The sequence below is a fragment of the Anguilla rostrata genome, chromosome 4 (assembly GCF_018555375.3).
Source record: "Anguilla rostrata isolate EN2019 chromosome 4, ASM1855537v3, whole genome shotgun sequence".
NCBI lineage: Eukaryota > Metazoa > Chordata > Actinopteri > Anguilliformes > Anguillidae > Anguilla > Anguilla rostrata.
Genome location: NC_057936.1, coordinates 39,828,736 through 40,108,557, shown reverse-complemented (window position 1 = coordinate 40,108,557; position 279,822 = coordinate 39,828,736). Strand labels below are relative to the sequence as shown.

The 279,822-nt window shown below is 42.2% G+C and overlaps 3 protein-coding genes across 18 annotated transcripts in view; all 3 read left to right on the top strand.

Moving 5' to 3' along the window:
* The window catches only part of LOC135253393 (phospholipase D1-like), a 64,284-nt gene extending 39,582 nt beyond the window's left edge, over positions 1 to 24,702 (top strand). For 3 of the 4 annotated variants that reach the window (XM_064332638.1, XM_064332641.1, XM_064332640.1), the window contains 12 exons: positions 437 to 659; positions 5,659 to 5,787; positions 7,156 to 7,274; positions 7,630 to 7,743; positions 7,942 to 8,052; positions 8,159 to 8,247; positions 10,566 to 10,679; positions 13,497 to 13,546; positions 16,028 to 16,162; positions 21,231 to 21,384; positions 22,282 to 22,399; positions 22,719 to 24,702. In XM_064332638.1, the coding sequence (XP_064188708.1) occupies positions 437 to 659; positions 5,659 to 5,787; positions 7,156 to 7,274; positions 7,630 to 7,743; positions 7,942 to 8,052; positions 8,159 to 8,247; positions 10,566 to 10,679; positions 13,497 to 13,546; positions 16,028 to 16,162; positions 21,231 to 21,384; positions 22,282 to 22,399; positions 22,719 to 22,943 (1,581 nt within the window). In that variant the 3' untranslated portion in view covers positions 22,944 to 24,702. Of the gene's footprint in view, positions 1 to 436; positions 660 to 2,640; positions 2,734 to 5,658; positions 5,788 to 7,155; positions 7,275 to 7,629; positions 7,744 to 7,941; positions 8,053 to 8,158; positions 8,248 to 10,565; positions 10,680 to 13,496; positions 13,547 to 16,027; positions 16,163 to 21,230; positions 21,385 to 22,281; positions 22,400 to 22,718 lie in introns of all 4 variants that reach the window. The other variant, XM_064332642.1, reaches the window with a different exon arrangement.
* A 23,482-nt stretch (positions 24,703 to 48,184) lies between these two features.
* Positions 48,185 to 184,133, top strand: LOC135253392 (TRAF2 and NCK-interacting protein kinase-like). 12 transcript variants are annotated; one of them, XM_064332626.1, is made up of 33 exons: positions 48,186 to 48,575; positions 72,174 to 72,239; positions 104,797 to 104,853; positions 107,264 to 107,389; positions 119,394 to 119,504; positions 121,230 to 121,320; positions 122,764 to 122,894; positions 125,592 to 125,646; positions 129,074 to 129,152; positions 130,475 to 130,650; positions 132,583 to 132,649; positions 136,026 to 136,224; positions 142,488 to 142,601; positions 144,585 to 144,671; positions 147,745 to 147,933; positions 148,997 to 149,332; positions 151,441 to 151,605; positions 152,037 to 152,294; positions 153,086 to 153,195; positions 155,898 to 156,025; positions 157,966 to 158,066; positions 163,524 to 163,699; positions 164,378 to 164,489; positions 167,545 to 167,712; positions 168,534 to 168,636; positions 169,732 to 169,902; positions 170,763 to 170,906; positions 171,263 to 171,397; positions 174,110 to 174,210; positions 174,597 to 174,746; positions 175,364 to 175,523; positions 178,928 to 179,067; positions 180,128 to 184,133. In XM_064332626.1, exons 1-33 carry the CDS (start codon positions 48,519 to 48,521, stop codon positions 180,209 to 180,211), a joined length of 4,347 nt encoding a protein of 1,448 aa, XP_064188696.1. In that variant the 5' UTR covers positions 48,186 to 48,518; the 3' UTR covers positions 180,212 to 184,133. The 12 variants fall into 12 exon arrangements, with proteins under 12 accessions (XP_064188702.1, XP_064188696.1, XP_064188697.1 ...); XM_064332627.1 differs by having other exon boundaries at positions 48,187 to 48,575; positions 142,485 to 142,601; positions 152,037 to 152,279; XM_064332625.1 differs by having other exon boundaries at positions 48,187 to 48,575; positions 142,485 to 142,601.
* A 12,813-nt stretch (positions 184,134 to 196,946) lies between these two features.
* Positions 196,947 to 208,275, top strand: eif5a (eukaryotic translation initiation factor 5A). Of its 2 annotated transcripts, none has more exons than XM_064332623.1 (5): positions 196,947 to 197,087; positions 200,096 to 200,284; positions 201,455 to 201,559; positions 205,951 to 206,082; positions 207,219 to 208,275. In XM_064332623.1, exons 2-5 carry the CDS (start codon positions 200,117 to 200,119, stop codon positions 207,282 to 207,284), a joined length of 471 nt encoding a protein of 156 aa, XP_064188693.1. In that variant the 5' UTR covers positions 196,947 to 197,087; positions 200,096 to 200,116; the 3' UTR covers positions 207,285 to 208,275. The 2 variants fall into 2 exon arrangements, with proteins under 2 accessions (XP_064188693.1, XP_064188694.1); XM_064332624.1 differs by lacking the exon at positions 196,947 to 197,087 and adding an exon at positions 197,102 to 197,123.
* Positions 208,276 to 279,822: the final 71,547 nt, after the last annotated feature.

The window sequence follows — 279,822 nt, the reverse complement described above, 5'->3', positions numbered from 1 at the left end:
TGAAAAGGCAAAGCATATGTAGAGTTTCTGAGTTAGTGAGTGTCTGCGTGCACTTGTGCTTTTTGTGACGTACTGTCACAAATTCTATACATTTTTTATAATGAAAGATTAAAATACCAAATTCAAACTGGTTACAACATGCAGTATTTTGATATATGCAAATACGTGAAGCATGAAATTCAAATTCATTAGTGCTGTTTCAAGTGTCTGCTTTAATACTTGTGGAATACGTTGCCCAATTATATATTATTCCAAAATATATACAATATAAAATGGTAGTACTATATTAGTGTATTCTCTATTTGTCTACATGCAAAGCAGTGTTTGGACATTTATTGCTAAATACATTTTCAGATGATTACTGGCTTTCAGAGGAAAAACTGAAGGTACTGTAATAAGATAAACGATTGACGATTATGCTTTTATGGTCCTACAGTCAGGTACAGAAGCTGCCCCACCTGGTACGGGTGTGACCCCCATCGACTCCCCCGCAGTTACCCAGAGCAACGGGCGAAACGCTGGGCCGGCGGACATGGGAGACCAGCCCAAACTGAAAGGGGCAGGCCGGGCACGCAAGGCCCGCTTCAGCCTCTACAAGCACCTGCACAAACACGGCCTGCACCACGCAGACAGCGTCAGCAGCGTGGAGTCTGAGGAGAGTGAGTGTCTCTGTTACACACACACACACACACACAGACACACGCACGCACGCACATGCACACACACACGCACACACACACATACACGCACGCGCACACATACACACACAGACACACGCACATGCACGCGCACACACACACACACACGCACATGCGCACACACACACACACACACATACACGCACATGCGCACACACACACACACACATACACGCACGCGCACACACACACACATACACGCACATGCGCACACACACACACACATACACGCACATGCGCACACACACACACACAGACACACGCACATGCACACACACACGCACACACACGCACACATACAGGCACGCGCACACACACAAACACGGCCTGCACCACGCAGACAGCGTCAGCAGCGTGGAGTCTGAGGAGAGTGAGTGTCTCTGTTACACACACACACACACACACAGACACACACACACACACTCACTCATATAGACATACAGTACAGACACATACACACACACGCACACTCCCACACACACATACACACACATACAGACACATATAGACACACACACACATACATTACACACCCGCACATAAATACACGCACATGCACACACACATACAGACACGCACACACACATGCATACACACACACATACAGACACTTGCACGCACACACACACATACACATACGGACACATGCATGTACACACACACACACACACACACACACACACACACACTCACTTACACTCATCTCTTACATAAGTCTCTCATATACAATACTGTGAAAAAGTCAGAGACCCTTTCTTTCTTTTTTTACTTTCTAGTGAAAACAGCCATTAAGTGCAAGTTAGTGATTTTTCAGTGTCAGAAAATAGTGCAGAAAACACATTTAACATAAAATTACACCAAAACCTCAACAACTCTGTCAAATCTTTAGTATTTAGTGTTTTCACCCTTTGCCTTTATTACAGCTTCCATTCTTTTTGGAAGACTTGCTTTGAGTTTTTTTGTATAAATCTGCAGGGTTGTTTTTCCATGCTTCTTGTGATCACCTCAATAGTTTAGTCTTGCATTTTCTGCTTCGCTCGATCCTAGTAATCCCAAACACATTCAATGATGTTGAGATTTTGACTCTGGGGTGGCCAGACCATTCTTTTGAGAATACCAGCAGCTTGATCTTCTTAGCAGTGTGCTTGGGGTTTTTATCTTGAATTTAAAAAAAAAAATTCTCCCAATCAAATGTTGTCCAGAGGGTATTGCATGATGTGTAAACTTTTTTTGTATTCATCAGCATTCAGGATGCGTTCAATCAACACCAAATCACCAACTCCAAATATTGTTATGCAAGCCAAAACACTGCACTGATCCTACACCATTCTTGACTGATGGTTGTGGATATGGCTCTGAGAGTCTTTCATTGCTTTGGTGGCATTCATACTGCCTTTTCTTACTTCAGAAAATCTCAGATTTAGACTCATTGGTCCATAAAACCTTACTCCACGTCTCAGGTGTCCAGTTTTGGTGTACTAATGCAAATTTTCTTCTCTTTTGTTTATTTCCTTTTCTCACTAGTGGCGTTTTGAAAGCTATCCTTTCAGTCACATAACAATGAGTTGTCTTGTCACAATGGAAAGATTTTTTTTTTTAATGTCTGAAACGCATGTTTGTTTTCATGTCTCCAAACAGACTGATCTCTGGTGAAAAAACACCCCCCAACCCACTGAATATTTCCACAGAATATTTACACAATTTGATTATGCAAATAGCCCGTCTTTTGTACCATTTGCGGTAGGGACGCCTTTAACAATGTGTTAGCTCTGCACAGTTGTTTGGCAAAGGTAAGGCCATGTCAATTCTCCAAACAACATTCTGCAGAAGTCAGGCAACACTAATGGAGTCAGGAGTGCCAGACCTGCATGTGTGTGGCTTGACGTAGTGAATGGGTGGAATGGTGGGGGGTTCCGATTTTAAAGTGCATAACCCTTTGCAGGTTGGTCTAACACCGTTAACAGCCAACAGAATTTAATCCCAGGTAGAGGGGTGGCGCTGAAGATGACCCCGTTATCGGGGTTGTCGCAAGCGGGTGAGTGAGGATCATGGTCCACATGAGGTTTGATCGCTTGACCACCTTCCCACTGCACTCGCTATGCGTGTGGGGTGCTCTTGCCTTCCAAGACTCCCAGCGGGGGATTGTTCTTGGCACATTCACAGTGAGAGACCAGTTGTGCCTGGGAAAAGTTTTTGGTTTTCATAGTATCTGATCACATAAATGGTTGGGGAGAAACCTCAAAAATTCGTGCATCTACACCCCCACCCCCAAACCACCTCCACTGGTCTTGGCAGAAGTCTGAGCTCTGAGATTATAAGCAGCAAAAGATTATAAGCAGTCGAGAGGACAGCCCTTCTTGGCTATGCACACAGTTGTTTTTAGGGCTCCCGGTTTTGGTATTGTAATGTATTTCTGTTTTTGTCTGTTAACCCATTGCAATGGTGCTGCTAGGTCAATTCCAGTGAGGTCTAGTGGACATTTTAAATATATATATATATATATATATATATATATATATATATATATATATATATATATAATATTTACTGAAAAACAGTCAGGGTATATAGTCTTGCATTAGTAATCCCCCACCTGGGAACGTAACCTGCAACCTTCTGATTACGAGCCCAGTTGCTTATGATCTGTGCATCGCTGCCACACCGCCCCTGGCCTTTGTCTATGCAGCAGTGTGCTCGGTCACTTCAGAAGAGACAAGCCTGCAAACTCAGTGGCAGTGACATGATGGAAGAAAGGACAATAACAACATCTCTGCAGCTTACTGCGGACAAAGGAAATTCAGTTTATAGTTCTGCTTGAGTGTATGTGAACCTTTTGTAGAAGTATAGATTTGTTTAATTTTTACCATGAAATCTTTAATTAATCAGTTTTTTTATCTGACATAACAGGTTTGTCTTTACCAATTTTGTGTGTTGGTTTAGAGGAAATCATGAAAAAAATTAAAAAGGAATTAGTGCAGGTGCAAAAATGAGTGAACCCCACGTTGCATTGATTAAATAAAGTAGGTAAGTAGAATCAGGTGGGTAAATAATTGGGTACCAAATTAACCAATCACAGGAGAGATCTTCAGAAAAGAGTTTGGGTAGGCCTCTGTTAAATAGAGATAATAAACTCGGTCAGTTTGGTGTTACCAATACAGCTTGATGCAAACACACCATGCTGAAAGGAAAGGAGAACTCAAAGGATATCTCGAAGAGGGTAGTCAGAGCACATCAGTCTGGGGAAGGCTATAAAATTATCTCTAAAAGATTTGAGCTCCACTGTGAGGCACATAATTAACAAATAGAGAGCATTTAACATGACAGCAACTCAGACTAGAAGTGGACACCCTTCCAAATTATCCCCAAGAGCCACAAGAAAAATAATAAATCAGGTAAAAGCCAACCCAAACAACATCTAGAGATCTGCAGACCTCCCTTGCTGTGAACTGCGCGTGCTTCAACAATAAGAACACTGAATCAAAATGACATTCATGGGAGGGTTGCTTGGAAGAAGCCTCTGCTGTCAAAAAAGAACCAAACTGCCCATCTTAACTTTGCCAGAGGCTACCTGGACAAACCTGAAGGTTTCTGGAAGTCTGGATTGTGACCTTTTTGGTCACAATCAAACTCGCTATGTTTGGTGAAAATCCAGAACTGCCTACTACCAAGTGAACCTTATCCCGGCACTCAAGCATGCTGGTGGGAACGTCAAGATCTGGGGCTGCTTTTCCTCCTCTGAAACTGGACAACTCCATATCATTAAGGGAACCATGAATTCTGAGGCATGCCAGGAGATTCTTGAACAGAACATCATGCCATCAGTGAAGGAGCCAGAGCTGGGCCAAAAATGGGTCTTCCAACAAGACAAAGACCTAAAACATTCAAGAAAATCTACCAAAGAATGGGTCTGGCAAAAGAAGATAACGGAGGTGCCACAAGCTATTCATTGAAGGGGTTCACATATATTTGCACACATGAAATCTGTTTTTTTTGTTGTTGTTTTTTTAAATGTTATTTATTTTGAATGTTTTTATTACGAGTTGGGGTTTAGCTAAAGATTTAATAAGTTTAGTTTAATATTTTATATAAAAATAATGACCATCCCTATAGGGTTTACAAACTTTCAAGCAGCACTGTAACTCTGCTCCCAACTTTGAACAGGACTGGATTACCCCGTCAGTATAATTTAACAATCGTTGCCCCTTCCTTACTTCTTTACTCACACTGAACTGAATTAACACAGTGTAATTTAACAACCATTGGCCCTCCTTTATATCTTGGACACTGAGCACAACTAACACGGTCAGAGTAACTTTTCTTATGGTGAATAAGGAGTGACTAACCTGATCTAACGGTGTTCTCTGATCTAACACTGAAGGAAAGTAACTGCTGAGCAATATTTTAAAATGTTAGTTCAGATTTTTTAAATAATGAAACAATGTGAATGTTTCCCTGTGAATGTGCTGTGGGATGGGCCCTCTCTTGCTTTGCATGCCTCATTAAACCTATTAATACCAGTGTGAGTGACTGACTGAATGAGTGAGTGAGTGATTCCATGGAACTTATCAAAAAATAAATACGGACATTTTCTTGGCGTTCTGGTCCACAAAGTCCTCCTAATCTGGCAACCCAATCGCCCATGCTCCATACATTTTATTGGCTGTGCAATTCCTTACATTTCATACCTGCACTGTTGACCTGGTTGTCGCTGTAAGAGACGCAATCTCTCGGTTTACCTTCCAGCTTAGATAAGTGCTTTATTTAAGTAAATACTAGCTCATGGTTTAAAATATTTTGTTTGATTCATTGTTATCTGGAACTAAACAGTAAGCTCTAAGAGACATATAGCACCATAAAATGAATTACCAGGTTCATAGCACAGTGGTTAGGGATACGTTTCTGTTGGGAGTAACCGATTACCCTCCTCCCCTGGGGAACCCTGCCCCCTTCCCCCTCGCAGAGACGGGGTCCTTAAGAAGCCTGCAGACCGGTGTCGGGGAGCTGATCGGGAACACCCGCTTCTGGCACGGCAAGGACTACTGCAACTTCGTCCACAAGGACTGGATACAGCTGGAAAAGCCTTTTGATGGTACACCCTAAGGTTGCGCCAAGCAATGTGGTCATGCAGAAGAGGCAAAGTCTCGTGGTAATAGTGGGGGGTTGTGGTGAGCGGTGTGGAAGAAACCATTCGAGTCGGGTGTGAAAGGCATGTTAGGGCTCAGACACCAGAAGAGGTGGAGAAGTACAGTACTGGAGTACAGTAGCCTACATTGAAAAAGAAAAGAGTGAATAGGGATGTTATAGTTGACTGAAGGAAGAGTACATACCTGAATGTATATGGAGCAGTCTGTGTCTTTGATTGTTCTTTTGGTGTTTGATTCAACTAAACAAGGATGGCAGGTTTGAAGAGGGAGTTGCTTGTGTCTTGAACAAGTCAGCGCCCTGTCTTTTAATTGACTCATGCCTCAGTGTTTTTAGCCAATTAGGGGTGAGGGAACAGCTTCTGAGGATAAATACAGCTGGTTGGCTGTGGTTTGTGGGCTGGTCAGATTTCTGCTAAAGTACAATTAATCTTGGTTTTTCATATCTTGTTTTTTTATATGGAGTGGTGATGATCTGAAGCAGTTTTACATCCTGTTGTGCGTTTCAAAGTTGGTTGTAATGTTGGTGTAGACCAGAGGTAAGCCCTGGTTCTGGAGTAGCAGACATTTTTCATATTTATGGTCTTACATTTTTGGATTATTGAAGTTTGTCTTCAATTACTGCATCTCCATGTGTGTTACAGCACTTTCTGAACACATATTATGTTTTATCCAAGGTGCATTTATGGTACCTCAGACCTATATCGTTATTCAGAAATGTTTAGCCAATGAGAAGTGGCTTAGCTTCAAGGGTTATTCATCATGGCTACATAAAATCTAGCCAGGTATGGAATGTACAGTACCAGACCTGTACTGCAGAAAAAAGCATTGCAATGATGTATGACATGACAGAGTAGAACTTAGGCCTACCTCAGTGAATCTATGTTATGTCTTAAAACTCCAGTGGCTATTTGTCATCATTCTGGCATAGATGGTATGTAAAATAAACAAAACTCATTTATCATTTATAATAATTTTTCATTTAATAATGTGGTACAATAGATTTTTTTAAAACTCATTCATGAGCCAAAAGAATCATTTCCTGGGGTACGGCTCTCCTTAATTTGACACCCATTCCTGACCCAGTTAATGGTCCTTTGGTATGTGCATGTCAACGGGATGGTTTCTCTCGACTTCGTTAGATCCACTCACCGGACCTTTTTTGCAAATAGATCATGTTTACCATGTATACTCAATTGTTCAATAGGCACGATCCAAAATTAGGTTTTGGATTCATTAGATTTTTTACCTGGTGAAATCCTGCGGAAGCAGTGCTACCTGTGTGCTTGTCAAAAACTCTCCTTCTGCTTCTCTAGATTTCATTGATAGGTACACAACTCCCAGAATGCCCTGGCACGACATTTCCTCAGTGGTTCATGGGAGGGCAGCACGGGATGTGGCGCGGCACTTCATACAGCGCTGGAACTTCACCAAGGTGAGAGGTACACACACACACACACACACACACCTGCCAGGGCTTCTGTCATGTCTCAGAAGAGATTACAGTATTGTGACAATGAAGGGCATTGATGCACAGGAGGTCCATGTAAGAAATGCATGCCTGTCGCACTGCTTAAAGCTGAATAAGGACTGTGTGCTGTCTGTCCATCCGTCTGTCTGTTGATGGATCCTGAAAGCTGTGTTTCATGTAATTGAGGCCGAGTGCTGTTTTGTTTAATGAAAAATGTTTTTCACATTGTGTAAGAATATTTTGTTCATTTGGGGAATCATGTGGGGAAATGTTTTGTGATTATTACTCTTTTGCTCAAGATTTTTATTCTCTTCCTCAGATCATGAAACCGAAGTACCGCTCTCTCTCATACCCCTACCTCCTGCCTAAGTCCCACACTACCGCCGACGAGCTGAGATACCAGGTCCCAGACAGTGTCCAGACAAAAGTGCAGGTAGTACACACTAATGTGTGTGCATATGCACTAAGGCACACCCATATGCACATGCTCAGACACACACCCACACATAAGCTCACACCCATGTATATTTACAGTACATGTGCATACACATGCAAACACGTGCACATGCACTCACACACATACAAACACATATACACAACTGTCCTTGAGTTTATCATTTCTTCACACCAGATCTTGAGATCTGCTGCAGACTGGTCAGCTGGTATCAAATACCACGAGGAGTCCATCCACAACGCCTATGTGCACGCCATCACCAACAGCAAGCACTACATTTACATCGAGGTGAGCCTCAGTTTGTAAGCTGGCTCCCTGAGCCTTCCTTTCGAGCGCACTCATCTCCACGAGGACATATGAGCTGTTTGCTGATTTAATATTTGTCCGCTTTCAGAACCAGTTCTTCATTAGCTGTGCCGACAACCGACACGTTTTCAACAAGATCGGAGACGCCATTGCGCAGAGAATCATCAAAGCCTATCGGTGAATATCTCCTGTGCATTATCACGTTGTTTAAACCTTTTCCTTTACCTTTCCCCAGGCAAACGGGTTCGCTGGCTCTCTTTATCCTTTGACTGCTCTCTGAACTCAGAAAGTCAAGACAGCGATTTGCTTATTTGGATGGTTTAAGGTTCACGTTTCTGAATTCAGAGAGAAAATGTAAAGACAGCTCTGCCTTCCAGGAGTTTGTAGCCCTGCAGAAAACAGATATATCATTGTTCAGCGTGTTTCCTGTTGTTTCATTATTATCAAACTGAAATAAAAACATGGTAAACAGTGACTCACAGCCTTAGTTATGATTCAGTAACATTGCTAAACACCAAGGAAACGTGGTCACTGAAAAGCCACAGTCACTGAGGTCCAAATGACGCGGTCACGCAGTTTGCTTTGTATGCAGTTCAACGTCAAGTCAGTTATCAGGTCCAACTGTCCCCAGCTTCCACTATCCTGCTGTGCCTAGCCAAGGAAAAGCATTTCTGATATTTTCTCTCCTTTTAAAGGAAATATTTTCCTTCAGGAAGAAAAGTATTAAAGACCACCAGTAGTGCCAAAAGGTCTGAACCTTTGCAGTACACTTTGTCGTCAGCCTTATTCACTATGTTTAGTTTATCTGTCTTTATTTGTAGTCTTATGTTATTTATCTTCCGCCTGGAAACCTAAAACCTTTAAGTGAAAAAGCAAACGAGCCCTTTAGTAGGATCACAGTGAAATTTGAAAACCGCATTCCAGTTGGGATTTTCCTGCCTTATCTTTTGGTTCATGTTAATTCCCATTTTTTGTACCCGGCACAGAATGTTGATACTCAGCGAGTGCATGCAGCGGCGTGCATGGATCGATGGCGTGCAGTGATGTGATGCGTACGTTGTGCGTGTGTGATGTGCATGCTGTGTCTGCTGATGTGTGTGCGTGTGTGATGTGCATGCCTGTGTTGTGCGTGCCTGTATGATGTGTGTGCGTGTGTGCTGTGCATGCACGCGTACGTGCATGTGTGATGTGCATGCATGTGTACGTGCGTGTGTGATGTGCATGCGTACGTGCGTGCGTGTGTGATATGCATACGTGTGTGTGTGATGTGCATGTATGCGTATGTGCTTGTGTGATGTGCGTCCATACCTGTTGTGTGTGCGTGTGTGATGTGCATGCATGTGTACGTGCTTGTGTGAGGTGCATACATGCGTACATGCTTGTGTGATGTGCGTGCGTACCTGTTGTGCCTGCGTGTATGTGTGTGCGTGTGTGATGTGCATGCATACGTGCGTGTGTGATGTACATGCGTATGTGCGTGTGTGTGTGTGATGTGTGTACGTGTGTGTTTGATGTGCGTGCATGCATATGTGCTTGTGTGATGTGTGTGCGTACCTGTTGTGCGTGCGTGTGTGATGTGCATGCATGCATACGTGCTTGTGTGATGTGCATGCATGCGTACGTGCTTAAGTGATATGCATGCATGCGTATGTGCTTGTGTGATGTGCATGCGTACCTGTTGTGCCTGCGTGTATGTGTGCGTGTGTGATGTGCATGCATGCATACGTGCTTGTGTGATGTGCATGCGTACGTGCGTGTGTGATGTGCATGCATGCGTACATGCGTGTGTGATGTGTATGCGTACGTGCGTGCGTGTGTGATGTGCGTGCGTGCATGCGTACATGCGTGTGTGATGTGTATGCGTACGTGCGTGCGTGTGTGATGTGCGTGCGTGCATGCGTACATGCGTGTGTGATGTGTATGCGTACGTGCGTGCGTGTGTGATGTGCGTGCTTACCTGTTGTGCCTGCGTGTATGTGTGTGCGTGTGTGATGTGCATGCATACGTGCGTGTGTGATGTACATGCGTATGTGCGTGTGTGTGTGTGATGTGTGTACGTGTGTGTTTGATGTGCGTGCATGCATATGTGCTTGTGTGATGTGTGTGCGTACCTGTTGTGCGTGCGTGTGTGATGTGCATGCATGCGTACGTGCTTAAGTGATGTGCATGCATGTGTACGTGCTTAAGTGATGTGCATGCATGCGTATGTGCTTGTGTGATGTGCATGCGTACCTGTTGTGCCTGCGTGTATGTGTGCGTGTGTGATGTGCATGCATGCCTACGTGCGTGTGTGATGTGCGTACGTGCGTGTGTGATGTGCATGCATGCGTACATGCGTGTGTGATGTGTATGCGTACGTGCGTGCGTGTGTGATGTGCTTGCATGCATGTGTGATGTGGCGGTCACTGGAGTGGAGAACTGTCATTGTCCTTGAACTGTGAAGCCATGTATAACTCCTCCCCTCTCTTTTGAACCCATGCACCTCCACACCCCAGGGAGGGGAAGAAGTACCGTGTCTACGTGGTGACCCCTCTGCTGCCCGGGTTCGAGGGCGACATCAACACTGGCGGGGGCAACGCCATCCAGGCCGTCATGCACTTCAACTACAGGTGAGGAGGATGATGACGAAGACCCATAGTCTTGATTCAGCTGCTGGTAGTAAAGCAGTCCCCTGGTTGATTTTACCTTTAGAGCGAGCTACAGCAGCTCACTAACTAGACTTATTTTCATTTTCGCAATACTAGGCGCAAGACTTTTTGCGCAAGACTTTTTGACATGGAACATCAACATCGCTGTCGCTTTAACCATCATTAGAGAGTCACATGAGATACATGAAGGGTTAACTGCCAGCAAGCCAGGTTCTCCATTTCTCATCTCAGCCTTGCATTGAGGTGGATTGGTTTAACCAAACACTAGTGCAATTTTAGCTTCTTACTACAGCGCACCGCAGCTGAATTAGTTTATTAGTGGATAATTAATCACGCCGGGTTGAAAAGATGCAATTCTGTCTTAATGTTTACTGTAAACTCTCTTTTAACCTTCACTGGAAATGCCACAGAGGCTGTAGTGTCCCTTTTTATTACCTAGGAAGGGAAGCAGCATGAGTTACGATGGGCGCAGAGCAGCCATAAACGGCTCGCCAGCCTTACCGAAGCCTGTGTTGATCTGCCAGCATCTCCCTGCTTCGGCTCCTGACATTAAGCCGCCCGGGAGAACGATGCGCACGCTGTAGGCTCGTTTGAGCTCACACACTGCCGCAGTCTTCCCTCAGCGGCAGCGGAGTCTCTGAGGCGACGCAGGGCTTCGTTTGTGAACGCGCCTCCAGCGGGCACGCTCTCGACCTCTGACCCGAGGCCGTGAGACATCACTGCGGTGGCCCAGCCCTGTTATCTCTTATCTCTTATCAGGGCCCCGCACATCCAGCACAAGCCCTGTGGGGTGAAGCGTTTGATTACGCGTGTGTGCAGCCCTCTATCCCTCCCCGGTTTGCGACCGTTTACGGTTTACTGCTGTGCTGCTCTTTGACCCAGCGCATGCTCACAGGAAATTAGGTTCACTGGTGAGACGCGTTGCTGCCGTCCGCAAGATAGCAGACTCTTAAGGCCGTGTGTGAGCCCCCTTCGCTCCTCCGTTACTTCTCTATCCCCTGCCATGGCACCTTCTGAGCTGTGCTGTCTTCTCTGTTACCCTCTCTACTTTTTCCCTGACTAATTAAAAGCACAGAAATACGAGAGGAGGGTAGACTGTCCGCTCTCGCTCCAAAATGAAATCAATGAAAAAGGTTCAGTGATGAGGGTGCAGACATGGTTTTCGTTTGCTAGGAAGGGGCATGTTGGCACAGTCAGACTGGAGGTAAGAGGAGTTTCCCTCTGCTGGTCAGTGTGGACTAGAGGAAAAAGACTAAACGAGAGGGTGTTGGCCTTCAGCGATAAGCTGTGTCTAAGACAGTCACACGTGCTTTCAGCAGCTTTTGCTGTCTAAACAACGGCAAACCCCGGGCAAGACACCATTTAAATATGGCGGATTTCAGGCCTTTGGTCATGGCCACCCTCCTACAACCTGTCCAGTTTCTCTTCCTGGCATTATGTATTATTTAACCCATTTTATGAAATATTTTTTCCTGTTTTCTCCTCCTAATTTAGAATGCCAAGTGATATTAATTGATGTTGCGTTACTGCCAATTTGTAATGCTAATGTTACTTCATTTCCAGATGCCCCTCTATGGGGTTTAGAATGACAAATCGTATTCATTCATGTGTGGCATTGCTGCCATGACAGTAACACTAGCATTATTTAATCACCCGATGCCCTTATATAGATTATCATTAAGGGCTATTGCAATTAGGCGCTGTGAAAGCAGTGGAACAACAGGAACAATAGGTAGAATAATAGCATTGAATTAAAAGAGCAATATGGAGATATAATCATAAGTATAGTAAGTGAGATTAAGCTGAATAGCCATGCTAAAATAAAAGCACACAGAAATAAAATACGGTGCTTAGCAGGCCTCCTTTAGTGCTACACACCTGGCACACCAAGCCTAGCAATGGCCTATTAAAACTAAATGACCCACAAAGACAACATGGGATGCAAATTCCAGCTCACTCAGAACACCCAATCCCATAATTCCCGGCCATTAATACTTTTGTTCATGTGGTTGGTGTGGCCACCTTGGACAAATAGCAGGAGTTTCAGGGCCAGGACCCCAGAACCTTTGACAGTGGGGTTCCTGTACAGGTGACTGTTTGGCTCTGAATAATGCTGTGATGAATTGAGTAGCCTCTCTCTCACACCTACACGCTCACACATGGATACACATTATGTCACTCACACATTGCCTCTCTATCTTTGTTTCTTCTCACTCTGTTCTTCAGCCCCCCTCTTCAATGAATCTCTCACTCATTCTTTCTCGTTTCTCTATCTCACTCTCTTCATCCTGCTCTCTGTCTGTTCCCCCAGTGCAGTAGCAGGACTCGTCCATGTAGATTGTTTGGCACCAATAGTACAGTCATGTACTGAAACCTTAAGTGGTCCAGTTTGTGCAGAGAGATAAAGTGCTTTCAAACAGGGAGGAAGCTGTCATTTTGAAAGACTTAGTTGTTAATAAAGGACTTCTCCCAGCACTGCAGCATTTTTCTAGTTCTTTCAACTCTTCTGGGCAAGATGACCTTTTTTAGCTTCTACTCCCTGTTTGCTTTGCCGCTGTTGTCTATTGATTTCATAATGTGGATACATTCAGTAACTCTGCAATGAAAGTAATTAAAGATTTCACCCACAGCCAAGACTGTTTTATTCAGAACCTCCACAGGAATAGACAACTTGACCTTGAACAGTCTGTATAGTTTGTTATTATTCATGGCCTCCAGAGACGATTATCTGGATTGTGCACTGTGAAGAAATTGAAATGTTCTTTAATTCTTTTCCAGAACAATGATCAGAGGTGATTGCTCCATTATTTCTCAGCTCAAGAGGGAAAGTGAGTATTTTTACTGAATTATATCGCCGTCAAACAACTGATTTGTACCCAGGGAAAGGATCTTGAGAAATGTGCCTTATCTCTGAATTTTGTTTGTCCTGTTGTGCTGTGCTGAGATGTGTGATTTGTGTTTTTGGGTAGTTTTTGACCTGGGGAATGCTGTAACTGACTAAAGAAGCAACGACACTGTTCACATTATTCATTGTGTGTGTGTGTGTGTGTGTGGTGAGAGAGAGAGCGAGAGCGAGAGAGATGCCGGAGTGCAAGCATGCACTGAGAGATGTGTGTGTGTGTGTGTGTGTGTGTGTGTGTTTGTTTGTGGCATGGATATCTCTGTGTTTTGTGTGGCTCTTCCTTGTGTGGCTCAGTGGAATTTCATGTTCAATCATTGTCTACAGATGTGCTAATTGCCACATGGGACTGTATTTATGGGAAATATCTCAGCTGGAATAACAGAAAACGTGGGGCCCCTACTTCTCCATAAGGAACGTTCCTCCATTGGGCAAAGTAGCAGACCCTGTCCCCACCCACTGGCTGCCTTTCATGTCAATCAGAGACGTGCAATTTCAGGAATGTGGGCTGGGGATTGTGTTGTTTTTATTGGCTCTCTGCAGCCTGGAATTTTTCCACCAAAGCACTGCAGGTGCCGCCCGGTCCCTTGGAGTGCGTAACAGCTGCTCTGCTGTGCTTTTATGTACCGCAGTGTTGCTAAACTGGGGAGCACTGCGCCAATTCTGTTATCGATTTACCCTTTCAAGACCCCCTGTACCTGCTCCATCTTTCAAACCATCTCAAACTGTACTACTTGGGACGGTTAACAGCTTACAGTAAAGCCTACTAAAGACGAAGTAGGCTTTAGAAGTAGACCGTATTATTTTTTGATTTACTTAGCAGAAGCCCTTTATCCAGAGCATTTATGCTGCTGGATATTTTACCAAACCCAATTCTCATCAAGCCATTTGCTGAAAGAAACCACAGCACACTCACTGGGGTTCGGAAGCTGCGACCTGCCGTGCAGGTAGGTGGGTAAACGGTGACGTTGCCTGTCAGGAATGGCTTGTCACAGAGCCATCTTGCAAGGTTTCTGCTGTGTCATGCTGCAACTCCACCAGTCACAGGTGTACAGCCTGCATGGCAGAGACCTCCTGCGGCACTGACAGGGTTTCTCGTGGGTGGGTTGGGAGACGTGGATGGGAAAAAAAAGTCCCGAGACAGACCAGCGAATGGATCCAGCTGACCCCGGCCTCCAGCGTGCGGCAGAGCGGGCTTTAATAATCCAGCAGGCTCCCGGTGTCCCGTTCCGCGGGCCGTCGTGACCGGGGCCCCCCTCGCCTCTGAATGGCCGGCTGGAATGCAGCCCCGACCTCCAGGCAACCCCTAGACGGCCCCGGGGATGTCGGCGCGATTGCATGATCGATATGGCCCGGGAATGCGAGGGGGGTGGGGGTGGGGGGGGGTTGTTAGGGGGTGGGGAGTGTCGCCAGTGGTTACATGCTGAATGACGCAGGGTAACTGAGAGGGAGGGAGTGGGGGGAGTGGCGCCCCTGTCAGTTGTGTGTCTCAGTAATTTATACTTTATTGATAGTCTTCAGTTCCGGGTCTTTTAAGATCAAGCGAGATTCAATTTCTACCAAACCTACAATTATGCGAAGCACATATTCAAATACCCGGTAGGGTTGTCAAACGCATTAGTGTAACATTAGTACTCATAGACATTACTCACAAACAATGCAGACTCATACACATTTGTGAATGTGTTTTTTTACATTCTGAAGAAAGTTTTCACTGTACGCAGAGGGCTGATAATAAGGTACAGGTTTTGCAGGTTAAAGTGATACATGAAACTCATGAATAGAAGTGTGCTAAATTCATCTGGATGTGTGTAGTTACTGTGGGTATCATATATCTGTATAGCTGGTGGCTTAGCTGTGATATTTACTTGGCTTGGTTTTTCCATTTATACAATATACATTATGTCAGGAACAGCGTTGCTTTAATTAATTCTTGGGCAGATCTGACTCTTTCCTGTCTTGGTCAATCCATGTTTGAGCCAGCTCTAATCATCGCCACATTCACAAAACGAGACAGCCCCATGCTGGCTAGCTCTGCAGCCATGGTGGCGAGCAGACTGATCTGAGACCAGTCAACAGCCCCATGCTGGCTAGCTCTGCAGCCATGGTGGCGAGCAGACTGATCTGAGACCAGTCAACAGCCCCATGCTGGCTAGCTCTGCAGCCATGGTGGCGAGCAGACTGATCTGAGACCAGTCAACAGCCCCATGCTGGCTAGCTCTGCAGCCATGGTGGTGAGCAGACTGATCTGAGACCAGTCAACAGCCCCATGCTGGCTAGCTCTGCAGCCATGGTGGTGAGCAGACTGATCTGAGACCAGTCGACGGCCCTGCGCTGGCTAGCTCTGTGGCTGATGTGACGGACAGACTGATCTGAGACCTGTGTGTGCTGATGTGCCTCTCTCGCACAGTGGCTGAACAATGGATGAACTACATCTCCTTCGCGGGCCTGCGGACCCACGCAGAGCTGGAGGGCCGGCTGATGACCGAGCTCATCTACGTCCACAGCAAGATGCTGATCGCCGACGACAACACTGTCATCATCGGTGAGATGCTCCACTTAGCAAGAGAGAACCCCACAATAACATCACATCAGATTAACTGCCCATTTAAGGAGAGGCAGGGCACTCCAGGTGGATTGGGGTTTGAGCCAGTTAGTCTCTATTCCCTTACACACTTCAGTGAACTTCTGCAAGAAAAGAACATTCTTATCTGAAAATAGCAAGAGATCAAGTTTATTTTCTGGACCTTTATTTTCTGGAAAACCTTTCAAATGAATGAAAATTAGTTTGTATTAATGGTTTTTTGTGTTGAGCATTTTCCATTATGGGCTAAAAAAACAATAAGCACAGTAATGATTAATTACAGGAAACTGAAGCTCAACAAAAACAAAAATTGCCTCCTAGAAGACATTAGAACAATCTACACCATGTTTTGGTTAAAGAGTGACGTTAATGGTTACACATTCAGTTTGAGGTGTTATGGCCTACCGTGTAATCATCTAGCTATGGAGTCATGAAACCATAGTGTGGGGTTTGCATGTAAAATAACAGAATCCATTTGAATGAAATATAAATGAGCTTTAAACAAAGATTATACAGCAGCATTTATAATTTTTTTTGCACAATTACTTGTTTGTAAGCAGGCTAGCTTCCACACGAGATCACAAAGTTTTTGCGTCCTTTTACCTGTGTATCAGATTGTCCTGAAATTGGTTACTTTGATCAGACTATTTTGTTCAGATGTTGTTATTGGCAGATGCAGCTAAATGTCCAATGCAGAGAATTATTGATTGTGGCATTTGTGTGATTTACATCGGATCAGAAGGTACAGAAGTTTACATTACAGATGTTTTTTGCCTTGCTACTCTGTGACTGTTCACTGTAAAAAGTGCTATACAAAGAAAATTTAGTTGAAGTTAATGTTCTTAAGGGCTGACAGCCTGTGGTCATTGCGGCTATTTCTGTAAGAAACCCTGAAAAGTGCCAAGCTCTCAGTACTGTACAGGTATGGGGCATGCCTCCCCACCAAGCTGTAACTTGGTGGGATGGCATGTTTCCCATCCCAATTAATCAAATTCAGAACGCAGCTTGTACATCATGTTCGCACAGCTCCCCCTGTTGTCAGAATGCTGTTCTGCATGTAATACACAGTATTCGACTTAGTGCCACGGCCTGTCTGGAATTTAGAACTCTTGAGTATATGCCCTTATTATGTGCAGGGATTAAATTTTACATTTTATACAACTGAATTACTGGCAGGTCAGGTTAAGCATCTTGCTCAAGTACTGCAACCTCCTCTAGCAGCTGAAAATCTCTTCGGTTATGAACCAATATCAGATCACATATATGCCTCTCACAAGCTTATATCTCATCAGGAATTGTGTTTGTTCAGACCTCTTGAGGAGGGGGAAATGTGCATAATTTGTTTGCTTAATTAGAAAGCAGGCATGTTTAATTAGTATGTAAATGAATTGTATCCTGCAGTGTTTCAACCCCCTGCCCCCCTCCCCTACAAAGAGGAGGGTTAGCTTGCTGACTCCTGATCAGTACCCCCACGGTAGAGTGGAAGTGACCACTAGGAGGCACTCATTCTCAGTTTGCTCTGTGCAGAACAGCGCCTCCCAACAGTTTCTCAGCCTTTTCTATCCTACAGTGAGCTGCAGAAGGGCAGACACTTCTTATGGACGCTTTGGCAGATTAGCTGTTTTCTTCTCAAATGAATAGCACATATATAGCAGTGTTCAGGAAAGTGGATTTAAAACTCACGGTTCACACCTTCGATGCCCACGTGGGGCACTGCCAGTTTTTCCCCTTGAGCAAGGTACTAGTAAATTCACTAAATATCCAACTATACATGGATTGTACACAAAGTGTAAGCTGTGAGTTGCTCTGCTAAATGCCTACATGTAATGTAGTCTGCCCATTCTTGTCCTAAAATGTGTTGATGATTGGAATAGATGCAGAGGCCTCATTTATAGAACGGACTTACGATCAATTTTGATCTTAGGTATGACTTACGCAGACCACGTATAAGTAGTTATTTATAAAACCTTACTTTGGCGTTGAAATGATCTTATCTCTACGCAAAGTCTAGACTTGACGTAAGTGATTTTCCTGCTGGTTATGTAGGGGTATTGCAGTTTGGGACGCATATTCGCCCAAGCCTGTGGTGAACTATGCATTAGCTTTATGAACAATTTGATAGGAATTATCAATTAAAGGTGTGAGGAATTAATTGCCAGACGCAAGGTGTTTTGAATTAAAAACAGGATGCAATGTTCTATAAATAGTGTGTCAAGTTAGAAAAAAGTAACCATGGCTGTTCTTGCGTTATTGAAAGACATTGAAAACCGTGCTTTTAGAAGGGAGAGAGTTTTCAGAGACCAGAATGACTTTTTTTGCGCATGATGATCTTCCAAAAAGTTTGCTTTTCTCTTTTGGTCCTTGGTTATTCCTGACTAAACCCTCATTTGTGCTAGCATTATATAAGGGGAAATCCTTCTGAAGAATTGCAGTCTTTGCAGTTGTTTTCTGAACTTAAACATTTGAAATGTTTGACATTTTTAATAATTTTTCCTGGGGTCAAATTGACCCCGAACATGAAATGTTACTATGCTTCATAATAAAAGGTGTGTTTCTTTCCAAATGTTATTTTTCTTTTTTAATGAGCGCTTAATACCAACATAAAGCTCTGCAAACACCAAAACATACTTTGTTTTCCATTTTAGGTCAATGAATGAGATTGTACAGTCATTTCCATATTTCGCAATAGTCATATAAAATCAATACTTGATGTATAAGGGGAGGATGAGGGGAGTCATGTTTTATTTACTGGGCTATTAAGATGGTCAGTAGAAAGGCCTAAAGTAGCTGAGAGAGAAACTTGGGTAACACTTTCAGTTACAATTATTTTCTGCAGGTTTATATTGCTGGGGTCAAATTGACCCCAAACATAAAAGCTGTTAGTTAATTTAAACATGATAGGAGGGTTAAGTGACCACCAGTATGGATTTCCAGCTAAACGGTCTACCTCACTAGCAGTAATGGAACTAGTAGAGAACATATCAACTGCAATAGACATTAAGGAATATACAGTGGGAGTATTTATGTATCTCAAAAAAGCGTTCAATACCATTGATCATGGTTTACTAATGAAGAAGCTAGAAAGGTATGGTATTAGAGGGGTAATATACTCCTGGTTGAAAAGTTACCTTGAGAACAAATATCATTATGTTCAAGTAAAGAAGTTTGATTCAGATAATATGAAGGTCACCTGTGGGATTTCGCAAGACTGTGCTGGGTCCAAAGCTCTATGTACTTTATATAAATTATATTTGTAAGGTGTCAAAATTGCTACATTTTGTCATATTTGCTGATGACACAAATTTATTTTGCTCAGGAAAAATGTTGGATACAGTTGAAGAGGAATTGAAAACCAGAAAGAAGTGGTTTGATACTAGTAAATTGTCATTAAATCTAAGTATAACTAAATTCATCGTGTTTGTTAATCGTAAAATCAACTCTGAAGTAAAAATTATGATTAATGATGTAGAAATGTATGAAGAGTGATGTAGATGTAGAGTGTATGAAAATATATTGTTGGGAGTGATAATAGACCATAAACTCATAAATCATATCAAATCAAAACTAAGGCGATCTTGAATCAAAACTCACTATTTATTCTATACTGTTCACTCATAGTTCCATACATTACATACTGTGTACCATACATACCATTATTTATTAAATCATATGCCTTAAAATTTATGGACTTAGTAGACTTTAAAACTCTACAAATAATGTTTAGAGCAAAAGACAAAACACTTCCTGACTGTATCCAATGGTTGTTTTTAATTAGGGAGAGCAGGTATCCATTAAGGGGGAATAATATCTTTGAAATAAAGAGGGTAAGGATGAATGTGAAAAATATATGTGTGACAGTTAAAGGGGTTAAATTATGGAATAGTTATAATAATGAACTAAAAGAATGTAGTAATATGTGTAAATTTAAGAAAATGTTTAAAAGCATCTATCTGTTTCTGTTTTATGCTGATGTATTGCTTTATTTCAGTTTTTTTTTTGGTTTGTTCTGTTAAATTGCTATTTTGGGCAGAGTAAGGGTAATGTTTGTTTTAAGGGTAGGCACAATAAGCTCAGGCTTCAGCCTATACCATTTTTTATTTCAGGCAGAGAATATTATGTTTTGATTTAGGTCTATTTTTGATACAATAACTTGGTATTATTTAACCTTTTTTCATAAATGCATGGTAAAATTCTTGTTAAGACCGAAAAAAATGAATAGATCTAACTAACTAACTAACTAAGCGGAAATCGCTGATTGTAAGGCACGTTCAGGTTCCGTCAATTTTAAGTTAATTTGAGATTTATAGATCACAGGTGCATAAGTTACAAATGGGCTTCTTAGAACCTGCGTAAGCAAGGTTTTTTATGCTCAGTATCTTTTATGAATCGAACGTAAGCACACCGTCGGAAATGATCTTAAGACCAAGTTCAAGCATAAATCTAAGAACATTTTTATAAATTAGGCCCCTGGTGTAGCCATGCCATGTTCACATTACAGTAGGCATTTATCAGACACTCTTACCTACAGAAGCTTTCACTGGTTGCACTTATTTTTATGTGCAGTCCATTTGTACAGTTGAAATATGTATTGATGCAGTTAAAGTGCCCCGCCTGGGAATTGAACCTGCAGTCTCTGTGTTACGAGCCCTGTTTCCTGACCATTATACTGCACCACTCCCCTTCCTAATGCCCTCCTAAATGGTGATGTTTGTGTTCTGCGTCACACATCCCCATTGAGCGGCATGGTGGTGCAGTGGATAGCGCTGAGAAAGTCGGAATGATCGGAAGGTTCTGGGTGGAGTTTCCTCTGTACTCCCACAGTAATCCAGGTTAGGCTAATTGGAGACTCTAAATTGCCCATAAGGTATGAGTGTGTGTTCGTGAATACACGAACACACTGTGAGGAATCTGTTCTGGTAGTATTCCTGCCTTTCACCCAAAGCTTGCTGGGATAGGCTCCAGCCCCCTGGGTCAATAAGCGGGCTAGATAATGGATAGATGGATGGATCACCCCCTCCTTCTGTTTCAGGCTCGGCCAACATCAATGACAGGAGCATGCTGGGAAAACGTGACAGTGAGGTGGCGGTCATCGTGGAGGACACAGAGACGGTGACATCAGTGATGGACGGGGAGGAGTACCAGGCAGGGAAGTTTGGCCTACAGCTACGGCTGGAGTGCTTCAGGTGGGGTCACTAAACCTCCCCCCCCCCACACACACACACACACACGCACACACCACCACCCTTGTTACACCTCCTCCTCTCAACTCCAGGCCTCAGGACTTGACAATCATGTCATGTCCTGGAAAACTGTGCCCATTTAGCCTTTTCTCCAAAAATCGCTCCCAAAAAACAACATTACATTAACAGTACCTTACTTTCGCTGCTAGAAGGTGATAAAAACACTAATAATGGGAACACTATAATGTCATATATACAAAAGTTCCATCTTGAGTTGTACGTGTATTGTAGTGAAGTACTGTTCTTAAATACCTGGTCTGATCCTAGTGTCAGTATCAGTGTGTTCCTGACTGAAGCCAAGAGAACTGGGACAGCTCAAGTGTGTTTCCACTGCACTTTTTCTTTTAAAGAAATCTTTTCTTTTAAAGATTTAAACAACCTCAGTAGTGTCAGTTTTGGTGAGGCAATGTTAATTAAAAAAAAAATTAAGTAAGTTATACTTAAAAAAAAAAAAAGCTTTTGATGCAGGAGGATAATAATGATAACCATAGTAATGGTAATGACTGACAATACAGCCAGGGCAGACAGGCAGGTTCACCTAACATGGTAAACCACAGTATGGCATTGAAAAACTACAGAAACATTAAAAATCATGGAACAAGTTACAATAGGTGAACAACAGCAACTGGAATTGGCTGGTGATGGACACACAGACCTGGGAGAGGCCCTCCAGCAGCTGTTTATGATATTCAGGGACGATATTGCAGAAGCAAGATTTTCTGTATCCGTTGGTTTTTTGTAGTTGTATACTGTACTTAGCGGGACATGAAAGCATCTGTCAGAAACCCAAATCCGTCCATGTTATTTTGCGCTGTCCTTAGAGACCTTTTCCCTCCGCAGAATGATCCTAGGCGCCTTCACCGACCCCACCATCGATGTGACGGACCCCATCAGCGACCAGTTCTACAAGGAGGTGTGGATGGCCACGTGCGCCCGCAACGCATCCATCTACCAGAAGGTACCGGCTCTCACAGCCTCAGCCCCCTTTAACGCCCACATCTTTCCCTCTCCTAGAATGCGCAGTCTATTTACTTCCCGGCTGCTCACCAATGGCAATAAGAGTTATTATAAATTATAATATTGGCTGGCTTTAGGGTTTGAGTCAGTTACATTTCCAGTTCAGTCAATTCCGAAAATGGATTGAAAAAAGGGCTGGGTAAAAGTGCCCCACACACACATGCGCATACACACACACACAGATGGTATATTTTGGCAAATATACTGCTTCTCTTTTGCAACCATGATCGAGCTCTGCCTCTCCCTCCCCTCGCCACTAGGTGTTTCGCTGCCTGCCGTCCAGCGATGTGCGTAATACACTGGAGCTGGAGAGCTTCCTGTCCAAACTGGGCCTGGAGAAGGAGGACCCGGTTCGAGCCGTGGAGGAGCTGAAGAAGATCCGGGGGTTCCTGGTCCAGTTCCCCCTTTATTTCCTGAGCGAGCAGAACCTACTGCCCTCTGTAGGGACCAAGGAAGCCATGGTTCCCATGGAGATCTGGACTTGAGACTCAGGGAAGCTGGGGGGGGGGGGGCGGATAATGGGAGCCAGAACCAGAACCATCTACCCTTGCCAGCTCTACACCTTGAACCCAACCTTGAACAGCAAGGCAGAAATCTGTCTGTAGACAGGAAAAGTCTGTGGGAGCTGTTGGTTTGTGTGCCAGCTGAGAGAGACTTTATACAGTGGGAGGGAAGAGCCTCCCAGATGCCCGCAGTTCGGCTTGAAACAGTTTGCCACGTTCTGACAGTTTTTTTATCTTGTATAATTAACAATCTTTTTTTTTTATCTGTTTTTTTTTGTTTTACTAATATTGGGGAAAACTAACACTATGCAAGTATAAAATAGACATGTGAACGTATAGCAGATATTGCTGCATGTGTATATTGTGTCCATGTGTGTTGTAAAGAGCCTTTTTTTAAAGACAAAGGACTGTTTCCAGTTTAAGAGAGAATGAAATCAGTGGGATCAGGGAACCTAAGCTACGATGTCCATGTCGCTTGTTTGCCTTTAATACCCTTGTGTCATATGCAACTCTATTCTGTGGAACAATATTGCCTGAAAGGAAAATATGAATTCAATGTTTTCTCTCGAATAGCTTAGTGTTGCTACAGCACTGGGCCCCAGCCTTAGTCCTAGGTTCACACCACGAGTTGGTTCTCACTCCAGCCAGGCCCTCATTTAATGTTACACTGTGTTGTTAATTCAGTACTGAACTGGATTTGATATAACTTAACAAGTATTTTCTTTTAAAACTGTTATAATAATTTTTAAGGGATATGTATTTTGGAAGGGTGTTGTTCAAGACCAAGAAAAACATGAAGCATGCTTAACTCGAATGAAAGGATAGAAGCCAAGTTACTTGCCTTTGTGAATTTAAAATTCATAAAAATAAGTATGCAATGATACTGACCAAATAGTTTGAACAGTGAATTTAACAACTGAGCTTAAATAAATCTGTTCAACCAAATTATGGATAAACACCTATGTTTAATTTAGCACACACACATTCATATTTCAGCACATTCACAAACTATTTTTCTATTATGTTTAGAGTGTAGGGACAAAAATCTGCATATAATTTGTTGCTTGTTCAAATCCACTCAATTGATAGCTCAGTTGGGAGAAAAACCACTGCACACAATGTGTCCAAAAACCAGGGTAAGGGGACGTAGGGCTACGTAACACAAACTACACTATCGGACCTGTCCATCCTCTGGGTGCCTTGTGAAGCTAATAGACACGCTGCATTACACTCATTCTGTAAGCCATCTATAAAACCAGGCTTTTTTTTCCCGGTTGAGCAGCGTAGCTCAGTAGTTCTTCAAGCCATAAAACAACATTTGAAGTATTGTCACTTGGTTTTAATAGCCAATCAGTAGTAAGGGCAGACAATCTGATTACTCAGCGCTGAGGGCAGCATCTTCCCAGGAGCCAATGGCTATCAACACTGTCATAGTCACGTAGGGCCTAAGTGCAAAGCTGTTGTTTGATATGCATTTCATTGTGGAATCCAGGGAGGCACTTCACCACCATCACCCCACATGAGTGTGTCTACAGTATGTCTTATTGTCTGTGCTTCAGGGTGCCCCTGGTTCAATTTTGGACCAAACTTTTATTACCTGTTGGCCACTGCTGTTAATTTGACATCACTTGTTTCCAATGCACTGCAGTTTTTTGCACATCAAAGAGAAAACTTGTTTTTGTTCATGTTGCTAATTGTGCACGGTGAGGAAATGTAAGCAATTAAACATACTTGATTTTCATGATAGTGTGAGTTTTTTTCTCTCTCTTTCTCTCCTGCCCTGCAGAAATGCTAAATGAATCCAGCTTCAGGTACCTGAATACTGGCAGTTTGGTGTTGGAGTCAGTTTTGTCACCCTTCTTTATAGCAGCATATCCTCCCAAGACCCAAGAATTAATTTTTGTATGCTGTAGGGTCTCTGGTCTTAATCTCAAGAACCATATATTCCACCATGTCGAAACCTGCACTACAAGGGACATTCTATAAACATTCATAAACAAAGTAAAATGCATTATATTTTTTTCTTGCAGGAGGATGTAGCTACAAGAGTGTATTTTTCCAATTACTACACCAGTGGTCTATTTCATTCATTTTTCTAATCTGCATTTGGTTGGACTTCTATCACCAGGATTTATTATTTTTATGAGAAAATTTCAATTGTTATTACTCTCTCGTTTGCCCACAGCATCAAACTGGTAGCCTGTGTCCTTGAAGAGAGGATTTGATGGTTTAATCTGGTTTTAATTCCTTTCCCAGTGTTTGCTGGTGACTCCTCTGTGCCATATTTGAACGCTTTGCTAGAAAAAGACAATCACTCAGAGGTGAGTATCTGAAAGATTAAGGTCCTGGTTTTGGCAGGCTGTAAGTGATGTCATATTCATGTATACAAATTGGATTATATCACATTTTACATTTTCAAAAAAAGGAAGAAAAATGCTTTACAGTAGTGTATAATGTACATGTTTGCTGGAAAGCAGACTCATTTCAACCTTTGCAGTGCCTTGGACAGATACTGTTTTGCATAAGATTATTTGGCACACTCCATTTGAATTAATTTAACCAGTTAGACCTTGAGGAGATTGTGTTGCTGGATTGAGAGAGCCAGATTGGGAATGTTTGACATTGAGGAAAACCCTACACCTGTTGTAGCAGTACCACAGTTAATCACAGACATAGTTTGATGTCTTGAAAGACATTATTGCATTTCCATCACTGAGCATTGGGGTTTGCTGCTTAGTCCAGAGGCGTCTGCCCCCTGCTGGCCTGATTGTGATGTCACAGTCCCAATGTTGTCTTGCATTGGGGATCATTAAGTAAACTTGGTTTTTCGTATCAATAGAGAGCCACTAGTCAGGATCTTATGGTGACATCACGGATGTGAGATGAGAGAAGTCCATTTAATTTCTGGGGGTATGTGTTAACCTTGAATAAACTAATGTTTACCTCTTTTGACAAATAATTTTGTTGGTGGGATTTTCGCTAGAGATGACAATTCAAACTGACTCAGCCACTGACCTTATGAATAAAGCTGTATAAAACTTATAATGGCTATACTGTCACCTCTCTTTCTGGATGATATAGAGATAAAGCGTCTGCTACTAGTTTGTCATGTACAGTATAGCAAATGCTGCAGTTTGCATATTCAGTGCTGTGAATTACCATGTTGCATCTCTCACATCAACCTCAAGAGGGAGGTGTTGTGCCGATCAGCACGCTCTCCCTCGGCCAGTGTCACCTGCGTTTCTCGGTGTTCCAGAACGCAGGCTTCGTAACGCCGGGGCCTTCTCCTCGCGTGTCTGTGGATCAATATCGCCGCGAGAACAGATGGGCTCACAATGAATCAATCTGACGCCGTCCATTAATAATGTTGCTCATGTCTGGCCGCTAAAGGTGTTATAAAAGCTGAAAACAGACGCATTACACCATGAGAAATTAATTTACTTATTTTCTTATCGGATCAGTTTGTTTCCATTTTATCCCGTGGCCCAATTAGATAATATAAAGAAATAAAAAGATATGATCAATATATAGTTTCATTTATTTATTAATGTATTATTATTTTCCTCTTATTAACAGGGAATACACAAAACTGAGAAAAAATATACACAGCTTGACTTTTTTTCCAGATGTAACCAGACACATTTGCACTGCTTAAAGTGGATTGGGGGGATTAACTGATCGTTCATCAGTGGGGTTGTTTACCATGCTTTCATGTAAGGTTTTATGATAGAGGAGATGTTACTACAAGCGTCTAATCTGATTCACTGGGCTTCATTTTGTTTTGTTTTGTTTTGTTTTGTTTTGTTTTGAGGGGTTGTTCTGTTTCCCTGCTGTGCAGACTTTGCACATATACACTGATCATTATGGTATGTACATCTAGTGGGACCATCAAAGAAAATAAACTGTCCGGATCATTAGATTTAGCCATTTAGCCAACACTCTTATTAGGGGTGACTTACACAGCCTGCATTTACATACAATACATTTACACAGCTGGTTATGAACCAAAGGGATTCAGCTTCACCTGATGTTCCCTCTCTATTCTATTCTATTCTATTCTATTCTATTCTATATAATCCCCATATAGAGCACCTGCTATCTGCCTGGAAACATATGCATATTAAACAGCGGAGCCGTTGTTCAGTGAGATGGGTGAAGCTATGTCACTGCCCGGTGCTAACATGTATCTTTTAGGGTCCTGCAATACAGGATTCTGGAATGATTGCTCTGGGGGGTGGGGATACATACAAATCACATAATGTGCAAAATTTTGACTTCAATCACTTCAGTGCCTCTAGGATAGCTACGGAATCCCTGAAGACAATTTTCCCTGGGCAGTGAAGACTGCTGACCCAAGTACAGGAATGCACATGTGCAATTCAGGCCATAGCTTAACTCTGTGACCTTTGTGAGGGAGTTGGAGTTTTGGGAGACCAACCGCGACTGAACAGGGGGGTTCTTTAAGCTATTAACCAGAGGTAAAATAGCCACAAAGTCTCAAGAGACACGGGAAAGGAAAACAATACTCCTTAGGGAGAGTATCCCAAAGAAAAGCTCTACACGACCCACGTACTGGGTAAAAAAGAACTAAAGCTTAAGGAGTATGAAAATAAAACAACTGCCGGAGCAGAAAACGGGGCAACTCAAAGAAAACAGACCTCGAACCGAGGCTGAAAAAGTAAAACCCTAAAGAAAGAATACTGAGCTTAGATTGTGGCACCAACTGGTTGCCAACAATCTAAAAAAGCTAAAGACTGTTGTGCTAATTTTATAGCCACAACAATCCAATATCGCAACTACCTTTACCTTTACCTTTACCTTTACCTTTACCTTTACCTTTACCTTTACCTTTACCTTTACCTTTACCTTTACCTTTACCTTTACCTTTACCTTTACCTTTACCTTTACCTTTACCTTTACCTTTACCTTTACCTTTACCTTTACCTCGCTTGACAGAATACCGGCTTTCGTGCAACATAAGTGACACTGAAGCAAAGCTCATCGGCTTGCTCAGGGTTTAAATAGAACGCCAACAGGTGCAAATTGTAAAAGGAAATTTTCACGTGTATAATTTAATCAACTCAATGGCCGTAATAACTGAAGAAAAGGCGCATGAAAAAAAACCAATGGCCGTAATAACTGAAGAAAAGGCGCAGGTAGGAAAATAAATGGTGGTATCAGCCAAAACCATGACACCTTAAGCCCCTCCTTCACTTGAATGGCTGTACAAGGCATGTTCATCCTCACTGCTGTAATAAAGTCCCCTCAAGCTGACTGGTATTAACCCTTTGAAGAGTACTGTTGGTATTTTGGAATGCTTTTTCAAAAGTTTAAGTCAATGTTCTAGTATGGACGCATATCACATACAAAATTCAAATGTAAAATGACAATGTAATTCTACATTTGATTGAAATGTACCACCCATATATGCATATATAAATGTAAATTTTAATTCAATTATGCAATTTGCATTTGCCATTTAATGTACTAGTATTGACAGTGCATCTCATCTTTGTCAACTAGCTAGTTTGCTCTTTAGGGATCCTTCCAGCCTACAGCCTCTCAGAGTTGATTGTAAGAGTAAAAAAGATGCACAACTCCTCAAAATGCATTTTAAATTGAATTTTGCCACACTTCTTGTGTCTTTTATGGATGGGAGGCGCTGTTTCTGTTTTTTACATTTGGATAGCCATTTAAATTTTTCCGCCTTTATGCAGGGGATTTATCCCTCTTCCCCCCAGCACACATGAGTGAGTTCCTCTGGTGCTTCCTCTTCAAGAATTGACATGTTCCTGCTCTCCTCAGGCCTGAGATACATGCTTATTACATCCAAGCAGTGTACTGCATTTCTCAGACCACCACATGCACTTGATGACCCCAAGTGTGCCTCTCCTTTTTGAGGTGTTACCTGGCGTGGGTCAGTCTTAGACATTTTATTGAATCCCCAGTAGGGTGGTGGGAGATGATAAATGAACATGTGAGGTGCTACTTAGGTGGAGAAAGACAAAGAAAAAGATTATCTCACAGCTGTCCTCCAAAGATTGAGCCTCCTCCTGTCCTGAGGCCTGGATATTAGCAGTGAGGTACCACTGATCACACAGAGCTTCTCTGCCCTCTACTGGGAGAAGTAGAAAAAACATACTTTCCGCACCAAGCTCCAGGGCCTCGAGGAAGATGCAAAGTGCACCAGGTTCTTCTTCTGCAGGGGACAATCTAAAGTTAACAACATCTCTGCTCTTTACAACAGCTGAGGGGTGGTGGTGTTTGAGGAGGCGGAGGTCCAGAAAGTAGCCAGGGAGTTCTATGAGGGCCTGTATAGTCTGAGGCCCACCAATGGCACTCTCATGGACACCCTCCTGGATGGCCTGGGTGACAACAGCATGGAGCCTGTGTTAACAAACAAAGCTGCTGGTCATGACAGAATCCCAGCAGAGTTTTACCAGACCTTCTGGGATCTCCTGAAGGAGGACGCAGCAGAACTTTTCAGGGCAGCATATAGGGAGGGATGGCTTGAGGCCTCACTGGAACTAAGGTCAGCTTGTCCCAAAGAAGGGGGACCTGAAGGACCTCCGGAACTGGCAGTCGATCAACCTCCTCTCAGTCAATCATAAGATCATGGTGATGGCACTGATGAGGAGGTTCCAAGGCCTAATTACATCAGTGATCGGCCCCGACTAGACATTCAGCATCCCTGGAAGCTCCATTAATGACAACCTGCTCCTCATGAGGGATCTTATAATCCACTCCTTCTCAGCCTAGATCAGGAGACAGCATTTGCCAGGATAAGTCACATGTGCTTGGAGAAGATGCTGGAGAGGCTGAACATCCCTCTGCCCCCACTTACATGGGGAAAAACTATGTTATACAAACAAAACAGGCAGAATGGTTGTTAACCAGCACCTCTCTGCCTTGTTCGCTATCAGGTCCGGCATCAGGCAGGGATGCCCTCTAATATGCCTCCTGTACATTATCTATCTTGAGCTGTTCCACCAGGCCATCAGGGTTAATCCAGGCATTGCTACTTACCCACTGCTGGGTGCCCAGGGGGGTACATGGAAGATATCACCATCATCAGCACAGACAGTCATTCTATCATCACTACTACCAAGGTGTTGGATGAATTCTGTGCAGCCATAGGCGCCCTCCTCTATAGGGACAAGTGCGAGCTGTCATCATGTCGGAGTGAGACACTAACTGCTCCCTTTCTGGTGCACAAAGATACAATCAAGTTCCTTGGGGTGACCTTCCAGGTGGATGGAGAGGGGCAGCAAAGCTGGAAGGGAGCCCTCTGCCATGTCCAGGCAAAATTCTGGAGCTGGAGTGCACAGCCCGTCAAAATGACGGGTAAGATCCTGGTCCTGAAGGCAATAGTCCTTCCAATTCTCCTATACAGTATATGGGCAGGGTGTTTCCCCCAGACAAGGCCACCAGTAATCACTTGGTTGGCCTTCTGCTTTGTCTGGGGGAGTCACAACCAATCTCACGCCACCGCGATCTTACACCAGGGGCTAAAAGTGAATGAGGGTTGTTAACCTACGAGAAACTGTGATGTCACAAATGTCCAACGTGATTTCACAATGATGGCTGCAAGCCAGTTGAATGGAGTGAAACTAGTAGCACCCCTGTACCAGTATGGCTGATCTTCTAGATAACTGATGTGACTCAAAGTTTCTGTTGACATCCCTGGACTACTTTTTTGAGCTTCCTTCAGCAGTGCCATTTACCTTATTCTTTGTGGGAATAGGTGGCTCACATTCATTGAGAGATGGAAGACAGGCTTGGAATGGTGTTCATAGTGATAGGATTGCATTATGTGTTACTATCTGCTATTATAACTTTTTGGTTCCTGTCTGTGTTCTGTGTGCTTGATTTATAATTAATGAGCCTGGCTTCAAATCAGATTTTTATAAATCTGAGATTCTCCCAGTAAAACTTTGTGCTAATTTAATGTAGTTGGTGTGCAAATTTAGATATGATATGGTCAAAAAAAATTGCATCTTTTCAAATGCATTTCACTGGAAAAGACTGGAAAACTCGCTCCTGAACAATGACAGGATCAATGCAAACTGGCTTAAATCTAACACTGAAAAATCCTCATGTGTCTTGAATAGGTGAGAACAAAGTATTGTGGGATATGCCTTTTATTTGTTAGGCTAGTGATTTTAAAAATAAAAATCAGCATTGATATAATATGGATATTAATTAATGGAGAAAACACAAAATGTGGGGTGTGAGTCTGAAGGATACAAATAAGTCTTTTAAAATTAATTTGTACACTGTATCTGCATGTTCAGTCTGTGGATACCTGGTGTATCACTGGGGATGCTAATGTATGTAGCAGTAATTTCAGCGACCCTCACCCTCTCCCTACCCCCTAGGATGGGATCTACCGCAAGGTCTTTTAGAGTCCGTGTTATAGATGGCTAATGACCAACTATAACTGGGACTCTAGTGAGTCACACACACACACACACACACACACACACACATACCCTCTCTCTCTCTCTCACACACACACACACACAGTTTCCATCTGTCGCTATGTGTGTCCCTTTCTTGCGCACACATATTGTCTCCATCTGTCTCTGTCTACAGTAGCTCTCTTTTTCTCTTTCTCTCTCTCACTCACTAACTCTATTACTCCATTTCTGAGGCTATTCGAGGTGCTTTCAGATCTCATTTCCCCTGCCTGATTAGCCCACTTTACGTTAGTGTAGTCAAGCCTCACATGAATTAATACGAAGACATTGCATAATGGCCCTTTTTTAGTAAGATAGGGAATTAGTATTTTTAGCTTCACATATCATAGAAGGCAGAAGGCACGCTCTGTGCGTTCTCTCCCAGAACAACACACATCAGAACCTACAGCCCAGAGGCCTAATCCTGACCAATAAACACCAACCCACATCTATTTCACTTCTATTCTCGCATCTGTCATTTCCCCATTGGCTTTACAAACTGTACAAATAGTACATTTCTCACTAACTTATCACTACCACCCATAGCAGTGTATGCAAATGGCCGACTCATTTCAAATTGGCCTGGCAATAACTGAGCATCAAGATCACTCAGGACTATGGGGGTTCTTTTGCCCCCCACTACCCACAAATTTATGGGCAGATATTGGGCCAGTGCAATTGCTCTGGTTATTGCGATAATTGTTATGTTCCGAGTAAGGACCCACACGCAGACCAGAGAAATCCAAGAAAACGTCGTCTTTAATCAGTCCGAAGTTCGAAGCCAGGTGATCAGAGAGAGTGCGGTACCGAATCGAGTTTCCAAAAGAATAGTAAAAAGACAGGCAAAAAGTCAAAAACCAGGAGATCAGAAATAGCGAAGGTACAAAGGGGCAGGCAAAAGAGAAGTCAAAGAAAAGCGAAGGTCGAACCAGAACCAAACAAAACCAAAAGGGGCAGGCAAACTCGAAGTCGGGCAAAGGGGTGTCGCAGGAATCTCAATAAACAAAGGCTTACAAATAATCGGCACAATGAATATGATCAACGTTCTGACATTGAACAGGTGGAAAAGACTGACATTTATACACTGGGGAAGATAACAATCAAGGAGGGGTTAAGTGAGTGAGGGAGGAGTAACAAACAACATCCAGGTGAAGAACATTAGGAAAACTAATTCAATGACAGGGGACTGACAAAACGCGGACTGGAATCACATAAGTACAGGGGAGTGAAGCAGCTCAGGGAACACAGACACAGAGACAGTACTGGGGAGACAAGTGACCGGAAATACAGACTACAACAGTACCCCCCCCCCTAGGAAACGCCTCTTGGCGTTTTCACCGGTGGCACAGGGTGTTTAACATGAAAGTCCTTAACAATCTGCTTATCCAAAATGAAGCGAGAGGGGATCCAGCTTCTTTCCTCGGGGCCGTAGCCTTCCCAGTCCACCAGGTACTGAAGGCCGCGACCCCGACGACGAACATCCAGCAGTTTGTTCACGGTGTAGGCATCACCATCATCAATGAGTCGGGGGGAGGGGGGGCTCAGGGGCAGGGCAGAGGGGATGGGTAACAACGGGTTTTAAGCGGGAAACATGAAAAGTGGGGTGAATTCTGCGCATGGTGGAGGGTAACTTTAATATAACAGCAGTGGGGCTGAGGATTTTAACAATAGGAAAGGGGCCAATAAAACGAGGAGCTAATTTCTGGGACTCAACACGTAGGGGAATGTCTCTGGTGGTGAGCCAAACACGCTGTCCAACTCTGTAGGAGGGGGCTTTAGAGCGGCGGCGATCGGCCGTCACCTTCATCCTGGCGCTGGCGCGAAGCAAGTTGAAGCGAGCGGTCTTCCATGTCCTTCTGCAGCGCCGGATGAAGGCTTCAGCTGAGGGGACCCCCACCTCCTCCTCCTGACTAGGGAACAGAGGCGGCTGGTACCTAGGCAGCACTCGAATGGAGAAAGTTTGGAAGAGGAGGTGTGAGAGTTTATGGCATACTCTGCCCAGGGTAGCTGATAAAACCATGAGGAGGGATTCTTGGAGCAGAGGCATCTAAGGACGGTTTCAATAACTTGATTGGCCCGCTCGGTCTGGCCATTGGTCTGGGGGTGAAATCCTGAGGATAGACTAATGGAGGAACCCAACAGTGAGCAGAAAGCTTTCCAGAAACGTGCAGTGAACTGGGGGCCTCTATCGGAAACTATGTTAGTGGGGATGCCGTGTAGTCTAATAACGTGATGAATGAGTAAGTTGGCGGTTTCTTTAGCAGAGGGAAGCTTGGTGAGGGGAACGAAGTGAACAGCTTTAGAGAACCTATCAACTATGGTGAGGATAGTGGTGAAAGTGTTGGATGGGGGTAAGCCTGTGATGAAATCTAACGCTATGTGAGACCAGGGGCGGTGTGGGATGGGGAGGGGTTGTAACAGACCTGAGGGTGGGTGGTGAGAGGGTTTGTTCTGGGCACAGACTAAGCAGGCAGCCACAAAGTCCAAGATCTCTTGTTTCATGGAGGGCCACCAAAAGCGTCTCTGAATAAAGGTCCTGGTTCTGGTGGCCCCCGGGTGGCATGAGAGTTGCGAAGCGTGGCCCCAAAGGAGAACATGAGAGCGGACTTGGGCAGGAACGTAGAGACGATCCGCTGGGCAATTACTTGGACCAGCCTCATCCTCCTGGGCCTTACGAACCATCTCCTCGATGTCCAAGTGGATGGCATTGATGAAACAGCTCCGCGGGAGGATGGTGTCAGGTGAAGGATCCTTGGTGGGTGGTTCAAACCGGCGGGAGAGGGCGTCAGGTTTGGTATTCTTCGACCCAGGGCGGTAAGCAAGGGTAAAGTCAAATCTGGAGAAGAAGAGTGCCCATCGGGCCTGGCGAGAGTTGAGGCGTTTGGCTGTGTGAAGGTACTCCAGGTTCTTGTGATCAGTCCACACCAGAAAAGGTGTTTGAGAGCCCTCCAGCCAGTGGCGCCATTCTCCCAAAGTCATCCTCACCGCCAACAGCTCACGGTTCCCAATGTCGTAGTTCTGTTCCGTGGGTGTCAGGCGGTGAGAAAAGTAGGCACAGGGATGGATCTTATTGTCCCTGGGTGAACGCTGAGAGAGAACGGCTCCCACCCCAATGTTGGAGGCATCAACCTCTACGATGAACTGAGCCGCAGAGTCAGGATGAACAAGGATGGGTGCAGAGGTGAAGTGGTTCTTGAGGGCTCGGAAGGCTGTTTCAGCCTGGGCGTTCCACTGGAATCGGGTCTTAATGGATGTGAGGGCGGTGAGTGGGGCTGCCAGAGAACTGTAATTACGGATGAAACGACGGTAGAAATTGGCGAAGCCCAGGAAACGTTGCAGTTCCCGACGACAGTCTGGCTGAGGCTATTCCACAACTGCCCGGATCTTCTGGGGGTCCATCTGAATGCTGCCGGCGGAGATGATGTACCCCAGGAAAGAAGTGGTGTTACAGCTAAACTCACATTTCTCCGCCTTGACGAACAAGCGGTTCTCCAACAGTCTCTGGAGCACCTTGCGGACCTGGATGATATGTTCCTCCTTAGTTTTGGAAAAGATCAGGATGTCATCCAGGTATACAAAAACAAACTTATTTATCCAGTCCCTCAGAACATCATTGACCAGTGTCTGGAAAACAGCTGGTGCGTTTGTGAGCCCGAAGGGCATCACCAAATACTCCCAGTGTCCGGTAGGGGTGTTGAAGGCTGTCTTCCATTCGTCGCCCTCTCGAATGCGCACCAGGTGATAGGCGTTGCGCAGGTCCAGCTTGGTGAATATCATGGCTCCTTGCAGGAGTTCGAAGGCGGAAGCCATGAGGGGAAGTGGGTAACGGTTCTTGACCGTAATGTCATTGAGGGCACGGTAGTCGACGCACGGCCGGAGTGAGCCATCCTTCTTCCCCACGAAGAAGAATCCGGCCCCCGCTGGTGAGGATGAAGGACGGATGATGCCGGCAGTCACGGACTCCTGGAGGTATTTGTTCATTGCTTCCGTCTCCGGCCGAGACAGAGAGAACAATCGACCTCTGGTGGGAGTGGTGCCGGGCTTCAGGTCAATGGCGCAGTCGTAGGGGCGGTGAGGAGGCAGAGAGGTGGCTCGGGATTTGCTGAAGACCTCTTTAAGGTCCAGGTACTCGGGAGGAACCGCCGACAGATCCGTCGGCTTCTCGGGATGAGGTGACTCGGGAACAGAAGAATGGGCCTCTCGCAGACAAGATGCTAAACAGAATGGGCTCCAGCCCAAAATCTTGTGCGAGTTCCATTCCAAGGTGGGGTTGTGCTTCTCAAGCCAGGGGTGCCCGAGAATGATGGGTGAGTGGGGAGATTCAGTGATGTGGAGCCGAAGCTCTTCTTGATGGTTACCGGAGAGCCGAACCTTGAGTGGAACGCTGGTGTGAGTGATGTTCGCCAACTTCTGACCATTGAGCGAGTTGGCCACTAGGGGGCATGATACCTTCTCCAAGGGGATTCCCCATCTCTCGGTGGCCCCAGCGTCCAGGAAGTTCTCCTCGGCCCTGGAGTCGATGAGAGCGGTGGTCCCTTTGGTTCGTCCCCCCCACTCAATGGTGACAGGCAGGCAAGTCCGGTGTTTTGAGGAGGATTCAGTCGGAATCATGCCCACTAGTGCTCCTCGATACACTAGCGGGCGTTGTCTTTTAGCGGGCAGGCTGCGACATAGTGACCTGGTTTCCCACAGTAGAGGCAGGACCTGGTGTGCATCCTTCTATCCCTCTCCTCCTGGGTCAGGCGAGCACGGTTGACTTGCATAGGTTCCGAGTCCGACATCATGACTGGAGGAGGTTTGGGGTTGGTAGGGGATGCAGCAGTGGTCCTGGACCTCTCAGTGACTGCTCGGTTGTAGACCCCTTGACTGCGAGCCCGTTGGCGCTCCTGGATGCGTGAATCCACGCGGATAGCCAGGGCAATGAGATCGTTGAAGTCCTCGGGTAGGTCCCGGGTCAGCAGCTCGTCCTTCACGCGCTCAGACAGGCCATTGAGGAAGGTGTCGTACTGAGCCTTCTTCTCCCAGCCACTGGCGGTAGCCAGAGTACGAAAATCGATGGCGAAGTCCGACACCGTCATTCCACCTTGGCGCATGCGCAGGAGTTCTTGCGCCGCATCATGGCCGTGCTTGGAGCGGTCGAAGACCCGTTTCATCTCTTCTGCGAGCAGCGTGGAGGTCTGCACGCAGGGAAGCCCCTCCTCCCAGGCAGCCGTTCCCCACTTCCTAGCTCGCCCGGTGAGCTGCGTGATTATGTAGGCAACTCGGGGCTGCTCAGTGGGGAAGGTAGCTGGCTGTAGCTGGAAGATCAGCCGGCACTGGGTAAGGAATGGGAGGAGGAGGAAGGTGGGGTTCACGAGCACGTGCAGGTGGGATGTCAGGCGTAGCGGGAGCCGCAGGTTGCTGGGGAGCGAAGCCAGGCGAGGAGGCCCGGAGTGCAGATGTCAGCTCTGCCACGCAGGAGGTTAGAGTCTGCAGCTGGTGAGAGACCGACTCCAAGTGGGACTGGTGGCGTCCCAACATGGCTCCCTGCTGCCCAAGTACAAATTGTACCTGGGCAGGGTCCGCTGGGTCCATCCTGGTCAGAACGTACTGTTGTAGTCTGTATTTCCGGTCACTTGTCTCCCCAGTACTGTCTCTGTGTCTGTGTTCCCTGAGCTGCTTCACTCCCCTGTACTTATGTGATTCCAGTCCGCGTTTTGTCAGTCCCCTGTCATTGAATTAGTTTTCCTAATGTTCTTCACCTGGATGTTGTTTGTTACTCCTCCCTCACTCACTTAACCCCTCCTTGATTGTTATCTTCCCCAGTGTATAAATGTCAGTCTTTTCCACCTGTTCAATGTCAGAACGTACTGTTATGTTCCGAGTAAGGACCCACACGCAGACCAGGGAAATCCAAGAAAACGTCGTCTTTGATCAGTCCGAAGTTCGAAGCCAGGTGATCAGAGAGAGTGCGGTACCGAATCGAGTTTCCAAAAGAATAGTAAAAAGACAGGCAAAAAGTCAAAAACCAGGAGATCAGAAATAGCGAAGGTACAAAGGGCAGGCAAAGAGAAGTCAAAGAAAAGCGAAGGTCGAACCAGAAGCAAACAAAACCAAAAGGGCAGGCAAACTCGAAGTCGGGCAAAGGGGTGTCGCAGGAATCTCAATAAACAAAGGCTTACAAATAATCGGCACAATGAATATGATCAACGTTCTGACATTGAACAGGTGGAAAAGACTGACATTTATACACTGGGGAAGATAACAATCAAGGAGGGGTTAAGTGAGTGAGGGAGGAGTAACAAACAACATCCAGGTGAAGAACATTAGGAAAACTAATTCAATGACAGGGGACTGACAAAACGCGGACTGGAATCACATAAGTACAGGGGAGTGAAGCAGCTCAGGGAACACAGACACAGAGACAGTACTGGGGAGACAAGTGACCGGAAATACAGACTACAACAGATAATGCGAATAGAAAACAATTTAAATCGACATATGATGCTTGGCTAATTCACTTGCTTGAGATGGATTCAAGTAGAGCCTAAGGTAGGAGCTAGACCTCCAGCTCAAACCTGGATGGCTGTATTGGGGTAGTCAGGATCAGCAATTATGTCTTCTACAGACTTGTCAGTGTCAGAGTCATTTGAGTCACTGATAATGTCCTTTGATTCAGAATCAAAGCAATTTCAATGCTGTCCATTTCTGTCATCTTTTCAGCCTAAAGGTATAATAGCAGAGCTGTATGTCTCCCACATATTTTATGTCTTGCATCACAGAAGTCATTTTCCAGTGGGTGCTTCCATCAGGAGTGATCAAATTGTCAAACATATAGCCATACTAACTATTTCAGCTTAATTTAATGAAAGAGCATATTAAAATAAATATTGTTGGGGGATGCTGTTATGTGATGCTTACCCTTTCAGCTAATGAGCCGTACAGCAGCCCCCCTCTCTGGATTACTTTTGTCACTTTCCCCTTCATTATGAAATAAATCACGTGTAAATCATACAGTCATGTGTTTTCCAGGTTTCACATATATCCACACTCATTTACGGGGCTGTTTCCAACACAGTGCAAATAATACGTTGAGAAGAATACCAGTTACTATCAGCATTAACCAGAACCAATTCTTTTTTTAAGTTTACTTCCTGTTTAAATGAATAAGATGTCACATGACAGAGAAGAAATGAGGATGTACTATTTTCTGCTCTCTGCTCTAATATAGAGTCAGCCTCACCAACACACATCTCTCTCCAAACTATTCTGAGGAAAAAGGAAGATGTTATTCTGAGATCAGTTGCAATGGTGATAATATTAGCAGATGACAACAATTTGAAGTCCCATCCTCTGAGGCTGGGTGCACTGTCATCTTGCTGTCATGGAAGTTGTGGATGAATGAATTACAGTCTGCTTACTCATTTCCCAGTAACAAAATCAGTGGCATGAGTCGATTAGCTGTGAGGGAAAATTAACCAGAAAAACTTTCCTCTAAAGCCCAGTCATTTGGCTGGTGCAGTAATTCAAGCCCTCTCTCTCTCCCTCAGGAAATCAAATGTTTGTTGCTGGCATGCCAAAGTTTACAATACCTGGATATGAAAGAGAATGTGTAAAGATACAAGCTGTACTCCAAACCTCCCCACACTATAACAGTGGCATTCGCTTGACAAGGAGACATCTGTGGATCTTGAAGCTTTACATCAGGCTCAACTGTGTTTTTGTGGTCACTCTGAAACTGAAGGATGGTGTCAAAAAAGAATCCTTCAGGATCACAGTAGGGAAGAGTGAAAAAATAAACCTGAAGCAGAGGATTGGACTTTCTGTTCATTTAAAATCAACACATCAGATTAGATCACATTATTCTCCTTGCAGAAGGGGGTGTCCTTTCCACAGCACGATCAAAACAGTAAAAATTGAAAATTCACTTCCATTTATTCATTATGTACATACAAACACTTATGAATGGCAACAAATCCAAAATTGTGGAGTACAGAGGCAAATTTTGAAAAAAAAAGTATTTGTCTTAAATTATGGAGCACACTGTATAGCTAAACTGACTGGAGCATTCTTAAAAGAGGGTCATTGAGTAAATTCTATAATAAACATTTTCATGAGTAAGTTCAATACCGAGGTGCACACAGAGGACTTCTCTGACCCAAAATGACATTAACTAGGACAGCATGAGAATATGTTTTCTTTCCATTTGATGTAATGGTGATAAAAAAAGCTCCAAGTCTGAAAATTAGTACTTTGCCATATTAGCAATTTGTGACTGAACATTGTTTGTGCAATGTTCCAAGTCAAAAACTGAATACATTCTGGAAAAAGGGTCTGAGCAGAGTGTTTACAAATGTGTCTTTTTGTTGTCAAGCTACGGTATGCATGGATGTCTGCCAACATAGCAGCATAAGAAGATTAATAGAATAGGTGTGTGTATGCTTAATGTCTACATTCATTAGACAGGAGAGTTATGGGTCTCTCTTTACAGTTGAAATATGGGTTAAATACCTTATCTTAATGACACAAAAGCACTAACCCCCCTGGGATTCAAACCTGGAACCCTAGTTTGGTCACAAGTCCAGTTTTCTAATCATTATATCACATAGATTCATTTTTATCATTACTCATTTCACTGTATATTTCTCTCCTCATAGTACATTCTGTAGGTTTTTACATTTGATGTCCAGATGGATAGTTACCTCTCCATCTCTTTATCACCTGTCCCCATAACTAGGACCCATTTATTCTGACATCACACCCAGGGACTGGTTTTTGCTGGATAACATTACTGTGTTGTTTTTAGGCAAGTAATGAACAAAAACAACAACAGCAATAATATGAATGGGAATATGAATGGATGCTTATTATATATATATATATATATATATATTATTATTATTATTATTATTATTTTTTGATTATTACTTATTTAATTTTAAGAACTGAATGACTGCATAACATGCATTTGGCTCTCTCTCCACCACACACTGACTTCTGCAGCCTCTCTCTCTGGAGTGCAGATTGAACTGTGAAAGGACTGATACCCATCGCCCTCTCCTTCTGTGTGGAGAAGATTCGAGATTACAGTGAAGATGTGCCGCCCTCCTCTGAAAAGATACCCATGTAATTCCACTGTGCTGGAGTCCACTCCAGCTGCTCCCCTGGGAGGGAGTCCCTATGGAGCTGAAGCTATCTTTAAGTGGAATAAAGAGTGGGGAGTAATTGAGAGGGGGAGGGTGAGAGAATGATTGAGAGGGAGAGTTCAGAAGGAGAGAGAAACTGAGTGTGAGAGATGAAACCGTGTGAAAATGAGAGAGAAAAGAGGAGTGGGAGGGAGAACAGTCTGCCTGACTCGTTAAAAATGAAATGTACCCGTCTTCCATGCTTCTGTTAAAGCCCCCACTTTCACTCTTCAACCCCCGCCCATTTATTAAACTTTCCAACCTCTTCCACAAGTGCAGGTGACTGCATGTCTCTGCTGCCCATCAATCATGCGGCTGAAACTGTATGGCCATGCAAGGGCGAATTAAAGGGCGCATAAGACCGTTCATTACCCGCAGCAGACACAGGGATCCTGACTCCTGACACATTACACAACAACACCACACACACACACAATTACATGTACTCACACACATACACTAAAGAAAGATGTTTCGCGGAAAGGGTAGGGGGGACGTGATACTTATTACATAATTATTAATTATATATTAGAAGTACGGAAGTAAGCGTCTAGTGATTATGTTTCTAGTATTCACACCCTATCTTGTTCATCTTTGGACTCACAACAGTATGTACATTTTCACTGACATACTGTACAGTAGCAAGAAAAAAATTGTGAACCCTTTGGAATTACCTGAATTTATGCATGAATTGCTCATTAAATGTGGTCTGATCTTCATTTAAGTCACAATAATGACATTCAGCTTAAACTAATAACACACAATCAATTGCAGTGTTCATGTGTTTATTGAACACATTGTCTGAACATTCACAGTGGAAAGAGTGTGTGAAAAACGAATAACTGGTAGGACCTCGTAAACAGCAATAACCTCCACCAAATGTCTCCTATAGCTGCCGATCAGACTTACACAAGAGTTAGGAGTACCTTGATAGTTCTCAAATGTCTTGGATGAACAGCTCTCTTCAGGTCATGCCACAACAGCTCATTTGGGTTAAAGCCTGGACTCTGACTTGGCCTTCCCAAAACATTTTTTAAATAGAATTTTCTTCTGTTTTTTTGTTGTTGATTTACTCATGTATTTTTGGTTATTGTCTTGTAGCATCACTCAGCTTCTGTTAAGCTTTGGGTGATGGACTGCTACCCTGACATTCTGTAAAATTTCTTGATATAATTTTGAATTCTTTGTTCCATCAATGATTGCAATCTGTTCAGGTCCTGAGGCAGCAAAGCAGCCCCAAACCATGATGCTCTGTCCGCTATGCTTCACGGTTGGGATGAGGTTATGGTGTTGGTGAGCAGTGCTTTTCCCCTCCAAACATACTGTTGTACAATTCTTTAAAAAAAAACTTTTTTCTCATCCATCCATAGAACATCGTTGCAAAAACGTGGAACATCCAGGTGGCCTTTGCAAACTCAAGACACACAGCAATGTTTTTTTTTTCGAGAGCAGTGGTTTCCTCTGTTGTGTCCTCCCATGAATACCATTCTTGTTTAGTGGTTTTCTTATAGTGGACACATGAACAGAGACTTTAACAAGTTCAAGATATATCTGCAGATCCTTTGCTGATACCCTAGGGTTCTTTTTGACCTCCTTCAGCTGCATAGCACACTGCTAGAGTAGGAACCATACAGAATTTTCTCCTTTAGTAGACAACTTGTCTTATTGTAGATGGATGAACACCCAGGCCTTTGGAAATATTGTTGTAGTAATGTATACCTACACATCTTCTAAGGTCCTCTAAAATTGTTTTGATGAGGGTATGGTTCACATGAACAGATATTTCTTGAGAAGAGTAGACTCTGTCAGCAACTAAACTGTGTGCCATTTTTTAGTAGGGTAGGCACCTCACACCTCTAGTCTCATCTCATTGATTGGAACACCTGACTCCAATTAGCTTTTGGAGAAGTCAATAGCCTAGAGGTTCACATACTTTTTTACAACCTAGACTGTGAATATTTAAATGATGGATTCAGCATTGTCAGAAGAAGTACAATTATTTGTTTAATATTAGCTTAAGCATATTGTGCTTATTTATTATTGACTTAGATGAAGATCAGACCATATTTAATGGGTAATTAATGCAGAAATACAAGCCCAAAGGGTTCACAAACTTTTTCTTGCAATTGTATATCACACTAACGGTAATCAAATCTGTTTGCGACAGAGCACCAATAAAAACATTGCCTCCTGAGGAGTTGGCATAGATCACCTTGAGTCTGTGGGCAGATGGCCAGGATGCCTGGCCTCCTTCCAGATTCACATGATGGGCAAGGTGTGACAATAAAAATAAAAGCATTCAAAATATTTGATATGAGTGGCATGTGGAGAAGTTGATAATTAGAATCCCTGCTAAAAAAATTAGACTACTGAACAGAGGCACTCTAAGGTGAGAATCTTGGGAGGTTTACCTCAGACCTCACATTCTTCAAACACCAACCTGCAACCCCAGTTCCCCAAGCCAAGCCATAACGCGTATACACAGTTTGTATGCACCACCATGTTAGGTGCACTCGTTCGATTTCAGCCGAGTTCTTCTTCTTGTTGGGATGGCAGGTATGTCATCCCACCAAGTTACGGCTTGGTGGGGTGGCATGCCCCATACCTATACAGCACCAAGAATTTGGCATCAATTAAATTCAATGGGATAAGTATGCAGTGTGCACCCAATGCTCATGGGAGATGTAGTATCATGTCGTATCACTTGACGAATTGACATGCCACTGCCAAATTCTGCCTGCATTTGGTGGGTGGCAGGTGTTAATGTCAAGGCCTGTAAATATACATACCGATGGGCGACAAATTAAAGGAAAAGCCTGAATAAATGAGTGGAAAACATAACGAATGCAGCTACTTCCATACAGGTGTATTGCATGATAAAATTAAGCTATTAACATCCCATCATGCTCTGCAGAATGTATTAAAAGGCCCAGTTGATGTCGATTTTGGATACAGATGGCAAGAGGAAAAGATGTAAGTGACTTTGAAAAAGGTTTCATTATTGGGGCACGGATGGCAGGAGCTTCAGTCACAAAGACTGCTCAACTGGCTAGCGTTTCAATAGGACCAGTGACTAAAGTGACATCTGCATTTAGATCTATGGGAAAGACATCAGTATATAGGGTCGGAAATTGTAGTGGAAAGCATACATTCGATGACCGTGATGCCTGTGCATTAGTGCAATATGTAAGGAAAAACAGAAGAGCAACTCTTCCTCAGGTGACTGTGAGGGGTACTATAGTAGGGTTGCAGTGCATAAACCCTCATTACAGAGACAAATGCACATTGAGAGTTCAGTGGTGAAAAAACCATAGACACTGGTCTACAGAGATGTGGAAAAAGTTATTTGTTCTGATGAGTCAGCCTTCACCATCATTTTTCGACAAGTGGGCAGGTGCATGTGTGGCAACGATACAGGCTTGAATGTTTGAGCCCGACAGTGAAGTGGTCCGATGGCTCTGTTGTGCTGTGGGGGGCATTTTCCTGGCATGGTATGGGTCCACTTGTCCCTTAGAGTAGTGTTTTTTTCGTCAACGAAAACGATGATAAAATTTTTCGTCAACGACCTGTTTTTTCATGACGAAGACGATAACGTGATGAAAATGCCTTTATAGGACGACAATGATGACTAATTCATTTCGTATTTAAAATGAAGAAAATATGACGAGACAAAAAAAAATTAAATAAAACGAAAACAGACCCAGACAGAATGAGCGTTTCGCCTAGAAATACAATAGGCTATATTAGAAGAACTGTGTTGATACCATCTATGGTGGATACATTTCACTGATGAAACTCCTGCCAGCTACCCTAGCTCTAGGGGGGCGTGGCGAAACGTTTAACTTGTGTTGATCCAACAATAAGCATGTATTATAAGGTGCAGAAAACCAACTGGTCAATGCATGCCTGTCATTGACTTAATTGTGAACTTGACTCTCTCCACAGATGTAAATTGTGTGATCCATGTTTTTTGCTGCCATAACCAGTCTATCACTAGCAAAATTAACACAATGTCCCTTCTTCTGGCTTCTTCTTCTAGAAAAAAAAGAACAAAAGTATGAGAATATTTTAAATGCAATGAGAGCTCCAACACGACTCATTGTAGAGTTACAGTCAGTAACATTGTCATAATTTTTTTCCGACCGTGAAAACTGCCTGACTCGTTTACATTTTGGACAGATGTGGCTAGTAGGTAAATCTATCACTGTTTCCATCGCAGTACTTTTGACACAAGCAAAATCATAAGCACTATCCTAAAATTTCTTCTTACTATGAAGAGTACCTGACCCGCAACCGTAGTAATGTGTTAACATGGCAGCACAATTATATCGAGAAACACCATCTTTGGGAAAAAAATGCTACATTCTGTAAATGCATTTAGAACCTACCATGCATAAAAACATTAAAACGCTTGTCAATCACCCACTTCTATTTATAATGCCATCATAGCGCAGAGTGTTTAAAACCATAAAACCACCCCTTACCAAAAAATTTAATTCAATTAAAACTGTAGGCTACACATTAACGTTTAATAGGCCTATAGACCCACTAGTCTGACTTTGACAGCTTTGGGACTAAACTGGCTCTCGTTTTACACTAAAAGTCATTACCTTTGTAGACTATCTTTAGGGCATTTAACTACTGGAGGCTGGAAATTACATGTGACAAAAATTAAGTAGGACTAAAATACTTTGTTATTTTCATTGACTAAAATAAATATGATTTTAGTCATTCTTGTCTTGACTAAAATTAATGAAGAAAGCATGACTAAAATGTGACTAAAACTAAAATACATTCCAGTCAAAAGACTAAGACTATGACTAAATCAAAAACTGGTGGCAAAAACACTGCCTTAGAGAGAAGGATCACTGCAAATAAATACAAAGTAATTCTGAGTGATCACCTTTATCCTATGATGAAACATTTCTATCTGTCAGGGTGGGCGAGGGAATGAACCCAAGCGCAGAGTGCGGGGAAAAACAAAACTCCAAAAGTAGGAAGAACAAAGACTTTAATCACGAACTCCACGAAAAAGGGAACCAAAAGCCTCGCAGGGCAGCAATAACAAACCCAAAGAAAACTTCAAAAAAACAGGAAACAAGAAAATACAAAAGTCCAAAAGCACGTAGCAAACAGAACAGGGGCAGAAACACTCGGGGCAGAAACACGCTTGGAGGCACGATCAAACAAACTAACAAACTACCACAAGCAGGCAAGGATCCAGCACCTGAGTCCGGGAGAAGGGAAACTAAAATAGGCGCGACACAGACGAGACACAGGAGGGCACAATGAACAATCAGGCCACAGAGAGGGAAGGGAAAACGAGACAACCAGCAAACAATCATAGGATAATTGAAACCAATAATACAATTAAACAGGACACAAAACAGAGGTGCCGCCATCTGGTGGCCCAACCAGGAAAGACAAAGGGAAAAACACAGAACCCTGACACTATCCTGATGGCAGTGGTCTTTTCCAGGATGACAATGCTCCCATCCACGGGGCATGAGGGGTCACTGAATGGTTTGATGAGTATGAAAATGATATGAATCATATGCTATGGCCTTTGCAGTGACCAGATGGGAAATTGTGGATCAACATGTTAGACAGCACTCTCCACCACCACCATCAAAATACACAACATGAGGGAAGAGTTTTGGAAGAATAGTGTTCCATCCCTCCAGTGGAGTTTCAGAGACTCTATTCTAGCAGTTAGTGGTGGCCTGGCATCTTACTAAGACACTTTATGTTGGTTTTTCCTTTAATTTGTCACCTGTCTGTATATGACCAAAAGTGTCTGAACACCCCTTGATCCAGGAATGTTTTTCATGGTTTGGGCTAGGCTCCTTAGTTCCATGGAAGGCAAATCTTAATGCTACAGCATGCAATCACATTCTAGACGATTCTATGCTTCCCCAACAGTTTGTGGAAGGCTCTTTCCTGTTTCAGCATGACAATGCCCCCGGGCACACAGTAAGGTCCTTATAGAAATGGTTTTGTCAAGAGCGGTGTGGAAGAACTTGACTGACCGGCACTGAGCCCTGACCTCAACACCATCCAACAACTTTGGGATCAATTGAAAAGTCAACTGTGAGCCAGGTGTAATCACCCAATCAGTGCTCGACTTCACTAATGGTCTTCTGGCTGAATGGAAGCAAATCCCACAGCAATGCTTCTAGTATAAAGCCTTCACAGAAGAGTAGAGGTTGTTACAGCAGCAAAGGGTGGACCAACTCTGTATTAATGCAAATTATTTTGGATGAGATGTTGGATGTCAGGTGTCTGTGTATATGCAGTATATAAATGTGAAAACAATTTCTAACAAAAACAAAGATATCACTGATAGATAATTTCCCAGGCAATATAATATATTTTAGTCCTGTCAACAATCTCATTTTTGTAAAAATACTGTTGGTATCAGGTATCAACCCACTGAGTGAGGAATTGGGCCATGCACAGGAAAGAACAGTGGTAAAAAGGAGAATGTACAACACTGTGCACACGAGATGTGAAAGTGAGCGCTTGGTAACCCCTACTGATGTTATCACAAGCTGTCAATCACAGGTTTTTTCATACAAAACAACAATTGGCTCAAGAGTGACTTTCCAGTCATGCATGGTTAAAAAAAACTCCACCATTGCTATGAAACATGGATCCTGGAAAACTCACAGGGTCAATGTTTTTGGGGTCCCAGGACCAAAAGAAAGACGGGAGCTGAGGAATCCTGGGCTACAAATTCCTCTGCAAGTTCAAGAGCTTACTAATACAAAGCTTATCCTCTGAGCTTTTCTGTGTTAAGTCACTTACATTCCTCTAGAAATTTGGCTTTCATTTACAGGAACCCAGCAAACCCAGGCCTCTCTCCCTGCCCCAGGGTGGCAGTGTGGTACTGTGTGTAGTGAATTACCCTTGGCTCCATTCCTGCTCTCTCAGCTGCCTTATTCCTGTCAGCAAGAATGCAACCTCTCCAGGCATGATTTGCAGGTCACCATGTAATTCACAAGATGTCATAGCGTTATCAAGTTCTGCTTAAAGTGCAGCAGTGATGGCAAAGTCATGACTGGATGGTCTACTGAAAAAAAGAAAATGTCTTCCACATTTAATGGAGAAATAAGTGTATTAAAACAACAGACAATCAAATAAGAAAATCAAAATAAACAACTAAATATTCCATGTCACGTGTATTTTCAATACATGTATGTACATTCAATTAATGGAACTAACTACTCTTTCCTGTACAAAGCATGAACCACGCCTAAAATGACAATATTAAGAACGCTATTACAGGGTTGTCTGGTAAGAGGGAAAATGTAGCCTACAGTTTAATAGAGTGCGGATTAGTGGGTGGATTGATGGGTCCAGTCGACTCATTTATTTATTGCTTTCATAGATTTGATTTGCATTGTATTTGATGCTTTTGTATTGTAAGAAATATAAAGGTTGGCTGCAATTTAGTTGTGTCCTCCGGGGACCTTAACAACTGTGCCGTGCTCCGAATACTCAAGCTCACACACGCACACCCCCAAAGGGGATGAAGTGGGCGTCTGGAGGATAGATGCACCGCCCCTATCGGTGGCCACTCCCGGGAAGGAGTGCTGATTGACAGCGTTTTGCATCGGTGTTCTAGGAGCGTGCGGTCACTCGATTTTGTTGGTGTCTACACAGCCCGTGCAAGCGCCATGCGAACGGTGCTATGCATGTCCTCTTCGTATACATCATCAATGTAACACCTCGAGCACTGCACTGCCGTTACATTTACTCGTAATTTCTAATGTCTAAGAGGATTTCCGTTTATTTTGTTCCATCGTTCATGTCAAGACGGTCGCTAGAATTATTGCTGTGGTCTCCTCCAGCACCGACCGAAAAGGATTTGTGTGTGATCAAAATTTAATTTTGACATTATTTCATTTTTAATATATTTAGCTAATATAAATATGGCCAGCGATTCTCCTGCAAGAAGTCTGGATGAAATCGACCTCTCTGCTCTGCGGGTAAGTTCGGTTGCTAACCGATTTAAAATTTAGTTAGCAAGGTAGCTAACTAGCTCAGCAGCTATCAGGGAAAGAAAATGGGGTTGCAGCACGAGCGTTTTACACCTGACCAAGCTCCGACAGCTATAGCTTGCCATCTAGTATGAATGGAACTGCGAGTCACCAGTGTGTAGTGGTGACCCTGGCGAGACGATTCATATTTGTAGTAAGATTAGCGAACTGATTCGTAGTATTAGTAGCCTATGTATCGAGAAAATGAATGTAAGTGGTATCGCTGGCCACGGCATCCGGTTATTATTGTAGCGTAAAACAGACGAATACGATCAGATTAAAATTTTCTTCACTTTCGCTAACTATGGTTTTTTTTTTTTTACCCGGGAGTTTATAAAATATGTAGAAGGCTATAACTATTGCAGTTTGCTAGCACCTGGGGCGAAGCCGATATTAATATCTGTGCAGATATCAACATATGTTGAACATAAATTGTACGCCCCCCACCCCCTTGTATGCAACCCAGCTAGCCTCTTTTCAAAACAACTGGAACATATCTAATAACGTTAGTCGGAAGAACATTTACAGTATTTAAGCATGCAAACATGTTCACAATGAGCTGTCTAACCGAATGATTTAGATATTTCACTGTACGATTATGAATGTAACTAACGCAATGCAAAGCTATTTTATCTTAAATCCCCATGTATTAGGTATTACAGAATATTACATTTTGCTTGCAATGAATACGATTTTTTGATTAGCCTGTTTGTGCGTTTGGGATGGATTTTAATGATAAAGCAGTGAAAAATGTATTCTAAATACACAAATAATAATTATGTATGCACTAGTTAGCTGTTTCATTTTTGTCTCTGAAATGTTTGTGCACTGTCGCTGAAGAACGTACAGTAGCCACAGCATTTTTTTCCTGATTGGCGTGTTGAATGTGTGGCCTCAATAGCAAATTCTTTTGTCTGCTTCTTATGGAAATGCCCATGTGTAATTTACAGGGTTTCGTAGCGTTTTCATAGGCTTTGGTTTGGGGTCCTACCCAATGACAAGTTATGCCATCCACTAATTGTGGTGGCATTTACTGTCGGGCGTTAGACATGAAACGTGATCTTACCTGCAGTGTTGAGAACCTGTTCTGACATGATGAGCGTGTGAGCGTGTGTGTGCTCGGAGTATTATAAAGTGTCCATACTCCATAGCATGAATGCTATCTGTCGATCGTAACATTTCTGGTTGATACCACTACAAAATACAATGCCGAAGGAAGTTGAGATGCCTATGTGGAATTTATGTAGAGAGTAGCCTAAACACTGCATATCGTTTGTGAATGCAGATAATGACCACCACATGTTTTGATTCGTCCAATATGTTTTTTTCAGACCCAATGACAAATTTCCGGTTTTTGCGATCGATCGAGATGCTCAATGGGTTTTATTCTAGTGTGGCAGGAGCCTTTTTGGCTTTTCCACACTGCCGTTTTATGGGCCAACTATTTTGGTGTATATCTGCGCCTTTGTTTGCTTTCAGTGTACTTATCTTAAAAGAATGTGCACGAGAAATTATGTCATCAAGCGTTTATTTCAACCGTGTGCATGTGTGTGCAGCACGTGCGTTTTACGAGCCAGCCTTTTGTCTTTTTTGCAGCTGTCTTACCCCTGTTTGTAATTGCGTTTACATGTTTCACGCTTGAGGAATCCATTTTTATTTCTTTGAGATATAGAACTGATGGCTATATTTTTCCAGCAGTGTTGTAAGGCAGGTGCTTTTGTCTCGGGTGCATGCTTGGCTTGTCTCAGAGGACTGTACTGCGGAGGGTGGCGCTGACTCTGCGTGGGCATCGACACTTTTTATTTCCTGTCAGTGCCCGCCTTGAAGTGAATGCTCAGCCTTAACCTCTGCCTGCTTGCTCCGACTCTAAACCAATTGGCCTGTGCGACAGGACTCAATAGGATAACCGCGTAAGTAAAGCTCTGCGCTCTCTCTGTTGGAGCACCAGCCCCAGTGACAGCATAGAGGATATGAAGATTATCAGGCGGGAGGGGGAAGGGGGGGGGGGGTGCTTTTATAATCCATTGTGTCTGTTGCGTAAGTGGTGCATTGGTTTCCTCATGTGAAATGTGCCATTTGCACTGTGCTCTGTTACCCTGGTGTCGGAGCTTTTTTTTTCTTCCAAGTCTGCTTTGCTTCCTCACTCCCTGTCCTGTTCATGTCTCTGTGCTCCAGTAGGGGGCAGGCCTTTTTGCCCCCTGGGCTAGAGTGCCTTCTGGCTCGATGAGGCTTGACCCTGCTTCCCTGAGGATGAATTGGTCAGACCGGCTGTAGTCCTGCTACTGTATATTCACCAAGCTCTTCGATGCAGAGAAATGGCTGCCTGTAGAATTGCTTGTTTTTATGCCTCATGGAAATCTCTGTGGCCATGTGACTTTATTCTCCAGTTAATGATTTTACCGACTGACCAGTGGCTCACTTTCAAACAATTTGGGGACTGACTGACTCACTGAACAACCAGCTGACTGACTATCCCCCATGACTGACTGACCGACTGACTCGGTGATTGTGTTCATGGCTCCTGCAGTAGTGTGGTTCTACCACTAGAGGGCAAACAGCATTGTTATCACCTGCATAAGTGCACGTGTGGTACGTGGCCGACCAAATCCAGTCCCAGGATTCCCTGGTGCACATGAAAAACGAGTCACCCTTACACAAAGCTGGCAAGCGTCTCTGCTGGTCTGCTGGGAGGTGGGTCAGTATTTCAGCATGACACACTTCCTTTCGTCGAGCTGGGTGGTGCGACAATGGAGAGCGGGACGGACGGATGGACAGGCGGATAGCTAGGCGCATTCCCTCGGGTCCCGGGGGAGACTGCATTGCGTCAGAGGGGGTAAGGGAACACTCCCTCCCCACTAGCAGCTCAGAGACTGTGACAGTCATCTTGCACACCTGCCACTGTTCTGAATGCTGCAAATGTCACATCTTTTAGGGTGAATCCCAAAGGAGCTGGAGTCAGGTTGTCATATTTGACTTTGGGTATAAATGCAACTGCTTTACGGTGCTGCAGCTCTGACCTCTAAACATACACATGGGGTGGGCTAATTTTCAAATTAAATGGCTAATGGACATAAATATTCTGTCTATTTTAAAGGACATATTTTAAAAAGATAAATAGATTAAAAGTATTTTATAAAATGCAGGGACACACAAATAGTTGACACGAAGGAAATTCAGATAAATTAAGTGTGTGATGCTTGTGGTTTGAAACCACGCTACGCGCAGGATTTGCCCTCATTCTCTCTATTCCGTATGCCTTTACGTCTTAAGATGTGTCTGAGGCAGACAGGTGGCATTCTGCGGACATTCGGCAACAAACCCCTTTCACCCCCCACCCCCCATTTAAAAAAAAAACAAAAAGACAACAGAGTGTGACTGGGAGACATCAAAGCTAGCACTGAATTATGGGATGGGAATATGAATAGCCTATGTAGAGGTGTGGATATGTCATAAATATCAAGGCAGAGCTGATGGGCCTTGAGGCTGAATCTGTCATGTTTTCTGTTGCACTTTTTTTTTTTTTTTTTTTCAGTGAGTGACTTGGGGAGGAGGGGATGAAAAAAGCTGGATGCGATAATGAGCCCCGAGCTCTGTTGTTGAAGTAATGAGTGGCACATTGATCTGTTGCTGGAAGTGGGAGTTGTTGAGGAGCTGCTCCTGGAAGATGAGGAGAAAGCACAGGCTGGCACAGGCTGGCACAAGGTGTGCGCTAAGGGGTTACCTTCACCGTGGTCTTCCCTAGCCTGCGCATCGGGCTGTGGTTTTAGAGGATTCCTGCGAGCGAGCGCTTTTCGTCTGGCACGCTCTCTTGGTGCCGCCAGGCTCCTTGAAGCGCCACAGAGCACCGCGCCATTTGATTGGCATTCGGCGCACAGCGGTCAGCCGCGATTACCGTCGCTCTCGACAAGCCGTCTCGAGTGCTGTGGCATTAAGATAACAGCAATTATGGCGCACCAGCTGAAGGAAGAGGGAGAGGTGGAGAATGAGAGGGAGAGGAGGAACATGCAATGGGAAGTCAATACCAGTACAGTGATTCTGTTTTTCTGTTTTGTGTTTTTAATGTCTGTGTTTCTTCAGGTATGCGTTTATGTTTTTGTGGTTTGCTGTTTGTTTGTGCATGTGCTGTATGCTTGTGTTCTTCTGTGTGTGTATTTTATAGAGCATGGCTGAATTATTTGTCATCCTGCCTGCGTACTGTTTGAATTTGCGTGTCTGTGTGTGTCTCATTGGTGTGCAACTTTGTTTGTGCTTTCTTCTCTCTTGCTCTCTTTCTGAGTATGTGTGTATTTTATGTGTCTGTTTCCATATGCGTGTTCATCTCTGTGTTTTTTTTTGGTGTGTGTGTTTGTGTCTGTTTTTCGTTGTGTTTCTGTGTGTGTGTTTTTGTGTGTGTGCTTGTAAGAAAGTGATGCTGGAGTGCAAGCATGCCGACAGTGAGGTATTGCCCTCATATTTTTCAGTATGTTTGTGTCTGTGTTTTTTTGTTGTGACTTTTTGTGTTTCTGTGATTCTGCCCTTGCTCTTGCTCTCTCTCCCTCCCTCCCTCCCTCCCTCTCCCTCCCTCCCTCCTTCTGCTGAGCCTCAGACAGGGAGGTGTGAGTGCAGGTCTCTCATTCATTAAAGCTTTTGCTCTATAAGTCTCACCTTCTGTAGGCAGGTGTGGGAAGGCCGTATGTGGGGTGGGGGTGTCTCATGCAGACTTGGCACAGAGGATCTGCTTTCTGTGCTAACATCTGTCATTCCACCACACGGGAGACGCCTGTGCTAACACCCCAGCGCTCCTTTCCAAGTTTTCGGCCGGTCGCTGTTTACGTCGGCCGGGGTTCACACGCAGCGCCTCGGACCGTTTTCTCTGCCCTGGCGGCAGCAGCACTTCAGAGCAGCTGAGTTTTTACCGATTGCACCAATTGATGGGGTGATACCCGACGGCGGCATGCAGTTTGTCCGTCTAGTTGGGACGTTGTGAAACTGAATGAAATGAATTTATTACCTTTTCAGAAGTATGTTTTGCCTTTGAGAGGCTCATGTTAATTTAAAAACAGACATTGTGTGATGTATCACGTTCAAGACATTAGACAGTTTGCCTACAGGCCATACTGTGTTTTAAAAATGGTATCGCACTAATGCATGCTCTGTGCAGCTTTTTAAGTAATAATAGCCCCACCTGGAAACAGCATGTATTGATTGCCCTAAATAAGACATTGCAGCAAACTAAGGCCTGTTGTTTTGTTACACTTTTGTGGGAAATATTGTCATGTATTTTCATTTCATCTGTTGTAAGTGCATTGCAAGTTTGGTTCCCAGGTACGGCACTGCCACTGTACCCTTGAGCAAGGTACTAAACTTGAATTGCTTCAGTGAAATATCAAGCTGTATAAATCGAATGGGGAAAAAAGAAAGGCAAGCTTTTTAAATCCCCCTGGATGAAAATGCCTGCTAAGTGCCTAATTGTAAATGTAAGAGTTTTCTAAAGCAGAAAGTTTTCATACTGGTCTCTCACAGTAGTGTGAGAATAACGCAGCATTAGACCCTTGGTTTCCTCAAAAGAGTGGATATAAGCACGTTTGGAAAGAACTTGTTATTTTCAACGCACGCCTGGTTGTTAATTGAGGTACCTGCGATCGCATTGCTGCTTGATTAACTAGAACGAGCCAGTGTTTGTTTATGGCAACATTATTCAATAAAGGCAAAACACCTGTCTGACTCGAATGAAAAATGAGTAAGCGCTCAGCAGTGTATTCGTTGTGTCCATCGGTTAGCCTACCTTGCTTCATTTGCCTCCAAGATAGCCGCCACGCAGACAACTAAATTGACAACTAAACGCATGCACGTGAAAAGCTCTGAAATTAGATGGCTTCTTTGATTTTAAAAAAGCAATTGCACATTCAGTTGACAAAGAACCACAAAATGTTTGGCAGAATTAGTCTTTTAGGAGATGGAGTCTTGAAGCTTGATGAGACGCACTTGAAAGTCAATGGACTTCAACACAGACCATCTGACCACTGAACTCCTCAAATTCAAAAACATTGACTTGTATTTAACTGAGAAAACATTAAGAAAGGACGAAAGTGGACTGAATGTAATGGACATTCATGCACATGCACTTAGCTACATAATTATGCATATCTGTCATTTGAACGTATATTCTTATATAATTATGCATGTGTGTGTGTGAGAGCATGTGTGTGGCTTGGATCCCATCAATATTTAACTTATTTGGAGACAGGAAGTTGAGTATGAGCGTGAAGAAGGTTGTTCAACTGCTTGACCATGTGATGTGCTCCTCGAATCAGTGGGCTTCTGCTGTTTGTCTACGAGTCTCTCACTGGCTGCCGAGTGGCACAATAGGAAGGGAATCGGTTTCTGCAATGTTGCCGGATTGAACTCTGCTCTTGTACCCTAGCAAGAGTTATTTAACCTGAATTGCTCCCGTAAGTACCCAGTAGGATTAACAGCAACATTGTAGAACATAAGCTGTGTGAGTCACACTGGATAAGTCCCTAAGGCCTTATGTGTGTGTGAGTGTGTGTGTGTGTGTGTGTGTGTGCTTGTATGAAAGCAATACAGGAGTGCAAGCATGCCAACAGTGAGGTATTGCCCTCATATTGGTTGGTATGGTATTTTTAGAATTAGGTTTTGTGCAGTTTGTCTAGATCTGGTATATAGGTCAGTGGCACAGAAGGTCAGCATTGATTTTCCATACTTATAGGCTATTTAGTTTTGGGCAATGCTGAACCGTTCCAAAATCCCCTGCTTTTGGTCATGATTTTATATTGCACGCTGCATCTTTCTGTTATAAACAGAAATGCCATTAATTTGCTGCACATGTAAAGAAGTAGCCTATGTCATAACCCTATTGCTCAAAGTGAATCTCTGTAATTCTGAACCCTGCAGGGGGATTTTATACTAGACCACAGCACATATCCACACAGCAGGCCTATGCCTTCTGCTTTTTTTCCATCGAGTGTAGGAAAAGCCCCTTTCACAAATGTAATGCAACATCAATTATCGGGGTTAGGTAGTGGCTTTCTCCATTTGTACCATTGCTCTACAATACAGAAAGATTCTGTGTCGAGTATGTCATCTGTCTGCTCATAACATGACCATTCTGGATAAATTACGCATGGTAGGATGCCTACCCTCCAAAGCAATGCAGGACCATCTTTAAACGGGCCAGACATTCCACTGGATGGAAGTGGCGCACGAGTCATGGAATGTTAGTTACAGCGAAGCCACACATCCTCCGACGAGAAGCGAATTTGTAATCACATCCATTCACTTTCAATGAGAGCCGATTCTTGTCCGCAGTGCATGTTGGGATAGCTGGTGACGCCAAGTAAGCCGGCGAAGCGACTGGAAGGACAGGGAACAGGGCTTGATAATCAATCAGACTGATGTGATGTATAAATTGTCCCCCATTTGAAATGTTATTATACCCACAAGCGTCCTATTGTGGGAGGCAAGAGCGATGCCAGGCGATGGAGGATGTGGCATCACCCTTCCACAGGAAAATGCCTGAACATTTACAGTTGAGATGCATGTGTGAAAGGGGCTTAAGGGTGACATTTTTTTTCAAAACTAAGTGTGGTCAAGGTACATCTTAGGTTATCATCAATGTAATTTTAGTTTTTTCAGTTAGTGTTTTGTCAAGGGATTTATTTCAGAAATCATATTTCACTTGATTGAAGATGGATCTGGAAGCCTCTGAGGGACTGAAGAGTCCTGGTTTTTTGGAGCCCAGAAGTAAACATATTTTGTAAGAGTTGGTCACTGGTGTCGGGAGTGCATCATCAGTGTAGAATCAGTGCATATAAAGCATGTTTCTTTCATTTAAATGGCTGACTATTAATTAAGGGCTGTTACGGAATCTGCCCCTGATGTTCTTAATTTTCATTCCGAAGAACACTGAAGTACACTACATGGCCAAAAGTATGTGGGCACCTGACATCTAACATTTCATCCTTGCTACTATAACAACCTTCAGGCTTTATACTAGATGTTGGAGCATTGCTGCTGGGATTTGTTTCCATTCCGCTAGAAGAGCATTGTGAGGTCGGGCAGTGCTTGGGCAATTAGGCCAGGCTTGCAGGTGGCTTTCCAATTCATTCCAAACGTATTGGATTGGGTTGAGGTCAGGGCCCTGTGCTGGCCAGTCAAGTTCTTCCACACCATTCTCGACAAAACCATTTATGTACGGACCTTGCTGTGTGCCTGGGGGCATTGTCATGCTGAAACAGGAAAGGGTCTTTCCCAAACTGTTTGGGAAGCACAGAATCGTCTAGAATGTGACTGTGTACTGTCTGTAGCATTAAGATTTACCTTCACTGGAACTAAGGGGCCTAGCCCAAACTATGAAAAACATCCCTAGATTAAGGGGTGTCAATATACTTTTGATCATGTACATAGTGTATTAAAAGGTCATTTTAGTTTGCCCTTCATGGTAAAGCTGAGTTATCCCTAGGCTAGGATTGAAAACCACAACCTGCCTCAGTTGCCGGACTCCCCTGCAAGATAACGGCGATGTTGTTGATGTGAATCTGAAGGCGTGTTGGCCCTCAGGTTTAGGAAGGGGCGTGCAGTAGCCTGTAGATTATTCTTTCTTTCAAAAAGCAGTTCAGCACGTTAGAATTTGCTGAACTGTGCAGAGGCGCCGTCTCTTTGCATGCCCTAACAAGCCCCCCTGTCTGTTTGTGTGAAAGGGGAAGATGACAGGGTCGAATTTCTCTGGAAAATAATACATTATATGAGAAAAGGTGATGTCATGCGCTGTCTGCGTCTCTGTCGTTTGCTTCTGTGGGACGGGTGGTCGGTTGACGGGAATCTGAGGGTGACTGAGCGCAGGCAGTCGCCTTGGCCGTGTGCGGTGGGAACGTCTCTGTGCACGTGTGTCAGCTTGTGTGTCTTCAGGTATATCTGAGTGCATGTCTGTGAGTGTGTGCTCAGGTGTGTCTGCCTGTGTGAGTGCACGTCTGTGAGTGTGTGCTCAGGTGTGAGTGCACGTCTGTGAGTGTGCGCTCAGGAGTGTCTGCCTGTGTGAATGCGTGTCTGTGAGTGTGTGCTCAGGTGTGAGTGCATGTCTGTGAGTGTGTGCTCAGGTGTGAGTGCATGTCTGTGAGTGTGTGCTCAGGTGTGTCTGCCTGTGTGAGTGCACGTCTGTGAGTGTGTGCTCAGGTGTGAGTGCATGTCTGTGAGTGTGCTTGAGTGCCTTGTAGGATCTGTGGGTGTGCCTGTGTGAGTGCAGTCTGTGAGTGGTGCTCAGGTGTGAGTGCATGTCTGTGAGTGTGTGCTCAGTGTGTTGCTGTGTGATGCACCTGAGTGTGCGAGGGTGTCTGCCTGTGTGAGTGCGTGTCTGTGAGTGTGTGCTCAGGTGTGTCTGCCTGTGTGAGTGCACGTCTGTGAGTGTGCGCTCAGGAGTGTCTGCCTGTGTGAGTGCGTGTCTGTGAGTGTGTGCTCAGGTGTGAGTGCACATCTGTGAGTGTGTGCTCAGGTGTGAGTGCATGTCTGTGAGTGTGTGCTCAGGTGTGTCTGCCTGTGTAAGTGCACGTCTGTGAGTGTGTGCTCAGGTGTGTCTGCCTGTGTGAGTGCACGTCTGTGAGTGTGTGCTCAGGTGTGAGTGCATGTCTGTGAGTGTGCGCTCAGGTGTGTGCCTGTGTGAGTGCACATCTGTGAGTGTGTGCTCAGGTGTGTCTGCCTGTGTAAGTGCATGTCTGTGAGTGTGTGCTCAGGTGTGTATGCCTATGTGAGTGCACGTCTGTGAGTGTGTGCTCAGGTGTGTCTGCCTGTGTGAGTGCGTGTCTGTGAGTGTGTGCTCAGGTGTGTCTGCCTGTGTGAGTGCATGTCTGTGAGTGTGCGCTCAGGTGTGTCTGCCTGTGTGAGTGCATGTCTGTGAGTGTGCACTCAGGTGTGTCTGCCTGTGTGAGTGCACATCTGTGAGTGTGCACTCAGGTGTGTCTGTGAGTGTGTGGTCAGGTGTGTCTGCCTGTGTGAGTGCGTGTCTGTGAGGTGCTCAGGTTGTCTGGCCTGTGGGGATGTGCCACGTCTGTGAGTGTGTGCTCAGGTGTGTCTGCCTGTGTGAGTGCGTGTCTGTTAATGTGTGCTCAGGTGTGTCTGCCTGTATGAGTGCGTGTCTGTGAATGTGTGCTCAGGTGTGTCTGCCTGTGTGCGTGCTTCTGTGAATGTGTGCTCAGGTGTGTCTGCCTGTGTGCGTGCTTCTGTAAATGTGTGCTCAGGTGTGTCTGCCTGTGTGAGTGCGTGTCTGAATGTGTGCTCAGGTGCGAGTGCATGTCTGTGGTGTGTGCTGTGATGTGTGCTAGTGTAGTGCACTTGTGAGGTGCACTCGGTGTGTCTGTGATGTGTGCTCAGGTGTTCTGCCTGTGTGAGTGCATGTCTGTGAATGTGTGCTCAGGTGTGTCTGCCTGTGTGAGTGCGTGTCTGTGAATGTGTGCTCAGGTGTGTCTGCCTGTGTGAGTGCACATCTGTGAGTGTGTGCTCAGGTGCGAGTGCATGTCTGTGAGTGTGTGCTCAGGTGTGTCTGTGTGAGTGCACGTCTGTGAGTGTGCACTCAGGTGTGTCTGTGAGTGTGTGCTCAGGTGTGTCTGCCTGTGTGAGTGCGTGTCTGTGAATGTGTGCTCAGGTGTGTCTGCCTGTGTGAGTGCGTGTCTGTGAATGTGTGCTCAGGTGTGTCTGCCTGTGTGAGTGCGTGTCTGTGAATGTGTGCTCAGGTGTGTCTGCCTGTGTGAGTGCGTGTCTGTGAGTGTGTGCTCAGGTGTGTCTGCCTGTGTGAGTGCACATCTGTGAGTGTGCACTCAGGTGTGTTTGTGAGTGTGTGCTCAGGTGTGTCTGCCTGTGTAAGTGCACGTCTGTGAGTGTGCACTCAGGTGTGTACCTGTGTGAGTGCACAGTCTGTGAGTCACATGTCGGAACTCTCAAGTCATTCGGATAAATGCTAGTCATGGTAAATAGCAATGGGGAAACAATGAGCCAATGCATCATTCTAAAGTTTCTAACCTGCCCGTACTGTTAATTATTTCCTTGGGTAGGTAGCAGCCCAGGCCAGGTATTAACATCAGGATGGGTGCGCACTTTCAAGTTAATATTTAATTTTAACATAACATAATGATGAGAACAGGCCATTCTGCTCACCATTTTCATAACTAAATTAGTGCTTTGATTATCTACAGACTAGATAGTATCTAACACTGTATCAAGCCTAGTCTTGAAAATCCCCAGAGTTTCTGCCTCTACTATGTGACCTGGCAGGCTGTTCCACACATTGTCTAATCTCTGTGTAAAAAATTCTTCCTAATGTCTGTATGGAATCTACCTTTTGTTAATTTCCTTTTATGTCCCCTCGTTCTACTAACAGAACTCAACCTGAAGAATCTCTTGTAGTTCACTTTGTTGATCCCCTTTATGAATTTAAAAGCCTCAATCAAATCACCTGAGTCTCCTTTTACTAAGGTTGACGAGGTTAAGTGTCCTATGTCGTTCCTCATAGCTTTTATCTTTCATACTAGGAATCAATTTTGTTGCTCTTCTTTGAACTTTTTCCAGAGCCTCTATATCTTTCTTGTAATACGGTTCCCAGAACTGCACACAATACTCTTAAGTGTGGTCTAACAAATGTATTGTATTGTATTGTAAGATTAGTATAGCTTCCTTGGATTTATACTCAATACTTTTGGCTATTGTGTATATCACAGTTGGCCTTTTTACTGCTACAGCACAGTGCCTAGAACCAGAAAAGCTTTGATCTACCATTACTCCCAAGTCTTTTTCAAACTGAGCACATTCCAATTTTGTTCCTCTCATAAAGTAATCCTGCCTAATTTCCCACATGCAGAACTTTACATTTGGCTATTATTAAATTTCATTTGCCTGGTTTCTGCCCACTTCTGGATTTTATTTAAATCTTCTTGGATTACTTCAGTAGCTTCCAAACTATTAGTGTGGCCTCCCAGTTTTGTATCAACTGCAAATTTTACTAATGTACTTTATATGTCCCTGTCAAGGCCATTGATATAGGCTAAATGAGGAAGAGCAGTGGTCCCAGCACCGATCCTTGTGGAACTCCACTTCTAACAGCTCCCTGCTCAGATAATACCCCTCCTACTAATCTTTGTGTTCTACCCTGTAGCCAGTTCCGAATCCACTCTGAAATATGTCCTCTAATTCCTACTGTCTTAATTTTACGAACAGGTCTCAAGTGGTACCTTATCAAATGCCTTTTGTAAATCTAAGTAGATAATATCACACTCATTGTTATAATCAAAGCACTTGGTAGCTTCTTCAAAGAATACCAAAAGGTTTGTCAGACATGACTTTCCATTACGAAAACCATGCTATCCCTTAGGATGTTGCTATTTTCAAGAAATAGCCTACTTCCAACTTGTCTTTAATGATAGATTCCAGTATTTTACATGCAATATTTTGGTGCCATGTGAAACTGTAAGGGAAGGAGATGTATATAATCAAAACTTTTGAAAATTTAGCAGTGAGATGCTAATCATTGACATTGCTCAGCATTTGATTGCTTGTCACTTAACAAGAGGAAAAAATGACTCTACTTTTTTTCTTTCTCATTGGAATTCATGATACTAGAGAGGTGGCTGTGTGAAATAGCAGCTAGTTCTCTGCTATTATAACTATTTCTGGTGTGTGAACACAGCTCTCTTTGCCCCATGTTTTCGTTTCAACAGAAAGAACCGGATTTTCCTACAGCGCTTGGAGAAAAATGGGATTTTATTATTTGAATTTTTGATCTTGGCAGAATATTAACATGTAAAATGGCTGGGAAAAATTCACATTGCCTGTTCCCTGGGCTGTGCATCTGCATATGACCAACGGCAAATATATTGTCACTCATCCATCCCAGAATAGGTGCTTAATATGAAAGTGTGTAGCTCATCCTTAAATACTTCAAAACAGGACATTAAACATGAAAGAGAACTTTCAAATAGAAAAAGTGCACTTTCAGTTTTAAATAGACCGCAACATTTTTTATTCAGCACGGAGTGGTGTTAGAGCTGGCAGTTAAATCCACTCCATTCTTATTAAATGTTTGAAACTCGTTTGAAGTTTTGTTTTGGACTGTTCCTTATGTATAATTACGGCTACCAGATTGTCTCATTTTGTTTTCTCGCATTGTACTTCAGTCTTCCGCCAGCAAGAAGTTACGATAGCCTCTTTGTCAAGCCCCTTCTCTAACAATTAACCGATCTGTACAACTTCAGCAATATACGTTTCTAAAGTAATTGCCACTAATTAAGCACAGATGATGTTTACAAGTGTGTTAAATTCTGTTGATTATTTAGGCTACTACCTTGGACATTGGGGTTTTTCCTGCTTAAAATAGGGCTTAGTGTGACAGCGACTGCGTTGGTCTGGCATTGGTACCAGTGTCTCTCGTCTCGTCGTCTCTCTATATTTCATATTTAGTTCTGGTCTTTAAAAGATCACCACCGAGCATTGAGACATAGACTATTAAAAATGACAGAAATAACAAATCTGAACAATTTAAACATTTATTGAAGGGTTACATATTGTAAGTGGTGGAATTGGGGGGAAATATAGCCTGTAGTGAAGCATTTATCTACGCATTGTAAGGGGGTCATTCTGTAGGAACAGTGGTATTTTGAATTGCCTTGTAATGCATTTAATTTTTGTCACTCAAAACTTAGGATAAAATATTAATTTACCTTTAACTTAAAGAATCCACATGAGCGGTTAATTTAGCATGTCTAAGGTTGCATGTAAACTTGAAATCAGTCAAAACTTTAACAACTTGAAATGCAGTATCATAACAAAATTATACCAATAAATTCACTGACCATTCTTAATCATTTTAAAGGTTTTTTTTTCATGTGATGAAAAAAGGCTTAGGCTGCCTGTTCAATGCTAGGAAAACCCTAGACAGGTTGCAGTATTTTAAAACAGGGACAGGGGTATGATTTTGTTACATGGTTTTGTTAGAGGCAGGGAAATGCCCTCATAAAAAATCAGAGCAGTTAACATAACATTTAACTTGAACTAAAAAAGTTAAATACCATTATCTTCAATAAAGATTTAAAGTAGGATCACGTGTCTTAGTGCTGGACTAAAATAAAAACCTGCAGTCACACCGGTCCTTTTTGGTTAAGGTTGGACAGTCCTGCTTTATATTAATGCATATTTCTTTTTACTACAGTTATGCTCAATCCTGGTCCTGGAGAGTCCGCTGGTTTTTGTTTTTTTCTTAAGATCAGTGACCAATGCAGACCCAAGAAACCAGGTGACCTGGATAACCTGTGTGATCAACTGCTTTAATTGATCAATTGCTGTGCTACTCAAGTTCTGAGTAACAACAAAAGCCAGCTGACCCTGCAGCTCTCCATGACCAGGAGTTCCCCTTTTATATATAGTCCCCCCCATTTCAGGGCAACATAATGTTTGGGACAAATGGCTTCACAGGTGTTTCTGATATGTCCAGTGTGTTCAATTACTTCCTTAGTGCAGGTGCACCAGCTTTCTGTATCAAGTCTTGATTCTAGACTGTCTGTTATTGGCATTTGTCAACATCAGGACCAGCATTGAGCCAATGAAAGTCAGCCATTATGAGGCAGAGAAATAAGGACAAAACAACCAGAGACATAGGCCAAACTTAGGCTTACCAAAATCAATTGTTTGGAAGATCATTAAGAAGAAATAGAGCAGCGTTGAGCACAGTAATTGCAAAGGGTCTGGTAAGCCAAGGAAAACCTTTACAGTTGATGAGTGAAGAATGGAGAAAGACTACACCTGTGACAAACGACACTGGATGTCAGCAAAGTCAGAGTCTTACAAACGAGGCAGGCTGGGATTTGCTATCCAGAGTGATCAAAGACAGATGGACAAAGAGCAAAGTCTGGAGCCCAAAGGAAACTTCCCAAGCACTCACTCTCATCTGTGAACTATGGTGGTGAGGTTTTATGATTTGGGTATGCCCAATATGGCTGCCATAGGTACTTTACATTACATTACAGGCATTTAGCAGACACTCTTACACAACTTTTTGCATAGCATTTACATTGCATCTATTTATACAGCTGGATATATACTGAAGCAATGCAATGCTCAAGGGTACAATGGCAGTGTCCTACCTGGGAATCAAACACATGATCATAAACATACTGCTAATGCAACAAAGGAATTTTGCAAAGGCAAAAAATTGAATAGTCTTGTTTGGTCAATCATTCACCTGATCTGAATTCAATTGAACATGTGTTTCATATGCAGAAGAGAAAACTTAAGGCAACAAGCTCCTGAAACACGCAGGAGCTAAAGATGGCTGAAATACAGGCCTGACAGTGCATCACCAGAGAAGATGCTCAGCACCTGGCGATGTATATGGGTCACAGACTTCAAGCAGTCATTGCATGCAAAGGATATGTGAAAAAATACTAAACGCTATTACTTTCATTTACATAACATTAATATGTTCTAAAAATTATGGTGCCGTAAAATGGGGCTGTATAAAAAGTTCTATCATTTCTTCATGGTGTATAAAAAATACCCTGAAATAAAAGCATTGTGCATTGTTTGATTACAAATATAAAATTGTGGAGTACAGGGCCAAATCAAGGAAAAATTTATTTTTCCCAAACATTGAGCTCGCAGTATATCTGGAAGAAACTACAAACAAATTAAATAAATTAACATACAAGTACTGAATTTTCTATTATCAGTAAAAGACAAAAGGTTAACATAAATAGAAATTATAATGTTAAATGCTGTTTTGCTGCCTTCCTTTTGATTTATGAGACATGTTTGAAAGGCGAATCTACAGACTGTCAGAAGATTGTGTCTCAGAAGATTTAAAAATAGCAACATTGTGTAAATTTATCAACAGAAGAATATATTTTTCACAGAGAACATGGAATGAGCAAATGCAATAAAATTAGTTCTGAGATGGTATCGAATATTATGGAACAAGTGGAGTGCATGAAAATTGCATTGATAATCAATACAGTATGGAGACTTTTTGAAACCTCTACAAATAAATTAAGTTAGGTATTTCAATTCTAATCTATGTATGATAAAAGAAAAGGCAGAAACACTTGAATCATCAATTTGAAGTAATATTCATGTAAAACAGATTCAGTCTTTGAAAACTAGAAGAGATTACTGGAATGACAGAATCAGAAACATGCTCTCTCAAACACCATGCTAGAGCTACAGAGAAACATACTAAATTCATGGAGCTTGGTGCCATATTCTGGGTCATTAAGGGACTCATTAATGTCATCTGTATTTCTAAACTATTTCTAAACGTATTAGGCTACATCCCTATAATTTTCCAGATATGCTTTGGGAAGTACTAGAAGGGAAAATATTTAGTAGCATCATGAGAAACACAAAAAAATATATAATATAACCTGGCTCTGCTGTAGCATGCATACAGGGCTCTGCCTGTGAACCTAAGAAAGCTTAAGAAGTTTCCAGAACACCATGGAAAAAACTTTCTGGTCATAACTTTGACAAAATGTATGGTTAGTTTTGTTATGGAAGAGCAAGTTCAGTTAGGATGGTACAAATAGAGTCAGTATCCTACTGGAACCTTGTGGCACAGAAAACGATGCACAAAGTGTACAGAGAACAAAAAATAAATCAAGCTGGTATCGTTTCATAAAAATTATATTGAGGGCACCAAATTTCTATGTTGCTCAGAGACTGATTTTAATTTAAGACATTACGCCCATGAGATAAACCTGAAAAGAACTCCCGCAGTGCTTATGCCAGAGCTAACCCACACACATATAACCAGACAGAGATCAGAATTACAGTACACTTTGTTCATTCAGTTAACACTTTTATTCAAAGAGACTTACAATGTAAGAGCGCATGCATGTGATCTGCATGTGGGGGGGATGAATAAAGTAATGTATATATTTAACGTGGAATTATTTTAAGCCCTTCGGTCTGCGAAACCCAGTTTGTGGAGATTTATTCGTTTCAGTTTTAATAGGCGTCACACGGGACAATGCTTTGTATAACGGTGTTGGCTATATTTGCTGAGTTACCTACGTCAGAAATGCATCAGTGGTTTTCTCCAGTAATGTGGTACCAGTTTGTGAAGTGACATCTGCAATTCATAATGAATTAGGACATAAGTCCTAAATGAAGTAATGATTTGTTGCTGCAGGTGTGCAGAGCCAGAGAATTGCACAAGAAGAAGAAAAATGCTGTCCACACACCGCAAAAAAATGCTGTCCACACTGAGGTCTCGCAAAAATAATTTATTATTTGAAGTTGGTCAAAAATAATTATTTATTGTTTGGCTTGATCAAAAAGAAAAAGTATGCCAAAGGCTTCACTGCAGTTATAACACTGTCAGAAACAGAACAGTTCACACAATAAAATAGCCAGCTCTGACTGAAAACCTCAGCTGAAGTTTCTTTGTGTTGAGTCCCTGTATCCAAATGCGCAATTGGCTGAGTGTGAATGGGAAATCCATCCCAAAGCCATAGCAGTTGGTCAGCTCTGCTGACACTCAGGGCAGCCTGGATCTCTTGAGGTGAGGCTGGTTGCCCTTCTTTCTGATGATGCATTCTAGAATTGCATTCCAGAATGGTAATAAAACTAACGACCCCTCCCCCCTGCTGATAACAGGATGAGAAGGTAAGATGGTTCTTTCAAAAGGGGGAGAAACAAAAATGCTGTTGTTCAACCCTGACTGTAAAGAGTGTGAGCTACATATATGATCCATTGCGACAGACCTGGATTACAACATTCCCCAATGGATGAGTGATCTGGATTATGAAACCAACTCATACCAGAACATGCATGAAGATGAAAGCCAGCAACAAACTTGCTGTCAGGTGCCAAAAAGGGACAACCTGCTGTATCTCTGTTCATCTGCACACTTCCAGAGATAAAAAGAAGAGTTTACAATGCAGGCATCTGCCTGGGAATTTGGCAGCCGAAACAACTTTCGAAGGGTTCATTTAACGTGGTAAACAAGGCCCACAGAAATCGGAACACACAAACCCTGACCAAGTGCGGTCACGAGGAGGCCTGGCCCCAGTCTGCCTGTTAAAGGAAAAGGATATGAAATGAAAACTAGGAAAGGTTTTTCAACAGAAGAAAAAAACATGCCAGAATTTATCCCGGGTATTCCCAACTTTCCCAACTTTCCTAAAAGTAAAGAAGCTGATAAACTGAAAGGTCTCCCAGGGAGAAGGCAATATTAGCCCCAATATTAGCAGTAGCGGCCAGAGTGTTTCAGTAAGTGAGCTCAGTAATGGGACTATCAAGTTTCTTATCATTTATTTTCTTTGTGGCTGTGGTCACTAATATTGTCCACACTACCCCAGCAGGTAAAGTGGTAATGGCTATTGTATATGTCCATTGCTTACACTTATAATTAAATATTTCCATTATACTTGTTTTTAAATAGATCTTTAGACAGTTCTTGAGCTTACAAACCTTTATAATACTTTCTTAAAATGTGGTAATGCGTGTCCACTGGTAAAGTGATGCCAGTTTGAATTGGGAAGGGGGGGGAGGCTTGTTTTCAGAGAGAGGAGAAAGGTGGGAAAGCTGATGTGGGAAAATCAGTGTCAGGAAGGTGAGCATTGTCCAGTGTGAACCACAGTATCAAGAATGTCCCTGCCCTCCTACATGTGCCGTAAACCCAAAACGGGTACCCTCCACCCCCAGCGGCCATTTACATACATGCACCGAAGCACCTCAGGCCCTCCTTCAACGGCGCCTTTTATTTAATTTAAATGAAAATCAATGACAGGTTCGACTTGCAACTCAAGTTTAGTGCGAACAGAGGCGATAAAAAATGGGGCAATTTCACTCCAGCTGCAATTGCCTGTAAAATGCAGGGTTTGGGATTTGGGGAGGAACAAACTCCCATCAGACAGATTGGGGCTCAGTCAGAAAAGAGTGAGGCGTAGCAGCGGAGTGTGAACGTGACCCAGATTCTCCATATATTTAGCAAAAGGGTGTTAGCAGTCATGGCTTCACAGCTTCGAAGGAAAGAAAAAAGAAAAAAGTAAAATTCTTCAGCACAGACCGCTCTATCTGCCCCCATGTAGAGCTTGTCAGAAGATATCTTTTTTGTATAATCTATGCTCACATTTTCTAAAAGAGCTGTTCTGTGGAGACTTAACTGCATATGAGGCTGGGAAAGTCACCAGCCCACCACAGCCCCATACCACGTGTCTGTCTGTTGACACTTGACTTGCCTTCAGTTGGCCATCGTGTGGTTACAGTAGACTGTGGGTGGTTTTAGCCTTATTGTTTTTGGACTTTATGTTTTTGGCATGCTCCACTTCCGTGCTCAATGCCCTCCCCCTGCTCCTCCTTTTCTCATATTCTCATTTCCCTCTCTTCCCCCTTTTCCTTCTGACAAATTTTAGAGGTGCAGAAGATCGGCTGATGGTAATGACGAGGGGCCAACTTGAGGAACGGGGCACAATTTGTAAATGAAAACGTTGCTCTTCACTGAGGATTTGATTGGCAGCTATTGTTAGAATGTCATAGCAACAGCAGCAACTGGAATCTTAAGAGTGAGCCCCCTTTTCTTCTTCACTCTGCGTTGGAGGCAGGCTGGCAATCCTGTTTGATTGGAGGATGCATACTGACAGCCCCTTTGATTGGACGGCTGTGTTTCTGGGTTCTGGTGAGCCAAGAGATAAGGGTGTGTGGAAATCAATCATTCTTGAAATTAAATGCGTGTTACACTTTTTCAACATCATAGTCTTAGCAATGCCCACAAATGTCTGAATAAAACCAGTGAACTTGAATTTTGAATGGTACAATTCAAACAACCTCTGCTTCCTGAAACATGATTATATTTTTTTTAGTTCAGTTGGGGGCAGAGATGGGTCAGGCTCAAAAAGGGATGAGTGTGGGAAAGGGGAGGGGTCCCAAATGCGTTTCCCTGGACTGACGTTTTCAGGAATCCAGGTTGAGACGCTCCAAACTCAATGTTCCTACTGGGCAGTTTTTGCAAACATTTCTTTATTTGAAATGAGTTCAGTTGGAAATTGATTTCATGTGGAATTGCCTGTGCATAAGAACTTAATGGCTCATCCCTGCAGTCTGTTTCTGGAGTCTCCAGAGAGCTCGGTCATCCTTGTTGAGACAAACATCATGAAAGTCAAAGGAAGGAAACAAACAGGATCTGTTAAATAGTGCATATGATTTAGACTACATTCAGTAGAGCATGAATCGGCAGGGCTTTTTTGGATCTGAAAGGAATCCTAATCTGTATTGGAATCAAGGAGAATAAAGTGTACAAAAAATTAACAGAGCAATATGCGTTTCCGCTAATGAGGGCCTAATCACTGTAGAAACTTTGACAAACAGTTTGTCAAGAGCAAGAGGTAAATTTATGATACACCACCCTATGATAGACCAGGGACAAAAGCCCCTTCCATTGGCTGAGGAATGTAATGAGCAAATGGTTGCCATGGTGAATGTTTTACTTCAGGAGCAACAGGAAGCTGTTAAGGACACCTCTCAAGAGCTTGCAGTCGCAATAATGTGACAGAAAATGTGTGATTATGGTGAACTTTTTGAAAATGTTTTGGAAGCATGCAAATGAGTCATACATCCTGTGTAGTACCATGAGATGTAGCCTAAGGCTGTGACATTTAAATGAAATGTGCTCAGCTGACACCCTAATCTAGGGTAGCAATCACACCTTTATCTGCATTATCTCTTAATACAGTCTGGTACCACCAGCAGTGTACCACCTTGGAATTGAGCAACCTCCTTGTTGCACGTGAAGTTCCCCTTCCTCCTTCAGCTCATTACTTGATTGATTATGCCTGATGAGCTTGTGCCATGTCTCTCTGTACAATAATAGGGGTGCTGGCACTGCATGGTGGATGTGAACCACCTATCTACTGTCTTAGCTGGTGCTACCAAAGGATTAAGCTAGGTCCAGTTTTTTTATTTGCGTGTCCTGGTTTGGCCCACAACATCTCAAATGCCTGCTGGGGAAAAATTGTTTGTTCAACCTCTGTGACTCTTTACTAGGAAGAAAAATCAATTTCCCTCTAGTGGGGGAGATGGGTGTGTGTCTGTGTTGGGGGGGGGGGGGTGGCGGTGTGCTGAATCCCCAAAATTCAGAAAGAAAATTTAGGCACGGGAGTTGTCCTTTCAGGTGCAGTTATAATGGGAATGCAAATAATTGTCTGCAGTATTTGTAATGATTTGATGCTCTTTACTGTAGAGTGATTGCATTTTCAGTCTGAGCCCCAGCACAAGGTGACAAAGTGATGGAGGTTTGGGATGTTTTTTTGCAGGGGTGTTGAGAGATCTTTTTGTACCCTTCCTCAATTTCTGTCTCCGTATTGCCTCCAGCTCTCCTAACATTTAATTACTCCCCCCCCCCCCCCTTCAAATGCTTCCCGCTGTAGTTTCAGTTCAGTTTGCCAGTGTGACACCCCCCACACTTTATCTTATCTCTGGCCCATCCCTTCTGGGGGAAAGGAAGGGGGAGCAGAAGTATGACCTGAAGAATGCATTGTGGCAGGTGCAGGCTCGCCCCTCTTGGGAGGGTGTAACAGTGCCCCCTCCCAGTGTCCGTTTGGCACCCCTGCTTTTGTTTTATCACCCTCACCTCTGTAATACATAGTTTCCTCTTCCTTTGGAGTTACGGTTAACCCCCGTCCCTGCATAGAACAAGGTGTGCTTTCTCTTTAGATGTCTTTAATCGCCTCTTTCACGGTTAATGTGACCGGTGAGCTTTGGTCTCTCTCCCAGCTTCTCCCACTCGCCCAGGAGAAATTCTACCCTCCTACCTGCCCCGAATTCAATTGCGCAAGGCAGCCGCGATCTGATTCTGCCCGGCGACTCCACAGAACAATGTGCTGTTTCTTCTGCCTCCACAGTTATCACTGTCAACTTGGCCTGGGAGGTGCTCTGACATGCTGTCAGTCTGCTCAGAAATGCCGTCCCTCCGGCCTAGTTCGGTGTTAGGCCCTTCCCCCTCACTGTGATGTGGCCCTGTGCCTGATGTTTTTTTTTCATACTGTCAGCTATTGTATCAGCCTATTTTACTCTGAAGTTACATTCACCTTGAATCAGCTGATTTTTTTCGATACACACGCCTGTGAAAAGGAGACATAAATGGTGGAATGATATTTCATGAAGGACACAAAGAATAACTAAAGAGTTTCAGTTGAGATTATATGAAAATTATATGAAAAAAGCAAACGAATGCATCACTCTAGGCTAGCTCTGCTACCATTCATTTAATCTCACGTGCTACTGAGTAGTGATATGTTGCGCATGCTATATCATTCATTTATGTTCAAAGATCCTGCTGGTGTTTGCCCGTGCACTGCATTGAGCCTCATAGAAGCCCGTAGAGTGAGGCAGGGAACCAGAGATGAATCACATTTCAGTGGAAATTCTGACAAGACCCTGCATGCCTGTTTGTAAGTAGAGGGAAATTAGCGCTTTCTTCCCTTGCTCTTATTAATTTCACAGATAAATCTCCTTTCTGCAGTTGTAGGGCATAATTACATTGCTCTGTAGCTTCCTGGCTCTTTCCCAGTGTTCTGTAGTGATCGCACTGACAACCTGTGGAGACTCACCAATCACCAGCCATAAACATATCTGGCTTTGTCGTTGTGTTTACCTGAGGTAACCAGCAGTGTGCCATTTCTAGGCTTACCTGAAATAACCAACACTGAACTGTCTCTCCCTGACAGCAGGCAGGATCATAGCCTTTCACCACTATTTGCATATGGTAGTGATCCAGTCAAATCAAACTGAACAATAACGAGGAAAGGCTTGCCAGCAGAACTGAACTTGGCAGCAGAATTACCAGCAGCTTTTGGTAGTCTGATGTCTATGCATACATTATGTCAGCTTGAAGCACGGTTGTGCTATGTCAGGGCCTGAAGCACTGTTGATAAATGAGTTGTGTGCGCAGTACAACTCATGAGAGGATGAAAGTGAAATTAAAAATGTTAGAGAATAGTGCGTAGCACTGTGGTCGAAGTGCTGGGCTGTGGATCAGGGTGTCGACTTTAAATGTGCAAAGAAAAGTTGCTTTTGTGCATTTTAGCATTTAATTGCACCAGGAAAAAAAGAAAAAAAAAACACAACTAGATAAACTGTAAACCTGTAATCCAGTTTTTCAGGCAGAAATGTTCAGATATTGTTCTAGAAGTCACCGTGGATAAATAAGGGAGCCAGCTAACCTTATTAATACTAACAGTACATGCTCACGGCCTTGTAATAGATACATTTTCCCCTATTTCAGGTGTGATGAAAGTTTGGAGAGCTGTATAAAATAACTTCAACCACGCTTGTCTTGATTGCTTGAACAAAAAAAAAAAAGAACAACTAATTTAATCTGTGGACCGCTCATCAGGCTAGTCAGTGTTCAAAGAGCTGAAAGCATTTTGAAAGGCTGGGTTGGTACAGTACAGGAGATGTAGGCTGTGGCATGGATGCAGTCTTGTACCTGTTGCTGGTTGGAGGAAAATGGCAATCTACTGGAATCCTTTACCCAACTCTTTGCCCCCCTCAGTTTATTTTCTCTCTGTCTATTCACAGGACCCGGCGGGCATTTTTGAGCTGGTGGAACTAGTTGGGAATGGAACGTACGGGCAGGTCTACAAGGTAAGGATGGTGTATTTTCTGAGCTGTGCACTTAAAGGAGTCCACAGCTGATGCAGACAGACGTTGTGTACCCAGATCAACCACAGGAGTTGCTCCTGCATTGTGAAATGAAGATGTTCCCATCTAGTGTAACCCTTACTCCCTTTGGCACCACTTTGTAGGGCTGTTAGCTGAATTCTGCCCTGGCACAGTCTGAATTCCATACCAGAAATCAGGACATGTCACTGCAATGAAACGCAGTGGTTTAACAGGATGAGCCACCCATAACATCCATCGAATGCCTCTTGTGACACTGCTGGCAACAATTAAAAGCCAATCTTTTTATTATTGGTGGCAACTGTTAACAGCTAATCATCATTACTGGTGGCAACCCTTTGGGAGAGTGTTCGACTTCCCATAAATATTCCGATTTTACCAGGACCTCTTTGCACAAATCCCCTATTTAGGATATTGACGTCCTGAAATTGCTCAACTCAGACATTCAGTGCTCCTGAAACCAGAGTATGAGTGGAAACAACAAACTCTGTATTCTAGCTTTTATTAGTAGACAATGTGAGAGCCCTGCACAACAGCTTGAATTGTTGCTTCTGCACAATGTTGTATAGCCAACTGTAACGTTACACAGCACTATACAAGCACTCGTTGAAGCGAGTTTTTTTAAGTAAATATTTTTTCCCTTTGGTTTTTGGATGATTTTACTAATTTTGCCAACTTGTTATCATGGCCAAAGAAAAATCTTACCTTCCTGACATTGGTCAGAAGCAGGAGGAAGCATGAAGTCTAGCGAGGATTCAAACAACTTAGCAAAAATGCGCGTTTTACTGCTTGTAACATTTCAGTTATTTACTTTGTGTTATCTAATGTGGGCATTTCACATACTGTACTGTAAGTATTCATATTTGGCTTGGTCATGTGTTATGTTTGATCTTTGGTTTATTGTGAAGCTAGAATATCACCAACATATTTCTGATGGTGGAATATTTTATTATAATTTTATTTTACATAATTGTACATATTGTACATAATATGGTATTAGTATCTTCATGGACTATACTTGTCACTTGGAGCATGGAAATCTACTGTGTGCTGATATTTGCTTGATGAACATAACATTTTTCGCAGAGTGATTATAAATGGTAATATTTGTAAATGTTGTCCCATCCCCATGCTACAACCGATTACATATGTACTTTCGAGTACAGAAAAAATGTAGTGAATGATTGTGTATTTATGTATGTGTATCACAGTTTGTCACAATGTTTTTGCATTCGTTTTCAATTTTATTGGAATGTTTCATCTTAATCTATTTTAAGGGGCAAATGTATATTCTTTATAATGGACGAAAGAGATTATATTCATTATTGGAGAGTTTTGGTTAGGTTTTTTGACTCTTAGATATCTTAGACCCCCTATCCTGGTGATCCAAAACTGATACAAAAATGAGTTTCATATGTCAATACAGTTAAGGTAAATGCATTTGTGGCGCTTTATTTATAGGCTACCTAAATTATGCATATAAGCTAATCTAGTATTGTAGATGGTACCAGTGTCTTGCTTCATTTAAGCCATTTTCCAAGTCGCTGTGATGCTTGCACCTGGAGTTATAAAGCTTTAGCCTAAGTCGAACACCCCCTTAATGGGCACGGATGGGCCAGATTTGGCATCTGTACTAAGGGGTTAAACAAATGTATTTATTGATTTGTCTCTGCCCAGGGTCAAAGAAAGGACCTTTTGCCTCTTTTAAGCAAGCTGTACTCTGTTTTTATGTATGTGCTAGTACCGTTTCTTTATGCACACAAGCCTTCTGAGCTTTCGCATGTTTAAAATAGAGCATGATAAGTACAGAACATTTTGTAGCACCTCCTTTAAAATATGTTTCTGTCTCTCCAGTGACTTGAAATGAAGCCATAATAGAGTGATTCTTTATTTCAGTCTGAGTACAATCTGGCCTTCTTTAAGAGGGCTGAGTCAGTTTGGGGGTCAGCACTGTGAATTATTAGCCTGTACCCTCTTATGTGGACACGTGTCTGTAGTTCAACCAGATGAGTGTTACAGTGCGTTGTGAAAGGCTGATGGGGTCTTAATGTTTAGTCTTTTCTGTTTATGTGCAGGGGTCTGCTGTACCCTCTGTTGGCCTCATTTTATTAAGGGCTCAGAGAAGAGAGTGTGGAGCTTGGAAAGCTTAAATTAAGCTCTTCTATGTGAAGAATGAGATTAATGATTCCCAGATGTTAGTCCCTCAAGGCCTGCAGCCCTGGAAATGGTCGATCACTTTTTGTCCTGCCAACACTTGCTGTATTCCAGTGGCAGCAATGCACCTTACTGTGAGACATCTCGTGCTCTTGTTTTCTTAAAAGTATTGCAAATATGTGGTCTGCATGGAAATAAAATTCTTGCGTGTGACTCTGTGCAAATATGACATTTTGCTTGCATGTGTTTCATGTCCCTTCTATGAAATTTATTTGTCTGCAGGCCCTAAATACAGTGGCAGCTGTCACTTAAATTTCTTGCTCTGATAGTGAAATGACCTTGGACAGAATCACAAGTTAGAAGTACAAGTTAGAAGTTCATAGTGGTGTGAACATTAATGACATCGCAAGACAATCCTTTGGCAGTAGTTCCAGAGGACTGAGCCTTTATGACATCACAAATCAGGACAGCTCTTGGCCAATCTCAGCAGAATGAGTGTTTATATCATCACAAGGTACATCTTAATACTCAAAAAATGGTGGGTTAACTGGATTCTTAACCCTGGGTTAACCGGCATTTCCCACACTGGCAAGTTCTACAAGTGGGCTCACCTCGACCTCAGAATAGCTGGCCCTGCTCCATAGCAGGGTTGTCCAAAAATGTTTGGGTCATCAGTGTGAATCAAGGTTTGAGTAAACAGTGAGCGTCATATTTTTGTACCTCAAACACAGTGCCTCTATGTATTTCTTGTGTAATGATTTCATTAAAAATGAGGCAGCTAATGTTAGCTAAAAATTGTCTAAACAAGTAATAAAGCAAACTAATTTCTACCAGGAGGAGACAAATTATTTAATTGTTTTTGGTCAGAGAAATCAGCTCAAAGTAACCTTGATGGCACTTGTAGAGGTAAACAGGTTTTTGACCACCAGATGTCTGCAAAGCTGTCAAAGGCAGGATATAGCCTACAAGGTCTCCTGATCAACTGAGGGAAAAACTAAAGAAATTTAAGAAAGAATGCAAACAAATTAAAGACAATAATGCAACATTGGGAGGAGCGAGTCAACTCGTTTAATTCTGGAATGTAAACATTGGTTACTTATATCAACATTTAAACCAGAGCTGACAAGATGCAGTGTGAATCATTAACCCTGGGTTAGGACTTAGCCATGGGTTAACAATGTACAGTACAGTGTGAAAAGGGGTTAAATTAATGTAAGGTTACAGAAAACCCTGGATTAACTGTACAGTGTGAAAAGCATAGAAAGGGTTAACCTATTTAACCCATTGAAGAGGAGGATGGAGTGTTTTTTAATTCAAAGTTAGTGTTCTATTACTCCACTGCTATCAATTATCAGTAGCTATTAATCAGCTTTATAACAATTAAGAACATAGGCCAAATACGATACAAGAATCTCTGGCGAGGCTAACAAATGTTAAAATCCAGAAACCATGTGTTGTTGTTGTGTCATTGTTATGTGTGTGCTAGAAGCGCATGTTAACCTCCAGAGAACTCCAGCCACTCCCTGCAGGTATACACAAACCACCCCCGCCGCCACAGATCCCCCTCCCCCCGCACCTCAAGATTTGTCTGTGCCTGTCTGTGTGAAAGCACTATGGTCTCTTGGAATTTCTAGTATGTGTTGGAGATCTGGTGAGACATGTTGAGGCCCTATCTTGCACTGTCTTCTGTTTGCATCCGCCTAACAGCCCGACCCCCAGCTCTCCCAAATGTGCCCTCCTGTCCTCTGTCCCTCCCTGATGATGAGATTATATGAGACTGCGCCGGTTTGGGAGTGTTAGAGATGGATCCCTAGGGGACAGCAGAGAACACTGCTGTGTTCATTCGACCATCCTAGAAGAATAACCCCAAGCCCGATCAGTTTACTACACTACAGTCTCTGTGGTTAACAGTGGCAGGCTGGACCTGTTGATTTTGCAATACCCGCCTCAATTCCCTCCCCTTTTTTAAAGCAGGGGGGCCCGAGACGTCAGTCGTGATTGACCAGTCGATTGCAGTGGCGTTGCTGGTAGATCACGTGTCATTTTTAAAAAATACATCCGCTAAAAGTATTTCCATTTGTATCCCTCTTCCCTCTGACTTCTGTTTGACAGACAGGTACATTGACTGACAGACGGATAGACAGGCAGACATGAAATGTGGCCAATCTGCTGCTGTTGAGAACTTTGTTAGATTATGCCCATTCATGATGTAGACACGATTGTGTGCTCAAGATTTTTTGGTATGGTGAGGTAAATGTCAAGTATTTTGTGATAGTAACATGATAACATTGCCAATGCATTGTATATGGAGCAGAGTAGTTGTGGAATTGACATGATAAGTCTGATCCATTTTAGGCAGGGAATTTCGCTTTCAATATCCAATAAATAATGGTATTTTAAGTCTAAAGCTAGGATTTTTCTTTTTCCAGATATGATACTGGTCTAAGGATTTTACTTTCTTGATGAGTAGTTTGGTGATGTGCACACAGACAACCTCTAAAGGCATTACGTCACAGTACAAATGCCCCTAAATTAGCCACTTTAAAATAAGCAGGACATCAGAAATAACATAAAACAAGTTTTTGCGCAGTTTTGTGAAATAAAGCTTATTAAAGAAAATCTGTTTTGCTAAGCTGTGCTTTATTGTTATTTACTCATGCAAGACACATTAGGCTAGATTTTCCTCCAATTATTCTTTGTGAAGGTTTCTCTGTAAAAAAAAAAATAAATAAAAAATAAAAAATGTTCTATGCATAAATTAGAATTGAACAACCTGGCAATAGCCTTAGCTTGCTAACATCTTGATTGCTTTGTTTATTTTCCACAAAAATATCCAGTGTTAAATAGCCTAAGTGTGAATTTGAGTGAATTGTCTGCCTAGTCCTCCATTCGTTTGCAATGCATGAGGCTGCAGAACGAAATGTGTGTCATGGCTGCCTTGGAGGAAAAGGCCACTATTTTTCAACTGTTTGCTTGCCATCGGACAGGAATCTGAAAAAAGAAATTACATTCATTTTCTGATCCCCTGTATGAGTACTTGTGGCATGTATTGGTGCAGCACTGATTTTTGCCTGTATTTTTTCCCAAGTCTGGAAGTATTCATTTGTTGGCCTGTTTCATCTCTGTAACCTCCTCTGCATGCTTTCAAAGTACGAGCTTCTTCTTCTCACTGCGCAGTCCTCAGAGTTGTGCAGGCACTGCGCTGGAGGGGCACGCTTCCTGGACAGCCAGTGCAGACAGACAGCAGGCTGACTGATTGGCTGAAGGCAACGATTTAGCATTACGAGCTGAGTAAATTTCTTCTGACCGCGACCCTCCCTCCTTGGGCGATGCCCAGGGGCTGCCAGCTGCAGTCAGCAATGGCATGGTTCGGGACCGGTAGCAGCTGGTGGACAGTACCTTTACACTGGTGTTTTACCTGGTGGCACCACCCAACGGCACCTCGAGAACAATCATCAAATGGCCTTTTCTTAAGAAAGGCGTAAACCCCAAACGCTACCCAGATCACCCTTTAAGGTCGACACCCACTTTAAGAAGGCATAAACTGTACCTGTATGGCTGGTCAGGCTGAATTATTTGGGTTGGCTGTGTCAAAACGGCTTGTTTACAGAGCGCCTGTGGCTCTGGAAGTGCACAGACAGACAAAGTGAAAGAACCTGCGGCAGGAAGTGAAGACGGAAAAGGAAGCCGTTAAAGACTCTGTTTAGTTCCTCAAGGTTCAGCTGTTCCTCAGTTTCGATTCTACAAACCGTGCGTCTCGAAGTTGTTCCTCAACAACCAGATTAACATCGCGGTTCAACCCTAAAGGAGCGACTTCAATTCTTGTTATAGACATAAAAGTAAGCTGTCAAAGACATTAAGCGCACAATCTGATGGTAAACTTAGCTAACTCTTTGTGAATTTGTTTCCACCCCTAAAGCACATGCTTACTAATTGCAGAAAAAAGACATGGGTTCCCCTTGTGAGCGTAATACCTGAGAGCCTCCTTCCTCTTTATCCACGAGTGTGTAGGCTTGAAAGCGGCTGTGCCAGAAACAGGAAATAGCAATCTTGAGAGGAGAAGGCAGCTTTTCAAGGAAACATTTGCATAGCGTGGGCATATTTGTCTTCAGTAGCAATTTATCATTTGGTCTCTGCACTGACCCGCTGTTTACCTCTTTGAATTCTCACTTCGGTGATGAAAGTGTGTTTGTGCATGTATCTTCAGGAATGTGCATGTGGGTGCCTGTATGAATGTGTCTGTGTATATGCTTGTGCACGTGCTTGGGACTGCGTGCAGTATGTGAGTGCCTGAGTGTCTGTTTGTGAATTTTTATGTGTGTGATGATAAACATTTTTATATTAGCTTTAAAACACAAAGGAACAAAGTACTTAGCATTCAGGTATCTTATAGAGGAATCCTTTGGTGTACTGTATATGTATCATTGTGGAATGAAGTGGTTCTCAGATGCCATTAAGACGAATTATAGGAGCAATGGGCTATCCCATTTTACCATTTGACCCCATCTCTGTTTCTGAAGAGGTCTTGATTATGCCCTATATCTGACTGCTGCATATTCTGCAGGGATGTTGATTTGGGTCACAGGACCTGATAATATGATGTTCTGCCTCACTGCTGCAATGGTGGCTGTAAGGGGCTTGTTGAGTCACGCCGCACCACTCCGCAGCACCCAACTGCACCCCTGTTCATTAGACTTAACCTTACTGCCCGCAATACCCAAAATGATGACCAGTTGAGGTAGCTGTCTTTCTGTACTGGCTGGAAGGGCTGTATGTGTAGACCAGTGGTAACAAACCCTGTTTCTGGAGATCTACTGTCCTCTAGGTTTTCATTCCAACCCTAACAAAGCACACATCATTCAGCAGCTAGAGATCTTGTTGAGTTTGGCCAAATTAGGGTTCCAATGAAAACCTACAGGATTGTAGATCTCCAGGAAGAGGGTTGGTTTCCACTGGTGTAGGTTGGCTGGTTGCTCTGGAGCTCTGTAGATGGTGCAGTGCTTTTGAGCTGACAGATTTTCTTTCCCCTCAGCAGGCCATAGTCACGTGAAGATGAGAAAAGAAGCATCTCCTGAGATCTTGTCTTCTCTCATCCTCATCTCTTGCTTCTTGAGAGGGAGGGAGGTGGTTAAATGGATAGCTAAAACATTAAAAGAGGGTGAGAAAATAGACTGAGACGTGAGAAAGAAAGATCCACCCACACGGCACCTCTCCACTTTCTCCTCTGTGGGTTCGCATTAAATAAACTAACATTTCTCTGACATTCACAGGCGACGTGTCTTGTTCCACTTCCTGTGTGTCTGCTCATCATTTGCAGGCTAATTTTGAGTGATATTTTTAAAAAACGAAAACCGCAAAGTGATTTACAGAATCGCAGTGTTTTGTTTCTGCCCCGGATGATTCCTGACGCATGCGTCGCTTAGGAAAGACACTCTGATTGACCACATTGTTTTATTTCCCTTTATTTAACCGGAGGAGTGAACCGAGAACTCAGTTCTCACATGCAGCGCCACGCTGGGGTGTCGACGTGGGCAGTGAATGCAACTGATGCACGACTCTGCAGGCTGTGTTTTCCTGTTACTTACGCAATTTGATTGTCTGTTGTGCAAAGAACTTGCAGACAGCGAAAGAGGAAGTGGCCCTACAGTGCAGACGAACGTGCGGCAGCCCACAGAAGCGCGTGTGTCGGGCTTCAGATGTTACTTTCAATGACTTCGGCCTGGTTTTAATCTTTAAAAAGAAAGAACTGTAACGTCTGCTCACTGAAGGAAGCATGAGTCATACCATGTAGCATTACATTTAGCCTGCTTTTCACCACATCACATTCCTCTGTCAGCACAGAAAACTTTCACAGGTTTGAAGTTATTATGATCAGCTGATGTTATTAATTGATATAGTTGACAAGGTACATATATTTCTGAACCAGAACACAGCATCTCAGAGGAACAAGGGAAGCCTGTTCTAATGCAGTCTTAATCTAAGACAGCTAGCTACCTAGCAACCATATCATGCATGGAAATCACCTTTAATTTTATGGGTATGTATCCAGTGATCATATGCTTTGATGGGTAACCATCATAATGTTCACATTCACAGTTTACTCTATGCGGCTTTCAATCAAGGAACCTCACTGGTTATGATTGACTCTCAGCCATAAATTGGACTCTTCTCCATCATAAAGATGCTTGCACATGATTGCAGACTTTAAGTAGCTGCATTAAGCTTTCATTAGGTGACTGAATAAAGAAAAGAAATCGTATGGAGTCTAAGATTGCCTGACCAAGCACCAGCAATTCTGTTCAGTAGTTATATGTACCGAAGTAAACTTGTGGACCTGGGTCTTATGTGAATGGCCTGGACCCATGGTCATAGTGTGGTGTGAATGGGTCAAATGCGAGTTGAATCCATGTGCAATGTCCCATGTCAACCCCAGGTTTTGTTTGTGAAAGAGGTATTAATAATCTTGGTCAAGCCAGGCTGTAGTTCCTGGTTCTTTAGTCTCAGGTTTAAATCAGGTAATCTGGTAATTAGCCTCTCCTTATCAAGCCTAACGGCATAGTATGCGATGTGTGTAAGGTGGAGCCGTTTCCCTGGAAACAGGGTGGCAGGAATAGGATGAGGACATTTCTCTCGCAATATCTGATTAGGAAGCAGTTGGCTCCAGGGATGGGTTCCACACCTGATTTGGGGCACGTGTGGAAAAAATTGGGTCATGATGCCACATCCATGCCTCAAAGAAAGAAAAACATTGGACAGAAAGGTCCCTGAAAAATGAAGAGAATAATTATTTTGCTATAAGTTGTGGAATTTTAGGTATGAATTTTGAATGAATTTTATGTTGGATAAGAGATCCTGCTCTCAGGAGTTTCCAAAGCCCTGGAGAGAGTACTGGCTCTGCTTTACCACACAAAAAATCCCAGCATGGCGACAGTATCCATGGCTCCACCCAACATTACCACACTTGACACTTGACTGCATGCAGGTCAGCAGTTTTTTTTATTTTTTTCTGTGAATCATTTCATTCACACATGCTCTTGTCCATGCACACGCTTGCACTCATGCATGCAAACATACACATGCGTACGTCCATTATCTATACCCGCTTATCCTGAGCAGGGTCACAGGGGGTGCTGGAGCCTATCTGAGTGTGCAATGGGCGAGAGGCAGGAATACATCCTGGACAGGCCGCCAATGTATCACAGATGCATACAGTGCATGATATTGGAATATCTTGAGCGGTTACTGACCCATGAGTGACCCATGTGGAAGTTGGCCTTTGATTGATTGTTCAAGCAAGTGAGGGGGTGAGGTATTTGCATGGTCAGCAGAATTAGTCTTGAATGATAATTGTGTAGGGCTGTGCTGTCGTAGTCACCAGCCCTTCAGTATCACAGTTCATGTTTGTGTGTCTGCAAGTTTGTATGTATGTATTTGTGTGTATGTATGTATGTGTATGCATATGTATATGTAATGCATGTATCGGGTGTGGTGTTTGTGTGTGCTGGTATTTATGTGCAGGAAATGATGTGTGTGTGTGCATACGAGTTTCTGTGTCGTTATGCATGCATGTGTGTGTATGAGTACAGTATGTGTGCTTACTGAGTATGGCAGTGAAATCTATTTGAGCTGGTCTTCAGAACACCCTTCACAGTTCCCGCATGCGCATTACTCGGGACACAGGTTTTACTGTAAAGGCTTGATTGTCACCCTGGCATAAATGAGATTGATTAAGGGTGAGATCAGCCTGTCTTTTCTGTTATACCAGGCTGGCCAGCAGGGGATGACCTCCCCATCTATAGCTGGGTCCTGAGATTTCTTCCAGTTGGGAAGTTTTTACCTGGTTTTTCTGTTTTCTCTGTAAAGCATCTTTATGTCTTTGTGAAAAGCACTACACACATAAAATTGAATTGTACTGAATTGAATTCATCTGAATTGAATCTCCGATCAAATAAAAGGATGGTGTGTTTTCTGTTTTCTGTTTTTTTTTTTTGTGGAAAAAATTCTAAATGTAGTTTTTGACCCTCAGGTTTCTTTGAGTGTGGAGTGTTTGTATATCAGCTGAAACAAATCCTGCGGACTGTTAATCACTGTCAAACGTGCCCAGCCTAACAGAAGGATGAAGGCCGCATCAATCTCTTGCCAACACAAAACAAATAGGCCTACCAGAATTTCTCCATGAGCATACTTGTACTAGCAAGGTGCTCGCCTCACTGGAAACAGGCTGCTCGGGGGATGATTGTCGTTCCACTCCAGGGGTTATGGAAGTTCAAAATCATCCTTTTTAATTGTTACATTATATACAAAGTGTTAGAGAAAATAAATACAATGATATAAAGCACTTGTAATTCTTGTTGAGATTTTTTGAATGAGCTTATTTTATCCTAAAAGCAAAAAAGTTCCTATACTGCCCACTGCTGGAGAATTTGGTATTAGTTGTTGAAGGTTTTGTACGTGACAATGTTGACCAAGTGATGTACATGAAAGGGTTTTTTCCCCCATCAATTAGTATTTATGGAAAAACTGTTTATGCAAATATGTTAATATGCCTTCCTGCCACTGTACCAGAGCTCCCTGTACTGTCGGGTCTGTCCGGGCATTTGGCTTGTTGTATTAGCAGCTGCAGGGGCATGTAAGAGTAATGTGAATATAATGTTGAAGTATGTAAATGTAGCAGTACAGGTAAGAACGGTTCAGATGGAATAACAAAAGTTAGCTGCTATGCTATACTGTGTCAGTACAGGGTAAGTAGTGAAATAATCCTACCAAGGAACAAGGAATTTAATTAGCTAGCTAACAAGGTGTCTAACTTGGGTTGTGACATTGGGAGTTTACTTTAATGGCAAATTGACTGAGTTGCCAGATATCAATAGCTTGGGAAGCTAGACAACCAGACATTGAACATTAGTCACCATTCTCACACATGCACATTTGCTGGCTGACACAACAGCTTCAGATCCCACTTCTGAGCTGGTAGCGGACATGATTTTCCTGTCACTGGAAATGACTAGTATTGGCTCATATGCTACATGTACGGCTGAATCTCTCCTTCTGCTGATTTGGTTGGTTTTGGTGTCATTGATGTCAGTTGGAGTTGTTTTCTGTATAGATTTCCATGTTCTGATGGAACTCTTACTAAAAGTCAACATTTTGAGTCAATTTACTGGGCTGTCTGTCACCAATATATATATATATTCTGAAGCAGGTGCAAGTAAGTGTTCAGCTGCTGCAGTTTTTCTCAGTCAACCATATACAGTTAAATGCAAAAGTACTGGCACAGTGACACAATTTTGGTAATTCCTCCATGGATCACCAGCAGAGCTCTTCCTGTTTCAGAGAGGAAGTTCTCAACTGCTCTTGAAAAACCCAGATGTTAACTTCAGCTGTTCCTGTCTTGCTGATGATGCTGCAAAGTGGTGTTTCCTACTGGTGGAGGTGGAAAGTGGGAGGGGAAAACCTAACTATCGCCAGGACAGGAGCATTCCTTCATGGCTATGGGGTTGGAGTTTCCAGATGTCTGAATCAACCGCGTTTCCTGTCCTATAATTGTGCCCCAGTTGGCTAATTATTAGAGGTAGGGCAACAGTGAGGGCCCTGTCCTCTGGGTAGTAACAGCTAAAAAGGAACAGGTGAAGGCCGGTGCGAGGGGCATCGCCCGTCCTGCCTCCTGTGGGTTAATCAGGCTAGTGTTTTCCATCTTTAAGTCAGGGTCTTGCTACATTAAATGTTTTGCTGATTAGGAGGCTCCCGTTTTTGTTCTGAAGTCCATTACTAGGCTATGGAGGTGTGATTAGCTAAATTATTTTCTATGGAACTGCTGAAGTTGGAAATATCGGTTTTGGCAAATGAACTTGCTTTTGCGTTTTACTGTAAACCCTTTTTGAATCGTTTGTGTGCGTTCGTGCGTGTGTGCGTGTGTGCGTGTATGTGTCTGTGTTAACTGAAAACTCAAAACTGCCACCGCACACCATACTGCCCAAAACTGCCACACACACCATGCTGCCGAAAACTGCCACAGCACACCATGCTACTCAGAACTGCCACAGCACACCATGTTGCCAAAAACTACCACAGCACACCATGCTGACTAAAACTGCCACAGCACACCATGCTACTCAAAACTGACACAGCACACCATGCTGCCAAAAACTGCCACAACACACCGTGCTGCCCAAAACTGCCACAACACACCATGCTGCCCAAAGCTGCCACAGCACAACATGCTGACTAAAACTACCACAGCACGCTACTCAAAACTGACACAGCACACCGTGCTGCCTAAAACTGCCACAGTGCACCATGCTGCCTAAAACTGCCACAGCACACCATCCTACTTAGAACTACCACAGCACACCATGCTACTCAAAACTGCCACAGCACACCATGCTACTCAAAACTGCCACAGCACACCATGCTGCCTAAAACTGCCACAGCACACCATGCTACTCAAAACTGCCACAACACACCATGCTGTCCAAAACTGCCACAGCACACCATGCTGTCCAAAACTGCCACAGCACACCATGCTGCCCAAAACTGCCACAACACACCATGCTGTCCAAAACTGCCACAGCACACCATGCTGTCCAAAACTGCCACACATCTTGCGATATATCTGAAACAAGAAGATTCTTCCAGGTATGATGAATTTGAAGCCTGAATTGAATGCATGGCTGTTCAGTTGCGAAAGATGTTGCTGAGACACCTTGCATTTGCCGTATTGCCTCGAAACTCCATCAAAGATTCTATTTGATTCTAGCCTTTACTCGGTGTCTCGGCATTAATATGACCTCTTTCATACTATATGACCTTTTCCTTGTAATCTTTCAAGAAACAGAGAACATTGAAAACAGTTTGAGAAATGCTTGTTATCATAGTACTTCTAAAAGTGTATTTTGGTGATTGCCGAAGATCCGGTAAGATCCTACTGCTGTGAGATGGCGTCAGCCATGTCCTGCGTATCTCGCAGCCGATTGAGCATGTGCAGCAGTGCTCTAATCACAGGGTGCTGTAGAAAATTAGTCAGTTTCTGTGTTTGTGTGACATGACCACCCCCCCACCCCCCCACCCCCTTCCAGTGGCTGCTGTGTGGTTTCAGAGTAGACTAAAAATGAAAAGAAGAAAAACAGAGAAAATTCTGCCTGAGCGTGAACTTGAAAATGTCTGCGTAGGCCGCTCTCACTGGTTGAATGCGCCAGGTTGTCTTCTGAAATGTTGTTTTCCGCGCTGTACTCTTTAAGTTGAATGTGAGAACACACAGTCCTGTGGCCATTTATTTTTTATTTTTATTTTTTTTTTTTGCTGAACCTGTGAAATTATGAGGCTGTGTTTCCTCAGTCTCTGGCTCAGTTCACAGTACTTTTTTAATATGATGTATTCGAGTAATGAGGGGTGAAATAGTCACACTGTAGCCTGTATAGATGTTTTTCTCTCTAATGAAGACTTATTGCTCTGGGACGATGTGGTCCTTGGTCTTGTCCCTGTCTTTCTCTCTTCCTTCCTCACCCCATGCCTTAATCTCTTCCTTCATTTCTTTCTCTGCCGCTCTCTTGTTGGAGCTCTATATCACCTTCATTAAGTTTTGATTGAGCCAATGCTGCAGGAATGGAGTTTTGATTTGACTCTGAATGTGAATAAACATTAATAAACATATGTCAAACCTTTTGGGATTGGGCTATAAGCATTTCTCTGAAAAGCCACGTCCATTGCAAGGTTATTTGCTACCTGTAGCCACAATTTCATCACAGAGCAACTTTCTTTATAATAGTTTTTAAAATGACATATGGGCAAATAAATCAGAAGACATTGCATGCTTATGTGTCAAATAGTTTCAAATGACCAAATTCATCTAATTCACAAATTCATCTATAGAGGAGGTTTATAAAACATTCAAATAATTCAATGCATAGCCTAAATGACATCAAGCTGTAAGAATAAAATTAATAATAATTGTAAGGAATTCTTACACCAATATCTACATTGAAATAAGCATGTAGGCTTAGGCTAATACAGGCAGGTAAGGTTTCCTGCTACTCTCTCAGTGTGACTAACTCATTTCTCTCCTTACATCTTTTCATAATGATGTCCAATGCACTCCCTTGTTCACCTCGGATCATGCCACCTCTCCATCACCAGGTGCTTGTCGTGCTGTTGTGTATAAATTAGATTTGGCAGTGGGACACCTCACCATGCCTCATCTGTATTTTTCCCCCCCCAAACGTTGTCAAAAAGCTTTCAGGTGGTTGAAATTTGGATGTTACCTTACCTCGTTGTTACACTGTAGCCGTCATTGATACTGAGACTCACGTGTAGTTAGGTGTGTGAAAAGGTATTTTGAACGTAACATTCTTGAATTTATCCTCGACACCCGATGGGTTGCTGCTGTCTCTCTCCTTTCCCCTGCAAACCCCGTCTGTCACTGCCAAAGACCCATTTAAATGTTTCCATGATATCCATGAGCTGATTTAGGCTAATTAGGTTGTCTGGCCAAATTCGGGCCAAAGTCCGGGTTTGAACTTGTGACCCCCTGGGGGGCCGGTACACTTAACGAAACGCTGCACCACAGCGCCGCCATGTTGTCACACACGACCAGCCCCCAGTGAATGTAGCTGAATGCACAGTTCGTCCTCGTTTCCGAAAAACGAAAGCATCCGCTATTTTTGGACTTCAGAGTTATTATTTTGTTTTGTGTTTCCCTGCAGAAAAAATGGTTAGGCTTCAGCAGTAATAAATACTGTCATCGTCGCGAAACTGAGAGCACATGCTGTGACCTTTAGGTTTTCTTCGCTTCACATCAACGGCTGTCAAAGGGCCTGCACTACTGTGCCTGTGGGTAGCGTACGAGCGTGCGCTCCTTTGATCTATTTGCCTGTCACACGGCAAGTAGTGCATGCAGAACAAAGTCATTTTTTATTACATGCACTTATTTATTCATTAATAATAAACCTTTTGAGTATTTTAGTTTAAAGGATTAAATCTTCACTATAAAGGGGCAATGTGTAATGCAGTGGATAAATATCAGTTGCAGTTTTATTATGTACTGTAAATATATCTTATAAAGTTATTTGTCTTTGTGTGGGGCAGGGTTGCAGGTTCGTATTTCTGCTTGGTTTATATGAAGCCTTGATTGAGGAACTTCACCCCAGGCACATCAATGAATAATCGACATTTAGAAACAGTTTACAGGACTTGTGAGGTTTAAATTTGTATGTGTTTTAGATTCATTTTTAATTTTAAAAGTGTTCCTTCAAATCCAGTTAAAACAACTAGCTAGAGCATCTAGATCCAGTGCAGGATCGGAGGAGGAATATTTTCTCGTGACACTATTGTGTTTTTAATATTTTTGAAATAATAGGATATATCGTGTATCTGTCTGTGTCAATCATACTGCAGTGATAATTAGCTTTGTGGTTCTGTGCAGCTACACCTGTAGTAACTGACTATGGTCAGCTTGATATTTCATGGTGTGCTGCATACTGTGTCATAATGGTCATTTACAGGGCCACAGCTGTGAATTCTCAGGCCCTGGACAAAATATATAAAATAAAATAGTTAAATAGTGTCAGCAAGGTGAGGATTAATTGAAATATGTTTAATTTTCAGAACCCAGAAGTTTTAACTGTTAACACCCTCGTTTGATGTCCGGCACTCCAAAAGAACCAGAGATGAAAAGTAGAATGCAGGACTCAGATGCACATTTCCAACTGTTAGAAACTTGTTCTTTCCAAGTTGCCCAAACTTAACTAACTGACCAAAAGAAAGCCGCATAATTTATCTGGTAAAAAAGAGAGGAGGGGGCAGGGGCATGGACACCCTCTCTGACACACACACACACACACACACACACACACAGATATACACATTCACGCTTCAGATAGTAACCCCCCCAGTTCCTGCTCTGTTTTATCTCCAGGCTATACTGGCTGAGCACTTTGAAGCTTCCTATGGCTGAGAATGGCCAAACTGAACTACATGTCTGACAATAGTTACACCCTTTACCCTGGGCCCCCCTCAGGCCTGGGCCCTGGACAAAAAAATGTCCAACTTGCCCCCCCCATCTGTGGCCCTGGTCATGTAAGATGCTTTGGTAATGGGGTCTGTTAGCTTAGTCACTGTAACATTAAATGTGAATGTAAATACACTTGCTGTGACAGTTTTTTGAAATGTTTAACGTGCAGTCATTGCTGCACGTTAAACATTGGAGGTTTGAAGCAGGGCTGTGCCCCGCCACACCTGCATGTAGTACTCACACTGAAGAGCCCTGCGTCTTTCTCTAAACTAGACCCCATCAAGGCCTGCGTCTGCTGTGTGGCTGACGGCTTGCAGCCTAAAGAGCTAAAAACAGAGTCAGTGTAGAAAGCTGTTAGTCACGTTCGCATCTGATATGGGCACAGCAAGCTTCTCTGGTTTGCTGGCAACTTGTGATCCTGCGTGTACTTTCTGCTTCAACGGTCACTTGTTTGATTTTGCGCAGTATTGGCCTGCATCATTCATAGTTACTTTGCTGTTGAGTGTTTGTTGATCTTCCAGTGTTTGTGTTTCCTTGATTTTAATTTTAATTCATTATATTTATTGTGGAAAGTCAGTTGACAGATGAAAATGGCCTTGCTAAGGAATGGTAGAGAGGTGCATCATAGGAATGACAGTAATATAGGCTTTAGCTGTGCAGTTACAACAATGTGTACTGTGCAAGGAATGCAGCATTCCTTGGTTAAGATTAGGTGGTATGATCATCGGAGGGGGAGGGAGTCAGAGAGGCTCCCAGTGTACAACAGGGTCGGGGGAGTCTTGTCCCCACTCCCCAGATACTCTTATCTTGTATTAGAGTTGCTGTTTGATTTACATTCATTTATCTTCTGTTTGCTTGTATGTAATATGTAAAGAATGCCATGCCTGTTTATTAAAATAGAAGAGCATGTGGAATCTTTCAGTAAGTAGTGGTCCAGTAGTCCTTTCAGTATATGTATGTGTGTATGTGTGAAACTGTGAATGCATGTGTGTATGATCCATACTGCTTATGGTGACATTGATATAGTGAGAAAAGCCTGCAGTTTTGCTTCAAAATGTACATCAACATTGTAGCTGATATTAATCAATGCTGATGTGGGGTGATTCCTTGGCCTTGGTGTAGACAGCCATTTTTACATTTCTCCCTTTACCACACTGTATTGCTGTATCAGTGGTGATTAAAGTTGAAGCATTGGGCCCTGGAGCTGCTTGGCCGAGAGTACAAAGGCTTGGTCGTGTCTAGACTCAAACCTATGACCGTTAGGTCACAAGCCCCGTCTGCTTACGCACCACGCCTAGGTAGAGCTCAGCCGTTATACCTTTGAGCACCTGAATTTCTTCATTATATTTTAATTTGTATAAATCAATACTATCTAAATGCAATAAATCAATAAATATATTGATACAGTGAAATAAAAAGAAGCCCTTACCTTTTATTACATATGCAGCCCCTATAACAGACCTGTTATCACATAAGAAAACCCTGTTTGTTTCATATAAAGATGATAAAAAACACATTGCAATATCTGAAAGTGATGCAATTATTTGTATTATGGGTGTAATGGTTCTTCAAATCCATGGTTCAACCTCTATCTGGTTTGGTTTTTCTTTTTGAATGAAAAAAATCGAAATAACTACTCTTTTGAGTCGTAACAAAATCAAATGTTTTACCACTCAAAAGGATAACTAAACAATAATTAAACAGTCATTAAAAATTTTTCTCTGAGGATATACAGAGAAGGAACTGTGTTGTGTTGGTGTGTTTGGTTACTAACCACACATCTGTGGATATGTTCTTTTTCAGAAAAAGGAGAATGTAGACCTTTTCAGCTGAGTGCTGCTACAGTGTCCCCTTCTGCAGATGTTATGATTGAACATCTCAGAGAAATTAAGCCAGTGTTACCAACTCTCACAGGAAGTAGCTGCTGAGCTTCACGTTTGTCGCTGGATGATGTCGAATAGAAATTTGCATATCTGAATATAATTCTGCACATTTTGCCTATTTCAACAGGCATGCTGCTCATAGTCCTAGAATACCCACTGAGATAGAGCCTGATTAGATTCATATTTGTGGACGTATGCAGGCAATATTGAAGGCACTGATAAGTTAAAGGAGGAGAGAGTCCACATTAGAATCTGAATGGGTGTTCCTACCCTTAATGTCTCTAGAAAATTTGTGGTGCCCGAGTTCAATATGTGTAACTAGAAGTCATATTTTAATGTAATGGCGTCTGTATATTACCAAAGGTAATCAATAGCTAGTTGCTTTGATTCTGGCCAATGAATTATGCAATGATGAAAAGGCACAGAGTTAGCTAACTGGGAATTGCAATGAGCAACTTGCATCTCAGCGAAAGGATGTACTGTGCAGAGTGCAATGTTTGCACCTTTCCATTCCCGTATGAATGTATCCATGCTGACATTGAACCAGTGTTTCAGTTTTATAGTTTTTACCTATACGCACAAAGAAACAACACCTTCACATTCAGTCCTGTTAAACTGGTGAGTTAAACACTGCCATTATAATAATAGGTGTTTTCTTAAGGTTAACTGAATTGTGCTTGCAAGCAATGCCCTACTTAACTTATTCGGAAGGTTGGTATTTTGCCAAATCACCAAAAGGGGATGATAAGGTATTGAATTGCGGTACATTAAATTATAGAATGCGTAGCACACACTAGTAATCCAGAGTGACTTAGACAGCTTACATTCTTTTACATGCAATCTGTAGTAAGTCAGGTTAAGTACCTTGGTCAAGTGCACAACGGAAGTGTCTCACATTGAAATTCATCCTGCAACCTCAGAGTTAGAACAGGAAATGCAAAATGTGGGCAAGAGCTATAGGTTATATCTACAGCTGTGCTTTCAGTGTTATTCCACATACTGCTACTGTACTTCTATTAGAAGGTTAAACTGTGCAGTGGATCAATTCAGTACTTTAGTTTAGTGTTCACCAGCCCCACCAAAAATTTCAAATGTAATTGAAAAAGAAATTACATTTAAGAAAGGTAAACTACAAACCGAGACTGAGCTTGAAAATTGTGGTTTCAGTTTTGATTTACTCAGAATTGTGAAGTATTATTATTTTATTTCAATATTATTGTAATATATTCAATTTCCTTGAGATGACCTTGTAGCAGAATGCATATTACATAGGTAAACCCTGAATAAATAAACCCTGTGTATGACATACACCATGTACGTGCTCGGCCTCACCGTTGTATTCACAGAAAGTCTTGGTGGTGTCTAACCTGTCTGACAGACCGGACACACCTGCCGAAAAACAATGAGAAAATGCACAGAGCTCCCCCTTCCCCCAAGTGTCCGCCCACACCACAGCCCACTTCATTAAACTGCCTCTGAGGTGATGGTGTCGGGGGGGGGGGGGGGGGGGGGCGCAGTTTGAAGTGTGACGGTTGCTGCGGGAAAACTTTACACCTTGAACGGCCGGCAAGAGTGTCACATTTTAATTTTATACCTATATCTGATCGTCTCAATGTCCGGTGGGCTTCCGTCCCTGCTGTGGTGCTTGGGGGACTTCAGAGCCGAAGCTGTCAGCTAGCTTCTCTACGGCTGCTGCTGTTGCAGTCCTCAGAGCAGTGATGTTTGTGCTAGGATTGTGCTTCTGCCTTCTTGCTGCAGCCTGATTGTGATGGTGGCTCAAGAGGATGATTGCGATTACTGACAGGGAAGAAAAAGCAACAAGATTTCCTTCACCAAATATTGCTTGGCCTTGCCAAGTTCCATTCAAATATCGCTGCACCTGAAAACTACAGTGCTACCTATTTTAATCCGATTTACCTCCGCATGTTTTTCACTCTGCCGTACAAATGGGTGTTTTTTGAATTGCAGGATGTTTATAGGCTACAGTATGCATAAAGTTTGTGAAGCTGGTGGATCCACTTACTGAAAAGTGAGCAGTAACTTCGACTGAGGGCTTTAGGGCAGGATATATATAACATCACCACAATGTCGGTGTTGGTAGGTGAGAGCAATCATGTCAATATGAATTTAAATAGCGTTTCAAAACAATCACTGTTATTTAATTTCGTGCAGTGGGTAGGCTTTGGTGCTTTTCTAGGAAACCTGTATATTTAAATGAAACTGATACCACGGTGTTATTTTTCAAAGTTGTCATTGAGTCATGGTTCACGTGTGCGGATCTGCCAGTGTTAGGTCAGCTGTGTGCATGTGTTTCATGAAAAACAGCCACACAGAAAGGAAGGTTGTGAGATGAAATTACTGGCTGTGCAAGCTAACCTGCGCACAGGCCGTTTGATGAATCTGGTCACCCTGTTGACATCGACACTAGCCTAGAGGTCCCTTAAAGTAGCCCTGGCCTAATTTGTGTAAAATTAATTTTAGAATTTATAGCATAATAAATGAAATGGCATATCTTATGCCACGGTATATTTCAATGATGGTAAGATGATTTGAAAATTTCGATATCGTCCTGCCTTAGCGACAGTCAGCAATATTTAAAGACCCCCTCTGCTCAAAAACATGTTTTTGTAATGGTTGACTCCTCTTGGAAGCATGATTTTCACTATACAGATGAATGTTTGTGCAGAACTCACCAAAGTGCCCTTTTCTAATTCTTTTACCCGTATACGAAGAGCATCTCCGTACTTCCCTGAAATCTGAGTTGGAAACGTGTACTTACGAGCAAAATTTGTGATGTCACAAATGTCAAACCTGTCTTGGTCCACTATGCAAAATGTAGGCCTAAATTACAGGACAGCGATGTGATACGCTGAAAGCGCACAGAAAGCTAGTTAGTGACACTGTTGTGACAGTTGATGTTTAACATGGCAGACTGTTTGTATCAGGAGTGTGGCACAGCCTGGACTGCAGGGTTGTGATTCCCTGCTGTTGTGCCCTTGAGCTGGATGCACTCATTTGTGCCCATACAGACAGTTACACTTTCACACAAAACACACAAATAATCACTCCATAATTCCACATACTTTTCTGAAGGATGGCAGTTTGTATACTTAAAGGAGTTTACCCATTAATTTATTTATTTTTTGCTTTGATGTTCTTTGTCCTTAGTGCACTAGGAATTTAATCTTATTTTCGGTTGGAACTATTGCCTATGACTCAGACAGCCACTATGCTCAGTGAAAAAAATGGGACAGCTTCCTATAGGAAACGTATCTGTAATGCCAGGCTATAGATGATTAAGGCTTTGCAAATGTAGCTGAAACTCTCTTCTGTTTCATAGTTATAGTACATAATCATAGCTTAAATTTCAGTTTGTGAGTCGCTTGGCTAACATTAAGCATGTAGCAACACAGGCAGGGCAGTAACTCCCCTTTGGTGGAGCCAGCTGCAACTAAACCGCTCCTCTCTGGTCCTGGGAGTTAAAAGCTGTTTCTTAACTGAGAGGGAAAAATGTACCAACACAATATAACATCTTTATGTGCTTATATTTGTGAAAAAATGCTATAAGATTAATATGCTTATTTGTACAGCCCCTGGAAACATCACTACACTAGCTGCTATAGAGCTACACGACGTTCAACAGAAACCTCTGTAAATATCTAAAATATCCTTCATTGCACACAATAATTGCCTAGTCCATCCAAAACATATATTAAAACTGAAATAATATCAAGAAACTCCTAAAACTATCCCTTTTAACATTTAAACATGGCTAGGGATTATGAACAGAGGTATTTAATGTCATTCCAATAATCCAGGCCCACCACAGTTCACACCAGCTCACTGTTACACTAATATCCCAGTTGTACCAAAAAATTAAACTGTAGATGGTTGTAAAACTATTGAGAGGGCCCAAGTGGTCAGTGTTAGGGTGGTCACAGTTTTTCCCCTCGTCCTCTTCTTTCACATCCTTTGTTTGCTGCAGCAGCTGGAAAGTGGCTTTTTTTCCTCTTAGTGGTAGCCTATATTTTGGCTGTGACTTCTCCCGCTGCCCATCCGTAGTGTAGACCGCTGCGATCGCCAGGAGGAAGACTCTCCTCCGCCGTCTACACCGAAGGGCCCTGGTGGGGATGGGAGTGAGTCTCAGACGCTGCTTCACCTCTCCACCTGTTCCGTGCGGCAACGTAGGCTTCGCCATTTTGGTTGCTAGGTTACAGGAAGTGTGTTTTTGTTTTTTGTGCTCATCTCATTCCCTCCCTCCCTCCGTGCAGTTAATCTTGTATGCAGATGCATTCACACCTGCCAGACTAGCCTGGCTGTATGATTATGGGGATAATAGGCTGTGAATTATTTGCCTGGATTCTCTTTGCGTGTCACTGAATGGGGTTCCAAGTGGGCGGTGGTGTCTGGATGGATAAATGCACTGTGTTCTGCAATATCAAATAGGCAGTCAGTATGTTTGTACCTCTGTATGTCTGATTGCTTTAATGTGTGCGTCTATGTGCACATAATGCTTGTGAGAGTGTGCATCTACCTGCACAGGGCTCTACACTAATGTTTTTTCCAAGGAGCACATGTCCTCCTAAGTTAAAAAATTTAGGTTCACACTAATACATCCCAATTAGCACACATGCTCCTAAAAAATTTTTCCAGTTAGTGTGCGTCAGGTTTTCAGGAGCAAATGCTCCTAAAATGGCCGCGCTGATGAGCCCTGACTGCATATATTTGCAATTACACGTGTGCAAGTGTGCGTGTTTGTGAGCACGCATGTTTTTAGGCACGTGTTTGCGAGCGCTCTGGGCTTAGTGTCGCGCAGGTGGTAGCGGTGCAGGGCGCTCTGGGGCTGTTCAGTCTCACCTGCCCCCACTCGCTGGTGGACCCGGAGGTGGTGCTGGAGCCTGCTGTCCCTTTGCTAATGAAACACACCTCCCTCCTTTAACGAACGCGCTTTGTTAGGAGCTCAGGTGGCAGATGTGCCGCGCGCGGCGACAGATCTCTCAATGTACGTCAGCGCTGGAGGGCACGTGGCACGAAGAGTGGCGGGTGCATCACATCCCCCCCGTACGGGCCTGCTAAAATGTGGATTCATTCATCTTCTTTTTAATGCGGCAAACCGCTCTGTTGCCGTACGGACCCCGCTGCAACGCGGATCGATCCGTCCTCTTATTAAAGCGCCTTGCTCGCCAGTCTCCGTACGGTGCACTGCAAAGCACGCGGCCTTTCATCCTCTTATTAAGGCAGAATGTCTGTCGTCTGTCACTGCCTGCCACTCGTCTTTCCTCTTTCCTGCCTGCTGTCAAATTCCCTCATTACTGTGCGTGACTGGGAATGGCTGTGTCTGCATTCAGGTTTTTTTCTGTCATGCACATGCCCGCAAATGCATGCTTACACTCACATGTATCCCCAGTGGCTCTGGGCAATACGAATACGTATCATGGAATTTTTGAAATTATTGACAGCATGACGGACTTTGACAGTATTTGGTTTTCCGAAGCAAATTGCACGAGAAGTAAAATGAGCTTTGGTGGTATCCTTGCAAAGGAAAGGCTTATGGTATATGAAAACGGGAGTGAATAAATTACACATTTTTCAAATGATTAATTTTTTTTTTTTTTTTTAAGGTGATTTTCTGGCTGCATGGTTGACCTATGGAGAACTCTCAGCCTGCTGGCAGATTTTTGGCTAAATGTCCTGGTACTTGATGGAATTCATTATGTCATAGATCTTAACAAGAGCCCCTCGACCACTGGAAGCAAAACAGCCCCCAAAAAATGATCCACCAGCAAATTTTATGGCAGTTATGAGGTGCTTTTCTTGTATGCAGCCCCCTTTTGACACCAAGCGTGCTGACAGTGTACATGGCCAAAAAGTTACATTTTAATCTACTGACCATAGCACCCAATTGTACTAGCTTCAGTGATGGTTGGCGAAGTCTGAATGTTTGGATTTGTTGGTTGCTCTCAAAAAGGCCTTTCTTTTGTGCAACCCTTCCAAAGAGCATGGTGGTATGGAGGTGTCTTTTTATGATTGATTCTCAGACTGGGTGACCCCAAAGTGCTTTGAATTCTTGAATCGTGTTCCTTGGGTTCTTCTTTGCCTCCCTCACTGTGCTTGGAGTCAACGTGCTCTTGCATCCTCTTCCTGGCAAGTCTGTAACTGTTCCAGATAATTGAAACTTTTTTATTATTGCTCTCACAGTGCCTAGTGGTTTATTTAACCATTTATGTTTTTATAGCCATTATCTGATATGTGCAGGCCAGAAACCATCTTTCTCGTGGCTTGACAGTTTAGCTTTCCCTGTGATGGTGGATGACTCAGGGATTTTACATGTGTGTCACCTCATTCTTATGCCGTACTGGAACAGGAAGGGGATGGAAGGGCACAATGCAGTTCCTTCCGAATAAGATAAACGTCTTTAAAATGTATTTTTTATTTAACTTTGTGTAGTTTTATTAAAAATAATTTTTGGGGAGCCAATAATTATGTATTTATGTGGGGAAAATAGTAGCCTACTTCTCAATAATATAATTTAATAATAATAATAATAATAATAATAATACAAGTACATTGTTTTGTTGTATACATAGCCATTCACATATTCAATGCACATACAGTACACAAACTCACCCTTTCTCTTTTATACATATGCACACGCACATACACTAGTCTCTTCATTATATTTTTTGTAGGAAGTAAATATTGAGCCAGGAGCTATTTGGTGGTCTGCAGTCATGTTTTGGTTGGGTGCTCCCAGTTGCTCTGCACTGCTTTATTGAAACAGGCCCTCCTGCATTCTCTCTGTGACAGACTGTCACCCTCAGTAACATCCCCATAATTCTCTCTGCTTCAGCACTGTGGTAAAATGAAAACCTGTCCTCTTTTTTTTTTTTTTTTTTTTTGCTTTTGTTCTATGGAAAATGTTGCCACTTTAATGTTGTTTGGAAGAAAAGTTGAAAGTTTTTTTTTTTCATTCTTCCCCTCTCTCCCTGCCTTTCTCTTCTGAACTTTAGTTTATGTCATTTAGTTGTCAGGGACGGTGTGCCTTTTATAACATAAAATTCCTAACGAGGAAATCTGATGTATCGCACCGGATTTAGCTTAAAGGTAACAGTGGTCCCTGGACAGGTATAATAATTACATGCACTCCATCTGCAACAAATGAACCCTTGAAAATTAAATTTTGCAGTTGGCCAACTTGAATTCTGTGGGTCATCTGTGGTAGGAGCTTGGGGTGAGCGCTGCTGCCTCTGGCACTGGAGTGTATTTTCAGTGAGGAGCCCCCTGCTCCATGAGTTTTACCCCATGGTCTTACAGCCAGTGATGTGAGAGTGATGCTTCATAAACCCCGCCATGGGCAGGCATTGTGTTTGGTTCACATCATTGAGGGGTCAGTCATCCAACCCATATTTGTGTCTGTGAAGCCAATAAGCTGAACTGTTGCCAAACTTTCCATGTCTATGGAGGTTTCAGTGCTGTTCATTGGCTGTGCCCTGGAGAAAAGCACATTCTAAAAAAAATGATGTTCAGAAGTAAAAAAAAAAAGAAAGAAATCAGTCTTTCCTTTGAATAATGTAACCTCATGGTCCTGTTTGTTCTTGCTGATGAAGCTTTATATTAGCAAATATTGTCATATTTGCAAAGCCATTATGAAGTGTGGCCAAGACAATGATGCCCCTCCTTGGACATATAATTCCACTTAGAGCCACCTGCGGAAGCTTTCCATAAACCTGCCCAGAAGGCTGTATTGACATGTGACACGCGCCATGCATGCGGCAGCGTGGCAGAACCCCAGTGACATCATGTGAGAAACTGGGCTCGCGTCCTCCCTGAAGGGTATTAGTTACTGCCACCGCTGTCATTACCATCCATTCTATTGCCGTTGTTGCTGATATCATTATCGTTACTCATTTTGTTTTCATTATTTTTTCCTCCTCTGCTGTCGTACGCCTCCTGTGACTGATCTTCTTTGCCGATATGATGAATTGCTTTGTTACTTGCACATGACCTGGAGGTGTGCACCCTGCAGACACACACTGCTTTGCGAGTGAACGACTTGTATGCATACAAGCTAATACACAAAGCTTGTGACGGTAACGCAACTTGACAGTAACGTTAAGCTGTGATAGCAACTGGGGCTGGACGATATGGAGAAAAAATATTACGATTATTTTGTTAGATTTTAGATATAACAAACATTTGGGTGAACATTTTCCATGTCCTTGTGACACATTTGAAACAGGTTCAGTACTTCATAGGCCGATCACAGGAATCTATATAGGCCTATAGTATGTGCGCTGTACTTACTATATACAAAGAATATTAAAATTTCATCTATTAAACTGATTGGACTATTTAAACTTATCCTTAGAGCTGAAAAATACAGCTTTCATTATCTGGATTTGTAACTCTTCTTTTCCACAGAATTATCTAGAATGAATATAAGAGGAAAGAAGTCATCCCTCAAAAAAATGAGACAAGACAAGGATGTGACAATAATTGAAACAGTATATTGCTGTCAAAAAAGTTATATTTCAGGATTTTGGCCTCAGGGGTTGGTTGTGCCAGCTATAAGTAAGCTCAAACATAGCCTAGTTATTAGTGTACACTGGGCAGGCATGTTATTGTGGAAGACAAGTTTGAATTACACAGTTACCGACTGGTAGGACTGCACAAGTTCTGTAAATTTTGGCTCCATGGTTACAGTAATTTTGAACTTTACAGTTAGTTCATACTGCCCAGTTATAGTAAGGATGAATTGCACAGTGGCGCTGGGCTGTACAGCAAGCTTTATGCAGTGCAAAAGGACAAGGCCTGAATATTAGTGTGATTGGTCATTATGGTAATGCTAATGAAAATTACCTTAAAGACCCCCTCCATTCAAAAACATGCTTTTTCAATGGTTAACTCCTCTTGGAAGCATGTCGTTCAATTTACAGATAGATTTTGTGTAGAACACCAAAGCACCTTTCTCGTATTCTTCCACTATAGATCGAGAGCTTCTCCCTACATCCCTGAAATCTGAATAGGAAATGTGCATGTACACGCAAAATTTGCGACATCACAAATATGTTGAACCTATCTTGATCCACTGTGCAAAGATATGCATATTACAGGAGAGCAGTGTGGTAACCTAAAACCTCAATCCACAGAAAGCTGACAAGTTAGTGGCATTATTGTGACAGTTGGCATTGAACATGGCGGAGTGCGCAGTTCTGGGATGCAATCTCGAGGTACAAACTTTGTTCCTTCATGGCTGCTTCTAGAACCTCATTCAGAAGTTAATGGGTTTCACAAAGAAATAGCCTAGATTTTGAATCTGGATGCTATATAGCCCAGGACCACAGCAGCATTTTGCATATTCATAGATTCTGCCATTCTCAAAGAGGGTAAAAGTGTAGAGATACTACTTAGCCAATTTTCGGTAGTTTATTGAACATTTCTCATGGAGAAACCATAAGAAAATGATTATTCAATATAGAATTTTTTAAAGATAAAAATGCATCTGGAGGAGTTCTTTAAAGGCATTTTATTTTTGAAGGCATTAGACCGCAGCACTGTTATTCAAATCACGGTCCTCAATGGCTGGGAAATCCTGGTTTTCCAGCATCCCTTTACTTGGGAGTCTGGTGATGAAGACAGTCTGGCCATTCAGTATCTTTTATTGTTTAGTTAATTACATGGGAGAAAAGAACACCAGGGCTGGATTTGGATTCGAGGGGCAGATTTGCATATCCATGGTCTACAGTGTGTAAAGATACTTGTCCTGAGTGTAAATGTCCTGTGTATTGTTAACATGTAGAACGTGTTGCTTTAAGAAATGTCGGTTCACAATCCAGAATGCTGCTATCTCATTTTTCATCTCATTTAGCATGATTCTGGGAATGTTTTTTCCACTTCAGGTGTTGTGTCATTACACTTCACTTTTCATCAATTATTTCTGAGAAAATAAGATATGAGGCTGTGGGCACTTACTAGAGATGCTTGTTTAGAAACACTTGATTGATTGATTGATTGACTATTTGGAATGCATCAGTTGTCTCTTGCCTACTTGTATTTCTCTAGCCATGTTACACTGAGCTCAGTGTTGTCACCGTGGCCTGTAATGGTGTACATAATAGGCTCCAGTGCACTTGTATTTTAGTGAATGCTGGATTTAGTCAGACATGTGTCTAATACAGTGTCTTACGCCCACAGTGTGGTGAGGGAGCGACACCTGTAGTCAGGTTCAGGGTTTAAGCCAAGTTTGGGGTATTGATGATGTATTTACCATTTGAGAGAATTAATGTAAATTGCTTCTGTAAATATATTAGGCCTAATGGTTGAGTAAGTTGTTAGTGTTATCTGTACGTTTGAACGTCCCAGAGAAGAACATAAAAAGTGCCTTCTTTAAAGGAGAAAAACACCTGAAGTCTCGTGGGATCCCTTGTATATGTTACCAATGGGTGGTGATGTCTGTACTCTCTGTATGGGGGTTAAGGGGGGGGCAGTATCATATGTTGTACAGGGACTCCGTCTGACATGCCATTAATCTTCCCCTCTCAGTGCGCTGCTGTTAGCGGCATAATGGAGTCTGCATTGGGTGCAGTCTGCTCCTAGTGCAGGGCTTTGAGATGATGGTCTTGTCTGAATGGGTGCTGCTGGGGAATAGGGGTTAGCCAATCACCAATCCCCCTTTGTGTCATGTATGAAAAGATTTGTTTCTGAGGAAATGTTTTGGACCGAACCTTCAGACCCACTATCCATTGGCCGTTTTGTTGATCCTCCCACTAAGCAGTGTGGTTTCTCCAACATTAGCCACTGACAAAAGTGTCCAGGGCTGTCGTATTTGCATTGGCAATAGAAGTGTTGGGGCAGCGCCCTGGGTGTTGACTAATCCTTAACCCCCCATGGACCATGCTGGTTTCCTCTGAAGTGATCATCACATGATTATGATCAAACAATCAAAAATGATGACAGTCATGATTTTCATCATTATCTTCATACACTTGAGGAAATTTTTGGTGCTGAGCACCTTCTGTCACTGTCCCCGTTGTGATAAAGTGTTTGGTTTGTGCATTGTCACAGTTCTTGGCCCGCCAGGAGACCCACGCCTGGTCAGCGGCTGGTGTGAAAGGAGTTTCTGTTTGAGAAGGGGTCAGTGAGTTCCCATTACCCTGAGTGCTTTCAGTGCAAAGGCATTGACCCCTTCATTGGCAGAAGAGTGTTCCAGCCTGTTCCTGCGTGTGAGGGCATTAAAGCAAGATGTTGCGTATTGTAGGGGCCGAGTAAGGGGTGTGGAAGTGGTGGCATGGTGTGACATTTGAAATGCAGAAACGGCACAAATGTCCACGGTCTGACTGGTGCATAAATGTGACCGCAGTGTTTCTGGGGCCTCTGACCTATCTTGTCACATGGTTCCATGTGATAGTGACACTGCGCTTTATACTGGAGGAAGTGGTGGCCTGCCTAATGTGACTAATGCCAGTGACCCCCCCACCTCTCTCTCTCTTTCTCTCTTTTTGAATTTCAAGGTGCTTTATTGGCATGACATGCACAGTGTTGCCAAAGCAAGTGTTACAAAGAACAACAGTAATAAAAAAAAATTGATAAATAAACTAAAAATGATAATAATAATATATATTTTTTTAATGAATAACTTAAAATCAACTATACAACCTGCAAACTAATATATACACATTATATTAAGTGGGTATAAGTGGGCCCCATACCTCACTTCCATATAGCACAATCGGCTGTAATGCGCTGTCAATTATTTTTAACCATATTCTTATTGGTATTGAAATGTAAAATTTTCTTTTAATGGCATAAAATTCCCTTTTGGTTTTGTCTTTTAGAACATTCACTGCTAGGTTAAAGCTCCCCGATGCATTGATTTTCAGAACAAGATAGGTGTAATTTGTGGTGTGTTCCAATATTGTGTTACAGAAGGTGAAACTGTATCTGCTTCTCTGAGACCTGGCCTTTTTTTTTTTTTTTTTGGAAAATCATTATTTAGGTCTTTTTAAAATTTACTGCCAGGGCCCAGGACTGGCAGAATTTTTCTAAGACAGCCAAGTTCTGCTGTTGCCCTTGTTCTGTGGGCGACAGCAGAACCAAGTCATCTGCATACAAAAAAATGTAATTTTGGTGTCATGTAGAGTGAGTCCAGGAGCGGCAGATTGTTCCAACATTGTGGCCAGTTTATTAATGTAAAATATTAAATAATGTTGGACTCTGCAGCCCTGTCTCACTCCACAATCCTCAGTGAAGAATTCTGCTCTTTCTCTCTCTCTGTCTGTTCTCCCTGCCTGTGATTGCTTTCTGTACCTTTCTTACTTTTTCCTCACCCCTCGCACCCTCTCCCACTCCCTCATTGAAAATGTCCTTTTCAAATTCAAGTTCAAACTCAGAAGAGCTTTGTTGACCTGACCCTATAATATCATATGTTTCATGTAGTCTGAAGACGGCCCAGTCTCTACTTTTGCCTGGTTGTGAGATGAAGTGACTTTGCTCATGCTGTAGCTCAGTTTGTGTTGGTAATACACAAGGTTCTGCTGCAGTTCATATGATGAGACTGAGGGGTTTCTGACTTCTCGCCCTGACACTAAGGTGATTGGCCTTGTTCACAATGGCCCGTGATCTCTCGACCTGTCTCATCAAGAACTGGTACAGTCGTGAAGAGGAATCACAAGAGAACACCACTCCCTTTATTTACATTACATTCATTTCAAGAAGCGTTTTATCCAGACTGTCTTGCACAGTTTACCTTTTTATGTAAAATCCTTTATACATACAAAATTCCTTTGACTTTACCAGAACAACAAAAGTACTGCACTAGCAGAAATAGCCTACTTATTGTTTGGTTGCTAGTATTAATTTAAATAAGTGCTTCTTGACTGGGCCAAGTGAAATGGCTACTTTGTTAGAAATAGTTATCTAATTGCAGTTGATGCGTTTTTGTCTACATTGAATCATTAGCTAGCATTAGCTATAATGACTCACATGTTTTGACCGCTGTCACTTAATGCACAATTCAGCATTTTGTAATTTAATGATATACATCAGAAATACATCATGAAAATTAACATAATTAAGCTTACTAGCTTGCTTTCAACATTAGCATTATTTTTGTAAGCGTTACACGGGGGGAAAAAATCCACAAATTTCTCCATGGCTTTGGGGGAGGTTATTCAGATAACTGAATGATGGCTGCAAGTATAAGTGTGCATTGTTGCACGCTCAAAATTCTGTATCATCTCTGGATCAAGTGTGGAAGTACATGTCCAGTGGTTATAGTATGTGCTTGTTTTTTTGCATACTTGCCCTTGTGACAGTATGGCAACAGGATGCTTACTTGCTATGCACCATAACTAGAACCCAGCCTATACATAATGCCTTGAGTTCTGAGTTTTGAGTTCTATTTCTGAGCTCTGGGCTTTGAGTTCTGAACTTTTGTAGTTCTGACATTCTCAGTTTTGGGACATTCTTAGATCGTTCTGGGAATTGGTACTTTTGGTAGTTTAACTTCAATTTGTAAAAATGGCCATGGTGATGTGCAAAGAAGGAAACTTGCACACTTACTGGAATACAAGTCGGGCTGGTTGTTTGGGGCCCTATAACTAGTTAGCATGGGAATCTAATTTTTTATTGGAATTGTCCAGACAACTTCCTCCGTAAACTAGCAGCAGTCAGCACAGAGCCCTGAGATCTGACGCTCTAGTGTGGGTGGGAGGAGGTTCTGTGTGGTGTGGCTCTGGCTGGGCTCCAGCTGCTCTCTGATGACCAGCCAGTCTGATCTCGGCTGACACCATGCGGCATTGCGTCATCCAAATGCTAGCACCATCAGCCACGCAGTGGCATCTGGGCCCCGTTCAGTCATTCCAGGAACGGCTTTTAATTCATTAATTTATTTCACCAGAAACCTTAAACATCCTCCAAATAATTTCCAATTCCCTTTTTTTAAACAAGCTGAAAGAAGGGGGAAACTGCCGACTGGTGATGTGTCGGTCATGTCGTAATGACTAGACAAAGTTATCAGGGTCTGGTACAGTGTTTTGAGTTAATCAAGTTTTATTTGCAACTTAAGTAAAAGCAGCTTGCAGATTAATGGTGTTTCTACAGAACAACTCTTCAGTTTGTCATTACGCTGTGCTAGCCCACCACATATGTGGGCTTCTGAACTTTAAGCATTTTTGTGGGTTGTTTAATTTCCTCCTTGTATTTCCCAACCTCACTAAACAAGCTTTTTGGTCCTTATTGTACAAACAAACACAAATACAGCTAACAAGTGAAGATTTGTATTTCTTGTGTCATTAGCAGGAATGTTTATTAAACTGTTTAGTCCCCAGTATGCGTATGGTGTTGCGTGGGATGGATGACCTATTTTACCATGTCAGGAACGGGAGCTTTGTTGAACTACGCTCTTTTATTTGTTGTCTCTTTCTGAGGTGCGAATGGATGCTTTTCATAACGTGACCTCTCTTCTCCTCTCTCACTGCAGGGTCGTCATGTCAAGACGGGCCAGCTCGCCGCCATCAAAGTCATGGACGTCACTGGGGTAAGGCTGTTCATGAGGGAAGCAGTAGTATGGATGGGCATTGTGTCCTAAAAAATGTTTTATGATTATATTTATTGAAACTATAGCTATAAGTCAAGAGACTGGGCAAGAACAAAAGCAAGCAGGGTGTCCGTCCATCCATCCATCCATTCATTATCTATATCCGCTTATCCTTGTCAAGGTCGCGGGGGGTGCTGGACCCTATCCCAGCGTGCATTGGGCGAGAGGCAGGGATACGCCCCGGATAGGTCACCAGTCTGTCCTAGGGTGAAAGCAGAGTTTCACTATTGGTTATATCCATATGTTTGTTTTGACATAGTGTCTTTAATCTTACACAAAAATCACTTGCACTGCTGTAAAGCATGTGTGCCTGCATTATAGTTAGTGTTATGACCCAACCCCTATTTTCCTAACCTTAGGTTCTGTAGCATGGGCTGCTAGGTGGCTCATTCAGTACAGGCATCACCTCGTGGTGTATGGATGAGCCCCAAGGTCTCGGACTGTGGACTCATTTGGACTGCAGCTGTGCCAAATGTGGCTGGCAGCCCCAATGAGTGATGCGCAATTGCATCTTTCAGGGTATGGTAGGGTTTGGTCGGTTAGGGGTCCGTGTTTCATCGCACTCTAGCCACCCCCGATGGTTGAATGGGTGCCCATTGACTGCATGCCAAAAGCAGCGTATGAGATGTCTTCCTGTGACTCAACACTATGCAAGTTTGGCTGCAGGCTGCAGTGTGAAGAGAAGCAGGCTGGTGACACATCGTGTTTTGGAGGAAAACCACGGATGTCGTCACTGTTATTAATCGGCAGTGAAGATCCCAAATAAATGCAGCTACATATACTAAATTGGATATTCCAAATTAGGAAGGGGAATAGACATGTTCAACCCCACATTGGACACCAGGTAAAAACAATTTATGGCTAAGTAGATAGCGAATGTTGAAATTTAGAAATGTTTGCACAAAACAAAATGAAGTGCGCAGGCATATGCGGGGATTAAGTCTCAGTAAATCCACCACAGGAGGTGGGTGAATCATCCACCCCATGGTCTGCTCTTTCGGCTGAAATGGTATTCTGGCCAATGCTGACTCTGCATTGTTTTTCACGTCGTCTGTATAAAAGTTCAACTGCACGCTTCCCCATGATTAAGTGAAAATTGAAAATATCATGGTCAAAGAAAAATACTAAATATAAAGTTCAGAGAAGGAAATTTAAGTGGCACTAAAAACACCACTGATGTGGATGATGGTGGCCCAACCAGACTTTGTAGCTCAACAAGCCATAACATTGATACTGACTGATTATATTCAATTTGCCCACCAGCCTCTGAAGTCCAACTCAAATGTCCTACCTCATTAAAATACCTGAAATACCTCACCATATTCAGTTTTTAAATGTGACGTTCATACATTGGTAAAGGGAACCATTTCATGCACCCCCAAAACTGTTATTTATCTGTTATGATGTCCTTGTGTAAAGAAAGTTTTTTACATTTATACCCTTCAGACTCTCTCCCCAAAATGCTGTTTGTTTGTTTATTAAAGGTGTGTATTTACAGTTGTGGTAGCAATTAGCTTAGCAGGCTGGCTTGTCACGTAAGATAAGTTAGGTTGATGACTGGTATTGCTAATAAATTTGTGATTCAGTTGGCTTTTCATTTACTCTGGGACATACCCAGGTCACATATTGGGAACAGTTCAACCAGTGCGGGAAAAGCGATCCATTCTAGAGCGATCATCAAGTGTGGTATTTTACATTATTGCACTCCTTTTGTTCAGAAAATAAAAGTTTTTGAAACTGAAAGTAAGAAGTAAGGTGGTTCAGAATTGTGGGTCATTGATGGCACATGGTAGCTCGGCCTATTTTAGGGTTCAATAATTCTCACTTTCCTATAGTCACAATTTATCCCAGTTTATCTGTTTCTCTCTCTATCCCTCTCTCCTTCTCTCTGTTCCTCTGTCTCCTTCTGTTTCCCTCGCTCTCTCCCTTTCTCACTCCCTCTGTCCTTACCTGTGTTTCACATACGGGTGCACATGCAGGCATACATTTGCAGTTTGCACACAAGCAGTTACTTTTTGTAAGATATCTGATTCATTTTTAATTTTCTTATTTAGTGTAAATTGTTAAATTGAAGGATGGGTCGAGACCAGTGTGGTGTTCTTGTCAAGGCAAGGAAGATTTGCTGAAGTAGTATGTACGTTGGTGCTAGGCCATCAAAAAAAAAAAAAAAAAAGAATTGCTTGCGATATTCCAGCTTTTGTTACTGGGGGCACAGAAGGCATCCAGGCAACTTACGTAAGGTTTCAGGTTCAAATCCCAAGTGGTGTGCTTCAGTAGCATGGCTACTATTTGCTGTAGCTCACTTAAATTCTTTCCCTGTCAAGTTAGTATCTTCTCTTCATTACTCCAGGATGAAGAGGAGGAGATTAAGCAGGAGATTAACATGCTGAAGAAGTACTCGCACCACCGCAATATTGCCACGTACTATGGCGCCTTCATCAAGAAAAACCCACCAGGAATTGATGACCAGCTCTGGGTGAGTGCTCCGCTTTGGCGTGTCTTCTCTTACACGGTCTGAACCTGTCCTATATTCCTTTCTGTAAAGCTGCCTGACACAGGATGTGTGCCCAGTGCTTGTGTGCTAAGACTAGTGCAGCAATCAGCTGATGAAGCTATTGGTTCCTCTCCCAGTAAGCTTTTTCAATTAACAGTGTTAATTGTAACCCTATCGAGGGACCCAATGCTATCTGCTAGAGTTGGATTATCACCGTTGGAGTTGAATTAACACTGGAGATTTTACTGTGCACATAAAAAATTTAAAAAGCTTAGTGGGAGAGGAACCTATAGCCTCATCAGCTTACTGCTGCACTATGGTCTCAGCACACAAGCACAGTTTGGCTAAATTCTGTGTATCTATGTGGCGAAATTCAGGAGGACCACTTTTGCAAAAATCTTTTCAAAGGATGTTTTATTGAGCATTGTAAGATACAAGTGTAGAAATCTATTGGATTGGCATCACTTTAGTAGGCATTTACAACTGCAGTTCATACCTAGCTGTGGACCACATCTATCCAGTGTGGGTATTCGAGATCACTGCAGTGTTGTTAGACCAAGAATGTGTGTTAGAGATCATTCCACACCTGTGCATTTAGGGAGTTAAATGGAGATGGGAGTTAGTGATCAGTGCTGTAACAGCTGGAAAAGGTGTTTGTGGTCAGTGGTGAAATACCAGGTAAAAGCTGGTGGGTGACTCTGGCTCTGGAGAACAGTGAGAGTGAGTGAACACATTCAGTCTCTTCTGGAGGACAATTCCCTCTGTGTAACTAAGAGCACCGTTAAGACTCCTCATTGCTCTTCATTCTGCCTGGGAAAACCCTTCACATGGTGATATTTTTTGTTTTTGATTATAGTTATTATTAGTTATTCTGATTTGTAAATTCTGTTCTGAACAGAATTCTTTTGATATCTCAATCAGAGTCCATGTTATGATGTTTTAAAGCGAGCAATAGCCCACAACTTAAAACTGAGAAAACAGCATTTAAAGATTCCATTGCATTCCATTCCAATTCCATTGAGTAAGAATACATTGACACATAATTTGTTTTGTAATATCATTTATTTGTATTATTTGTTGTATTTGTATCTTTGACATCCTATTGCAATGTGTATCACCAATATTACATTAAGTATGTTATTTATCTATAAATACAATCACAATGGCATAGTACATTCGATTAGGTAATATTGTATTAAAGCATTACCCATCTTGTGAAGGCTAATGGCTAAAATTGTGCTAAGAAACAAGCAAATAACAATATTAATTTTTAAACTGAACAGGATTATTAAATATAATAACAAATTAACAGAGCTGCAGTAGAACAGTAAATTAAATAAAGAACTGTTGTATTAAAGCACAACTCATCCAGTGGCTAAAGACAGGCAACAACCTGTTGGAATTGGCAATAGTGATAAACAATGATAACACCAGAGAATTAACATTATCAATCTATCAAATGAACAATGTAATCTCCAATGCATTTAAAATCATTAAACAATAAACACAATTGCATTGGAACACTATATTTGATTATGAACTGCTGCATTAAAGTGCAACACATCCAACAAGTGATGTACTCATTGCCATGTTCAGGAGGGACAGTTCTATCAACAAGGTTTTTAGTGGCTTGCTGATGCTCTGTGAGCACACGAAGATGTTATAATCATATAAATACCATGAATATATGTAACATTATACTATTTTCATAACACAGGAAAATGTGTTCGGGCAGCAGGGTTGCCTTGTGGTAGGGTGTTTGACTGGGAACTGTGCAGTTGCTGGTTCAAGCCCCTGGTGGGCATATAGGGATGCTGATTTGTATCTGGAGAGATGAAGTTGGGTTCCTACAAGAAAGAACTCTGCTGTTGAGCCCTTGAGCAAGACCCTTAACCCAACGATTGCTCCTGTTCTCTTTCCCTGACTCCCTGCTTGCAACTGTTCTCTCTGGCCTTTCTCCTAGGGTGTCCTTGAAAAAGAGAAATATGTTCTCAATGGACCTTCCCTGGATAAATAAGGGATTAATTAGGAGTAGGAGTATTATCTATGTCTACCCTGTAGTATTACAATTTAAAAACAAGCCACCTGTGTCATTTTATGCTATTAACGATGCCTTAGTCCTATTAATGAGATGAGGCTAGCCTTGCTTTTCAAAAAAAGAATCATTTCAATAATGTAGGCTATGGTAGGCTAACTAGTAATCTACTCCTGCACTGGAATCATTACTCATTAATATTAGTCATGTGTAGACAGAAATCTAAAAGAACAGACTAAAAGCACTAGACCTGAATAAGACTGCTGTGGCTTTAAGTAAAACTAATAGCCCATCAGCTGGCCTTATAGGTCTAATAAAACAGTAGCACTAACATAGGTGTTAGTCATAATGAAGAAGTAGGAGTGAAATAAAATTTTAATCAATGCTATCTTGACTTTTGATCCTATGTTGTGTTTAGCTACAAAATTAACCTGTGTCAAAGAGAACCCAGTAGGCTGTGAACATAGTGATAACGTTGGATAATCATTTCGTAGCCTGTAGCGTTCAGCTAGAGAAGCTAGTTAACCAAATAACCTCAACAAAATCATAATTAAAACATAATACACAAACACAGTTACAATAAGTCGCATACCTTCTTCATTTCTTCTCTTTGATCTTGTTCCTCAGCGGCATCCTGAGGAAAGGGACGCTCCGAATTTTTTGCTGACAGATGCATTGTTGTCACTGTCACTCGCTATATTCATTTTCACTTGAAATATAATTCGTGTTTTGACCACACCAGTAAAGTAATATGTATTTTAACTCCTACACTGGCATCGCTACCCATATTAATACTGGTCAACTCGTTCAAGTAAGGTGCAACACTCTGACTATCTTTGTCATCTCAAAGGTTTACGATGAGTCAGGTCAGCTGCTGACAGGACAATGCCAAGGAATGCCACACAGTCTCTGTCTCTCTCTCTCTCTCTGTCTCCCTATCCTTCTCTCTCTCTCTCTCTCTCTCTCACAGTCAGCATTGGTTCAGATTCAATATCAGACCACGGGGCCTATCAGTGCAGTAGAACAGGGCCTTAGCAGGATGAGTCAGCCGGCAGCCCTGCTCTTTTTCCCACGGCGCGCAGGCAGGACTGCCGCTGTGAGCTAGGCATGGCAAATTGTGGTCACTCACTCACTCACTCATGGACGACCTTTGAGGGACGTTTTCTGGGACGCATGCGCAGATGGTGCTTTGTTTAGTAGGTCGTTTAGTAGGACGCATGCGCAGGTGGTACGGCATGACATTTTTAAGCACAGCTTTATCGCCTAACGTTACTTTAGCTAACCCTAACATGTTCGCGTTTCGCCTACTTTAGTTAACCTAGTTAGCGCGTACGGACCGCCTACTTTAGTTAACCTAGTTAGCGCATACGGATGCTATCCTGCACGCATGAGTAGGAGCTAAGGACACACAGGTACAACCACCGATACAGATGTATGGACACACAGAGGACAACAAATGATGTTACAGAGGTGAGGACATGCCATAGCTAGCTAGCTAGCACAGGTGCGCCGTGGGTCTGGACGGTTTCGTGCTTGTTCTTTTCATTCTGACTTCTGTGCGCGCTCTTGGTAATGTGTGGCATCACCATAGTGACGCCTGTTTCTGAAGAGGAGGCCTTGTCCATGTCTATGCCACCTTTTTTTACGGTCTGTCTTTTATAGGCATGCTTCGCAAACAAGGTCCCAGTTTGGTTCCACACTTCGATTAAGACACTGCTGATTTATTCAGTTAGCTTTTCTGTTGGTTTTTGTAGACCTTACAACAGCACTACAGCCACCTCGGGCACCTCTCAAAATTGAATTCCTGCTTGGACTGCTTGTTCTGTACAGGATTTCAGATTAATATTTGCGTGTGTGTTTGTGTGGTACATGTTTGTGAATGCGTGTGAATGTAGGCTAAATTGCGTGTGAGTGCATGTGGGTTTGTATACATGTTTGTGTGTGTAAAATCAACTGCTTCTTTCTAGGCGCCTTCACTAGACTAGACTGGCTGACCCCTGTCATGTTTTCCAGCCACCCATGGTGCCCTCACAAGGGGACACTGCATTGCATCATGGGAAATAAGCCCCATGGACTTGCATGTCAGCACCCCAGATACGAGACCGAAAGCCCTGAAGACACAATCTGTTTCCTAAAAATAGCCTCCCGGACACAACTCAAACCAGCCCAGTGTGTGACTGTGACTGATGTCAGCCTTTACAGCATATTAGGGGAAAATGAGTGCTGTAATGATGGAATGAGTAATATGTTCTGTGGATCAGTTCGGTCTCTGACTGGAACCTCCCTCCCCTGGCAGCTGATTCTTACTTTACTGAAAACATTTACCTTCACCCATGAAATTCATTTATGTGAATTTTACGCTCTTGGTGAGGCCCTCTTTTAAAGAATTGAGTCGATGCGTTTACAGTCATTTTGTGGTTTTTGGTCTCTAGTCTTGTTTTTAGCCTTTTATTTTAATTCCAGAATGTTGTGAATGGGGTAGAAGGACATGACTGGTTAAATTCTGTAATCCTGCCGATGTGGGATTAAAATGCTCAGTCACCAATCGGCTGAGGGCTTGTTTTGTATCTTCATCTTAAATGCTATGAAATTTTAATTTATGACGTGAACATGAACAGGGCACATAATGTAATGAACAAACCTGATAATGCAAAAAATAAATAAACAAATAAACCTTTTTGGCACATTCAGCAGTGTCCTAAAGTCAAGTATCAAGAGGCTCTGCTCTGTTTATTTTTGTATTAACAAACGTTGACTGTGTCATTTATTATATACAGAGGAACATTTTTAAAACATTTTCAAAAGTTGGCTTAGAGCTATCAAACCTGCTGTAACGGACAGAAATAAAATTCTTTATCTAAACATAACTGTCTTTATTTAACTTTCGGTTAAATATTGGTGTCAATATTTCAGGAATTTACAGTTCACATACTCTACTTTCCGTCTACCTTCTGTGTCTGATGCTTGGACATTTATTTTCTGCCAAATCTCATTTTCTTATATGCGTGTGTGTGTGTGCGTGCATGCGTTGTGCATGTGTTGCGTGTGCACTTTATTGCTGACAGGCAGACTTTTATAACACTGACTTCTTTATTTTATTTGCATAGCATCATGTTTTTTTTACAGCAGAGATGCAAATCTGTCTGAATGTCTGAACTAGTGCTTTTCCTCATGATTGTGTAGGTCTTATGATTTCTGTTTGAATTCTTATTGTATATTACAAGAAATGCACAGGCGTCCAATAGATGGGTTTTCAAATTTGATGTATGTGTGGGGCTGAGGTATGCAGAATATTATATTGCCCTACTATGTAATCCTATTATGAAAAACCAAAAAATGAACTCCATGTTTTAAAACTCAAGTTTATGAGTAATAGAATATCTAAACAGGATAAATACAATGATGTTACAATAGATTTTATCACATTGATATTCTTGTTATACAAGGTATTGATATAAAATTAGATTCATTTGCTTGCAGTTGATCAGGTACAATAAAAAATCTGTAGGTCCATCTGTGTGATTGCGCACTTTGCATTTGACCTAGCCGAATACCCTTGCCGATACTAGTGAAGAAATACTGGAGGGCAGAAATTCGCTGTAAAACTTTGTCCTTAGGTTATGAAGCAGTTGATATGTGTTAGTAAACATACTATTATATGATCTTAAGATGGGTGGCCATTTTGTAGTGATGCTGGTCAGTCTGGAAACTGTGACCACCATTCTTTATTTTAACATTTTATCACCTATTTTCTCCAAATTTGGGATGCAAGCTCACATTTGTTGGCCTGTCCCGTTGATGCAGCATCCTCTCTAGATTCCGGAGAGAGCAGATTAGTCGTCTTCTGAAGTACGTGCCTTCACTTTGCTTTTTGTTCTTCAATCTGCTGGCTGAGCTGTGTAGTAACTGCTTTGGAGATTTCCACTTCATATGAATCTGGTGCGGGAAAAGTAAAAGCACCAAGGCGGCACTCCAGAGCTAAGGGAAACCCTGCAGACTGAAATCCCTCCCTCCCGTCATGACGCTATGATCAGGTCGCTATGTGCATGGACTGGAACGCCCTGTATTCCATACTGGACCGTGTGCTTCAGCGCACCAAGGCCTAGTGCTTTAGCCTAACACACCACGCAGAGGTTCCACTGACCATCCTCCTTAAAATGATATGTAACAAGATTTACATGGGATTGAATGAGCTGTCTGTTTTATGAGGGAGCATTATGCACTGCAATATGGACGTTCTGTTTCAGAAAGTGCTCCTAAACTTTGTTGCTGAGCTGATAGAATAGAGGGAATCACTCCAGAAGTCACATGTGATTATGTATTCATTTATTGTACTTTGCCCTTGTTCAGCACGACTTCCAGGTAGCTCATATTGAATATGCTTCTGTTACATTACAGCTTTACTGCAGGAAGTTTGTGGAAGTAATTCAGGCATGATGCTCAAGGGCATAACAGCTGTGCCGGTCTCATGATTCTAACCTATGGCCTGCAGAGTGCAAGTCTGTCTCTCTAACTGCTCAGCTTATATGACTACTATAGTCACACAGGTCATACTTTGTAATGGGGACACATACATGCACCTTGTTCATGTTTTCATTTCAGTATTATATTTATTTAGTAGCTGGAATGTGTAGTATAGTGCGGTAATATTGGTCTGGTAGGTGGTTGTAATATTTTTGGTGTAGTAGTTGGGTGAGATGGAAGGAGTATCTTCAACTCATTATTGCAAAAAAAAAAAAACAGCAGTCATAATTAAGTTTTCTGCAAAGAATTAAAAAACACTTTGTGTAATTGTTATATAATTCTGATATCTTGTTCTATTTTTGCATGCTTTGTATGTGCAGTATCTGTATGAGTGTGTAGCGGCATCATTTTATGATAATGTTTCTGGAGTGTAATAATTGAAATGACATAATTTATATACTATCTGTACGTTCTTGTGTCAGAGCAACGCTATCTCTCGCATGCACCACCGGTGATTCCAGCAAATGGACAAACCTCTTTAATTGAAAACACAGATTCTCCCTGGGTACGTCTCGCTGGAGACCGCCGTGTTTGCTTCATGACCTTCAGGGGCTTGATGTTGTTGCCACGGCGCTAGCTGATCGTTTAATTTACTGCGAATCGGACGTCGACACTCCGGGGAAATTACTTTCAACGGAGTGTGATCTCGCCCCGCAGTACGAAGCGCTCTGGTCATATCAGGCTTGACCTTTTCACTGGTCGGCGAATGCAGTCATGCCATTAATGGCCGTGTCCTGTACACTGCGCTGGCCTGCAGATGACCCGTGAGTAAGTGACCGCGTGGAGCAGCGCCAGTGCAGTTGTGCATAGCGGCTTCTGTCAGGGGGTCATACTGAGGAGGTATATGGTGAATGAGCTGGCACTGCACAATGCTTTCATATGAATAACCCGTTTTCATGAGTAAATGGCTTCCATTTGTTCTGCATATTGCAACCAGATTGCTGTAATGATTTTAGCTTCCATCTGCAGTATATAACATTATCAATGTAAAAACCTTACTGAACAAAAAAAAAGTTACTGACATAGAAAGCATGCAGTATATTCTATACTTCTGTAAAAATTAAATAATATGTATGCATGACAAAATCTTAATATCAAAGTCATGCCAAAAAGTTATGCCTAAAGTTATCCATTTGCATTCCTTGGTCACACGTCAGACTTTAGATAGGTGTGCGCAGTCAATTTAATTCCTTAACTGCACACCTAAGAAATGTAAGGAAGATTCAGACTTGGGGGGTTACTGGTACACAAGTGATGGATAGGTAGATACACACATGGGGCAGAGCCCATTCAAAGAAAGCCTTCTTACCAACATCTTATTCCTTGCACATTTTACAGTACTTAAAGAAAAGGTGGAATATCTGGTGCACTGCCATCAGGGAGAGTTGTGCGACTACAAGTGGATTCAACAAAAAGTCTGTGTTGCATGCAGCATTCTTAATGAGTGATTTATATTTCTGAATGAATTACAATTTGCATTGTTTTGTCACTGTTAAATTCCAGAATTTTTTACATCGACACTATTAATGAGTTTGGAATTAAAAACTAATGTCCCGTAAATTTGACCTCATATCTGATTGACCAGGGACTGCAAGACAGTTCTTTCAGTCGATGGTTAATTAAATTCCGAAATAATAAACTCACGCAAAAGTTTGCACATAGTTTGTAATGCAATATATGTATGTACATGTCTGCCTCCCTTTCTGCCGACTAATGCATTGTGGCAGTCTACACATCCCTTCATTTATGTTTGATGTCATCCACATCCTGCTTGCATTGCCCCACCGATCCCACTGCAGTCTTGGCCCTCATTGCTAAAGTAAAGGGAATTTGTTAGACCATCATCATCACCTGTCATCATTGGAGTAAGATGCACTGTAGGCCTAACTGATTGCAATAGCACTTTCGTTTGCTCAACTTGAAGGTTCTGTGGATTTAAAATTCTAAGGTCTGGTGACAAGCCTTTTATGTTTGCACAGCATCCATAAATAAGTTGTATCAACTCACAGTGTACTATTGATTTTCACATAATTAAACCTCAACTGATAATAATTTGAGGCATATTTCACTAATTTGTGCATTCAAGATATCGGAGCGATAATCATCTATTCTAAGGTGGCTTGCAGCTTCAGTACTTGAATAGTCACTTTGTCCCTTGTCTGAACACCCGAGCCTTCCCCAGGCAGAGAGCGTGGAAGAATGCAGAATGCAATCGCATAATGTTGGTCAAAAAAAAAAAAGATTTAAATCACTACATAACGGGAGCATTTTTAACACGGTGAGGGGGCACTTCTTGTTTAGTAGGCTGTTTCAAATGGGCCTATTGAAAACGAACCCAAATACAAGCTCTCTTACTCACAGCAATTTTTATTTACTATTGTTTTATTATTAACTCTGTTACTCCTTTTGAACATTATTCAGCTTTATGGTGACAATCCGCAGTGATATTTTACCCCAGATGCACCGAAACAACCTTATAATTTTGTGAGCTCTTTATCTGAAAAGCATTTTAGTAAATATTTCATAATTAAATTCTCATTGGGGTTATGAGGAGTCAGATATCGGGAATGCAATGTTAGTGGAATGCTGCGAGGCTATTTTTGTCTGCCCGTGGGCATGTGCTTAACCTGAGCAAATTGACATTTTCCAGTGTGTGCAAGGAGTAATATCAAATAATACCCTTGGTATTCTGTAATATCAAATTCAATAATATCAAACCTGATATCACCCTCGCATCTGTGCAAGGTGAGGCTGAATACCTACGTGATTTTTACCGGGCAAAAAAACGCTTATTCAGCTGCGTAAGTCTGGTAAATCTGAAAATGCCCCATAAAGAAAACATTTTCTTGATGTGAAAATTACGCTCCAGGCCAAGTGACATCATTTATGTGGGAAAACTTACATCACATTGGAACAGCGCTCGTTTACTTTGTGTGAGACATTGATGAAAGCTGGGTTAAAATTGAAGGAAGGAGAGCTTGTGATTGGCCTTAATAGAGATCCCTGTTGCTATGCACAATGGGTGTAAATATAGCAGACTTGAAATACACACAGTACGGGTGTCCATATTGCAATGACAACAGTTCTGCATCATATCGGACATGAGCCTTAACACGCATGCTTGCTTATTATTTGCTATAACTGTTTGCTTTTTACCCTGTCATTGTGAGGCATTTCACCCTATTTGTTATAACATCAGTAGGTACGCATCAACTGTATAGTTTAACTAACAATGTATTTGTTAGCATGCTAATGTCTATAATGCCTTCATCTGCACTGTACTACTCACCATATAATGTGTGTAGCATTTCCATGTGCGCAAAATGAAGTGATGGTGACCTTCCATTGTATTCTGATTTGCTATGACACATTCTTAAGGTGTGTGGTTAGATTATGAAGATGCTATATGGTGTTCAAATGTTCTTTAAAGAATGCCTTAAGTAGGTATTACAGAGGTACAGGAGGTGTGTCCTGTCCTGGGGATCGCTTCCCACTTTAGGCATTCAGGGCTTCAGTGAACAGAAAGCCCGTTGTGTCCTTGGGCTTCTGCCCCCGTGGCAGGTCACGTATGAAGCTACATGTTCGCCCAAATGAATCTCCATACAGTCAGATTTATACTGCCATCAATGCAGCTCTACTAGAAGCTTGAGTGCTGCAGAGAAATGAATCTACCTGTAGTTATTTTCATGATTGTCTATGTTGAATCCCTCCCATCCTTTTATGAGCACCTCCTATGTCTGATGACCTCCTATGTTTAAATGACCAGATGTAATCCTTGAAGGCCATGCAATGCTGAGGCACTTCTAAAAGCAAACAAAGGTGTTTTTCATGTGGTCATTTCTATTAGTAGTGTAATATGGTATGCGTTGATTTGCGCAGTAGTACACACACGTGTGTAGGACACACACTAAGGTGCTCTTTATCTCTTTTAAAATGGCTTGAAGCTGGAGGCTCTTGTATGTGTGTGTGTTTGTGTGCATGCGTGTGTGTGCTTGTGTGTACTTGTGGGCTTTTGTGTGTGTGTGTGCGTGTTTACTTGTGTGTGTGTGTGCATGTTTACTTGTGTGTGTGTGTGCGTATGGTAATGTGGGTGAAAAGACGGCACAGGCAACAGGATTATGGATAGAAAACTGTCAGCAAAGGAGAGAAAAATGTTTTGAGGTAGAAACGAAGCAGGGGGTAGAGGGCAAAAGAGAGAGAGACAGACAGAGAGAGAAAGTGAAAGAGAGGCAGAAAGAGAGAATGAAAGGGAAAGAGAGAGTTGGGGTGTGCATAGGGAGCAAGTATCCAGTGATTGGGACATGGCCAGAGAGCCGCAGAGCGTCTGTCTACAGGAAGAGAATGCCTGAATTGAGAAAGGACACTTGTGCCAAAATAAAAGTGTGCCGTGCGCCCGCCGCATTCTCCTTTCACCCTCCTTGTTTTGGTGGTATGGTTCCGGGGGCTCATTCCTGGAGCTAAAGCATGTTAATCAGCGATCGCGGTGCAGCCGCTAAGCCCCTGCGAGCTGACAGCCTCCCCAAATCCTTTCCACTGAGCCGAGTCCGTCTTGCACATATCAGCAATCCCTAGGGCATCCTTCTCAAAACATTCCAATCAGGACTGAAATGAGCTCAGATTATGTCTGCTACCCTTCAGTCACCTGTCTCCAGTACACACACACTCATGTATACACGTACACACACACACCCACAGGCACACACACACACACCACACACACACACACACTCACACTCATGTACACACAAATCCACCCACACATGTACACACACACACGCACACACACATACACACAGACTCTTAAATGCTAACATTCAAACATACAGTCTTATTTTTACATATTCTTATGTACATAAGGACATGCAAGTACCTACTTATTTTAGTCTACATTTACATTTAGGCATTTAGGCGATTTAAACAGCAGTTGTGTAAATGCATTAAGTAAACGGTTCATTTCCATCTCTACACACAAATACACAACAACAACAAAAGAGTAATGAAAAAAAGATTTATTATCATAAACCATTGGTTGGAAGAAATTGCAAATACACTCAAATGACAATATCAGTAATAATAAGATTCTACTTGCATAGCAGCTCATTTGCAGGAGCAAGTCTCAAAGACCTTCACAGGAAATAAATTTAAAAAGAATTTTAAAAAAGTAATTTGCCAAAATATAGCAGTAGCATTTTCTCAGTATTAATAATAAACTGCTTTGTTTCACTGCAAAGGTTGCTGTCCTGCTGTTTTCAGATATTTGATGGAACCCTGTTGAGCACATGTAGACTCCAATGGTATTTGTGAAAGTATAAATATGCCTGTTTGGGTACATGCTTTGAGACTCACACACGCACGCATGCACCCGCACGATTGCGCACACACACACACACACACACACACTCTGACTTCTCCCTGTCTGTTGCGCAGCTGGTGATGGAGTTCTGTGGCGCTGGCTCGGTGACAGACCTGATAAAGAACACCAAGGGGAACTCGCTGAAGGAGGAGTGGACGGCCTACATCTGCAGGGAGATCCTCAGAGTGAGTGCTCAGTCAACAGTGACTCTGCCCCCTAAAAGTGCCTCCCTCCCATTACTCACTGTCCCCCAACAGTGCCTCTCTCCCATTACTCTCTGTCCCCCAGCAGTGACTCCCTCCTATTACTCTCTGTCCCCCAACAGTGACTCTCTCCCATTACTCTCTGTCCCCCAACAGTGCCTCCCTCCCATTACTCTCTGTCCCCTAACAGTGACTCCCTCCCATTACTCTCTGTCCCCTAACAGTGACTCCCTCCCATTATTCTCTGTCCCCCAACAGTGACTCCCTCCCATTACTCTCTGTCCCCCAGCAGTGACTCCCTCCCATTACTCTCTGTCCCCCAGCAGTGACTCTCTCCCATTACTCACTGTCCCCCAATAGTGCCTCTCTCCCATTACTCTCTGCCCCCAACAGTGACTCCCCCATTACTCTCTGTCCCCCAACAGTGACTCCCTCCCATTACTCTCTGCCCCCAACAGTGACTCATTACATTACATTACATTACAGGCATTTAGCAGACGCTCTTATCCAGAGCGACTTACACAACTTTTACATAGCATTTTACATTTTATCCATTTATACAGCTGGATATATACTGGAGCAATGCAGGTTAAGTACCTTGCTCAAGGGTACAACGGCAGTGTCCTTACCCGGGAATCGAACCTGCGACCTTTCGGTTACAAGCCCAGTTCCCTACCCACTGTGCTACACTCCGTCCTCCCCCCATTACTCTCTGTCCCCCAACAGTGACTCCTTCCCATTACTCTCTGTGCCCCAGCAGTGACTCTCTCCCATTACTCTCTGTCCCCCAACAGTGCCTCTCTTCCATTACTCTCTGTCCCCCAGCAGTGACTCTCTCCCATTACTCTCTGTCCCCCAGCAGTGACTCCCTCCCATTACTCTCTGTCCCCCAGCAGTGACTCTCTCCCATTACTCTCTGTCCCCCAGCAGTGCCTCTCTCCCATTACTCTCTGTCCCCCAGCAGTGACTCTCTCCCATTACTCTCTGTCCCCCAGCAGTGACTCTCTCCCATTACTCTCTGTCCCCCAGCAGTGACTCTCTCCCATTACTCTCTGTGCCCCAGCAGTGACTCCCTCCCATTACTCTCTATCCCCAGCAGTGCCTCTCTCTCATTACTCTCTGTCCCCCAGCAGTGACTCCCTCCCATTACTCTCTGTCCCCTAACAGTGCCTCTCTCCCATTACTCTCTGTCCCCCAGCAGTGACTCTCTCCCATTACTCTCTGTGCCCCAGCAGTGACTCTCTCCCATTACTCTCTGTCCCCCAGCAGTGCCTCTCTCCCATTACTCTCTGTGCCCCAGCAGTGACTCTCTCCCATTACTCTCTGTCCCCCAGCAGTGCTCTCTCCCATTACTCTCTGTCCCCCAGCAGTGACTCTCTCCCATTACTCTCTGTCCCCCAGCAGTGACTCCCTCCCATTACTCTCCATTCCCCAACAGTAACTGCCTCTCTCTTTCTCTCTATCTGTCTGTCTCTCTTTCTCTCCCACTTTCCCTCTCTCTTTCTCACTTTCCCTCTTTTTTATGCCTTTTTTCTCTCCCTCTTTTGCTGCCTGTAGTGGTTGTTTGGGTTTGTTTTTTGTTGTTTGGTCTTTTTTATTTTTTTTTATTTTTGAAGTTCTGTAATTTCTGTGTTTGAACAATGTCCCAATAAAAGGGGTTTTAAAAATCAAATCTCTCTCCCTCTCTCATTCACTCTTCTCTTGCAGGGTTTGACTCACCTCCACCAGCACAAAGTCATCCACCGGGACATCAAGGGCCAGAACGTCCTGCTCACGGAGAACGCCGAGGTCAAACTAGGTCAGAGCGCAGCCGCAGCCCTAACTCCAAGCGCTCAGTCAGGGCCCGTCTCACCACTGCAGTCTCCTCCGCCATTTTGAGACATCGTGCCGCATTCAGTAGAGCTGCGCAGCCGTCGCCTCTGTGGAGCGTGCTCCGTTAACGGCAGGCACAGACCGGTCTTGAGTGGTGACGCAGAGACGGTTACTGGGTTGCGCTACCATCCCTTGTGTTCTGTCCTACAGGGCTACTGGCTCTGGCGCGGTTAGAATTAGATAGACAGCACACCCTGGCGTGTGACACTAAAGCCCAGTTTTTTTAGCAGCATTTACTGAGCAGCCACGCTTCCCTTTCCACTAGTTTCAGGTTTTTTTTTAATCGATTGCAGAATTGGAGCACGTCTCCAAAATGGCTGGCCCTTGGTCATAGGGGGAAGCTGTGCCTGCAGGGCTATTTAGCCCTTGTCCTGGAGGAGCGTAGTTTCTGCCTTAAAGGGGTTTTTGAAAAAAGGCTCAACCTCAATCAAGTTAAAAACCAGGCTGAGCAAGCAGATACACGGAGTATACTGTGAGAGTGGCTGCTGAGCAAATAAACACTTACTGTAAACGATGAAATGGTAAAATGGATGATGTAATAAAGCATCAGACCGTCTTTTACGTCAGAGCGCCGCGGCCCTCCGCTGACGGCTCGCGTGTGCGTACCGCAGGGCAGAAATCGACCGGAGCCGCACGCCATTAAACGGCCTGTTGGAAATTCAGCCTTATGTGCGCCGTGCAACTCGCTCCTGGCTGTCAAATAATTTATTTCTTAGTTGCCTGACACACAAGAGGCAAGGTCCTAACTTGCCGTGCAGTCATAAAAAAAACATTGACAAGGGCTTGGGCTGGGGAGCAGTACCATGAACTGTACTGTACACTCATGATAAAAGACCTGCCAATACCTGCTTCTGTAGGTAGACCTAGAATATCATAATAAAAGCCAATACCTGCTTCTGTAGGTAGACCCAGAGTATCATAATAAAAGCCAATACCTGCTTCTGTAGGTAGACCCAGAGTATCATAATAAAAGCCAATACCTGCTTCTGTAGGTAGACCCAGAGTATCATAATAAAAGCCAATACCTGCTTCTTTGGCAGAGCCAGAGTGTGACAGTAAAAGCCAATACCTGCTTCTGTAGGTAGACCCAGAGTATCATAATAAAAGCCAATACCTGCTTCTGTAGGTAGACCCAGAGTATCATAATAAAAGCCAATACCTGCTTCTTTGGCAGAGCCAGAGTGTGACAGTAAAAGCCAATGCCTCCCTAGCTGGGAACATCTAGCACCAATGCACCTGTTCTTAATTCCTCTTGAATGTGTGTTGTGTTTGTCTGTGTGTGTTTGTGTGTGCGTGTGCCCGTGCACGTGTGCGTGTGTGTCTGTGTGTCTCTCTGTGTGTGTGTATGTGTGTGTGTGTGGGTCTGCAGTGGATTTTGGTGTGAGCGCACAGCTCGATCGGACCGTGGGCCGCAGGAACACTTTCATCGGGACGCCGTACTGGATGGCCCCTGAAGTCATCGCCTGTGACGAGAACCCCGACGCCACGTATGACTTTAAGGTATCAGAACACGTTCCCCGAAAAGCTTGAAAAAGGACAAATACACATGCATGCACAGATGCACACAGACAGAGATACGAACGTACGCCCACACACGCACGCACACATGCGCAAACACGCATGCATGCTTCCACACACACACACATGCATGCACACATGCGCAAACACGCATGCACGCATCTACACACACACATGCATGCACACAAGCACAAACACACATACACGCATCCACACACACGCACAAACACGCATGCACTCACCCACCCACACAAACACACGTACACACACACGCACACACTCACATACACGCATCCACACGCACACATGAACACACGTACACACATGCACACACACATAAACACACGTACACACACACACGCACACATGAACACACGTACACACATGCACACACACATAAACACACGTACACACACACACGCACACATGAACACACGTACACACATGCACAGGCACAAACACACGTACACACACACGCACACACTCACATACACGGTTCAGAAACGGTTAGTCACCCCTGGCCATTTCCTCCCTGCTCAGATGGGAGGAATTGCTTTTGTTACGATCGTATCTGGAGAGGAGCGAAATCAATTGCCCGCCGTCCCAAACGGGTCCGCATTATTTTTAGAGGCGGGAAGGAGGCGCGCGGGAGGTCATTTAACCTGGATGCTGTGACAGAGCGGCGGAAAGAAGAAATGAATGACGATCTCTTCAGCCTTATCTCCGCGTCTGAGAGAGAGCAGGGCAGTGTGTCTGCGCCCGGCGGAGAGGGCCGGCCTTCTTGTCTGCCTGGCTCTGCTGCTTCTTTCCAGCTGAGTTTCAGTCCCTGCATGCCGTCGCGCGCGCCATTGCGCTACGAGGGAAAAGGAAGTGGACATCTAAAAATGGACGTGCATGTCTAAAAATGGCTAATCCCCTTTGTGTCCTCATTAACGCAGATAGAGTCAAAGATGAGTTGTCGAGACACCCGAACACTGAGCGGTAATCTTTCCATCTGAGAGGAAGCTTACGGTTTGAATTTCCCGCATAAAAAAAGAAAACGACTGCCTTTCGCTTCGTACCATTCATGCAGTTGCATTGACCTTGTTGGTTTAGTGTGTTGTGCAGTTATTGGCACGGTGCACTTAGTTTTGTGGCATGTTCTGAATGATACTGCATTCTCTGCTACCCTCCACGATGTTTGTCTCTGACGAACACCTTATTTTACTGTTGGAGGGTCTGTCCTATCAACTTAATCATCTTGCTTGTTTATTAGAGACACTAATAAACTAAACTAGTTTATGTGTCTCCAGAGAGCTTCCGTCTCACAACGCATGCTTGCAGACCCCACAGACCGGCACCAGAACCGAACGTGCTGAATTTGGCAGCTGTGCGTAAAGTTGCAGAACTGTAATCCGGGGAAGATGGCGGCCATCTGCAGACGCCCATAAGCAAAGCAGCACGTTTTATAGGCTGCGCTTCGTACTTGACCCCTCTGCACACTGAGCGTCTCATGTTTGGCGCCCCTTCCGAAACGTGGGCCATGTCGCTGTCAGTCTTGGGGTGCTCATGGCCCACAGGCCCACAGGCCCACCGGCCCAGAATGAATCTCCCTCTCCCTGTACATTTTAGACAAGCAGATCATTTAGCCTTCAGATGGAAATTCTACTGAATGTTATTTTACCGGATGCGAAGAGCATCTCCCTCTAAATTATAAGCAGAATATATGAACTGATATGTTTTTGCCAGCCATTTCAGAATGCCTGTTGGGGATGGACGTGTTGTCCGACAGTTGATATGGAGGCTTTGTGACCCAACATGCAGCCATGTTTTGTCTATCTCCAGCTGTGGCCGTTGAGTTTGTATTTGCCTCCAAAATCATCTGCCTCTCTGTGTGTGGGGGTAAGATGCTCCTGTGTGCTTTGTTGGGCAAGTTTACGAATGTTCCTGTGGGTTTAAACTTACTGGACTAATAAAGAGGAAAGTGGTGTCTTCAGTTGATCAACAACCCTCTGTCTTGTATCATGGAGATTTTACATTTGTATTACCTTTCATTTTTTTCCCTGGTGAAACAGGAAGCTATGGAAGGCCACAATACAGTCCAATTGTTTCAAATGTTGTGTGTAAATGTTGGTTTGCTTTTGTTAGATTTTATTTTAAATAATTATTTGGGGTGTGAATAATTGTGACATCATTTTTGGGAAAAAATGAAATTGCTTGGAAATAAAATCTTTTTCTCTGTACAATTTTATTTGTGCAACAATATAATTTTCCATTTTTTATGCATACAAATACAGTACAGTATCAGTAATCTGTTTATTGTGTATATATAACATTCTTTGTTCATCTTAATCAAGGGTTTGAATGATTTTTGAGGCTATTGCTTCAGATTACACTACATGCATTTATGCTGTAAATGTATATTGCAAGTAATAATTGTTACGTAGTTAGCAAAGTTGTCAGTTCAATTCGTGCAGTTTTTAGAACTTTGGACCTCAGCTTAGTTTTACCTCCGTTCTGAAATTCAGAGACCTGCAGACAGGTGGCACCATTGTACTAATGTAAATGCCTCATGTATAGACCTCTATAGTTAAGAGTCTTCCAGTCTCCCCGTGTGTCACTGAGATATGCTCCGAGTCACAGCATCATCCAGAGCCAAGTGGTAAGCCTCGGCTGACTCCATGTTCTTTCTCTTTTCAGAGTGACCTGTGGTCACTAGGAATCACAGCCATAGAGATGGCAGAAGGAGCTCCACGTAAGTAGGCTATAGTACAGCTTGGCATGGCACGGCACACCGTTTCTATAGTTCAAAATATTTTTCATATTTTAAAGTTGTAGAAAATTGCACAAAATTAAAAAAAACAGACATTCCTTTCCTTTTCCTTTTGGTGACTCGCTTGCCTGTTGTCATTCTCAGTGAAGTGTTGCAACGTCTGTGTGCTGAAGATCCTTTACAAACTGGCCAGCTCAACGGTTTAGTCATTATGTTGGCTACTGAGAGTGACTGGCGTTCGCTGCCAACGGCGTCTACAAGTGTGTCTGTACGAACGCACGATATTTTAAACATATCATGCCTTAAATAGGTCCTTCTCCTCAGCTCACAGTTTCACAAATATCACATATAGATAAAAAAAATGTAATGGTTCATTTCTCCTTCTATTTCTCATGACATTGAAATGTTGTGAAACCTGTTGAGTAGGAACTCTGACGGTTTGTAGAGGCTTCCAGTGCAGACCAAGGGGACAGGACTCTCTTTAATGAGGGCCGACACTCTGCTCTCAGAGGGGAATGCAGCGGGGGTTTGTTGGATTTGGCAACATGTACTCGGAACCTTTCCGGCCCACTCACCGCCTCTAAGGGGCATTAGAGTGTCTATCAGCGTGCCAGTTCCCTGACCCTGCGTGAATACCAATGTGGGACCGTGTTACTCCTTGAAGAATCTCTGCTAAAAATGTTGCTTTTTACAAAGTCCCACAATATCCCACAATATCCTCCAATGAAAGGAGTGTGATTGCCATTTAATATCACTCCTGATAAAATAATTGGTTATTGTTTAATGACACTTGCTGTGTAAACGATGCTTGATATCAAAATTAACAAAATTTTTTGGGTGGCTGCTGGATGCCTCATTCGGTTATGGCACCGCGCTGTGGCGCATGGGTGAGCCCCATGGTCAAGAATTGTGACCGTTAGTTCCATAAGGCGATGCGCAAGTGGCGATTACCTCGCCCTGGGTACAGGATGGTTTGGTTGTTTAGGGGACCGAGTTTCTTCGCTCCCTAGCGACCCCCACTGGTTGGGTGGATGCCTGTGGACTGCGTGCCAATGCTGTATTTAGAAGATGTCTTCCTCTGACTCGGCTGTGGGCTCCGGTGTGAAAATAAGTAGGCTGGTGACACCACGTGTTTCAATGGAGAACCGACGGTCTTCACTTTCCAATTCACCAGTGTGGGAGCAAATAGTAAATATTCCAAGTTAGTGTATATATAATGCTATATATATTTGTATAATAATTTATATTATTGTTATTTTATTGTCTTGTCTCAGATAAATTGTATTGTCACTTCCACAAAGCTGAGATTACATTGTTACCAATACGTGTAATATCACACAGAAAAACTCATCCCTTACAAAAAAGTTTTTGTTTTAGCCAACTAAATAATGAACTAATCATGGTCTTTAATCAAGACCTTGATAAGTGTAATTGGGTGTCTTAATGAGTTATAACAAAAACCTGCACGCACTTTGGCCCTTTTCAGATAAGATTGGACACCCCTGCCTCGATTGCTGTGAAATTTCACTACTCACAAACGACTCTTCTTGGTTTGTGGTTCAATGTTTCCCTTCTCTGAATCAGATTGATGTTTCAATGTCACAACTCACCAAATCCCTGACTGTCGTTCACTGCACCTCATAAATCTCTGATTTGAGATTAGTGCTTTCACTCCCACAAAAAAAGAACAAAAAAAAATCTATGGTTAAAGTTTAATGTCACCCCTTGCAGAAAATCTGATGAAACAAAGCCTGCTGGCAGAGAGGCTTCTGCAGATAAAATGGTTCTTGCCCCTCCCACCCACTGCCCATACGCCACATAAATCTTCTTTATGGTTGATAAAGAAGTTCCTTCCATTTGCTGTTCCTGGCTGGAATTTAGCATTGGTGAAATAGGGCTTTATTACGATGGCGTCCAATGATAGAACAGGAAGTGAATATGAGCCTACTGCTATTCTGCTCCCAAAGTGATTTATGAAACTTAACCCAGTGACCTGTACACTTGCTCCCCCGTTCGGTCTTTGCCAGGCAAAGGTGGTCACGTTAGCTTGCCTGTATTAATTATCCAATAAGTGTGAATCGGCAAGTATTATGAAATGCGTCTGTCGGTGAATAATGGAGTAGTGTTCTGAAACAGGCACATGAGTGGTGTATCTTGTTGAGATACGCATGCTAAGTGCTGGAACAAGTCCCATGATTCGATTAAAGGCTGGACTGTGCCAGGTGCTGATTGTGACCAGGAATGTTCTGTATTGATACCTAACTGGTCATAGCGTTTCATTCAATGCTGATTGGCTTCTCTGGCCAATCACGTGACTACAGTGCCTTTGGCTGTTGGGCAGACCTCATCGCAGTAACTACACAGCTCAGCTAGAGTATTACAGAGTGAATAGAGAATACAGCTGGCTACAATGTGCGCCATCCCGAATTGAGTGAAGCCCTCACAGTGGTGGGACAAGCCTACACATAACTTTACGATTGTATACTATAAAATTTGGGGGGGAAAGTTAAAAAAAAAATTATATTACTTTATTACTTTGTGAGAGGACATCTGACAGCCATTGAAACCATTTATTTCTGGCAGCCATAACGGTCGCACATATGTTTAGAATCACGCGTCACAGAGCATCAGGGCAAATGTGTGGACTAGCAGGTGTTGGTGGATTGCCAGCTTGCAGTGTGACAGAAATCAAGTTATGTGATGGTGCATCAAAGGGAACTTGACATGGTGACATTGGAGGTTGCACAGTAGAAATCTTTGCCTGTTTTATAATGAGGCTTCATTTAAAATAAAAAAAAATAAAAAATTTAGCCCAAGGGGGGAAAAAAACTGTTTGGCATGTCAGGTTTACTTACAGCGGCCTCTTCTTGCGGATCTTCAGACAGGATGGAAAATGTGTGCAAAATCTTCAGATTCACACTTTTTTCTCACCATCCTCATTCTCACTTCTCTCTTAAAACTCTTTTATTCCTTGTTAATAGATCAGCTGACAAAACAAACTTCAGGTTTTGTTCCTACACATGCTGTTACTTGAATTAACCTCAAAAAACAATTGCTGAGAAACCATACACACCATTTCACAAAACTACTAAATAACATCACGGTCAGAAATCAAATCTCAGGAATAAACAAAAAAGCGCAAGGAAAATCGATCATCTACAGCTCAGAGTCATCAAATAAAATACAGGGAATCAAATCATATGCATTTTTCTAATGCATTTTGAATCCTCTCATATGAATAGTTTATGACTTTGGTGACTAGGATTTTGATTAAACGTGGGTACACACATACAGTATACTACGTATGTTTGCCTTTCAGATAATGCTTGGTGAAGGAGGAATTGTGCTTTTTATTTCTACATAAACGTCCTCCTCTTTGAATATTAAGTGTCTCCTGTTCCCACTTTAGCACTGTGTGACATGCATCCTATGAGGGCACTCTTCCTGATTCCCAGGAATCCAGCCCCCAGACTCAAGTCCAAGAAGTGGTAAGTCTACACTTCTGATCTTTGACCTCTGAAACCATCAACGAGACCAGTCTTTGACCATGTCTGAAACTATGCTTGAAATATGTACAGCTTGTTTAGCATGTGTGATGACTCACACAGACTACCCTTTACACAAACATTTTCCAAAAGATATTTTTTTAAGGATCCTGCTGTCATTTCTAGCTTCAGAACTTTCTTAAGACATCTAATTCAAATAGCTCTAGTAATGAAAAAGTCTTTCCAACACAAGTTGCTAATTGTCATTTGGCCCTGCAGCACAAGATAGCAGAATCAATTAATTTTAATGCAAATCATTTTATTTAAATATTTGCTTGCTTACTTGCTCGCTAAAATCAACTCTGCTGTGATAGTTGTTGTTAAGATAGCTATCTGACATTACATTAATAGTGAAACCTTTACTAGCTTGAAATAGAGACTGCTAGCTCTCTGAACACAGACCTGCTGCTGCTAGCTACAGCTGTCAGATGGTTAGATGGCTAATCTGACATTACAAGAGTGAGCGCTTCTGTTATCTAATTGGCTGAAGTAGCTACTGCAAAAGTCTCTAATGACAGTTTGTTAAACTTTGCACTGAATAACATTAAATAATTTAAAATCGAGTTGCTAGGATTATAATTCTAATGTATTACAGTTTATATATTGTTAAGATAATACTAGAAAAAACTAACAGGAATTTAAACATTCCAATTTTGGCTGCTGCAGCATTGCCCAGCATATTTGACCAGGATTTTATTTTTGACTGGAGTCAATTTATGTGTCCCCGTGGAAACGTCACGGCTCAAAGAACTTTAGGAGTGGTGTGCAGTGAATTCGAGCTTTTAAATTTGTGAAAGTGGGTATGCTGTCCCGGTGTTTCGAGCATACTGAACTTTGCAGAAAGGGAAGGCAGAATGAGTTGGGCTTTAGGAGAGAGTGGGACTGGGAGAGAGAGTTGAAGATTTTGGTTGAGATTGAGAGTGACGGATCTCAAAAGACTTATTGTATTTGAGCCCATTGGCAGAGGCGGTGCAGGTGGTGAAAGATTCAGCACTGCGAGACAGAGAGAGCATCGAATTAGTTAAAGGAGAATGTGATAAAATTCATATTACATGCCAACATTCAGGATTTATTGAAAACAGAACTGTGTTGCATGTAGATAGAAAAACCCCAAAGCAACAAAGTGAGCAGTGCTGAATCTCTCATCTCTTCTGCTCCAGAAACAAATAGCAGCCAGGTTATGTGTCCCTATTGTACCAAGCAGAATGACCCAAAACAGAGAAAGAATGAGAGAATTAATACTGGAGCAACCCTGCTCTTCACAGGTCCAAGAAGTTCCAGTCCTTCATAGACAGCTGCCTGGTGAAGAGTCACGGACAGCGGCCCAGCACTGAGCAGCTACTCAAACACCCCTTCATCCGGGACCAGACCAATGAGAGGCAGGTCCGCATCCAGCTCAAGGACCACATTGACCGTACCAAGAAGAAGCGAGGGGAGAAAGGTGAGTGTGTCACACGGTTAATGACCAGATGGAGTGTAACAAGAAGAGCCAGGGAGAGAAAGATGAGAGTGTTGCATTCAGTATAAAGGCCCCGTTAACACTGCTATGAGGAATTATAACTGTAGCTATGAAGGACATGAAGAACACCAAACATCCCCAGATGTTGTTTTGTCACAGAGCCTTTCCCCAGCCATGATCCTGTCCTGTTTGCGACACAAACTCGCTGAACAAAATCAAAGCAAAACAATGTACGGTTAAATCCTTCCCATCATAGTGATTTGGATGGTTTTGGTGTCTCTGGTGTAAGTCAGTGTTGTTTTCCATAATGATCTCCATGTTCTGCCAGCTAGCTCACTAAACATCAGAATCTATTTAGTGGGCCATCTATCAAAAGTGAACTTATGGATATTCATTATAGACGGCGCACACCCCCTCAGTCCTCTAACTGTCCTGTTCAGAGCTGTTTTACTTTACATGAAAAGGAAAGGTTATTTTAATTATTTTCCCATTTATGCATTTGGAAAAGATAAGTATACTTGTTTTGTATAGCTTAATGAACACATTAAAGACAAAGAAGTACTGCACAGGGTTTTTAAATACAAAAATGCAACATTGGGGAAGCCTTTATTTTTTCTGGCGGTGTTATTTCCCTCTCAAATGCTGAACCCCCTGCTAGACATTTTTTGGGTTTGTTTTGGGTGGGGTGGATGTGGTTTCATTGAATCTCAACCAGTGTTTGGAATATGGTAGCTGATTTGATGTAAATTTGGGCCGTAATGCACCATTTGACGCTCTTCCTACTAAACCTGCCTTCTTTTTATTAAAATGGGTCATGTCTCTGTCAGTACTTCAGCAGTCTTCAAGGGCATTAAATATGTCTGGTGTTGGTGAATACTATTGGCCAGTGCAGGGATTCTCAAATTTTATGGGGCGACATAGTTCAGGAGGTAAGAGCGGTTGTCTGGCAGTCGGGGGTTGCCGGTTCGATCCCCTGCCCTGGGTGTGTCGAAGTGTCCCTGAGCAAGACACCTAACCCCTAAATGCTCTGGTGAATGCGAGGCATCAATTGTAAAGCGCTTTGGATAAAAGCGCTATATAAATGCAGTCCATTTACCATTTACCATTTTACAGGCCAATTTTAGGTAACTTACTACCTATAGTAATACATATCTTAATGTAACCTAAAATATTTACCAAAATAAGAGAATAATAGCGTCTAAATTAATAGCTGCCTGTATGCTACCCCATGCCATGCTTTGTCACTCAACCCACAACCCACAGTTTGAACCACTGGTCTGATGGCTTGTGTCAAGAATAGAAATTAATTTAAAATGGTGTGATTTTATGTCCTTTTGTGGCATAAGTATTGAAAAATTCTGAAATAGACAACTGAAACCTTCCAACTGATGCTTATTGAGGCAAATGTCTCTTTCTCCTGCTTCTCTCCATCCCTCAATAATTACTAATGGTTACCCTCGTAGCCAAAACTGTGAGCTGATGATAGGGGTGAATTAGGGTCATGTAGTAATCAAGGAAAAGATTAACAAATCAGCTTTTATTTTATGGCACATTTTTTCTCATGTTATGATGATGTAATGTTTTCATTTGGATCCACAATCTGGGAAATCCTTTGACAGAGGTCTGGAAATACAGACAACATTGTGTAAATGAGAAATAAGGAATTTTGAAAGGGCAGCTACAGGAAAATGGGGAGCAGTCAAAGAAATACCATTTTTTTCCTCTTGCTTCATGGTGCTGTTGGAATTTGCAGACCTTCCCTTGTCTAAATCCCTCATCATCCTGTATCCATGGTCATGGACTATCTCTGCTTGATGCGGCCGATGTCCGGCTTGACCCTGTGATGGTGGTCTGGCTGTTGGCTTCCAAACGTCCATGGCTCAGTTTCACATTTTGTTCCGTTTATTTTTGCAGATGAGACTGAGTATGAGTACAGCGGGAGTGAGGAAGAGGAGGATGACAATGACATGGGAGAACCCAGGTAGGACCCCGCCACCTAGGTCGACCAGTAAATGTCAATCAACATCAGATGGAAACCAAACCCCATTTGCATTCCTCCCCCAAATCCCAAGAACTGCAGAACACCAAAATAACCAGAGTAATGGAGAACAGTAATCGTGCAGATACAGGAGAGCAGTAATGGGGCAGATACAGGAGAGCAGTAATGGGGCAGATACAGGAGAGCAGTAATGGGGCAGATAAAGAAGAGCAGAAATGGGGCAGATACAGGAGGGCAGTAATGGTGCAGATACAGGAGAACAGTAATGGGGCAGATACAGGAGAGCAGTAATTGTGCAGATACAGGAGAACAGTAATGGGGCAGATACAGGAGAGCAGTAATGGGGCAGATACAGGAGAGCAGTAATGGGGCAGATACAGGAGAGCAGGAATGGGGCAGATAAAGAAGAGCAGTAATGGGGCAGATACAGGAGAGCAGTAATGGTGCAGATACAGGAGAGCAGTGATGGTGCAGATACAGGAGAGCAGTAATGGTGCAGATACAGGAGAACAGTAATGGGGCAGATACAGGAGGCAGTAATGGTGCAGATACAGGAGAACATTAATGGGGCAAATACAGGAGAGCAGTAATGGTGCAGATACAGGAGAGCAGTAATGGTGCAGATACAGGAGAGCAGTAATGGGGCAGATACAGAAGAGCAGTAATGGGGCAGATACAGGAGAGCAGTAATGGGGCAGATACAGGAGAGCAGTAATGGTGCAGATACAGGAGAACAGTAATGGGGCAGATACAGGAGAGCAGTAATGGGGCAGATACAGGAGAGCAGTAATGGTGCAGATACAGGAGAGCAGTAATGGGGCAGATACAGGAGAGCAGTAATGGGGCAGATACAGGAGAGCAGTAATGGTGCAGATACAGGAGAACAGTAATGGGGCAGATACAGGAGAGCAGTAATGGTGCAGATACAGGAGAGCAGTAATGGGGGAGATACAAATACATTTAAGGCCAAAAGTTTATATACACCTAGGCTAAAGATATTCAAACTCAGTTTTTCACAACTCCGCACATTTCATGTCAGTTAGGGCATCTACTTTGACATCAGAGGTCATTTTAAATCAATCGATTAGAGACATATTTTTTTCAGCTTTAATTTACAATATCAGAATTCCAGTGGTCAAAAGTTTACATACATCAAGTTGACTGTGTCTTTAAACAGTCTGGAAGATTCCAGAAATTGGTGTAATAACTTTTTAGAAGCATCTGATTGGCCAATTGTCATAATTAGGAGTTGATTGGGAGTTAATTGGCACCTGTGGCTGTATTTAAGGGCCTACCTTTATAGCCACTCCCTTTTTGCCCTTGATACCATGGGAAACTCCAAGCAACTCAGCCAAGACCTCAGAAAAAAAATTGTGGACCTCCACAAGTCTGGTTCCTCCTTAGGAGCAATTTCTGAACAACTAAAGGTACCACAAGCATCTGTACAAACAATTGTGTGCAAATATAACTATCTTGGGACCACACACTGCATCGTTCAGGAAATTAACACCCAGGGCTGAACAAACTTTGGTCCAAAAGGTTCAACTGAACCCCAAGACAACAACAAAGGAACCGGTGACGGAGTTGGAGGCATCAGGTACCATAGTATCTAAATCCACCATTAAGAGAATTCTATATCGCCATGGCCTGAAAGGCCCCTACTCCAACACGTCATAAAAAAGCCAGAATGACGTTTGCAGGTGATCACCAGGATGAAGACCTAGCCTTTTAGAGGAGTGTTCTCTGGTCAGATGAAACTAAAATTATTACTGTTCGGCCATAATGATCAGCGCTATCTATGGAGGAAAAAGGGTGAGGCTTTTAAACCGAAGAACACCATCCCAACTGTGAAGCATGGGGGTGGCAGCATCATGTTGTTGGGGGTGTTTTGCTGGAAAAGACGGCATCATGAGGAAGGATGATTATCTAGAAATACTGAAGCAACACCTCAAAATATCAGCTAGAAAGTTAAAACTTGGTCGCAACTGGGTCTTCCAGCAGGACAATGATCCTAAGCATACCTCCAAAGTTGTAACAAAATGGCTTAAAGACAAAATGAAAGTATGGGAGGGGTCATCAAAGCCCTGACCTGAATCCCATAGAACTGAACTGGAAAAGAGTGTCCGAGGCCCACAACCTTGACTGAGTTACACCAGTTCTGTCAGGAGGAATGGGCAACAATTCTGGCGAAGTATTGTGACAAGCTTGTGGAACGCTACCCCAAGCGTTTGATTCAAGTTAAGCAATTAAAAGGCAATGCCACCAAATACTAACAAAGTGTATGTAAACTTTGACCCACTGAAAATTTGATATGGTACATAAAAGCTGAAATAAATATGTCTCTTAGCTATTATTTTGAAATTACCTCTAATGGTGATAAAGTAGATACCCTAATTGACTTAACAAAGGAAATATATGGTAACAAAATATGTGGAGTTGTTAAAAATTGAGTTTGAATGTCTTTGGCCTAGGTGTATGTAAACTTTTGGCCTCATCTGTAGGACTAATGAGGGGAGAGCAGTATTGGAAAACAGTCAGTGAGAGCAGTAATTGGAGCGGTAATTTAGAACAGGAGAACAGTAATTGGGTAGAGAATAGAGCATCGCTCTGTACAGAGAACTATACTCTGTATGAAGTGGACAATGCCTGTGGTGAAATGTATCAGAGAGAATTGGAGGTGACAGGGAATGTTGGGGGCCATGTTTATTGTTATTGTAGACATGACATCACTGCAGGCTGGACAGGGTAAGACACCATGTTGGTTCAATCTGCTCTCGTTTTTCTGTTCTTTTTCTGTTCTTTTACTTTGCATACAGGAAAATCCTGCCTATAATTACTCAGAAATACACTTGATATAATGACAATGATTTAATGACATGGATGTGTGTTATTAAATAAATTAATTATTATCAGACGATATTTGTGTACTTGTGTGATGTTTTTGTATAATTATTAGATAATGTATTGATGTGTGTAGAGGTATTGCAGTGCTGTTGATTTGAATTTTGCAAATACAAAGTGTGTGTACTTCTGTTTCATCCATTAAATTGTATTTTCATTTGTCCTAGTTTATAATTACATCTCTCTAAATAGCTGTCATATTTTTGTTTGACGCCACCAGGCATACTAAACTGTATATGTGTGCAAGTGTGTCATTTGTGTGTGTTCACATTGGAGAGGGAAAGAATATATGCAACAATGTCTGATAAGGGGAGGAAAGCTGTGTGTGTGTATATATATGTGTGTGTGTGTGTGTCTGTGTGTGTGTGTTTATGATTAGGACATGGGGGTTCGGCTGCCCGTGCTGGAGGTCCACAGTGATTAATGCCGCCGCCCTGTTTTTTTTCTCCGTGCTCAGTTCCATCATCAACATCCCCGGGGAGTCCACCTTGAGGCGGGACTTCTTGCGCCTGCAGCTGGCCAATAAGGAGCGGTCGGAGGCGCTGCGCAGGCAGCAGCTGGAGCAGCAGCAGAACGAGGAGCACAAGCGCCAGCTGCTGGCCGAGAGGCAGAAGCGCATCGAGGAGCAGAAGGAGCAGCGGAGGAGGCTGGAGGAGGTAAGGGGGGGCAGCGGCGGTGGCGGCTGCGCTTCGTCTGTGGCGGCTCCAGCAGATTAATACCTTTTAAATAGAGATGGATTACGCTCTTATTTCAGCCCCATATTTCAGAGGTATGAACATCAAAGGAATTCAACGTCTACGTTTATAATACATTTATTATAAAAGATGCACACTCAGAGATGCACATGTTATTTAGAGGGGAACAGCCTATCTATCAACAACATTTGACTGATGAATGTGCTGATAAATCGTTAGCCTCACCTCACGTTAGCCTCACTAGGGATGCACGTTTGTAATTATTTGGTTTTGGTCTATTCTGCGGCTCATTTATTATTGAATTCTGAATGGGAATAACCAAACCTTTTCAAGAGAAAGAACTGAACCTTTTCAACAGAAATAATGGAACCCTAACCTGCTCCTCTTTCTGTGTGAATGATGACTCACTGCCGAAAGATCTGCGTTTGCTCACACTTTCAGTCAGGAAGAATAATAATATCAATGAACTATCCGTTATTTTATGCAGAGTTCATACTGTAGGCCTGGCTTCCTGAATGTTGATGAGAGACAACGGTCGTAAGCGGCAATAAATTGAATGCTGATCCACCCAATGAACTGGCGGCCTGGAATATTCAGTCACATAGCTTGATTATGCAGAAATCGAACTCTGCCACACCCACAGCACAGCTTTACCAGCCCTGTGCTTCCTGCAGTGGCGTCCTTCCTCTGATACACTGTCTCACGGAGAGAAACATATATGCCTTATGCTTTACACTGAAAGTAACGTTTATGGAATTGTCTTGTGTCTTATATGGGCTCCAGGAGGCTCACAGAGGCAAAGCTAAAACGGGAGCTAGCAGGAGGAATTAGAATGTATCGTGCTGTTGGAGGGTAGTGAAGCCTAAAGCCCCAGACATACTAAAAGCCACACTGATGATAGCCCTGAATATCTAATCGAGACTGTGCCTGTCGGCAGGGTGCTCAATATCGTTATTCAGTACTCAGTATATGATAATGGCAAAAATAATCCGGTCTGCCGTAGCCAGCTGCACTAGAGTGAAAATAAGTTGTGGCTGACTGCACACATTTCGAAATGGATGCGGATGTTGTAAGAAAGGGATTAGCCTGAAATGACTTTAAGCATTCCAAACCAGGGAGGAAAACAGAAAAGGAGGTTCAAAATTGAACAAAACCCTGAAAAAACATTATGAATATTACAATAAATATTTCAAATTGTTTGAGCAGGCTGCCGCATTGTGTAATTGTTTGGGAACATTTCCCTATTAAGTTTTGTTGCTAATTGCGAGCAGGTTCTCTCCTCGTGTAAGGATGAAAATGAGCTCAGGCTATTCTTGGGCTCCGTTTATAAGTGTTTTTGTTTATGTACATTTCCAACAAACACTATACATATGTATGACTAATGGGTACAGTTTTTAAAAAATAGTGTTGCAATACTCAGATATTAAGACTTATTTTGGTTCCTACGTTAGTGGAGGGGCAGAAGGAGGTTATTTGGTGTGTCTTTTAGCAAAGGACAGGGGTTGTTGTCAACATAGATGAGTTCCTGTTTTAGTTCTTGCTGGATCGTGCCCATCGGGGTCCCTTCAGACCCCTTCAGACGAGCGGTGAAAACCAGAGGGTCTCTGAGCGGTTCATTTTCCTGAATTCTCACAGCCGTGTCACAGAGGCGGGGTACGAGCAGTCCGGTGGTAGAGGCAGTTCCACGCATCTCCGCTGTGTTGAAAAGGCAGTGTGAATGTTGTGCTGCGGTTGAGACCACGTGATCTATCTCTGCTGCGTTAAGCCGGGAATAGCGTGAGGATGTCGTTCGGCCTTTCGGGCCAATCAGCATGCAGCAGTGTTTTGATGTGGAAGAAGGGGACGCGGTGCGGATGTGTAAGATGACAAGGAAAGGCACAAAGGCGACATTGTAATTAAACTTGTCACTTTGACAAGCCCTGCTCATTGATTATTTCTTTGTGTCGTTATCTTTTATTACATTTCACTAACTACTTCCCCAGTTTGACAAACTTGTGTTTACCTGTTCAAGAATCACGGAGTTATCATTAGCTGTTCCTCAACTGAGATGCTGTAGTTCGGATTCTGCGGCTGTATCAGAGGAGTTACCGACTCTTCTAGAATGCAAAACTGTGTAGGAATGAGGAGGAATTCTTGAAATCAGCAATCTCTTTCCTCTCCAGTTCGCAGCACGAATGCCTTGAGCAAAGAATGCAAATTGGTGCAAATGAGGTGGTGGCCATCGGTGAAGTGTGACCTCTTCGTCAGAGATCTGGGGCAGATCACTCCTGGCCAGTGCCGATGTCCCTCAGCTTGGTGTATTCCTATGGAAGGCTTTCGTCCAAAACCAAAACGTCTTTAAAAATCTCTCATTGCGGTTATTTTTGTCCTGTTGACACGGCATAAATCAATTGTTGTGTAAAGATGACATTGTTTGCCCCAACACGCTAAAGAAACACTGGCGTTATTGCTTGCCCCAACACTGCTCCAAAGAACCTCAACCAATATCAATGCAGGAATTGGGTGTTTATTAGAATATTGCATCAAGGCATGTGTCACCGCTACGACATTTCCTGAGTGTGTACCCCTTAACACAAACTTCCAGAGCATGTGAATATTCTGTTATATTAATGAGATTCTGATGCAGACCTTAACATAAGCTATGCTTTGCTTTCCGTACATTTGAATCACTTCAACAAGTTCAATTCTAATGTGAAAAATGAACACATCAAAAACTGACATGTTGACATCTTCATTCTATGTGTCTAAAGACGTGCAGTTTTCCCCTGTTTACACGACAATTTGTTTCATGTCAACATGTCAAAAATCACCATAATGAGACATATTTTTAAAGAGGTTTTGGTACCGTTGGCTTTCCAGGCAGCGTGAGAGTTTGCTGGTAGCAGTGGCTCTGTAAACCATCTGTACTACCCCGGCAGCCTACCCCTGGCCCAGGTCCGTCTTGCCTGCAGGTTCACAGCTGAAAGGGAACCCTTCCTGTTCCCGCGAGTGACTGTGCACGGGAAAGAAACCGAGGGGCATCTCATCTCTAGAAAATTCACCAGAAAATCTCCCATTTTTGCATTTTCATGCCCAAGAAAATTATGCTAATAAATGATTGCGGCCGCTTGCATCATTCGGAGATGCTCATTGCTGAGCCGGGGGACACTGAGAAGCCCAATGACTTGCAGCGCAGCAACGTGTAAGTGAAGCGGCTCCCCCTGCGTCTCCCCTGAGCTCAACGCACGTCGCCGCAGCGCGAGTGGAACCATGTGAGAATGTTTCCCTGTTTGCTTTTGCTGTTCCTCGGGAGCGAGTTCTCTCCTTGTGTCCTTAAAGACCAGCGCCGGTAATTAATCACCTAGCAGCTGTGTGAGCCTGGTACTCTTTTTTAAATGGCACTGTGAGAATGTTGAGCATTGGCTCCATTGTAGTGGGAGTAACATGTAGGAGCTACGTCCCTCTGTATGGCCGTGGTCCTTACATTCTGTCGTTAGCTTCAGAAGAGCAGCGGGACGGGACAGAATCAGTCTTGTCATCATGATAACAATTGCTGCTTTGTGCATAATTGCATAAAACTAGGTTGACTAGTCAATACTGTTGAAGCTATGTTGAAAACCTAAGGTTACTAGTAAACTTTTAAGCTTGTTAAGAATAAATTACAAAGATTAAATAGCAGATTTACAACTTAGTAAAATAATAAATTTGCAATACAAAAATATCAATAATACATAATGTTGCAACAAAATACAAAATCAAAATCATCAGTTTCAGTAGCATAGCTATTGACAGAAGAACAGCTAGAGAGGGTTTGGGGAGCCCGAGGTGTGATAGGAACTGTCATAATTTCAGGATTCTTGATTTCCGTGTCAAACTAGGCCCACAGAATCAAGATCAAACAGTAGGCCATCCTTTGTGTAAAAAGTGGGCAGAAACATTGACACCTAGTGGTGGGAAAACTAGACCAGCGCGACACACTGACACCTGCTGATCCATTTTTCTCTGTACTAAAACATTAGTAGATAATGAGAAGGAACAGTATTGTGTAATATTATTCTTTTGGAGAAGGCTTATATTTATATTATGTAAACTGTGTGTTTGGGTGGTGTTGGAGACATGTAAACCTTTTCTTGTGGTGGTGTTAAATGCTTATTGATTAGGTGTAGCAGAAGTGTAAAGTGGGTTTTGATGGAATATGGAGTGTTATGTAAGTGTGTATTATGATGCAATAGAGTTGTTATAATGTGTGCATTGTGGTGGTGTAGCGGAAGAGAAAAAGGGCATTTGATGGAGTAGGGGAGATATAACTCCTGCATTGTCGTTATACAGGGGATGTGAACATCATCAAGCATTTGTTGTGATGGACTAGGGGAGGTGTAAAGTGTGTGATGTAAAGCATGTTTTTGATGTATAGTGCTCTTCACCAGTACTACACAGACTTTAAACCAGTGTTGCCCAATCATGCGCCATGGAGAGCCGAGGGTATGCAGGTTTTTATTCCATTCGATCGCTACATCTGATGATTTCACTAATTAACACACCTTCAACCAGAAAGAAAAACTAAGTGAAATCAGCAGTATGCTGATTGGCAGATTGCTTGGAATGAAAACTCTTGGCTCTCCATGTCTCATGATTGGGCAACACTGATTTAAAGTCTGTGTAGTGGTGGTGAGAGAATAATTAAAGGACATGTTGTGTAGAGGAGATATCAAGTGTGTGAAGTGATGGTGTAGAGGAGGTCAAATTCATCAAGCATGCCTTTGTGATTGTGGAGAGTAGCTTGATGGTGGAAGGAGGTGTAAAGCCTGTGTTGTGATGATGTGGAGGAGGTGTAAAGCCTGTGTTGTGATTGTATAGAGGAGGTGTGAGGCCTGTGTTGTGATGTGTAGAGGAGGTGTAAAGCCTGTGTTGTGATGGTATAGAGGAGGTGTGAAGCCTGTGTTGTGATGTGTAGAGGAGGTGTAAAACCTGTATTGTGATGTGTAGAGGTGTAAAGCCTGTATTGTGATGGTGTAGAGGAGGTGTAAAGTCTGTGTTTTGTTGGTGTAGAGGAGGTGTTAGGTCTGTGTTGTGTTGGTGTAGAGCAGTGTTTCTCAACCCTGGACCTGGGGACCCACTGCCCTGCATGTTTTAGATGTTTCCCTGCTCCAACACACCTGATTCAAGTGAATGGGTTGTTATCAGGCTTCTGCAGAGCTTGGTGATGACCCATTCATTTGAATTAGGTGTGTTGGAGCAGGGAGACATCTAAAACATGCAGGGCAGTGGGTCCCTAGGACCAGGGTTGAGAAACACTTGTGTAGAGTAGGTGTAAAGCCTGTGTTGTGATGTGTAAAGGAGTTGTAAAGCCTGTGTTGTGACAGTGTAGAGGAGTTGTAAAGCCTGTGTTGTGATGTGTAGAGGTGTAAAGCCTGTGTTGTGATGGTATGGAGGAGGTGTAAAGCCTGTGTTGTGATATGTAGAGGAGGTGTAAAGCCTGCGTTGTGATGGTATGGAGGAGGTGTAATGCATGTGTTGAGATGTGTAGAGGAGGTGTAAAGCACTGCGTTGTGATTAAGGAATGGGTGTAAGCTGTGTTGTGAGTGTAGAGGAGTGTAAGCCTGTGCTGTGATGTTGGGGGAGTTAATGGTGTGTGTGGAGAGGAGTTAAAGCCTGTGCTGTGATGGTATGGAGGAGGTGTAAAGCCTGTGCTGTGATGGTATGGAGGAGGTGTAATGCTTGTGTTGTGATGTGTAGAGGAGGTGTAAAGCCTGTGCTGTGATGGTATGGAGGAGGTGTAAAGCCTGTGCCGTGATGGTTGGAGAGGTGTAAAGCCTGTGTTGTGATGGTATGGAGGAGGTGTAAAGCCTGTGTTGTGATGGTATGGAGGAGGTATAATGCATGTGTTGTGATGTGTAGAGGAGGTGTAAAGCCTGTGCTGTGATGGTGTGGAGGAGGTGTAAAGCCTGTGTTGTGATGGTATGGAGGAGGTGTAATGCCTGTGTTGTGATGTGTAGAGGAGGTGTAAAGCCTGTGTTGTGATGGTATGGAGGAGGTGTAAAGCCTGTGCTGTGATGGTATGGAGGAGGTGTAAAGCCTGTGTTGTGATGTGTAGAGGAGGTGTAAAGCCTGTGCTGTGATGGTATGGAGGAGGTGTAAAGCCTGTGTTGTGATGTGTAGAGGAGGTGTAAAGCCTGTGCTGTGATGGTATGGAGGAGGTGTAAAGCCTGTGTTGTGATGGAACCCTCTGCTCCTTCCTGCAGCAGCAGCGTCGGGAGCGGGAGCTGAGGAAGCAGCAGGAGCGGGAGCAGCGCCGGCGATATGAAGAGATGGAGCAGCTCAGGAGGGAGGAGGAGAGGAGGCAGGCAGAGCGTGAGCAGGTGCACAAACTCTCATGTACAGTGAAAACATATAGTGCTTTCTTTCTCTCTCTCTTTCTCTCACACATGCACAGGGACACACACACACATACTCGAACACTCACAAACGCAGACTCCTATAATTCACATTTTGAAATGATTTGCACAGTACTTCACTGTTTTCTTTATTGGGACAGTGTTTAACTATGCAAAACAAATACAGCCAGCTAGTAAATGGTTTTATTTTATTTTACCCATTTTGCCACAGGGAATAATCAGTCTTAATAATACAATATTCTTTAACAACATCTTGTATCTTCCTCTTAAGACCTGGTACAGATACATTAATCATAACAGTGGCGGTTCAACCCCCCCCCCCAACCCACACCCCCCTAACTACTGTCATACCCACACAGAAGATTAACACTACCTTTGCATTGTGCAAAGTGGCTCTGTTCTTTATTGCTCCAGAACTTCAAGATTCAAGCAATTTAAATGTCTTGACATAAAGCATATGAAAATATAATTAAATATGAATTATTAAAATTCTATAAGTATAAATATAAGAAAACATAAATAATAAATAAATATTAATAAACAAATCAATGTAAAAGGAAAACCTTTCAGAAAGTACAAGTTGTACCTTCAAAAAAAAGAAGAAGCTAAAGGCCAATGCAACAATGGGAATGTGCCAAAGCAAATGTAAAAAGGAAACGTGCTGCAAATTCTGAAACATCGCAAATTCAAGAACACTTATGATACAAATATGATAATAAACGCAGCAGAGAATTGATGGCGGGGCGCATGCACTCACCAAAGCTGTACGCGCCTTTATTGTCTATGCCTTGTACTGAATCAGAAAAAAATGTAGTTGTTTATTTGCACAACCTTTTTATTTACATCCTGTGTGAACCATCCACTGAAGTCCAATTCACACCTAACAAAACTAAACTAAAAATATTGTACGGAATCATGGGCAGCAATTTTGGATGAAGTTCCCCTTCAAAAACAAGTGTCATGGAAATATGACTGCAGCACTCTCTAGTGTGAGAAAAACAATCTGGTTTGTGGGTATATGAATTCTGGTATTTTAAAATTGGTTATGATCTGAGATCATGGATATTTCCTTCACTATATACAATGTAAATGAGAAGCAAGGGGTTTGTGTATATGACCATTACCGTGTAAGTGAATACAGAACAAAGTCCATTGATATAACTGTTACCCTGTATAAAGTGAATGAGAGGGTTTCTTGCTATGATTGTTCCCTTGGATGAAGTGAATAAGGTTTGCTGACATGACCATTACTGAGTTTCTCTGAAGGCATCATGGGGTCGTTGGAGGGTCAGACTTGTATACACAGGCATAGCACATCTCTCACTCACTCACACACACACACACACACACACTCGCACACGCTTACTAAGGGCGGGCATGCCCTCTCCCCACATACATATGAAGTGAGATGACGTGAGGCACAGTGCGTGCAGAGTGAGTGACCTCTAGAGCTACTCAGGGCTGCTTGTCTGAAAAATAGTCCAAACCTCAAAGGAGCCAACTTCCCACAGCACGACAACCGGTCGTCAAGTCTGTGGTGGCCCTGGAGGTGCTATGCGGAAGCCCATGGCGACAGTCCAGGTCTCTGCTGTGATAGGTCCTGTCCCTGTCCTATGACTGCCTTTCTTCTCTGCAGGAAGTAACAGCGAGAGTATTGTGGCTGATTTGACCCAGCCACCTGTGACTTCTTTTATTTCCGCTGGGCACGTTGGCTCAGAGGCTAACGCTTTGCTTTTTTTCAGTTTGTCTATTTCTCTCCTCTGTCTTCCTTCTCTCTCTCCCATCTGTCTCTCTCTGTCTCGCACTCTTTTGTTTCTCTCTTCTCTCCTGTCTCCCATCTCTATCTCTCTCTCTCTCTCTCTTTTTCTCCCTCTCTCGGGGTGGGTAGAGCAGTGTCAGTGTGGGTGACTGTGTTCTCCTCTCCCTCACGCTGGCCGGGTGGTGTAGGAGTATATCAGGAGACAGTTGGAGGAGGAGCAGAGGCAGCTGGAGATCCTGCAGCAGCAGCTCCTCCAGGAGCAGGCTCTTCTTCTGGTAAAGGAGTGGGGCCCCTGCTCCTCCCCTGGACCCACCTCCACCCCCCATAGTCAACCCCCGCCCCTGCCCCTGTAACCCCTGTGCCTACCTGTGATGTGACCCCCGCACCCCCCCACTTCATCGTACCTATATGAGCCCTGGCATGGGCGTGTCTACTTGGCAAGAGGGAGACGTAGCAAAGGCAAACGTCCTGCTGTTCATTCCACCAATCGTTGTACCGATGGCTTTTTACAATTTATAAGTTTGTTTATCGGTTTTTTTATTTACCGATTGATTAACTGAGGATGTCATAAAGCTGAGGCCAGTGAACATCCAGTAAAAAAAGCATCTGTTTTCGTTTTCACATTTACGCGAGTGCACAGTTTGTGTATGTGCGTGCCCATATGTACTTTATTAACATATATTTGTGCATTTTTATTTTATTTGGGGACTGCCACCTGGCGCCTGCTGCCCCTTGTTAAATGTATCCAGTCGTATGGCACACCATGTTTGTCAATGCGAATGCTGAATTAATGACCGCACACTCTGCATTTCTACATTGATTCAGTGCGTAGACATGCTTTATGTTCGGCAGGGTTTTCAGCAGAGGGTATGTGGTCCCCTGCGGGTTTTGACTGTACTGCAGGGGGGTCCCTGGCCAGACTTTATATGCAATGACTATATATAGATTTGGGAAAATATTTCAGTTTTTAAAAAACAATTTTATATGACACTTTTTAATGGTAGGCACCCAGGGGGTGCCCACTATAAGAAAAAGAATGTCATATATTTTGTTTTATAATATTTTTTTAGTGTAGGTAGGGGTCCCTGGACCAGGAAAGGTTGAAAACCCCAAATGTTTGGGACTCTGCTCATGCCAGAGAGTGAATCACAGAATTTTTGAGTAAGGCCTAACCCCGCAGGGAGAACTCTGATTGGAGGGCCCTTAACCTGTTACCCATGCTGGATGCCCTCTATGCCGCACCCTGTGTCAGGGGCAGGAGGGGATAGGAGAGTGTGAGGAGCACCTGTAGTGTCATTGGTGGTGGATAGATTTTTTTGTTTTATTTAAATAATAAGAATACACTTTATTTATATAGCGCTTTTTCAAGTGCTCAAAGCCACTTTACATCAAAATCGAAAGACAAGTATAAAAAGTACAGTGTCAGTGGACATAACAGAGGAACCTCGCCTTGAAAGGGATGATGAAGTGAATGTGCAGAGATTGGGAAATTATGCCCCCGAACATTCAGTTGCCCCTTCAAAAGAGAGACGCCAGAAAACCCATAGTACAGTACTCCGTTGTGTTTACAAATAAAGACCTCTAGCATTTTAAAATGAAAATGACAAAAAAGTAGCCATTTTGAGAGATGTTTTTATTTTACTATTCTCTGAATGTTGAGTTAACATTTATTTTTCCAGTGGAGCTGGTGAGAGTACATAAAATAAAATAAATCCAGGAGTCCCATGACTGTGAATCAGAAAGATAAGCTGATTTATCCCTCTGTCGGGTCTCTTGGCCTCAGAAGAAGCTGGCCGGCTGTCAGAAGCCAGTCTAAATCATCCTCTGAAACGGTTACGAATATGCCACCTCTCTCCCTCGCCCCGTCCATCCAATAACAAGCAGGACGGAGGACGGTTTACGGCCAGCCGACAGCAGAACATAAAACACGTTCAATCCAACCAGAGCCGTTTTGGTGAAGAACGAGCCTGGCTCTGGCAGTATATTACCATGTAGCGCCTGTCTTTTCTCTGACCCCCATCCTCAAACTCCCCCCACCCAACCGCAAATCTCAGAGACAGAGGCCGGGAGTTTTATTTCACTCATCCGCCCATAGGCACGGTGAATGGATCACAACTCATATACCATATGACCAAAATATCTGGACACCCCTTAGTCTGGGGCTGTTTTTTCATGGTTTTGGGCTAGGCCCCTTATTTCCAGTGAACGGAAATCTTAATGCAACGACATTGTAGACGATTCTGTGCTTCCCCAACAGTTTGGAGAAGGCCCTTTCCTTTTCAGCATGACAATGCATCCAGGCACACAGCAAGGTCCATATAGAAATGGTTTCATCAAGATGGTGTGGAAGAACTTGACCGGCCTGCACAGAGCCCTAACCTCAACCCCATCCAACACCTTTGGGATCAGTTGGAAAGCCAACTGTGAGCCAGGCCTAATCCCCCAATCAGTGTCCAACTTCACTAATGCTCTTCTGGCTAAATAGAAGCAAATCCCTGCCACAATGCTCCAACATTTGGTATAAAGCCTTCCCAGAAGATTGGAGGTTGTTATAGCAGCAAAAGGTGGACCAACTCCATATCAATGCCCATAATTTTGGATGAGATGTTGGATGTCAGGTGTCCACATACTTTTGGCCATCTAGTGTATGTTCCTGACAGACTGCGCAGCTCTTTTTTGGTTCCCGGTTGAAATTTCATTGAGGTTTGTACAGCACTGTGCTGGCAGGCCAGGATAGCAGCCCTGCCCACGACACAACCGCTTCTCAGTGGAGTTATGTAACCCGCACCCCTACCAAGAGCACATATGTTCCTGTTGTCCCCAAACCCCCACCCATTTTTTTTATTAAATATCATCTGGTCGCATTGGCCTCTGACGTGAGGATTAGATGATACTTGCGGTCCAATGACATAAAGACACAAAGCAAATGGGACAGCCCTGCCCACCTTTAGTGTGCTGGCTCCTGGCCCTCTTCCTCTGCATATGCCTGTCATTTCCTCCCTGCAAACTCTGCTCGTGCTTCATTGTGTTTCATGTTGCATGTTCATGTGTCTTTCAGGGTGACTCAATGTGCTTTTCACATGTGATAGTGCACTGATCTTCCTCCTCCTCTGTGTTTGTATGTGTGTGGATGTATTTGTGTATGCGTGCCTGCATGTGTGTGTGTGCACATATGTATGTGTGTATGTGTGCATGCATGTGTGTGTATGTATTTGTGTATGTGTGTGTGTGCATGCATGTGTGCGTTCATGTGTGTGCATATGTGTCTGTGTCTGTGTGTTTGTGTGCATGCATGTGTGCGTGTGTGTGTGTGTGTCTGTGTGTACGTGTGTGTGTGTGTGTGTACAGGAGTACAAGCGGAAGCAGCTGGAGGAGCAGAGGCAGGCTGAGCGGCTCCAGAGGCAGCTCCAGCAGGAGAGGGCCTACCTGGTCTCCCTCCAGCAGCAGCAGCAGCAAGACTCCCGGTCCAGCGACAAGAAGCTCTACCACTACAAGGACTCCGTCAACCCCAATGACAAACCCGCCTGGGCCAAAGAGGTATGACTGCCCCCGCACACACCCCCATCATGTGCACTTAGGGGTTCCTGCAGGAAAAGGACCACAATCCCCAAATCTCTGTCTGGCCCAGTGGAGCAGAGTCCCGGAGGGACAAACGTCCCCAAGGAGACACTTACATGGGACCACGGGCGGCCCCTTCTGCTGTGTTCATTTTTTATAATTTCTGTCAGACTAACTGTTGACTTTGTTTTTTTCAGCATTGGAGATCCTAATTAGATGGCTGACATAGCTCAGATAGTGTCAGAGTGTCTGTGTTTTTTGGGTTTGGGGTGTTGGCTGTTGAGGTGGGAGTATACTTGATAAGAAGGCAAAGTCAGCCCAAATCGAACCAGAGCCGAACAGTTCAGACTTTTAGCTGCTTGTTTAGTGACACTCCACACCAATGGGGGAGGGCGCAGATTCAGATTCTGCGGTAGTGTTAACCACAGGAAACACAGAAGTGAGAACGTTTGCCGCACCAAACACAGAAAATAATTTTTTTGTGCTCCAGTAACGGAGCACAAACTTTGACAGATGGACGTCAGCGATTTCAAAGTTGTTGTAGATTATTTAGGGCTGCAACAAATGAAAATAAGAAAGGAGATCCTATGTTTGTCTGCACGATCAGACAAGGAGGCAGGACGCAGCCCACACAGCCACCCATGTTTCTGACCAATTGCAGGCAATCTCCGAATTTGCGTCGGTGTGCGGACATCTCAGCTAGTTTGACCAGTAGGGATGTGCACACTGTGGTGGACAAGGTCGATGCAGAGTTTAGATTTCTCCACAAATGCATCATTTAGTTTGTATGAACAAGCCCAGAGTTTGTTTCTGAAGCAAATATACTCCCACTTTACCCAGCGAGAGTCAGAACAGCACTCTGCACAGATCTTCAGGATGGGGGTGTGTCTTTTAGAAGTACATTTCCTTTTCCTGTTTTTTAGCTTGCGGCGAACTTGACGCTGATGGCAACCCTCCCGTGTTTAACTGTGCAGCTTCGTCTAACAGCCCGACCCCGGTGTTGACCACTTTGTTTAACTCTTTCTGTGGTCCCATTTTTCAGGTCATGCAAAGGTCCAAAAGTAACTCTCCCCGCATCCCGCCTCGACAGCACCACTCCTTCAGCCACGGGGAGGCCCGTCCCACCCGCTTCCTCCGCCTCCCCGACCACGCCCCCTATCACCAGTCCTCCACCCCCCCTAACCCACCCCCTCGCAGCAGGGAGGAGGCCATAGAGCAGCTGCGGAGACCCTCCCAGAACATACCCAAAATTAGGGTGTGGAGTGAGCTGGACCTCCTGGACCTTGCCCAGGACATTAACGATCATGTTCGTGACTTGAAGGCCCAGCGGTCCGGGGCGGGGCACCGTGGGCGCAGCCCCGGCCGGGACCACCGAGCGGTTAGTCAGGAGCTCCAGCCTAGGGCCAGTGTCCTCTCCCTGTCTCCCACCTGCATGCCACTGAGCAGTGCTTTACGTGAATGTCTGGGCTGGTATACCTAAAGCACCTCTGAGTAAGGCTACTGACCTTTGATCAGTTTTCCATCCACATATGATTACCTTGTTCACTGTGAGCTAAAAGGAAAAACTGATCCTAGATCAGCACACTTTCTATGAGATGTTTTATTCATATAGGCCCAGAGAAAGGGTACTAATGGTAAATCATAAGCATGCCACAGCTCTGTGCCTGGGGACTAATTGGGGACTCTTTTCATTTTTTCTTGCCAACCAAACAGCCAATTGTGTCCTTTGCTAAAGGACCCCTCATCTGAAGAGAGATTTGCAGGCAGGCAGGATCACCACCTTGACATGGGCCATTGGGGGTCTTGTACTACATACAGGTTTAGTGAGCTGGGTATAGCAGCTAACATAGTGCATAGTGCTAACATTTTTGTGGCTGTACATAGAGCAGATAAAATTCCTCCCCACCCATTTTCCCGAGGGCCCTGTGCCAGCAATGACCTCACCTGCCCGTTTACATCATCTCTCTACCTCGCAGCCTAGTCACCTGGAAAAACCCAGCGACCAACCAGATTACTTCTGCTCTGTCAACTCCCATATGGTCCTGCCATTAGTCCACCCTGCTCTGGCACCAGAGCAGCCACATCTCCCCCCGCCTCCCCCCCAAAAGAACAATGAGTAAATGACCCAAGTCAGGCAGTCAATGAGGGAGTGTTGGCCCGCCCCTTTAACTTGTGCCTAAGACTTCCTGTTCACACTGACAACCCTGTTAATTCTGACTGGTGTTGTTTGGATAGCAGGGGAGCAGTGTGCTTCATACTCATCTATCAAGCCCCCCTCTCCTTCCTCTCTTTCCTACTTTCCATAGAATTATAAAAATTACTGGTATTTACTGTTAATTCTGTTTATTCTCTCAGCAGGGGTTAATTTTCAGATGTACATTTGCGGCTTACAAACCTCCTCCCCCACCTATCGTGGGTCGATAACTTCATTTCTCTTACCAGCAGACTGGGGACGAGGGAGGACTTCACACAAGGGAGAAAGCGGGTTTTGGGGTGCAGACATGGTTCATTTTCAGTGGGAAGACTACTGACCTGAAATCAGTCATTAGTTACACTGGCAGGATGTTTCAATTGCATTACATTACATTGCTTTTTATTACATTAGTTTGCATTACACTACATTGCATTTAACTTACCTAGACCAGCTTACAATGAAAGATAACATCCATCTGAGTTATAACAGCAATAGTGCCAGACCTGGCAAGGGCATTCTCAAACCTGTGAGTTTATACGCATCATCACTGAAGCAGTAGTGCAAGTTAACTATGCTAATCAAGAACCAAGATACTAATTCTGAACGCATTCAGAAACACAGAATACATCTGTAGCCCACAGAAACACAGAGCCATAAAAATACCATAATGTGTCGCACACACCCAAAACCCGTTTCGCCCCGTCACGCACCCCTCGCTCGTCCCCTAACTCTTAACTGGGCTGTTCTTTCCCCTTTCCAGGTGCTTGTAGAAGGGTGGCAGGGGACTCTAACTGGTATCTGCATGAGCCGCTGGGCCGACATGCAATTACTGGCTGCCGCTGACTGTAGCTTCTTTTCCTTCTGGAGGGACTTTGGTGTGGGTGCATGGATTCCCCCCTCCTCTACTTTAGAATTATTGATTTTATCTTTTCCTAACATGTTGCATTTATTTTTCATGACACATCATCCCTGTTTCCTTTAGGTCTTTAAGGGTTTTTTTTAACGTGGCCTTCACTAACAGATTAATTAAAGGTTTCTCCAATGTGTTTATGCATTACTTGCACTGTAGGTCCATTTTGTGCATACTGTGAAACTAAGCTCAATGGATGCAATGTATTACAATCTTGTAATTTGCTATATAATTATTTTTCCTGTACAGGCTGTTGTTTATTTTTTTAAAATGATATAGAAGTACTGGGAGATTAGAAGCTGAGGGAAGATTTGGCGGTGGGAACTGGGAAACGGGCAGCGCCTGCTCGCCGTGACGTGTGTTCCTCCCGGGGGGGTTGCAGGTGGAGGAGCGGTCCAAACTGAACCGCCAGAGCTCGCCGGCACTGCAGCACAAGGTGGCCAATCGGATTTCGGACCCCGCCCTGCCGCCCCGCTCCGAGTCCTTCAGCAGTGGTGGCATCCAGCCCGCCAGGACCCCGCCCATGCACCGGGCTGTGGAGCCCCAGGTACGGCCCCTCGGCACATAGCTCCGCCCCGTTCTCACTTTGGCCCCTCCTACATGCTCTTGTCCTCTCCTGAGGCCATCTCGCGCCTGGCCCAGCTGTAGCTGTGTTGGGGACGTTGTCAGTGGTGTTGTGACAGTTTGATGTCTCCGCTACGACATTGCACAAGTATTGGCATCACCTTGTTGGAGTGGCCTCAGCAAGGAGAATCAGAGAATATCCTTTTTTTGTATTCTGTCTTAATTTCAGTATTTTTTTCTTTATTGTGTTTCTCTCTGTTTTGCTGGCTGTGAATCCCCTGATTTGACTGTCTGAAAGTTGCTGATGCCCTTGTATTGGGCACTGCAGTTTTAGTTTATCAGCCCGCTGTCACAGTCTGTCAAACCGGGGCGGGCCCAGCTCTGATACGCTCCCCTGGAACATGTCCCCCTCAGATGGCCCACCTGGTCCCAGTGAAGTCCCACAGCTCCTCCATGACGGGGTCCCAGTCCCTCCACGACCAGTCCGCCAAGGGCGTGTCCGCCTTCCAGGAGGGCCTGGTCTCCCAGCGACCCGAGATGCCGCGGCAGAACTCGGACCCCACCTCCGAGACTCCCCCGCTGCCCCCCCGCATCGCCAGCCGCGAGGACAAGTTCGACCGCACCTCCTGGCTGAGGGAGGAGGACATCCCGCCTAAGGTGCGGCCATCTCTGGTGGGATGCCAATTTGCAATTCAAACTGCGCGGGATGATGTAAAATGTAAAATGTCAACAAACATTTAACAAAGTTGAGATTACCACCCAGTAAGCAAACGGTTTTGATCCAGGTATTGGAATGTGCTCGTCCCCATGCTGGCGAACATGTAGGAAGCAGAATAATGGAAACATTATTAATGGAAACCTGGGAAAATGAGGGACTGCTGTTGTATGCTAGGCAGAGGCTACCTCACAGGTTTTGCGCATCCATTAATCAAGAAAATAACATCCTGGCTGGGTAAGGTCGTGAATAACAATGCTGGACGGGCCTGGCTGCCAATAATAATGGCTGCTACGGCCTGAAGAGGTGACTTCAGGAACATTGAAAGAGTGGCGATTGATGTGACGACTTGCTAGTGCTTCACAAGGAGTGGTGCTGGTGTCTTAGGTGCCGTGAGGATGAAACTCCCAGGGAAAGATGACATCAGCAAAGGGAAGCAGTGGCCATAAGGACATTGTGATGAATTAATTGTCCATTGTCGATAGTTTGTGATATCCATGAATTAATTTACAGCGTAAGGCAAAATAGAATAAACCAATCAAAATTCGACCTGGGGAAGGGGAATTTTCATGAAAATGGTGATGGCACAAGACAATATTTTATATATGTACAGTACTCCTTGGAAAAGCAGTGACTTTTGGGGAGTTCTGTAGGCACACCTGTACGTGTGTGTGTGTGTGTGCGCATGCGCGTGTGTACTCTCTTGTGTGTAATTAGGGTGCTGACTTGGGTACTTTATGTTCCACAGGTTCCACAGAGGACCACCTCCATCTCCCCGGCCCTTGTGAGGAAGAACTCTCCTGGGAATGGAGCTGGAGGCCTGGGGCCCAGAACCGGGTCCCAGCTGATCCGGGCCAGGTACCGAGCCCAGCTCCTTCGCCGACACAATCTTACCACCTCATCACAACTCCTTCCCTTAGACACGTGCCGGTCTGCTCAGCCCAATCACACAGCCAGCCAGCCTCATAAATCTCATTTCCCCTTCACTCATTTTGACATTTGGTTTTTATTATTATGTCAGCTGTCAGCCCACGGACAAGACTGTTTACTCGCAGGCTCACTGGCTGGGCAGAACTGTTCTTTTAACTTTCAATTTACTGGAATGGGTGGCTAGGGGGGAGGCGGAAGGAGGATTAATGACAGAGAAAATTAAAAATCGATCGATAAGCACGAGGCATTTGAAATGTCAAACTGAAAGGATGATTTTCTCTGAAGTTCAGAGGACACTGAAATTATGGCAGTTTTGGGCTGTGGAGCATCAGATTGGTCCATGTGGGCCTATTACAACGGACAATGTAATACCACTGGATGATGTATTAACTTGTCATAATGTAATAACTTCAACTGATAATATAGTGAAACCAGATAAGGTAATAAATTGCTGGATAATGTAATAAACCAGATGAATGGATAACGTAATAACTTATTCCAGATAATGTAACAACTTCAGTGAATGTGGTGATAACTAACCAAAATCACTATTTATGTATTCTCTAATTCACTTTAAGTGTCTGGCACGCACACACACACACAAGATCATGCAGGCTCACAGAGATACACATCAAGATTCCAATCTAGCTGTTTATAGAGAAGCCAAGTTACATCCGCAAAATAGTACTTGTGAGTAAATACACACAAAACATTTATAATACATCTTTAAAAACAGTCCAAGTTGCGGCTAAACTTTGTGTTGCACAGAAACTAACCAAACCATATCCCAAAACTGTGCTGCCCATGTTTTCTTACATTCATTCTAGTTACTTGGCTCTGTTTCTTCATCTAGCCATCTCAAGTGAATGTGATCTGTATGTGGGAGCTTGCAAGGTTTCTGTCATTAAGTCTGGAGTGCTTTTTCTAATGTATGCAATGTATATACTGTTTCAACTCCTGAATGTCTTCAACTTTTTTCCCTCGTAAAGCACATACAGATTTTGGCCAATAAGATAAAAACACATGGGTAAGTTGGGAACCCAAAGTGTATTCAAAGTTAAGCCTGATAACATTCCAGTATGCTCAGGGACAAAACCCAAAATGCTGTGCAGGCCTGATTGTCTATAAGTAAGCCTTGCATGGCTAGAAGTCATACATTTTAAAGAGGGGCAATTGTTGGGGCACGTTTTGGCAGGAGCTGCAGTGATGAAGACAGCTGATGTTTCACTGGAAACTAAGGTGATGTCAGCATGGAAGACATTATTAACAAAGGGTGACTGTGGTTGGAACAACATATCCCTGTATCACAATGCCATGTATTAGTTTCAGGTGCTAAGGCAAGCTGTTCTAAATCAATTGACTCCAAATATTAATAAAGGGTGTGAGCAGGCAGTTTCATAAAGAACAGTCAAAAATGTCCTACAGAAGTCTACTGAGCAGGAACCATACAATGCACAAATCGATCATTACACCTGCCACTGTGCGTTTGTGAGTATAATGGTGCAAAGAGCACAGGCAATGGACTACTGAGCAGTGGAAGAATGTGATATGGTCAGATGAAGCCACAAACATTTCAGTTCCGAACAAACGCCAAAGGGTTTGTATCTCTGAGGAAGGCTAGTGTGCAGGGAACTAATAAGAAATCAGAGAAACAAAAGGTGTGTTATCGCTGCCGCAAATGCACTACTAATTACTGCAGTAAGGTCTTCATTAAGATTGTCTTTTCTTTATCTAAAGCCTGCACGCCAAACCTGGCTAACAACATTCCCAGACCACTGAGTGCATATGCAATATCACAAAAACACCAGTGTTTTACTAAGCACCTATACTAAGCACAAACCAAAATACAGATCCTACAAAGGATGAGAGAATTCTAAAACCATAGAAAATGCTCTTACTTGAAGAGTTTTGGGCGTTGCAGTGAGCGGGGACAAGATCTGCAGTAATGCTGTTTCTCTGTGTTTTGTGGAAGTCATGAAATTCACAGTATGTGTGTTTATGTGACACTTAAAATTAATGAAACAGAACATAGGCTGTTGGTTGGTTAGTTCTTATATTATTTATTGAAGTTATTTCACTATTCATTGACAAAGTTGTTACCCACCTGATAAGCTAATAACCATTAGCAAGTGGAAAGTAAAAGTCCTGCCATGTGTTCCATGAACGCAACAAGCTGATTTGACAAATTAGTTCTACCTCCTGGATTAAGACTTGTACTAATTAGCAAATTCAGGTGATTGGAACAAAATACTGAGGGGAACGTTTACTCTCTGATCCTGGATTTTCTACCTCTGACCATTCAACAATCCATCAAATTTTCATCCATTAAACATGGTTTGCTGCTACATTATCTGGTTTTATTATATTACAAGTGCAAAAGTAATTACATTACCTGGTGTTACAGGGAACACTATACCTGTAATCAGTATGTGGTAATGATACTCTGTCTTTTTCATGTGGCAGAAATGAGACGTAAATACTTTATTATTATTTGTACAAATCATATTTAATATATTATTATAAAATGTATATTTTATATAATGTCACAGAGCCTGCAGTTAGCAGACATTGGCACCTTCTGTTTCTGCTTACCCCCTTGCTGACAGCTGCTCACCTGTGTGTTGCCACAGCAATCCGGACCTGCGCAAGATGGACCTCACCGTGGAAACGGCCCTCCAGAGGACAAGCAGTGGGAGCTCGTCCAGCTCTAGCACCCCCAGCTCCCAGGCTGGGTCCAGCGAGAGAAACCGGGTCAGAGGTGAGATGCAGGGTAGTGACCACCGGAGGGCGCCATCTAGGGGCTTTCCACCCTGTGCTTGGGTACCCTACCCTCTCCCCTCTCCCGTTGCCAAAAATCAAACAGCAGTGTCGGGTACTGAGTCAGGAGTCCAGCACATACAGACAGAGGCAGAAGCTAAGTGTTCAGGTTGCTGGAATGATCCACATCAAGATCATAAATTGGTTTCTTGGTTTGGCATTTGAACGACTCAGTCAATGTGACGTGCAGTTTTATTCCCTCTCTTTAGTGTTCAGAAAGGAGGGTCCCAGCACACTGAGTGAAATGGGGGGAAAAATCATGAATGGATGTGGTTCATTTTTCCTGCTCAAAAACCTTGAGTGAATGCGTATCTCACAGCAGTGGGTCATTCTACGCACTGAAAGAATTGTTGGTTCGCACAGTGCTTGTGAGTGAAAAATAAAAAATGGTGAATGGATTAGAGACATAAAATGGTGTTATCCTTCTGGAAAAGTCACAAATGAGAATAAGCGTGTGTGTAAAAATCAGGTTGTCCACTGTCTGTCCCCTGTCTCTGCTGCCTCACGCACCTGCGGCCCACAGCCACATATATATTCTTCTTAATTAGAGTAACTGCCCTCAGGCTAGTGTCTTGTCAAGGGAAATCCTGCTCTCTTTGAGGACATTAAGGTTTCTTCCTCATGAACCTCACCCTGTTTATTTCTCTAAAGGGTTTTTTAAAAAGCCATCCCGTAATGCACCCCTGCAGGTTTTCATTTCATGGCTCGCTGCCCCGTTGGAAGATGGAAAGCTTTGCCTCGGAGAGTTCAGGTTTTTTTTTTTTCCCTCCCTATGATTTTCCAGACATATTGAGATTTCAGCCTAGACCATTTCCGCCCAGGAGCACAGTGCGCTTTCTGGGTTTTTACCTCTCAGAAGGAGGGATGGCAGTACTGACAGGAGGACCTTAAGGCAGGCCTCTCCAGATCCGAGACCGTATCGATTTGTGGCTGTGATGACAAGGGTAATGGTGCATTGTGGGTATTTGTGCTTGGCAACAACCTAAAGATTATTAGCTTTCTTCTATCTCTTGCGCTTTCGCTCTCATTCTCTTCTGACTCTCTCCTCCTCTTTCTCTCTTTTGCTCTCTCTCAAATTAATTTTTTTTAAAAACACTTTATTGGCATGAAATTTGTAAATATTTCCAAAGTGTACATAAAGTAATACAGAAATACATGAACATAAATTGACACAAAAAATTGCAATATCTAACTGTAATAACAAAAACAAACAACACTATATTAATATTACTAGTAATTATAGTGCTTGTAGTAGTAATAAAATGTATAAATTTGTCCCTCAGATTATGGCAGGCAAAGATGTACTTGTTCATGTGCTGCTAATGGAGCTGTTGGCCCCTCTCCTAGCAGGACTTCCAGTCCAATATTTCAGATATAAATCTTTTTCTGTTCTATAACTTGGTTTATTCTAATTTGTTGGTCAGCAGTGTTGATATGAAACTGGTCTGTGCTTTGTGTTGGTTGGGTTAATGGGTTATGTCTCTCTCTCGCTCTTACACTCTCTTTTGCCTCTCTTCTCTCCCCTCTCACCCTCTCTCTCTCTCTCTCTCTCTCTCTCTCTATCTGTCCCTCCTAATATGAAACAGCACCCTGTCCCTCTATCAGGGGCCTCATTAAAGGTGGGTTTAGGCGACACAAGCTAATAAAGAGCTGACTTTGGTCGAAATCTTCGGTGATGGAATGTGTATTCGCAGTAGATTGATGACATGCCTTTTAAACCTCCTGTGCCTATGCTGTGGATGTGAGCTGCATTTCAGGCGCCTTCCTCCTCTGTTTCCATTCTGAGCGAGTGAGGGACAGCTAGCTCTTTCTCTCACCCTTCAGTTTGCTCCTTTTGCAGGCAAGGCACCGCTAACCCCCCACCCCCATCCTGTCCTACAGGGTCTGTTAGGCCAGACAGTTCCCCTGTGGTGTCCCTGGAGACCCCCAAAGCCAAACAGCAGGAGGACAGTCGGGAGGTGACCAGGCCAAGCCGACCAGCGGTGAGTCAGACTGCTGTACCCACCAGCACCGTCCTCCTGACCACACACTTAACACTAGCACATTTATAATCCCCATACATACCCATAACTGCACCCTTTTGCACTTGACAACTTAATAGAATAGAATAGAATAGAATAACTTTTTTCCCCCAGGGGGAACTTCTGGTGAAATGGCCATCATACATGAAATTACATTAAAAAATGAAATGAGAGAAATTTCATTTAGAGATTCCTAAATTACATCATTGTAATTACAAATTAAAAATTAAGAATTCTGTTAAGGAAAGTACTAAGAGCTTCCATACATAAATTGCATAAATACTTGGATAAATAACTTAAAATTCACTAAAATAATTTCAGGCTATGGTAAATCAGAAAATTTAATTAAACATAAAGATTAATGTGTGCTATGTCATTAATGAGGCTAACAGATATTGGCACACAGCTGTTGAGTACTCTTCTTTTAAAGGGACCTGATGGCAATATGTCAAACAGATGATTTGAAGGATGAAAGACTACTATACTTTCTCCGTTCTCGAACTGTCCGCTCCTCATGAAGTTGTTTCATGTTCTTTGTGTCTCCCTATGGTTTTACTACTGAGTGATGCCACCTTCTCCAGCATAGGTTGTCTGATGTTATTTAGAGAGCCATACCAAGCTGTTAGGCTGAAGGTCAGTGCTGATTCATTGAAGCAGGTGTAAAGTGCTTGCAGTGCTGACTGATTGCTGACTGAGTGCTACAATTTCCTGAGTTTGTAGAAGAAGAACAGTCTTGATTGACATTTGGCATGCACTCAATGACAATTGACTCCATAGCTCTTTCTGTTGTTTTTGCTTTAATGGCAAGGTGTCTCAGGTGGGACAGTGTTTTTCTTGATGTCCATGACCATTTCCTTTGTCTTTTCTGCATTCAAGTCTAAAATTGGAATTCGTTGATAGTAGTTTTGAACTTGCACAATCACTGTGTCATGAGAATACTTGATTATGGTCATCTCAGGGCATTAGCTCTGACAGTCAACTGTCTAGAGTGTAAATAATACAGGACCACTGAATCTTGTGGTGAGTCAGTGGAGATGGTCTTGATGTTACTCCATTGGCCTCGGTATCATACCCACTGAGATCTTTCTGTCAAGAAGGACATTTCCCATAAAACGGCATGAGCATTAATATGCATGTTCAATTGTTTCCGAACCAATAAATGTGGCTGAATTTTTTTAAATGCCCCAGAGAAATCAACAAACAACAGTCTAGTATGTGAGTCTCATTATTCCACTGTACTACCAGCTCATGAGCCTGTCAGTCTAATTATTCCACTGTACTACCAGCTCATGAGCCTGTCAGTCTCATTATTCCACTGTACTACCAGCTCATGAGCCTGTCAGTCTCATTATTCCACTGTACTACCAGCTCATGAGCCTGTCAGTCTCATTATTCCACTGTACTACCAGCTCATGAGCCTGTGAGTCTCATTATTCCACTGTACTACCAGCTCATGAGCCTGTCAGTCTCATTATTCCACTGTACTACCAGCTCATGAGCCTGTCAGTCTCATTATTCCACTGTACTACCAGCTCATGAGCCTGTCAGTCTCATTATTCCACTGTACTACCAGCTCATAAGCCTGTCAGTCTCATTATTTTCCACTGTACTACCAGCTCATGAGCCTGTCAATCTCATTATTCCACTGTACTACCAGCTCATGAGCCTGTCAGTCTCATTATTCCACTGTACTACCAGCTCATGAGCCTGTCAGTCTCATTATTCCACTGTACTACCAGCTCATAAGCCTGTCAGTCTCATTATTTTCCACTGTACTACCAGCTCATGAGCCTGTCAATCTCATTATTCCACTGTTCTACCAGCTCATGAGCCTGTCAGTCTCATTATTCCACTGTACTACCAGCTCATGAGCCTGTCAGTCTCATTATTACACTGTACTACCAGCTCATGAGCCTGTCAGTCTCATTATTCCACTGTACTACCAGCTCATGTGCCTGTCAGTCTCATTATTGCTCTATACCTTCTGCTCCGGTGCCTGCCAGGGCCTCATTATATTTTCCCTTCAGCACTTGTGCCTGTCTGTCACATTGCCCTGTACTTTCAGTGATTTCCTCGTGAATCACAGATCTGAGCGAGTCTGAGCGAATATCGCACCACTGAGCTAAATCAGGCTGTCAGTGTCTACTTATTCTAATGGTAGCAGTGTCCTGGTGCAGGCTTCTTCTGTTTGCTCAGAATTGTTGGGTTTTTTTAACCCGCATACTTCCCCTGCATTTAGAAATTTTCCTCGCCATTGTTTGTGTGAGCCTGACAAGCCTTGTCCCCAAAGTTTTTTATTATGGTGTGTGTGTCATGCTCTGTGCCCATTTCTGGGTGGTTTAAAGCCTTTTGGTGAAGGAATGCTGATTGGCTGTTATCAAAGGGAGATAGTTGTTTACAGGTGTACTGATGACTATGGTAATTACACTCTGATATCGTCAATACACACCTGAAGCTTGCTATCATAATAGTTGTTCATGTTTTTTCCTGGGATTGTTCTTTTTAATGAGAACTGCCGCAACTGTCTTTCCTTGCTTTACTGTTAATACACATCAAATTAAAATAACTTGTGCATGCTTGTGCACATACACCCACACCCACAAATATACTATAGCTCTCCATCTTTCCCTGTTTGACTGCTACACGCACATCAGAGCAAATAACCACGTTTAAAAAGCGCAATTTCAAATCTCTCTTACCTCTACTTTCTTTCCTCTACATCTCTCTATCTTGCTATTTCTCTATCTCTCTCTGTCCCTCATTCTGTCAATTTTCTCTGCTTTCACAACCATCTTCCTTCAGAGCTATAAGAAAGAGCTATAGACAAGGTTGGTGATATTACTGCTAATACTTCACAGTCATCTCTATCTCTCTCACTCTCACACTCATGCACTCACTCACTCTTTCATTCATATTCACATTCAAATTCACACTCATTCACTCTCACTCTCTCTCTGCACTTCAGTCTTCCGTTTTTGTTGTAATTGTAAGACCGGACCTTTGGTCAGCTTTAATAGATCACTATTTGAACTAGTTTAAGGTGGTATCCCCATTTCTTTTTGGACCCTGCTGGTCAGAGCGCTGGGTATTACGGGGAGGATGATCCCTCTCTTTCCACTGGCCAGAGAGCAGCCTCTATACTTTTCAAGTCTGAATTTTCACTCTCTTTTGTGAGACTACATGGATTTTACATCTCTGCCTTTACTGTCTGTCTCAGAAACATGCCCTGAAAGCCTTCTGGAGTCTGCTCCGTTCCCATGACAACACAGTGCTTTACACCTCATTTACTTGACAAATGTTACTGAAGAAAAAATGTCTTGTGTATGGATTCACAGCTGAAATACTGGTCTGTCACTTTTTCTGTCTGCATGTGAAAACTGAGTAGGGTAAATCTGTGAGCATTTGGTTTCTACTGTCAGGGTTTGCTCATAGATATAGAGTTTCTTGACTGGAGTCAGCTTTTTTCCACATATTACATAGGCACTGTAAGTTCAATGTGGTTTCTAGAACATATACAGTGCATACTGTAGGCATAAGGAAAATAGAGTCATATAGTCAGTCTTTCATTCCTGGAAGGCTGGTGTACTTGCAAGTGTTTGTTTCTACCAGGTACCCTGGCTCAGTTTGCTAATGAGCTGTACACACCAATGCATTGTTCATTCATAGATAACACCATAGTAAAATCTTCATAAAGGGAAACACAAAATGCTCTTTAGTTGTCATTCATGTGTTTATCAGGAAATGGTCTGATCGTGAAAATGATTTGACTAAGTATATACTAAGTATATACTAAGAGCACAACTTGAAAGAGGTATGGCCTTCCTGGCCTGTCCCCTGCTCTAGAATCACCTTGGTTGCGGTCTCTGACGCAGGCTCGCTCCACCACTGCTCTGGGATAGATGGGGCTGGATTGAACTCTATATCTATTGGTGCACTGCGGTGTTTGTGCTGCATCTTCTCTCTCTGACTCTCTTGCCATGCATGGTCAGTCTCCCCTAATACAACCCCCTCCCAGCTTTGCAGGATGAACTGGAAAGATGGCCTGTGCTTGTGACATAATGTCAACCATTCTTTTTGTGTGGTGAGGGGTTTTTATTATACTCTGTTTTATGTTGAAAGACATAAAGTACATGGGAGAAATGTTCCTTCCTGTGGGAAATAGCGAGTACAGTAACAGTCAGCTAGTAAAGTTACCACACAGGCATCCTGCTACTTATCTTGGAAATGCAGGTGGACCGGTGTGCTTCTAGACTTCATATTGCAGAAAAAGGCCAATCAGCAGCAAGTGCACGTGTTCTAAGTTCATCTGCGGCACATGCAGAGCAGATTTTTAATTACTCTGCAGAAAGGACCGCTTTGTCACTGCTCGCCGTGAGCGTGACGGGTGGCAGTTCTCCTGTTACTTTGGCTGACCATCCCACGGAATGACTGTTGGGGTTAACGCAAGATTAACGAGGCGAGCCGAATCTAACAACCCTGTTTAAAGCTTCTCAAAAAAAACCTTGGCAGACCTGAAAATACTTTTTTTTTTCTTCTTTAATTTGTCTGTGTGATTTCTGGTACAACTGCAAGAGACTTCAGCAGCCAGGAAGCGGTATGCTTTCCTGCAAATAAGGAAACAAGCGAATTCTTTTTTTTATTATTTTTTTTTAAAGATTACAACCATGATCATGACTTTGTCATTAACTCTTTCCACCCTCTTCCGCTCCTTCCTTCCCCTTGGCATGTCCCTAACCTGAAGAATGCAGCCTGTCGGCTACAACTGTGTTTCTCAGCCCTGTTTGGAAGGGCACACACCTTGTACACCTTGCGTTTTAGCCAATGTCTCAGTTAACTGGGCTCAATGAAGCTGTGAAATGAAAAATTATCTTTAAGTTCTGTAAAAGAGATATGTGGAATGTGCTGAGATGATTTTTGGCAATGAAAAGATACTCAGTAACTTAATTAGTTGGCCAATTACTCATCCTGGGTCCCCTTAAATAACTGATTATTCTTGATCAATTGAAATTGGACACCTTTCAGTTTTAACTCATTTGATTTAGGGGCTTAAATTGAGTAGAAATGAACTACTTCTATGCTTTGAACAATCTGTCTCTGCAAAAGAACATCGAGAAGCCTTTATTAACCAAGGTCAAATCCTGGTTTATGTTCCGTTAGCAGTTCAATAATGCAATAATAAGAGCTCAATTATACAATTATAGAGCTCAGCTGAAACAAAATTCATGGCTACAATTGAGAAATGTGGTCGTAAGAACCGCGTTGGCCTCACTCCCACCACGTCCCCTCTCAGTGTCTACACTAAACGGTGCTTTACCATTTCAGATCTGTGCTTCTAGTAAACGCCTGCGTTGGTCCACGGTCAGAAGCCTCTGTGTACAACCATAGTTGACCACGGTCCCCCCTCCCCTTTTCTCTCAGGACCTCACTGCTCTTGCCAAGGAGCTACGTGAGCTGCGGACAGATGACACCCACCGGCCGCCTGTGAAGGTGACGGACTACTCGTCCTCCAGCGAGGAGTCGGAGAGCAGCGAGGATGATGGAGAGAGCGAGGGGCAGGACGGCACTGTGCCGGTCAGCGACATCCCGCGCATCATGTGAGTGTCTGCAGAGTTTTCATTGGTGGAGCGCCACCCTCACTTGTGTTTTGGGATTATATGAGAAAGGTTTGTGTCTACATGTACTGTGCTATATTTCTTGACATGAGAAGGGTAGGTTAACAGAACCCTGTGTTTGGATTCTCACGGGAAATTCATGAAAATGAGCTATTCCTGGAAAAGCGCTCACATATACCACTGTCCTTGAAACGTCTAGGAAAATTGCCAAAATTTAAAATACCTTAGCAGCAAGCCACATGCATCCATCTTTCTTTGTGAACTCACTAGCTTGATGATAATTACTATCAAGCAATATCAGTGTGTCGATAATGCTTACAAAATTGTGTGCATTATGAAAAAAAGTCAAACAGAGTAGGTGTGCCTTTGATGTAATGTGATGTAAAGAGACCTAAATTAAGTTCTATTGCACAATTTTGCTAAATTTCCTTCAAAATCATAACGCATCTTTATCAAATCGTTGAACATTCATGAACAACATAAGTTCGATATCAGCAGGAACCCTGTGTGTGTGTGTGTGTGTGTGTGTGCGTGTTGGGTGGGGGCTTTCATTATGTTTCTCTACATGACTCTGCATGAACAGGTTTATAGAAAGGTGTGTGTGTATGGATTGTGTTGTGTCTCTTGACATTACAAGGCCAGTGTGTGTACCTCATGCAGGCCATCCGCAGGGGCAAACGAGTCATATGGCGTAGACGTGGGTAGCCATGACGATTCCCGCAGTGATGCCTACAGCGGTGGCTCCAAGGATGGCACCATGGTGATGAGGGAGGTGAGGCAGATCACGCCGCTTCTTGGAGTCATGCCATTCCCATGTGATTCCATCCCCGTTAGACCTGTCCTACACGCAGGGCTGGAATAGGTCCCACCACCTGCCTTCACCACAAATTACATGATCACGTAATATCATGTTTCCTATGCCAAAGGATCTTTCGTATTCCCTGCCTCTTTGAAACCCAGGAACCCAATGTAGAATTCCACTGGGTCAATTGACTGTATTTAGAGAGCTTTTTCAGAGTCGAGGTTCCCCATCAGTAACTCAGCAACTCTCACTTTTGGAGATCTCCTATGAGTTCTAGTACTTTCATTTTCAGTTGGTGAAGTGTTCCCAAATTGCATAAGCAAAACATTTGAAATGTTTTTAAGCAGCTCCATCCATTCAGCAGATAGGTCCTTATTTATTCTTTCTTAAAGGTGTCTTGAATGACATGGAGGGAATGTACAATAGCATGTTAGCGTTGTATTTTCAAATTGCTGCTTTATTGGTTTGAATGGTAGCGCTTTGGCTCTGTGGGAGCAAAATGCATTTCTGCACCATGAGGGGGAGGGAGGCTTTCAATCATACGGCTGTGTGGCTTTGTCCTCAAAAGGAGGCCTTGCGTTGTTTTTGGATTCTTACACATAATCACAGTTTCATTGCAAATAAATTTAAAAGAGACAGTCAGTCAGTCGTGTGTACGTTATTTGATATAATTTTATTAATTGACACAATAGGCCTCATTCTGTCAAGGTTATGGCGAGTTTAAGTCTGGGTTCCTTGGGTTATTAGTTCCTCCCGGTGACGTGTCAGTCATCAATAGCAGATTCTGTTAGTGAGAGATAAGCTTCTCCTCCAATCAGTACGATCAGTATATTTCTCTCTAGGTTTGCTGTGCAGTGTGTGCACACACTTTACTGCTGCTGATAAACACTTGAAGGAGAAGGAATGGTCATGTATATGTAATTATGTATAGAAAGCTGTCATGTTAGTATGTTAGTGATTTTTTGAGTGGATTAAATAAGAATACACACATACAAGCACAAACACACACATGCCCACAAAAAAATATATTATATAAGCCCCCACGGGTTGCTGGGGTATGCTGCTCAGCTTATGATCTCATCATTTCCCTGCCTGCCCACTGGCACACCCTCAAGAACTGGTTTGAGTAAAGCAATAAGGGGCAGGGCCAATTCCTTCTCTTTTTTGATGTATTGTCCCTGGCTGTGTTTCCATGAAGTCAATTGACTCCCCCCCACCCCTTATCTTTACATTTTGTACTGCTTTACTTTATTCAAATGAAAATATTGTGAATTATTATGGTTAGTGTTATATTACAGTCAGGGTTAAAAGAGCTTAATATACTATGACTATTAATATCATGGCTCATTACATATTAGTGTTTTAAGTGCGGGTGATGAATTGGTTTGATTTTGAAGGCTAGATTTGCTGCGGCCTCCCGGTGAAAACACAGTCTTGGTTTCACAGGCCTCTTGCAGGCTGAATACTGACTTTGCTCCCAAGGTAAATGCAGTCCTGTATTCCCACATACCAAAGTTCAAACTGCTGAATGGATCATCCAGTTCAGGCGCTGTCCTTGTTCTAATGCCTGGATGGACCTCGCGGTCTATGATGGACTCCTGACCATGCCAGTGGAAACTGTGACCGGGAGCCCTGCACAGGGATTGCCAGTTGTGTCGCTTGGTGCTAGGGAAGGTTCAATCAGCAGGGATCTACATCTCATCGTTAAGCTACACGTGAAGTATCTTCCTCTGAGTCATCATGGCACAAAAACTTGGCTTGCAACCTTTGGTGTGATGACAAGCGCTGTTTGGTATCGCACGCTTTGTAGTAGAGCACGCTCTTGTCCGAACTCTCCCAAATGGATGGCGGAGGATTCAGTAATAAGCTCTGATATATGACTGGGCAGTCCACATTGCTGAGAGGGGGGGTGGAAAGAAAAAAAAGTGGAAAGACGGCTTAAGAGTGCGTTTCTGGTATATCTTGTTCAAATACACTGAGTAAGCAATCTTGTGTTAATGAAATTGCAAACCTGTATCGTTGGTGCTGTGTCTATTTAATATGTGACTGATTTGTAAGCTTGCTTGCATTTATTTGTGAGAAGTATAGGGTTGTGCAATGCAAATAAGGCGTACAGAGATTGCTTGGTTAAAATGAAGTGTTACTGCCAAATTCAAATGCACAGATTGGCCACTGACGCTGACAGGCTTGTCCTCTCTGATTTATTTTAATTGTGTTTTCTTTACTTTTGCATCACGTTTGGTTTCACTTAAGTTTATTTTTTGAAAATATAATTTAAATTTCCTGCATTTCTTACCATCAACTCTCTGTTGAACCTCTCCCCCCTTTAAGAAATTCCCACCACAGAGTTAAGATTCGAGAAAGAAAAGAAAAAGGACAATGAGTTTACATTGAAATACCTGATAAGATTACTGTGTTTTGAAGTGTCATTGATGAAATCAGCTTGTATGAGATCAGAACACTATATCACTTCATCTATAAATACTTCAGTTTAGTCCTGCAACAATGGGTATTTATCAATAAAATGGTTTTGGAAGAAGTTGTGTGCAGAAGGTCTTGAAGGTATTTTAAAATCTTAAAAATGGAAGACTGAAAGTACAGAAAAATGAAGCATAGAAAAGCTGTCAATGAGTAGGAAGTGGTAGTGCAGTAGTATTGACCGGGGACTGTATGTGCACTCACCCACACACACACACACACACGCACACACGTGCACACTATGTCACGCACATATGTACTCACCCTAACACATAAGTACACATACACAATAACGCATTCACCTGCATCCACATAGATGCACATACACGCGCAAACATTGTTAAAAACACACGCATGCACGATTATGCGCAGACACACACACATATTCACATGCGCCTCTGTGAACACGCCTGTCCCATCGAGATATCGACCACCCCCACCGCCCCACTCACGCGCTTCTCGCTCTCGTGATTATTTCACCCTCTTGCATGGCCTGGGCGTGGTTTCGGCCTGTAGAGTAGCCCCTTTCCTGTGCTCTCTTCTGCAGACACTGGGGGATAGAGTGCGCACTGGCCATGCCGAGAGCAATGGCTTCGCTGGCCCCGTCAATCTGCCAGACTTGGTGCGTCAAAGCCACTCCCCCTCGGCCACGCCCGCCGAGGGCCTGGGCCAGCTCTCCAGTATGCATGCGCAAGACCTGGACACCGTTGCCGAAGTAGGTGATGGTGTAGCTCGTGTTAGCCACTCCCTTCACCTTTGAACATTGACTTGTCCTCTAAAGCCCGCCCCTCTCTCTACTCTGCCCATCCACTACCATCTTCTCTCTGGCCGTGTTCCGAATCGAGCCCTAAATCCCCAAAATACTTAACATCTTGTATAAGGGGTGGTTCACTGAAATATATACGCTCAATAAGCGTGTCCTTTGATACGACAGACTCGTGTAGCCCAATGAGAGGCAGTACATTTCTGGGAGCCGTAGGGTACGAAGTGAAACACGGCTTCACTCTTTCTCTCTTTCTCTTTCTCTCTGACTATCTGTCTCTAACTATCTCTATCTTAGCTCATCACTGTTTTGTCAGATATGCTTTCCCTTGGTTGGTTGATTTTCTTTGTTGTCTTCTTTTATTTGTGTTTGTACTTATTTTTGTTCTCTGGGTGTTTTCCGGGTTCTCGAATTCTGTCAGCGATCTGAAAGTGGTTCAGTTTCAGACTTCTCTCCAGAAAAAAAATAATTCACCTTCTGACGCACATGCTATACACACACACGCATGCGCGCACATACATACACACGCACACACACACACGCATGCACGCACATAAACATGCACACACACACGCATGCGCGCACATACAGACATGCACACACTCACACACACGCACGCGTGCAGATACACACACACGCACTCACACCCACACATACACACACACACACGGTTTGATAGTAAACGTGAGCGTCCGCTTTGGGACTGTAGATATCAGAAAGAGACGGGCAGCTTGGGTACAGGCAGCCTCACCCTCTCTCTCTGTCCCTGGCAGTATGGCATGGGGGGCGGATCCAAGGCCTCCTTCACCCCCTTCATGGACCCACGGGTGTACCAGAACTCCCCCACGGATGATGACGACGAGAATTCGGCAGCAGGTGACACTACATGGCCTCCCCAACCTCGGTGGTCCCCTGCTTATCACACCTCCCCTCAAAACAGAAATCGCATTCAGTCACGTGCCCCTATGGAGACAATATTCATTTACCGCAATAATATTCATAAAGGAATATGTGATCTGTGATTGGTGATTTGTGCAGAGAGAATGCATCGCATTTTATTACTGCAACACAGGAGTGGGGCTGTCTGCACACTGAACTGAACCATCCAGAAATCTTAAGTATCAAAACTATTTTTTATTGCTGGTAGGGTGGAAAAAATGGAGTGTAAGTGTGCCTGTGTTTAATCTTACACTTGTGCACTTAGCACTTTTGTTTTTTCATCATACAAGCAGCACCAGATATTTTTGATCCCTCTGTGTCTAGAAAGCCTTTTGTAGTTTGTAGAGCCAGCATCCCCCGTACTTCATCTGCCACTGACTTTAAGCAACGCGCACCTTCAGGTTTTGATCTTGAATGAGTGTGGCATTCCTTTAATTACTGGGACATCATTTTATTTTAGTGAAAGCACTTTTAGTTTGTTTTATCACCCTACAGTTATGTATCAGGCATGTGCTTCCTACAGAGGCCCCCTTGTCCCTATATAAAATCCCCACAGCACCCACACTGTTATATTCGCTCCCCACTTGCCGGGGGTACTGCTATGTAAGCATTAAAGGACAGCGACTGCATGTTAAAGACAGGCAGCCATACTGCATTATATTATTAATGCTCACACTCAAAGTGTAGGGAATGGGATCATTACTGTGCATTATGATCATTTAGCACACACTTGTTTTTTTATACAGCTGGATATATACTGAAGCAGTGCAGGTTAAGTACCTTGCTCAAAGCGGTGTCCTACCTGAGTACTGAACCTGCAACCTTTAGGTTACAAGGCCAATTCCTCGACCATTATATAATGGATCACAAACAGAGAAGAAAACGCAGATGTGCAGGAATTCAAACAGAGAGGAGGAAGAGAACACACAAATAAAATTAGCGGCATTAATGAAAGCAACAGCAGGCGGTCCTGTACATGTAATGTTTTTTTAATATTTTTTTTTTTCTTTGGCGGCCCTGCCCCCACCACAGACCAGTTTAACAACGAACTCCTGAGGCAGGAGCAGGCCAAGCTGAACGAGGCGCGCAAGATCTCCGTCGTCAACGTCAACCCCACCAACATCCGGCCCCACAGCGACACGCCTGAGATTCGCAAGTACAAGAAGCGCTTCAACTCGGAGATCCTGTGCGCCGCCCTCTGGGGTGAGTGGCAGGCGGCCTCCCTCACTCACACCACCATGTTTTTTTGTTTTTGTTTTTTTACAAATATTTTTCCTCTTTGTGCACTTGACTGATTATATGTGCTATGAAAGATGATAGATAAAATAAACCGTATGCGACAGCAGCTCCCTTTTAAAGTAAAATTTTTTCTTACTGAGAACAGACATTTCAGAGCCAGTGCCAATGGTCTGAGCAATCCTGTCCAAAACGATTTATTCCGTTTGGTTACATTTCCCCTTGGATTTTGTGAGATGACAAAACTGTTTGTTCTAGGGTAATGAGCACTCACAATTTTCATTTCATTAACTTTGACTAATCAGGGATTCAGCTGCTCAGCTAAGCTTAGGAACCGCAATTCTGGTGCTTGATCACCAAACCGTGAGCAGAAGCCTGAGGGCTACATCTGAGGGCAAAATGGTGAAGGTTCTAACTTTTCAGTTTAGAGTGCGGTGTTATCTTGTTGCTACCTGAACTTTCTCCGGTGTGTGAGATCGTTTTATAGAATCAAAGGGTTAAAGTAACCGTTACACAGACATTAAGTGGGATCAGATATGTTTATGTGAGATTTGTTACCTTCAGTGTGGCATATCTACATGACTATGTATTATTACAGCATTGTTTTTGGGTTTTTTTATTTTTCATTTATTATTTAGTGATGCTTTGTTTTGGATGTGTTATAGCAAAAGGTTTGTATCTGTACTGCTGTTAATCTAATTTTATTGCATAGACTGTGATGCTCTGGATGAGAGTCTTTTAAATAAATAAATGTAAGTGTAAAGTAGAAGCAAAAGTGCTTCTAAAAGTGCCCATTTGGGGTCATGTTTGGCTGGTGGCTTCCTCAGGGGTCAACCTGTTGGTGGGCACCGAGAACGGACTGATGCTGCTGGACCGCAGCGGGCAGGGGAAGGTCTACAACCTCATCAACCGCCGACGATTCCAACAGATGGACGTCCTGGAGGGCCTCAACGTCCTGGTCACCATTTCAGGTGTTTCACAAAGCACCAAGCCTATTACTTATGATAATTAAAACTTCAGAATGTTTAGACCGCTAGATCACGTGGTTAATTTGAATCTGCGTGTTCCTGCCCAATCACGACAGGGATTCCAGCCACCAGTAACTTTTTTTAGTTTGCTGGACTCAACCCAAACCCCCACCAAACCCACAGGTCATTTATTCCTCCTAAACCAAACTCTTTGATAGCTACGCCACAGGTATGCCACCGTCTCTAGTCACAAAGATACAGGACTCGTGCTGGACGCACCTTGTGTTACCACTACAGTTTAGAAGTTGTGCCCTAACTACAATAATAGGATAAAATAACCCTCCGCCATCTGTCGGCAGGGAAGAAGAACAAGCTGAGGGTGTACTACCTGTCCTGGCTGCGGAACAGGATTCTGCACAACGACCCAGAGGTGGAGAAGAAGCAGGGCTGGATCACCGTGGGAGAGCTTGAGGGCTGTGTCCACTACAAAGTTGGTAAGTTCCACTCCCTATTGCTCACTGGCCAGCCACAAAGGCAGTGGACAATTTTATTCTCTTTTATTTAATATTGGGGGTATTACTACTTCAATATCATGTATTTTTTATAATATATTTTTATTATTGAGCTTTACCAAGAGTAAAAGAAAAGGACAAATATAGTCTAAACTAGATTTTTTTTTTTAAATGTTCTAGAGTTGTGACAAATAGTGCCAGAAATTGTGGTAATGGAAAGTAAGTATAATAATTGAAAAAATTTAAATAATTATGTCGATAAAAGAAACAAAAATTGAACTTTGTTTTGGTGAGCTGCTCATCTTGTCTTGTATATAATGCTGGTATTAGAATATTGCACCTCTGCTATACCCACTGTGTATGCTCTGACTGTGCTATCAGTCACTCACTGTTTTGAAACATTCATGGGGTTCATTGTATTAAGAACTTCCTTGTCACTTGAAGTGTAGCACTGTCTGATCGAACAGTCTATGGTGTAAATCACAAAATCAATGTCCTCATTAAATTAGACTTCTAAGTTTTTTGTTGAGTGTTTTGATGATATTATTTTATTAAAATTACTTTATGAAAGCACATAACAGCTTCGAAATTCATGGTTGAGATATTGAAGGGTGTTTTGTACTGATATAAATTACACCCGTTAATGTCTCAACTTTGAATTTCGAAGCTGTTATGTGCTTTCATAAAGTAATTTGCTAAGAAGTTGCTATATTTAAACTACAACAAACGTATCGTATTCTGTGAATGTCACATCTCCACCACTCAAATTTCATACTAGTCTGCCTGCATCAGACTTTGGAAATACACAGTTGGCGTACTTCAGGTAGAAGTAGTTCTTGATGAAACCACGCACAAATTAAGCTCAGTTGATGCTTGCATTAAATGCCACAAAAATATGGGTCAATAGAGGTCCATTGAAGGTGAACTTTTAGAAAACTCATGAGATCTATAAAACTTGTCCAACCTCAGCCAACTATCTGGATGATAGATGGTACTAGAGCCCGACCGATGCCGGATTTTTGGGTCGGATGCCGATCCCGATTTTGGAGAGTCCTAGCCCACCGATTACCGATGTTTTGACCGATATTTTGGCTAAAAGTGCAACATTTTCAAATCAATTTGAAAAACATATATTTTCTATATTTAAGAACATTTAACTTATAAGCAAACAAATAAAAATAAAAATAAACACACACAGAACTTTTTAGATAAAAAAATGTAAAAGATGATATTAAATTAAATATATATATTAACACCATCTTTAAGTGTGTGAAATCAAAATAACTCCACACCTTACTTATACTCCTTTCTTTTCCAGCCATCTATAAAAAATGTATTTAAAAAAATCAGTTTTCCAGTTTCAAACATGTATTTTTATGAATATTATTATTATTGTTGTTGTTATTAATGTGTTATTATTATTTCTTAGTATCTATTCTCAGTAAATTAATTATATTTTATTATTTTATTCCTACTACATGATCTCAAAGAGTAAGACTTTATCTAGCGAGCTTCCCTGTCCATAAGAATTTGGTGATGAAAACAACTACAATGCGCTCTGACGCGCGACTAGATGACATACTCGCTCGCAATAACGCTTTAGCTATTGACAGCCTCATTATTTCTCATTATATATTCTCAGTAAGTTAAATGAATTATAGTTTCTTTTTTTATTTCTGCTACATGATCTCAAAGAGTAAGACATTATCTAGCGGAGCTAATGAGTGAATCAAGTGTAACGTTAGATGAAATTACATTGACTGGATGAAATACGTGAAAAAAACTACAATGCGCTTTCGTGCAGGTCACCCTCGCTAACTATTGGTTGATTCACTTCTCCAACAGCAATCCTTCTCTCATGTTATCACGATAAAGCTAGATAACATGGCTTAAAATGATCCACGTTAGAAGTGTTTTATCTGCGTTTTTACTGTCTGGTTAGCTTGCTACGATGACGTGTGACTAGATGACACACTTGCTTGCAATAGCGCGTTGGCTATTGACACAGCATCATATAGTAGCTAATATCATTATCTCAGATAATAAAAAACAAATGTGTGATGTATTCAGTCACCATTTTATTTTGGCTGGTTATTTATTTGAGAATACAGCGATGTCCTCTGGAAATGTAGATCCTACGCTGCTTATGTGCTCACTGCCACTTCATAAAGGCTTGCTAGCCAGCTAGCTTGCTAAAGTGAACCAAATATGTTAGCTAGCTCGCTCGCTTGATAATGAGGATTGATAAACATAGTGGTCGTATAAACGCATTTAATTAAAAACTTTCACTAAATATACACACCTTTATTGCGGCAATCGAATCTGTGCAGACAAGTCTAGCAGTGGAGAATATTGGATGAGGCACGAGTGACAAACGTCTTATTACAGAAGTAGCGCGTCAGCTGCTGCAGTTCACACTTGTATTAGAGCTCTCTCTACTGGATAATTCTAGTAAATAGCAATTACAACGTTCGAACAGGCAAGTACAGATAAATAATCAATGTTTTTTTTGTTTATTATACTTATTTAAAAATCGGGACACATCGGCTGCATAACTGTCGATCCCGATGTCGTTAAAAAAGTCAAATAATGGCCGATATATTGGCCAAACCGATATATCGGTCGGGCTCTAGATGGTACTCTGGGTAATTTGTATTGTTGCCATTTGTAAGTGTGGGAATTTTTGCTTTCTAGTGAAATATGAGAGAATCAAGTTCTTGGTGATTGCTCTGAAGAACTCTGTGGAGATCTATGCCTGGGCACCAAAACCATACCATAAATTCATGGCTTTCAAGGTATGAAAACCTATTCTAATATAACCTCTGAATTATTCTGTCTGAGGATTATTTATTAAGAATATTTACTTTAAATTATCATGGCTCAGAAGGAGACAGTGTAAAAGGGCTCTGGGACTTTGGGTTTAATCAGTCAGCAGTCTTTTAGAGTCTTGTTAACATCGCCATATGAAAAGTGTTGACTTATGCAAGGGAGAACATGGCAACAATGAATTTGATTCAGACCTGTGTGTTATTCTGTGATCAGTCTGTGAGGAACTGTCAAGTCACAGCTGGCAGCATTCAGGTGTAGTACCCCATTTAAGGAATACTGCAACACGATTGACATTGCCTGGGAGATGTTGGTGTGGTTCAGTAGCTTACCCTGTTAGCGCTTTTCTCTCAAGTCTTTTACAGATCTCCAGCACCGGCCCCAACTGGTGGACCTGACTGTGGAGGAAGGTCAAAGGTTAAAGGTTATCTATGGGTCCAGCGTGGGTTTTCACGTGATCGATGTGGATTCGGGCAATCCTTATGATATCTACATCCCGTCCCACGTAAGTGATCCCATGGAAACACCCGCCTGGTAGTTTTTTCTTTTTTTCCCCAAGCGCTTCTTCCTCAGTGATGGAACTCCGCAGCTACATTGCTGCGATGTTGGACGACTTGGGTGATTAAAGCCCGAAGAATAGTCTTTATAAATGGTGCCATGAATAAAACTTTAGAAGCTGATGTTGGTGGTTTCTCCCCAATCTACGACCTTTGACTCCTAAACCCCAGAAGAAATAAAAAGCATTGTAATAAAAAAATAAATTAAAACCAGTGCAACCAAAAAAAAAAACCGTCCCTGGTCCCATGAATGAATTAGCCTGCTGCTGTTACTGCAGGTTCTGGTTTCGGTTCTGATTCTGATTTTGGTCCTGATTCCGGTTCTGGTTCTAGTTCAGTTTCTGGTTCCGGTTTTTTTTTTTTTTAGTCCTAGTGCGACGTTGGCTGAGTGGGAGATGACATTGTTGCAGCAGTTTCTCGCAGGGAGAAGTGCTGGCCAGCGAAGGGGGGGAAGAGAGAGAAACCCACAGAGAATATGGGATAGCACCACCTGGTGGTTGCTGTTGTGCAGTGCGGATTCGGGTTCTCACACAGGCTGATGTGGCGTGTTCCCTCCCCCCCCCAGATTCAGAGCAGTATCACCCCACACGCCATTGTGGTGCTCCCCAAGACTGACGGAATGGAGGTGCTTCTGTGTTATGAAGATGAGGGGGTCTATGTGAACACATACGGCAGAATCACCAAAGACGTGGTGCTCCAGTGGGGGGAGATGCCCACCTCCGTTGGTAGGTTTTCATGGCACACCACGTCACCTCTCTCTCCTTTTAGCCCTTTTGGGCTTTCACGGTTCTCCAGACGGGAGACTTGACTTGCACACACACCCTCTCTCCCAACCCCCAAACCCCCTCCCCCAGTACACCAGCCCCACCCCACTGAGCCGCCTGTATCCCCAGCCCCCTTTACACTGATTGTGAGACACATACATACAGGCACACATATACATACATGCACACACCCACAGACATAAATGCATGCTTCCTAAGTCCTCACACAGCTGTTGCGTACATTCACCTACTCAGACTTGCATGTGCACATCACACACGTGTACCCATGTCCATGGGCCGACATGCACCCATGCACCCACCAACACAGAAAAAATCAGAAAGACACACTCACACACTCATGCTTGCACGCACACACGCATGCACACACACACATACACACACGCATGCACACACACACATACACACACACACACACACACACACACACAAATACACACACACACAAAGACATGCATACATACACACACAGACACACACACATACGTCATGGTACGAATAATAGCAGCCCATTCCCCTAAACCCCCACACCAGCTACACCCCCCCCCACTCTGCAACCACCACCCTTGCCCTGCACCAGTTTCCTCACTGTCCCTCATTCTGCCCCGCCCCTGCCTCACCCCACCTCCACCAACGCCCCCTAAAGAAACCCTGACTGGGTTCAGGCACAGGCAGGAATGCTTTTATCACTTTTGTTTTTTTTATGTGTTTTATGTTCTGTCCCAGCTTATTTATGTTCGGCAACAACAATAATTTCAATTGAAGTGGCACCTCTGCAAAATTCCAGAATGCCGGAATGTTCTGTTAAGTTTCGGTTTGTGTGCACTTTGTGTGTGTCTGTGTGAGTGTGTGTGTCTTTGTTTGTTTATTTGTCCTTATGTATGTTTCTTCTGTATGTTTCTGTGTTATTCTGTATGTTTTTGTGTGCTTTCAATCACAATCTAAGATATCTGCCAGAAAAAAGAGCTTTTTGCAAAAAACACTGCTTATCTCACAGAGAGACATTGAGAAAACAACTAAAACAAAACCAACTTAGGCCAGATTTGAAGAATATTTGAAACATGATGAAGAATTTAGGTTTACCTGCGGATTGGGTGAAATCTGCTTATTCTTCAACAGCAGCATTTTCTGTGACTTTCTTTTTTTGTCAGTGTTTCTGAGGTGTGCCTCGGTTCTTTCAGTTTTTAATGAGTAAAAGGTGAAAGGTGTTACATTTCGACTATCCTCGTGCCAAAAGTCAGAGGACGCTTCATTGCCAGGGTCTTTGTAGATTCAGAGTCTTTTGCGTTTCGAGGAAGCTCTGTGGGAGAGCTAAGCTAATTGCCAGACTCACTAACGATCGAAGACATACTGTTACCGTGTCGCTATTTGTGACACGCCATCCAGAAAGCATGAAAGACATTCAAGTTGCATTCCCTTTGATCTCCTTACCATCCTCCCCACGATGTGATCAGCGTGCACGTATGCCTGTCGTCAATTTACACCTTTCATAATCGAAATGCCCTTCTGCGTTATCTACCGCAAGCACCTGTGGGGATGAATTAGACCTGTGTGAAACCCATCGTGTATCAGAGACACCGCACCCACGTAGCTTGTTGGAGGCGTCATCGGCAAAGCACAGCAGAACAGGGAAGAAATTGCTAACAGGTCACCACTCCCAGTAAGATGATGAATTTATGACATCTTTCAGAGGAAGTAAGCAGTGTATGCTTTCCAGATAGCCTGTCTTTAACCAGCCTCTCCAGCCAGCCTATCCATCTTTTCCTGAATCCAGTCTTTGACTGGCCTCTCCATTTTTAACTGAAGTTTCCCGTAGAGATACTGAACTGCTATACTTGAGATTAACCCAGCAAACAAAAGCTGAGAAAGGTAATCCGGAGGGGGATATGGTGGGAAATGAAAATTAGTGTCAGGGTCAAGAAAAAAGCAGCCGGTTGTCAGACAGCTTCATTATACCCAAATAAACAAAAGCTCCCAATGACAAAAAAGGAGGGGTGGTGCATTGTCTGCTCCATGAAGTGACACTGAGGGAGTTGCTTTACCCAGAATTCTATCTGTGCCAGGCCTGAAAAATGTGACTGGTGGCAACCGCCATTTAAAGTTAAATGTATGCACAGGGGTTGCGTAAGGGGCCATTTCTGTCCGCTTACAGGAAGCACATCCCATTACATAATAAGGGACAACGTCAGAAATGAGCAGTGCTCCACCTTTATGAACGCACCCTGATTTATCTCAATGGAGTGTACGGCTGTCACAGGGTATACGTAAGGCTGACCAAATGTAACAGAACTAGCACTGGGCTGGTAAGCCAGGTTAGAGCCAAAAGAAACTCTGGGATAATGACATGCAAATTCCAAAGGGAATTAGACTTTCTTGGGTGAAAAAAATTCAACAGTTCCAACATTTGTGCGTATCAACATGTTCTTCATTGTTATGTCTGGTCGGTGTGTTGAAGTCAAATGTCAGCTTTCAGTGTCTTTTTTTGTCAGTTTGTGTCCTGTGAATGTTTGTCTGTGAATGTGATTGTTGTTTGTTTTTTGTTTTTTTAATTGCAAATTTATATCCAGGCTAGGACTAGTAACGTCCCATCTCAGGGATTGAGGGAGAGGAAGAGATAGAGAGTTTGATAAAGAGATAGAGAAAGGCAGAGAGAGAGGATTGTTCTTTGACTTCCTGAAAACTGTTTCTATGGCAGTCCAAAACCCCACAGAGTAGCCCCCCTGACCAAATCTGGCCCTGCTTACCCAAAGAGAAGTCCCATGCCGATTTTGCTCTGCGATATTTCTGTAGCCAAAGCTACAATTGCAGCTCGCCATCTCCATCTACTGGCATATTAGTGCGTGGCACCACACATACACCAGTACATACACCTGTACACATGCCGCGGAGGATCCAGAGAGTCTATTGGGTCTCAGTCTGCGAAAGAAGGTAAAACATTTTAACATTTTATATCGGCTTCTTTTTCTCTAGAGGAATGGCTCTGTTACTACGCCTCTCTTCCCAAGATCCTTGGAGGCAATACATTACCCCCCCTCCCAAAAACCTTTTCCAATTTGCCTTCCAGTCCAAATTTCAGACGGAGAAGGTGTTCCTGGTCAGAGCCGGACGGGGGAAGGGACCTTTTTTTTCCACCGTTTAGAAACTGCTGCAATAATTGCCTCCTTTGTGGTCAGGTTTGGTTTTGCTGTGAGCCCCGCTTGGCTGTATGGGGCCAGTTTGGATTTGCTGTGTGGACGTCAGGAGTCGTCGAAGACGGGGCGGGGCAAGCGTCCATGGGGGGGGGTTACCCCCAGCCCCGCCCCCCCCATCAGTCAGCACTGTTTTTTGATCTCCCTCCCTCTCTGCAGCCTACATCCACTCCAACCAGATCATGGGGTGGGGAGAGAAGGCCATTGAGATCCGCTCCGTGGAGACGGGACACCTCGACGGAGTTTTCATGCACAAGCGAGCTCAGCGACTGAAGTTCCTCTCCGAGAGGAATGACAAGGTAACCCCGGGTAGTCCGCATTTGCCTGCCAACCCCCCTGGGCCACATCTGTCCGAAAAGGCAGCCTTGCCCCAAAGGGAGCTTGCCCACTGGTGTGACATCAGTCAGCTTCTGTAATTGCTTTTTGAGGAATTTTCTCGAACATTAGACAGTAATGCATAACCAGTACAGAGTGATTAATGTTAGGTTGTCAAATGACAATAAATGCTAATTATTGGGGTTCGATAAACTCCTACTGCGTGTCTAAAAGTTTGATGCTCCCAAGCACCAATGAGTTGGATGTTCTTTAGTGTCCCTTTAAGGTTGTAACTGCGCTTGGTCCATGTGGTTCAGTTGTGGATTATGGTTGAAATTATGGGTCAGGATTACGACTGGGATAAGGGAGATGATGTGTGGGGAAGGTTGCTTTGGACAAGGCCACATTTTTGGCTGGATGTTCACTCTGCTCCAAAACAACTCCATCCCTAGGTAATCATTTCTCAGGTGTGGAAAATAATAGGAATGCAGGTCCTTCAAACATCTGTAGATTAATGACCAAGAGAATTAACCAAGCCTTGGAAGTACGAGAGCTATCATTTACACATCAATGTATTCTGCCCTGTAGAGCGATGTGTAATTGGTGGTAGCATCACCCAGTGTTGGGAAGGGTTCAGTTGGCAGGGATCCACATCTGATCCTGCTCCAGCGACCCCCATCTGCTTGATGGGGTGCCTACAAGTACACCTGTTAAGCTGCACGTGAAGTGTCTCCTCCAGCCTATCTCTGTGCGAGCCTAGCTTGAAAGCTAAAGTGTGGTGAGAAGCGGCACTTCACATAAAATGCTTGGGAGGAGAGCATGTGCTCTCTTTCGGCTCGAGAACCAGTGATGCAATTATGATTGGGCATTCCATATTGAGCGGAAAATGGGCAGAAAAGCAACAAAAAAATTGTGTTCTGGGCCATTTACATTTACAATAGATCTCAATGAGAGCAAAAAAAAGCATTATGAAGCCCTGTAGGTACATGGCTATGCTAACGTATGCTAACCTCTGCCCCTGCCCCCCTCCTTCCCCCTCAACAGGTCTTCTTTGCCTCAGTCAGATCCGGAGGCAGCAGCCAAGTTTTCTTCATGACTCTGAACAGGAACTCTATGATGAACTGGTAACCCACTTGCACCCCTTCCCCCTACCTCCCCACCCCTCCCCCTCCATGCCCCACGCCATTGCTCGCACCTCTGTCCACATGCCGTCAGTCTCTCCAGTATCACCCTTGTGAACTCCAGGTATACATTAACACTGAGCAAAGGAGGAAGACAAGGAAGAGGAAGAGATAAAGAGTGAGGAAACAAAGTGCTGTTACTCAAATCATGGTCCTCAGGTGCAGAGAACTGCCTGTTTTCCACCCTCCTTTTACTTGGGAGTCTGGTGTGAAGACAGTCTGGCCAATCCGTAGCACTACTTCTTCAGTTAATTACCTGGGAGAAAAGAAATCCAGGGCCGGATTTGGATTTGAGGGCCAGATTTGAGTATCCATTAAACAAAGGGACCAAGGACCGTGGATGCTGGCAGAGTAAAGCTGCAGAGGGAATCACCAGAAATAACTCTTTTACCTCCAGCAGGGGGTGGAAGGGAGCAGCATACCCCTTCGTAGCCCTTTGGGTATCGGTCTGGACAGTGTGAGGTTTGTGGTTGATCACCTCTTTATTGTCTCATCCTATGATTGGTTCTCCATGTTTGTGAGTGGGCTGGCCTCGGAGTGTGGGCTAAATTGGAGACCTTCTGGTCGTCAGGATGCCAGTGATGATTAAGAGACTTATGGGCTTCAGGACAACAACCACACATGAATATGTGGGTGTCTCATACACACACCCACACACGCACATTCGCTCCCATTCACTCAAGCACACAGATACAGACACACACAGACACATTCACACAACTGTTCTTCCTGCTTCTGGGCCATAAATCAGCAGAACATACAACACTGTCACTTTCTTTTGGTCTGAATCCATTCTCTGGCTGGTAAGTCCTACAGTCCTTGCTTTCTGGTTCAGGGTGTATGTGTGCATGCAAGTGGCATCTACTTTACAAGTTATGGGAACTGCCACACAGTGGATCTGACAGGGGCTTCTTGCACTGTGGATGTCAGGTGTCTGTGCCCTCTTGCCAAGTCTTACCACATCACATTACATTACCAACAGATTATTTGGCATTGATGTATCTGCAGTCACAGCCCTTAGTGCCCCCCCCCCCCCCATGCACACATACACACCATGATGCTGGGTGCTTTACATGAGTCTCTCGTGTGTTCTTCCTCTGATAGTTTAGCTAGTTTTATTACTCCTTCCAGGTTTTTCGTAGGGTGTTTAAGTAGCTCACCTGTTTTTCCTTCTTTAAGTAACTGCACATGTGGGTTGCCTGGAGATTTATTTCTTCATCCTTTTGAATGGTCAGAAAATTCATTCTAAATGGATCTGGTCTCACACTGCACAGCATTCCTGCCATTTTCTGAATATTATAATCTATATGTTTACAAAGGTTTATTCTGTAAGTTTCTGCAAATCAGGTATAGTATCTTTTCTCAAAGGAAAAAGGGAGCAAACCATCTCGGAAACAAAACTGTGACCACTGATCTTCAGGTCATGAGCCCAAAGTGAGTTTTCAGGGTGTTATCCTGACTATGTAAGTTTGGTCCCCCTAAGTCAAAGTAATGTCACACTAGGCTCAGAGAAGGAGGCTTTTATTCTGAAGAGGGAGCACAAACCAGGAAATGGATGAGATACGTGCCAAAACTCACAAAATAAGTGTTTTGTTAATACTGAAGATGGCTAGTCATTTTATTCCCGTTAATTTACAGTTGACTGTAAAATATGGAGTCTGGACAGTTTGCTTTGAGGTTCCTGGTCTTTCAGCTTTTATTTAGAATCCTTTAAAAAAGTGAAATGTACAGAATTTGCTAGGCTGGAGCCAATGATAACATTCTCCAATAAGTAATATTTTATGACTAATAATGATGTCACTGTTGCCAAATAGCAAAATGTGGTTCAACATTTTTTTTATTTTTTAATGTCTTTGTTTTGTTGTTTTCACTTTAAATTCATCTTTGTTATGTCGGTGCTTCTACCGTGAAGATGGTGTGATGTTGGGGCATTGCGACAACATTTAAACAACACTGCTAGGAGGCTATGGGTTACCTGTATTTTGTAATGATTCCTGCTGTGTACTGTTGGTGATACAAATCATCTGTCATTTTAAACAATTTACTTTTTAAGGTGTGGGTGCTTTCAGCTGTCCAAATCTTCACCAAAGCCAAAACTAATGCCTGAGAAGCAGGCCTAATGTCCACAGGGTGCACCAAAAGTCTGGTCTCCTAGGAAATACATACTTAACTTATAGATAGACTAGTATTATATGGCTAATATGAAAGATCCTCAATTATTACTGTTTTTGGTATTGTGTGTTGAGTAGCTGTCTACTAACAATTAGTTGACAACCTGAAAGAAAATGTCTGTTCTGCATTTACACATATCTAAAAAATATTGGAACATTTCTCACCAATGTCACCAGCACAGACAATAGCAAATTTGAGTCCAGAAATATTAGGAATGAGTGAACAATGATTGTTGCAATGATTAACTTCCTCTAAGATAAATATCTTGAGACCAGACTTTTGGCACATTTTGGGTTTTGAATAGTAAAGTGTAAAGGTTCATTGTACAGGAGGGGCATAGTGGCATTGAGATTGCTTTAAGATTGTCTGTTTTTGATCTAGTTGCAGTTTAAGCATTTATCTGGTGAGACACTTAGCAGGATGTGATGTGGAGAATGAACAGAGGCCTAGTGGTATGGGGAAGGGTGGCAGAGCGTGGGATAGCTTTGTCCATTGCCCTTATGACCTTCTACTCTGAGTTTTTATTGGGACAGAATCCCTCATTTTATGTCTGTTGTGTTTGGGAAGCTCAGATTCCATGCAATATTGGTGCACACACACGCACACACAGCATACTCAGCAACACACACAAGTGAACACACCCACTCAAAAGATAAATGCAAAATCACATTACATAAAATATGTACAGTACACAAAAACTCAGACACATACACACACCACTGCTTTAACTAAAGCAATTAAGGCATAGTAAGAAAGACTCCCCAGCTTACTATAATAACATTGTCAAAATGTTGCTGTAGCAACATTGTCATGTGAGGTGAGGGCAATGCTTAGACCACTTCTTAATGGCTTGGTCCCTTTCTGGGATTGTCCATTGTGATTACATCATTGGTCCTTCCCTTGCTGTGTGCATGCATTATTTGTGGTACAGTACATTTTATTTGAGAACTTTGGCACAATATATTTACAGTTTTTTTAAATAGTTTTTTTCCCCCCCTCTGAATTTTCCTAGCGTGTGAAAGTGCTTTTGTAATATGCATAAGAATGTCAAGATTGTCTGAAACTCAGTTATGATGTCACAATTATTTCTTATAAATTTTAGTGGTATCATGTTCTTTTTCTTCTCTTTATGTCTGCTATTTCAATTATGACTGCTATTGAGAATGGGCGGTAGGGAAAAATTTTAAGCATTTAGAAGTGTGTTCTCTTCTGGATTTCCTGTAATGTTTGCACAATATAAATATTTATATTTGAGATACTGTAAGAGTAAATGAATTAATAATAAAGAAATCATTCTGGCGGGGCCTGGCAGTGGTGGGGATAGTTTGGGTTAACATACTCTGAAACAGGGTTTTAGCAATAAAATGTACTACTGATTTGATTAGATTTTGTAAGATTAGTTCCCTCTCTCTGATGGGAGTACTGTATAACTGTGGGGCGTCACACACACCTTCCTGGACATAGTGTCACAATGATGCTGTAGTTTTCATTGGCTGGGTCTTACTTTATAGACGGAGTGTTGAAAAAGCTGGGGGCCATCTTTTTTGTTTTGTTTTTTATTTTTTTTTTTTTTTGCAGATGGCGCCTTATATCTGATTTTCCAAGTACTGTCACGGTTTATGTTTTTAAAATGATGAGCATTACAAATGTCTTGTTTTTTTAAATAAATAAAAAATAAATGAAATGTGTTCTCTGTGCCTTTTTTTTATTCCCTCCCCTTCAATATCTTTTGATCCTCTCATCTTAGGACTTCCATTAGTACTTTAGGTATTCTACTTTTTTTTTCTTGTGAGTAAAATGTTTGTGGAACAAATGTGTGTAAATTACAGTCTCAATGTGCTTATCTTGGCCTAATGCAGTACACGCCCTCAAACTCTACCCCACATGCATATCCCGCACCAACTCCAAATTTGGTTGAACTGCCGAGTTGCACAAATGTATTTTTTTTATTAATTTAATTAATATGAATGCATAATTCGTAATATACACTCAGTGGCCACTTTATTAGTTATACCTACCAAGTACCAGGTAGGACACCCTTTTGCCTCCCAAACAGCCTGAATGCTTCACAGCAAGGATTCAACAAGTTGCTGAAAACATTCCTTAGCGATTTTGGTACATGCTGACTCGAGAGTATCGTGCAGTTTCCAGAGATGTTCGGCCACACATTCATGCTACAAACCTCCCATTCCACCTTATCCTAAAGGTGCTGTATTAGATTGAGATCTGGGGACTGTGCAGGTCTTTAGATTAAACTAAAGTCACTGTCATGTTCATGAAACCAGTTTGAGATGATGTGTGCTTTGTGACATGGCACATTATCCAGCTGAAAGTACGGTATCAGCTTGAAAAAGGGTAGACTGGGGATGCACAGGTGAGCACCAGTGGTTAGGTATACTGTGGTATTGAAATGATGCTCAGCCGGTATTAAGGGGCCTGATGTGGGCCAAGAAAGCATGTGCTACACCATTACAGCACTACCACCATCCATGGATTCATGCTGTTTACACCAAATTATGACCCCACAATCTGCATCTTGCAGAAATCAAGATTCCTCAAACCAGGCAACATTTTTCCAATCTTCAGTTGTCCAGTTTTTTTTATCACGTTCTCACCTCATTTTCCTGCTGACAGGAGTGGACCCAGCATGCTCTTCTCCCGCTGTAGCCCATCCACTTCAAGGATCGACGTATTACATGTTCACAGATGCCTAAGGTTCGCAAACCATATAGATTGGAGTGGTACTGGATGTATTGCTGCAAAAACACTTCTAGCTCTTCTTCATTGAAATTATGCTTGTTGTTTTTTGTTTGTTTTTTTTTTTTTTTTTGGTTTTACTTCTGAATAAAGTGATTTCCGTACACCACATCTTGAGGTAATCTTTTTTTTTTTCTTTTTTTTTTGCCTCCACCCTCACAAACTTTTACATTTGAACTGGTATTTGTTACTGGTGCAGGTACGAAAGAAAATTAAATTTTTATACCGCATATTATCACCTGTTAAATTCACAATTCTGTCTATCCCCAAGTATTTTTAACAGGGCAGGGGCTACTTCTTGCTACTGTTTAAAATGGGACTATTGAAAACAATTCCACTTAGCACTTTTCTTATGGTTTTCTTATTAGTTTTCAGCTTTATGGTGATGACATATGGTGATATTTAACAGCAAACATGCAGAAACAGCTTCTTGATTTTAGGAGTACTTAATTTAATAAATTTTCATCATTATAGTTGCATTTGTTCAGAGAAGATGGAGAGGCATGAAATGCAGAGTAAGTGGAATGCCAGTGCCGGCATTTTTGTCTAGCCATTGGCCTGTGTTTAATCTGTGCAAATTTATATTTTCTCGTGTACACAAGCAATTTCCTCCCAATATTGAAGATAAGCAAGTGCACAAGGTGTATCTCGGTGCCTGCTTAGAAAACACACAACAGACGTTTACATCATCAACCTCTCTGCAGCATACTCTGTTGTTGGCAAGTGTCTGTGATATAGTTTTTCATAAAATGATATAATTCTGAGGAATTTTTTTTACAATCAGCTGATATGTGAAACAAGTCATTTGGAGAAAGAGGTAATTGCTTACTCAAAATTAGTAAGCTGCCCTCTGCTGGGCTGCGTTTTACGCCATAGACCTGACCAGGTGTGTGGCCAGGGCACAAGTCGCATGCCAGACGGACTGGAGAATTGCAAGGAGCTGCACCAACATTGCAGTCTGCTTCTCAATCTTGACTGACACACCAGCAGCAGCAACTCTCCTCCGACTTCAGCTCATGGTAAAACAGGAAATTGCTAAATGGCTGAGGTGCATCAGAGTCCATGATGAAAATACCGTTTTGCCAATGCAACAGTTTGCCACACGAAATGTGGCTACTGGAAAATTAGTGCTCTAAGCATGAAAAGCACCTAAAATTTACAGCTTATTATAATTATGGGACTGCAATTGTGGTTGGAACAAAAACCAACATACACAGGGGGTCCCCAGGTTGGGAAGCACCGAACTGGCATATGTATGACAGCTAATAGTGCGTCTTGAAATTTCTTGTTTCTTGTTCCCATGCAATGCTGCATGCTGCTACAAAACTAACTCTCATTCCAGAACCCCAGGGCACAACAGAGTAAGTGTTACCAATCACTGTAATGGCCTACAGCTGCGGTTGCAGGCCAGCTAAACCGCTCCATCTCCGCTTGCAGATGGTGCCCTAACCACCCCACCCCTCCACACCTTAATATTCAATGTCATCATACTGCTCACTAAGAGAGGGTTTCTTTCCCCATTATGTTAAAAAGATGTGTTGTACTGTAGATTAACTGAAACCAATAATAATAATCTATAAATGGGAGGAAATCACTTACCCTTTGATCCTCCCCTGAGGATTAAGTATGCATGGGCCAGGAGAAGAGGAAGTGCCCTCCCCCTTTCAGCTAAGAAAATGCACCTTTCTTTTAGTTTTTTTAGTTAGTTGGAAGTTAGCATCTGAGTCCAGCATTCTGGTCTGGCGTTCTATATTTCATCTGTAGTCTTTTTGGAATATCCTGCTGTCTGTTGCTTTTTTAATTTTGGTCTTTGTGCAAATCCTTTTGGGATTATTTGGGTGAGATGAGCTGTGGTTCAGTATCTTCTTCTGTTAAGCTATTTTGTGTCTGTAATGTATCTACGTAACATTCATTGTTTAATGTAGTTGAGAATTTGTCTTTAAGTCAGATGTTGAATACTTGTCATGATTTAATAAATCTCTTAATTCTAATCTGGTTGTTATGATAATGGTTGATCAAACAGGTTGTTCTGCCTATCAGTGAACTTGACAATTTAATTGATAATTGACATATTTGATAATAATGCACAAATTGAATCAAATTTATTTTATATGGTCATGCTGCTTCGTCTTACTCCATATAGAAAGGGTAAATTGTGGTGTGGTGTGTTGTGGTAGGTCATGTCTGGGTGTTCAGCAAAGATTAAGCATCACATTTATGCTGTAAACAGTCTGTTTATTTGTGGGCTTGGAAAAGAGATATTCACTAAAACTAAATGATAATAAGACTAAAATTAATACTATTGAGAGGAATGTCAGCTTCAATTAAGGATGGTTTATCCAGGACAGCTTTGAATAAAACAGCTGGGTAATATCAGTGGCAGCTGCACCTGGAGGAGAGAAATAAAGAGAGGATGGATGAAAGGATAGATAGTTGGATGAATGGATGGACGAAGCCTCATGCTTGAGAGGCTGAGTTCAGACAAGTCTCCTTGAACATGGTTGATTTCTAAACGGGAGTCAGCTGTGTGATTGGCTAACATCCTTCAGCTGTCTCCGAAGTTCTACAAAAGAAAGTTCCAATGGAGGTGAGAGGGTTTGTGGGTAAGGCGAGTGGGAGGTGTGAGGCAGGGTTTGTGGGTGGGGCGAGTGGGAGGTGTGAGGCAGGGTTTGTGGCTGGGGCCAGTGGGAGGTGTGAGGCAGGGTTTGTGGGTGGGGCCAGTCGGAGGTGTGAGGCAGGGTTTGTGGGTGGGGCCAGTAGGAGGTGAGAGGCAGGCTTTGTGGGTGGGGCTAGTAAGAGGTGAGACGCAGGGTTTGTGGGTGGGGCCAGTAGGAGATGAGATGCAGGGTTTGTGGGTGGGGCCAGTCGGAGGTGTGAGGCAGGGTTTGTGGGTGGGGCCAGTAGGAGGTGAGAGGCAGGCTTTGTGGGTGGGGCTAGTAAGAGGTGAGACGCAGGGTTTGTGGGTGGGGCCAGTAGGAGATGAGATGCAGGGTTTGTGGGTGGGGCCAGTGGGAGGTGAGAGGCAGGGTTTGTGGGTGGGGCCAGTGGGAGGTGAGATGCAGGGTTTGTGCGTGGGGCCAGTGGAAGGTGTGAGGCAGGCTTTGTGGGTGGGGCCAGTGGGAGGTGTGAGGCAGGGTTTGTGGGTGGGGCTAGTAAGAGGTGAGACGCAGGGTTTGTGGGTGGGGCCAGTGGGAGGTGTGAGGCAGGGTTTATGGCTGGGGCCAGTGGGAGGTGTGAGGCAGGGTTTGTGGGTGGGGCCAGTCAGAGGTGTGAGGCAGGCTTTGTGGGTGGGGCCAGTGGGAGGTGTGAGGCAGGGGTTGTGGGTGGGGCTAGTAAGAGGTGAGCTGCAGGGTTTGTGGGTGGGGCCAGTAGGAGGTGAAAGGCAGGGTTTTGTGGGTGGGTCTAGTAAGAGGTGACATGCAGGATTTGTGGGTGGGGCCAGCAATGAATTAAAAGCGCACTTACTTTTGCCTTATCTTTTCCAAAGTGGTTTTAACAGCATCCCACCATATTTTGTTTTCCAGCCTCAGTTGAGAAATTGTTTGGTTTGTTTCGGTCAGCTGTTGGATCTATGTAAATAATAGCAGGGCGTGTGGGGAAAAATGAATGTTAAACACTGACCGGTTCATACAACACACTACTCACTCCATACAACACTAATCACTCATCATCACACAACTCATCCCTTACAACACTAATCGCTCCTTACAACACTAATCATTCCCATTCATCTGTCCTGATCCTCCTAGACCTTTCTGCTGCCTTTGACACCGTCAACCATCCCATCCTCCTGTCCTCCCTGGCAGCTATGGGGATCTGTGGCACAGCACTTGACTGGATTGAGTCCTACCTCTCCGGTCGCTCCTTCCAAGTCGCCTGGGCTGGTGCAGTATCAGCACCTCGCCCCCTTGCCACAGGAGTTCCCCAGGGCTCTGTCCTTGGTCCCCTCCTATTCTCCCTGTACACCCAATCTCTTGGTCCTGTAATCTCTGCCCATGGGTTGTCCTATCATTGTTATGCCGATGACACCCAACTCTTTCTCTCCTTCCCGCCCTCTGACACTCGGGTCTCTGCTCGCATCTCTGCTTGCCTGAGGGACATCCAGAGCTGGATGGATAACCACCATCTTAAGCTGAACCCAGGCAAGACGGAGATGATCTTCATCCCTGCTCCATCCTCTAACCTTCTCGACTTTTCTATTTCCCTGGGGGACACTGTGGTGTCATCATCACCCACCGCAAAAAACCTTGGAGTGGTGATGGACAACAGACTGTCCCTCTCCCAGAACATCACGGCGGTGAGTCGAACGTGCAGGTTCTTCCTGTACAACATCCGGGGAATCCGCCCCTTCCTCACCACCTACGCAACCCAGCTCCTGGTTCAAGCGATGGTCCTGTCCCGCTTGGACTACTGCAACTCGCTACTGGCTGGTCTGCCAGCATCCGCCATCAGACCCCTGCAGCTCATCCAGAATGCTGCAGCGCGTCTGGTCTACAACCTCCCCAGACATTCCCATGTCACCCCCTGCTCACTGACCTCCACTGGCTGCCTGTTATGGCTCGCATCAAATTTAAGTCCTTGGTGCTTGCATACCAGGCAGCTAAGGGGTCAGCACCAGGGTACATTCAGAGGATCATCAGACCCTACACACCAGCCAGACCTCTCCGTTCGGCCACCTCTGGACGCTTGGCACCTCCCCCTCTCCGCGTCTGCACTTCCCGCTCCCGTCTGCTGTCTGTCCTGGCCCCTCGCTGGTGGAATGACCTCCCCGTGACGGTCAGAACAGCAGAGAATCTCACCACTTTCAAACGCAGACTGAAGACTCATCTCTTCAGGCTGCACCTCTCCCCACCCCTCTCTAGCCTATAGTTCAGCTCACTGTATCTAGCTAGGATAATTTGATTATGTTAGTGTATCTGGCAGGATTGTTTTTGTATGATTAGGTGTGATTCCAGTGCTAGTTTGTACTTGGTAGGATTCTTGCTTGCTGAACAAGCTTACTCTACAGGGTTGGAGTCCTGATCGATGTGGTCACTTCTGGCACTACGATCCTTACTTTACTCTAGTGTTTCTTTTGCGCCTGTACATCATGAAACCTATGCACTTGTTGTACGTCGCTCTGGATAAGAGCGTCTGCTAAATGCCTATAATGTAATGTAATGTAATCAATTCACACCACAAACTGGTAACATCTAAAACTTAGCAGGGTGGTTTATTGGGAAAGAAGCTGGGCTCAAACCATTTTCCCTGGTGGGGCTCTGGCTGTTACCTTTGGTGGCTGAGTGAGAGAGCTTCATGAAGCTGCAAACAGGCGGAGCTATGCTCACATGTGAACCAATCATTTGTTGGTCTTCACACACGTCAGACAGCATTCTTTAGCGCCACTCATAACAGGGTTTTCTGAAACTTCCAACTCTCCAATCACTAGGTATAACTTTGAGCAAGGGCTCGGCCCAAATGCATTCAGTAAATGTCCAGTGATAGAGAAGTATCTGTTTGCAAAGACAACCCTACCCTCATCTTCATGCTCTCCATCTCTTTGCAGGTGCACTGGGCCTTAGCCAGGCTGAGGTTCAGATCCCTCTTTGCTGCCATCTGTTGGTCATTTAGCAGCTTCTCCAACTGTGCCACCTTCACCTTCTCCTCTTTCAGCTCCTTGGAAAGATACACGTGACTCAGAGGTCTTCGCGGTCTAATGCTGCACATGGTGCACCTCAGTTCTCTCATACTTCCACACATATGTTCATCTCTTGACATCACATCCAGTCCCTCTGCTTCTGATACATGCTATTCTCACACCCCCTCCCTCTGCTACTGAATATGATGTTCCTGCACCCTGCCTCTACTACCCCCTCCTCCTCCCTCTGCAGCTGATTGTGCTGTTGTTCCCATATGCTCGGCTTCTGATGAATGATCTTCCTACACCCTCCCTATACTCTCACCATGTGCCAAGAATCCAGAGCGGAGGGGTTCTTCTCCCTCAAGTCAGCCACTACTTTGCCTGCCTCCTCCTTTGACAGGACCAGAGTGTTCAGCACAGCCAGTATCCGCTGGAAATCCATTTTATTTCCTGTTTGCGCAAACATGGAGGAGAGACTGTCACTGACACATGGAGAAGAGGCCATCATGTTTCTTCACACAACAGAGAGATTGTCATGTTCCTTCATAGGGTTAAAGGGCACCCTGAGAGGGGATGAAGTGTCTCTTCCTACCTTTGCCAGTCTTGGTCTTGGACTTCTTTGGTGCATCTCTAAGTGGTGCCAGGGCCTGGTCCACTTTGGTTTCTGGTGGAGATGTATGTAAAATGATACAGACAGCAGTAGGCCATTAGCCAGAAGAGGGTAATGACAAACATGAATGATATTATCACTCACAAAGCAATTTGTAACTGACCATAACAGTAACTGATGCCTATAATCTAAAGGGCTAAATTTTGTGGTGGATAAATTTATGTAAACCGCCAATAGCAAATGAGAGACCATTACATTGTCTTTCAGGATGTAGACACAGGGAACAGAGACCATCACACTTGTTTCATAGGCACTATCATTGAGAGTTCCTACCCTTGTTCATCTTTAAAGCATTTTTTGGTAGTTCATCTTTTGCTGTTGCAGTGTCTTTGTCTGCTTTTGTTTCTGTTTGAGATAAATTCACAAAACAGATGGAATCATTTCCCATTAATAGGAAAAGTGCGCTCTTGCTTCAAGCAATCCATTTTTGAATTCTGTACTCTTTTTTGAGTTTCAACCTTTGTCTGCCTTCTCTGAAGCACTCTTTGCCAGTTTGCCCTTCACTTTTGCAGAGTCTTTGTCTGTTTTTGTGTCTGTAATAAATGTACAGAAAGTCACATAGCAGAAGTGATTAGCCAGAGGTCTATGCAGAAACTAATGGGAAAAATTCAAATTCTCTCAAACTCATTGTGGTGTGGGGATGGCTGGTTTAAGCAGCCACACCTGCCCTGGGTCAAGCTAATTAGACCTGGCCAGTTGGATAATTGGTTAAGAATTAGATAATTGGCCAGGCTAATTGGACCCGGGAGCAGGAGTGGCTGCACCTGTGCGTAGTGAGGTAATCAGTGCGCACAGGTTAAATCTGCCATCCCCACTCACACGAAGGAGCCTCTCTGTCATGACAGTGTTTTATATCTGCTCCATCTTGTAACATCTTGCCAAACCCTTGTAGATAAATCTGGGATATTTGAACATCTTCTCCCTGTGTCTCTGTGCTGGAGGGCCCTGTGGAAAGCCACTTCGGTGGCCTGTGGCAGGCTTGTTTGCCACACTCATGTATGGAGTGTGTTACTGATATCTCTCATAACCAATATCTCTATTGTAACTGTGCCCTCCATTTTAATGGATGAACTGAATTCAAACCAATACCAAAAAAGAGACCACTACACTGCCTCAGGAACTATCAGTGTGAGTTCCTACCTTTGTCTGTGTTCTTTACTGGCTTATCCTTCAGTTTTGTGACTGGTTTGGTCTCTGTTTAACAGAAACATAAAATAATGCCAATAACAGATAGAGACATGAGCCAGAAGATTCTGTAAAGACATATCCCAAATACAGTTGCCCTCAAGCTCCATGTAAGCAATGTATTACTGGCTTCTCTAATGTCACTGATATCTCTGTAATCATCCTGTGCCTTCCTCCATTTTCATTGTATTTTCTTTCATTCCTCTGTGCTGTTTGACAGCCATTTTGTGAAGATATTCTCTTTGCACTCCATATGGTAAGAGATGTTCCACAGAATTTTTTCAGTTCTTGCTTTTATTGTAGGTCCTCACCTGTTTTGCTGTTGTTTTTAGAGTTATTATTCCCATCTTTCCTTACTCTCTTCTTTTTATTTGATATCTCCTGTAATACTCTTGCATTTCTCCACTTGGTGATCCTCTTGTGTAAGGATGTCTTCCTTATGAAGAGCCAGGTGGTCCAGCACATGAACGCTGTGATCAATGCGTACACTATCCACAGCTCCATGAGCTTGCTTTAAGAGACAGTGAGAGACCCACATGTCAGAACACTGATTAATACACTGGTCTAAACTGACGACTTTAAATTGCATTTTTAGCATTACAGATAATGATGCAAGTTCCAAGTCTTCAATCAATCTTCTGGTAAGGGTACCAACAGTATTTATCTAGAATGCCTTCTTCCCCAGTAACATGATCAATCCACCCCTGGGAGATATCAACTACACTGTACTTGCATGTTTATTCATGATTTGTATCCATTCCATCCATCCATCCATTATCTATACCCACTTATCCTGAGCAGGGTCGTGAGGTCATGATTTGTATACACTTTTTTATTTTAAAAATATTTATAAATTATATTCTATCCTCAGTTTTTTAAGTGTCCTGCAGTCAGGATCATCCTTTCAGATTAGCTGTTACAAACCTGGGGCCTCATTTATAGAACGGACTTACGATCAATTTTGCTCTGTAGTATGACTTATGCAGAAAACCATGTATAAGTAGTTATTTATAAAACCTTACTTTGACGTGGAAATGATCTTATCTCTACGCAAAGTCTAGACTTGACATAAGTGATTTTCCTGCTGGTTATGTAAGGGTATTGCAGTTTGGGACACATATGCATCCAAGCCTGTGGTGAACTTTGCATTAGCTTTATGAACAATTTGACAGGAATTATCAATTAAAGGTGTGAGGAATTAATTGCCAAGACGCAAAGTGTTTTGAATTAAAAACGATGCAATGTTCTATAAATAGTGTGTCAAATTAGAAAAAAGTAACCATGGCTGTTCTTGCATTATTGGAAGACATTGAAAACCGTACTTTTAGAAGGGAGAGCGTTTCACTGTATGACCTAGGAACTAGACTTTTTGTGCGCATGATGCATCTTCCAAAAGATTTTGCTTTTCTCCTTTGTGTCCCTTGTTGGTTTACGTTTACACAGCATCCAGGTGTCCAAGCTTGAACTTGACAGGTTATCTAGTCTTGGATTATTCCAGGCACGTTTCGTCAATGTTCTGGTTATGAATAACTTGTCTCGCATACTGGAAAGACATTGCCAAACCGTAATTAAGTAAGACGTTTTCAGAGACCGGAATTACTTTTTTTGCGCATGATGATCTTCCAAAAAGTTTGCTTTTCTCTTTGGTCCATGGTTACTTCACAGATATCGCCAGCTGAATTAAATCACTTATATTGCACTGTGCATGCATAAAATTGTCCGAAACAAAAATTGCCTCACTATCTTAATCAAAATCTTCTTCGCTAATATTTTTGTAGTTCATCAGCCAGCTAATTCTAACTAGCTACATTCTCAGTAATAAAATTTCAAGAAATATATTTGCATTGTATAACGTTAGCTATTGTGTGAAATCAGACCAATTTCATACAGCATTTGTATTATAAAACTAATAATTGAGTCTATGGACAATGCAACTGATGGGGTGGAAGATGGATGTTGCTAAATAGAAGCTCCGCTCTTTTCTGCTTCTATTGGAGCAACTTAAAGAAAGTGATGATGAGAACACAACTAGTGAATGAAATGTAGATAATACAAAACAAACTAGTGAGGAAATAGCTGAAGAAATTGGGGGATTACAGTGAAGTTTAAGGAGCTCAGACTACTGACTCCTGAATCCCTTGTCACAGATCCTCCAGGTGTAGGTGTTTTATAAAACCTTAATCCGTCTTCAGAATAAAGAGCATTTCCCCAGATTTTGTAGAGAAGAATTTTCCATTTCAAATAGAGAGAATCAAGATGAGACAATACAGTTAACAAATCTTGCAGCTGAATTTCTAGAAAATTTAAAAGAGCAGAAAATGCATTTGGAGGTTCATTTGGAGTGTGGAGAAGAATGCAAAATTGGAGGTTCAGTTAAGTGTGAAGGCTGGTGGGCGTCATCAACTTATGGCATCATTTGTGATGGCTGACCAATTACAAAAACAGCAGGTCGAAGGTCAGTGCGTAACATGAACAAGAAGATGAAAATCAGAAGAATGGGTAAAAGAAGAAAAAACACAAAGATAAAGCTGATAAAACAAATAAAACGGCAAAAGAATTAGCAGTGATTGAATAAGCAATGGATAAAGCTGAGGAAAAAATGAGGGGCAGAGGAGAGGATTGATCAGCTTTAACATAATATTACATCTAATGTGGACAGTTACCAGAGAAAAAGGAATGAAAATGTTTCTCCAACAGAACAAATAAGCGGAGCAGTGAGAAGACATTAAGATCTCACTATAGGAGAAGGAGGGAAAATCAAAGCATTTGAAAAAAGATAAACAAGACCTGTCAGAAGTGAAAGTACTGATGAGCTGATGAAGATGTATGTGAGCATTTGCTCCTGCAGAGGTCAGAGGAGTCTCGGCCTTGCCTACTGGTAGGGTGAGCACACACACCTGGGTTGTGTTAATGAATCAATCCCAGGTGTTTAAAGGTCTGCTCTCTCCACAAGTAAGACAACATGAAAGAAAACACAAATGAAAAGCGGCAGAACTGGCAACTGAAAAGTTTTTCTGTTGCTGTGTTTTGCCTTCTTTTGTTTTGTTATTTTAGTTTGTTGTGTTAGTTTATTGTTTTCACCGAACCCATGAGGCAGAAAAGCAAAGGAGTTTGTTCATTAGTTTTTTGTTTGTGTAGGTACGCTCTGTCTCTCTCCAGCAGTCAGTTACAAGATCTGGTAAAAGTCGCCACTACAGCTTGGCTCAACAGAGGCTAAACTTGCTGAAAGTATTTCAAATAAACCAGGTTTGAACTGAAGAGGCAGACGAGACAAAAGAGGAGCTGCAACCTGTCCTGACTTACACAATGAGGAAGACACACAAGCGAGGATTGTTGAGAAGAAATACAAACTTGCAGAGAAGCTGAAAGTTGCCAGACAAAAGTGGGAAATGCATACTCACACAATTAATCTTAGTGAGTGCCTAGAAAAGCCAGATAAATTGGTTGGGCAGAGAGTGAAACACAACTGGCCCTTGAGGAGCTGACAAAAGATATGACTCTTCAAAGGCACACGTTAATATCAACCCATAGCTTAAGCATTTTAGTTGTTGCAATGTAGGGACCATTGCACATGCTTTGAGAAGCTAACAAATTTGTCATGCTGACTTAATGGAGCTCACGAAATGACTGAAGTATACAGTTCATCATAACCATGAGTCCATAAAATCAACAAACATGTCAGCACCCCCATTTCTGATAAAAATATAGTGGACTGTATTCTTGCCTGGATTTTCTGAAAGACATTAGATCACCTCTTGCTGTTGGGAGTATGCAACTAAACTGGTGTCAGGGTAGACTGTTATGAGATGGTGAGGGAGTTTGGGGTTTCTGAGATAAAGACTGGACCAACTAAAGTGTTATCCCAGGTGGTAGTGCTGGGAAGGGGAGTAAAATGGCAGCATTTCAATAATACTGTATACAGCCATCATTTGTGGAAAAGGCAATCAAAGGGCAATGCAGGGTGGATGAAGTAGTACAGGCAAGGCTGAGATTAGGTCACTTGGGGGTTAACTATTCATGATTTAGAATAGGAAAAAATGAGACATGCTGAGTCCAGACTGTGGTACCAGAAACAATTGAGCATGCACTTCTCTGCTATACACTGTATGTAAGGGAAAAGGGGGGCTAGTGGGAAAAATGTCTGTACCGGGAAGGATGAGTTTTAAATTGTGAAAGCTATTGGTTAACAACATCGATTGTAGGGCAGTAGGAGAATTCAGAAAATTGTCTGACTTATTGACATCACCACTTTACACTCCGTTTCAGTAGGCGGCGGTATGCACTTATCACGCTGAAAGACACCCACCATAAAACTAACCGAAGAAGTGTGAGAAATAATTTCGCAGTCCCGCCCACTGTAAAGGGTGCCGCAGTAAAATGTGACGCGCGTGCGCATCTTAGCTCCCTTTTTGCTGGAAGGTAAGGGATTGCATGGCGCGTGTATTTCTCCGCAGGGTACAAAAAGAATTAATAACGATGCATTTATTTATCAGACTTTGTTGAACAGAAACACAAAGTGGTGTGAAATGTTAAGTAATGCGGTGTGTCAGACGTTTCTATATTTATGAGCGTTGCGACTTTAAGGCGGCAGGATGTTGGTTAGCGTTTAGCTCGTTTCGGTGCCTCTCCAGTCTGGTCTATTGAAAAGCCACGGGGCCTGTAGCGCTCTGGCTGCAAACATTGATCATATCGTTACTGCTGCTGCTCGGTAGAAACAGACAGCATATAACTACGGAAATCTTACTCGACCGTCCATTCATCAGGGACATATGAAATTAGCTGGACGTCTACATGTGTTATCTGTGGTCTTCTGGTCATATGTCTCTCTGTGGGGGGATTCGTTTGCTGCTTTTACCGACTGCCGAACAGTTGGCTGGTAGCGCCAACAAGTTAGCTCGTTCGTTAGCACACTATCTATTGAATGAAGTCGAGGGTGCGGAAGCATTATAATGACATTAAATTAAGTTTTTCCCCCGGGGACCAGCTAACGTTTCCACGATGCTACACTTTATACGATACAAATTGCCCATTGGCCATGTATCTAACTACCATTATTATTGCATTCCGTTAGCGAACTTCATTGTTGGGAGTGAGCCAGCGTGTAGTCAGCTAGTTTACGGAATTATACCTAATATAATGATATCTTCTAAATGTGCAATCAGCTACAGCGGTTTCATTGTCACTGTCTTGTCCGCTAACGTAAGTTTTGATGCGAGAGTTTTGTGTTGACAGCCGTGGGTGAACTTTGAAATGCGCTGGCTTGCTAGCTAGTTTTAGGCCTACATTACTAGCTTATTGTTAGCTAGCTAGCTGCTTTCCGCTGCACTGCTAACTATCCAAGCCGCTTAACTAAAGAGAGTCAACCGAATGAAGCTAACGTTAATTGAACGATTTAATTAAAACTAATCTGTGATTACCATTGACACTAGAGGTAGGTAGCGACTTCGAGTTTCTTAACAGGTTTTTTTTTTTTTAAGTTGTGTACAACACGCATGGTGGGCCTCTAGTTTGAAGCCGGAGAACCATGATGCTGCAGGTTAGCACGAGCACACGTGTTCTCCGGTTTCCGTTTCCCCAACCAAATCGAGCCGCAACAGAGACACGTGGACAGGGTGTGGAATCGAGGGAGCAGAGTCGTCTAACCGCGCTTGAAACGAATTTAGTTCCCACATTCAAATTTTGGGTTTTCTTTTTCAGTTAAGTCAGTTTTAACTTCAGAACAGTTCTGTGTTTAACTGATGGTCAGCATCACCTTTAATGTGTTATAACCTTGATAATTTACGCTGGATATCTGCGCGATATAATACTTGAAACCATTGTGTCCGATGTTGGGAAATCGCGTAGCTATGCAACGTGTCATGTCAAACGCCTACCGTCACTGTTTGTAGATTAAGCGCGTTTAGACAGTGAATTGCTGAGAAATTTGAGTATGCATCTATATGCATTGGTTCTGAAGCATGTGTTGTGAAATGTGGGCTCGGCTACCGTTAAGGCGTGTATCGAAACTGAGCTGGCACTGGGTTTCTTGCAAGAACTTTAACAGTATGGTTTCCTTTAACTTAAGACTATCGAATGGCTATCTCCTGACAACCCTTAATGACTTGTTTTTATCCAAGACGGTGTTCTGTTAATACAGCGGTGCACAAACTTTGTCAGCGATGTCCCAAGCATATCAAGTCATGCTTTTCGCGACCCAGACTGATGTCATTTACATGAAGTTACTTGATAATTGTTAGTGTTGGCAATAGCCATGTTTTTAATACCTAAAAGCTAAATTAAAGGACAAAGTTACTGAATATTAACCGGCAGTTAAAATCGGTAAATTTGACTACGCTTTCTGGGATTAAGTCTTTCAGTGACGCATAGTATGGGTAAAGTTCTCAAAGCTGCCAGACAGAAAACCTTCGGCTAAAACGTTTCTCATCAAGATTATTCACCGTCTCTTTAATGGGACGTGTCTGCCATATACCCAAATCTTCGATTTTTTTTAAATGTCAAAGACGAAAAGACCTTGTCGCGGTAATTAGCCGAAACCTTTAGCTATCTGAAGTTATATGAGAAATAAACAAGTAAATTTGGTAGAATCGGCGATATCTCGCTCTTTGAATGCCGTACCAGACAACATTAAAGCCGGCATTTACGTTATCATATGAAATACACTGTCAAATGCAAACAATAACAATGTTTTAACTTGTTTTGATTTTCCTATTTAGCATTTATTTGTACAAACACAATAACATTAATGAATACTAGCACCTTTTTTCACACAGGCCTAATTACATTGCAGTGTTTCTGCAAGCTACCCCATACCACAGCCAGCTAGATATACAGTTTGTGCACCGCTGTGAACTTTGTGGTCTTTAGTAGGACATAGTGTGCACGCACACACACCAAGCTGTTAGAAGCTGGATGTTTTCCCCCAGTTGATTTTGCATGTTCTGGCTATCTAGTGCTCTTTGGGTAAAGTGTGTACAGTCTCAAGGCTGTGCGTTTGTACATCTGATGAAAATGGCGCACACGCATTAGAGAAGTTTGAGCCTTCCCAGACACAGTATATTGGTTGGAAACCTGCCAGCTTGCTGCAAGTTATTGCACTGTAGAACTGGGGTGGTCAAGAACGGTTGCATCTTCACTTGATAATGGTTTTTCTGATTATAATTACCTCTATGTAATCTGCCATTTTGGCTGCATTTTTTGATTAATGATGAGTTACAACTGAAGACTGTCTCCATAAGCAATGGTTTGCCATTGGTCAACGATAATTAATGAATTAGGGCTTATCAATTTCAGTTATTTTATTGTTATTGACATTACTTTGAATAGATATTTGGTAGGTGTCTAGTGGCTGCATCCCTCTGAATTTATGGTTATTTTTGCACCCCTTTACAATCCCTTAACATTTTTTTGTGTGTTCTGCGCTCTTTCAGTACCCTGCGATTTGACCCACCATGGCAGACCCAGATCTTGATTTCACCAGTGGGGATGCTGGGGCTTCTGCCACCTTCCCCATGCAGTGCAGCGCCCTGCGCAAGAACGGCCACGTGGTTCTGAAGGGACGCCCCTGCAAGATCGTCGAAATGTCAACCTCCAAGACCGGCAAGCACGGACACGCCAAGGTAACGGAAGGGTTGGTGCACTGGTTTGTCCGGGGTCAGTGTTGGCTTTCAGGTTCTGCCTTACTCTAGTGCAGCAGTAGCTAACATTTGTTCTGGAGACCCACAGTATCAGCTAGTTTTCTGTTGCCTTAAGATCAGCGACGAATGCAGACCCAAGAAAATAGATGAGTGGACTGTAATCGACTGCTTTAACTGATCAATTAAGTTCTGGATGGCAACAAAAAACGGCATACCTTGTTTTGCCCACCGGTGCCTTCAGGAGGAAATTCTTGTTTTATATTTCCACATTGAATGCTATGCTTAGTTTTAAGATTTTGCAGAAATCTTTGACATTGTGACTGCGTCTGGTCTTTCAGTAAGGAGCAGTGCATTGAAGAGACACTGTTGCACTGGAAATAAATTATAAAAATAAAATAAATTGCCGTCTTTGAAGTCATAGGAATAGGACTCTGCAACCAGGCATTCAGTACAACACCACTTGGCTTCTAGTAAAATTGGCAAATCTTGTAACAGGGTTTTCATTACTCCACACTTAGTGGATCAATTAAGACTTTGCAGTTGGCATGTCTCTCCTGTTTATTGGTGGGTTCATGGTGATTCTGACCTGGCACACTCTACCACAGGAATATTCACATCTGGCCCACAAGTCAGTTGAATCATTGACCAGTCATTGGCACTCATAATGCAACGAATGGTCAGGCTGGAAAGAGAACCAGCCCTCCTCCTGGCCGCAAAGACCAGTTTTGAGTATCCCTGCCCTACTGTATGGTGCTGCCCGGATGCTTCATGCCAGAGGAGGGAAAGGCTGTTGATGGACGGCTGGCATTTATTTAGGTTTTTGTTCCCACAAGTTTCCCTGGTGGAATTGGCGAATAGGCAGTACTCAAACACTGGTTGGCCCATAGTCAGCACAGCAGTAGATTTTCTGTGCAAGGACAGCATTTAGTTGTGATCTGTGGGCCAGGAATTTTAGCTGAAGTGTCAACTACAATGATTGTGACAATTTAAATATTGAGAACATAAGTTGGTATGAAATCCTGAAACAGATACATCACTCCTCTCCCCTTTGAGTTAAGGATGAGTTGGTTTGAAATGGTTTCATGTTAGCATGTGATTTTTTTAAGAGAGGAATATGCAAGCAGTGTGCTGAGGCGGCGTTTGTCTCTGCAGGTCCACATGGTTGGAATTGACATTTTCTCCGGCAAGAAGTATGAAGATATCTGCCCTTCTACCCACAACATGGATGTCCCCAACATCAAGAGAAATGACTTCCAGGTGAGATTCTGATAAGAACCGAATGACTCGGCTTCTGATGGGCGGGGAGCCCTGTTGGATTTACCTTTTCTACATCCAGTAAAGAAAATGAACCACGGAAAATTTTCAACCATGCCTGAAACAGTAATGTAACAGACTTCACTGTAGTTGTAACAGTAGTCACAATGTTTGAAGTGAATAGTTGATGCGTTTCTGTTGAAGATATGGAAGTGTTTGTTATTTTATGGAATTCTGGGGAATATCTTACCTAGCCTGTCAGTGTGTCAAAATTTACTGTTGGCAAAATATTCAAGTCACACCCTCCTTTGTGACTCTTGCTACGTTTGACAAAAGAATGCAGTCAGCTGGTAGTATCTGCTGGAGTGAATTACCACAAGAAGTTTAGATGGTTTTAGGATGTGTAATCCAGAATCTTCAGAAAGTAGTTTGGCTTGATCCATTTAAACAACGTGTAAATAAGAGACATGAAACTGGGAATATTGAAAAATGATTATGCACCTTAACAAGGTTAATTTTGTTTTGTGACATGGCAGTCTTGCGCCTTTCATCCACAAGATTGGGATAGTTGTGATTTAGTCTTCCATTGATAAAGTGCTGGAAAAGATTATCTGCCTTTAGCTACCAAATGGTAGTTGGAATAATGATACTACGGCACGGTTTGTGGTAAAGTAGCCCAAGAAGCGCTTGCTAATTTTAGATATGGTTCTTGAGCTGGTTTAACCAAACATTAGTCTGTCTATGTCCCATTTATGCTACGTGGTTATGGGAGATTGTACCTGCATAGTCTAATCATTCTGACAGCTCTAATTATACTCCCTTTCTTACCCATCTTTCCTTATTTTATTATTTCTTACGATGTTTTACTAGGTTTTCCCTTTGCTTACACAAGGATTCTCGCTGGCTAACGTTAAGCATTTCATTGCCTGCTAGTTAACAACTACCTATATGCTGTATAGACTGCATTTGACAAACTGTTAACTACAGTTAATAGACCAGATATGTTATCTGTTGTTATTAAGAGGCAAAATAGCCTGTATCTTGCCTTCAAACAAATGTGTGCCTGACATTACCAATTATTTTTTTCCCATAGGGATTTTGTTTACTGCTGAAAATAAGGTCTGTGGTTAACATACCTAAGTTTCACATTTTGTTCTATGAGATAAACCCCATTAATATCTGTGGTGTTTTCGAAGCCGTTATTTACTTTATAAAAGTATGTTGCTAACAAGTTGCTGTATTGAAACTACAGTGGTCATCATGTGCAGGCAGGCTAGTATGAATACTTGAGTGGCGGTTGCCTGACTGTTGTAGTTTCAGTGTAGCAACTTGTTAGCAACATAGTTTTTTAAAGCTTTGAAATTCACGGTTGAGATATTAATCGGTGTCATTTATTGCATAGAACAAAACGTGGAACTCTCTTTGGCTTAGGTTAACAACAGACCTTCTTTTCTGTGGAAAATTAAATCCCTATGGGGAAAAAAACATCTGCCAGGCGCAGCCATGTTTCAAAATGCCAACTCACTTTCTTGTTTTAGGACTGCTAATTGTAACACACTCTTAGGTCACCTATGGGCCATGCCAGATGCTGGCTAACACCACTTTTTTTGCTCAGACCCTCTTTAAATAACATTAATTCAATTGAACAGTTCATTTAGATTTTTTCAAGTAGATTTCAGGGGAGAAATGTGCAGGATCTGTTCTCATGAACTTGCATTGCTCAGTTTTAATAAAACTGAGCTGTGGAATTCATGATTTCATGATTCCACTGCAACAAACAAATGTGACTTTAGCGCTATAGCAACTTTGGAGACCTGGCTCTTCTGATTGATTTTAATCTTACCTTCTCACGCGTCTCTTTGTGGGTGTGATAGGGTCATGCTGTTTAAATAAAAATGAGCAGAAATGTCCAAGGCGGCTTCCATAGTTCTTTCAACCTCCTGTCGAGAGGAGACTCATCAGAAACAATCCATATGATCTGAAAAGGAGAGAATCTGGCATCAAAATGTCTTAAATTGTTAAATTCAGGGATGTCCCGAGTTTATCCTGACTCAAACTAGGGCTTAGGTGGTGACTGTGTGACACCTACTGCCATTGGTCTGGCTTTACTGCCACTGTCTAAAGCTTTTTAAAATTTAAAATTCCAGTCTTCAAGACACCGCTACAATGCATTGTGATTGATGCTTTTAAAAATATGTGTGACAAAAATAAAATATTGAAACAATTTAAATACTTATTGAGGGTTAGGTATTCTAAGTGCCAACTCTTTGTAAGGGGGTCGTTCTACAGGAGTAGTATTTGGAATTGTAATATGCCTTGAAATTAGTTTAATTTACTTAAAACTTGGGGTACAATATTAATGAACCTCGGTGGCGGGCCAGTGTGTGTGTGCGTGCATGTTTGTGTTTCCACCAATTGCCCTAGCTAAATGAGAACTGGCTGTATACACCAACACCTGTTCACTCGTGGATTAGATCTCCGTAAAATGTTTTGTATAGGAACTAAAGAACAGTCTTCATCTGTCTTTCATACGCTTATCAAGAAAAACAGAAATGGATATCCCCCGTCGTTGCCCACCTCTTGTAACTTAATGAATCCGCACAAATGCCATCTTACTGTATTGGAGTTATTTTTATACATACTCAAAGAATGCTTGCACCATTTTTGTCACTGGTGATGTACCCTACACAACATGAAAGGATTTTCAGAATTTCTCAGTTCAGTCTGTGCAGATTGGAAAGTGTACGTTGGGGCAGTAGAGTCCACTCAACTGCGTAACAGATTATTGCATAATTCAGGTATTTTTATAGAATTGCCCAATTTTATGCCAGGGTTTTGAGCACATTTTGTTGCCTGTAAAATCTTTGTGCGATTGATCATAAAAATAATGATATCCTTGCGTGCGTTCAGCAACTTTGTTCAAAAGTGTTAATCTCGGAAGTATTACAGGTCACGGTGACGATGCTCCCATGGTCATGCCTAGATGAGATGCGGATAATTTCAGGAAGTGGTGCCCTATTCGATAGGTTTGTCAAAATAGGATAATTTAATAAAGGTAAGTTTGCCCTCATTTGTCAAACTTGAGGATAAATAATTTAGACAATAAGGTGGCCAAATGAAAGATGAGAAGATCACCTATAAAAGATGGGGAAACTAGTAATGAGGTAGAGGCTTGCTACTACCGTGGCATTACTAGTTCCATCCTTATTGGTACTTTTCTGTCCATGTTTGTCCTAGCTGGACAATTGGTCAATCTTCTCTGAAGGAAAAGGCACCATTTAATTCTGTCATGGTGAACCTTTCAAATAGGACAGCACTTCCTGAAATATCCTGTATCCCTTCTAGACACAACCTGCTCAGAGACGATTCTGTGAGATGAACGGGAAAATAAAGTTGAACTCTGCCACCTGGCCAGTTTTTGTCTGTGCTGACTACTTGGATGTGAAATAAAAAGGACAAGCGTTACCAATTTCACAGGATTTTGATCTGAAGTGTCTGCTAAAATATAAAAGTGACTGTGAAATGTATCCAGATTCCTCATACCATCGGGGTGACTTTACAGCCAGCTGGGTGTGGGCAATAGTTAGATGCTGAGCTGCCTTTAGTCGATTGCACAAAGCAGATGTGATTGTTGACTTTCAGGCTAAAATTGAATGGGCCCTTAAATACCCACAACTGGCCATCTGGGTAGTGTAGAGGTATAAGCACTCGCCTACCACTGCAGATACCCGGGTTCGGTTCTTCCGGCTTGGTCAGACGTTCCTAACAACACAATTGACAGTGTTTGCCGGTGGGAAGCCAGTGAGGGTATGAGTCCTGATCGTTGCATTAGCGACTCCTACTGGTTGGCCTGTTCAGCAGGGAGGGGATCTGGGGGAGATAGCTTGAACCTCCCCCAAAAATACCCACACCTGTTGTAATTGGCCCTGGTGGTGAAATTTTAAAAGAAGGTTGATGTCAGACGGGCATGTGAAGCGGGTAGGCTGACTGCAGCAGACTGCATGTTTTTGTTCTGTTGATGCAGATTTCAATGACAATGCTTATTGCTGCAGCTGCGTGGTGTTTATTTCTACCCAGCTGATCAGCATTGTTTGAATGCTGTTCTATTTGAGCTGATTTAATGCATTTCCTGTTCAAGCTGATTTGCGACGAGGAGTTGCCTGATCTATATTGATGCGTTTCCTGTTCCAGCAGATTTGGGCCTAGTGTTCCACCAGTTTTCCCATTGTTTCCAGTAGCCTATATCATGATATTTGATGCATTTTCCAGTGAAGCAGAAAGGCAATGTTTTCTGTTCCTCGATCTTAATTGTGATGCGTTTCCTGTCTCAGCAGATGTGTGTTAGTGATGCGTTTTGTCCCTGCTGATCTCCGTTACTTTGTTTCCTTTTGCAGCTGATTGGCATCCATGACGGGTTTCTGTCTCTGCTGATGGACAACGGGGATGTCCGTGAGGATCTCAGGCTTCCAGAGGGTGACCTTGGCAAAGAAATTGAATCCAAATTCTCTAACGGAGAAGATACAATGGTGCGTATGCAGCTGCCCTAGCCTGCAGACTTGCACTTGTTACCTTGGGCCCCTGGCCCCCCTCTCGTTTTGTAGTTGCGCCACAGTTTTAATTGGACATGCACACACTTGATTGGTTAGGTTCTGGCTCCTTAGAAACTGTAGCCACCCCACATATGTGAATAACCACTCGCGGGGGAGGGTTTTTTTGGCTGGTTACCTTAAATTGTGAATACCCCGGACTTTACAGAATTTGCATCGAAGAATTGTATAGTAGTGTGTCCGGTTTTTTTGCCTGCGCAAGCTGTATATCTTGCTCTTGCCCCAGGAAACAAACTGAATCGGTGGTCATGTCTTTAGCCTCTTTTCAACTGTAGGGCCGAACGGTTCTGAGCACGGAGAGGAACGGTTCCAATGGTGTTTCCACTTGGAAACGGTTTGGCGCGGGGCGCTTACAAACCATGCCCAGCACAATTTTCTTGGCACGGTTAGACAACCGTGCTCTGTGCAATAGAACCGTTCGGGTGGGCGGGCTTAATGACATAGGTATTCACTGATTGGTTTCACATTTTGTCCTCTTCCGTTAGCTAGGTCGGTAGAGAAGCTAATATAGATAAAAATGCCCAAAACTGTGTCATGGTCAGTGGAGGATACGCTTGCACACACAAAGAAAAACCAAAAACAGACAATACACAGAATCCTTGTCCATATCCTCAGCCAATGAAACGGAACATAACAAAAACAAAACAGAATGGGGAACGACAACAACAACTGGCGCATATTTATTACATACACAATGGGACGCCGTCGCTGATCCACTGCATCACTTGCTGTCGTCACTAGTTTTTCTTAGATACTCCCTAGTCCTGGTTTTAGCAGCCCGACAGATGGAAACAGAAACGGTAACCGTTCCCACGAGTCCTGAGCAGCGCGGAACGGCACAGAGCGCCCCGGTAACCGTTCGGCCCTACACTGGAAAAGAGGCTTTTGTGAATGCCCTGCTCTTCCGTACTTAGCAAAGGGCCCTGTTCCTTGCTCAAGAGATACAGTTGGAATGAAATCTGCAGGCAGTTTGTTGAAAGCTCTTTAACAGCTATGCCACACTATCACCCTTAACAGATTTCTTGTTTCCCTCCTCCCTTCCCTCTCGCCCCTAGGTCTCCGTGCTGTGCGCAATGGGGGAGGAGTGTGCCGTCGCCCTCAAGGCTATGTCAAATAAATAGGACGAGACTTGGTTTTAAGGCTGAGACTTCTTATACCACAAATCTTACATTTTGGTTCTAATTCTCACCAAAGCTATGGCCTTCACATACAACAACCTCAAATTGCTTCTTTTTTTTTTCCTCCTAAAACTTTGCTGGAAGTTTTGTAACTGGGTGTCGTTGGCTGATTGGTATTTTGCCAAATCACTGAGGGTTTTTTTTTGTTTTTAATTTTGACTTCATTCCTTTTAATTTTGCCTTCAAGATGTTAGTCTTGGTACTTACATTCCTGAATGTTAAAAAAAAAAAAAAAAAATTATAATGGGATCCAATTTTGTAAGATTATTTTTTTATATTTCTTAGACTGAATAGCGTGTGGAATTTATGCCTTTTTGGGGTCAATATGCATTTCAGTTGTGGGGGGGGTGGGGTTGGGAAGACACTTACTGTTCACGCGGGCTTTTCCGCTCCCTACATGGTGACTGTTGGCAACGGCCATTGGTGCAGAGCAGGCATCCTTGAACCGATTCATCCATGGGGAAATGCTAGGATATCGGTTGTCAGCACTTAAGAGCGGCCTTTTGGGTACTGCCAAACTAATTCACCTTCTTAAATTTCAGCGATTATTTTGTTTTTCTGAAACGCCAGTGTCCTTTTCAAAAGCCAAGAAAGAAGTGATGGCCACGCACGATTACCACTGTACACGACGGCAGATCATTGGCCGTCATTTGGCAACATAAATAAAAAGAATGTCGAAGCCGTTACGGGTCTCATCTAGGTAGGCTTCCCTGAGTGTTGTGTGGACGCCTCCTTGCGTGAGCGACTCAATCCAGGGGAAGGGGCGTTAAGTTGCAAACCTTTTTTCACCGAGGCCTTTATCACCAACTGGAGATAGAGAAAAAAAAAAGAAATAAAGAGTGGGAAAATAAAATGGAAAATCTTTCCAGTTGCTTATTTCTTTTATTGTATTTATCATGCAGTTATATTAAAATGAGTTAAGACCTCCCCAGTGCATCTGTTTCTCTGTTTTCTTTACAGACCTACACCTGTTCCTCCCCCGAGCACTTTGATAGTTGCATTGGTAGTTAAATTTTTTATGCACTAGGACCCAAGTTTCTGAATTTACAACATGAAACGTTCAAATGCCAGTATTCTTGAGCTTTTTGGAGACCTGGCACCACAAAACAGAAAGGGAGTGGAGGGGAGGCAGGCATGCAGGTTGTAATGGACCTTTCCCAAAGTTGAGCTTTGAAACCGAAGTTATGCATTTTGGGTGTTGTGCTTACTTTGCTGCAGCAGGAGGTGGGATTATTCAGTTTCTTTGCACCTTGTACTGTCTTGCTTTCTTTAATGCATCTGGACTCTGGGCTTCTCTGGTTTCCTACAGTTTTTGGCTGACTGTGTGGCTCTTGGATGTGCGATTGTCTAGTGGTGTAGTAGCCAAGCACAACTTTCCAAGCTGTTTGCAGTGACTGGACTTGTTTCAAATCTGGGGTGTGTGCCTGCGCTGAAGGCATGGCGGGTTCTCCTTGCCTTGGTATTTTCCATTTGTTCCTACTTCCCACATTTCATTTGGAAACCCTGTCACACTGATATTGAATTAAACTTTGCAGGAGCCTTCTTTTGGAAAGGGAACTGCTTGTTTTGTTCAGTAAAAAGATGTCCCATGTTGTGGGCGGAGAAAGAATAACTGTCCATTGGGGTTAACCAGTCCTGGGGCTTCCATCTGCACATGAGCAGGACTTCTCAAACTTTTTGTCTTTGACTAATCATGCCTATAGTATAGTTATATGTATATATTTCTTGTGGGGAATTTGCGTCTGGAACCTTTTTTTTTTTTTTTTTTTTAAACCGCTTTCCCTTTTGCTGTTTTTGTGATTTGTAGCTTTGGGATTTATTCTTTCTCTTGCAGCCATAAAGACACTGGGGTCCAGACTCCTTCATTAACGTGTTTAATGATTCACCAAGATTCTGTGAGGGCTAATATCAGTGCAATTTAAAACTGACGTAACTGCTGCCATTAATTAAAATTAATGGCTTTATTCTTTCCCTACCTGCTCAAAAGGAATATTTTAGTCTATCCCAATTTCTGTGGTGCTAAAGGTTTTGAATAGTCAAATAGCAGTTTTATCCATTGAATACTTCTACACTCCAGTTGTCTCATTGCTAAGAAGCATTTTCCTGTTTCTGGCAGAATCTTTTTATGAATGGTTTGTAGTCCCCCCTCCTTTACGATTATTTAATGTGACAAACTTGGGCAGATGTGTTCAGTTTATAAACGGCCTCAATTTACTTTAAAAGTAGTTCCATAGTTTTCACCAAATCTGAAATAAAGATTTGTCTCACAACAGTTGCTGTAACCTGCTATCGGTAAACTGTCGTAAACTACAGTAAGCAAGCATGTTGAAACGACCAAGTGACTATAGTTAACTTGTCAAACCGTGAAGTGTACGCAATCTTTGCAGAACCTTTTTCCCAGAAGTGATGTTGAGTCTGACATTATTTAGATGCACTTGTGATCCCTGGTGCCGAGAGCTGGTCAGCATGGATACCGTGACTAATAAGTAGATGTATTATTGCCTGTGAACGCAAGTCATTGAAGTCTGTTCTGTGCAGTCCTTGATGGACGAGGTTGGAGTTTCAGTTCTTGGGTAGTTATTGACCATCTGAGGCAGATTTTTAAAAAGGGTTATATTTACAATTCATTTTTTCCCCACTGAATAATGACTTCTAATAAAGCAAAATGAGAGCTTTAGCAAGCATGCTTCTTAATTATCTTAAGTGTGTTGCTTGTATGGTGCTTTTGATTTAGTTTAAATGGGGGGAGGGGGGAGTAAACATTACTTAACAGACTTCTTTTGATATTGTTCATAAAACTAGATGTACTCCAGGGCTGCCAGTTACCCAGCTCAACTTGAAAATTCTCAAATGGTTCCCAATCCTTAACAAAACTATCAACTGGATTTAGGAACATGCAGGGTTATCCTTGCATGCCATGGAAAAAAAGCCTTTGTTCTAGGGTTATGGTCCAGTTTTTTCCTCAGTATGGTCCTTTTCTTTCTTTCTCCTTGCCAGTTCTTTTCCTTTTTATCAAGGGCTTGTCAGGCTGCTCTGACTCATAGGGCTGTGCACCATGCCTCCCTCCCCCTTCTTTGTTAAAAATAAACCACCCTCGGAGTTTGCCAGCTCACTTGGGTTGTGTCTGAGTGTACACGTACGCACATGCATGCTGGGGTTGGCAGTTGCACACAGTCTATGCATTTTTGCACAAAGAATCTTCGTACGTGCAGATCTTTACGGTGCCCTTAAAATGTAAACGCCCCGTTGATGAAACGGAAAGATTTAATGAATTACAGAAATCAGTTTACATAAAGTATAAAGTGAGAGACCTGCAAATGGAGAGTGGACACAGGAGAGGTGTAAGATTTTGTTCATTGCAAGCAAGGAGAGTGAACGAGGGGCTGGGCTCTTGCCACCATGATGGAAGCAGCCAGGCTATCTTCATTCCTGAAATGCGTTGCGGGCCCCAGCATCTGAAGACAACCTTACAAAGGCTCATGCATGTATTTCTTTGTCTCCCACAGCCAAGGGTGCATATAATTTTTTCTGCTACCACCAATACTGCACTCGGGTGCCATGAGGGACTTTTTGCCCCATGAAAAGCTCTCCTATTGTACCCCACTACCCCAGAAAATCCTGTGTTCTAATATTTTTTGAGGGCCCCTGTCAGTCAGGGCCATCGGGATCATCGTAACCTTCCCCGCCCTCACAGTGCCCCTGACCCTGCCACACTGAATTCCATAAAATGGTCGAGTTGAAGAAAGGACGAAGAGGAGAAAGCGGAAGGGAGAGAAATGAGGGTAGCTTTGCGTGCAGGCCCTGGCCTAATGGTTTCCCTGGGGAGTCTGCCACTGGCAGTGAGCCCAGAATGTGCTGCCCATGATTGCACGCATTGGAGCGTGCGTTGTGGTCCAGGGAGACATGAGGCCACAGACGGAAGGAAGAGGTGACTGGCGCAGTGCTGCACCATCAGCCCTTTGTGTGATGGCTAATAGGGCTAGCTCGTTTTCCCCAGCTATTAATTCTAAACATTACCTTTCTTTTGTGGTATGTCACAAATAAATCTGGGGGGTTTGAATTCTTTAAGGGCAGGGACAGGAGGTTGCATATCTATCTTGGACATTATTTATTTGCAGTTGCCAGTTTCTCCCTCCCCTCTGGTACTATCTGTGCTCTGACCTTGATGTGGTTTTATTGGGACTTTCTGAGATATGTCACAAGATCCGAATGTGGTGGAACACAGGGCTGCCACAAACAGCTGCCCAGAGCTCTGGCCATGCGCCAGGTGTGACACCATGTCCCTAAACATCTGATGTGTATCGGGTACCTACTGCACCTTGATCCAAGCAAGAAAAAAGAGGTTGCTGATGACTTCTACACCAGTTCTTAACATTAACAGCAGCTGTAGTGCTTTCTTACATGCATTATCCAGCTGTCACACGCACATGCTGCAGGTTTTATATGGTGAAGGATTTTTTTTGTGTGTGTCATGAGCTGGCAGTGTGAGACTGTTGGCGGGGGGGATGGGTTGTTGTCTGGTCTGGCTGGCCCAACAGGATTTTCCCTTCATCAATTTCAACTCAACATGGGTTGTCATGACAGCAGGAGAACTGTGGTAGGCAAAAGAGGCAAATAATCAAGGCCCAATTAAATGATATTCAGCATCTTTGCACTATTGAGATTCACTAAGATTAAAATTAGCAGTTATTTAAAATGGGTTTTTTTGGTACAAGTAAATTGGTGTGCATGTGCGTGCATCTGTGGGTGTGGTTTAGTTTCTCTTTCGGTCTCTGCTCAGCCCTGCTATGAGTAATTCCTGCAACTGTCAGTGGTGCAGAGTGGAGGAAAAGAAAAACACGCTTTTGACATTGCATCTTTGCATTTCTAAAGACAAGGACAAAATATCCGCACTTAGTCATAACCACCGTGACTGAACAAAACACGAAACATTCCAGCCTGCATTTATGAGGTGCCTTTTTAATCTCCCTAGCTCAGTCTGAGAAACTAGCCATGTAAGTGCATCTTTTTTGTACTGACAGCAATGATAAATGTTTTTTCTGAATGCTTTTTTTTCGGAGTTCATTTTAAACATATAGTATATAAATTGACTTCGTTTGAAGAGGAGGTTTTTTGGAATGTTTTTTTCAAAATTCCAAGTCTGTTTAACTTTCAGTTACCAGTTGGCACTAGTGAGTTTTACATTAGAATATTCAGTTAAGGACATTCTAATCACGCATTTGTGATCTTACACCTTAAAGGATTAAATTTACAGCTAATTCACGGTTGCTATGATGGTAATATTTACTAGTTAACCAAGGTATTCCATACACTTGATTACCATCTTCACAAAATAATGTGGCATATGGCAATAATGTGTTAAATGGCAATAAATATCCATTGTATTCTCATCCTAAATGAAGTTCTTAAAAGAATGTTTCCATTAAAAAAATCTAATGAGAAGAACCACCTCACTGTTATGTATAGCCTCTTTTTTTATTGAATAAACCTGACTCCATGAAGCTCTACTCTGAAAAAGATACACTGATCAGCCACAACATTAAAGCCACCTGCCTAATATTGTGTAGGTTCCCCTCGTGCCGTCTAAACAGCTCTGACCCATCGAGAGTTTTTAAAATCATTTGGAAATAATTCACCCTCTAACAATATCTTAGCTTTTTATAGCCCTGTAGCAACTAATAATGTAATAAACTACCAATAGTGTAATAACCCCCAATAATGTAATTCATTTCTAATTTTTTATGTAATAAAAACCAATAATGTAATAGTAGTAGTAGTGGTGGTAGTAGCAGTAGTAGTAGTAGTGTACTTTATTGATCCCCGGGGGGAATTTGCACTTGCAGCATCAAAGACAAAGTAACACAATCAAAATTTACAGTAGATACAAAATATCAGATAGAAATATACAGTTGATACAAATATATACAAAAATCCAAATATACCAGAGGACACCTTCAGAGGTGGAGTCCATGTCTCGACAGGCCAGAGCTGTTTTGGCAGCAAGAGGGAGACCTACACAATAGGTAGGTGGTTTTAATGTTGTGGCTGATCGGTGTACAATTCCAGTAGGTAGTCAGATTATATTATGATGTATTTTGATACTTTATATTTAGGAAATATGACCTTACCCTCAGGTTGCACAGTGGGTAGCTGTCTCCTCTCAGCAGGGAGGTCCTGGGTTCGAATCCAGCCTGGGCCTTTCTGTGTGGAGTTTGCATACTCTCCCCGTGTTCGTGTAGGTTTCCTCCGGGTTCTCCGGTTTCCTCCCACAGTCAAAAGACATGCAGGCAGGCTAATTGGAGACTAAATTGCCTATTGTGTGTGTGATTGAATGGTGTGTGTGCCCTGTGATAGATTGGCGGACTGTCCAGGGTGTATTCCTGCCTCTCTCCAAATTCACGCTGGGATAGGCTCCAGAACCCCCCGCGACCCTGCCCAGGATAAGCAGGTCGGATGGATGGAACCTTACCCTCAACGTTATTTTTTATTTACAAAGCAACTTGAAGACCATATTTCATGCAAATATCTGATTAATTTATGCTGGACTTGGCTGATCGGGCGTTTGCCTCGTAATGCAAGTACCGATTGCTGTATGTCAGGTTTGGACTCAACTTATGGCATGTCTTTTTGTTTGCTAGTGTCAAAGAATATTTTTGCTAGCAAACAGAATTTTACATTTATACATTTAAAAAATATAAATATAAAATATAATCATTAGGCAGCTCAGATATGTTGTTAAACAGAACAGAAGAGATGGACGTGCCTGTGTGGAGTGAGCAAAGGTAAAAGGCTAACACAGTCAGGAGGGCAGCCCTGAGACAGTCACCACCAGACCCTGACTGGCTCACCTTAATACAGAGATACCATGCAGTGTACCAGAGATTCTGGCTTATGTCAGCCACCCTTGTCCTTCATCCATAGGACTGGCTAAAAAAGTCTTAAGCTTAGAGAGAGTATCTGCACCCCAAACATGAGCAGGCAAATTATTCCACTGGAAAGGAGCACGATAGGTAAAGGCTCTACATCCTATGGTTTAGCTACTCTAGGAATAACAAGGAGAACCAAGGTTATCTGTCTCACTGGATGTTCCAAGTTGTGTAGAGCTTATCTGATTGGCTCTGTGATTTCGAACAAAGGTGCAAGTTAAGGATATTGCCAACAAACAGCCAGGGACAGTGTGAGACTAAGTTCCTGGCCAGCAGTAACCAGAATAGTACAAGGGAGCCCATTTGGGCCATGGCGGAGTATCCAAACAAAGCAGTATCAGCCATCAGACAGCTGAAAACTTCAGTGAGGAGTGTGATCTAGTCAAATCTAACCAAACTGTCCAAGAAGACAGGAGACTGGTAGAGTTCAGCAAAGGTTGTACAACACTGAGCTAACTCATCAGTGAGGTGAAATTTCGGTTCATCATCATGTTACTTTGTAAGGGAGATATGTAGACTATCGTTATGATAGCACCTGAGCTAGGAAAGGAGGTATTCAAAATGACTTGGGCCTCACATGCAGCCACAATAAGCATGGGGCCTAAGACAGTGAAACCTGACAGCCTGAAATGGGGAGATTTTTGATGGAATAATACCTGCCTGTGATTTGCACAGGCAGCAATATGGCTAGATTGCAGTGAGTAACTGCTCCAGGGTGGCAGAAACCTTTTAAGCCGCAGCATGGTTGCCTGTATCTGAGGCGCTAGCTCTTTCAGTCGGGGCATCTGAAGCGGGGTGTTCTCCCATGGACTTTACAGCTGCTTCCTTTTCTCCTGGGCTCCTTGTGAATTCCTTTCCACGGAGTTCGTGTTTTCAAAGCTGAGTGCTGTGCTTGTTGCATAACTGGCTCGCTCGGCTGGCTTCTGGAGCAGAGAGGGTGAGATTAGGTGTCTTTGACAGTGTTGCCAATTTAGAGACTTTTTGACCTTTCCTACCGACTAAAAATTTTATCTAGCAACTAGCGACAAATTTGGCGACTTCTTGCAACTTTGGCAACCTCCATTCTCGTTGTCGAGCAACAGCAAAAATCACCTTTCACCGATTTGTGATTGACGTCACGTCTGCCTTTCCTAGTGCTCTAGTGTTGCCCACATTTATAAAAGTAATGATTGACCTATGTAGAATCAGCTACTGTAATTACACGGAAGTAGATGTTCTACAGATCTAACTGGTACTACGCAGCTCGGCCAACGTCATTGAAGGGCAGGCAGACACAAAACCTACGCTATGCCTATCGCCGTGCGTGGCCAGTGTTCTATGGAAAGTAGCTAAGGCCTCCTCTAAACGTCGCTAGATGACATCATAAGTTAATTTGCATATGTATGACATGACCACATAATCATTTGCATATATTTTAAAAAACGTATGTTAAGTCACGCACAATTATCTGTCTCTTGTGGTTAGTGAGCTGGTTTGTGTTGGACTAGTGGGAAACCAGTGCAGTTAGCTAGAGTGTGAGGCAAGGGCCCTGCTGCTAATGCGAGTCAGTTTCCCATCAACCCCTGAATAGCAGATAGGAGGAAAGCAGAGGTTGTTTATGTGGATTTGCTACTTCAAGCTAGCTAGTTCTTTTATCATGACATCAACAGGGTTAGCATGCTAGTTAACTGGTAGCAGTTGCTAGCTACAGCAGAGCTGGTGTGGTGTTAGCAAGCTATAGCAAACAAGCAAAGATTTTGAAAAGGCTATTAGTTAGCAACTAAGTACTAAGTTCTGCGCTTTAATGAGCTGGTTAGCTTGAGCCAGATGTCACTCAACAAGTAGAACTGTGCATTCCATTTTGGATTCAAAAGCAGGATCAGCAGCATGCTGTGACATTCTCAGAGACGCCATTCAAAGAGCGGGGAGCTTATTTTTGAGCCACGGAGCAACAATTAATTATGGAAGGGTATGAGGAGGGTACAGAAATTCTCACAGACAAATTAAACATGGCCACAACAGCCAGGGAGGACATCTGGCAAAACAATTTCTAATAAGTTAAATGGGCAAGTTAATTTTATTTTGTAATCCTACCTCAAGTATGAGTCAATATTTAATTTGGTCTAAACATGCTGATATTACTTATGTGGTCCAACAGTAGCCTTTTTAAAGGTCCAGACAACTGGATTCAAGTTGTGTTTATATTCACCAGAAGTGACAATTAATTGTCTTCTTAATAGTTCTTTCAGAATTAAAACTAGATACTGAAAGCTCTCTTATACCTGCACTCAGGAAGCAGTTTAACACATCTGACTAATCCGAAACACCTGTGACGCCATTTGGCCCAAACATCATTATGCCCTGAAATGGGGGGAATATTTATTAAAAAGTGCTGTAATTTCTACAAGGTGAAACCAAAATGTACAAACATTCCCTTAAATAAAAGCTGAGAACGCGCATTATAACTACTGTAAAATTGTGCAGTACAGAGCCAAATCAATAAAAAGTATGTCTTTTCCAAAACATTATGGTGCTCATTGTATTACACGTAGATAGGACTTCACCAGTCATAGCATTTTTGTGACAAGCTTTTTACCTAGTTAACTCCGCCCACTGGAGATCCGGTATTTAGCCAAGGGGGAATGCAAGCCAATCTCAGCACAGGCTTTTCTACATTTTTTTTGCAAGAATCAGTTAAAAATATTTCTGGGTCAATTGTAAATGAAAGAAAGTATTAAAACAATATATCAGCAAATAATTCAAATTTCACTTTTGTGGACCTTTAAATAATTCTTATTTAGCCTTTTCAATAAAATTGTAGGCTGTTTTTTTTTCCTGTGTTATCTGATTTTGTTCATAGTGCATTCATTAATGAAAATTCATTAGTGCATTCATAATGTAATTATCAACCACTTGAATTTTATATCGTTTAAATCCCATGGGCATCAGAAGCTGGCAGCAGGTCAAAGTGAAGTATAAAAATACACTTCAAAGGGGTAAGTAGCCTTTATCAATTTATTCTATTGCATGGTTATGTGTAGAATTTTAAAAAGTATATTTTATTTATTCATGTTGTCTCGTGATTCAAATCTCTTACAATAGAGACCTGTTCAACAGTAGCAGTCACACACTTGTGTCCATTAAAAATATGAAATAATATAAAGACAGTAAAGTGTCACATTTAAAGGCAATGCCACGGGTAAACAGAATAAAAATAAGTACGCTGTTGGCTTTAAATTCATTCACAGAAATGAGACTATAAATATTCAGTTTGTTCAGTAACAAATTCCATGATGATGGGAAATCATAATTAAACAGTTTTTCTAATTTCTGTATGGGGGTGGGGGATTTAAAAAAAACATTTGCTGAGAATGAGTTCTGGGAAGCTTCTGCATGACAGCCTTTTATAAAAAACAGGTACCAATGGTGAAGCCTGCATGTAGCTATGGAGGTCCTGCTCATTCTTTTCTACATGATACAATGGTGTGTAAGTGACCAGACTTTAGCAATTAAGCGGAGGACACTGTGGTAGGCTGCATCTAGGATACCTAGGGAAGTGGTAGGAGCATGCACATAGGGAACATTTTCAGAACCTATCACAAGCAAAAAGGTAGCTTATATAAATTTATTCTTGCTTACAAAAGAAAAACTGGACTTATTTCAAAGGGAAACCCCAAATTTCAATTCCTTAAAAAGGTATATTCATTTTATATGAGAAGAATTTAAGAGTTTGTTTAATGTATCCTACATTTAAAAAAGCCGAAAATAAAGGAAGACTGGAGGAGGACCTGCAATTGAGACCTTACCTGTAGAGGAGCTGGCCCTCCAGCATGATAAAAGCAGTCTATAACAGAGGACATAGCTTCGTGCTGCTCCTCTGAACCGGTGGCTGCAGCAGCACTGGCTTGCATCAGTGGTAGTTGCACCGGATTCTTTAAGCTTTCTCAGAAGTGTTGGTGAAGGCATGATCATTTGTTTTTCACTGACTGCGAATTCACTTACTATACTGTAGCCACCAACTACACTCTAGGGGAAGAGGAGCCGTAAGCTGTAAGTTCCTGCATCTCCATAATGGAATGATTCTCTCTGTACATTGTATATTCTCTCAAAAAAAAACTATTACTGTGTCTCAGTTAATCCTAATTTGCCTTAATAGACCGCTGACAAATAAGACGCTATTTCAGTGTGCCAACAGCAGGGAGCAGTAAATTCTGCTTGTGATGGAAAAACAAATGCCTTCATCACCCTTCATTTTACAATTAATTGAGGCATTATGCTGAAATTCTTAACTTTTTCCAGGGGGCTGGCCCATGTAATAGCTCTCAGCAATCTCCTGGAGTCAGGGATGAAGAGGTTATCATTTGTACTAGCACCCTTTTAAGAAGGAGCAGTAAGACTATGTACTGCTGATAGAGATATATAAATTCCATCTTTCCATGAAATTAAAGACAGGCAGCAAGGGATGGCCTACTGGGAGTTTAAAAAAAGAAAAATAGAGAAACATTCAATTATTAGATAAGCAGCTTGCTGTAAATATACAATTTAATTGACTCATATAAAATAGAATATTGCCCTGTATTATTTTCAACAAAGTCTTTCTTTTTGATGTAAATGTCCTGACGATTTTGTAAATGAAAAGAAACTTAAAATAAATAATAAGACATCACTAATAAAAAATATTGCTTCAAGCAGCAATGCCGAGGGCCAAGCACCAAGTGTGAGCCAAATAATATTATGGTACTTTGGGCTGCAAACCTAAGCCAAATGCCATCCACACTAACATTGGTGTGTATTGGATGTAAGGGTGCATCTGAAATAATTATGTGTAAGTTGCAATTTTGAAGTAGTGCTGTGGCGCCATCTTGGGTGGTAGTGGCACAAAATGTGATATACATGACCTACATGGGTCCCTCTTCAATTTGTACATTCGAAGAATTTGAATAAATAGTGAATTTAAAGGAGGTATGATCAAATATCTTTCCCACAATTTATATACATGTTCATATTTTCTTTGAAAATCTTGGGAGGCCAGCCATTGCATTTTAATTTAAATTATTATCCTGTAGCCATCTTTGGACATATCAAAATTTCCTTTGCAATTTAAAACAGGAATATGCTGTAGATCATGCGTGAGAATCGGACTAACATTGTAATCATTTCATGGGAAAGGGGTGAAAATTTAGGAAGAAAATGAAGACGAATAATCCTAGTAAAAACAAGAGGGTTCCTACGCACCCTTGGTGCTTGGCCCGTTAATAACAAATGCATTTGATTGTCAGTGAACAAAATGAACCAGTGGGTTGTAATGTGCTGTCTTTCCACGTACACACAGTTCATTCACTTCACTCCACACTGTCATCTGGCTGCTGAACATCGCACTGGATGGGCATTTAGGGTAGGGACCTTTTCTTTGGTTGGCAATATTATTACTGCAGGCTCTGTCTGGTGCCACCCTAAACCCTTTAAGGAACTAAAATTCTGCCTTCAGTTTGTCAGCTCAGTGTGGCTTCATGTCCTCACAAAAGCCACATGTGTCATCAATCAGGATCTTCAGGATCATAATGTCCTATGGGGTGAACCGGTCCAGATCAGTACAATAAGTAAATACATATTTCATCACATATAGGCTACTAAAGATTTTTTGTTACTTTGCTCAAGCTTTTGGTCCAAAGTAGACTGAAAATGTACTTTACTGAGGTTGGTGGTGACAATAAACTCGTCTGAAGTGCTACATTGGACACTATAGATACAGTATGATATCCGGCCAAAACACTCACACCAATGGAGACGCTCAAAAATGAAAAGGAAACAAATTTTTTTTTTTACAATCAGCTTTGGTACCTGCCATACCTCCCCAAGAAGTAGCCTACCTGAAGAAGAATAACTATCAGTACTAGTGTCATCAGACAAGGAGAACAATGAGCAACATTGTTAACATTTCTGTCTGGGTGACAAAGAGCCAGAGACCAACAAAATGTGCGCTAGTGGGTTTTGCATTTTCTGTGCATGCAAAGGGACCATAGCATGCCTATGCAAAGCTGGGTTTCCTGTAATTTTTTTCTTTATTTAGGCAAATAGCTTTTGTTTTGGCACATAAATTGTGTTGGTTTTTGAAATGTGTGTTGAATGTGTTTCCTCATATCTACGACTTTAATCAACCTATCACCTCCACAGTTCTATTAAGAGTACTTCACAAGTCCGATTAAAGTGTTAATGTTATTTCCCCATTAATCAAAGGAATGTGGAAAGTCTGCAGTAAGAACAAGATTATTTAAAAAGCATTCTTGAAAGAAGGGAGGCTACCTTGTCAGGCAGAAGCTTACAGTTGTATTGAAATGTTCAAAACTCCTTCATTTACAAAAAAAAAAAAGAAACAGAAATGTAAAAAATCTGTTTAACAAATACCTGTTTTAGATTTTTTTAAATTCAGGATGTCTGAAGCATTACAGGTTCAGGTTTGCATAACAGTGTTTAAAAACAGACAATGTGAAAACCACAGTTGTCTTATGCAATTGAATGTGCCACTCTAAATTGGCCAATCTAATTTAACAGTGCCTGCTTCAGGAAACAATCTAGATTTGTGAAATAGTAGTGCTTTTTCCCACGGCGTGCAGGAACTGCCGCCGTGGGCTATGCATGGCAAATTGTAGTCACTCACTCACTCACGGACAACCTTTGAGGGACAATTTGTGGGATGCATGCGCAGGTGGTGCCAGCTAAAATGTGTCTGCGGAAGTGAGTTGCTCTGTGGGTCTGGACGGTTCCATGCTTGTTTTATTTCTGCAGCTTGTTCTTGTCCTGTGACTCATCTGTTACATCTATTACATAGTCCCTGTCACTGAACCACTATACACTGGCAAGGTTTGTGTGTGAACTTTATAAACCTTGTAATGTCAATTCTCCAGACCAGGGCAATTGTCTTTCAAGGCACACCCTTAATATCAGCGACCAAACATAAGAGCCTTACCTGTTCACAGGCATCATTGCACAACATTTAGCCTTTTGACAGTTGAGTAAGCCAATGAGTAAATTGGCCAAGGCTATTGAAGAGTGTTTATGTGATTCTAATCCAGCTGACTGAATAAACAGCAGATTGAGTGGTAGTTTGATCTGTCATTACTAGGTGGTACCTAATTTTACTACATTAATAAATGGAATATATTGTGTTGTTATTATTTTGTTTAAAAGTTGAGGAAACAAACAAAGTTCCAGGCTTGTTGGCATGATTAAGCGGCAATGAATTGGTTGTGAATGACAGGATAAGTTCTTGCTGTGCTAACCCAGTAGCTTGAACGAGGTTTGTCATTATGCCTATCAGTGGATTAAAGCCACCTTTCTTCTTTTTTATCTAAATCCACTCTTGATGGTTACTTACCTCTTCATCAGCACTGTCATCTGGTCAAAGCCTATAGAAAACCTTATCAGCCAATGGCAGTGCTGGAAAGCACTGACACCGCCTCCTTGGGGGGAGAGATTTGGCTCAGAGTGGGCTAATATATACAGGTACTGTTTTGTGCATAACAGACACAGACTAAGCCCACTGCCCTTATGCAACTAACCCAAAAATAAAGAAAAGGAAACAAGAGAGATGGCCTTTCCTGGGGAGCCAGAAGAGATGCAGGCTTCGCTCTGGCTTGCAATGGACAGACGGAGGGTGAGGGAGCGCTTTCGGTCCACTCTGGCTGGACTCCTGGAGCTGGAGATTCTGCGGGCTAAGCACAGAATGAGGGTGGACAGGGCCTTGGGGAGGGAGAGGACCACTGTGGATAATGCGGGCGAGGGGGAGCGGACTTCTGAGAATGATCCCACAGGGCGTTATCAGTACCATGTGCTAGGCTGTACTGGGAGTCTGAGAGTGATGCGGAGCCACACGAGAGAAGCTGTGAGTAATTCTAGTGGACCAAGGGAGATTTGGGCCTGGTCAAGCTGGTACCGTAAAGACTTTCTGCGGCCCCACCACCACCAACAGCGCTGCCGCTGCGTGCCACCAGATGCACAGCTGAGGGCAAACCTGGCCCAAACAGACAGCAAGTCGAGAGCCAGCTCTGGATTCTGCGATGATGACTTCTATGCTGACGAGGACGAAGAAGACACAGAAGGTTCGTCTCTCTCTGGTTCCCACTCTTCCCTGGACGGTCGACCCCTCCTGATTCAGAGCAGAGAAGGCGCCGAAGGGTGGGGCTGTGACTCGCCTTCGACGCTCACAGTGGGCGGCGCCATCCCCACCAGCGGCTTCTTGTCTGTGGCCAGCCTCTGCCCCGAGTCACACTGGTGGCACTTCTCCACTGTGCTGCAGGCCCAGGTGAGCCTCGACCCCAAATACTGCCTGGACCTGATGGCCGGGCAGAGCCAGGAAGTGTACCGATTCCCCAGCCCCCTGCATGCCGTGGCTCTGCAGAGCCCCCTCTATGCCTCTATGCAGAGCCCCGCCCCATCCCCAGGGGGAGCATGTCACTCAAAATCCTGCTCTCTCCCCATGTGCCTCACTGCCAGCCCCCAGCAGACAGGCTGCAGCCCCACCCCCCACCCTGAGAGGTGCAGCCCTGAAGAGCTCATCTTGGAGCTGGCATGTCGTCACCGTCGGCATGCCGCTGTGCAGAGGGACACCTCCTCTACCTCCTGCTTGTGTCCTGCGTGTGTCTCACCTTCCACCTCGTCAGGAGTGTGTCAGTGGCCCAGTCTGTGTTCACCCACTCAGGGGGGGAGGGAGGGCAGAGGAAACATCGACAACCATCCTTCATCAGCCCCCCTGGGTGACAGCAGCACCCATGAGCAGCCAAGTTCTGCTCAGAACCCTGTGGTGATGGACATTTCTGAGGGAGAATATTGTGATGGCATGAAGAAGCACAGGTCAGTGGAGGACCTGCAAAAAATGTGAAGCATTTGGAACTACTGAAGTAGAAACAGACTCTATGCTGATATTGCTGTCCTCGGACTCCTGCCCTGTTGGAACCACTAAGGTTCATTATTTTTAATTCATTTTCTAAGGCCAGGACCTTTCAATTCTCTATGGGTATTTATTGGCATTTGTTTTGCTTGTGGTTCCGTGTAATTACGGCATATTTCAGAAATGGTATTGTATTATGTTTTACTTCATTAGCAGTTTAACCTGTTACAAATGGCAGTAGAAGTGTCCAGTTAAAATTTGTTATTATTTTCAATTGTTTCACACAAGCGGGAATAAACTACATAGTCATTGATACATTAATATTTTAAGTTATGCTTAAGAGTGCATGAAAATAAAACAATTAAAGTACTTTCTACACATTAGTATATACATGTTTTTGTATACTGAATAACCATAATTCAGTTTTTTTTTAATTGAATATTGTTGAACACAAACTTTAACGTTGTTAGCCACTTTATTAGCAAATAAAATGTAAATACCATTCCTGGGGCTTGCAAACAATTGTTTTGACATTTATATCTAAAATGATTCAATAAATTGTACATTTGATACACAGCTTTTCTGGCATTATCCAATTTGGACTTGATCCAGTAATTATCTGGCTGCGATCTTCTTTCTTTAATCAACAGACAACATTACAGACGTTGCCAAGCAAAGGTAAAACAACAAGTAGCACAATGTTAGATAACATAAATGTATATGTATTTGTAATATTGTTAAAAATTAACTTGTTCTGTAGCTTTTGGTGATGATTGAATCAGGCTTAGAGAGGGCATGCCCTGCAAGATAAGGAACCAGGAGTTTTCAGAGATTAAAAAAAGAGAAGAGTACAAAGTCACAACGTTATGCTTCCACCAGATGTCAGTAAAACTCTCCCGATTCTGTGTTTTATGGGTGGTGGGCAAACAGTAATTCTTCTGTAGGAACATATCCAAGAATTTGGAAACAAAAACCACTACCAAAGTACACAAACCTATCTGGGCTGATTTGGGAGCGTGAGAGGATGAATGTATCATCCAAATGCTGAGAGTCTTTCGTGCTTTATTTGCACTAACATAACAATGGGGGAATTGCTCAGGGCTTAGATTCCACTATCCTGTATTTGGATAGAGAGTACATGCAAAAAAACATTAGAAACCTCCGCAGGTCATTATTAAAGTATTAGTTTGTAAAGTGTTATAATTTTTATGCAGTTTGACGACCTGTTGGTTTTACAATGGCAGATGTCAGATGTTATAAGGCTGCGAAGGAACCCAAGGGAAGTCCTGAGCAGAGTGGACAAATGAGTATGTTTCCCTTTTAAGAATATTTTGTTTATAGTTTCACATTTAATTATATATTTATAAACTTACAACTGTATGTCTACTGTTATTAATCACATATTCATGTTATACTAAAAATAGTGCTTTGCAAAAGTATTCACCCTGTAATTTCTGTACATCTGATATAGTATCTGATATAGTAAAACTACACATCTCAGCTCCATAATGTTTGGGACCAGGCCATATTTTTTTGTATTTGGCTCTGTAAGCCACAATTTTAGATTTGTAATCAATCAATTCACATATGATTAAGGTACAGATTCTCAGCTTTTATTAATTGTTTATACAGTTTGGTTAAAATTATATAAATTACAGTACGTTTTATACTAATTCCCCCCATTTCAGGGCACCATAATCTTTGGGACATATGGCTTAATGGGTGTTTCTAATTATTCAGGTGTGTCCAATTCCTTTCTCAGTGTAGGTGTAAGAGAGCTTTCTGTACATAGCTTTGATTCTGGGTTAGATACAGACATTTGTCAACATGAAGACCAGAGTTGGCCTGATGAAAGCCAAGGAAACCATTATGAGGCTGAGAAATAAGAAACAGTTAGACAACTGTTTGGGACAGCATTAAGAAGAAAATAGCACTTGTGAGCTCAGTAATAACAAAGGGCCTGGTAGGCCAAGGATGACCTCTACAGTTGATGACCAATGATTTGTCACTATAATGAAGAAAAACCCCCAAACACCTGACCAACAGATCTGATTCACTCTTCAGAAGGCAGGCCTGGGTGTGTCAGTGACTACTGTTCACAGAAGACTTTATGAATGCAACTGCAGAGGCTACACTACAAGATGCAAACCACTAGTTAGCGGCAAAAACAGGATGGCATGGTTACAATATGCTAGGAAGCACTTAAAAGAGCCTGCAGAGTGGCCTCAGACATGGACAGATGAGACCAAGATTCACTTATCAGTGTGATGGCAAGAGCAAAGTGTGGAGGATTACACACCAAGGATTACACACCAGGAGGTTAAATAACAATTTGGTATTATTATGTATGTAAACCTCACTATGTAAACTTCACTTCGCTGGTAGACTGAAGTTATGAGGGATAGCAAATGTTCACACTTGCTAATCAGTAGACAGCCATTAAATTTCCTCAGTGAGCTGGACAGTCAGTATTAACAATGGTTGATTATCTCTTGACTAAACGTCAGCTAACATACAGTATATATTTTTAAATATTGTTCACACTCTGCTCCACAAAGTACTTCAACTCATGGTTGTGGGGGTACTGGTCTGCCAATGATGACAAATCGAAACAGAGCCAAAGTCTGTCAGTGCTAGGAAGTTTGTTGGGGCATATCCTTATGAGATGTGGCGGATAGAAGGCAGCTTGGAGATTTATTAGTGGCACTTTAGTATTATAAACTAATGCAAATATTTAATAAAAAATAATTCAGAATTTAATCAAAATCAAATATTTAATAAATCAAAATCTGTGGTATCCTGTATTCTTCCATCATGTACATGCCTTTTAATGTTTCCTGAAAGGATAAAGTGATTCAGACTACAGTACATTGCATGCCGATTCAAAGCCCTGACCCTTGCCTACACTGCCGCCAACAGGACAGCCCCCATCTACTTGCAGGACATGACTCAATTCTATGTGCCTGCTCGACCACTCCGCTCTGTGGCAGCAGGGCGTCTTGCAACCCCTCCCACCCGCCCAAAGGGATCACAGAGCTTCTCCACCCTAGCTCCCCAGTGGTGGAACGAACTCCCCGTCCCTCTCCGAACCTCCCCCTCACTATCCATCTTCCGCCGTGGCCTGAAGACTCATCTCTTCAGACTATACCTAGAATAACCACCACCACGCTGTGTATATATATATTAAAAAAAAATAAATAAATAAAAAAAAACCTTTTTCCTGTCACTTGTTACATGTTGCCCCATCCCTGCACTTCTTGGTAAATTGTATTTGTCCTAATACTCTAGCTTATTCTTCTGCCTAGTTTGGCTTTGCAGATGTTAGACCAGGATAGTGTTCTTTGTTCTCGGCTAGAAATAGCTTTACAAAATAAGTAATTGTACCTTACTGAACCCGTGTTCAGCAGTTGTCTACGATCATGAAAATGCACTTTTGTACGTCGCTTTGGATAAAAGCGTCTGCTAAATGAATGTAATGTAATGTAATGCATGTATTTGTTCCCTAAAAATATCCATAATATTCAGTTTTTCAATGAACTGCTGTAACTGATTGCTTCATGTAGGAAATAGGTATTACTGTAGATGTTATGATCAGGTTGAAGTTCATTTGAGTGGGTGTGCACAGGCATCATCTTATTTTTTCATTAGTAGAGCAGAGTGGGAACATTCTGGCAGACTTGTGTTGAACCGTCCCGCTGTGCTACTCTATGCTGTCAAGGCTGGAAGGACACTGGTGGTGGGAGGGGCTAGGAGGGAGTTGCATGATAATTGACCTGGACCTAGAGTTATTAGATCCAGCTCTATTAATTTTCCTGGACAAGGAACTTTGGAGATGAGTCCATAAAATTATATATTTGCTTTAAATATGTATGAATACCACCTTCAGTTCCTAATTTGAGTGTGGAATTATATTTCTATATCATGGTTTAGCCAGTCTTAGTTGACATTTGCTGCCAGGGAGACCCCACAGGACCTGTTTGTTCTGAATGTGCTGCAGCATTAAATCACTGGCTCAGGGGAAGATGGCACAAAGCAAGTGCACAGTGCCTACAGCAGGGGTCCACAGCCTTGCTCCCGGTGAGCCGCAATGCCTGCTGGTTTTGTTACTCAACACTTACTTGATCAATTAAATCAGCTGATTACACACTTAACTCACCTGGTGGGGTTTGAATGGTTTCTGATTTTAAAGTGAAAAAATCAAAAAATAGGACCAGGGCTGCAGGCCACAGTATATGGAGTTTTTTCAAATTTAATCCAGATTAAACTCAATACCCCTATTTGTTTGGTCTCCTCCAAAACAAAATATAACATATGGCTAGCTGCGGTTTAATTTCAACATGGGTCTCCTGTGGTAAGCTGGCTTCGTGGCCTTCTGTGGCTTCAATGTGGTTTTAAACACAAAAGGATTTATAACACTGTTTTGCGTAACCCGCAGTGTCTTCACCTGTAGCTATTAGTAGGAGAAGACAAAACAGGGATGTTTTAGGCTGCAGATCATATGGGATGAGTTAAATGAAAGGCAGATGGAGACCACATGCGGCTAAAGCAGAAACAAGCATACCTATACCCCCCCCCCCCCACTTGGCCCCAAATCACTGATTTTAGGTAATCAGGGTGCTTAAAATTAAAATGTTCACTTTATCCAACTTACAGTTGTTGAGTCTGAACAGGATAAAATTGTAGGTCTTGTGACATGCACTCTGATGATGACACGGATTTGTTTGCATCTTTGCCTATCTCCAGCTGTGACATGCTAAATGCATCTGTTGTAAGTCACTTTAGCTAAAAGCATCTGCAAAATTCCTGAACTGTCTAAATTGTATAAAATGTACTCTCTCAATCTTGATTTAACGCTGACATATTTTTGTGCTTTGCAGCGTTTGGGTGCAGTTCAGACTCGGGTGGATGGTTAGAGAAGGTCAGAATCTGATCATTCTATTGATACAACTGTATCATGATTAAAGTAGGCACACAATATATCTTTATTTTTTTTTCTGTCATCACTATTTTGTTGGGCAATAGCTCAGATGCTGTAGATTGAATTTCAGAGCCACCCAAATCGGTTTCTGAATATTGTATTTGATCAAGGCTGATTCACCAACCTCCTTGCATTAGGAGCACCTGTAATAATGATACTGTAACATGTTGAAATTCACGGTTGAATCTACACTGATGGAGAGCCTGATTGGATAATTATGTTATTACTTATTGTGGTGGCTTTTTTAGTTCTTGTCCTACCATGCTGCTTTGGCTGTGGTAGTCTCCAACCAGCAGTACATTTTTAAGAGGATGTGCAGCTGTGAGCCAGGAGGGTTGATCTTGAACTTTGACCCTTTCCTTCTCCCTTCTTCTGTGGCATTAGCCACCTGCAGTTGCTGGAAGGATGACCCATGGACTGGTTTCTGGCCACAAGCTTCCCTGGGTGATGTGGAGGAGAGTACTGGGTTAGGGTGGTTGTGCAGAACATCTGAAGTAGACTGAGGCTTCCTATTTTAAGGGATGTTCTATGTGTAGCAGTAAACCAGCTGATGGAGGTGATAGTTTCAGTTGTTTTGCATTTATGCTCCATAATCACACTTTGTATAACCAAGGATTGTCAGCTATGGCAATGCAGACTGAAGGACTGCTACCTCTCCTGATGCAGAGTCCTGTTTATTTTTTTTAGTAAGAGTTAATCTGTCCTTTTGTCTGGGGTAGATATGGAGGAGCTCTGATTAAATGAGGTGGGCTTTTCAGAGGAACATGCAGCTGTGAGAGGGTATTGAGTGCTTCCAGCATAGCTGATATGCGGCTGCAGCACCCTGTCTGGGGGGCACATGTATCAGTATGTACAGTGAACCAGTCTTCAGGGGTTTTCCTGGCTCAAAAACAGGCTAAACTTGGTGTGGGTCATTGTGCACCTGGTGCATTGTTTGGTCTTTTGCTGCTTTTCTGACCTCCTCCTCGTTATTATTTTAAATATTTTTTCCCCCAGTTTTACCTTTTCAAAATAAACAAGCACTCAACACCTTAAGTATTAAATAGTTTTTACAGATGTGGATTGTTTGGGTTTTTTGTCTAACATTAGACTATAGGCGGATAAAACACACATGGTGTCAATCAGGGAATACTCTTGATTCTAGGTAGGTAGCTAACATTAGTTTGACATCCTCCACAGCATTATAACAGCATATATTCGTCACATATTGACCCAGAACTTCTGGAACACTATTGATGAAATAAGATTTATTAAAGACTAAGGGAGTTGCCACTCTACAGCACACATTAAGGTGGCTGTCTTTGAGCCTGTTGTGCAGGGTGTCAGGGGGGGCACGGGAATGGACCCAAGCGCAGAGTGCAAAAATACAAACTCCAAAATGGGGAAAACAAGACTTTAATAAACTCAACGGGGAACAAAGGGAACCAAAAGCCTCGCAGGGCGGTTTAACAAACACAACGAGAATCCTAAAAAGAAGGGAAAAACAAAAGTACAAAAACTCCAAAAACATAGAGAACCAGGCTGGCAAGGAACAGGGGACAGGCGACAGGCAGGCGTAAGGCAAGGGAACAGGCAGGCTACAAACAAGCACGCAACAGGTAGGAAAAAAACCACAAACGGGTGTCAAAACCACAAACGGGTAACAAAGCCACAAACAGGCATACCGGCAGGAACAGAACCGCAAGAATCCAGCGCCTGAGTGAGGGAAGAGGGAGACTTAAGTAGAAAGACGCAGACGAGACACAGGAGGGCACGATGAACAATCAAGCCACAGAGAGGGAAGGGAACACGAGACAAAACGCAACTAATAATGAGATAATTGGAAACAATAAAACAATTAACTGAACACAAAGCAGAGGTTCCGCCATCTGGCGGCCCAACAGAGAACAACAAGGGGGGAAGACACAGAACCCTGACACAGGGTTTGCTTTACCTACCTTAAAAGCTCAAGATTGTATTGTGTGTATAAGTAGCTATTTATGAACTATGTGGGAATTTAAGTCACTGTATTGCTTGCAGATAATCGCAGATCACTAAATTGTATTACAAAAATAGAAGTAATTAATTAATTAGCAGTAGACTATTGTCAAGGAATTCAGTTTAATATACAGTACAGTATTTATTCCAGCCCTGTACATTCTACCAGCTATAACGTAATTAATATTTTTCGTAACCTTAGGCTTTATACTCAAATCGTATATATACAAATGTTAACCACAAGATAGTTGCCTATGAATAGTGCAGAACATAGAATGTCAAAGTTATTTCAGTGCAGAAATATACAGTACATTCACCTTGAAAGTTTATTCATACCAAAGCATGTACTAGAAAGTATTCTCCAATATTGATAAATTCAGTATCGACTTTCGCTGATTGTTTTCATTTATGAGGTAAGCTACAGCGGGCTATATGTAGGGCCTCATATTTCCTGTTTTGCGGATAAATAGTGGACGGAATCACAGAGTCTGGATTAAAAGGGAGAATTTACACATAAACCAGAATGCCACAGAATTGTGAGATGGTTGTGTAAATTTTACAAATTGTATTTGGTACTGTTGAGCATTGGGGATACCATTTGCCTATGTCTGATGTGTGTTCGTTTAGCTACATGTGTTCGTTTACTTGTGGGTGGGATCGTTTGGGAGGAATTTAGTGGGGAGTTGGGGTGACGGGGCACTCACATTCTTGCACGTACAATTATCTTTTTCAATACGGATCTCAGGCCTGATTTGAAACGTGTGTTATTATAGCTATTGACATTACTAGATATAGATAAATATTTGGTGGATACTCCATCTGTGATACTTTATGGTTATTTCAATTATGTTCAGCTACTTCACAATCACTTTAAATTAAAAGCAAAACTGCATGCTCTTTTGTCCATGATTAAATGCACCAGCCTTTCAATATTATACTTATAGGTTTAGTGTTCCTAGCAGCTGGTTACTGGCCACTGATTTTTTGAAAGTTCAAGCACTTGTTACCACTGCTACAGTTAGGCATATTTATTAAAATTGTTTCCCACTGCTGCGCATGAGATCTACTTATTAATTTAATAAACTTTTTATTTAAAAATGATTTCTTCCACTTTTTTGTGATCTTCAACAACTTTGCTGTAACTGCTCCTTTACTTCAGCCAATATGTTCTGTGACAAACATCCAGCCTTAACTATAAGTAGAAAATGTTAGCCTACTCCTTCACCTTTCCTCCTTATTGTCCCCTCTCCATCCCTTTAGAATGAGTCCTAGTAGTCGTCATGAAGTTACAAATATTAATGATGAATTTTAGCTGTTATGCAGTCATTTTTCATTTTCCATTTCTTACCTTACCAACATGCTCAGTGGTTACTTTGAAAAATGAAGTCTTTGGCTTTTGCTGTTCAGCCCTATGCTCTCCCACTGCGAAAGTGGCATTACCTATGGTGCCATCCTGTTGGTCTAAAGACTGGCGTTTTGCACAAAAATGCCATTACCCCAAATGATGACATAAGGTTGAAAAAAGCCAAATGGTTGTTTCTATGCCCAATTGTGAATATTTTCTCTTCGGCGAAGCAGAAAATCACCTTAGAAATTTGCAGGGGAAAAAAAGCAGGAAAAACTCTGGTCTGTTTACATGTTGACAAACTGAATACCTCAGTTAATTAAGTGGCTTTTCAGGGCAACAAACTGTCAGAGTGCCATGCTAGAGATCAATGCTGAGCCCCTAGCTAGCAGAATCACAAAATGATCAGATTTATTAGCTAGCATTTCATTACCACCTTCATCTTGTTGTTACTGCCAGGAGTGTTTGATCTCAATGTTAATATCATCCTGTCACAAAACTGAATGCATAGAAAACTACTATTTGTTTTGCATTATTTTTTGTGTGAATAAGGGAGTATGAGATCTTATTTGCTATCAGGGTCTTATTTTGCTCGAGGTCAGGGCTATTCAACTTCAATAGCAAGTGGGCCAATAGGAAAATCACTGGGGATTCATGGGCCACACAGACTACTTTTTCAATTAATGGCTACAAATAACTCTTACAGTATGATGTTAACAGATATATTACTACATGGAATAAACTAGTCACGTGCATCCCTTTTGTTTCACTTTAATTTAATGGTATCATTATAATCAATTCCAGACAGCAGCCAGTCCACACAGAAAGGAGGAAAGCTATGGTTACAAGGCTTGATACATCTAAAAAAAAATAAACACACCGGTTTATTACTTGTTGCGGCTGGCAAAGTAAATACTTGTCAGTCCATTCGCTCTGGAATTGGCGATTTTCACAATCAACTTTATGTCTCTTTGGCTTTGAGAGAGACATTTTTAAGCTTGTTGTTAGCTTAGCTAATGTGAGTTACTCTGTGGCCCGCCAGCCCAGAATGCAATGTGAGGCTTGACTGAGCGAATGGCAGGTGCGGAGCGGGTGTAATCCTGTTGCAGCCAATCACAGCACATAGGTGCTTTAAAAAGACATAACCAATACCATAATTGGTTCAGATCATACAGTCTATGGTTCAGATGTCTAAAAGTAGCTCGGAGATATGTAGCCTACCATAGTTTTATTTATCATATCACACACATGCCCGCCTGATTTGCAGGCAGCCTCTTGCGGGCCATAGAAAAATTCAAAAGGGCCGTATCCGGCCCACAGGTTTCCCAGCTGGTTTCCCAGCTAGGACACTGTCATTATACCCTTGAGCAAGGCACTTAATTTCTTCCATATACATCCAACTATACTAATGGGTACAAACATACATAAAAACAAACATCATTTATTTATCGGTGATAAATCTATTTATTGTAACAGGCAAACAATCAAAACCATTGCTTCTTCTGGCCATTTTTCTCTGTATTTATTTGATAGCAGACTGCATACCGTAGGCCACGCTTGAAAAATTAAACTTTTGCCAAATCCTGTAGGCAAGCAAGTGAGTACATCTCTGTTCGATAACAGTGAATCCAAATATACGCGCTGAAGGTCCTTCAACAAAGTCAAGCCATGTATTTGGCAAGTCTGTGATATAACAGAATTTAAATTGTCTTCGAATTTGTCCATAATTCTGTTTTTATCAGATAATTTGGGTTAGCTTGATAGCTTCGTCCGTTTCGCTGGTGTGTTTCAGTCAGGTCTTGGATTGCAGCACACATGGAACAGAGGGAGTCGGTGGGGTGGGAGGGAGAACCGGCACACTGAGACAGACAGGTCGATTAACCAATAGAGAAGCTTCCGCCGGCTCCCAGCGGCAGAGGCTCCTCCCTTTTGCCCCAGAAAGTACTTGTGTTTGTCCAGACTATAGTTTGGTTGATTCCATTGAAAAGGAATTTAAAGTAGAATATTAGAGAATTGATTGCATTACTTATTCTACACACACTTGTTCAAGAGTGAACAATTTTGGAGCTCACTGCATCTGTGTGTGCTCATGTGTGTGTGCATGCTTCTATTCATCTTGTTTTAGTGCATGTGTGTGTGCGCGTGCTTCTTTGCAACAGTATGCATTGCATGTCTATGTTTGTTTTGTGTGTAAGCTTATGTATTCATGTGCTGGTGTTTTTGCACAATTATGTTTTGATTGTTTGCTAATAGACTGTTTCAGCTATGATTCTGGATCACTTTCCACCTTTGTCACAGAAAGGCAGGGGTTGTGGATTAGAGCTTTATCAGCTGACCGTGGATGGCTTGCGCTGGGGAAGAAACCTCCTGGAGTTCCCGCCCTGCCTGCTCCCCTCTCCAGCCCATTCCACAGCCTTTGAAGCAGCCTGAGATGACCAGGGAAAGACAAAGGTGACGAACCCAGATCAGGGTTCATCCTCATGCCAGACAGACAGACAGAAAACATAATGCATATTGAATCCAGATTCAGAGAAGCAGCAAGCCTTTGAAGGTACAATGTGAGATGTGGCTTCACACAAAGTTCTGCCGTTTGATCTGAAAGACTAAACAGAGGAAACACAGGGTGATCGCTATACTCTTAGAAACAGATTTGTAAAAACAAGACAGTCCACTAGGGATTTGATTTCTTTGAAAATGGCAAAAAGCCTGCAGTCATGATTTGTCCAAGTATGTCTTTATGAGGGTTTCAGGAGAACAAGTGCACAAGGACCCCTTATAATGTTGAGACTTGAACAGCATTTAACTATTTTGAATTTATTTTGGAAAAATTCAAGCAAAGAGGGCTCAACAGAAAATTAATCAAACTCCAAGAATTGAAATGGCACTAGAGATACAAACAGTGTAATGACAATGTCAGAACACATGCTTTATTATATAAGTTTATCTTATTATATATTGAGGGACTGTTGTCACAAATGTTGTTATAAGCAAGAGCTAATGGAAACCAAACTTTCAGAAGTTTCCCAGAACCTCAAGATTCCATGCTTGTTATTGTACACAAAACATGAAACTAAAACAAAAAATTACCATGAAAAACTTATATAATAAAAAAAATGAAATAAACTAAATAAAATTTTTGTATAAGCATTTTTAATTTCCTATTTTACATTTCTCTCCCAATTTGCCACTTCCCATTCCATTGGCACATCATCTATTGAAAATATGCGCTGCTAGCCACTGCCTCTTTTCTCTGGGTTGTCCACCAGCTCTTGTTTCACTAGAGGATTGCAGTTGGTAGAAGTTGATCAAAGACCCCAATTGGGCAATTGCTGCTGTTGAGTGATAAGATGCCTGCCGATTGGGACGTCCCCCAGGCATAGACCAGTTTTGTCCCCCCCCCCCCCCCCCCCCCTTCCCACAAGGTGACTTAGATGAACCATCTTTCTTATCTAAGTCTAACAGAAGTCTAGGTAGAGTTTAGCTGGCCTGTGATTTCTGTGGTGCAGCCCCAGATTTCTGTCAGCTTCTGCTGCCAGAAGGTTCCAACCCACCTCCTCCCACTCCTCTCTCCTTTTTGCAAACCACACAGGAATTTTTCTGAGGTGACCTTAAAGGAGTACCATGGTGATTTTCACACTTTCTCGGTTTTATGTACGATTTGCACAAGAGGCATTGAAGAAACACAATGAGTAAAGTATTAAATATGTCCGTTCTGTATTTTTGGAGAAATATGCATTTTCAATTTATCATCCTATTTTCAACCGGTTGAGAAAGTTGTCAACTTGGTGCATCACAAATACAGTAACCACTCCCCTTTCCACGCATAAACCCATGGATAACTCGAAACCCATAGTTTGCGCCGCTGGCTTACAGGCAAGACAATGCAAATATTTGACTAACGTTAGGTTCACTTAAATTAGAGTGCCTTTAAGGACTATTAGATTATTTCTGGTTATATTCATTTAGCTAGCTAGCTAATGTTAGCTAGCTAGTTTGCTTTTATGAGGACGTTATAGTTGTGCTTTTATCTTAACTTGGCTAGCTAGATAGCAAAAATTATAACTGGATATAAGTCAATGTCCTTACCTTAGCTATTTATCGATACTTGATATACTACTAAACTAGCTAGCTTGTGATAATTCAGTCTCCCAAAAAGAGCGCGTATCATGGGGGTAGCTATGGTAACGGGGCACGGTCTGTCAATCATAGCTAACTGACAGTTCTCATTATCACACCCAGATGGTTCGGGTGAACTTTTATAGTGTGAAATTTAGGCTTAGAAAAATACGTTTTAAAGTACATTGAAAAACTGAATAATAAAAAAATTATGCACATTTGTTTTGTTGTTGCCTGAAGACAACTGGTAAGTGTTACGTTCAACCACCATGTTACTCCTTTGAAAACTCAGGATTGAAATAAGATGTTATTCTCTTGCTCATGTGTTTTCTTTGCCCTGGACCCATGTGTTTTCCCAAGTCCCCAAACCTCAGCGTGCCCCCTCGCAGTGTGTAACTCACCAACCAGGCCCCAAGCCCCCACCCCTCGTGTGTGTCTTTCACATTGTTGCTCCTTGTTGCTCTTTCAGGGTCAGAATGTTCCCTTCCCCGTCTCTTTTGGGTGTTTTGAGAAAGTGATGATGGGTATCTTTATTTGGCTAAGGTGTTGAGGTGAGGTGAGACAATGTTCCCAATGGCAGATCCAGCTGCTACCCCTTCCCACCTTTCCATCTCCCACCACCTATGGTCAGGCAAGCTTTACATGCACATCTTTAAAAAAAAGGGATCAAATTCCACCCCTGTCCATTTTTTCACAACGTTTTGGTCCTTAATTGCTTAGTTCCTTTGCCCACATTTACCACCACAACAGGCTTGAAGTTAGTCCTACCGAGGAGCTGTATCAGTCAAACGACTTCAGTTTTTAAAGACAATAATCATGAATTTGTACAACGCATTGCATTTGGATAGAGATGCTGGCTACATTCACTCTTATAAAAATGGGCTTGGATGGTGAGATGTTACTAGTGCCTCCTGTTTTAGCCAGTCTGGCTATTTATTTATTTTTGGTCATGGGAAGTTTTTCTTCTCTGTGGGTATGAACTGGGCCTGCTTCTGCTTCAGGCCTGCAGATAGGAGAGCCCGCATAGCCCCCAGATGATGAGCAGCTGCTCTGGGTCTCACAGCCGCATCCCCTCCCTCTCCTATCTCCTAACAAAGGAGTCTCATACCAGTGTTTCTCCCCTTTCTCCTTTAGGCCAAGACCTCAAAGCCCAGGATGCATCACCCAAGAGCAGCATGTGTTTGTGTGCTGCGGAGAGGAGCCCCAGAGGTACGGCATTCTGTGATTGAAAGCAGATGAGAAAGTGTGTGTGGTTAGGTTTTCCATCATTTAAATTTTTTTTGAAAAACCTAAAAACTCTCCTCCTTGCACAAAACTTAAAAAATAGCACACATACACTGCCTGGCCAAAAAAAAAAAAAAGGTCGCACACTCTAATATTTTGTTGGACCGCCTTAAGCTTTGATTACGGCGCACATTCGTCATGGCACTGTTTCGACAACCTTATGCAACGTCACAACATTTATTTCCATCCAGAATTGCATTATCTTGTATTGACGACGGGAGAGTCGAACCACTCCGTAAAGTCTTCTCCAGCACATCCCAAAGACTTTCAATGGGGTTAAGGTCAGGACTCTGTGGTGGCCAATTCATGTGTGAAAATGATTCCTCATGCTCCCAGAACCACTCTTTCACAATTTAAGCCCGATGAATCTTGGCATTGTCGTCCTGGAATATGCAGTGCCGTCAGGGAAGAAAAATCCATTGATGGGATAACCTGGTCATTCAGTACATTCAGGTACTCAGCTGACTTCATTTTATTGCCACATAACGTTGCTGAGCCTAGACCTGACCAATTTAAGAAACCCCAGATCATAACACTGCCTCCAGAGGCTTGTACATTGGCCACTATCCAAAAAATCCAAACTGCGACTTTTTTTTTTGGCCAGGCAGTGTATGTGGGCTTTATGCCTTCAAACAGGTCTGATCTTTAACCTCAACAGCAATTGAATTCTTCAAAGTAGTGTATATCAATATTATGTTATACTTCAAGTAACATAATTGTACAATATAATCACACAATATTTGCCCAAATGTTGAAAGATAGCAAATGTTGACATTTAAAATCAACACTAAAAATTTGATTAGGGACTTACATATGATTATTTAAGCACTAAATTATATAGGCACTGACAGTTGATTATTTGTGGCTATGAGTGCTTGGCCCCTTCAAATGCTGCTTGCTGCTATATTTAAAATAATATAATTCTAGGCTACTTCAACTAATATTTATTAGCCAAGGAAGTGAGTGTGTAGCAAGCAGTAGATATATTATTTATCCTATTTACAGCTTTAGTTTAGCATACAAAACCACTAAAATTCTCCCAGAAGTTACCATAGTAAATAGCTTGTTTGTTGAAGTGTCAAGTTTCTGAATGAACCGGAACTGGTTTTATAGTTTCTTTTTGCTTGCATTTTGGCCATGTAATCACATTATTATAATTTTTTAAATTTTAGATTATTTGGTGTGTGTTTGACTGTGTTTTTGTGTGAGGAAAAAAACAAAAAAAAAGACGATGCTGCTGATATAGCTGCCATACATGGTTTTCAGCTTTTTGGCCTGCGTTCTTATTTTTATGCACGCATGCTGTGCTCTTATTTTATGACACAAGCATGTATCAGAAATAAAAAGTCATAAAAAATAACATTTAAAAATAATTCATAATTATAACTTTTTCATAGCAAAGCTGTGTGTGGCATTGTCAATATTTTTCTGCCCTGAGTAGCATGGGCAGTTTTTTTAACGAAGGGGATTCACCTCAGACAGCTGAAAATTAGGCACAGATGTTAGTTTTGGGCCTTGTTTGGAAGAGAGAAGTCAAGGCAGTGTTACAATAATACAGGTCTTTTCGCACCTACAGTATGCTGGAGTCAGAGGTCACAGCTCCAATGGGAGTTTTCACCAACTCTGCACATCGAAGACCGAGCCAAAGATACTGCAGAAGGGGAAAGCTGTAAAAGGTACCTGCTGCTGGCGACAGAAAAGTTATTTAATTAAATATGACATACTCCTGTAGCACTAACAAATGTCTCCTGTCACCTGGGGCTCATTGCTGGGTTGAACGATGCTGTCTGTGTGACTGATTATCGGCTTGTTAAAAACATTATTTTTGTTAGAGTTCATTCAACTGTTTTCTGCCATTTTTGTCACGGCTGGCTTGATACGTACCCTGTTGCTAGAATCACTGCCTCACTCCTGGCTCTGTCTGATCCATCATGTTCATGTTCAGCAGCCTTTTTTAACCCCCAAGGGTCTACAATCCACTTTCAGATTCTCCAGACAGGCACTATTGCTGTTTTACATACCTTTGTGTACTTCACTACCCAGCAGCCCCTTTCTGGATTACTGAGGGGGTAAATAATGATAATGTATGCAGTGAGTATTTGAGGGTTCTTAATGAGGGATAAGAGGTCAGACACTGTAACCCTCCAGGGGTGCAGCTGTGTAATCCCTTATAGTAGCAGTACATTGCTGTTCCAAATGTGTCTTTTAAGTTGTGGAGCCAATTGGCTCACTTCACTTAATGAAGTGAGCCAATTGGTCTAACCTAAATGCAAAAGACAGTCATTGTCAAAGCAGCAACAACGCATGACGTTTCAGATCCCTTTCTTCTCATATGGCTGTATTATACCCCATACAGTGCTAGACAGGTCAGAGGTCACTTCATTAAGTAGAGTCAATGTGTTTTCCCTCATGCACTTTGCCCTCCAAAAGGGAAGTTCAGTCTCAAGGATTTAGTCCCATGGCCATCAATTACTCTGTGTGAATGTTTTTGATTAGTAAGGCTTACTGTGTGTGGGTTCAAGGCCAGACTTCATTTTAATTAAGCCTTCCATGGTGTCATATACATGGTGTCGTACCAAAATGTCTTATGTCCAATTTCTTGTCATTATTAACACATAATAAAGTTCTCATTTAGTTTTTTGCATGATACACAATAAATTAGCATAATTCAGTGGCCCTTTCCTGACAGCAGGTGGCGCTGTAATCATTCAGCGGATACTGGAAACCATCACCCTTGTGTCCTGTTGGCAAACAATATTCTAGGTAGGTAGGGTGTGTTCTTTTTGGCCAAGCCGTGGGTGTTGAAAAACAGTGAAACAGCAAACATTCTGAAAGCATTAGTGCTGAGGTTTCTGAGCAGTTTTTTCTATTATTACTGCCCAATTACCTGAGCTGCAGCACAAAATATGGTTATCTTTAATTGGAAATCAATTGCCATAACTTTCACTGCTTTAACAAGCATGTAACCATCCAGACCCACGGTGCAACTCACTTCCGCAGACACATTTTAGCTGGCACCACCTGCGAATGCGTCCCACAAAACGTCCCTCAAAGGTCATCTGTGAGTGAGTGAATGAGTGACCACAATTTGCCATGCATAGCCCACGGCGGCAGTTCCTGCACGCCGTAGGAAAAAGACATGATTTTTAAAGGTAGAATTAAGGCCTATAGCTCAGCTTGTACTGAGCAGAATGTGTATACATAACAGTACAGTCGGACCTCAAAGATGTGAGCCTCATAGCAAAAACAAAACCTTCTTGAGCACACTTAAACAAAGTTTATTGCATATCTCTCATATTAACAGGTGATCGGTATAGCTGCTAACACTAAACTGCCAACACAGTTCAGATAAAAGTTCACTTTCTCATGTGTCCTGCATTTATGGGCACTCAGGCATGGCATAGGGGCGACATAGCTCAGGAGGTAAAAGCGGTTGTCTGGCAGTCGGATGGTTGCCTGTTCGATCCCCGCCCTGGACGTGTCGAAGTGTCCCTGAGCAAGACACCTAACCCCTAACTGCTCTGGTGAATGAGAGGCATCAATTGTAAAGCGCTATAAAAATGCAGTCCATTTACCATGGCATATTTTTACTGCTTGCTTGATTTTTTATAACCTTGAAAAAGGATGGTCTGCACAGTTGTGTTAATGGATGTATAGATAGGATGGAAGTATTTTGAATATTGCAGCTTTATCTGTCTGTTTTTTAACCATGTTAAAATGATACAGTACTGACCTGACTCAATTAAATCTTCATTTGTTGTATTTTCCTTGCCTTTTTAAAAAGTAGGTTTTGGAAGTCAAGGTTTTAGAACGCCATTACTTGCAATTTGCAGTAGTGATTGTCACATCAGCACTTGAATGTTTAGCTTAGAATATTCTAATCACATATTTGTGATCTCAAACCTTAGAGTGTTTGTCAAGCACACAGGCCATCTACAAAAAAATAAAAATAAAAATAATGAATAAATCTAATCAGTTCTTCTTAAAAGCCAAAATTTAGAAAAGAGCACCAGATGGCAACACTGTCCATTGTTTTTTAACCATAGAACTTGGTTTTTTCACCGCAGATTAGTTATATACATATATATATACACTCACCGGCCACTTCATTAGATACTTGCTAGTACTGGGTATGGTCTTCTGCTGCTGTAGCCCATCTGCTTCAAGGTTTGACGTGTTGTGCGTTCAGAGATGCTCTTCTGCATACCTCGGTTGTAACGAGTGGTTATTTGATTTACTGTTGCCTTTCTATCAGCTCGAACCAGTCTGGCCATTCCCCTCTGACCTCTGCCATCAACAAGGCATTTTCGCCGAGAGAACTGCCGCTCACTGGATATTTTCTCTTTCGGGCCATTCTCTGTAAAAGAGATGGTTGTGTGTGGAAATCCCAGCAGTATCTGAAATACTCAAACCAGCCCATCTGGCACCAACAACCATGCCATGTTCAAAGTCACTTAAATCACCTTTCTTCCCCATTCTGATGCTTGGTTTGAACTTCAGCAGATCATCTTGTCCATGTCTACATACCTAAATACATTGAGTTGCTGGCACGTGATTGGCTGATTAGACATTTCTGTTATATATATATATATATATATATATATATGTATTTATATATTTCTATTTTATTTGTTCATGCCAACTGAAGTATTCAATAAATATGCTCAACTAAAGAAGCTTTCCTAAAATTGTCAAATAATGATCTTACATTAATATAATTTATTAATATTAATATTATTAACTTTTTAAAATAATTTTTGCCAAACAAATATTATTTGGAAATATTTTAATATAAATAATATTAACTGAAATGTAAATGTATATTAAAAATGAATTTTCAGCAGTTTCAAAACTGATAATTAGTTTGTCTTGCAATTACATGATAGCTATGATATATTACAAGGAAGGAGCAATGTAACATTTTTTTTTTCATTTTAAGCTCAAATTCATAATATAATTAAAACTGCGACCTCTGTTGGGCTTACATCCCCTAAAAATGAATGACTTGATGTTGATATTTGAAATAGGACCTGTTATAATTGAAATAATAATTTTTAAAAGTCAAGAAATTGTATTGCATATGTTTATTTTTGAAAACCATTGTAAGTGCAGCTATTCACTGATGAAAGGTTAACAAGGGTAAGTTTAAACCTTTATATTGTGGAATAACAAATCAGCTGTAAATTAGTTTAGACAAATCCAAAACATTACAACTACTTTATAATATTTAAATAATATATTTTGTATAATTTGTATTCTGTTTTTTTTTCATTAATTCTCTCTTGGATCTGTATACACTTATTGTATTACTTGCTAAATGGGATTTAATAATCCTTTTATATTATAGTTACTTTTAATAAAGCATACTTAAAGTATATACTGTACCTACTTTGCAGACATCGCCTCTCAATTTCCAGTGAGGTGGCATCACCATATCACCAACACAACAGAAGTCCATAAGCAAAACAGATTATCAGGATGCAGTACTCTTCCTGGTGATGGCACCATGCATAACAGGCATGAACCCTTCACACTTCATTACCTACATTGGGTCTAGACTCTGAGGGCTGTGTTTGAATTCTGTGAGTAAGGAAAGGGTACTATATCTCAATGACAATTCCAGTGGTGTAAAATGATAGCACAATTATATGAGACATTAGAGGACTGTTACGCCTCAATTGAAGTAAATGCAATTTTATTTGTATAGCGCTTTTTACAGAGAACTGTTAAAAAAAAAAAAAAACTCCCAGTGGGGAGAAAACAGTGACAAGGAAAAACTCCACTTACCAGCCCGGTGTAAAGTAGCAGTAAGGTGCATCTGTCTTTGTACTGTTTTAATTTTAACATTGGTGCATACATTTACCAACATACAGTTCTTTCTCTCCCTCCCATTATTCCCTCTCACAGAGGTATCCATGGAATGTATAATATTCTGACCAGGTTTCCTTTAAGCTGTAATGGCAGGATATGCTGCTACAGGTCTACACCAGCACTGACAGCATTTCCATTAGCCGTGGAGTGTGGCTGTTCTGTTGAGCTTGGTGCTATGGATATAAATTAATGAAACAATAACGTGGTATTTGCACAGTAACTATAGCAACTCCGCACACTGCCATCTCATCTTGAAAGTTTATTTGCCTAATTGTTGGTGAGAAAATGAGGAAGAGAAAAAGAAAGAGGGTAAAAAACATTGAGAAAGAAAGATTTATTCCCCAACAAATCCGGAAAAGCAAGCTGCAAGTCCTTTTAGGGGAAAGGCCAATGGTCCAACACAACCTGAAAGACAGTGAGTAGCCATCAAACCCAGAGGAAGCAGTAATAACATTCTAGAAAAATTTCAAATATAGTAAAATGATATTGGTGTTTTTAATCCTGAGGTATTTTATTTACCTGCTACAGTTATAATGATAACTTTTCCCTTACATGCTCATTCGTTAACTGCCACATTCAAATGCTGTGTAAATCTAAATAGTGTTTCCTATCTGCATTTCATGAGTGAAAGAGTAAGAGAGCATTTTTCCTCAGTGACACATAGTAAAATGTTCAGTGTTAAATCAACTCTTACTGAGTACATATTGTCCCGGTTGGACTCGAATATACTCTGCAAGAGTTAAATTAACACTGGGCGTTTTACTGCGCACATCTGTGAAAACTAGCATTTTTCGGACGCATCTCCTCTTGTTAAACATGTTTAGAACTAATTAAGGATGTCCGTCTTGCAGAGCAGGCCAGAGAATACAAACCATTGATTGCACTATAAGGCATAAAAATATGTTTATTTTAGACTCCAGGGCATTGTTCTTCTGTGTCAATCACACAGAAAGTTTAAAAGCCAAACCACACAGTCAGACTCTGCATATGCCATAAAGAGGATCATAATATTTTAATAGGAAAGAGCATGCAATTGGCAGTCTTGTCATAACAACCGTGTCTCAGTTTAAAATATTATAAAAGAAGCTTGTCACGGGCTGTGGAAACATCCAGTCCTTGGGGGTCGAGACCTGCGGCACATCTGACGTGTAATAGTGACTCATTTCCTGACGGGGGCCAACAACCATTTCTTCCACCGAACTTCATTTTATCTATCATTTCAGTGGCTTCGAGGAAACAGTGTCTGATCTCACCCCTGAAGGGGGGTAGTGTTGTGGAAGGGGTGCATGGGACGGACAGGGAAATTTTAACTCTTTCCCAATGGCTGAAGCTGCTCCGAGTCTAGTGGTCTGTTGTTACCTGGTAAAGATCTCAAAGCCCTTAAGTGTGGGAGGGGAGGCTATTACCCATTCTACCATCGCTAATGGCAGCATCAGTGTTGGAACAACTTGTGATTTAGGGCAGCCTTTTGTGTCAGTACTCTTACACATACATATAGCAGAGGTAAAAAGGGAGGGGATTGTATTTAGAAAATTGATACGGGATGGTTTGATCGGCAAGATTTATACAGAGAGGCCTTAATTCCATGCCGGGCCCCTCCCATACACAGAAATGGGTGAAGTTTACTTTCTCTGTGGCCATTGTTGAATGAACTGATCTTTAGCTTTATAATGCAGTATTATAATAGTGTCTATTTTATTTTGTGATTGAATCATGTGCTGAATGATAAAATAAGAATTGTTTCACTTTTACAGTATAGTAATCATTTACTTCAGTATTCATGCCTGTGCTTATTCCCTATGCTGTGAAGGAGGGGTGCCTAAGCTTGTACACCTCCAGGCCCCCTAAAATGGCGACTTGATATTCATGACCTCCACCTCAATACTTTTGACACTTTCATTCAACATCTACTACAGGCTGCAGTGCAGTGTCCGTTGAACACACTTGCATGGCTAATATAAGATGTCACATATTACGCATCTATTATCTTATGAATCTAGATTTTTAGTATGTCAATTCTAATGGCCTACATTTACAATTTATTGAATATGGAATAATAAATTAAATATTTTTATAGGGACCTTTTTTGAATTTTGCCATGGAGGCCAGTTTGTAAGTGGCTCTTGGTATAGGGAATTATCTAAACAGAGAAATGAAACTGTGAATGTTGATAGCATTCTCCCACCATTGTCTTGGATGAAATGGAACTAATCGATTTGGCGCACCCTCATCATAGTGGTGACCAGGTCAAACAGAGGGCATCCACAGACATAAGGAATCCAGAACAGGGTACTGGGTTCATGTTTTTGGGTGATAAAATGAGACAGAAGTGGACATGATTTCTGAGTTTCACCTTGAAGAAGGTTTTCTTTTAAACATTTCAAATTAGTATCTCTGTCATGTATTGTTTGGCTGCCTGCCTTATGTTAGGGTTGAATACTTGAATACAAACAATACATTACATGTATGAGGTATCAGATCTTTTCTTTACCTTTGGATTTAAGTTGTCATCTTTTTTATTTTGCAAACAATCTTAATCAGAGCACCATACAATGGTAATATAGCATCACCATGTACATTCAATGTTTACAGCAGAAACAAAAGGAACATGATATGGGTACAGAGTCACAAGAATGATGAAACATATTAAAATTAAAATATGTATGAAAACAATTTATTACTGGAGAGTGAACTACACAGTAAAATGTTCAGTGTTAATTCAACTCTTAACAGATAACATTTGGTCCCACTCTGGAACGCAGGACCAAATGTTATCTGTTAAGAGTTGAATTAACAATGTTAAAGTTGAATTTACACTGGGCATTGTACTGTGTACAGGGACAGTGCTGTGCAGTTCAGCCTTCCTGTGTTAAAACAGGTTTTAGGATAGGAGGTCTATTCATACTTGGTTGGACCCAAAAAGCAACCTCTTTGCTGTTAACACTGTCATCGCATATGGGGTTAAATGTACTCTCCCACAGAGTCCAAAATAAGGCCACCTTAAGGTTGCAGCATTTCCAGGTGGTATTATCGGAGGAATTCAGAGGGATTTTTGGATGGGACAGAGAGGACCACCTTATGTAAGGGATAGGTGAGGACCACCTTATGTAAGAGATAGGTGAAACGGTGACCTGGTCATTGTTTATGCTTCCAGGAGTCATTTGTTGTTGTTGTTGTTGTTGTTGTTGTTGTTGTTTGAATTTTGTAACCCAGATCTTTTCTTATCTTTCAAATTAGGACCGAAGGCATGAGTTGCTCTTTTGTGATAAGAGGATGAAGAGCCCACTGGTTTGGATTTGTGAGTATGAGTGTGCCTATGCTTGCATGCTCAAGCACGGGCACACACAAGCAGACACACATACTGTACACCCACACACACAGGGGTATGGGGGGAATGTGCAAATAAACATAAATGGGGGTTAAAGTGGCAGGAAGAGGAAGTGGGATTCCCTCTTAGCTGATGGCAAATGGTTAGTCAGCTGTTTTCTTTGGGCCAAAATAGAGGAAGGCAATTAATAAGAACATTGTACAAGTTCCTAGAGTGGGAATTCCTTTTGTGTGTGTGTATGAGTTCTGTGTGTGTGCTTGAGTGTATAGGTTACTGTGTATTTGTGCATATTATGAATATATGTATGTTTTTGCTTATCAGCATCTTTTTACATGAGTTCTAACAGAATTTTTTGATGGTGAAATATACACTGTAAAAGTTGAGTTAACAGGGATTATTTGTTATATATGTATAACTGTTCTCCCTCATAACTCCTGTTGGCTCCCAGGAGCTAACCGTCAGCTCTGCTGCCCAGCAAACATTGTTAAAATGAGAAATCACAGCAATGAGGTTGTGGTGTGGGTGGGGCATCCTCCCTCCCCCTACCAGTGCTATTCACCATACTGTTCACCGCGCTATTCACCAAACCGTTCCCCATGTTGCTCATGACATGTCTGTGAATTCCTGTCTGCTGTGTGAGGGCCCCTCCCTGCATTAAGTGCTGCTGTTGTGTTGCTGCAAGTAATGAATCACATTTTCTGAAATCTTTTTTTTTGTTCTATTTTTCCTATTTATTTAGGTTTTTACCAATGTATATAAAATGAATTGCTTGTAATAAAAAGCAGAAAAAGATATAGGATTCATAAGCTCCATTAATGAATTTATTGAAGATAAACAACTACATGATTTATGCTCAAGCTGGATGCATTAGCCATGATTCACCTGACCTTCATCCTCTGGATTTACAAATCAGTGCAGGAATTTGTTTTTTTCTTCATAATCTCGTGAGCTGATTTTGGGGACTGCTGAAACATTGAAAAATGAACACTTGCATTCATTTATTGAATCTTGACTATCAATAAATGTAAATTTAAAATGAAGCGGTACATTTATCCAAATGGCAGTAACTGTATACAGTGGTTATTTGAATGCAAATGCACAGTTAGATCACAAGCTCAATGTAATATGTTGTCCTGGGGAATTAAGCTCTACATAGCCAAACACTATGTACAAAAACCACAGACATTTGTAGGGTGTGCTGCATATGTTTTAAGTAGTATGTGTGATGTAGGATCCTTCATAGAAAGTGTAAAAAGAACAACACTATGAGAAGATGGATAGATAACGGCTTGGCTACTTGCACTCAGAATATTCTGCATTGGTACTGCATTTTTGTCTGGTCTTCTTCAGACATATGAGCGCCTTGGCATGGCATCAACCATTTTGATGAGCCCTGTCCAAGTTTAAGAACTGAATTTCCTTTTGTTGACAAGCTATTGTTATCTTAGAAGGATAATGTTTTCCTGCTTGGCAGCTGGCCTTTTACGTTCCTCTTGTCTTTGTTGTTGCTTCAGAATTTCAAACAATTCACTTTGTTGCCATGTTGTGCTTGTCTTGGCAGATGGACTTTGGACCAAAAGCTATTATTCCCCAAAACCCTGATGGTTTTGTCAGAGTATACATGCGCACAGCCATGTATGTGTCAGTGTATCGTGTTTGTGTACACAGCAGAAGAGGTATGATACTGTATGAGAGAGAATAAGCGCAATTTGGGCTAAAATGCATTTACTAGCACTTTCAGGGCATGTTCTTTGCCTTACACAATGCTGTGATCACTCCAGGTTGAGTGCAATCATTAATAGATAATGGTGTTCTTACACATTGCGGATAAGCAACGGAAATGTAATAATATGAATCATCTTTATGCTGCTCTTATGAATCACTGGTGGAAACTGTGTGATGTTTAAGGTAATGTCAATCTTACTGTACGTGCAGATTATTTTTTTAATGTGTAGATCATTATTTTGGGTGCTTGCTATTTTAATGAGACATTTATATTTCTATTCTGTATGCTACCTTCATTTTAAGGCCAATGGGTTCAGATGTGTGACAATTCACTTTTGCATGACATTTAGGCTAACTGGCTTGTGAGGCTTCAAATGTGGTAGAGTGAATATCGTCCAATTTGATTTTCTGGAGAGAAAAAATGTATCAATACTTTATCTTTTAGCTTTTTAAAATATGCTAGTGAGCTTGGTTGTATATTATGGTACTACAAACAGAACATTTCATATTTTAAAGAACAGATATCGACCTCGGCCATCAAAGAAATCTAATCATTACAAAGTATTGATTACCGATGAACAACCAAAGGCAACATGTGAAATCTGCTCAGTTTGAGCTGAACCACAGTTCCAGTCCATCATAAACATAAGAATAATTGTGACACAACAAGGCATTTTAAGTGATGAAGATTGCCAACATTGCAGTCTCAATTATTATCCCAAAACTAAGCACCACACCAGGCACATAGGCTATGAAACCAGCACCATTTTAACTCACCTACATGTTTGAATCAGTAGCCTTAAGTAGAGGGGAAGGCAGTATTTTTTAGCTGAATTAAATCTCAACATATTGCCCTTCCTTTCACTGCTACGTTTTCAGGGTGTGGTTTGAGCAATCAGCATGGCTAATGCGATGTCACTAACTCGTTGTTAGCCCCATGGTCCTAGCATTCATCTCCAGGGCTGGTTTTAAAACAAACAAGGCTTTGTCAGGGTGTTTGCTGAAATTACTCTTTAATGCTGATGTTTTAGTTATTTTTCTGTCAAATGCTTGACTGTTTTTGGCTTAACAGTCATTATTGTGTCATTAGCTGTTCTGTACCTTTATTATTGCTGTTCCTAGTGAAATCATCTGCCAGTGAAATATGTGACCATTTCACCATTCTTTCTAACTTCCATTCCCAGAGCTGAAACTGAGATTCTATCAGAATCATGCTTTTCTTTGTTCTATTGTGGTTATCAGATTCTCCAAGTCCAAGTGGGCATGTACAATATAATTCAAGTGGAACTGAACACATCGAGAGTAAGAATGTACATTCCAGGAGCTATGCCATGAGACAAACACAATACAATAATACAGGAATGAATGTATTGAGTGTGTTTATAGTTATCACAGACTGCACGTCTTATTTTGACACTGCTGGGTGCTAAAATAGCTTTTCTTTTAGAGTGTTTGGGAATGAAATGCAGTTTTGAGACTTTTGACCGATGATTTAAGCCAGTATAAACATGACACCAGGTTTTCAATCCAAGTGTTGCCACTGTAAATCAAAATTTGTTAACACTGACAGGAATAAAAAACAGCTGATTCAGTTCCTCTCAAGATTATTATTTCTTCTCCAGAAGCAAACACAATTTAAAAATCCCAGTTTGGGTTTGAAAACAGTGATCATAATGCTAACACCTTCCTACACATTGCAATAATATTTCATTTTTATTAACACTTGCAGGCGACACAATGCACTGGCAAACTGTCCAGGATGCATTCCTGCCGCTTGCCCAGTGCATGCTGGGATAGGCTCCAGCACCTCCCGCGACCCTGACCAGGAATAAACGGGTATAGATAATGGATGGATGGTACCAACTGTCATCTTCCATCATAATATTTCAGCTGCCAATGAACGTTTACAGGGAAAAGACATACCCACTCCATGGGTGTGTCAGCCCTGGAGCTGGATATCACAATCCCCCGGTGAAGAGCCATATCCGCTGATCCAAACTACTGCCACTGACCTGAGATGCTTATCATTTATTCTGCTCCAACACTTGAGTCTATGTGACTCAACGTCTATGGAAAAAATATTTTCTTGCCACGGTGCCATCTCATCTCATTTAATGCCCCCAATTCAGGCACATGAATGTTCAGCAGTTAAACAGAAAACGGATGTTCAGAGTTTTTGAATGGAAAAATGGTCACAGGACTGACTATGTGATATTTATAACATTATGCCAATGAACACTGTACAAAACAATTTTAAAAGTCTGATTTCAAATGATATGTTTTTATTTTTATTCATTTTATTAGTTTATTCAAGAATAAATCATTGTTTTCCAGAGACAATCAACAGTGTTGAACCCTGTTTAGACAAGTTGATTTTGCAGTGTGATAGGAAAAAGGGGGTCGGTCAAATTTACATCAAGGTGGATAAAAAGTTAAGAAGCTACAAATGTGAATGACTAAAACCAGTAGAGAGTCTGAGAATCTTCTTCCTGTGAGTAGCCGATATGCTCTGTGAAACTAGTGTTTTCAGTTTAAGATTGTATTGTCTTTTCTTATCTATCTTACCATAATATCCACAGCTATTTAACACATACAAACATCAAAATACAGATAGACTGATATCCACACCATATTTGGGGGGTAAAAACGTACACAAACAAAGATACACAAAATAAAGTGCTAAGATTACTGAATAAATAACTGGAACCTTCATTTTACGGCCAATGGGTTCAGATGTGTAACAATTCACTTTTGCTGGAAACTGGTGTTTTTGTGGTTACATGCATGTTTGTGTTCTGGCACCAGGGCTTTCTGATCCTTAAAGAACATTTATAGAGTATTCTACCATGTTGTAATAAATATAAGCTATCAAAAATTATCTCGCTGGTGAACCTTGCAGGTGTTACGACCTGTTCTAGGGTCAGACCGTAACAGGAAATAGGATAAGGGCAGCGAGTAGGGAATGGGTAATGAAAACTGCAGGCTTCGGTCCCTATCTACCAGTCCAAAACTAACAAACCTGACCATGACCAAAAATGACCAAAATTGGTGCTAATCGTATGGTATAAAATGAAAAGAAACAATTTTTTCTTGATGGAATCAATGTTTTCATAGAATTAACCAGAGGGTTTTGCTTAACAACGGTGCAAATAGAACTACCAACTAGAGTTTTGCTTGACAACGGTAAAATAATATCCCCAAACGGCCACGGAAGAATATTTCACTTTCAGGTGATTAAGTTGATAAAAATAAATACATATTAAAGTAACCACATATAGTCATTGTTGATAACCCGTTGTATAAGTGGAATAAGCCCCTCCCCCCGTCGTGCATTATTTTCCAATAACGGGACAGCCCGTTGTGGTTTATTCCTTACTTAACACTTTTTTCATACAGGCCTAATTGCATTGCTGCTGTAGTGGACAAGATACCAGGATACTAAATTGATATCGCCCGTGAACTAAAATTTAGCGTATCGATCGGACTTGCTCAGCAAGCACGAACGTCAAGGTCAATTATTATAAGCAGTTTGGTTAATAGGTGCCATGTAGGACAATAGGAATTACGTGGTTCGCCCTTTTGAAAATAAATGATTTTCAGCAAGAGCGCCACGGCAATGCCAAGTTTGGTGTAAATCTGGGGTAACTCATAATGATTTCACAACCCCAAAGATATCTCCCGTGACCCAAACTTGGGTCGTGACTCAGTTTGTGCACCACTGCTAACCGGAGTTACTATACAGTGAGCAGAGCGGCAAAACCAGAGTCATTGAACAATGTCGAATTGAACAAACAGAATCAAACACACAAAATCCGCTGGGCAAACATCAAAATCAAACAAAAATAAGGCCACTAAGTCAAATTAAGTAATCACCCAAGTACCCAAGTACTGAGCACAAATTTCGTAGAGGTAGTCTCCACTGGTAAATGGCAAATGCTGGCTTTTTAAAACCATAGTAACCAGAGACGGAAACAATCAATTCAATGACAAACTGGAAGAACAAGACACACACACAGCCACATGTTAATACAAAACTTATGAAAGGGGTCGTAACACGCCCACCCTTAAGAGAAAACCTAGGGCTTAGGTTTTGCATCAAGTATGGTAACATGAGTGTGCATCAGCACTAATTATTTTTTAGACGCTGCATCATCACCCAAGAAAGTCCTGGAGATATTTACTGTGTCTTGACATTTACAAGCTTGACTGAGCATGTGCCAGCAAATAATTTTTCTCCTGCTAAATCATTGCTGAGAATTAAAGAAATTCCTTTAACTGGCAACTGAGAACAAGTAGCTACTCACATGTCCAGAGACTACATTAGACTGCAAATAAACATTATGCAAGGGAGCTTGAATCCCACCACATTCAGTGACTTGCACTAACACATCGACACCACAAACTGAGTGTTCAGAAAATGGTAAAACACTCTTCAGAATATACAATTATATCTTGCAGTCCCTGTATCTCCCAAAATGCAAATTGGGATGGCAGGTGTGGCCCCATACCTATACAGCACTGCAAGTTTGGCACTTTTCAGGGTTCCCTACAGAAATAACCACAACAACCACAGACTCTCAGCCAAACATTACTTTCGGTACCTTCTGACCCCATTTCAACAGACAGAATTCACAAACAACTTCATACATCCACACAATAAAGCCCCAAACTTGGGGGATTTTGTGTTTTTTTTTCTTTCTTTCTGGCTCAAATGCTCCTAGCCCACAAAGAATATGTCTCCCCATTGGTCATTTTACATACATCAACCAATAAAAACATCGGATACACACACAAGATGAACATATATACGTCAGTCAGAACGTTTAAAACAGTAAAACTTTGCAACTCTGAATTCCCTTGTAGTTTACTGGGTAGTGCCTTTGCCTTTGGAACTTTTTGCACGACTGTCAGACCCGGGTTCAAATCCCCCCAGCAAATCTCTAACTCATTACACTGGCTTGCTGGCTAACTAAAAATACAACATCTAGATTATTGCATCTATAAAATCTTTGCGGGAAACTGATTTATATTTCCAAAATTCAAATACACCCACACTTTAGACAGTTCCACTTTCGGCATTATCACCATGTTTAACATTAGCTACCTTGCTAACGAGATGACAGACCGAGTGTATAAGGTTTATACATACACATTCAGCTAAAATCTTCTGATTTGCGATTCAGTCCGGTTGGTAACGTTACCGGTCATATAGAAACTGCCGCAAGATAATGATTTCACGCCAGGTACATACAGTTTCTTTAACTCAAAAATGGTTCCCATTCATCACTGCCCCTGTACTGATAAATTATTTTTTAACTACGTTACTGTAGCTACCCGACAACCCCTCGTTTCTAAATTAATTTTTGCTAGCCCTATAGATCCTCCACCTACATACAAACAATTTGTAGATCAGTTGTGCGCAAAAGCCCATTAAAAACACTTCCATTTAAAATTATGACATACACTTTCATTTATTTGGCATTCACAGTAAAGGATTGATTCCATGCCTATATGTTTCTTTCAGAATGGTGGCTATGTGTGCTTGCATGTATTTATGTGTATGCATGTCTGTCATAGCCTCTATTTATACATGAATTACTATTATCACTTACTCATTACAAACACAGTACAATGAAACAATTTAGGAAACACTGGGTAGCCTTGCTTTGGAATACAGCTTGTTTAATTTGTGTGAGGTAAGATAGCTAATATTGTTCGTAGTACAGCAACTTGACGTAATTTTGAAATCAATACTTTTAATGGCCGGACTAGATTTTGCCAGTTTGAATGAATGAGTTATAAGCAGTGCTTTATATGTGTGAGTAACCTGGCATTTTTATATGTTGAAAACATGTTTTTCATTTTGCACCACCTCTGTATCAGACAATGCGACTGTCCCATCTAAGATAAAGAACTGAATAGTGTTGTCCAAAGAGGAAGAAAGCATCTTATCAATGTCTGAATTTAGGGTATTAATCAGTCCAACAGTTTTAGGAGGTAGCTGGAATTTTTGTTTTTGCATTTAGGTGTTGGGCATGTAGTAATGTTGTATCTGACTTTATGAGAATAAAAACATTCACGACACTCACTGGAAACACCTGAGGGGTTGGTAACCTCCCCTGCATTTAATATGGAGTCATTTTGCAAATTCCAATTAATTTCAACAAGGCGTGTAGGAGAGAAAACACACTTGTACATGAGCACAAACTCATCTGCGAAAACGACAGCGTCACTTAACAAGGAGACTTTTTTGCTCATTTAAATAAATAGTTATAAATAGTTATCTGGTACAAGCTCAGATGCACACAATGCTGGAGTTTTTAAACACCATATTACCCAAACTCTGTTCCAGACACAAAGTCGAACACACCTTCTAAGTGTTCCCAACTAATCTGCATTGCAATAGCAAGGACCACAGACTCTTTGGCCCATGCAATGAAGTAGAAATGCGTCCAAACACCGGGAAATACTTTGTCTGCCTTGCTTTTTTTGAATAGAGGTACTAAGCAAATTTGTCGACTAACATCACAATCAACAGAACTGACCAAAGAGATGCCTTGAGAAGCCACTTGAAGAGCTGGCACGGGAGGCGGAGCAGTGCCACAGGTGTCACACACAGACACACAGGGGTTTCCAAGGCATTGGAGTGGGCCTCCTTATCAGCTGTTGATGAATATGATACAGATTAATAGCAGAAAAGCCTGGTGTCTTCTGGAGGTATGAAGTGTACAGTTGAGGCCAAAAGTTTACATACACCTAGCCTGAAGATATTCAAACTCAGTTTTTCACAACACACACATTTTCCTGTTACCATACATTTCTTTTGGCAAGTGGATTAGGGTATCTACTTTGTTCAGAGGTAATTTTAATTTTAAAACAATCGATTAGAGATTTATTTCAGCTATAATTCACTATGTCAGTGCCAGTGGGTCAAAAGTTTACATCAAGTTGACTGTCTCTTTAAACAGTCTGGAAGGTTCCAGAAATTGATGTAATGACTTTTTAGAAGCTTCTGATTTGCCAATTGTGATAATTACGAGTTACTTGGGAGTTAATTGACACCTGTGACTGTATTTAAGAGCCTACCTTTAGAGCCACTGCCTTTTTTCCCTTGATACCATGGGAAAATCCAAGCAACTCAGCCAAGACCCCAGAAAAAAATATTGTTGAACTCCATAAGTCCGGTTTCTCCTTAGGAGAAATTTCCAAACAAGTGAAGGTACCACAAGCATCTGTACAAACAATTGTATGCAAATATAAAAATCTTGGGACCATACAGACACCGCATCGTTCAGGAAGGAGGCACAATTTAACTCCCAGGGCTGAATGAACCTTGGTCTGAAAGGTTCAACTGAGCCCCAAAACAACAACAAAAGAACTAGTGAAGGAGTTGGAGGCATCAGGTACCAAAGTATTTACATCCACTATTAAGAGAATCCTACATCGCCATGGCCTGAAAGGCTGTCATGCAAGGAAAAAGCCCCTACTTTAAGACTGGCATAAAAAAGCCAGAATGAAGTTTGCAGAATGAAGTTTGGAGGAGTGCTTTCTGGTCAGATGAAACAAAAATTTAACTGTTGACCATAATGATCAGTGCTATGTATGGAGGAAAAAGGGTGAGGCTTTTAATCTGAAGAACACCGTCCCACCTGTAATGCATGGGGGTGGCAGCATCATGTTTTGGGGGTGTTTTGCTGGATAAGGGACTGGTGCACTTTAGAAAATAGATGGCATCATGAGGAAGGAAGATTATCTAGAAATACTGTTGCAACACCTCAATACATCAGCTAGAAAGTTAAAACTTGGTCGCAACTGGGTCTTCCAGTGGGACAATGATCCTAAGCATACCTCCAAAGTTGTAACAAAATGGCTTAATGACAACAAATTGGAGTGGCCATCACAAAGCCTTGACCTGAATCCCAGACAATTTGCGGTTTGAACTGAAAAAGCGTGTCTGAGCAAGGAGGCCCACAAACTTGACTGAGTTACACCAGTTCTGTCAGGAGGAATGGACAAAAATTATTGTAGTGGAAGCTTAGTGGAAGGCTACCCCAGGCATTTGATTCAAGTTAAGCGATTAAATGGCAATACCACCAAATACTAACAAAGTGTATGTAAAGTTCTGAGCCGCTGAAAATCTGATATAGTACATAAAAGCTGAAATAAAACTGTCTCTTAGCTATTATTTTGAAATTACCTCTCATGGAAATAAAGTAGATACCCTAATTGACTTCACACAGGAAATTTATGGAAATATGAAATGTGTGTCTTTAGCCTAGGTGTATGTAAACTTTACGCCTCAACTGTACGTACCAAGCCAGGGTGCTATCACATAAGCTTCATCTTGGATCACCCTCAATGACGGTTACCATGCAACTGTCTCACAGCATTGCAACAACAGTGCCATGCTCCCTTCAGCTGGGCAGACATTTGGATACCCACAAAAATGCTATATCAAAATAACAGGAAGTGCAGCAGAAAGAGAAAGATGCATGATGCAAAACCTGACAGCTCATTTTCATAACATAATATCAGGCAGGAAGGGGTTAATGATGCAATCAAGGGCCATGGCATCAAAAAAGGAAAAAAGAACACAATGCAAAATTAATTGTATTTATTTATTTGAGCCCAAAAGGAATAAAATGTACTCAGTTAGAATAAAATGTGCACTAACTGAGCATATCAAGCACTGAACATTTTGCTGTGCAGGATTAATTAATCATTTCATCGTGTTCTTCTGAGAGAACCTTGAGAGATTAGTGCAAATGTCAGCTGGAGCCATTGGATGGCTGTTGAGAAGAATGAAAAGATGTTGAAATCAAAAGTATATTTCTCAGAGGAGAGTGTATTACTGCCAATTTATCCACCCTGAGCTCTCAATCCCTCTGAGGCCACCAAGAGCTGGAGGCTCTTCATCAGAATGAATAAAGCAAAGCTTTTAACAGCTATAAAATACATATCAACAAACAACTTCTTAACTTTATCCACATTAAAAAAAAACATGTTACTGACATTAACAAACAATTCACTATTCATCTTTTAAAATACAATTCCTAAAAATCTTTCTGCATGCCAAATTTTGGTATCAAATTATGCCAAGTTACGACTAAAATTTCACGATATATCAGCCATGTATCCCTTTCAGAGAAACTATATCAGCCGTATCCTAAAGTAATATCCCAAAGACATGCTGATGTTTTCCTAGATTCATTCAGGTAACTCAGGACTTTGTGATACAGTGGTGAATCTTTCATTGTAACCTGTAATCGTATTTTTACAGATGCATAGTGTATACTTTGTGTGTGTGTGCGAAAGTTTGGGTTGTTACGTTAAATGGTTTTGTTGAGATATCACTTATTTTTTTTAATTGCATTAATGTGTATGAATGTTTCAGCCTAAAGCCGTGAGTTTAAGGCTGACACTGCCTGAGAAAATTACTGGTGTTGCTATTTCTTGAAAATACTTCCCCTAGTATGCAAGGCACTTCTGTTTTAGCTAGATATCAGTTCATTTTAATGATAATCATTTCTACAAACTTCAAAGAAGATTAACAAAAGCTGACACAGAAGGTACACAGATATATGCTCAGTTCAGCTGTTTTGTGATGTATGAAATAAAAATAAATAATGCTATTACAGAAAATTGAGAATTGCGTACCTACTGATTGATTATTGATTATTCAGTTAATTGATTGTTGATTAAGATACACAGAAATAGATGAAAAAGTTGTCGTAATTACAGATTTAAAAAAGAGAGTATGTGTGCACTGGTTTCAGTCTGCAAATCAACTTATATCAAAACTTCCAGATAGGAGGGTAGAACAGTAGGCTATGACATTTTTATTATTCCTTGACCAGAGTATCTATTATGAAGGCTCTCTCTGTCCGTCTCTCTCCCTCTTTCTTTCTTTCTTTTTTAAAATTTCTTTAAAAAATGAAAGTCAGACCTCACAGAAAATGCACTTGTGTGAATAAATCAGATTTGTTTTTGTTTTGCCCTTGCAGAGGAGATGTGATGCATACCAAGCCATCATACACTTAGTTTCTTCAGAGTTTCAAGACAAACCATTTTTCCAAGGTGCCTTACAGCTTTATTATTTAAACAATTTTCAACATAGTTAGTAGCTACATTCAGCTTTATGATGGAGACTTCTGCAAATTTGCAGAAATATTTCATGAGTGCTTAAATTTTAGATGGTTTCATAATTAGCCTTGTCTGCATTCACAAGAGTCAGAGACACTAGGCATAGAGTGTAAGTGGAATTCCAGTGGCAGTATTTTTTTTGTCACCTGTGATGTGGTTAACTTGAGCAAATTGACATTTTATAGTGGCATCAGGAAGCCCAGTATGATAAGCTGGCAAGCAAGTTCAAGGCATGTCTGTATTCCTGCTTAGAAAACACATGTAACTTCACATGTTACTTATGCCACAATTGACATGCTTTTCGTATAGGTGAGAACACTCCAGATAAGCACAAAGTGTTTATTTAAAAAAAACCGTGATTAAATGCTATTGCACAACAAGAGTAAGTGCTACTGTGTACTGGTACATGGGAAGAATTGTCATTATGCAGGTGTAAATACTCTTATACATGAGTATGTGCTTTTATGTAGGTGTAAATACTGTTAAAGTGGAGTAAGTGCTGTTACAATGAGTAAGTGTTGTTAAAGTGGAGTAAGTGCTGTTATAGTGAGTAAGTGTTGTTATAGTGCTGTTATACTGATGGTAAGTTTTAGTTTGGATGTGGACCAGGCTGTTGACCCCAGAACAGCATAGAGCAGGATACACCAGGGGTCAGCAACCGTCCCGTGCTGGAGAACCAATAGGCCCCATTAGGTGCTTATTTCATATAAATAGTTCAATCATCAATAATGATAATCCATGGTTATTATATAGCACAATGGTTTTACAGTTCCTAATTTTTTTTTTTTTTTTTTTTTGCTTTAAATGGATTCTGCTTTTTAATACTGGCAAGATGTAGCACATTTGCTGAATTTTGTTGGCATTGTTGAGTCAGAGTCACGTATCTCACCTCAGAGCTCCCTTCCCGTAATGCTGGCCAGACGATATCGATCCCTCCCTGGGGATATGCCTCGGTCCTGTTTGCAGTCTGAGCAGTGCTGGCAGAATAACCAGCCAGAGAGCTTTAATTGGCACAGGGCCACAGAGCTAAGGCAGCGGCAGCTGCAGAGGATGAAGAGCGAGGAGGTTTTCGGCGTGTTCCTGCACCCGCAATTGGCAGATATTTCACGTTCCTCCGTCTCCAGGCTACTTTATGATGCGGTCTGATAAAACACTGCAAAAATAGAAAGACAGATGTATTGCACACGCACACATGCACATGCACACACACACATGCACAAGCAAACACACACACTGCACTATATGTTTAAGAAAATAAAATCGAAATACCAAGAAACAATAGTTTAAGAAACAATAAATAGAATAATCACATCAATATTTATGGTCAGAAAACAGGCAATCTGTGTTGCTTATTATAGACAAGCTCTTATATTGGTTTATGTCAATGTTAATGTGTGTGGACATCCATTTTTTGTTACATTATTTCCTTTTGTTCTTTTTGTCCATTCAAAAAATGCTCATTGTTAAAGAGAACAAAATGTACTTTCTTTATGGAGTTGAAGTTCTGTCTATATGGAGTTGAAAAGCATTCAGTTACACAGTTGCGTCTTACCGCATATGGCCAGAGCCCAAAGACATCACTACTGAAACCTATCAAATGCAGATGGTTGCAATGTTAAGACACACCTTAATCTGTGTAGAATAATGTCTGTTGTATGAATTGCTGATACTTAATCAGCAATGCACATGTGATGATGTGTAGCCAAAAAGGCTGCCTGAACTGTTCTGTACCAACACTTGCGTCATTGAGTACCACAACCCACTTATCCTTGCCGAGCTGCAAGTAGTTCTCATTTCTGAGTGGGATATGATTATATCTCTGGGAGAGATAAACACTATAATCACGTTGATGCAAGAATGGTCACAATCACTAACAGCAGCAAATGTAGAACATATGGGTGATACAATTTTTTTGAAAGAGCCCATTTTTATTATGAAGGTTATAATAATGTTATAAGTGCTTTGATTTGATAATGATCTCAGTCATTTATGTGACCTAAGTACCTTAACATTATCTGCAGTTCAGTTTTTTCTGCCTAAGAGAGGGGAAAATGGCTACATTATGTTGACAAGGTACCACCAAAGGGAGGGATTTATAAAAAAACAGTGCAATATATTAAAAGAGATTTAATGGTTTCAACAAATTCTCTGAGATGAATGAGAATAATGAATAATACTGTGTTCACCTTTATAATTACGTGTTTTTTGCATCAAGAATCGACTTGTCTTTTGAAATGGATGACCTCAACACAAGGGCTGGACAATCCCTGAGCAGAAGGAGGCCAGGTGGGTTTCAGGTAACTTAAACTGAAAACATACAAGTTAAGTCAATGTAAGTTGATTGTAAGTTACCTGAAACCCACCAGGCCTCCTCCTGTGCAGGGAAGGGGAAGGTGAAGAGACACCTACACAGCACGGCTCATAATTGTGAAGAATGCAGTTAAACATGTGAAGCAGTCCATCTCCCTTTAATTCTTCTATATGGCATTATCTGGGACTGTATGTAAAGTAATTCCAAACCCTTTTAAGTGTGAGGGTTCAGCTGGGTCAGTCCCTGGCAGCTGGCTCCCAAAACTAGCATGCTATAAAAATTTCTGCCATACCACTTTACACCAATGCGCTATTATACAGGAAATGCAGGAAATCAAGAGCATTCTCCTGTGGTCAGAACCACGGGTATCAGGTGTCATCACTTTGGCACCGTGTTCTTACAAAATTATTTCTGGATGACGACCAGAAAGGGTTGCCTGCAGTCAACAGTAACGCCTGTTTTTGATAGATAAAGTACCAGTCTGAGTGCGGTGTAACCCTCATTACAGTAATTGTTATGACCAGTCTTTGCTGAGAGATTATGTCACCAGCAAAGTTTGAACTGTTGATTTGAGGGTGGCCTAGCTCCCTGTGAATCCCTCCAGTTAGGCAGAGTCTGCCCGCTAGACTCTGACACTCTGCAGCTGGAAGCCCTTCTCTTGAACTTACCTGGAAAAAAATGACAGTTCATGACAATGTACATAATGAGTAACAAAAAAAGGATCATATCATTTTGAACCCACTGAATCAGTAATCAAGGATAAAAGTTTTTCAAAGTCAATACTGTTTTTTTTGGGGGGGGTAAGGGCAGTGTGATTGAAGACTTACATCCAGTTTAAGTCTCAGTAATCTTCTAATCTCTAAGTGCCCCGTTCTTTGGCCGCGTGCGTTGTGTGTGTAAGAACCGTGTGCATGCGTCGTGTGTGTACCGCATGTTTTCCTTGCAGATCTAATTTACGGTGCCGTCTGCTTTCAGTGATATATTATTTCAAAAGCACAGCTTTGAACAATGGTTCAGGGAGCAGGGTCTGGGCGTGCCCTGGGTTCTTGAGTGTTGGCCACGGTGTGAAGGTGAGAGAAGCAGCCATTAAAAGTGTCCTTCAGGAAGCTGGCTCTGTTCCTGCTGTTTGGGCTGTCTCCTTTTCAGCCCAGCGTTCTTCTCCCCCCCCCCCCCCCCCCCCCCCATCCTGCACAGCACCCTTTGTCTTCAATAATGCATTTTTGTACATCTGTATCTGTTCAACAGCTGTGTCTTTAAAATATGGGCTAATATTTAACTTGAACTGATTTCCTTCCTTGGGAAAGGAAGGTAAATATGTGGTTTGCATTTTCTCAGGCATGTGGGCGTGTGCATTCTGGGTTTGTTGGTGTAGGGGGGAGGTCAAAAATGTTTTTCCTTTTGAGACAATGTAATGATTTTTCAGAATTGTTGTCTCTCAGTCATTTTATGCTGTGAGCAGGATATTTTACGCTCAAGAATAATAGTGGCCATGCAATTCAGCCTGTTCGGATCAGATGTATTGAGCCTCCCTGGTCCGTCTTGTGTTTCAGCATGTGTGGCATTTTTGGACGCTACACATGATGTTGAGACGTCAGTGGATGCTTGTTTGTTTGTGAAATGAAGAGCCATTTTGACATTTTCAGGGTTTTTACATATGCATGTCTGTCCCTTCTCTCCTAAGCTCAGTGTTTGATCTGATTAACTTTGCTCATGCCCAAAAGCAGCTATGTTCCCAGTACTTGATCCTTATCAGAGAGACCTTGTGTCACAGCACATTTTGACTTTAGAGGTATTTTTTGCTTTCACAGACACTGCTGCCTCATAGGACCAAAGTGATAGATTTAGCTTTCATTTTTTTACACTTGTTATAGCAACAGTGCTTGTTGTGATCCACAATGCACAGTCGGTTTCCCTTTGATTCAGTCTGAGCACCAGTGAATCGTTGCGCACCCAAACTTGTGCACCCAGGTAAATTTTGCAGGACATTTTCAGCAGACCTTAAGTCTGTTTTTGTTGTCCTCTAGTCATTACGTGCAATGTGCCAGGGCTATTTTCTAGGTATGTTCAAGATGTGCTAGTCTCAATAAATACCAGAGCATCTTATTTTATTCATCTGACAGAAGATTGTCGCCATCTCAAATTTTCTGTCTCTCTCTAACTGAAATAGCTTTTGAATAAACATTATTTTACAGCATGTAGCATAGTCAATAGTTATTTTTTCAAATGTGAAATATGTGACATAAAAAAGCAGCAATGGTGTTGTTTGATAATGTGAAAAATGATTTGTTATTTGCCTGTCTTTCTCTCTCTCTCTCTCTCTCTCTCTGTCCCACCCTCCCTCCCTCTGTGGTCACATGGTCACACACAATAACATGCATGTTTTTTGCCTGGCATTACTCCACATTCCTTTTGCCTGGTGCCTTTCCACTAAAGAAGAGCAGACAGTCCACCCTTCTTATGTATTTTTCTACTTTATTCAGATAGGGCGATTGCAGAGAGGGTTACAGATAGAGATGGGATCTTAGCATAGCGGTGGTGGCGGTGACTCGAACCCCTGACTGCATGCAGTCGTATGTGGGTTCAGAAGCCACTGGCCTATGGGCTCAGCCCCTCGGTCTCCCTTTCAGTGTTTCATTTTTTCTTTTTTTACTTTTTTTTTTTTGATGCAGCCAATGGCACTGCACACACCAACACAGGCCCAATCCTTGTGACAGTCTGTTTCAGTTACTGTACATCCGTGGGAACCTCAGGCCTCACACTTTTTAGGTATATTTTGTTTTATGAAATGGTGTCCTTCACCAGAAAATGGTCAGTGTAATTTGAGAAAATGGTTATCAGTTTTTCTGTTTGTCAGCAATAATCATGGAATAATTTTATTTTACTCTCTCTTTATCTTTCTCTTTCACTCTCTTTTCATAAAGGTATCCTCCAAAACAACACTTCTTGAATACCTTTATATGGATATGTGCACTAATTTTACCTACTGCCTCTTTCTCTGCATAACATTTGCTATCTTGGATTTGACATGGCCTCTCTTTGGCATCTGGAGAGGAAGGCATCATATGAGCAAACTCAGCAACCTGATAGGAAATGTCTGTCCTAGACGGACCAACACATGCTACTGTCACTACAAAAAAAAAGAAACAGAGCCAAGCAGAAGATTGTCACTTTGCTGTGTCATACTTCATGTGTGGTGCCTCTTTTTGTCAAAAGGAAAGATCTACACATTGTTTGTGCGGTGAAAGAAATATGAGAAAGGGCCTCTCCTGCAAGCGTGCACACACACAGGCACACATACACACACATACACACCCCACCTCTAGGGGCCTCCTGGCCCCACTAGTGCCCAGGAAAGCTTTCTCTGTTATACCCCCTTAGCACTGTCCCTGCCTGTAGCACAAATGGAGGGAGAGCGGTTGTTAGGAACAGATGTGTCAGAACCACTGCTGTGTTCCCCAGCATGCTTCGTGTTTTCCCACAGTTCCTAATGATAAGCTTACTCGTTGTTTGACCAGTGCAACCCCACAGGTCTGATCTCATTGGGGCACACAGGGCTTTGATTCTCTCCTGGGCAGCCAGGCATATTGGCATTTCGCATGATGCTTGGCAGATGTTAGGCTGACTCAGCATCTCAGTGGGCAAACAGCCTGCTTGTATTGCAGGTGTCAGTTCAGAACAGGCCATATACCATCTGTGCGGGCTGGCATATACAAACTTTTTAATGTTGCGTGATACATCCAGTGGATCTACGCTGCATCTATTCCAAGCTACTGCTTGTGATTGTTACTTTTTATACATTTGGTTGTTCTATCAAAGGTGAAATATATTAAATTATTTGTGATGTGTCCCTTGATCATATTACTAACTGACCCATAATTGGAGAACCTTGGCTTTCCTGTAGTCTCTGGGTCTGTGTAACCACCACAGAGGAATTAAGCTTTCTCTCTTTTTTCTTCCAATTTGGAATGCCCAATCATTCTCTGGGTGCAACGCTCTTTGCAGTATCCACTGCGAATTTGGGACAGCGCAGACAAGCATGCGCTTTCCTCTGAAGCATGCGATCCCAGTTGTCACTTCTTCTCATGCTGCAGATTGCAAGATTGCCCTAAAGGCTTGGCTGTCATTTTTAGCCTTATCCCTTTTGAGTGTTAATTGGACAGAAAAGAGGATCAGCATGGGTCTCATACATGCGGAGGGCAGGGGATCAGTGTTTAAGAGCAGCAACAGGTATTGTCCTTTAATATCTCAGTGGGAGGAATGATTAACCAGCAGGCAGTTTTCAGATTAACCCCAGTATATTTTCTTATTCACAGTGGTTGAACGGCGTTGACATGAATCGTTTCTCAATCCCCATTTTCCGCCCACCATTCCATGGCCATTTAAAAATGAAAGTCTCATGCCAGACCCCCTAAATAATTCACAATTCAGCACGGAGGCCAGGTTATTTACCTGACTGGGGACTAAGGATTATGGGAGGGCAAATGTTAGAAATGCCACTGCCGACACATCTCACAGCATGACCCGATGGATCGGTTGTGAAGATGTTGTGAAAGCGGTGACTTGCTGAAATGGAGATAGAATCTGTCTCAGAGAGAAAGCTTCTTGCTTTTGGCTGAGATCCTGGTACTGGATCATGTCCTTGTTTGTGGTATTTGTTTCACTCTGACTGCTTCATGCCATGGCTAGCGTTACTTTGAGAGTTTGTTTGAGCGACCTTCGGGGTTTCTCTCTCAGGGTATAAAAACTCTCAGGTCTAAATAGACACTGAGAGCCACCCGCCTAATTCTTCCTTACTGCTCCCAAACAAACCAGTTTGTTTGTTTTTGGCTGGACTGAAACAGCAGGGCCACCCCTACAAACGCGAATGTCTGTGACTGAGTGATTGAGTGAGTGATGAAGTTACACCATTGGTCGGCAGAGTTATGAAGTTACACCATTGGTCGGCCGGTCCAGCTATACACTAGGTTTTGACCTGGTCTTGTTTTTTTCGTTCTTCCCCTTCTGACTGACTGACACTGAGAAACAATGTTTTTATTGGAATTAATCAATTTTATTTACAATGAATGTTGAAAATATGGGGGTGTGTCAAACCAAATGAACAGTATATAAACTCCCACCTGGAGGACTGTAGGGTAACTGGCATTGCACCCTTGAGCAAGTGCTTCATTACTAGGGCCATCAGTTTGTCTCCCTTTGTTTTCTTGCATGGTAATGGTCCTCTGTCTGCTAGAGGTCATGATAGCCTCTTTGTCAAGCCCCTTCTCAAACAATTATCCCATTTGGACAACCTCCATAATCTAAGTTGATAAAGTAATTGCCACTAATTAAGCACAGACAATAATTGACAGTAATGTTTACTAGTGACATTCACATTAAATTCAGTTTGATTACTTATAGTACCACCATGGACATGCATTATTTTTATGTTGTACAGGACCATGATAGTTTTTGTTAGAAGCAGTGGGAAATGCCCACACTAAAAACGAGATTATTTAACATTTAACAAACATTAAAATGTTAAATAATATTTTAAAAATTAACAATTCAACTAATCGACTGATCATGGTTTTCAATTAAGACTCCACGCAGAATCGTGCGTCTTAGTGCTGGGCTAAAATAAAGACCTGCACCCCTAGCAGCCCTTCTCGGATAAGGTTGGACACCCCCACTTTTGTGATAGAATCTTTATTTTTACTGCAGTGATACTCAATTGTGATCCTGGAGAGCCACAAAGTCTGCTGGTTTTTGTTTTTTCTTGAAGATCAGCAACTAACTCAGACCCAAGAAACCAGGTGAACTGAGGTAAGTGTGTAATCAATTGTTTTAAGTGATGTATTGCTGTGCTACTCAAGTGCTGAGTAACAAAAAAGCCAGCAGACACTGTGGCTCTCCAGGACCAGGAGTGAGGACCACTGGCTCAAAGACATGCTTTTCATAGCATTTGAAGTTCCATGTATATTCAATTTCCTTCCTGACTCTCCTCATATTTGATCAACTAATGGTTTTAAATGTCTTAATTGGAAACTTAATTAGGATAACCATTAGAATATCCTGTAGGTCACATGGTGGAGACAAACTGGTGGTCCTATTCATTACACATCCAGCTACACTCTCAAAAAAGATGTGTTAAAAACAACACATAGCTTGTCATTTTTAACACACCTCCATGTCTAGTTAAGGACAACACATTTTGTGTTGCTTTCAACACAATGAAAAAAGTTTCTAATGTATGTAATTTTAAGCAGATGACTTTATTACAAATTTGATCCTTGAGGAGATTACACATTACCTATTGTGGAGCCATGTGTGCATCAGCATGTTTTAATGTACTACATTCATGTTTCTGATGTTGTAATCTAATAGTTACTGTTGGCTGCGAAAAAAATTACCCATCAGAGACACTAAAGATTCATTGGATTGAATTCAATTGAATTGAAATGATTTACTCAATCATACAATGGCTGTACCAAATAATCCTCCATACCTCCGCTAACAAATCAATGACCTCAACCACTGTGGTATGCTGTCACTGCTCTGATGCAGAGAAGTAACAAAAGACATACACCCACCCACCTTGTATTCACTCAGAAGTGTCAGCTCTCTTGTTTAAACGCCTCTTTAATTTCCAATCCAATGCTTCTCACTAAACCCACTCTTTTTGTGCCCTCTGTACACAATGTAAAGCCACTGTATTTCAGATCACTATTAAAATAACAGGATGCAAAAAAAAGCTGCTAGTTTCCCTCTCGAACGAAGCTAATGTTTGCTCAACTCAATCCTTTATCTCCTGGTGACCAAGTGATATTCCCGCTTTGTGATGTCATTTCCTGTTTGTGCAGGAGTGCAGAGTGCAGGGTTTTTAGCCCCTGGTCGTCAGGGCCCGTGGTCCAGCCAGCTTTGTGTCTCATTATCTCAGAGTTCCCGGGGGCCAGGAAGAGGGTTGAATAAAACAAACAAATAATTTAATTAGAGCACAGCTCAGGTGCGCTGGGGCGTCACCTTCTAGACCTCTGGGCCCTGGAGCCGAAGAGCTGCCGTACAGGGGTTATTTCCTGAAAGCGATCTTTAAAGCAATAAAGCCTGCTCACCATGATGACAAAAAAACGACACCATACTAACACAAGTTGATCTACTCACTCACTTGTTGTACCTTTTGTCTGCAATAACAGTATGTTGTGTTTGCACACTTGTAGATTCAGAATTTCTCTTGCACTATGAACTGCTGTATATTTGTTTACCATTTTACAGAACCCCTCCTCCAACTTGCATCACAATTTGTTGAATCCTGTCAATAAAAATGCCCTGCAGTGTTGACAGGGTGTAGACCTTGAATAATGCATAATCAGTCAGACTTTCACTCAGGTTTTTTTCAGTACAGTGTTCCCAGCCAGGACGCCACTATATAGTGCCTAACAGTGGATCCAGCAAAATCATGGAATAACATGGCATCCCTTTGACTGAATTTTGTTCATTTTCATATGCACATTGCTTTGTATTTCTTTCATTCAATTGATGATATTTCGGTTCTTTTTCATGAATGTATTTGGATACATAAGTCATATACTTGAGAACTTATAGGGCTATAATTACGTTTTTGGGTTTACATGAAATTGGTTAGACGCATCATAATAACAATTCACACTAAAAATGTCTTCCAGGGGAGATGTAAATCAAGAACCTGACTCACTGTCTACTTTAAGATCCCTTGGTTCTTATCAAGCCACCTAATCATGGTGGCACCATCCCTGGCATTTCCTCACCATTTTGAATAGTTGGGTTGTCACTGTAAATGAGAATTGAGTTATCTGTTTGCGTACATAGCGGGCAATAAAGGCACAATAAAAAATAAAAATAGTCCTACCAGTAAAATGTGTGTTAGCCGTGACTCACTTCTGCCCACAATATTGTTGATGAGCCGGATATGACAACCATGAGAATTAAAATTTAGCTGTAGGTTTCTGTCTCTAATGTGGAGAACAACATACCATTTAGATTATCAAGATAAACCATTTTCTTTATTGAATTGGACTAGTTTCATATTGCCCTTGCAGAAAGGCTAATTAAAGTGAATGCATTGCGTATTATATTTACTCTAATGCTGTTAGGCTGAACATTCCTGGAATGGAAAATGAGCAGTTAATTATATACCACTAAGAATTTCCTTTCTGTCTGAGATTAAACCCCCAAACTCCAATTAAAAGCCTTCTTGATCACATGTCACAGTTTGTGTATGTGCTTGCATGTGTGTGTGTGTGTGTAAGCATGTGCTCACTACTGTCAGGGAATAACCACAGTACAGCGGAAAACAGTGGCCCACACCCAACATGACCTTCCTTGTGTCCCGTAATGTACTGTCAGGAGACTCCCATAACACCACTATCACCAGAGATGTACACAGACATTTTGGGGAGCAGTGGCTCAAGAAAGGCCATTGGACCTAGGTTCTATGTTCAGAAGAGACAGAAATATAGTGGGTTTCTGACCACCAGAGGTGGGTTTGATGTAAGAACAGGGATGGCGATGCAGAAAAGAACCTCATCATCACTGTGTATGGAGGATATGTACATTTATTGAGTGACGCACAGGGAACAGTTAAACGCACACAGGGCTGAACTCAGTGAATGGTACATTCATGCTACTGCACCTGCGTGCACTCAACTCAGTACAAGTTCTTTTCTCTTTAATGATGAATGAAGTTAAACCTTTTGGGGTGTATGTGTGGTGACAAGGGCATGTCCCAGAACAGGGTCAGTGGTGACCCTGATAAGTCACCCAGCTGGTAATCAGCAATAGTGAGCTAAAACATGTGATTTAATCGCCACATTGTTTAATACTTTGCAGGAGTGATACAGTAACTGGATGATATTGTTTTATTATCCATTTGTACAGTTTTATATTTCACTGAAGCAATTCCAGCTAAATATTTGGCATAGTCATATTTGGCATTGAGAGCAGCGATCCACTTAGGAACCTAAACCTGAAACCTGGTTACTAGCCCAGGTCCTTTACCTTTCCAACCATTTTAGAGCCCTTTCTCAGGGTCGTTTAGTCATCATCTTTATAATTTTCTAGTTTCAAAGCCCATATCTGTTTTTCAGTGCTTTTCTATGTGTACACAACTTTGCTGATGCTAAGAACTCTATTTTAAAAGTGATTTCCTGTTTTGAGTCCATCTCTTTATGGGGTGGGGAGGCGGGGGCAGACATAGCTTTCCTGTGTCATCAGCAATTTCTTTGACAGAGCATCCACAGTGGGGGCGGGTGAGATGGGGCGTGGATATTCCCCATGATTCCTTTGACAGGGGCTTGAAATCTCTACAGAGGGGTCAAGGTTTCCCATCTGCCTCATTTAAACCAGACCCGCCTCATCTTTCACTCCATTTCCTGCGCAGACAGGAAGTAAGCCACATGTGTTTGTTGAGTAGGATTTCCACGGGTGAGTGACTTTTAGATCCTTGCCCTCCCTTTCCCAGAAGGACAAATGACATCAGAACAGCCCTCCCTCCCCACTCCCACACACCCCCAGCCCAAATAGAATGCTGCAATATGCAGGTCCTCCTTTATGACTCTTATCCAGAGCACAAAGCTGAGCTGTTCCTGAGCTTCCAGGATGAAAAGACACACTGGGGTCTGTGTTCTCTGCCAGACTGAAGATCAAAAAGCCCCGCATCTTGTGTTAATGATGAAGGCAATGAAATGGGGGGGAGGGGTGAAGGGATGGTTTGAGTCGGGGAGTTGTCTGTTCCTGGGCGGGTTGATCTTGGCCCTCATGCAGTGGAGTGCGTTTGATGCAGTTTGCTCCCACACGAAGCCGCTCTGTGAAGCTCCGACCTCAGCCGGAAAACTGGCCCCCAGTCAACTTTGGGCTTCAGGGGAATAATTTCCAGGTTTTCTCTGTCTGAAGCTGGGCGGGGCAGTAGTGAAGAAACAAGGCTTGTCTCCCCACTGTTTAGAGTTTGAAAACCAGATTGGACACAGCTGCAGCACCCCTGCGCAGAGGATTTAAAAACTTGTTCATGTATACTGAGTGAGCATTATTGATCAAAGGTTTACAGTCTGAAATATTTTCAGAATTTCAGGTAAATTTGGTCAATACTGGCAATGTTTCAATTTTTCATCAGATTCCATAATTCAATACCTCCCTTGTACCATGAACTCAAAAAAAGAAAGAAAATGAAAAGTAGTTACAGAGCTGATGTTCTAGAGAGATATGCTAGTTTTCATTAGGAGGAGGGACTGAGTTTCTGTTATTCTTTCCTGCATTTTCAGTCTTGCCAAAGCAGGGCCAAAGTAAAAACCAACACTCCATTAGAGAAAATATTTTCAGTCAAAAGATTTGAATTTCTCAGTACTGTGTGAATTTCTGTGAAGGGGCATGTTTCAGGGAAGGAGAGAGTAGGAAAGGAGGAAAAGCAAGGGAGACAGAGAAAACTGGGGGTTATTGAGTTGGAGGGATCAAAAAAGCAGGAAGAAGAAAGAAAATGAAAGGGGGAGGAAAAGGGCCTTGCAGCTGGATCTGCTGTAAAAAGCAAATGTGTTTCTGTGGTGGTCTACAAAACATTATCTCTCATTCACTGTTCACGCATTCATTCACTCAATTGTACCTTCACTTCTCACGTATATTCACATAGTTGAATGCTTATTTACTCATAGACTGTCTTACTTTCATTTATACACTCCCTGATTTACGTGTGCTTGTGGATGTGTGCTCGAGTGTGTGTTTGTCTATGTGCGTGTGTGTGTGTGTGCACCCATTTATGTTTGCAAGCGAGCAAACTCATGTGGGCATGCACATATGCTTGTGTGTGCGTGTGGCCTTGGTGAATGGACTCTCGGAGACCTTCACTAATCAGGTAGAATTCCATGTCAAATTGACAAAAATCCCGAACATTCCAGCCCTCCCAACAGGCATTAGGCAGGGATTACCATGACAAATGAGTCAAGACCTAACACAAAGACCAGCAGGCTCTCAGCAGGGCCAATTTCTCTTGAGCCCACTGCATCACAAAGCACAATTTTGTGCCAACAAAAGAAGAAGTGTCCAATCGGGGCTGTACACTGATGTGTGGTACTATAATTACAGCATTATCAAACACACAAAGGCATGCACAGACTATTCTTTTTATCAAGTACCAATTCAGTGTTTATGCAACAGTAGAAGTGTGTATATTTGTGTATTGAGAAAAACAATTGTTTTGTGCTCAGTTGGCTAAGAGAATGTGTTTCCCGGAGAGCTGTTTAAGGCCACTGAGATGACTGAAATATCAGGTTGTTAGTTACATTGATGCCTTTATTAAACTGTTCACATAAACAAGGACTGAAAAAACAGATTGTGCTGCCTACGACATCGCTGCTGCTGTTCTAACCCTCTACTGCACCAAGTGATAAAGGTTGAGAGGAAGTTCTAAAGAAACATCTTCAAAAAAAACAAAAAAAAACAAACAAGAACTTTAATAAAGTAGCCTTGTAGAGGTTAGCAATGTAATATTAACACTGCCTGTGAGTTCAATTAATTACTAGAACAATGTCTGCTGAAAACAGAAAGCACTGACATTCTTGCACCAACATCAGTGGCCTTCCTGCAACGCTATGGAAGTGTCTCATATTACAGAGTCATACTTACATTAATTTCAGCTGGACACACTTTGATGGGAGAGTGAAATTATGTCCCATTAAGCAGTAACTAGGATTTGAGGACACTGGGGGCTTAGCCTAGAACATTGTAGGGGGCCTGAGGGCATCCTCCTCTGGGGTAAAAATTGTGAATTTCAACAAGCAAATTTGTCGATCTGTTGCACTTTGACATGAACAATGAAAACTTAGATCAAATCATATTTTTGTACTGAAAATGTACAAACTCATTAAGCAGTCAACACAAGAGCCGAAAAGCGTCCCTTAAGTGGCCACCTATGACCACCTGCCACATAAGACACTGCTGTTGTACCCTTGAGAAGGTACTTAACCTTTATATCCAGTTGTAAAAGTAGAGTGAGTTTCTTTGCTAAATGCCTGTAATGTAATGTACAAGAGAATGTCTATTATGGGACACATAAGCCACATTTGCAGTCCATTTCCAAATGGTCTACAGTACACCACTGCATACCAACACACCCTCAAGTATCTTACTCTCGATCACATACAATGGCTATAGAAAGTTTTCAGAAATTTCACCTTTACAGCCTTACAGCCTGATATCAAGACAAATTTAATTATGTTGTTTATCACTCATCTGCACAACCTATTCCACACTTTAAAAGTGAAAGAAAATTAATAATAAATGTAACTGATGAAAATGAAAAACGAACTATCTTGATTGCATAAGTATGCACAACCCTTGTTACAACAGCGCTTAAATTGCTGTAGAGCAACAAATTGTTTTACACTTTGTCTAACTGCTGGCTAAAACAAAATTAGTTAACCTTCCTCCTGTGTTCCGGTCAAATCTGACCGATTTACAACTTTCCTAAACCATAAATATTGTGTTTTCCATCTGATTGCCTCAAGACCTTATGTTTTCCTCCACACAAGGCATTTGAACATACAACATTTCTGATCACCACTTTCATTGAATTTTGAGTGGTTTAGTCAACTTTGTTACACCTGTGGTGTTCTGGGTCTAAAAGGACCACCATAGGAAATTAATGGGTAAAACTATATTATGTTCATCCAGGAGATGGAAAACATCCCCATACACACACCCACTCACTCACACATCCACAACCACAACCCCCTCACCCCCCACCCATCCGCCCCCCACCCTTCAGGTTGTCCTACAAGCGATACAAAAACTCTTTGCATTTGAATGGATCTCTATGGGAATTGGGGGGTGGGACTAGATTCAGCTGTAAATTATGCTGATACAGTGTGGAACACATTTGTTGGCTAAATGGCTTTAAGTCATCGAGGGTCCAAGGTATCAAATGAGCCTCAAACCACCGTGCTGCTGCCAGATATGCAGTAGATACTACAAGCATTGTTTCTCCTGAATATTTTTTCCATTGAGTTCAACAGGAAAATTAATCAGGAAAAACAATGCTTGTAGTATCTACTGCATATCTGGCAGCAGCACGGTGGTTTGAGCCTCATTTGATGCCTTGGACCCTTGACGACTTAAAGCCATTTAGCCAACAAATGTGTTCCATACTGTATCAGCATAAGTTACAGCTGAATCTAGTCTCACCCCCCAGTTCCCATAGAGATCAATTCAAATGCAGAGAGTTTTTGTATTGCTTGTAGGACAAACTGAAAATAAAATATCCAGACTTTGATGATGTTGACAGGTCACAGACATCAGGAAGTCATGGCATGCAAATTATGTGCAACCAAATACAAAACATGACTATTTTATTTGACATTATGTTAATTTGTCTACCGTATAAGTGAATTTCCCTGTTTCTAGCTTTTCCCCAAACAGTTCACAGCAGCAAAAGTAAATGAGCAAATGGTGGCGCAGGAGGTCGCAGGAGTGCATTTTTTAAATTCTTGCTAATTTTCTGACCAATGATTTGTTGTTAAGACCATTAAAAGCTTAATTTTTTGTCATTTTGCGCTTGGCCCATTTTTTTCCCCCAGGAGTGTACATTTTCAGTGTCTGTTCTTCGTATATTCACAACAGTTACTCATGTTAACCACTAGTTGAAGACATTGTTTCACAGCTTAAAAAGGTGTTAAACAAAATTTGGTGATGATTTATAGTTTTTGTGTTAATATAAGAGCAGTTAAAACAGACCGGCCAAATTTGGCCGCGAACACTAATATAAGGGGGGGAGCAACGAACACTGGAGGAAGGTTAACTTAGCAGGATCAATATTAACATTATTCACTAAGTTACTTAACAAATGGATGTCTGTATATGCCATGTCATCTCTCCAGCTAGATGTCTTGTTCACCAAAAAAAACATTTTTTCACTCTAAATTCTTTATCAATTCATTAATAATGCTAATTGTTCCTTAACATTAATGTTAGGTAAGTGTATGAACAGTGTATGGACTAGCTGGCTAGTTAGATACTGTATATCATTAGCTTACTAGCTTGCTCTCTGGTTAGCTAATTTGAAACGTCCTATCCAAAACAACTGACAATATTTAATGTAGGCCTAATGCCCTGTTGTGTATTATTGACTGTGTAATTCATTATGAAAAACAATGAATACACTGTAGACCACAGTATCAACCCTGAGTTGCAATCCCTCCATGGGTCTGCACAACCCTGAAATAGGTAGCTACTCTGCTGCTGCACTCTCATGTTCTCTTGGCTCACTTCGCTGGCTTTTAAAAAATATATATTTTTTGTAGTGGCTTTCTGGAAAAAAAACCTTGTATAGATATGGGATGCCGTTTGTAAAAAGTTGCACACTCTGAAACTGAAACTCTGAAATATTTTTTCCACATTTAGCATTGCCAAGTGTAAAAACATGCAGCACAATTTTCAAACGTCACTTTTTTTAAACGTTTGGAGAGAAATGTGCTCAAAACATTATAATCAATTTTCCAAGAGCAATGTTTTACATTAATTCATAATTTTAAAATGATATGTTAAATGTAAATATAAATGTTATTTGGTAAATGTTAAATGTAAAGGTCATCAGCAAAAAAAAATAAAAATAAAAATAATATATATATATATATATATATATATATATAATTATTATTACTATTATATAATATATTATATATTAATATATTATACAAAAATATGTTAATTTTCTGAACCCAGCACTTTTAACCACTTATAACTGTTCAAGCAAAAAACACCCTTGTTTTGATGTTCGAAACTCTGTATATTGAGCACAACCATTAAAACACTTCACTAATCTAACAAACAAAAAATTTTTTTTATTTGATTTAATTTGGTAATTACTATCAAAGATATCAATTAACAATTAAATTGTCAAATTCATTGATAGGCAGAGCAAACTGGTTGGATCAATTTTTATCAAAATGTACAACTCACAACCAAATGAAAATTAAGAAATTTTATTTTATTTATATGTTACACAGGAGTGCGCTGGTCTACACAAGCAGTGTGCTGCAATATCGAAATTTGTGCGGTAAAGAAATACATTTTCATGGGGCTGGACATATATTCAGGGCTGAAGCCCTGAAAGCCCAGGCCTAACGATGCCCACGGCACAGGGACAGGATGGAATCATTGCTTGAGTAGGAATAGGAGTCATAACTACTGCCGTTATGAGCTAGTTGTTTCAACAGCAACAACTTGGAGCCAATTGTGCCAAGGGTTTCTACACAAAACGTTTATGACCTGTGGGCAGCTAAAGAAATTAAGCCACAACATCCTCCTTCATTTCAGGAGACTGCAAAATAGTGACTCTACAAACTGCATTCTATTTTCTATTCTAAAGTCACAAGGGTGGAAAAGTAGAAATTAATTGGATCCCTTCACGTGAGTGTTTGTATCTGAAATGACTCTCGGTCAGAATCAGCACAGGTGAGAGAAGTTGACCCAACCTTATGGCACTGCTCGCCCGCCAAACCTTCTCTGTGCGCTCTGCTGCTCCATCTCCATGGCAACCCCCTCTGCCTCAAGCTGAACACGAGACGCTCTGTGTTTGAGGAGTCCAGGCCCATTAAACATGAATTAGGTTTCCCTCCCTCCCTTTGTCTGCCTTGGGTACGTGAAACCTGATTCGCCTCTGTCAATTTTTATTTTTTTTGGCTCGGAAACAATTTTTTTTCTCAGTGGACAAATCTACAGCTGCTCTATATCAGAACTATATTACCCCCTCAAAGAACTCAGTCTTTTTTTTGTGGAATATGCATTTAGCGCCCTTGAGCGAAGGCCTTTAAGATGCTCCTGATAAAAATGTGCACGGGCTGAGTAATGCCGTATATGTACATGTGAAATTTGGATAATGGTATCATTAAGAATTTTGAGTTGTCTTGAATAAAGGCTCCTGGCGAAATGCATTAATAATTGGTCTTGTATTCGTAAGCTTGAACAACTCTGATTGAGACTAGAATCAAAATCAGAATTTACTGTTCATTTGCCTGTTTAAAACCATTTTCATAAATTCATTATTAATCATAGTTTTATTTGAATACATATGCATTAAAAAATGTTTGTATGTTTTTTCTTCTTTGTTTCCTATCATGGTGAGAATGCTTTAATTTACTGTCTAATGTTACTATTTTCTCAAATTGTCTATGTAAGGTTATTGCTGTTTGATGAAAATTCAATTAATTAGATAATAATAATAATAATAATAATAATAATAATAATAATAATAACAAGACCCAGTCAAAACCTAGTATATGGCTGGACCTAACACACTTCATCCAGCCGACCAATGGTGTAACTTCATCACTCACTCAGTCACTCAGTCACAGACATTCACGTTTGTAGGGCTGGCCCCGCTGTTGCTGTTCAGCCAATAATAATAGCTCTTGTTGTTGTTTAATTAATTGCTAAAACAAATAAATTAATACATAAGTCCACACTGAACAGGAGATGTGTGGCTCTTTGGGCTGCTCCAGACTTTGAGTGACACAGTGAAATTAGAGAGGTTGTCACTGATCCACATGTAAGCTGTTGGGATGGATACAGGTGGAGACATGAGGGAACCGCTGCTTCTCTTGAGGTGTCACAGCTGTGCACGCATGTTTGTGTGCGTGTGTGTGTATGTGTGTGTGTGTGTGTGTATGCAGGTGAGTGTGTGTGTGTTTATGTGAGCGTGTGTGTGAAAAGCTGTATGACTGCATGCTGAGAGAGCTCTGTGTGCTGCTGCAGATAATAAGGTAATGAAGCTTAGTGTAAGACTTTAAAATATGCTGCTGATTGAGCTGCTTTTATTCATCTGTCACTATCCCAGGAGGGAATACTCCCATACACACATACACACACACACAAACGCCCAGAGTTGATAGAGGGTAAATATTCTTGGAAAAACTCAACGTGCTGGCCAGCAGTATAGAGAAGTGATTCAACATTTCAATTCCTGCTGATTATGAGCTCCAAGACCATCCAAAAGAGAGGGTGTTAAAGAGAAGGTTTACGAGTTATTTTGTGTGTAATATGCACAACTTTACACCCAGTACTGCTACATTAAAAATAGTACAACTTCATTAAAACACACCGTAGGGCTGCAATAAAAACACCCAGCACAGCTAGCTATGTTAAAACACCTAGTACCCTTGTACCCTTGAGCAAGGTACTTAACATTGCTCCAGTATATATCCAGCTGTATCATTGGATACAATGTAAGTCACTCTGTATAAGAGCCTCTGCTAAATTCCTGTAATGTAAATGTAATGTAAAACATACAATACAGCCTCAATAACATAAATAAAATGCCCAGCTCAAGTTGGGGTACATGTGCATAGATCCTGTAATTACTTTGTCAAACAATGGAAGATAAATAACAGGTTTTAGAACACAATGTTTAATTTATGTCTTATTGAGGTTTGATGTACTTGTCTTGGAAACCTTGTTGAAACAGAAGCCCTTCCAGCATTTTCATTCAGACTCTCAATGACTCAGTAATTGTACCCTGACGAAAAACAGTGCGTACTCTCTAATGAGATTGACAAACTGCTGGGTTTACTCATTCAGCATCGGATGTGACTGTACGCTGTGTTGCCATAACACCGCCCATCAAAAGAGGCTGGAGTCATTTGCTGTAACCAGAGGCTAGAAGTGCTGTCGATCTGCCCCCTCTGTGCTGGCTGTTTTACGCATTCAGACAGTCAGGTATTCTATAGCCTAGCCCGCTTGTCTATGCTTGCAATTCAGCTAAATGATCTTTACTTTTATAACAGGAATGTACAGTATATAGCTGCTGTTTTTCTGTTTTTCTAAACAAATGATTAATATATAATCCTATATACTGAAATGAGTGTTACACATGAAATGTGCAAAGCAAGTTCAGTCAGGAAACTCTTGCTGCAGCAGACCATTAGCCAGCTTCAGCAACTAGGCCTATATGTTCTCATATTCAACCAATCACACGGGCACATCACTACATGTTCTCATACTCAACCAGTCACATACACACATCACCACATGTTCTCATACTCAACCAATCACACAGGCACATCACTAACAACGTGCTTTTTTTAAACTGACAGTAAGACCTCACCAGTGCACTCTTTGCATGCTTCGCTTGCTGCTGCTCACAGAATTGCGCTCACCATCCACCACCCCCCCCCCCCCCACCCCCCAGCTTCCACTTGTGTTTTGGATATGCTTCTATATACGGGGGTTCTTTTGATATTTCTCCTGTTTAGTAGGGGAGATGTGTTGTACTCCCTGTTTGATAGTGCATGCTGGTGCATGCACAGAAGTACCTAAAGCAGATCAATTCAGTGCCAAAACAAAATAATTACATTGCATATTCATTAATATATTTAATTTAAATACGAGAGTTGACCAGAATAAAAAAAAATTCTTGCTTTGATATTTAGAGTGGAGCTTGCACACATTTCCCAGCCTGAATGAGAAACTAAGCAAGCCTTCGAAGCCAAGCTTCTGTAGCGTGTAAAAGATTGTTTTCTTATTATGGGTCTAAATGTGCATGTGTGGTGCATGCATGCGTGTGTGTTTGTGTGTGTATGTGCATCATCATAGACCCCCCTCCCCCCACCCTCTGTTCCATTTCCTGTAGAACAGGGTGTGCTCAGAAACTTTCAGAATGAATTTGGAGATGCTTTTTAAAAAGGAGCGCAGACCGTCCATGTTACTTTCATATTTTTTAAACTCTGAAAGCGTAGAGGGTGACAGATAATTGTTGGAATCATATAAATTGCAAAAACCATGCACAGTGATTGGAAGCATAAAACTGGCTAGCAATGAATTTGTACTAAATATCCTTTGCTCTTGCTCTGTAATTCTTGTTTTTTAATTCTCTGGTTATATCTGGACCACATGGATATTTTAATAAATAGATGACAAATTTAGCTTGAACAGTACTCATACTTTGATTGTTTCTACTATATGGGAGTAATTAAAATCTTTACTCTTGATTCTAGCATCATGACAAGCAGATGTTAAGTGTAATTCCCAGATGGAATATTGTAAAGGACATGAGTGGGGTTAGGTATTGGGGATGTAGAACAAGAGCTTTTTTTATTATAATTTTCTATCTTTTAGGGGCAAAAAAGGGGAGATCTGTTTTGAAAATTGGGAAATAGGTAGATACAAACAATATAGATCAATTATTGTATGTGTCACTGGAGTAAATCGCCTCTGTTTTTAGATGTGTTTTTTACACAATCCTTTTTGTGTCACCCTTCAAAATACTTGTCTGCATCCTAAACTGTGAATAAGTACTTTTAATTGGAATTGGAATGCCAGGACTTCCTAAGATATGTGTTTCTCCTTTTCTCTAAATTTCATTATAATTAACATTTGTCCATGTGTACAAAACACAAATGAACCAGAGGGATTGCTTCGGTTAAACTGCTTGTTTTTATTTATTTTATAAGGTGTTCCCCACTGTTCCCTCTCCAGTTTGGAATGCCTGATCATGCTCAAGCTGCAAAGCTCATCACAACCATCACTGTTGATTTGAGAGTTTGCAGACAAGCACATGATTTCCACCAAAGCATGTGATGTCAGCCGTCAGTTCTTTTTTTACAGTGCAGCTCACAAGTGAAG

Coding starts and splice junctions, on each gene's coding strand:
- eif5a (XM_064332623.1), top strand. CDS start 200,117: ATGGCAGACCCAGATCTTGATTTCACCAGTGGGGATGCTGGGGCTTCT. Junction 200,285..201,454: donor GCAAGCACGGACACGCCAAG/GTAACGGAAGGG, acceptor TTGTCTCTGCAG/GTCCACATGGTTGGAATTGA. Junction 201,560..205,950: donor TCAAGAGAAATGACTTCCAG/GTGAGATTCTGA, acceptor TTCCTTTTGCAG/CTGATTGGCATCCATGACGG.
- LOC135253392 (XM_064332625.1), top strand. CDS start 48,519: ATGGCCAGCGATTCTCCTGCAAGAAGTCTGGATGAAATCGACCTCTCT. Junction 136,225..142,484: donor AGCGGAGGAGGCTGGAGGAG/GTAAGGGGGGGC, acceptor TCCTTCCTGCAG/CAGCAGCGTCGGGAGCGGGA. Junction 163,700..164,377: donor AGCGACATCCCGCGCATCAT/GTGAGTGTCTGC, acceptor TACCTCATGCAG/GCCATCCGCAGGGGCAAACG.